The sequence below is a fragment of the Bufo gargarizans genome, chromosome 2, assembly GCF_014858855.1.
Source record: "Bufo gargarizans isolate SCDJY-AF-19 chromosome 2, ASM1485885v1, whole genome shotgun sequence".
Classification (NCBI taxonomy): domain Eukaryota; kingdom Metazoa; phylum Chordata; class Amphibia; order Anura; family Bufonidae; genus Bufo; species Bufo gargarizans.
Window position 1 is genome coordinate 533,964,508 of NC_058081.1, and position 288,358 is coordinate 534,252,865.

General features: G+C 44.7%; 1 protein-coding gene across 3 annotated transcripts; it reads right to left on the minus strand.

Annotated features, from left to right (window-relative positions):
* Window positions 1–33,465: 33,465 nt before the first annotated feature.
* LOC122926623 (solute carrier organic anion transporter family member 1C1-like) lies at window positions 33,466–212,813 on the minus strand. 3 transcript variants are annotated; one of them, XM_044278056.1, is made up of 16 exons: window positions 212,762–212,813; window positions 201,239–201,350; window positions 152,110–152,243; window positions 145,627–145,768; window positions 145,419–145,551; window positions 145,235–145,350; window positions 144,500–144,646; window positions 144,136–144,234; window positions 105,233–105,448; window positions 104,722–104,886; window positions 96,455–96,650; window positions 96,205–96,370; window positions 69,863–70,047; window positions 67,919–67,983; window positions 34,880–34,997; window positions 33,466–34,491 (listed from the first exon to the last, which is right to left on the minus strand). In XM_044278056.1, the coding sequence occupies exons 3-16, from the start codon at window positions 152,227–152,229 to the stop codon at window positions 34,290–34,292; spliced, it is 2,070 nt and encodes a 689-aa protein (XP_044133991.1). In that variant the 5' UTR covers window positions 152,230–152,243; window positions 201,239–201,350; window positions 212,762–212,813; the 3' UTR covers window positions 33,466–34,289. The 3 variants fall into 3 exon arrangements, with proteins under 3 accessions (XP_044133991.1, XP_044133989.1, XP_044133990.1); XM_044278054.1 differs by having other exon boundaries at window positions 33,470–34,491; window positions 152,110–152,278; XM_044278055.1 differs by lacking the exon at window positions 212,762–212,813 and adding an exon at window positions 204,747–204,875 and having other exon boundaries at window positions 33,470–34,491; window positions 152,110–152,278.
* Window positions 212,814–288,358: the final 75,545 nt, after the last annotated feature.

A 288,358-nucleotide genomic window follows, 5' to 3' on the forward strand; every position in this document is an offset into this window, starting at 1 on the left:
CCAGCGCCTAAATACTAGGCCTCAAATTTATATCCTGCTAAATCTCTCGTTACCGCTGTACTGTTGTTGCTGGGCAAGATATTTAGTGTCCGTCAAAGCACATTTTTTGTTCTGGGTTGAAATACAATTCCCAATTTAGCAATTTCATAATTTAGTGGTTCCTGCTATATCAGAGCTATTTGAAATCTATCCCAAAAAGGGTATATAATATTCAAGGTGCACATAGGGTCATTCAGAATAACTTCACACACACGCTTCTGTGCATTTCCAAGTCTAATTCTGTCACTAAATCCATACCGGTCACCCAGCGCCTAAATACTAGGCCTCAAATTTATATCCCGCTGAATTTGAATACAATACATTGGGCCAAATAATATATTTGTTGTTGTGGTGAACCATAACAATGAGAAAAACATCTAGTAAGGGACGCGGACGTGGACATGGTCGTGGTGGTGTTAGTGGACCCTCTGGTGCTGGGAGAGGACGTGGCCGTTCTGCCACATCCACACGTCCTAGTGTACCAACTACCTCAGGTCCCAGTAGCCGCCAGAATTTACAGCGATATATGGTGGGGCCCAATGCCGTTCTAAGGATGGTAAGGCCTGAGCAGGTACAGGCATTAGTCAATTGGGTGGCCGACAGTGGATCCAGCACGTTCACATTATCTCCCACCCAGTCTTCTGCAGAAAGCGCACAGATGGCGCCTAAAAACCAACCCCATCAGTCTGTCACATCACCCCCATGCATACCAGGGAAACTGTCTCAGCCTCAAGTTATGCAGCAGTCTCTTATGCTGTTTGAAGACTCCGCTGGCAGGGTTTCCCAAGGGCATCCACCTAGCCCTTCCCCAGCGGTGAAAGACATAGAATGCACTGACGCACAACCACTTATGTTTCCTGATGATGAGGACATGGGAATACCACCTCAGCATGTCTCTGATGATGACGAAACACAGGTGCCAACTGCTGCGTCTTTCTGCAGTGTGCAGACTGAACAGGAGGTCAGGGATCAAGACTGGGTGGAAGACGATGCAGGGGACGATGAGGTCCTAGACCCCACATGGAATGAAGGTCGTGCCACTGACTTTCACAGTTCGGAGGAAGAGGCAGTGGTGAGACCGAGCCAACAGCGTAGCAAAAGAGGGAGCAGTGGGCAAAAGCAGAACACCCGCCGCCAAGAGACTCCGCCTGCTACTGCCCGCCGCCATCTGGGACCGAGCACCCCAAAGGCAGCTTCAAGGAGTTCCCTGGCATGGCACTTCTTCAAACAATGTGCTGACGACAAGACCCGAGTGGTTTGCACGCTGTGCCATCAGAGCCTGAAGCGAGGCATTAACGTTCTGAACCTGAGCACAACCTGCATGACCAGGCACCTGCATGCAAAGCATGAACTGCAGTGGAGTAAACACCTTAAAACCAAGGAAGTCACTCAGGCTCCCCCTGCTACCTCTTCTGCTGCTGCCGCCTCGGCCTATTCTGCTGCTGCCGCCTCGGCCTCTTCCTCCGCCTCTGGAGGAACGTTGGCACCTGCCGCCCAGCAAACAGGGGATGTACCACCAACACCACCACCACCACCTCCGTCACCAAGCGTCTCAACCATGTCACACGCCAGCGTTCAGCTCTCCATCTCACAAACATTTGATAGAAAGCGTAAATTCCCACCTAGCCACCCTCGATCCCTGGCCCTGAATGCCAGCATTTCTAAACTACTGGCCTATGAAATGCTGTCATTTAGGCTGGTGGACACAGACAGCTTCAAACAGCTCATGTCGCTTGCTGTCCCACAGTATGTTGTTCCCAGCCGGCACTACTTCTCCAAGAGAGCCGTGCCTTCCCTGCACAACCAAGTATCCGATAAAATCAAGTGTGCACTGCGCAACGCCATCTGTAGCAAGGTCCACCTAACCACAGATACGTGGACCAGTAAGCACGGCCAGGGACGCTATATCTCCCTAACTGCACACTGGGTAAATGTAGTGGCAGCTGGGCCCCAGGCGGAGAGCTGTTTGGCGCACGTCCTTCCGCCGCCAAGGATCGCAGGGCAACATTCTTTGCCTCCTGTTGCCACCTCCTCCTTCTCGGCTTCCTCCTCCTCTTCTTCCACCTGCTCATCCAGTCAGCCACACACCTTCACCACCAACTTCAGCACAGCCCGGGGTAAACGTCAGCAGGCCATTCTGAAACTCATATGTTTGGGGGACAGGCCCCACACCGCACAGGAGTTGTGGCGGGGTATTGAACAACAGACCGACGAGTGGTTGCTGCCGGTGAGCCTCAAGCCCGGCCTGGTGGTGTGTGATAATGGGCGAAATCTCGTTGCAGCTCTGGGACTAGCCAATTTGACGCACATCCCTTGCTTGGCGCATGTGCTGAATTTGGTGGTGCAGAAGTTCATTCACAACTACCCCGACATGTCAGAGCTGCTGCATAAAGTGCGGGCCGTCTGTTCGCGCTTCCGGCGTTCACATCCTGCCGCTGCTCGCCTGTCTGCGCTACAGCGTAACTTCGGCCTTCCCGCTCACCGCCTCATATGCGACGTGCCCACCAGGTGGAACTCCACCTTGCACATGCTGGACAGACTGTGCGAGCAGCAGCAGGCCATAGTGGAGTTTCAGCTGCAGCACGCACGGGTCAGTCGCACTACAGAACAGCACCACTTCACCACCAATGACTGGGCCTCCATGCGAGACCTGTGTGCCCTGTTGCGCTGTTTCGAGTACTCCACCAACATGGCCAGTGGCGATGACACCGTTATCAGCGTTACAATACCACTTCTATGTCTCCTTGAGAAAACACTTAGGGCGATGATGGAAGAGGAGGTGGCCCAGGAGGAGGAGGAGGAGGAGGAGGAAGAGGGGTCATTTTTAGCACTTTCAGGCCAGTCTCTTCGAAGTGACTCAGAGGGAGGTTTTTGGCAACAGCAGAGGCCAGGTACAAATGTGGCCAGCCAGGGCCCACTACTGGAGGACGAGGAGGACGAGGATGAGGAGGAGGTGGAGGAGGATGAGGATGAAGCATGGTCACAGCGGGGTGGCACCCAACGCAGCTCGGGTCCATCACTGGTGCGTGGCTGGGGGGAAAGGCAGGACGATGACGATACGCCTCCCACAGAGGACAGCTTGTCCTTACCCCTGGGCAGCCTGGCACACATGAGCGACTACATGCTGCAGTGCCTGCGCAACGACAGCAGAGTTGCCCACATTTTAACCTGTGCGGACTACTGGGTTGCCACCCTGCTGGATCCACGCTACAAAGACAATGTGCCCACCTTACTTCCTGCACTGGAGCGTGATAGGAAGATGCGCGAGTACAAGCGCACGTTGGTAGACGCGCTACTGAGAGCATTCCCAAATGTCACAGGGGAACAAGTGGAAGCCCAAGGCCAAGGCAGAGGAGGAGCAAGAGGTCGCCAAGGCAGCTGTGTCACGGCCAGCTCCTCTGAGGGCAGGGTTAGCATGGCAGAGATGTGGAAAACTTTTGTCAACACGCCACAGCTAACTGCACCACCACCTGATACGCAACGTGTTAGCAGGAGGCAACATTTCACTAACATGGTGGAACAGTACGTGTGCACACCCCTCCACGTACTGACTGATGGTTCGGCCCCATTCAACTTCTGGGTCTCTAAATTGTCCACGTGGCCAGAGCTAGCCTTTTATGCCTTGGAGGTGCTGGCCTGCCCGGCAGCCAGCGTTTTGTCTGAACGTGTATTCAGCACGGCAGGGGGCGTCATTACAGACAAACGCAGCCGCCTGTCTACAGCCAATGTGGACAAGCTGACGTTCATAAAAATGAACCAGGCATGGATCCCACAGGACCTGTCCGTCCCTTGTCCAGATTAGACATTAACTACCTCCCCATAACCATATATTATTGGACTCCAGGGCACTTCCTCATTCAATCCTATTTTTATTTTCATTTTACCATTATATTGCAAGGCTACCCAAAGTTGAATGAACCTCTCCTCTGCCTGTGTGCTAGGCCTAAATATATGCCAATGGATTGTTGCAGTGGTGGCTGACGTGAAGCCTCATTCTCTGCTATGACATGCAGACTGATTCTCTGGTGACATGAAGCCAGATTGTCTGTTACGGGACCTCTCTCCTCTGCCTGGGTGCTGGGCCTGAATTTATGACAATGGACTGTTGCAGTGGTGGCTGACGTGAAGCCTGATTCTCTGCTATGACATGCAGACTGATTCTCTGCTGACATGAAGCCAGATCCTCTGTTACGGGACCTCTCTCCTCTGCCTGGGTGCTGGGCCTAAATTTATGAAAATGGACTGTTGCAGTGGTGGGTGACGTGAAGCCTCATTCTCTGCTATGACATGCAGACTGATTCTCTGCTGACATGAAGCCAGATTGTCTGTTACGGGACCTCTCTCCTCTGCCTGGGTGCTGGGCCTGAATTTATGACAATGGACTGTTGCAGTGGTGGCTGACGTGAAGCCTGATTCTCTGCTATGACATGCAGACTGATTCTCTGCTGACATGAAGCCAGATCCTCTGTTACGGGACCTCTCTCCTCTGCCTGGGTGCTGGGCCTAAATTTATGAAAATGGACTGTTGCAGTGGTGGGTGACGTGAAGCCTCATTCTCTGCTATGACATGCAGACTGATTCTCTGCTGACATGAAGCCAGATTGTCTGTTACGGGACCTCTCTCCTCTGCCTGGGTGCTGGGCCTGAATTTATGACAATGGACTGTTGCAGTGGTGGCTGACGTGAAGCCTGATTCTCTGCTATGACATGCAGACTGATTCTCTGCTGACATGAAGCCAGATCCTCTGTTACGGGACCTCTCTCCTCTGCCTGGGTGCTGGGCCTAAATTTATGAAAATGGACTGTTGCAGTGGTGGGTGACGTGAAGCCTCATTCTCTGCTATGACATGCAGACTGATTCTCTGCTGACATGAAGCCAGATTGTCTGTTACGGGACCTCTCTCCTCTGCCTGGGTGCTGGGCCTAAATTTATGAAAATGGACTCTTACAGTGGTGGGTGACGTGAAGCCTGATTCTCTGCTATGACATGAAGACTGATTCTCTGCTGACATGAAGCCAGATTGTCTGTTACGGGACCTCTCTCCTCTGCCTGGGTGCCGGGGCCTAAATATCTGAGAATGGACTGTTCCAGTGGTGGGTGACGGGAAGCCAGATTCTCTGCTATGGAACCTCTCTCCAATTGATTTTGGTTAATTTTTATTTATTTAATTTTTATTTTAATTAATTTCCCTATCCACATTTGTTTGCAGGGGATTTACCTACATGTTGCTGCCTTTTGCAGCCCTCTAGCCCTTTCCTGGGCTGTTTTACAGCCGTTTTAGTGCCGAAAAGTTCGGGTCCCCATTGACTTCAATGGGGTTCGGGTTCGGGACGAAGTTCGGATCGGGTTCGGATCCCGAACCCGAACATTTCCGGGATGTTCGGCCGAACTTCTCGAACCCGAACATCCAGGTGTTCGCTCAACTCTAGGCAGTACGGATGCGTTCGGGGCCGCTTGTGAGAGCCTTCAAACGGAACTCACAAGCGGAGCCCCGAACGCTAATGTGAAAGTAGCCTTATCCACATAGTTTTTTTTCTTGTTCCTTAATCTTTTATTCCCATAAGGTATGTACCTCTCACAATTAGATTTTAGAATGCCTTTTTATTTTTGAGGACTTTGTCCCAGTTAGTTAGGCCTAAATTTTATTTTTTTTGAAGTTTGGTATTTTTGTTCCTCCCTGAAGAAACGCTCCTTTGAATGACAATTTGAAGGTTATTACTTTATGGTCACTATTTCCCAGGTGTCCCCCAACCTGCACATCTGTTCTGTCAGGTCTATTGGTTAAAACTAAGTCCAGTATGGCCATCCTTCTAGTCGGGTCCTTGACCAGTTGTGAAAGGTAATTGTCTTTGGTTATTGCCAAGAACCTGTTTCCTTTATGAGATGTACAGGTTTCAGTTTCCCAGTCTATATCTGGGTAGTTGAAGTCCCCAATAATAACCACCTCATTATAATCTGCCGCCTCGTCTATCTCGTTTAGTAGCAGATTTTCTGTGGACTCTGGTATATTAGGTGGTTTATAATAAACTCCTATTAGTAATTTATTATTGTTTTTGCCTCCATGTATTTCTACCCACAGTGACTCCACATGTTCATGTCCCTCACTTATATCTTCTCGGACTGTGGGCTTTAGACAGGACTTTACATAATGGCAGATCCCTCCCCCCTCTCCGGTTTTGGCAATTCTTTCTAAACAGACTGTAACCCTGTACTTTAACTGCCCAGTCATAGCTATCATCCAGCCATGTCTCAGTTATTCCCACTATGTCATAGTCCTCCTCACACATCACTAATCCCAGTTCCCCAGTTTTACTAGTCAGGCTTCTGGCATTAGTATACATCCAATTAAGAGGTTTATGTATATATTTTACCCTACACCTTTCCTTCTGAATAGTCCTTCCTTCCATTCCTCCCCCTGTCCCATTACCTTGCCCCTGGTCTCTATCTGCACTATCTTCCCATCCTATAATGTAATTACCCTCCCACCAGTCCCTAGTCCCTGCAGTGATCACAGCAGCACGATCAAATAGATGAGGTGAGTAAATTATTATTTTTGCACAAGCAGAGAATATTGAGGGGCACTAATGGGGGCATTATTAATAGAGATGAGCGAATTTCATATTTAGAATTTCGCTCACGCTTTGTTTGGTGGTAAAAGCAGAATTGCGTTATGGATTCTGTTACCACGGATCATAACGCAATTCTATGACGAAATGCATAACAGAATGCCCTTAGAAGCATTCCATTATTCATTCCGTCATAATAGAAGTCTATGGGCTGCAAAACAGATCAGATAACGGAAACGGGACGGACCCATAATGCAGGTCATAGACTTCTATTATGATGGAATGAATAACGGAATGCCTCTAAAAGCATTCTGTTATGCATTCCGTCATAGAATTGCTTTATGGTCTGTGGTAACGGAATCCATAACGCAATTCTGCTTTTACCACCAAACGAAGCGTGAACGAATTTCATTACATTCGCTCTCTAATTATTAATTCTGTGGGGCACTAATGGAGGCATTACTATTACTGGGGAACCAATGGGGGCATTACCTATTCTAGGGCATACTAATGGGGGCATTAATATCACTGTGGGACACTAATGGGGGCATTATTAATATTGGGAGCCACATTATGACATAGCAACTTAACAACCTGTGTTAAGCCACACCCATACAACCACACCCTCTTTGGGGTGTGGCTTAACTTGGCCAGTATTTTTTGTTGGGAAAGGTAGCAAACCTACCCCCAGCTCCCCCTAGAGCTGTGCTCAGGGGGAGGGAGATGAAGTGAACTGTGGAGACCCACTGAACTGTGCAGAGCCCACTGAGCTCTGCAGAGTTCCCCTAAGTGCATATATAGACCTTTGCAGAGCCCCCCTGACTCTGCAACACGCCAGACCTGCAGGGTATAGCGAAGTGAGGTCACGGTTATGGGCAATCGAGGGTTGCTCACTGTACTGGAGAACCCTGGGCAGGCGCGTGGCAGTGAAGGAGAGGTAGACAGGTTCCTCTGAGGCACACTCTGTATGTAGGGACCAGGCCTGATGATGGATGAGGTGCCCTGGATGTTACAGGTATTTTGAGTGCCTGGGGCAAGGTCCCTTTTGGATTTGTGACGCCAGTGCCTTTGACGGTGGCACACCGGTTGGTAGTTGGAATGATTGAGGTACACAGGTAGTATAGTGAACCAAACGTTACTTTACTGAACAGTCCAACTTTGTACAAGCAGGTAGTAACACAGTCCTTCAAATCACAGTTTCACAAGTAGGCTTTCTCCACAAAATGGCAGGTATTAATTATGCAAGATACGCAGAGGGTAAATTCACAATGCACTCAGAAGCAGGTTGTACCTTTCCTCAGAAATAGTGTACACTGTTCTTTTCTAGAACTCCTGTCTGGCTTTCTATCCCAAGGCCCGGATGCCTAAAGGGTGGCTTAAATCCTTGGTAATTATATCTTCCTCTGGTATTAATTAAATCCTTGCGTTACTTTCTATTTGCATCTGCCCATCAGGGTTACTTATCTTTCCCTGGCATTTCCTTACTTGGCTGGTGATTGACTGTGGGTTTCTCCCAGGAGGTTCTGTCCTGCTACTGGGATGACTTCAGAGCTAACTGAGGCTCTCTTGGCTTCAGGCAGGCTGGATCTCCTCACTAGCCTCCTGGTCATAGCTAGCAGCCAGGGCTATCAAGCTGCATGTCAGGAGGAGGCTTTCTAACCTCTGTCTTCTCAGACTCCTGACTCTGCACTGCACTAACTCTCCCTGTCTGGGCCTGGACATTTATACTAGGGGCTCCCTATCTCCCTCTAGTGTCTGGGATGTCTAACTACACCCAACTAGGCCTGCTATTGCATCATACAGGTGTCATGGAACCATGAACCAGACGTACAACAAGAGATAAGTGGAAATAAGAAGGCTTTATTGAAAATCAAGCTGTAAGGCAAAAGTCCAAACGGATGGCTAAACCGAAGCAGGGTCTTGCGAAGCCAGAGGTCAGGAACCAGAAGGGTAGTCAGACGAAGCCTGAATCAGGAACCAGCAGGGTAGTCAGACGAAGCCTGGATCAGGAACCAGCAGGGTAGTCAGACGAAGCCAGGATCAGGAACCAGAAGCAGCAGCAGTCTTAGAAGCATGTGAACACAGGAGGACCAAGCAAGGAACTGAAGCCACAGACCTCCTATATATATGAGCTAGGCATCCAGCTCCTCCCAGTGGGAAGGAGAAGCCGCAGGATGGGAGGCTACAAGAAACCCAGAAACCAAGATGGCCGCCAGCACATGTCAAACGAAGGAGAACAGCAAGAAGGTAAGACCATGACAACAGGGGAACCTTGCATATAAAAACACATTAGAAAATACATTAAATGCACAATTAAATATAACATTTCTGTCCCTTGTGAGTAGGAGCAACGCGCACACCAATTGACCCTTGTGTAGTGCCCACCCCTACCTAGTGGGACACTACAACTCTACCTACAGATCTCTGCATAACCCCCCTGACTTCAACCACATACCTCTTCAGAACCGCCCTGACTACAACTACAGAGCTCTGCAGAACCCCCCTGACTAAATCTACAGAGCTCTGCAGAGTTCCCCTAAGTGCATATATAGAGCTTTGCAGAGTCCCCCTCGATCTACCTACAGATCTCTGCATACCCCCCCTGACTTCAACCACAGACCTTTTCAGAACTCCCTGACTGCAACCACAGAGCTCTGCAGAACCCCCCTGACTGCAACTACAAAGCTCCAACAGAAACCCCTGACTACAACTACAGAGCTCTGCAGAACCCCCCTGACTAAATCTACAGAGCTCTGCAGAACCCCCCTGACTAAATCTACAGAGCTCTGCAGAACCCCCCTGACTAAATCTACAGAGCTCTGCAGAACCCCCTGACTAAATCTACAGAGCTCTGCAGAACCCCCCTGACTAAATCTACAGAGCTCTGCAGAGTTCCCCTAAGTGCATATATAGAGCTTTGCAGAGTCCCCCTCGATCTACCTACAGATCTCTGCATAACCCCCCTGACTTCAACCACAGACCTCTTCAGAACTCCCTGACTGCAACCACAGAGCTCTGCAGAACCCCCCTGACTAAATCTACAGAGCTCTGCAGAACCCCCCTGACTATATCTACAGAGCTCTGCAGAACCCCCCTGACTAAATCTACAGAGCTCTGCAGAACCCCCTGACTAAATCTACAGAGCTCTGCAGAACCCCCCTGACTAAATCTACAGAGCTCTGCAGAGTTCCCCTAAGTGCAAATATAGAGCTTTGCAGAGTCCCCCTCGATCTACCTACAGATCTCTGCATAACCCCCCTGACTACAACCACAAATCCTCTTCAGAACTCCCTGACTGCAACCACAGAGCTTTGCAGAACCCCCCTGACTGCAACTACAAAGCTCCAACAGAAACCCCTGACTACAACTACAGAGCTCTGCAGAACCCCCCTGACTAAATCTACAGAGCTCTGCAGAACCCCCCTGACTAAATCTACAGAGCTCTGCAGAACCCCCCTGACTAAATCTACAGAGCTCTGCAGAACCCCCCTTACTAAATCTACAGAGATCTGCAGAACCCCCTGACTAAATCTACAGAGCTCTGCAGAACCCCTCTGACTAAATCTACAGAGCTCTGCAGAAACCCCCTGACTAAATCTACAGAGCTCTGCAGAACCCCCTGACTAAATCTACAGAGCTCTGCAGAACCCCCCTGACTAAATCTACAGAGCTCTGCAGAACCCCCCTGACTAAATCTACAGAGCTCTGCAGAACCCCCCTGACTAAATCTACAGAGCTCTGCAGAACCCCCCTGACTATATCTACAGAGCTCTGCAGCACCCCCTGACTAAATCTACAGAGCTCTGCAGAACCCCCTGACTAAATCTACAGAGCTCTGCAGAACCCCCCTGACTAAATCTACAGAGCTCTGCAGAACCCCCCTGACTAAATCTACAGAGCTCTGCAGAACCCCCCTGACTAAATCTACAGAGCTCTGCAGAACCCCCCTGACTAAATCTACAGAGCTCTGCAGAACCCTCCTGACTGCAACTGCAGAGCTCTGCAGAACCCCCATGACTGCAACTGCAGAGCTCTGCAGAACCCCCATGACTGCAACCACAGGGCTCTGCAGAACGCCTCTTCCAGTCTCTGAGAACAAGAAGAGGTAGAGCAGCCATCAGTGAGGGGTACAAATAATCTCTATTGACACAGCGCTGCTTAGTGCATTGCTAGTACTGACGGTATATATATATATATTTTTTTTGTTAAGGGGTAAACTACCAGAGGAGGAATTTTTATGAGAGCAGTGAAAATGAGGTAGCTGTATTAGTGCAGCTGATGGGACCTCATGGGGCCTAAATAGGGAATGGTGCGAGTTTAATCATGGAGGATTATTACTATGGGGTCTAAGTGGAGTCTGCACAGTAATTAGTAAAATTCCCATGGGCCTGCTGTGCATGGGACTCCACTCAGGCCCACCACAGTAATAATCCTCATTAAGGCATTCCTGTTTAGACCTCATGCCCTCGCCAAGTCCCACTAGGAATTTTACTGTACTATTCTTAGTAGGGCTAGTCGGGGACATGGAGCCTAAATGTAGATTCGGAATCTAACCCAATCACGACCCCTGATACATCAGTGAAGCGAGAGTATAGAGATCATCTTCTGATCCCGCTCCATACACGGCTGGGGAATGTGGGGTGTGATTCTGTAAAAAAAAGGGGGGTGTCCACAGGTTAGTGGGGGGACACAATACTCTGCTTGCCCTGGGCGCTGGCAATGCACGCCTCACCACTAAGATTATGTGAAACCACGTTACCAGCAAGAACTCCTGACAAAGTCATGTTGTTTGAAAAAATGTCCTGAATAGGCAAAAATTTTCCAAGGGACACATTGACTGGCCCAACGGGAAATGGGGTGACTTATTGTGGACTAATAAAAGCAGAATTGAACTTCTTTGGTCTAGTGGCCGCAGATAGTACCGTATGTCAGATGACTCCTGAGCACTAAATTCAAGCCACAGTACATGGTGAAGACAGTAGAGCAAAAATCATGATTTGGAGATGTTTCTCATTCTCATGTTGGGCCTACCAGTAATTCAAAGTAAAGTGAAATCTCAAACTTTTTTTTTAGTTTATACATTCAATTTTTTAGTTTTTAAAGAAAAATGCTGGGACTGCTATTTATTTAATTTTTTTGCTTCATATTACTTTATCTTTACTTTCTCTAAAGAATTAACACAAAATTGATACATGTACTATTGTTTTGATTGTGTAGCATTTCCAGTGCATTTGCATTTATGGAGAAAAAAAATGATTATAATAATTTTGCTCTTTATTTTCTTTTTTAAACTCACTGCTATTGTTTGAACACTTCTGTACATTCTCCCTGTGTTTGTGGCAGTTTCCTCCAGGTTTCCTCTTACATTCAAAAAAAGGTACAAATAGGCAAATTAGCTCCCTAAGAAATTGACCCTAGTGTGCGCTATGTGTTTGGGTTGAGCACCTATATGGCCGCCACTGATTTCCAAGTGGTTTTAGTCCCTGTGAGAAAAGCACATTGCAAATGTTTGTCATCGTCATTATACTGATGACTTATCATCAGGGTAGGTCATCAGTATGTGATCTGTGGGGTCCGTAACCCAGCACCCCGCCAATCAGCTGTTTGAAGAGGCCACAGCGTTCCAGTAAGTGCTGCGGCCTCCTTGCAACTTATCCTAGGCCAGTAACATAACATGACCTACAGTAGGCACATCTCAGTCCCTTTAAATATTACCTCTTTTCTGTTACTAAACAAAATTCACCAGGTCAGTATTACCAATTTTAAAGATGTAGCCCGGTTTTAGAGAATAGGATGTTAAACACTTTTCTTATATATATTAAAAATTTTGCTTGCAGGCCTTTATATCCGTACAGTAACCTCCTCCTAAAGAAAAAAAAAAATGTTATGACCCATTTTAGTCCTGTAAACTTCCCATCTATCTGACAGGTGAATAGTAGTGTATTGGGGAGCAGAACATATAAAGTATGTACAGTATTACTATCAGCAGTAGTAGAATACGGTATTCGTAAATTCAAGATTATATTCTTGATTGTGAAAATTGGCAATGTAATATTTGCGTAATGCGCGCGAAATACAGGCGTGGGTCACTACATTTTTTAAGCTGGTATAAGTTTCCTGAGACTGGAGAAAATGGTTGGCATGGCAAAACATTAGAATAGCTTTATATGCAGATAGAGTGCTCCAATATATTTGCGCTTATGAATTTTCGGCAATTAATGATGCGCATATTTTTTCGTAATATGTGCAACTTGTGACATCACAGCGCTATGTCTGAAGCATGTATGTATGGACAGCAGAACCTATCAGCTACACTATAGATCAATCTAACCTACAATGACTATCTTCCCTTAACTACAGTATCTAAATTTATATATATATATATATATATATATATATATATATATATATATATAGTACAGACCAAAAGTTTGGACACACCTTCTCATTCAAAGAGTTTTCTTTATTTTCATGACTATGAAAATTGTAGCTTCACACTGAAGGCATCAAAACTATGAATTAACACATGTGCAATTATATACATAACAAAAAAGTGTGAAACAACTGAAAATATGTCATATTCTAGGTTCTTCAAAGTAGCCACCTTTTGCTTTGATTACTGCTTTGCACACTCTTGGCATTCTCTTGATGAGCTTCAAGAGGTAGTCACCTGAAATGGTCTTCCATCAGTCTTGAAGGAGTTCCCAAAGATGCTTAGCACTTGTTGGCCCTTTTGCCTTCACTCTGCGGTCCAGCTCACCCCAAACCATCTCGATTGGGTTCAGGTCCGGTGACTGCGGAGGCCAGGTCATCTGGCGCAGCACCCCATCACTCTCCTTCATGGTCAAATAGCCCTTACACAGCCTGGAGGTGTGTTTGGGGTCATTGTCCTGTTGAAAAATAAATGATGGTCCAACTAAACGCAAACCGGATGGAATAGCATGCCGCTGCAAGATGCTGTGGTAGCCATGCTGGTTCAGTATGCTTTCAATTTTGAATAAATCCCCAACACACCATCACACCTCCTCCTCCATGCTTCACGGTGGGAACCAGGCATGTAGAGTCCATCCGTTCACCTTTTGTGCATCGCACAATGACGCGGTGGTTGGAACCAAAGATCTCAAATTTGGACTCATCAGACCAAAGCAATTTTCACTGGTCTAATGTCCATTCCTTGTGTTCTTTAGCCCAAACAAGTCTCTTCTGCTTGTTGCCTGTCCTTAGCAATGGTTTCCTAGCAGATATTCTACCATGAAGGCCTGATTCACACAGTCTCCTCTTAACAGTTGTTCTAGAGATGTGTCTGCTGCTAGAACTCTGTGTGGCATTGACCTGGTCTCTAATGTGAGCTCCTGCGATTTCTGAGGCTGGTGACTCGACTTAACTTATCCTCCGCAGCAGAGGTGACTCTTGGTCTTCCTTTCCTGGGGCGGTCCGCATGTGAGCCAGTTTCTTTGTAGCGCTTGATGGTTTTTGTGACTGCACTTGGGGACACTTTCAAAGTTTTCCCAATTTTTCGGACTGACTGACCTTAATTTCTTAAAGTAATGATGGCCACTCGTTTTTCTTTACTTAGCTGCTTTTTTTTTTATCAACTTCTCTTTATTTGAAGAAGGCAGCAATGACAAGTTACATAATTTTCCAGAGCACAGCATTGTACAATTATCATTTTTTTTTTTTTTAACATAATCCCCAAACAACTTTTTCCCCTCCCTCCCCCTCCCCCCTCTCATCTCGACTTCAGCATATGATGGATCTATCAACGCAGTCTGCCATCCCTCTCACTGATTTCCTGACCTGCTTTTTCAGTTAGCAACTGATACCATGGATCTGAAGTTCCCAATTTTAGGAACCACTCCGTTTGGACAAACGGCCTCACAATACCTCGAATTTCATCCTTGTTGAGGAAATGTTCCATATACGGCCTCCACTTTTTGAAAAAGGGCCCTGTCAACTTTGACTTGCAAATTTCCGCCTCAACACATTCAAGTTTCAAACAATGCGTGGACAATCGAAAAGCCTCATCAATATTGGGAAGCTCCGGATACAGCCAGTGAGCCAGTAAACTCCGCTTGGCTGCCAGTAGTATCACATGTATTGAGTCGTTTAGACAAGGTTGCAACTCAGCTCTCCCCACTTGGAATATAATCAATTCTGGGTCCAAAGGAACCTTTAATTTGTATTTGTTATTTATCTTATCAATGATAGAGTTCCAATAACCCTGAACTTTTACACACGCCCACAGCCCATGTGTGAGATCAGTATTTGGAATGTTGCTCTTAGGGCAATGTGTTATTCTACCTGGTAAACTATTGGCTGCCCCCCTTGGCAAGTGGAAACCGTATATGGCTCTATGTAGTATCTTAAAGTAAGATTCCCGCCATATTTCACTGCTAATTATTTTCCGTATCTTGTCCCATCCTTCTAACAACTGATCAGGCAGGTTCATGTTCGGGAAGTCTTTAAGCCAGCTCTTAAATAAAGCTGCATCTCCTCTCCTTGACTCCTCATCCCGCAAACAGCTATAAATGAAGGACAGATCTTTTCGGCTCCCTTCACTACCTATCAAAGTATCAAAGGGTCCAGGTAAAAATACCTTAGCCAAATCCCTCACCCTTCCCTGTAGAAAAGCTTTTATCTGGTAATATGCCAGAAAATGATTAGGAGAGATTCCATATTTAGTCTGAATTTCCTGGAACTCATATAGCCTCTTTTCTTCCTGATTCCATAGATGGCTGACCCTTAGGATCCCCTTCTGCCCCCACTGAACCAATTGTTTATCACTCATGGCCGATTCAAACTCAGGATGACCCCACAAAACCATTCTACTAGAGACCTCACATGATAGACTGAAAGTTTTCCGAACTGCCCTCCATGTTGCTATAGTGTCCCTAAGGAGAACGCTTCGCTTCACTGACGAGGGCAGTCGAGAGAACTTAGTGTGTAAAAGAGCATTCAGTTTCCACGGCTTTACTAATTCCTTTTCCACGTGAAGGACCGAATAGTAGGATGTATCCTGAATCCAGTCCAGACCATGTCTCATCAAGCTTGCAAGATTATACTTCCTAATGTCTGGGAACCCCAATCCCCCTCTCGATTTATGCCTTGTAAGCGTCCGGATAGATATCCTACTTTTCTTATTCTGCCAGATGAATGCGCGAAACGCCCTTGTTAACACTTGGGTATCAGCATGTTTCAGGAGGAGTGGCAAGGTCTGCATGGGATACAGGAGTTTACTAAAGCTCATCATTTTAAGCAGATAAACCCTACCTAGAAATGAGATAGGCAAGTTCTCCCACTTTGTTAGTTCCGTCAAAATTTTCCTAATTAATGGAGGGTAATTTAAAGAATAAAGTGTATCCGGGGTCCTACCAATCTTAATGCCCAGGTATTTGATGTGTTGGAGAGCTATCTTAACTGGGATATCCCTTTGATCCTTCACGCCCCTATATTGAGTAGGAGATAGATCTAATAATTCAGACTTGGTCATATTGACCCTAAAGCCCGACATTCTTCCAAAATTTACTAGAAGGTCAAAGAGTGCAGGGATGTCCGAATCCGGACGGGCAAGGAACACCAATAAATAATCAGCAAACAATGCGTGGGTGAGCACTTGAGCCCCAATACGTATTCCCCTAATCGAATCATTTACGCTCAATGCCTTTGATAGCGGCTCCAAAGCTATATTAAAGAGCAGAGGTGACATTGGGCACCCCTGCCTGGTCCCTTTCTGCAGTTGAAAGGGGGTGGATAAAAACCCAGGGATAGCCACTCTAGCCATCGGGGAGTTGTACAAGGAGGTGATAAAGGTCCGAAAAGCACCCGTAAACCCCATGACGTCCAATACCTTGTTCAGCCATCCCCAGCTCACATTATCAAAAGCTTTTTCCGCATCAATAGCCAGTAGAGCTGGGGATGGATGAAGTTGTGGATTGGTCTTGATATCATCTAACACCGCCATTATTTTCCTGATGTTATACACAGCTGACCTGCCCTGTATGAACCCTACTTGATGGGGGGATATACGTTTTGGTAAAAATGATGCCAGCCTATCTGCTAGCAGCTTGGATAGGTATTTTAGATCATTATCTATAAGCGAGATTGGGCGATACGATGCTGCTAGCCTACTATCTCTCCCCTCCTTGGGTAATACCTTAATAGAAGCCGTGTTCATATCAGTCGGTATCGGCTGCCCCTGTAGTATGTCGTTATACAGTTTTGTGAGTGTCTTAGACACATCCTGAGCCATGACTTTGTAAAATTCGTTAGAGTACCCATCCGGGCCTGGGGCCTTCCCATTGCTTGATTTTTTAATCACCTCTGTGACCTCTTCCTCCGTGACTGGTCTGTTTAACGCCTCTAAATTTTCCTGCGAAACTCTTGGCAAGTTCAAAGAATTCAGCCATTCTACCCCCTCTGTGTCTCTCTTCTCCTCGCTTGAGTAAAGTGACTTATAAAAGTCGCTCAAAATACTCACTATTTCTTGTGGTTGGTGACACAAGATACCCCTGTCATTGTTTAATCCAGTAATGGGGGTAGACTGACGCAGACCCTTCGCTAATGAGGCCAGCATCCTCCCAGATTTATTCCCGTATCTGAAAAATTTTGCTTCGCGCTTTTTACCCTCTAGCTCCTCCTTTTGTCTCAACCAATGTTCATAATCTGATTTCTTCTCTTGCCACTCTTTTTTTGTACCTTCCGAGGGGTTACTTTGGTGGGCTGTATAAGCATCTTTTAACGCCCCTGATAACACTCTAAGTTTCTGCGCTGTTGTTTTTTTAAGCCTATTTACGTGGGCCATAATATTTCCCCTAAGAACTGTTTTCCCTGCTCTCCATACCAGCTGAGTGTCACCCGAGTCAGCATTGTGTTCCAGATATTCCATCCACCAATGTTTTAACATCTCTACAAATGACTCATTTGAGGCTAGGTCAGACGGAAATCTCCATAGAAAATCCTTACCCCTCGGATAATTATCTGTAAGACTCATGATCACGGGAGAGTGGTCAGATATAACCAGTTCTCCTATTTCCACCTCTTGGATTTTGCGTAGAATCGAGTCCGACGTCAGAAAATAATCCAGACGGGACCAAGAGTCGTGTACTAGGGAGAAGTGGGTATATTCCCTGTCCTCTGGATGTTTAACTCGCCATGCGTCGTATAGCCCCAGATCTCCCACTACTGTACCCAAGATCTTATCCCTCTGACGAGGTGTTATGTTCTTGCCTTTCACATTACGCCTATCTTCCTCATGACACATCACCGAGTTCATGTCCCCTGCTATGATTTTATGAGCATTGGTGTCCTGCATGACCAAACTCCTCACATTGGAATAGAAATCTTTGTTAGCTTCGTTCGGTCCATATAAATTATAAATGCTTACAGCTTCAGCCGGGAATTGTAAAACTACCTGCACCCACCTTCCCTCTGTATCCTCCTGTACCGATGTAACTTGACACTTTAGATTCCTATGCAGTAGTATCAATACCCCTCCCTTATTTCCTAATGGCGGAGAGCCTATAACTTGCCCCACCCACAATTTATGCATGCGGGGGAAGTCTTTCCTGTCTAAGTGGGTTTCTTGGAGTAAGGCAATATCCGCCTTAAGGCGTTTAAAATGTCTGAGAACCATCATTCGCTTTTGGGGGGACTTCAACCCTTTGACGTTCCAAGTAACCAACTTTGTCATCTTGCTATTCTTATGCAGTCCGGCCGAACCATCATATTACAGTCGAGATGAACCCCTGTTACCCTCCCCCTCCTCCCCCCCCAAACCCCTAATGTAAAAAACATATTAACTGCAACTTGAACCATAAGCCCATCTTTAGGCCATAAGTAGTAACAAATGTCGACTTCACTTCTTCCCAGCATAATCTCTCCTCCTCACCAGGACGCACTGCACCCAACCTCCACTCCTGAGCATGACTTAGCTCTTATCGTAGGATACGACATATAAACAGTTTTACCACCCCCCCTTAAAGGAACAGTACCCTGCAACATTACCCAACGTCCCATAAAGCATAGAGTTCGGGTGAAGATCACACTTGTCTTGGGTCAAATCTTCTTTTTGTTCTCGAGTAGCCGCCCTTCCCTGGTCTCCATCAGGTCTTGGGTAAGAACTGCTGCAAGTCTCGGCGCGCTATCTTCGGATCTTGAAATGTGTATAGTTGGCCATCCGGCGAATGAACTTTCAATGTGGCAGGGTAGATCAGCGCAAATTTGATTTGCTCCTGATAAAGACCGGAGCAGATTGGCGAAAACTCCCTCCTGCGCTTTGCAACGTCCACAGAAAAGTCCTCAAAGAGGAGGATTCGGGAGCTTCCTATCTCTAGAGGGTCTCTCCGCTTCTTGTATGCTCGCAAGATTGCCGCTTTATCCGAGTAATCCAGGTATCGGACTATCACTTGCCTTGGCCTTGGAGTCAACGCTGTGTGACCTTGCGAGCTTCCCTGTCGCTGCTCCGCCGGTGGTGAAGGCGCTGGGCCAATTCTGTGGGCCCTTTCCACTTTGCACGCTGCTGGCAATTGTAATGCCATGGGCAGATATTTCTCACAGAGAGCCTTCAGGTCCCGCGCAGGAACCGATTCTGGTACTCCGACCAAGCGCAAGTTGTTCCGGCGGGAACGATTTTCTAGATCTTCTATTTTCGCCTTCATCTGTTTATTCTCTATCTGGAGAAGAGAGCATGCAGCCTGGCTTTGAGTTTGCGCGTCTTCCAATGCACTTACTCTCTCCTCCACCGAGTCAATCCGGCGACTGTGTTCCGAAATATCTTGGTGTAGCTGCGCTAGCGAGGCCGTCACCGTAGTAGCCAGTGATTCCTGCAAGTCAGGTAATATTCGCGCTGCCACTTCCAGCGCCAGGCTTTTGTAATCTATGCCTGCAGGATGTTTATCTCCCTCCTCACTCACATCTTCATGAGGAGGTGCCGAAAGGTCTTCACTGGATAGTGGTGTGGGTGGGGGCAGGTCCGCCATTTCGCGTGGCACCGCCAGTGCCTGAGCCGCCTTCTGCTGATTCTTCTGTTTGCTTCTGCTCCCCATAGTTATCAGAAACCGTTCCATGCACCCCGCAAGGGATACACAGAGTATCGGTCCGGTCAGGTCTTGACAAGTTAGCCGAGGAGCAGTGATTTTCAGAGTAAGTCGGAGCGGAGCTCTACTCAGTGCCTCCGACCATGCTGGCGCCGGAACCGGAAGTCTACTTAGCTGCTTTTTTCTTGCCATAATACAAATTCTAACAGTCTATTCAGTAGGACTATCAGCTGTGTATCCACCTGACTTCTCCACAACGCATCTGATGGTCCCAACCCCATTTATAAGGCAAGAAATCCCACTTATTAAATCTGACAGGGCACACCTGTGAAGTGAAAACCATTTCAGGTGACTACCTCTTGAAGCTCATCAAGAGAATACCAAGAGTGTGCAAAGCAGTAATCAAAGCAGGTGGCTACTTTGAAGAACCTAGAATATGACTAGGGATGAGCGAACTCGAACTGTATAGTTCGGGTTCGTACCGAATTTTGGGGTGTCCGTGACACGGACCCGAACATTTTCGTAAAAGTCCGGGTTCGGTGTTCGTCGCTTTCTTGGCGCTTTTTGACGCTTTCTTGGCGCTTTTTTAAAGGCTGCAAGGCAGCCAATCAACAAGCGTCATACTACTTTCCCCAAGAGGCCGTCACAGCCATGCCTACTATTGGCATGGCTGTGATTGGCCAGAGCACCATGTGACCCAGCCTCTATTTAAGCTGGAGTCACATAGCGCCGCCCGTCACTCTGCTCTGATCAGCATAGGGAGAGGTTGCGGCTGCGACAGTAGGGCAAGATTAGGCAGATTAACTCCTCTAAAGGACTTGATTAATTGATCGATCTGCAGCTGTGGATCATTGAGCTGCTGATACTCAATTGCTCACTGTTTTTAGGCTGCCCAGACCGTTTGTCAGTCACTTTTTTCTGGGGTGATCGGCGGCCATTTTGTGTCTTGTGGTGCGCCAGCACAAGCTGCGACCAAGTGCATTTAACCCTCAATGGTGTGGTTGTTTTTTGGCCAAAGCCTACATCAGGGTGAAGCTGTCACACCAAGTGCATTTAACCAGCAATAGTCTGTTTATTTTTTGGCCATATAATACATCAGGGGCAAGCTGCGCCTGTCACCAAGTGCATTTAACCCTCAATGGTGTGGTTGTTTTTTGGCTAAAGCCTACATCAGGGTGAAGCTGTCACACCAAGTGCATTTAACCAGCAATAGTCTGTTTATTTTTTGGCCATATAATACATCAGGGGCAAGCTGCGCCCGTCACCAAGTGCATTTAACCCTCAGTAGTGTGGTTGGTCAAGCTGTCACACCAAGTGCATTTAACCAGCAATAGTCTGTTCATTTTTTGGCCATATACTACATCAGGGGCAAGCTGCACCCGTCACCAAGTGCATTTAACCCTCAGTAGTGTGGTTGGTCAAGCTGTCACACCAAGTGCATTTAACCAGCAATAGTCTGTTCATTTTTTGGCCATATACTACATCAGGGGCAAGCTGCGCCCGTCACCAAGTGCATTTAACCCTCAGTAGTGTGGTTGGTCAAGCTGTCACACCAAGTGCATTTAACCAGCAATAGTCTGTTCATTTTTTGGCCATATACCACATCAGGGGCAAGCTGCGCCTGTCACCAAGTGCATTTAACCCTCAATGGTGTGGTTGTTTTTTGGCTAAAGCCTACATCAGGGTGAAGCTGTCACACCAAGTGCATTTAACCAGCAATAGTCTGTTTATTTTTTGGCCATATACTACATCAGGGGCAAGCTGCGCCCGTCACCAAGTGCATTTAACTCTCAGTAGTGTGGTTGGTCAAGCTGTCACACCAAGTGCATTTAACCAGCAATAGTCTGTTCATTTTTTGGCCATATACCACATCAGGGGCAAGCTGCGCCTGTCACCAAGTGCATTTAACCCTCAGTAGTGTGGTTGGTCAAGCTGTCACACCAAGTGCATTTAACCAGCAATAGTCTGTTCATTTTTTGGCCATATACTACATCAGGGGCAAGCTGCGCCCGTCACCAAGTGCATTTAACCCTCAGTAGTGTGGTTGGTCAAGCTGTGACACCAAGTGCATTTAACCAGCAATAGTCTGTTCATTTTTTGGCCATATACTACATCAGGGGCAAGCTGTGCCCGTCACCAAGTGCATTTAACCCTCAGTAGTGTGGTTGGTCAAGCTATCACACCAAGTGCATTTAACCAGCAATAGTCTGTTCATTTTTTGGCCATATACTACATCAGGGGCAAGCTGCGCCCGTCACCAAGTGCATTTAACCCTCAGTAGTGTGGTTGGTCAAGCTGTGACACCAAGTGCATTTAACCAGCAATAGTCTGTTCATTTTTTGGCCATATACTACATCAGGGGCAAGCTGCGCCCGTCACCAAGTGCATTTAACCAGCAATAGTGTGGTTATTTTTTGGCCATATCCCAGTCTAATTCTGTCACTAAATCCATACCGGTCACCCAGCGCCTAAATACTAGGCCTCAAATTTATATCCCGCTAAATCTGTCGTTACCGCTGTACTGTTGTGGCTGGGCAAGTTATTTAGTGTCCGTCAAAGGACATTTTTTGTTCAGGGTTGAAATACAATTCCCAATTTAGCAATTTCATAATTTAGTGGTTTCTGCTATATCAGAGCTATTTGAAATCTATCCCTAAAAGGGTATATAATATTCAAGGTGCACATAGGGTCATTCAGAATAACTTCACACACACGCTACTGTGCATTTCCAAGTCTAATTCTGTCACTAAATCCATACCGGTCACCCAGCGCCTAAATACTAGGCCTCAAATTTATATCCCGCTAAATCTCTCATTACCGCTGTCCTGTTGTGGCTGGGAAAGTTATTTAGTGTCCGTCAAAGCACATTTTTTGTTCTGGGTTGAAATACAATTCCCAATTTAGCAATTTCATAATTTAGTGGTTTCTGCTATATCAGAGCTATTTGAAATCTATCCCTAAAAGGGTATATAATATTCAAGGTGCACATAGGGTCATTCAGAATAACTTCACACACACGCTACTGTGCATTTCCAAGTCCAATTCTGTTAGTAAATCCATACCGGTCACCCAGCGCCTAAATACTAGGCCTCAAATTTATATCCCGCTAAATCTCTCGTTACCGCTGTCCTGTTGTGGCTGGGAAAGTTATTTAGTGTCTGTCAAAGCACATTTTTTGTTCTGGGTTGAAATACAATTCCCAATTTAGCAATTTCATAATTTAGTGGTTTCTGCTATATCAGAGCTATTTGAAATCTATCCCTAAAAGGGTATATAATATTCAAGGTGCACATAGGGTCATTCAGAATAACTTCACACACACGCTACTGTGCATTTCCAAGTCCAATTCTGTTAGTAAATCCATACCGGTCACCCAGCGCCTAAATACTAGGCCTCAAATTTATATCCCGCTAAATCTCTCGTTACCGCTGTCCTGTTGTGGCTGGGAAAGTTATTTAGTGTCCGTCAAAGCACATTTTTTGTTCTGGGTTGAAATACAATTCCCAATTTAGCAATTTCATAATTTAGTGGTTTCTGCTATATCAGAGCTATTTGAAATCTATCCCTAAAAGGGTATATAATATTCAAGGTGCACATAGGGTCATTCAGAATAACTTCACACACACGCTACTGTGCATTTCCAAGTCTAATTCTGTCACTAAATCCATACCGGTCACCCAGCGCCTAAATAGTAGGCCTCAAATTTATATCCCGCTGAATTTGAATACAATACATTGGGCCAAATAATATTTTTGTTGTTGTGGTGAACCATAACAATGAGGAAAACATCTAGTAAGGGACGCGGACGTGGACATGGTCGTGGTGGTGTTAGTGGACCCTCTGGTGCTGGGAGAGGACGTGGCCGTTCTGCCACATCCACACGTCCTAGTGTACCAACTACCTCAGGTCCCAGTAGCCGCCAGAATTTACAGCGATATATGGTGGGGCCCAATGCCGTTCTAAGGATGGTAAGGCCTGAGCAGGTACAGGCATTAGTCAATTGGGTGGCCGACAGTGGATCCAGCACGTTCACATTATCTCCCACCCAGTCTTCTGCAGAAAGCGCACAGATGTCGTCTGAAAACCAACCCCATCAGTCTGTCACATCACCCCCATGCATACCAGGGAAACTGTCTGAGCCTCAAGTTATGCAGCAGTCTCTTATGCTGTTTGAAGACTCTGCTGGCAGGGTTTCCCAAGGGCATCCACCTAGCCCTTCCCCAGCGGTGAAAGATATAGAATGCACTGACGCACAACCACTTATGTTTCCTGATGATGAGGACATGGGAATACCACCTCAGCATGTCTCTGATGATGACGAAACACAGGTGCCAACTGCTGCGTCTTTCTGCAGTGTGCAGACTGAACAGGAGGTCAGGGATCAAGACTGGGTGGAAGACGATGCAGGGGACGATGAGGTCCTAGACCCCACATGGAATGAAGGTCGTGCCACTGACTTTCACAGTTCGGAGGAAGAGGCAGTGGTGAGACCGAGCCAACAGCGTAGCAAAAGAGGGAGCAGTGGGCAAAAGCAGAACACCCGCCGCCAAGAGACTCCGCCTGCTACTGACCGCCGCCATCTGGGACCGAGCACCCCAAAGGCAGCTTCAAGGAGTTCCCTGGCATGGCACTTCTTCAAACAATGTGCTGACGACAAGACCCGAGTGGTTTGCACGCTGTGCCATCAGAGCCTGAAGCGAGGCATTAACGTTCTGAACCTGAGCACAACCTGCATGACCAGGCACCTGCATGCAAAGCATGAACTGCAGTGGAGTAAACACCTTAAAACCAAGGAAGTCACTCAGGCTCCCCCTGCTACCTCTTCTGCTGCTGCCGCCTCTGCCTCTTCTGCTGCTGCCGCCTCGGCCTCTTCCTCCGCCTCTGGAGGAACGTTGGCACCTGCCGCCCAGCAAACAGGGGATGTACCACCAACACCACCACCACCACCTCCGTCACCAAGCGTCTCAACCATGTCATACGCCAGCGTTCAGCTCTCCATCTCACAAACATTTGAGAGAAAGCGTAAATTCCCACCTAGCCACCCTCGATCCCTGGCCCTGAATGTCAGCATTTCTAAACTACTGGCCTATGAAATGCTGTCATTTAGGCTGGTGGACACAGACAGCTTCAAACAGCTCATGTCGCTTGCTGTCCCACAGTATGTTGTTCCCAGCCGCCACTACTTCTCCAAGAGAGCCGTGCCTTCCCTGCACAACCAAGTATCCGATAAAATCAAGTGTGCACTGCGCAACGCCATCTGTAGCAAGGTCCACCTAACCACAGATACGTGGACCAGTAAGCACGGCCAGGGACGCTATAGCTCCCTAACTGCACACTGGGTAAATCTAGTGGCAGCTGGGCCCCAGGCGGAGAGCTGTTTGGCGCACGTCCTTCCGCCGCCAAGGATCGCAGGGCAACATTCTTTGCCTCCTGTTGCCACCTCCTCCTTCTCGGCTTCCTCCTCCTCTTCTTCCACCTGCTCATCCAGTCAGCCACACACCTTCACCACCAACTTCAGCACAGCCCGGGGTAAACGTCAGCAGGCCATTCTGAAACTCATATGTTTGGGGGACAGGCCCCACACCGCACAGGAGTTGTGGCGGGGTATAGAACAACAGACCGACGAGTGGTTGCTGCCGGTGAGCCTCAAGCCCGGCCTGGTGGTGTGTGATAATGGGCGAAATCTCGTTGCAGCTCTGGGACTAGCCAATTTGACGCACATCCCTTGCTTGGCGCATGTGCTGAATTTGGTGGTGCAGAAGTTCATACACAACTACCCCGACATGTCAGAGCTGCTGCATAAAGTGCGGGCCGTCTGTTCGCGCTTCCGGCGTTCACATCCTGCTGCTGCTCGCCTGTCTGCGCTACAGCGTAACTTCGGCCTTCCCGCTCACCGCCTCATATGCGACGTGCCCACCAGGTGGAACTCCACCTTGCACATGCTGGACAGACTGTGCGAGCAGCAGCAGGCCATAGTGGAGTTTCAGCTGCAGCACGCACGGGTCAGTCGCACTACAGAACAGCACCACTTCACCACCAATGACTGGGCCTCCATGCGAGACCTGTGTGCCCTGTTGCGCTGTTTCGAGTACTCCACCAACATGGCCAGTGGCGATGACGCCGTTATCAGCGTTACAATACCACTTCTATGTCTCCTTGAGAAAACACTTAGGGCGATGATGGAAGAGGAGGTGGCCCAGGAGGAGGAGGAGGAAGAGGGGTCATTTTTAGCACTTTCAGGCCAGTCTCTTCGAAGTGACTCAGAGGGAGGTTTTTGGCAACAGCAGAGGCCAGGTACAAATGTGGCCAGCCAGGGCCCACTACTGGAGGACGAGGAGGACGAGGATGAGGAGGAGGTGGAGGAGGATGAGGATGAAGCATGGTCACAGCGGGGTGGCACCCAACGCAGCTCGGGTCCATCACTGGTGCGTGGCTGGGGGGAAAGGCAGGACGATGACGATACGCCTCCCACAGAGGACAGTTTGTCCTTACCCCTGGGCAGCCTGGCACACATGAGCGACTACATGCTGCAGTGCCTGCGCAACGACAGCAGAGTTGCCCACATTTTAACCTGTGCGGACTACTGGGTTGCCACCCTGCTGGATCCACGCTACAAAGACAATGTGCCCACCTTACTTCCTGCACTGGAGCGTGATACGAAGATGCGCGAGTACAAGCGCACGTTGGTAGACACGCTACTGAGAGCATTCCCAAATGTCACAGGGGAACAAGTGGAAGCCCAAGGCCAAGGCAGAGGAGGAGCAAGAGGTCGCCAAGGCAGCTGTGTCAATGCCAGCTCCTTTGAGGGCAGGGTTAGCATGGCAGAGATGTGGAAAACTTTTGTCAACACGCCACAGCTAACTGCACCACCACCTGATACGCAACGTGTTAGCAGGAGGCAACATTTCACTAACATGGTGGAACAGTACATGTGCACACCCCTCCACGTACTGACTGATGGTTCGGCCCCATTCAACTACTGGGTCTCTAAATTGTCCACGTGGCCAGAGCTAGCCTTTTATGCCTTGGAGGTGCTGGCCTGCCCGGTGGCCAGCGTTTTGTCTGAACGTGTATTCAGCACGGCAGGGGGCGTCATTACAGACAAACGCAGCCGCCTGTCTACAGCCAATGTGGACAAGCTGACGTTCAGAAAAATGAACCAGGCATGGATCCCACAGGATCTGTCCGTCCCTTGTCCAGATTAGACATTAACTACCTCCCCTTAACCATATATTATTGGACTCCAGGGCACTTCCTCATTCAATCCTATTTTTATTTTCATTTTACCATTATATTGCGAGGCTACCCAAAGTTGAATGAACCTCTCCTCTGTCTGGGTGCCGGGGCCTAAATATATGCCAATGGACTGTTCCAATTTTGGGTGACGTGAAGCCTGATTCTCTGCTATGACATGCAGAATGATTCTCTGCTGACATGAAGCCAGATCCTCTGTTACGGGACCTCTCTCCTCTGCCTGGGTGCTGGGCCTAAATTTATGAAAATGGACTCTTACAGTGGTGGGTGACGTGAAGCCTGATTCTCTGCTATGATATGAAGACTGATCTCTGCTGACATGAAGCCAGATTGTCTGTTACGGGACCTCTCTCCTCTGCCTGGGTGCTGGGCCTAAATATATGCCAATGGACTGTTGCAGTGGTGGCTGACGTGAAGCCTCATTCTCTGCTATGACATGCAGACTGATTCTCTGCTGACATGAAGCCAGATTGTCTGTTACGGGACCTCTCTCCTCTGCCTGGGTGCTGGGCCTAAATATATGCCAATGGACTGTTGCAGTGGTGGCTGACGTGAAGCCTCATTCTCTGCTATGACATGCAGACTAATTCTCTGCTGACATGAAGCCAGATTGTCTGTTACGGGATCTCTCTCCTCTGCCTGGGTGCTGGGCCTAAATTATGACAATGGACTGTTGCAGTGGTGGGTGACATGAAGCCTGATTCTCTGCTATGACATGCAGACTGATTCTCTACTGACATGAAGCCAGATTGTCTGTTACGGGACCTCTCTCCTCTGCCTGTATGCTGGGCCTAAATATATGCCAATGGACTGTTGCAGTGGTGGCTGACGTGAAGCCTCATTCTCTGCTATGACATGCAGACTGATTCTCTGCTGACATGAAGCCAGATTGTCTGTTACGGGACCTCTCTCCTCTGCCTGGGTGCTGGGCCTAAATATATGCCAATGGACTGTTGCAGTGGTGGCTGACGTGAAGCCTCATTCTCTGCTATGACATGCAGACTGATTCTCTGCTGACATGAAGCCAGATTGTCTGTTACGGGACCTCTCTCCTCTGCCTGGGTGCTGGGCCTAAATATATGCCAATGGACTGTTGCAGTGGTGGCTGACGTGAAGCCTCATTCTCTGCTATGACATGCAGACTGATTCTCTGCTGACATGAAGCCAGATTCTCTGTTACGGGACCTCTCTCCTCTGCCTGGGTTCCGGGGCCTAAATATCTGAGAATGGACTGTTCCAGTGGTGGGTGACGGGAAGCCAGATTCTCTGCTATGGGACCTCTCTCCAATTGATTTTGGTTAATTTTTATTTATTTAATTTTTATTTTAATTCATTTCCCTATCCACATTTGTTTGCAGGGGATTTACCTACATGTTGCTGCCTTTTGCAGCCCTCTAGCCCTTTCCTGGGCTGTTTTACAGCCTTTTTAGTGCCGAAAAGTTCGGGTCCCCATTGACTTCAATGGGGTTCGGGTTCGGGACGAAGTTCGGATCGGGTTCGGGACGAAGTTCGGATCGGGTTCGGATCCCGAACCCGAACATTTTCGGGAAGTTCGGCCGAACTTCTCGAACCCGAACATCCAGGTGTTCGCTCAACTCTAGTGCTGATGACAAGACCCGAGTGGTTTGCACGCTGTGCCATCAGAGCCTGAAGCGAGGCATTAACGTTCTGAACCTGAGCACAACCTGCATGACCAGGCACCTGCATGCAAAGCATGAACTGCAGTGGAGTAAACACCTTAAAACCAAGGAAGTCACTCAGGCTCCCCCTGCTGCCTCTTCTGCTGCTGCCGCCTCGGCCTCTTCCTCCGCCTCTGGAGGAAAGTTGGCACCTGCCGTCCAGCAAACAGGGGATGTACCACCAACACCACCACCACCTCCGTCACCAAGCATCTCAACCATGTCACACGGCAGCGTTCAGCTCTCCATCTCACAAACATTTGAGAGAAAGCGTAAATTCCCACCTAGCCACCCTCGATCCCTGGCCCTGAATGCCAGCATTTCTAAACTACTGGCCTGTGAAATGCTGTAATTTAGGCTGGTGGACACAGACAGCTTCAAACAGCTCATGTCGCTTGCTGTCCCACAGTATGTTGTTCCCAGCCGGCACTACTTCTCCAAGAGAGCCGTGCCTTCCCTGCACAACCAAGTATCCGATAAAATCAAGTGTGCACTGCGCAACGCCATCTGTGGCAAGGTCCACCTAACCACAGATACGTGGACCAGTAAGCACGGCCAGGGACGCTATATATCTCCCTAACTGCACACTGGGTAAATGTAGTAGCAGCTGGGCCCCAGGCGGAGAGCTGTTTGGCGCATGTCCTTCCGCCGCCAAGGATCGCAGGGCAACATTCTTTGCCTTCTGTTGCCACCTCCTCCTACTCGACTTCCTCCTCCTCTTCTTCCACCTGCTCATCTAGTCAGCCACACACCTTCACCACCAACTTCAGCACAGCCCGGGGTAAACGTCAGCAGGCCATTCTGAAACTCATATGTTTGGGGGACAGGCCCCACACCGCACAGGAGTTGTGGCGGGGTATAGAACAACAGACCGACGAGTGGTTGCTGCCGGTGAGCCTCAAGCCCGGCCTGGTGGTGTGTGATAATGGGCGAAATCTCGTTGCAGCTCTGGGACTAGCCAGTTTGACGCACATCCCTTGCTTGGCGCATGTGCTGAATTTGGTGGTGCAGAAGTTCATTCACAACTACCCCGACATGTCAGAGCTGCTGCATAAAGTGTGGGCCGTCTGTTCGCGCTTCCGGCGTTCACATCCTGCTGCTGCTCGCCTGTCTGCGCTACAGCGTAACTTCGGCCTTCCCGCTCACCGCCTCATATGCGACGTGCCCACCAGGTGGAACTCCACCTTGCACATGCTGGACAGACTGTGCGAGCAGCAGCAGGCCATAGTGGAGTTTCAGCTGCAGCACGCACGGGTCAGTCGCACTACAGAACAGCACCACTTCACCACCAATGACTGGGCCTCCATGCGAGACCTGTGTGCCCTGTTGCGCTGTTTCGAGTACTCCACCAACATGGCCAGTGGCGATGACGCCGTTATCAGCGTTACAATACCACTTCTATGTCTCCTTGAGAAAACACTTAGGGCGATGATGGAAGAGGAGGTGGCCCAGGAGGAGGAGGAGGAAGAGGGGTCATTTTTAGCACTTTCAGGCCAGTCTCTTCGAAGTGACTCAGAGGGAGGTTTTTGGCAACAGCAGAGGCCAGGTACAAATGTGGCCAGCCAGGGCCCACTACTGGAGGATGAGGATGAGGAGGAGGTGGAGGAGGATGAGGATGAAGCATGGTCACAGCGGGGTGGCACCCAACGCAGCTCGGGTCCATCACTGGTGCGTGGCTGGGGGGAAAGGCAGGACGATGACGATACGCCTCCCACAGAGGACAGCTTGTCCTTACCCCTGGGCAGCCTGGCACACATGAGCGACTACATGCTGCAGTGCCTGCGCAACGACAGCAGAGTTGCCCACATTTTAACCTGTGCGGACTACTGGGTTGCCACCCTGCTGGATCCACGCTACAAAGACAATGTGCCCACCTTACTTCCTGCACTGGAGCGTGATAGGAAGATGCGCGAGTACAAGCGCACGTTGGTAGACGCGCTACTGAGAGAATTCCCAAATGTCACAGGGGAACAAGTGGAAGCCCAAGGCCAAGGCAGAGGAGGAGCAAGAGGTCGCCAAGGCAGCTGTGTCACGGCCAGCTCCTCTGAGGGCAGGGTGAGCATGGCAGAGATGTGGAAAAGTTTTGTCAACACGCCACAGCTAACTGCACCACCACCTGATACGCAACGTGTTAGCAGGAGGCAACATTTCTCTAACATGGTGGAACAGTACATGTGCACACCCCTCCACGTACTGACTGATGGTTCGGCCCCATTCAACTACTGGGTCTCTAAATTGTCCACGTGGCCAGAGCTAGCCTTTTATGCCTTGGAGGTGCTGGCCTGCCCGGCGGCCAGCGTTTTGTTTGAACGTGTATTCAGCACGGCAGGGGGTGTCATTACAGACAAACGCAGCCGCCTGTCTACAGCCAATGTGGACAAGCTGACGTTCATAAAAATGAACCAGGCATGGATCCCACAGGGCCTGTCCGTCCCTTGTCCAGATTAGACATTAACTACCTCCCCTTAACCATATATTATTGTACTCCAGGGCACTTCCTCATCCAATCCTATTTTTATTTTCATTTTACCATTATATTGCGAGGCTACCCAAATTTGAATGAACCTCTCCTCTGTCTGGGTGCCGGGGCCTAAATATATGCCAATGGACTGTTCCAATGTTGGGTGACGTGAAGCCTGATTCTCTGCTATGACATGCAGACTAATTCTCTGCTGACATGAAGCCAGATTCTCTGTTAAGGGACCTCTCTCCTCTGCCTGGGTGCTGGGCCTAAATATATGACAATGGACTGTTGCATTGGTGGCTGACGTGAAGCCTGATTCTCTGCTATGATATGAAGACTGATTCTCTGCTGACATGAAGCCAGATTGTCTGTTACGGGACCTCTCTCCTCTGCCTGGGTGCTTGGCCTAAATTTATGACAATGGACTGTTGCAGTGGTGGCTGACGTGAAGCCTGATTCTCTGCTATGACATGCAGACTGATTCTCTGCTGACATGAAGCCAGATTGTCTTTTACGGGACCTCTCTCCTCTGCCTGGGTGCTGGGCCTAAATTTATGAAAATGGACTCTTACAGTGGTGGCTGACGTGAAGCCTGATTCTCTGCTATGACATGCAGACTGATTCTCTGCTGACATGAAGCCAGATTCTCTGTTACGGGACCTCTCTCCTCTGCCTGGGTGCTGGGCCTAAATTTATGACAATGGACTGTTGCAGTGGTGGCTGACGTGAAGCCTGATTCTCTGCTATGACATGAAGACTGATTCTCTGCTGACATGAAGACAGATTCTCTGTTACGGGACCTCTCTCCTCTGCCTGGGTGCTGGGCCTAAATTTATGAAAATGGACTCTTACAGTGGTGGGTGACGTGAAGCCTGATTCTCTGCTATGATATGAAGACTGATTCTCTGCTGACATGAAGCCAGATTCTCTGTTACGGGACCTCTCTCCTCTGCCTGGGTGCTTGGCCTAAATTTATGAAAATGGACTCTTACAGTGGTGGGTGACGTGAAGCCTGATTCTCTGCTATGACATGCAGACTGATTCTCTGCTGACATGAAGACAGATTCTCTGTTACGGGACCTCTCTCCTCTGCCTGGGTGCCGGGGCCTAAATATCTGAGAATGGACTGTTCCAGTGGTGGGTGACGTGAAGCCAGATTCCCTGCTATGGGACCGCTCTCCAATTGATTTTGGTTAATGTTTATTTATTTGATTTTCTATTTTAATTCATTTCCCTATCCACATTTGTTTGCAGGGGATTTACCTACATGTTGCTGCCTTTTGCAGCCCTCTAGCCCTTTCCTGGGCTGTTTTACAGCCTTTTTAGTACCGAAAAGTTCGGGTCCCCATTGACTTCAATGGGGTTCGGGTTCGGGACGAAGTTCGGATCGGGTTCGGATCCCGAACCCGAATATTTCCGGGAAGTTCGGCCGAACTTCTCGAACCCGAACATCCAGGTGTTCGCTCAACTCTAAATATGACATATTTTCAGTTGTTTTACACTTTTTTGTTATGTATATAATTCCACATGTGTTAATTCATAGTTTTGATGCCTTTAGTGTGAATCTACAATTTTCATAGTCTTGAAAATAAAGAAAACTCTTTGAATGAGAAGGTGTGTCCAAACTTTTGGTCTGTACTGTATATATATAAGTTAACTGCCTAATGTAATACAACAAAGCACAGAGCACAGCAATGACACTGCTGTCTATTTCATAACTGCAATAAACTACAGAAAAAAGCTGCTGGGGAGTTTCCTATATAGTAAGGGGAAGGCAACTTTCCTATTGGTTGCTAGGGATGTTGCTAAGCTCAGACAAAGACATTGCAGCCTTCTCATTGGCCCATATATCACTATATTCTAAATATTCGCAAATTCTCGAATTGCGATAAAAATTAGCTTTTCGAATATTCGCGCTGAACACTAATCAGCAGCATTATCTCATCATGTCAGTCAGATTCTTTATTAACATGACAACATCACCTAAAGACACTCAGCCATTTTACAAAATCAGATACAAACAGGCAGCCATGTACAGTAAATACATACAATAATGTAGTTACTGTGATAACCACGATAAAAATCATGATTTCAGCCCTAGTCCTATTTACTAATCACATGAATGTGTCCTGTATGCTAACTCAGCATATGTATATCATGTCACACTGCTACTTGCTTAAAGCGGTTATCCAATCATATAAAAAGCCCCCCAATATGCTGGGCCCCCCACACTGAATATACTTACCTGGGTCCCCGCTCCCTGCGCCACTCCTGGTCCCCACACCGCCGCGATGCTCGTCTCCGCCTGCATTGGCTGCTCCTCTCCGACACCGGATGTTTTCATCCGCGCACCTGGAGAAGCAGCAGCGCAGAGCGGGAACCAGGAGCGGCGCGGGGAGCGGGGAAGTATATTCAATGTGAGGGGCCCAGCATATGTGGGAAATTTTGTAGGATTGGATAACCCCTTTAATGTTAAGGATTATATGATGTGAAGAGACTGATGCCATGTTTCAGTGAGGCCATGGATACATTACACAGGACTGATACATGGGCTGTACCATTCTACTTCATATAGGGGTCAACCAGCTGATATAATCAAGGTATTTATACAGCATTTTAAATATATGTATATTAGAAAATTGTATGATTTCTTATTATATAAATAACTAAAAATTAAAGACTTAATTTTACTGTTGATCACGACCGTTTTATTTGCATATGAATACAAATCCAGTTTTCTCATCAATGGAACAATGTACTGTCATAATCATGGTATAGTTTTTATCAGCATGTCCTGAGGACACCAATAAAGTTAATAGTGGCACTTGGCTTCTTCTATCATTTAAGGGAATCCACGTCAGGATCCTGTTTCTACTCGTTTCTCTGGAGTGAGCAGTTTTTTAACAACTGGTTTGGGACAACTCTCTTGATCCCACCTATGTTCCTGCATGATATAAAGGCTGGTGCTCCACCACAGCTTCCACCATTATACCTATGTACCTCGGGGAGCCCCTGGAGCATAGCGCCCACCAGGACAGAAGGAGGCATGAGGCACCTGTGGACTCCTGTGTAGTTTATTGGGGCAATCTGGTAGAACATTTGATCTCTTGAGTCATGTGACCATTAGATATAAGACAACTATTTAATCTACATCATCTCTCTACATGTACATCTGGGTAACGTCCTCGTATCAGCTACATACAACAATAATATTACAGATTCAGTGCCGTTCATGGACCAGGAGGTTGAACACTACATTAAAGTCTGTTTCTCTATTTCGGGAGTTTCGAGCACCACTGTTCTGCCATTTTCAAGATGTGCTGGTTTCATTGCACCGTTTTCGTGTGCGTTCCCTTTTTTCACAGGAGTCATGTTCTTTACCATAAATATAAAGCAGAGAAATAAGATGATGGTCGGGGTCCTTATCCCGACGGTGAGGCCCAGGTAGGTGTTCCTGTGGGGGAAAAGGAGGCTAATAATTATGGAATGTCAAGTGATATAAGGACCCTATCTCCTCCCATCATCCTTTTTTATACCCTATTATTATACTCTTTGCACAGCCCCATCAATTACTGCCATGCCCCATGAGACCCATCACCTTCATCTATAACACTCTGACCCCAACATCCCACTTGCACCTCTTGTATAATGACATGTCACCCCATCTAATTCGTGCTTGCACCCCTCTATTATGTCTATGGTCATGCTTCCTTCAGTTACACTCAGTCTTGCGGCTGCCGGTAGATGTGAGTGGCTCAGGTATATGATGCCCCCTGGCCGCTCCCATTTACAACGTTGTATTACAGACCCAGTGAACCCTTATTATGGGATGTTTTTATTACCTGAAAGAGATGGTGTCATACAAACGACATGCTCCCCTCCCTCCACAGGCTGTTGTCCCCCATTTTAGGCAGGTTCTGTCGATGAGAGCCCCAAAGTAAATTGGAGACGTGATTCCAGCTGCAGAAAAATAAAATACAGGGATACATGAGAGCTGACACCCTCTGGAGTGTCCACACCCCTAAGTAGCGGCACTGTGGATGTCATTGTTATAAGGTTCTTGTTGCTGACACTGTCATGTAGTACTGAGTCTTTTACTTTTATGAGGATATTGCCGACATGTGGCTGTCGCTGTAGGGGCACTGTGCTGTCACTTTTATTGCAGCATTGTGGTTGTCACATTTATGGTGATCAGAGTTCGTATTCCATTTTTTCTGGAAACACTCCTATAAGTCCTGGGTGGGAATGGCTAGGGTTAATATGTGCTTGTGTGGCACTGGCTAGGATCAATAAGTACCTGGTGGCACTGACTAGGGTTAGGAGGTCCCTGGTGGTACTGGCTAGAGTTAATAAGTACCAGATGACATTAGTTAGGTCTAATATGCCCCTGGTGGCACTGGTTAGGTTAAATAAATCCTTGCTGGCACTAGTTAGGGTTAATATACCCCGGGTGGCACTGGCTAGGTTTAATAAGCTCCGGGTGGCACTGGCTGGGTTTAATAAGTCCCGGGTAGCATTGGTTAGGGTTAATGTGCATTCACCCCAGACCCCATCTAGGGGCTTATTAACGCTTGCCAGAGCCACACAGGGGCTTATGAACCCCAGGGCGGCACCCTGCCCGACATTAACTAGTGCCCACTGCTCACCTCTTACAAGAGCCTACTTACCCCACCATGCTGCCACTCCGCTGGCAGTATTGGTAAAGAATGTTGAAAAAATAGGTGTGCTTAACTGTTTCCCAATTAAAATATATATAGGTGCCGGGATACTAGGAAACCATATTCTAAAATAACAGTGCACAGCTGATCAAAGACATTAGTCCTGTGTGCTGCTGTTTGAAACAACAGAAACCCAGTGGCTATGGTGCCTTCTGCTCTTGCAAGCGCATTTTAAAAAAACTGACTTCTTGAAGGGGTTAAACTCCAGGATTGTTTTTATGTTTTCCACCCTGACGGCTGGGAATATGGGGTTAATAACTGTCCTGTAGTAATAGTGGCTAGGTGGGGCTTGCTCCACTAATCCATCTAGAACCGGGGTAGGCAACCTCCGGCATTCCAGCTGTTGAGAAACTCCCAGCATGCATACTTGCTCTGCTCTTTTAAGAACTCATATAGAAATGAATGGATCATGCTGGGCATTGTAGTTTCAAAACATCTGGAGCACCAAAGGTTGCTGACCCCTGCTGTAGAAGGTAGCAAATGTATAAGTCTTTTGGACTTCACAGCATTGTCCTAGAAGCTTCTAGCCATATCCAGAAGACAGATTGCAAATCTGTTTAAAGACGACAAATCGTAGCTGGGCATTATAGTGCCATTTAGAGAGAAAGAGAGAGAATTGCACCCCTTGGCTGAATTGGAGAGATACACCTGTTTATTCATAGAGTAAGTACTGTATGTGCATGTTCAAACTGCAAAGTTTTCATTAAATTTTTTTTTTACTTGTTTCACTATGTTGTTCTGGCTTTGCATTGTGAAATTTCCTGCCTTGCATCCCACAATGCACCACAAAACATAGAGGGCACCCAGCCCTTCCAATGTGCCAAGCCCATGGAGCACCAAGGAGGACCATCGCCACCATGAGTACTGCTACCACCATCTTCTCACACCTCTACCACACCCATTGTAGCTGGCCAGCTAAGACCTGTCCTAGGTTGCTAGTATAGCTTATATGTGTATACAGCTAGACCTGCCAATAGCCTTAATACAGTTCATATGTTTATGTGTTAAAGACAAAAGCAGAGTTATTTACTGTGACATCATGTTTTGGATGTCATATAACTGTTATATATTGTGTTCACAGAAGCAGAAAAAGATAATATGCCTTTAAGATTCATTTTGTAATGTAAGGTAAGCTTAGTGACACAGCAGAAACAACAGAAAGCATAGTGTTAATCTGTTGTTGCTGGGCAGAAGTCTAGACCTATCACAGTCAGCTTCTCACAGAGCAAGAGTTTTCACCAATCACAGCCAGCCTCACACACAGCCTGTCTGGGAATTCCCCTGGCAGAAGCTGCTAGAATCATTATTCACCAGAGACAGGAGCTGAAGAGACATTCACTCCACTGAGAGCTGTGTTTTTATGGAAGGAGGCCAAAATAGGTATTTAAAACAGTTATACAATGTTCCTTCTGTTAGTTTAGTGATTAGAACTGTATACTGATCTGGTTATATGTATGTTTACTTACAGTTACACCATACTGAGCCATACAATTCATACAAATTGCAAAAGCAAACTTCAATATGCAGTAGAACTATTAGTAAGACCTCAGATATACCTCTCAGAGAAATCATAAAGTGCTTAAATAACTTAGTGTCAGTACAGATACTGGAGCTGAATAGAGATACTGAATAGAGAAATATATCCACCATTTTATGTTGAATGACAAGATTGAACAGTTGAACCACCATCTTATGCATACCGCCATTTTGTGATATCTTTTCAACATGTTTTAGGCGGCAGTGTTATATACAAACAAAGTTTGAAGTTAATAAAGAAGTTATTTCAAGCATTTAGTGTGCTCTTTAAACCTACTGTTTCCATAGAACGGCACTAGAGGAATTACAGAGTAATAGACAGTCTGGTTAGACTAAAAAGTCAGAGATATCAGAATTCTTCTAATGCCACAGCGCAAAAGACACTTCATAGTGCTGCGCCTGCCACAGTGGAACTATTTCCCTCAGTGGGCGAAGTGATAGCGCTCCTCAACTTGCACAGTAAAGGGCATATTAGAGCAGCGGAGCGCCAGCATATACTGCCGCTCAGAAACTGTTCCCTGAGTGAGCAAGCAAAGACATCTCAGCGGAGCTGCCAAAAAGGCCATAGAACGTGTGCATTAGTCAAACTGCAGCCGACTCTTAAAGTGGCAGAACGGCAAAGGCAAGATAGTCAGAGAAAGAGCACCAACCCTCCTGCGATCCCTAGAGAGAGAAAGAGACGCATGGTGGGAGGCCAAAGTCCAGAGCTAGAGGGCCTGCACTGATATCCAGGGAGAGACCACGTACTGCAGTTAGCTAGTTTCCCGCCACTAGGCCCAAAGCCTGCAGCAGCGTATCCAAGCCTGCGCAAGTCATCACAGATCTTCGCAAGTCATCACAGATCATCGCAAGTTATCACAAAGCATCGCAAGTCTGCACAGAGCATCGCAAGTCAGTGCAGAACATAACATCACATCAAGAAAAGACAAGTCTCCTTTAAGACAGTTATTTGTTCCAGCAACCTTCAGATTACAGTATCCTGCTCTTCAGAATAAGGCCAGAGCTTTTCTTTTATTACTTATAATTGCATATAGGCTTTTTCATAAAGAGACATTTTTGTGTTCAGACGAAGACTTTAAAATAAAACAAAGGACAGTTTGTATTACACAGACTCTATTGCATTTAAAGTGAAAGTCATTTATTTCTGCATTTGTCAATATTGAATTTAAAGTAAAAGGACTCTTAATATTCGTATTGATTGTCACTGTTGCATTTAAAGTAAATTGTCTGAGCCTAGTATTACCATGCCACTGTTAGAGGGTACAAAGATAGATAGAGTAGAAGTGCAAGAGCAAGGGAACCTGTCTGAGGTAGAAGAGTCTGATGCAGCATTAGTCTCGCCTCAAACAAATATAGCCCAAGCAGATGAACTAAGATGTTCATCACGTGCCAGAAAACCGACCTCAAAAATGCTGGAAAATTTGGAGCAAGAGGCAGCACTAAAGGAGAAAAAGTTTGCCCGGATGTATGATAGGTGGAAATCATACATTAAAGACATTCGTAGAAAGCTAAAGCAAAAAAGTATAAAAGGGAACTTGAGTGATATGGTAGAGACGGTAGAAGAATTAGAATCAAAGCTTATAGCAGCATATGTCAACCTGCGGTTGTTTACGACACCTTCCCAGGATATTGTAAGAAACATGGACACCTACTGCGGTCACTAAAGATTTAGTAAAGCTCATGAGAGAACTATCATCTGCAGCAAACTATGATGAAGTTAAAGCAAGAAGTATAACAAACTAGTTTTTTATGAGAGACTATGCTAGGTCCTTAGGGTGAAGCACAATCTAGAGTGTGACTTCCTTCGCTAGCAGAAGTCCCACCCACATATCAGAATCCTCAAGTACTTCAGCCAAAAGAAAGGAATTAGCTGAAAAACTTGCTGTCAAGAAAGCAGAAATTGAGATGGTAGCTGCTATCAAGGCGCAGCGCCAACTGATGGCTGCAAAGCAAGCTGAAAAGGATGCATAACGCCATCAAATGGAAGCTGAAATGGAGGCACAGCTCCAGCAAATGAAAAGTCTGGAAAGGCAAAAAGAAGTTAAAATCATAGAAGTCAGACTCAGAGTACACGAAGAGGATATGAATCAGAGTAGTCATAGTTTCAAATCTGTTCTAAGTGAAGAAGCAGACTTTCCTACTTACGCCCATGAGAATGGAAGGGAATCTCCAGCATTTAGTGAGAGAATAAGTTTTTATCCTTCCATCCCTGCTCAGAAAAACAAAGAGAAGCCTAGTCCAGTGTTAGGGAAAAGGTGTGTAAATTTACCCTCTAGCTCTACCAAAAAAGATAAAGAAAAGGACTCACCTCATTCAGAACTAAGTGAGAAAATAGAACCGGATGATTATATTCCTAGATGTCATGGCAATGCTCAGGAGAGTGTTACAACTATTGTCCCAACAGGACAACAGAAAACAGTCCTCGCTAGACTTCCCGTGCCGGAACCCACTGTATTTTCAGGAGATGTACTGATGTTCATAGAGTGGAAGGCAGGTTTTGAAATGATCATTGAGTATCATTGCTTCAGTCCAATCGACAAGTTATTCTATTTTCAGAGATATGTTGGTGGGGAAGCAAAGAAAGTTCTTGACGGTAACTTCTATAGAAAAGACGAAGAAGCCTACAAGCAAGCTTGGGAAAAATTAAATAAAGATATGGTCATCCTTTCTTAGTGCAAAGAGCTTTTAGAGAGAAATTGAATAACTGGCCTAAAATAGGTCCTAAAGAACACTTCAGACTCCAAGAGTACGGTGACTTCCTGAAAGCATGCAGCAATGCCATCCCACAAGTTCAAGGATTGGAAGTACTGAACGACTATCTAGAAAACCACAGGATGCTAACTAAGCTACCTGAAGAAGTGGCTTCTTGATGGATTCGCTATGTGACTGAACAGTTAGATCTAGGCAAGAACTTCCCAAGTTCTAAAGAGTTCTCTGAGTTTGTCAATAAGGAAGCACGGGTAGCATGTAATCCAGTAACATCATCTTACGTCTTAAAATCCTTAGAAGAAAGGCCTGCAAGAGAGATAAGACGTGCAATAGCAACTAGCTTTGCAACCAACGCAGCAGCTAAAGGTCCAGATACCTACGAGAGCAACTTCAAAATCACTACTGGTATCAGTAGAGAGACAGAACCGACAAATCTTCAGACTACCTTCAAATGTATGTTCTGTGGAGAGAACCACTCCATACATAAGTGCCAACAATTGAAGGCGAAGTCCCCAGAAGAAAATAAAAAATTTGTGCTGGATGACCAACTGTGTTTCGGATGCCTAAGAAAAAGCCATGTTACTAAGGAGTGTAAGAAAAAGGCTACATGCAGCGTTTGCAAAGGATGCCATCCTACACCACTACATGAAGAACATCCAAAGAAAGATAAATCCTCAATACCTAAAGATACTGAGGAAGGAAAGAAAGTATCGGTATTCTCTTGCAGAGTGAGGGAAGGAGAAAGCAATGGCACATCAATGGTTGTACCAGTGTGCATTTCAAATCCTAAAAGGAGGAACAAAATGGTATATACCTATGTGCTACTGGATGCCCAGAGTGATGTCACCTTCATTGATCAAGAAATCTGCAAGAAATTACAAGTGGCTACAGAACCAGTGAAGCTCAAACTCACCACAATGACGGGGAGAGACACATTAGTTGGCAGTCAAAGGGTCAAAGGACTGAGAGTTAGAGGACTTCATTCAAACGGCACATTAGTTCTACCTCCAGCTTATACAAAAGACAATATACCTCTAGATCGAGATTGCATACCTACCTGTGAAACAGCCAATGAATGGGAGAACCTATCTGTCATATCTCATGAAATGTCCCCGCTGAACGAGTTTGGTGTTGGACTGTTGATAGGCTACGATTGTCCCGAATCCTTGGTACCACGAAAGGTAATCACAGGAGGAAAGGGTGAACCCTATACGCTGTTCAAACTGATCTAGGATGAGGTGTTGGAGGAAAACAGCAGATTGCAAACTCAAGACAGGTGACAGGTTTGTGTCATCGAATATCTGTCCAAGAGTTACCAACTGTAAGTCCAGCAAAAGTAATCAAGATCCTTGAATCCGACTTTTCAGACATAAGTTCTAAAGTAAAGAGTGGATCTCAAGAAGACATAAAGTTCGTACACACTCTAGAAGAAAGTATTCAGTCATGTTGAAATGCCCTTACCTTTTTAGAGAACGACCTTGTCTGCCAAATAACAGAAATCTTGCCCTAGCAAGATTGAAATGTTTGAAGAAAAAGATAGGAAGAGATCCCAAATTCAAGCAGGATTATTTGAAATTCATGGAAGGCATCCTTGAAGAAGGACATGCAGAGAAAGTTAACCAACCTAAGGAAGGAGAAGTGTGGTACATCCCACATGAAGGTGTTTACCACTCAAAGAAACCAGATAAGATTAGAGTAGTATTTTATTGCTAAGCAAAGTACAATGGTGTTGCATTAAGAGATCATCTACTTAAAGGACCAGATCTTACAAACACTCTGCCTGGAGTACTCTGTAGATTCAGAAAGTATCCCGTAGAGGTCATGTGTGACGTTGAAAATATGTTCCACCAATTTCATGTGAAGAATGAAGATAGAGACTTCCTGAGGTTTCTATGGTGGGAGTTTTTCTGAAGAAAAACTTTTATGTAGATAATGGTCTCATAAGTCTAAAGTCTACAGAATCTGCAATCAAACTAGTGAAAGAAAGCCAAGAGTTATGCGCAATAGAAAACCTGCGCCTTCACAAATTCATCTCAAACAACAGAGAGGTACTGGAATCCATCAGCGTCTTTGAACGTGCAGCAACAATGAAGAATGTAGATCTCAATTATGATCATCTTCCAGTCCAGAACGTACTTAGATTGGGATGGAATGTAGAGAACGACAAGTTCTTCTTTGAATTATCTATTGAAGAGAAAGTTGCAACTAGATGAACCATTCTTTCTGCAGTGGCTTCTATATTTGATCCATTGGGATTCTTGGCCCAGTAATCCTCAGAGCAAAAGAAATACTGCAAGAATTATGCAGACAGAAGTTGGGATGGGATGAGCCCATACCTGAAAATTTGAGGCCAAGGTGGAAGATTTGGATAAGAGACTTGCAAAACTTAAGAGAAGTTCGGATACCCAGATGTTTTGTACCTCATAATTTTGGAAAGTACAAGAAAATAGAACTTAATATAAACATAATTTTTCAGTGGCTAACGGAAAATATGTGGTAGATTCACCACACTGCCTGATAAGCGGTTTAAAATAAAATAATAAATCTTTATTAGAAGTTCTAGTGGGCAAACCAATGTTTCTCTTATTACAGAGAAAGGCAATAGTGGGATGTAATTGTGTGGAAAATGGGATACAGCATATATTATCCAATTTCCAATACCACCGTCACAAACACTACTGAGGGATAGCTGTATTTGAAAGGGCCCCCATCTGTGTAATATGTATTGCTCTATTACACAGTTTATTGTGACTGGTGCATTCCCACACCGAATTGGCAGTCATGGTTAGGTGTGTATAACGGTAACCACCTGTCCCAGTATCCGCATAGTATAAGCTGAGAACCAGTGCTGAACAGAGCAACCCCTTATTGATTACGGGGTGATTTTACCACTGGTCCAGTATGTCTACTGTGCCTTCCCACTGAAAAAGGTAAAGCCTCCCACAAGCGGTATTGATCAGCCGCTGTCAGGGGGCCATACACCTAGGAGCCAATAGTATACTTAGGCTCCAAAGTAACAGTAGAGAAGTAGTATCTAAATCGGCGCCGGCGGTAGAACGCAGCACATAGCACTATGCACTAGCAGTGATGGTATCCGTCACCGGACACCTATTGAATGATCCCCTTTCTGTGTCTGAAAATGGTGCACAATCTGCCTATTAATTGAATGGGGGTCTCCTTATCCTCAGTCTACTCCCATCTATATGAACAGCTTCACAGTTTATGTCTTTTGTTTAAGGGCTCTTTCACACTTGTGTTCTTTTCTTCCGGCATAGAGTTCCGTTGTCGGGGCTCTATGCTGGAAGAATCCTGATCAGTTTTATCCTAATGCATTCTGAATGGAGAGAAATCCGTTCAGGATGCATCAGGATGTCTTCAGTTCAGGACCGGAACGTTTTTTGGCAGGAGAAAATACCGCAGCATGCTGCGCTTTTTGCTCCAGCCAAAAATCCTGAACACTTGCCACAAGGCCGGATCCGGAATTAATGCCCATTGAAGGGCATTAATCCGGATCCGGCCTTAAGCTAAACGTTGTTTTGGCGCATTACCGGATCCGACGTTTAGCTTTTTCTGAATGGTTACCATGGCTGCCAAGATGCTAAAGTCCTGGCAGCCATGGTAAAGTGTAGTGGGGAGCGGGGGAGCAGTATACTTACCGTCCGTGCGGCTCCCGGGGTGCTTCAGAGTGACGTCAGGGCACCCCACGCGCATGGATGACGTGATCGCATGGCACGTCATCCATGCGCATGGGGCGCTCTGACGTCATTCTGGAGCGCCTTTGGAGCCGCACGGACTGTAAGTATACCGCTCCTCCACTCCCCACTACTACTATGGCAACCAGGACTTTAATAGCGTCCTGGCTGCCAAATACCGTCTTCAAATGCTTTCAGTTCACTTGCGTTTTTCCGGATCCGGCATGTAATTCCGGCAAATGGAGTACACGCCGGATCCGGACAACGCAAGTGTGAAAGAGCCCTAAGCTGCCCATTATTCTTATTTTATCCCCTTGATGTGCATTATTAACTACTCCTAGGCTGGGTCTGACCCCTACTGTATGTTCTAAGCCGCCTATATCTCCCCCAACACCTCTATGTAGGAGGAGAGACATAATGACACAATATCACTTGGCCCGAGGGACGGACGGAGGCACGATGTTTAGCCACGCCCACTTCACCCTCATTGGTCCAAGCAGACAGCGCCTTCTCCTCCCCCTCCACTAGGGCAGCAGTATATTTGGACATGTGCAGCGTTCTACCGCTGGCGCCGATTTAGATACTACTTCTCTACTCTCAGCCCCCTGCCCTGCTTCTGATAAAGTGTCCGGCCCAATGGACACAGAAACGCGTCGAGCGGGCTGAGGACTAGTTATTGCTTAGGTAGCCTTGCTGTACCATGCTCTGGTATCCTGTGAATGCCGGACTCCATTAGGGCTTTCTGAGTGTCTCTCTTAGCGGCTTTACTGATACCGTAGTACAGAGTACACTGATTCCCCCAGGATAGAGCACTTGACAGCATCTCACAGTGCTGCATCCCACAGTTTTTGGTTACTTTGGAGCCTAAGTATACTATTGGCTCCTTGGTGTAGGGCCCCCTGACAGTGGCTGATCAATACCGCTTGTGGGAGGTTTTACCTTTTTCAGTGGGAAAGCACAGTAGACATACTGGACCAGTAGTGAAATCACCCCTTAATCAATGAGGGGTTGCTCTGTTCAGCACTGGTTCTCAGCTTATACTATGCAGATACTGGGACAGGTGGTTACCGTTATACACACCTACCCATGATCGTCAATTCGCTGTGGGAATGCACCAGTCACTATACACTATGTAATAGAGCAATATATATTACACAGATGGGGGTCATTTCAAATACAGCTATCCCTCAGTAGTGTTTGTGACGGTGTTATTGGAAAATGGATAATATATGCTGTATACCACTTTCCACACAATTACATCTCACTATTGCCTATCTTTGTAATAAGAGAGACATTGGTTTGCCCTTTTATACTAGAACTTCTAATAAAGATTTATTATTTTATTTTAAACCGCTTATCAGGCAGTGACACCTTCATCATTTTTCAGATGCCAGTATGGTTATGGTCAGTGCTCCTACATCAGAGTAATAGGAGAAGAAAAGATACACTGTTCCCTGGTTATAGGGAAGGCCTGAGTTGCACCTACCAGTATTCAGACAATACCAAGACTTTAACTGACAGCAGCCGTAGTTTCAGCATCAGTAAGCAAGTTTCTGAGAGAAGAATTGGAATTAAAAATAGATGAAGAATATTTTTGGACAGACTCACAAGTTGTCCTACGATACATAAACAACAAAGCTCGGAGATTCCATATCTTTGTCGCCAACAGAGTTGAGAAAATTTGGGAAATAACAAATCCAGAACATTGGCATCACATTGACACACAGCATAACCCAGCAGATCATGCTTCAAGGAGGCCTAAGGCCTCTTTCACACTGGCGTTGTGTTTTGGCTCCGGACGCGTCCCAGGTGCATTGCGGCAAACCCGCACGAATAGGTACGCAATTGCAGTCAGTTCCGTTGTTCAGTTTTTACCGCGCCGGTGCAATGAGTTTTGCACGTGCGTGATAAAAAACTGAATGTGGTACCCACACCCGAACTTCTTCACTGAAGTTCAGGTTTTGGTTCAAGGTTGTGTAGATGTAATTATTTTCCCTTATAACATGGTTATAACATCCCCATCATCTCCTAGCAACCATGCCTGAAAATCGCACCGCATCCGCACTTGCTTGCGGATGCTTGCGATTTTCACGCAGCCCCATTAATTTCTATGGGGCCTGCGTTGCATGAAAAACGCAAAAAGTAGAGCATGCTGCGATTTTCACGCAACGCACAAGTGATGCGTGAAAATCACCGCTCATGTGCACAGTTCCATAGAAGTGAATGGGTCCGGATTCAGTGCGGGTGCAATGCGTTCAGCTCACTCATAGCAACGGCGCGGAAATCTCGCCCGTGTAAAAGAGGCCTAAATGTAACAGAACTGAAATATCTAACTGGTTCACCGGTCTAGAGTTCCTTTGGGAAAAGGGAATCACGCCCAGTAAAGGCTACACAGAATTGTCTATGGGTGATCCAGAAGTAAAGGTTGTACAAAAATTGTGCACTGCTGCCAAGTGTCAAGATGACATACTTGAAAGACTAGCCAGAGGTTCAAAATGGAATACGGTCATAAACGAAGTAGCTCGAATTCAACGTTTGGCAAAGGGAATCAGAAATAAAGAATTGTTGAATGTAGAGGAAAGACTGAAAGCTGAAGAAACAGAGATTCAACAGAGATTCTACAGTGAAAAAAGTTGAAGAGACTTAGTCAAGAACCTAAAAGGCTTCCAAACAATCACCCATTGTACAAGCTTAATGTTGTTCTGCAGGATGGTATACTGAAGGTGGGAGGGAGACTGGAAAATGTATTGTTACCTAGCAGAGTGAAGCATCCAGCAATTCTACCCAAAAATTCTATCTTCACAAGATTGATTGTTGGTCACTACCACAACAAATCCTTGCACCAGGGAAGAAGCTTTACCCAAAGCTGTTTGAGAGAAGGTGGTTATTGGATTGTGAAAGGAAGCAAAGTTATAGCAAAGGTATATAAGTAAATGTGTAGTCTGCAGAAAGGCATGTAGACCTACTGAAGAACATAGAATGGCAGATTTACCGGCAGATCGTGTAAACCCATCACCACCATTTGTTTATAGTGGAATGGATTGTTTTGGCCCATTCATCACCAAAAAGAACCGCAAGGAGTACAAGAGATATGGACTAATATTTACATGTCTGAGCTCCAGAGTAATTCATCTGGAAATGTTAGAAGATATGTCAACTGACGCATTCATCAATGTCTTGTGATGTTTCATAGCCATTAGAGGTACTGTCAGAGAGCTTAGATCTGACCAAGGATCTAATTTTGTCGGACCAAAGAATGAATTGAAGAAAGCTCTAAAAGAGATCGATAAAGAAAAAGTAACTGAGTATTTGTTAGAGAAACAGTGTGATTTTCACATGAATGCTTCACATGCAAGTCATACATTAGGAGTTTGGGAAAGACAAATCAGAACTGTAAGAAATTTGTTCAGTTGAGTGTTAAAAAAGAACGCCTGAAGAATGGATGATGCTTCACTTAGATCCCTGTTCTATGAAGTGTCTATTGTTAACAGTCTTCCACTTACAGTTGATAACATCAATGATCCAACAAGTTTGGACCCTTTAACTTCCAACCATCTACTTCACCTTAAGTGCGATTACATACAACCACCACCTGGCAAGTTCACCAAAGAGGATTTCTATGCCAAAAGGAGATGGCGAAGAGTTCAATATCTATCAGAACAGTTTTGGAATAGATGGAGAAAAGAGTACTTAGCCAATCTTATGCTAAGAAGCAAATGTCAAACACCCAGAAGAAATGTCCAAGTTGGTGACATAGTGACATAGTACATAGTACATAGTGTTCGTGAAAGAAGAAGATTTACCTAGAAGTCAATGGAAATTGGCCAATGTTCTAGAAGTTCAAAAGGATGAAGACAGACTAGTAAGAAGAGTGTTACAAATAGGAGACTCAAAACTTGACATAAGGAAAACGTCTCACTACTCCACTCACATTGGAACGTCCTATACAGAAGTTAGTTATTCTACTTGACAGTGATAAAAGCTGATTGAAAATTCCTCAAATTCATGTTCAAATCCTATTATTAAGAACATAGAATTATAGGTAATTTTGGTGGGAGTGTACCTGGCCAACTAAGACCTGTCATAGGTTGCTAGTATAGCTTATATGTGTATACAGCTAGTCCTGCCAATAGCCTTAATACAGTTCCTATGTTTATGTGTTAAAGACAAAAGCAGAGTTATTTACTGTGACATCATGTTTTGGATGTCATATAACTGTTATATATTGTGTTCACAGAAGCAGAAAAAGATAATATGCCTTTAAGATTCATTTTGTAATGTAAGGTAAGCTCAATGAAACAGTAGAAACAACAGAAAGCATAGTGTTAATCTGTTGTTGCTGGGCAGAAGTCTAGACCAATCACAGCCAGCTTCTCACAGAGCAAGAGTTTTCACCAATCACAGCCAGCCTCACACACAGCCTGTCTGGGAATTCCCTTGGCAGGAGCTGCTAGAATCATTATTCACCAGAGACAGGAGCTGAAGAGACATTCACTCCACTGAGAGCTGTGTTTTTATGGAAGCAGAGAGGCCAAAATAGGTATTTAAAACAGTTATATAATGTTCCTACTGTTAGTATAGTGATTAGAACTGTATACTGATCTGGTTATATGTATGTTTACTTACAGTTCCACCATACTGAGCCATACAATCATACAATCCATACAAATTGCAAAAGCAAACTGCAATCTGCAGTAGAACTATTAGTTAGACCTCAGATATACCTCTCAGATAAATTATAAAGTGCTTAAATAACTTAAAATGAACCTGTCACCAGGATTTTGTGTATAGCTGAGGACATGGGCTGCTAGATCACCGCTAGCACATCCGCAATATCCAGTCTCCATAGCTCTCTGTGCTTTTATTGTGTAAAAAAAACGATTTTATACATATGCAAATTAACCTGAGATGAGTCCTGTCCCTGAGATGAGGACTCATCTCACGTTAATTTGCATATGTATCAAATAGTTTCTTTTTTACACAATAAAAACACACAGAGCTATGCGGATTGGGTTTTGCGGATGTGCTAGCGGCCATCTAACAACCCATGTCTTTAGCTCTATACACAAAATCCTGGTGACAGCTTCCCTTTAAAGTGACAGTACAGATACTGAAGAGAGAAATATATCCAGCATTTTATGTTTAATGACAAGATTGAACAGTTAAACCACCATCTTATGCATACCGCCATTTTGTGATGTCTTTTCAACACGTGTTATGTATATGGACTATCTGCTGCGGAGATGGCAGTGTTATATACGAAGAAAATTTGAAGTTAATAAAGAAGTTATTTCAAGCATTTGGTGTGCTCTTTAAACCTACTGTTTACATAGAATGGCGCTAGAGGAATTACAGAGTAATAGACAGTCTGGTTAGACTAAAAGGTCAGAGATATCAGAATTCTTCTAATGCCACAGTGCATAAGGCACTTCATAGTGCTGCGCCTGCCACACCGGTCCTCTCGGCTCCCACCTGGGCCGCTGCACTTTTGACAACACTGCAATGTCATGTTTCGGTCTTAAGAAACCATTTTCAAGCTTGAATAAGTTTTCTTTAAAGCTGAATTGTTACATTTTGGTGTTATAGTTAAAGGCACAATAAAGCAGTAAATTTGGCAATGGTTTGATGAGCCCCTGACTGGATAAGGAGGGGGGTCGGGGACTTCTGTGATCCCCCCTCCCCATTTGCCTTGGTTGTGGGTCCCCCCTTCTTTTTTTGTACTTCCTGAGGGGGTTAAAATATGTGGGTGGCCTGGGCCAGCAATAGGCTGGGTTTTCAGCAGCGCGGGCATTAAAACACCACTGGGCTATTTGCTGCCCCCGCCCCTTCCCTTCATGTGCTCAGGAGAGCCAGCCCCCACAGTATATATAGTCCTCCCTCTTCCTCTATTCCCCTCTTGGCTGGCCAGCGGTTCTTCGAGACATGTACCTGGTGCCAAGAGGTCCGCAGGAAACCATCAGATGGCGGCTATCCTGGTGAGAATTCAGTTGGGGGGGAATAGCTGGCTGCGTTCGCTTCTGAGTGTGCCTGCCATCCCTCCTCCTCAAGCTGCTTCATCCACCCTCCCTCCTTTTGCTCCGCAGGGCCCTTTGGTCCCTATTCCTGCATTGGGGGGCTGGTGGTCTTCTCGGCACACCCGCCCCCCCACCTACTTGGGCCACAGTCCCCCGTGGCTGGTGGGCATCTTGCCCGCAGCACGTACTGCTACTGTGGCCTCCCCATTAATGGAGGAACGGCCATCGCAGGACTGCGCTCAGGCCCTGCCCATTCCTCCTGCTGTCTTTCTTCCCGCACCTCTGTCCTTCTGTGCCATAGAGCGCACATTAATTACTGTAATGGGTGCACAGGCCAGCTCTTCTTTAGCCTCTGAGTGGCCTCTAACCCCCCCTCAACCATTTACACACCCCACATTACTGATCCTGCTCCACCTCAGCCCCATGTTCCCCCTATGTCTTATACAGGCCCACCTGATGTACACTGAGCAAAAATATAAACGCAACACTTTCGGTTTTGCTCCCATTTTGCATGAGCTGAACTCAAAGATCTGAAACATTTGCTACATACACAAAAGACCCATTACTCTGAAATATTGTTCACAAATCAGTCTAAATCTGTGTTAGTGAGCTCTTCTCCTTTGCCGAGATAATCCATCCCACCTCACAGGTGTGGCATATCAAGGTGCTGATTAGACAGCATGAATATTGCAAATGTGTGCCTTAGACTGCCCACAATAAAAAGCCACTCGGAAATGTGCAGTTTGATCACACAGCACAATGCCACAGATGTTTTAGGGAGCGTGCAATTGGCATGCTGACTGCAGGAATGTCTACCAGAGCTGTTGCCCATTCAATGAATGTTCATTTCTCTACCATAAGCCGTCTCCAAAGGCGTTTCAGAGAATTTAGCAGTAAATCCAACCGGCCTCACAACAGCAGACCACTTGTAACCACACCAGCCCAGGACCTCCACATCCAGCATGTTCACCACTATGATCGTCTTAGACCAACTACCCGGAATACTGCAGCAACAATCGGTTTGCATAACCAAAAATTTCTGCACAAACTGTCAGAAACCATCTCAGGGAAGCTCATCTGCATGCTCATCGTCCTCATCGGGGTCTGGACCTGACTGCAGTTCGTCGTCGTAACCGACTTGAGTGGGCAAATGCTCACATTCGTTGGCGTCTGGCACGTTGGAGAGGCGTTCTGTTCACGGATGAGTCACGGTTTTCACTGTTAAGGGCAGATGGCAGACAGCGTGTGTGGCATCGTGTGGGTGAGCGGTTTTCTGATGTCAACATTGTGGATCGAGTGGCCCATGGTGGCGGTGGGGTTATGGTATGGGCAAGCGTATGTTATGGACAACGAACACAGGTGCATTTTATTGATGGGATTTTGAATGCACAGATATACCATGATGAGATCCTGAGTCCCACTGTTGTGCCATTCATCCACGACCATCACCTCATGTTGCAACATGATAATGCACGGCCCCCTATTGCAAGGATCTGTACACAATTCCTGGAAGCTGAAAACATCCCAGTTCTTGCATGGCCAGCATACTCCTTGGACATGTCACCCATTGAGCATGTTCGGGATGCTCTGGATCGGCGTATGCGACAGCGGGTTCCAGTTCATGCCAATATTCTGCAACTTTGCACAGCTATTGAAGAGGAGTGGGCCAACATTCCACAGGCCACAATCAACAACCTGATCAACTCTATGCAATGGAGATGTGTTGCACTGCGTGAGGCCAATGGTGGCCAAAGTGTCCTTTTATTGTGAGCAGTCTAAGGCACACCTGTGCAATATTCATGCTGTCTAATCAGCACCTTGATATGCCATACCTATGAGGTGAGATGGATTATCTTGGCAAAAGAGAAGTGCTCACTAACACAGATTTAGACAGATTTGTGAACAATATTTCAGAGTAATGGGTCTTTTGTGTATGTAGCAAATGTTTCAGATCTTTGAGTTCAGCTCATACAAAATGAGAGCAATACCAAAAGTGTTGCGTTTATATTTTTGCTCAGTGTATATGAGGATGCTGTTGAGCAGTCTGCAGAGGTGGTGCCCAGTGTCCCTACGCAGTCTGCACCGCCAGCCCCTTCCTAGCCCACTCTCGCCACGTCACGTAGGCGCCGCCATCACTCTCCTTCGTCCCCGTCCGGGGGAGCCAGACGGAGGTGTCATCGCTGTTCTCGCAGGTGTCAGTCCTGTCACCGCTCTAGGGATTCCGGGAGAAGAGGGCGCTTCAGATCCTCAAGATGGCGCTCACCGTCATCTTCAGATGTTTCGTCGGGCGCAGCAGTGGAGTCTGGGAGCCCATTTGGAGGAGGAAGTTAAGGAAAAGATGTGGACTAACCAATATGTAGACATTTGGTCTTTAGTTACTATTGACCAGCATATGGTAGATAAAGAGCGCCGTCCGGTGGATAAGCCATACGAGCGACGCCCTTGAGTCGCTAAAACTATGAATAACTGGCTCCAAGGTTTTTCTGCCTTGGGATGCATTATGGGCCAACAGCATACTTAACGCTGTTCTGAGCTCTTTGTATACCAAGACACTGTTTATAGCGCCTACAAATCCCATGCGGATCTGCTTGGTGGAGATATGTTGGGGAATTTCGTCGCCGCCTGGCCCTCCAACCAGATATTGGATGGGGGTCAAGTCTACCGATGTGTGGTTGATGTCACAAAGACACCCCTTTCCCAGTGCGGCCACCGGTTCCGGTGTCTTGTCCTCCCAGGGACCAATGGCCGTGCGATGCCCGGGGGCATGTTGGTTATTTAACGAAAGTCATTGCAGATTCGCTGGACTTTGCAAGTATAAACACGAGTGTTCTACTTGCGGAGGCCCACGCGCTGCCGCTCGGTATCCCTTTCCCTAAGGCAAAACATCCAAGCCCCCCTGCCATGGTGACTCTAAGGATGCCGGTGACAGTAGCCGGGATGGCTAATTGGTTAGATCTGTACCCCAATAAACATGCTTCCGCTCAGCTGCGTTTTGGTTTTAAGTTTGGGTTTTTCATTCCTTTTCTCCTTTCCAGAGATCTCGTTTTTTCTGACAACCTCAAGTCGGCCAAGGATCATCTTTCCAACCCGAAGGGCACTTTAGTTAATGATGCTATTCCTCCGGAAGACTCCTCTGTGTCTTTTGACAGAGCCCTCGCCCTGGTCAGGGAAGTGGGCCACGGTGCCCTTGTGGCGAAATCCGATATCAAATCAGTTTCCGCCTTCTCCCTGTTCACCTAGATTGCTGTTGTGTGGACAGTCTGTATTATAGGATACTTGACTTCCCATGGGCTGCTCTATATCTTGCCATTATTTTGAATTGTTCAGTTCCTTTCTTGAATGGTTTGTTAGATACGAAACTGGTTCCCGTTTCATTATTTAGACAATTTTTTGTTCATTTCCCCGGGGAGGGGGAAGGTTGCCAGTTCTTATTAAACACCTTCCTATATGCCTATCACATGCCTATCGTTTAAGGTATCGAGATTGATTCAGTTGAAATGGTTTTTCGCCTGCCCGCTGACAAACTTGAGAAATTGCTATAAATAATCCAAGTTTTTTTTTAATCAATTTGGAAAGCCACACTCCTTCAGGTCCAATCCCTCTTTAGTTAGTTGGTTTTCACTTGCAGGGTCATGCCCATATGAAGAGTCTTTTCCTATTGCCTTTCCCTTGCCACACGGGGGGCCACTTCCGCCCGTCACCATATTCGCATTACTCGCTCCTTAAAAGCGGATTTACGGGTATGGCAGGTTTTCCTTTCCTCCTACAATGGCCATACTTGCTTCATGGCTGGCGAACACACCAATTCGGAACTTTCCTTGTTTGCAGATTCCTCGGGCTTCTATGGTTTTGGAGCCATTTTGGTCAACGACTGGTGCGCTTCGCCTTGGCCTGAGTCTTGGCCCTCTTTTGTTTTTTGCAAAAACTTGACGTTATTAGAACTATCGTAGTGGTTGAGCTTTGGGGCCCTAGGTTGGCTAACCATCATGTTTGCTTTTGGACAGATAACTTGAGCGTTGTTCATTGTATTAATGGTTTGCTTGTTCTCAGCCTCTTGCGCCATTTAGTGTTACGATGTCTGGAGCATAACATATACTTCAGGGCCCGTCATTGCCCTGGCACCTCTAACCTTACTGCGGATGCCCTCTCTCGGTTTCATTGGCAGGATTTCAGAGCCTTCCTCCCAGGAGCGTGTCTGGATGGCGTGACATGTCCGCAACATCTCTGACGGTTGGTGGAGAACAGTTAATGTCCCTTATATCCTCTTCTGTTACTCCGGCGACTTGGAGAGATCACAGTAAGGCGTGGAACTAATTTCTTTCCCTGGGTGAGAACCGAGATCTGTGTAGAGATGAGGTTCGATTGCAGGTTACTGTCGAATTTTTATTGCACTTGGGTTCTCTTGGTTTTTCCGCTTCGGTAGCCAAGCGCAGGCTGTCAGGGGTTGCCTTCCACTCACGTATTCTTGGTTGGGCCGACGTTAGTAAAGCCTTTTTGATTACCCAGGCCATTCAAGGTTGGTGCAAGAAATTTGTCTGCATGGAATGCCGGCGGCCAGTCTCTTACCAGCTGCTTTGTCGGTTAATTGCTGCCTGCCCTGCTGTTTGCAGTTTCCCTTTCGAGGCGGCTCTGTTATCAACCTGCTTCAGCCTTTCCGGGTTGGCGAAATCTTGCCCCCTTCCTGCAACAAGCCAGATGGCCTCCCCAATGATATAGCACTGGGCAATGGGTCGGTAGGGGTCGGAATCCGTTGCTCTAAAACTGACATTTTTGGCAGGGGTGCATGGAAACCCCCTGCCCAGAGTGCCCGGTACGCTTGGTCAGCGAATACAAAACCGTGCGCCCAGGCGGTTATAATTTCTTGGTCTACCAGGATCTCTCCCCCTTACCAAGTTCCAATTTAATTCCCTCATTAAAAGATGTTTGCGTTAGACGGGCTACGACCCTCGTTTGTTCGGTACTCATTCCTTTCGAATCGGCGCTGCCACGAAGGCTGCTAGGGCGGGCCTTCCGGAGGCAGAGATGATGTGGATTGGCAGATGGCGATCTTCTTGTTTTGCGACTTATATCCTCCCCGACTTGCTGTGAGAAAATTTTTTTTTATTTTTTTTATTACACCGGCTGCACTTGCCTTCTAATGACCCCCTATTTGCATGTTCTATTTTATATGTTTGTTATAGGTGCTCTCCATCTGGCAGTCTGGATCATCGGCCATTCTTATGTTTTTTGGGTGGCCCAGAAAGCAGACTGCAGACCGGGTGGTCGTACTTTAGGTTTTCGTGAGTTGGATGTGTTCTGGCGTGGTATCCGTGGTCTCCGCTGGTCCCAAGTAGAGTTGAGCGAACACCTGGATGTTCGGGTTCGAGAAGTTCGGCCGAACATCCCGGAAATGTTCGGGTTCGGGATCCGAACCCGATCCGAACTTCGTCCCGAACCCGAACCCCATTGAAGTCAATGGGGACCCGAACTTTTCGGCACTAAAAAGGCTGTAAAACAGCCCAGGAAAGAGCTAGAGGGCTGCAAAAGGCAGCAACATGTAGGTAAATCCCCTGCAAACAAATGTGGATAGGGAAATGAATTAAAATAAAAATTAAATAAATAAAAATTAACCAAAATCAATTGGAGAGAGGTTCCATAGCAGAGAATCTGGCTTCCCGTCACCCACCACTGGAACAGTCCATTCTCAGATATTTAGGCCCCGGCACCCAGGCAGAGGAGAGAGGTCCCGTAACAGAGAATCTGTCTTCATGTCAGCAGAGAATTAGTCTGCATGTCATAGCAGAGAATGAGGCTTCACGTCAGCCACCACTGCAACAGTCCATTGGCATATATTTAGGCCCAGCACACACACAGGCAGAGGAGAGAGGTCCCGTAACAGACAATCTGGCTTCATGTCAGCAGAGAATCAGTCTGCATGTCATAGCAGAGAATCAGGCTTCACGTCAGCCACCACTGCAACAGTCCATTGGCATATATTTAGGCCCAGCACACACACAGGCAGAGGAGAGAGGTCCCGTAACAGAGAATCTGGCTTCATGTCAGCAGAGAATCAGTCTGCATGTCATAGCAGAGAATGAGGCTTCACGTCACCCACCACTGCAACAGTCCATTGGCATATATTTAGGCCTAGCACACAGGCAGAGCAGAGAGGTCCCGTAACAGACAATCTGGCTTCATGTCAGCAGAGAATCAGTCTGCATGTCATAGCAGAGAATGAGGCTTCACGTCAGCCACCACTGCAACAGTCCATTGGCATATATTTAGGCCTAGCACACAGGCAGAGCAGAGAGGTCCCGTAACAGACAATCTGGCTTCATGTCAGCAGAGAATCAGTCTGCATGTCATAGCAGAGAATCAGGCTTCACGTCAGCCACCACTGCAACAGTCCATTGTCATAAATTTAGGCCCAGCACCCAGGCAGAGGAGAGAGGTCCCGTAACAGACAATCTGGCTTCATGTCAGCAGAGAATTAGTCTGCATGTCATAGCAGAGAATCAGGCTTCATGTCAGCCACCACTGCAACAGTCCATTGGCATATATTTAGGCCCAGCACCCAGGCAGAGGAGGGAGGTCCCGTAACAGAGAATCTGTCTTCATGTCAGCAGAGAATCAGTCTGCATGTCATAGCAGAGAATGAGGCTTCACGTCACCCACCACTGCAACAGTCCATTGGCATATATTTAGGCCTAGCACACAGGCAGAGCAGAGAGGTCCCGTAACAGACAATCTGGCTTCATGTCAGCAGAGAATCAGTCTGCATGTCATAGCAGAGAATCAGGCTTCACGTCAGCCACCACTGCAACAGTCCATTGGCATATATTTAGGCCTAGCACACAGGCAGAGCAGAGAGGTCCCGTAACAGACAATCTGGCTTCATGTCAGCAGAGAATCAGTCTGCATGTCATAGCAGAGAATGAGGCTTCACGTCAGCCACCACTGCAACAGTCCATTGGCATATATTTAGGCCTAGCACACAGGCAGAGCAGAGAGGTCCCGTAACAGACAATCTGGCTTCATGTCAGCAGAGAATCAGTCTGCATGTCATAGCAGAGAATCAGGCTTCACGTCAGCCACCACTGCAACAGTCCATTGTCATAAATTTAGGCCCAGCACCCAGGCAGAGGAGAGAGGTCCCGTAACAGACAATCTGGCTTCATGTCAGCAGAGAATTAGTCTGCATGTCATAGCAGAGAATCAGGCTTCATGTCAGCCACCACTGCAACAGTCCATTGGCATATATTTAGGCCCAGCACCCAGGCAGAGGAGGGAGGTCCCGTAACAGAGAATCTGTCTTCATGTCAGCAGAGAATCAGTCTGCATGTCATAGCAGAGAATGAGGCTTCACGTCAGCCACCACTGCAACAGTCCATTGGCATATATTTAGGCCTAGCACACAGGCAGAGGAGAGGTTCATTCAACTTTGGGTAGCCTCGCAATATAATGGTAAAATGAAAATAAAAATAGGATTGAATGAGGAAGTGCCCTGGAGTCCAATAATATATGGTTATGGGGAGGTAGTTAATGTCTAATCTGGACAAGGGACGGACAGGTCCTGTGGGATCCATGCCTGGTTCATTTTTATGAACGTCAGCTTGTCCACATTGGCTGTAGACAGGCGGCTGCGTTTGTCTGTAATGACGCCCCCTGCAGGCATAAAAGGCTAGCTCTGGCCACGTGGACAATTTAGAGACCCAGAAGTTGAATGGGGCCGAACCATCAGTCAGTACGTGGAGGGGTGTGCACACGTACTGTTCCACCATGTTAGTGAAATGTTGCCTCCTGCTAACACGTTGCGTATCAGGTGGTGGTGCAGTTAGCTGTGGCGTGTTGACAAAAGTTTTCCACATCTCTGCCATGCTAACCCTGCCCTCAGAGGAGCTGGCCGTGACACAGCTGCCTTGGCGACCTCTTGCTCCTCCTCTGCCTTGGCCTTGGGCTTCCACTTGTTCCCCTGTGACATTTGGGAATGCTCTCAGTAGCGCGTCTACCAACGTGCGCTTGTACTCGCGCATCTTCCTATCACGCTCCAGTGCAGGAAGTAAGGTGGGCACATTGTCTTTGTAGCGTGGATCCAGCAGGGTGGCAACCCAGTAGTCCGCACAGGTTAAAATGTGGGCAACTCTGCTGTCGTTGCGCAGGCACTGCAGCATGTAGTCGCTCATGTGTGCCAGGCTGCCCAGGGGTAAGGACAAGCTGTCCTCTGTGGGAGGCGTATCGTCATCGTCCTGCCTTTCCCCCCAGCCACGCACCAGTGATGGACCCGAGCTGCGTTGGGTGCCACCCCGCTGTGACCATGCTTCATCCTCATCCTCCTCCACCTCCTCCTCATCCTCGTCCTCCTCGTCCTCCAGTAGTGGGCCCTGGCTGGCCACATTTGTACCTGGCCTCTGCTGTTGCCAAAAACCTCCCTCTGAGTCACTTCGAAGAGACTGGCCTGAAAGTGCTAAAAATGACCCCTCTTCCTCCTCCTCCTCCTCCTCCTCCTGGGCCACCTCCTCTTCCATCATCGCCCTAAGTGTTTTCTCAAGGAGACATAGAAGTGGTATTGTAACGCTGATAACGGTGTCATCGCCACTGGCCATGTTGGTGGAGTACTCGAAACAGCGCAACAGGGCACACAGGTCTCGCATGGAGGCCCAGTCATTGGTGGTGAAGTGGTGCTGTTCTGTAGTGTGACTGACCCGTGCGTGCTGCAGCTGAAACTCCACTATGGCCTGCTGCTGCTCGCACAGTCTGTCCAGCATGTGCAAGGTGGAGTTCCACCTGGTGGGCACGTCGCATATGAGGCGGTGAGCGGGAAGGCCGAAGTTACGCTGTAGCGCAGACAGGCGAGCAGCAGCAGGATGTGAACGCCGGAAGCGCGAACAGACGGCCCGCACTTTATGCAGCAGCTCTGACATGTCGGGGTAGTTGTGAATGAACTTCTGCACCACCAAATTCAGCACATGCGCCAAGCAAGGGATGTGCGTCAAATTGGCTAGTCCCAGAGCTGCAACGAGATTTCGCCCATTATCACACACCACCAGGCCGGGCTTGAGGCTCACCGGCAGCAACCACTCGTCGGTCTGTTGTTCTATACCCCGCCACAACTCCTGTGCGGTGTGGGGCCTGTCCCCCAAACATATGAGTTTCAGAATGGCCTGCTGACGTTTACCCCGGGCTGTGCTGAAGTTGGTGGTGAAGGTGTGTGGCTGACTGGATGAGCAGGTGGAAGAAGAGGAGGAGGAAGCCGAGAAGGAGGAGGTGGCAACAGGAGGCAAAGAATGTTGCCCTGCGATCCTTGGCGGCGGAAGGACGTGCGCCAAACAGCTCTCCGCCTGGGGCCCAGCTGCCACTACATTTACCCAGTGTGCAGTTAGGGAGATATAGCGTCCCTGGCCGTGCTTACTGGTCCACGTATCTGTGGTTAGGTGGACCTTGCCACAGATGGCGTTGCGCAGTGCACACTTGATTTTATCGGATACTTGGTTGTGCAGGGAAGGCACGGCTCTCTTGGAGAAGTAGTGCCGGCTGGGAACAACATACTGTGGGACAGCAAGCGACATGAGCTGTTTGAAGCTGTCTGTGTCCACCAGCCTAAATGACAGCATTTCATAGGCCAGTAGTTTAGAAATGCTGGCATTCAGGGCCAGGGATCGAGGGTGGCTAGGTGGGAATTTACGCTTTCTATCAAATGTTTGTGAGATGGAGAGCTGAACGCTGGCGTGTGACATGGTTGAGACGCTTGGTGACGGAGGTGGTGGTGGTGGTGTTGGTGGTACATCCCCTGTTTGCTGGGCGGCAGGTGCCAACGTTCCTCCAGAGGCGGAGGAAGAGGCCGAGGCGGCAGCAGCAGAATAGGCCGAGGCGGCAGCAGCAGAAGAGGTAGCAGGGGGAGCCTGAGTGACTTCCTTGGTTTTAAGGTGTTTACTCCACTGCAGTTCATGCTTTGCATGCAGGTGCCTGGTCATGCAGGTTGTGCTCAGGTTCAGAACGTTAATGCCTCGCTTCAGGCTCTGATGGCACAGCGTGCAAACCACTCGGGTCTTGTCGTCAGCACATTGTTTGAAGAAGTGCCATGCCAGGGAACTCCTTGAAGCTGCCTTTGGGGTGCTCGGTCCCAGATGGCGGCGGTCAGTAGCAGGCGGAGTCTCTTGGCGGCGGGTGTTCTGCTTTTGCCCACTGCTCCCTCTTTTGCTACGCTGTTGGCTCGGTCTCACCACTGCCTCTTCCTCCGAACTGTGAAAGTCAGTGGCACGACCTTCATTCCATGTGGGGTCTAGGACCTCATCGTCCCCTGCATCGTCTTCCACCCAGTCTTGATCCCTGACCTCCTGTTCAGTCTGCACACTGCAGAAAGACGCAGCAGTTGGCACCTGTGTTTCGTCATCATCAGAGACATGCTGAGGTGGTATTCCCATGTCCTCATCATCAGGAAACATAAGTGGTTGTGCGTCAGTGCATTCTATGTCTTTCACCGCTGGGGAAGGGCTAGGTGGATGCCCTTGGGAAACCCTGCCAGCGGAGTCTTCAAACAGCATAAGAGACTGCTGCATAACTTGAGGCTGAGACAGTTTCCCTGGTATGCATGGGGGTGATGTGACAGACTGATGGGGTTGGTTTTCAGGCGCCATCTGTGCGCTTTCTGCAGAAGACTGGGTGGGAGATAATGTGAACGTGCTGGATCCACTGTCGGCCACCCAATTGACTAATGCCTGTACCTGCTCAGGCCTTACCATCCTTAGAACGGCATTGGGCCCCACCATATATCGCTGTAAATTCTGGCGGCTACTGGGACCTGAGGTAGTTGGTACACTAGGACGTGTGGATGTGGCAGAACGGCCACGTCCTCTCCCAGCACCAGAGGGTCCACTAACACCACCACGACCATGTCCACGTCCGCGTCCCTTACTAGATGTTTTTCTCATTGTTATGGTTCACCACAACAACAAATATATTATTTGGCCCAATGTATTGTATTCAAATTCAGCGGGATATAAATTTGAGGCCTAGTATTTAGGCGCTGGGTGACCGGTATGGATTTAGTGACAGAATTAGACTTGGAAATGCACAGAAGCGTGTGTGTGAAGTTATTCTGAATGACCCTATGTGCACCTTCAATATGATCTACCCTTTTAGGGATAGATTTCAAATAGCTCTGATATAGCAGAAACGACTAAATTATGAAATTGCTAAATTGGGAATTGTATTTCAACCCAGAACAAAAAATGTGCTTTGACGGACACTAAATAACTTTCCCAGCCACAACAGGACAGCGGTAACGAGAGATTTAGCGGGATATAAATTTGAGGCCTAGTATTTAGGCGCTGGGTGACAGGTATGGGTTTAGTGACAGAATTAGATTTGGAAATGCACAGTAGCGGGTGTGTGAAGTTATTCTGAATGACCCTATGTGCACCTTGAATATTATATACCCTTTTAGGGATAGATTTCAAATAGCTCTGATATAGCAGAAACCACTAAATTATGAAATTGCTAAATTGGGAATTGTATTTCAACCCAGAACAAGAAATGTGCTTGAACGGACACTAAATAACTCGCCCAGCTACAGCACTAGGGACAGATTTAGCGGGATATAAATTTGAGGCCTAGTATTTAGGCGCTGGGTGACAGGTATGGGTTTAGTGCCAGAATTAGACTTGGAAATACACAGTAGCGGGTGTGTGTGAAGTTATTCTGAATGACCCAATGTGCACCTTGAATATTATATACCCTTTTAGGGATAGATTTCAAATAGCTCTGATATAGCAGAAACCACTAAATTATGAAATTGCTAAATTGGGAATTGTATTTCAACCCAGAACAAGAAATGTGCTTGAACGGACACTAAATAACTCGCCCAGCTACAGCACTAGGGACAGATTTAGCGGGATATAAATTTGAGGCCTAGTATTTAGGCGCTGGGTGACAGGTATGGGTTTAGTGACAGAATTAGACTTGGAAATACACAGTAGCGTGTGTGTGTGAAGTTATTCTGAATGACCCAATGTGCACCTTGAATATTATATACCCTTTTAGGGATAGATTTCAAATAGCTCTGATATAGCAGAAACCACTAAATTATGAAATTGCTAAATTGGGAATTGTATTTCAACCCAGAACAAGAAATGTGCTTGAACGGACACTAAATAACTCGCCCAGCTACAGCACTAAGGACAGATTTAGCGGGATATAAATTTGAGGCCTAGTATTTAGGCGCTGGGTGACAGGTATGGGTTTAGTGCCAGAATTAGACTTGGAAATACACAGTAGCGGGTGTGTGTGAAGTTATTCTGAATGACCCAATGTGCACCTTGAATATTATATACCCTTTTAGGGATAGATTTCAAATAGCTCTGATATAGCAGAAACCACTAAATTATGAAATTGCTAAATTGGGAATTGTATTTCAACCCAGAACAAGAAATGTGCTTGAACGGACACTAAATAACTCGCCCAGCTACAGCACTAGGGACAGATTTAGCTGGATATAAATTTGAGGCCTAGTATTTAGGCGCTGGGTGACAGGTATGGGTTTAGTGCCAGAATTAGACTTGGAAATACACAGTAGCGGGTGTGTGTGAAGTTATTCTGAATGACCCAATGTGCACCTTGAATATTATATACCCTTTTAGGGATAGATTTCAAATAGCTCTGATATAGCAGAAACCACTAAATTATGAAATTGCTAAATTGGGAATTGTATTTCAACCCAGAACAAGAAATGTGCTTGAACGGACACTAAATAACTCGCCCAGCTACAGCACTAGGGACAGATTTAGCGGGATATAAATTTGAGGCCTAGTATTTAGGCGCTGGGTGACAGGTATGGGTTTAGTGCCAGATTTAGACTTGGAAATACACAGTAGCGGGTGTGTGTGAAGTTATTCTGAATGACCCAATGTGCACCTTGAATATTATATACCCTTTTAGGGATAGATTTCAAATAGCTCTGATATAGCAGAAACCACTAAATTATGAAATTGCTAAATTGGGAATTGTATTTCAACCCAGAACAAGAAATGTGCTTGAACGGACACTAAATAACTCGCCCAGCTACAGCACTAGGGACAGATTTAGCTGGATATAAATTTGAGGCCTAGTATTTAGGCGCTGGGTGACAGGTATGGGTTTAGTGCCAGAATTAGACTTGGAAATACACAGTAGCGGGTGTGTGTGAAGTTATTCTGAATGACCCAATGTGCACCTTGAATATTATATACCCTTTTAGGGATAGATTTCAAATAGCTCTGATATAGCAGAAACCACTAAATTATGAAATTGCTAAATTGGGAATTGTATTTCAACCCAGAACAAGAAATGTGCTTGAACGGACACTAAATAACTCGCCCAGCTACAGCACTAAGGACAGATTTAGCGGGATATAAATTTGAGGCCTAGTATTTAGGCGCTGGGTGACCGGTATGGATTTAGTGACAGAATTAGACTGGGATATGGCCAAAAAATGAACAGACTATTGCTGGTTAAATGCACTTGGTGTGACAGCTTCACCCTGATGTAGGCTTTAGCCAAAAAACAACCACACCATTGAGGGTTAAATGCACTTGGTGACAGGCGCAGCTTGCCCCTGATTTAGTATATGGCCAAAAAATGAACAGACTATTGCTGGTTAAATGCACTTGGTGTGACAGCTTCACCCTGATGTAGGCTTTAGCCAAAAAACAACCACACCATTGAGGGTTAAATGCACTTGGTGACAGGCGCAGCTTGCCCCTGATTTTGTATATGGCCAAAAAATGAACAGACTATTGCTGGTTAAATGCACTTGGTGTGACAGCTTCACCCTGATGTAGGCTTTAGCCAAAAAACAACCACACCATTGAGGGTTAAATGCACTTGGTCGCAGCTTGTGCTGGCGCACCACAAGACACAAAATGGCCGCCGATCACCCCAGAAAAATGTGACTGACAAACTGTCTGGGCAGCCTAAAAACAGTGAGCAATTGAGGATCAGCAGCTCAATGATCCACAGCTGCAGATCGATCAGTTAATCAAGTCCTTTGGAGGAGTTAATCTGCCTAATCTCGCCCTACTGTCGCAGCCGCAACCTCTCCCTACGCTAATCAGAGCAGAGTGACGGGCGGCGCTATGTGACTCCAGCTTAAATAGAGGCTGGGTCACATGGTGCTCTGGCCAATCACAGCCATGCCAATAGTAGGCATGGCTGTGATGGCCTCTTGGGGCAAGTAGTATGACGCTTGTTGATTGGCTGCTTTGCAGCCTTTCAAAAAGCGCCAAGAAAGCATCACAAAAGCGCGAAGAAAGCGACGAACACCGAACCCGAACCCGGACTTTTACGAAAATGTCCGGGTTCGGGTCCGTGTCACGGACACCCCAAAATTCGGTACGAACCCGAACTATACAGTTCGAGTTCGCTCATCCCTAGTCCCAAGTCCTTCACGAGGTGGTAAAAATTAGCAGGTCCACAGCCGGGCCTGTTATTCTGGTTATCCATGCCGGGGAATATGATCTCTGCACCTTAAGGCTGGTGGAGCTCATGATGCTTATGCGGGCAGACATGGAGCGCTTTGCTTCCTTTTTGCCTGAGATGGTCCTGGTTTGGTCGGAGATTGTTCCTCGCGTTGTCTGGCATGGAGCTAGGGATTCTGAGGCCATAGAAAAATGCAGCAGTGCGGTGAATGCCCGGATCTCACGCTTTATCCAGTCCCGGTCGGGTATAGTGGTGCGCCACCTTCAATTGGAGGGGGATAACAGAGCTTTGATGCGTCCGGGCGGTGTCCATTTATCTGACATCGGCCTTGACATTTTCCTATCCGGTTTACAGGATAGGGTTGAGCAAGTTATGTTTATGTTGGGTGGTGGTCGGAGCCCTGGGTAGAAGTATAGTGGCTCCTCCGTGGCGGTATGAACACAACCAAGAGACGGGATGAATAAAAATGACCAACTTGCCCACTGTGAGTGCAGCAGCTGGCATACCGCTCCTGATGATTGATAGTTCGAGCAGTTCAAGGCTCGGGTTTTCTGTGTAATAGAAGAAAAGAAAATAATGCTGTGGCCAATCACCACCCAACAAGATGGTAGTCCTGTGTCAATTTCCTTGGGTTGGGTTGGCTTGTGTGTGTGTGGGGGGAATTTGTTGCTTGCCCTGGTTTTGTGAGCCCCCGATTGGATAGGGAGGGGGGTCGGGGACTGCTGGGATCCCCCCTCCCCTTTTGCCTTGGTTGTGGATCTCCCCCTTTTTTGTCCTTCCTGAGGGGGGTTAGAGTAAGTAAGTGGCCTGGGCCAGCACTAGGCTGGGTTTTCAGCAGCGCAGGGGTTAAAACACCACTGGGCTGATTGCTGCCCCCTCCCCTTCCCTCCATGTGCTCAGGAGAGCCAGCCCGCACAGTATATATAGTTCTCCCCCTTCCTCTATTCCCCCCTTGGCCAGCAAGCGGTTGTTCCCGCCCGGCCTTTGTTTTGTTGATAGTGGATTAGGGTCGTGGTTTTGGGTGTCCCGGTTATTTACCAGTGTTTACTGCGTTCCTGATTTGTTTCCTTTTGTAGTGTGCATCGCTTATACTGCCTATTAAGTCACAGCTGGCAGTATGAACGCAATCAAGAGTACAGGGTGAAGAAAAATGGCAGACTTGCCCGCTGGGAATCCAGCGTCCGGCATACCTCTCCTGATGATTGATGGTTCGAGGTTTTCTGTGTCATAGGAGAAAATAAAATAAAGCTGTGGCCGGTCACCACCCAACAAGATGGTAGTCCTGTGTCGATTTCCTTGGGTTGGGTTGGCTTGTGTTTGTGTGGGGGTGGGATTTGTTGCTTGCTCTGTTTTTGGGCTGGGTTTCCCAGCAGTCTGAGCTAATGGGGCAGTCTGGTGCTAATTATTGTTGTTGTCTATAGGTGGCACTAGGTTCAATCTCTGTTCTGTTATTGGGGTACTGTTACTGTTGCAATAGAACTTTGTTTGTCACTGTTATGATGGTACTATCATTGTCATGGGCTTAACTAGAAAAGGATGTGACCCATAGCAAATTTTTGGCTCTCCCACCCAATTTTGGTAGTTATGTCCCCTTAGTGCCTCTGCAGAGTAGTTATACCCTCTTGGTGCCGCTACACAGTAGTTATGCCCCCCTAGTGCCCCCTTGACAGTAGTTATGCCCCCTTAGTTCTCCCAGACACAGAAGTTTGTCCCCTTAGTGCCCCATTAGTGTCCCCACAAATTAGTTATGCCCCCTTAGTGCCCCCGCTACAATGCCCTTTTAGTTCTCCCTTCACAGTAGCAAACTCTCTTACTGCCCCCACACAGTAATGCTCCCTTTTAGTTCCCACAAACAGTTATACTCCCCCTTAGTGCCTCCTTACACTAGTGAAGCAGCCTGTGGTGTAAATAATAATAATAATACTCACCTAGCCCCATTCCCACATCCTGCCCTCCCAGCAAAAGGCGCAATTCAGTGACGCATTCTCATCTGCTGGCTCAGATAGTGCATATCCTGGAGAATAATCCTCGGCCCGTGCACTCCTCTACTCAGACTAGCAGGTACAATGGCATTGCTCCAAGCCTGCAGGGAAGAGCATACCGGTGAATAAGGCCCGGGCTATGATGTATGCCATTGCAGGCCCCGTAGCAGCCTCTATAGTGGTAGTTCCGTCCTTGTCACTGTTATAGGACACTGTGGCTGCCAGTGTGATGGTAGCATTGTGGCTGTATATAGGGATCCTGTGGCTGTCACTGTCATGGAGTATTGAGAGTGCTGTTGCTGTGATGGAGATATTATTGCTGTCACTATTATGGGGGCACTGTGGCTGTGACTGTTATGGGATCATGGTGGCTCAGTGGTTAGTGATGCATGCCACAATTATGCTCTGACTATGACCTACATATGCTTGTAAAGCAAAAGCATTGCAATTAGTTGATTCATGTGTGAATGGAAATAAAGACTACCGAATTGTAGTAAAATTTTGAGTGCTGTCCTGATATATTGATTATGGTATCAGAATAGCATTGAATTAAGGTATCAGGAATTCTCAGTGGTTAGTGATTCCATGCGGGGTTGGGGCCCTGGCTTAAAATCTGACCTAGGGCAACATCTGTGTTTGTGTGGGATTCCTCTGGGTAAGGGCTGATTTACACGACCGTATTTATGTGTCCACATCCATTCCACAATTTTGTGGAATGGATGCAGACCCACACATTCCCATGAGGCTGCAAAATATGCAGACAATATATTTCCATTCTTCCGCCCTGCAAAATAAATCATGTCCTATTCTTGTCCGCAATCTTAGAGCTGGCTGTGTGCATTCCGCCAAAATGCGGAAAGCACGCGGCTGGTATCTGTGTTTTGTGAATCCGCAATTTGCAGACTGCAAAACACATACGGTAGTCTGAATGAGCCCTAATCGAGTTTCCTCCCACATTCCAAGAATAAAGAGGTAAATTGGCTTCCTATGAAATTGACCATAGTGGATGTTGGGAATAAGCGCCTATAGAGTTGCCGATTTCCCTTTTCCAGTGGCGTCGCCAAGAAAGAGCCAGAGGGGGCCACGCCCCCCTCTACATCACGCTGTGCCCCCCCAACTAAAATGCCCCCCCAACTGAGCGGCTGCAGCCGGGCACAGAGAGATGAGCGCTTCCATTACTGGCATATTGGGGGGGGGGGGGCTTATTACTGGCATATGATGGGGGGCTTATTACTGGCACATGATGGGGAGATTATTACTGGCACATGATGTGGGGCTTATTACTGGCACATGATGGGGGGGGGCTTATTACTGGCACATGATGGGGGCTTATTACTGGCATATGATGGGGGCTTATTACTGGCACATGATGGGGGGCTTATTGCTGGCACATGATGGGGGGGCTTATTACTGGCACATGATGGGGGTTCTGTGAATGACACTGTTATGGAGGGGGAAATGGGGATGACACTGTCATGGGGTGGATCTGTGGATGACACCTATAGCATAAGATGCTATATACGGTATGTGTCATCCACAGATCCCCCCCATAGCAGTGTCATCCACAGGCAACTAGGACATGTTGAAATCTGAGTGATTGTTTTTTTTTAAACCACAGACAGCAGGTCTTTTCTTTTCTGTTGTGGTTTTAGGTATTGGGTAAAGTATCTCAGCATTTCTAAGCATACTTGTGTAAATGTATCGTTGTTATAGCTGCCCTCCCTACTTAAAAAAGCTAGAAACGTCACTGCCCTTTTCCACAAGAATCCTCCTTTGTCACCACTCATGACATCCACTTACCTAATGTTCTGATCAGTAACATGTAGACACCAATAGCCAGAGGCCTCAGCTCTTGACATACGCACCTGCAGGGGAGCAGAGAGGGGTTAGAAGAGAAAATATTAGGCTTCTACACCAAAGACAAGCAACTGAGGAACAGGACAAACAATGGGGCCAGCATTTCAATCCTCACCCGATGTCCAGACAGATTGTTCTGCCTCCCTCTCTCTCCCAGTAAATCATGTATCTACAGGCAGCTCTGCCTTCCTGTTTATCCTTGTAAATTATGTACAGTAGGTAAAAAAAATATTTGATCCTCATCTCATGAATTAAATGATGAAGGCAAAGATATTACCGTTTCCCTGTCTATCCCTAAATATTGTAGACAGATAGTACTGCCTTCTTGTCTCTCCCTGTAAATAATGTAGGTACTGATAGTACTGCCAACCTGTCTCTCCCTGTAAATAATGTAGGTATTGATATTACTGCCTTCCTGCTTTTCCCTGTAAATGATGTAGGCACTGATAGTACTGCCCTCCTGTCTCTCCCTGGAAATGATGTAGGCACTGTTAGCACTGCCACCCAGTGTCTCCCTGTAAATGATGTAAGTACTGATGGTACTGCCTTCGTGTCTTTCCCTGTAAATAATGTAGGTACTGATAGCACTGCCACATTGTCTCTCCCTGTAAATGATGTAGGTACTGATAGCACAGCCACCCTGTCTCTCCCTGTAAATGATGTAGGCACTGATAGTACTACCACCCTGTCTCTCCCTGTAAATGATGTAAGTACTGATGGTACTGCCTTCGTGTCTCTCCCTGTAAATAATGTAGGTACTGATAGCACTGCCACATTGTCTCTCCCTGTAAATGATGTAGGTACTGATAGCACTGCCTTCCTGTCTCTCCCTGTAAATGATTTAGGTACTGATAGTACTACCACCCTGTCTCTCCCTGTAAATTATGTAAGTACTGATGGTACTGCCTTCCTGTCTCCCCCTGTAAATGATGTAGGTACTGATAGCACTGCCTTCCTGTCTCTCCCTGTAAATAATGTAGGTACTGATAGTACTGCCACCGTGTCTCTCCCTGTAAATGATGTAAGTACTGATATCACTGCCTTTCTGTCTCCCCCTGTAAATGATGTAGGTACTGATAGTATTGCCACCCTGTCTCTCCCTGTAAATGAAGTAGGTACTGATAGCACTGCCTCCCTGTCATTCCCTGTAAATCATGTTAGTACTGATAGTACTGCCTCCCTGTCTTTCCCTGTAAATCATGTTGGTACTAACAGTACTGCCTTCCTGTCTAACATAGTAACATAGTTTATAAGTCCAAAAAAAGACACCTGTCTATCCAGGTTACCCTGTTATCCTGCAAGTTGATCCAGAGGAAGTAAGAAAAAAAAAAAAAAAAAACTGTGAGGTAGAGGCAAATTTTCCCCACTTTAGGGGAAAAAAATTCCTTCCCAACTCCAATCAGGCATTCAGATAACTCCCTGGATCAACGACCCCTCTCTAGTAGCTATAGCCTGTAATATTACTACACTCCAGAAATACATCCAGGCCCCTCTTTAACTCTTCATGTAAATTATGTAGTGTAAGTACTGATAGTACTGCCACCCTGGCTCTCCCTGTAAATGATGTAGGTACTAATAGTACTATCACCCCACTGTGTCTCCCTGTAAATGATATAGGCACTGATAGTACTGCCACCATGTCTCTCCCTGTAATGATGTAAGTATTGATAGTACTGCCCCGAGTCTCTCCCTGTAATGATGTAGGTATTGATAATACTGCCTCCCTGTCTCTCCCTGTAATGATGTACCTTAGGCACTGGTACATTGAGCCAGAACCACTTGCTTTTTTATTCCAGTAAGTGGTATAGCACAGAAATTGTTGTCTGCCTGACTCTCCCTGTAAATGTAGCTACCAGGAAAATGTCCTTCATAAATTCTAGAACTTACCAGAGGACAATGACATAGGAGGCGGTTCCACTGATTGAAAATATAAAAGTAGTGAAGGTTTGTGTGATGGCATAGACGATGAACATTTTGTCACAGTTGCCACTACGAGGACACGAGCCAAGCGTTACGGATGAATTTACTGACGGGAAGCCCATGGATTCAACACACAAGCAGTTCTGATAAACCTGTAACAACCCAAAGCATTATCTGGTTATAAAATACAAAACATTGATTATTACTGTATACATACTGATTTCACTGAATATTATATACCTCACACAGTATATTACTTTGATTATTATACACATCACACTGACTATGATAGGCATTACACTGATTATATATATATATACCTAGAGAGAAGAATCGTGGATGGTCGGTGAGAATACAGTAAGTTAAAAGTGGAAATTCTTGCTGGAAGTTTTGCCAAGACAAGCCTCCCAGGTCACAAATGTTCGATCTGTTCCACCTCGTACAAAAATGGTTGCAGCCAGACTCATCCTCCCCAGCTCAAATGGTGGAAAAAGTGATGGATTGGTTCCTCCATACGCTGCCAAAACCCATACAATGTTGGATTGCCCAGGGAAACCCCCAGACTGCGAACGAATTGGTGAGCCACGTAGAAAGGTATATCAGCATGGATGACTCTCTGGGAAATCTGGCGGGTTTGAGACAGCCATATCGCGGCTCTAAAAATGGAACAGGGTTCCCCAAGAAAGGACTACAATCTACTCCCAACTGGAAAACCCAGATCAAGGAGAAGTTGGAGCTCGGAACCAGAGTCCAGGCCAGCCCCTGTTGGAGGTGTCAGGCTCCTGGACATATAGCAGCACACTGCCCTTTGTCTACCGAGTCCATGGAGTGCAGCGTGGGCCAACATTATTCCCGAAAGAACCCCAGGTGTGTCAAGTGACCGTGAACAGTGTCATGGTGACTGCCCTTTTGGACTCTGGCAGTTTGGTCACTTTGATAACGCCCATGGTGCCTCACGTATTAAACCCTGAAAAGCATGTGGGAGTGTTGTGCATCCATGGAGACACCAGAAATGATCCGGTTGCTCGGGTAACCATAAACACTGCATGTGGTACTATACAGCATGAGGTGGGAGTCGTGAAGGACTTACTGCACCCAATGATACTGGGAAGAGACTTCCCGCTGTTCTGGGACCTTTGGGCTAAAGCTGAGGTCCCAATGAGACTGATAAGTACTGAGTGTTCTAGTAGTGATGTGTTGGGAAAGGTAATGGTGTGTCTTGGGGTGATATCAGAGTCTCCGCTAGCTGTGATGTTAGGAGATGAGGAATTAACCCCTGCGACCAATTTTCTTGATCTTGAGGTGTCTCGGGATAATTTTGGAGCGGCACAGCTCAGGGATCTTTTTATTTTTTTATTTTTTTATTTTATTATAATCAACAATAATAACTTACACATATCATTTCAACAGTCTTGGTTCAATATCCAGAAAAAAAAATAGTTGCAGCTCAGGGATCTTACTTTAAAAAGTGCCCTGGAAAATGTATCAGTACTGAATGGGATTGCCCAAAGTCCCGGGGCTGATAATAAGTTTCCCCACTTCACCATAAATAATGATCTGTTATATAGAGTGACTAAAAGTAGTGATGAAGTAGTGGAACAACTGCTGGTACCTGGTCCATATCAACGCTTAGTATTAGGTATGGCCCACTCTCATGTTTTAGGGGGACACTTAGGGGCAGGTAAAACCCAAGAACGCATCCTGCAGAGATTCTATTGGCCGAGGTGTTACAAGGAAATAGTATACTATTGCCAATCGTGTTCCACCTGCCAGTTGACAACCCCTGTCCCACATTTCAAAAGCCCCTTGGTCCCTCTGCCAATCATTGAAGTGCTGTTTCAACGGATTGCAGTGGATCTCGTAGGTCCTCTAGTAAAGTCAACTAGAAGTCAGCAGTATATTATGGTGGTAGTAGACTATGCCACCAGATACCCGGAAGCAGTCCCTTTAAGGAATACCTAGTCGAAAAACATAGCGAGAGTGTTGTTCCACATGTTTGCCAGAACGGGTATACCTAAAGAGATATTAACTGATCAGGGAACACCGTTCATGTCTAAGGTCATGAATACAGTTGTGTCAGATGTTAAAAATTAAACAACAGCGAACATCAGTATATCATCCGCAGACGATCTAGTAGAACGATTCAATAAAATGCTTAAGAGTATGTTAAAAAAAATGGTAGAGAAGGATGGTCGTGATTGGGACTGTCTGCTACCGTACCTACTCTTTCTATCAGAGAGGTTCCTCAAATCTCCACTGTGTTTTCACCTTTCGAACTATTATATTCTCAGCACCCTCGGGGGTTGCTGGATGAGGCGAAGGAAACATGGGAAAAGGAGACTACCCCTTATAAAAGTGTGGTTAAACACATTGCAAAAATGCAGGAGAGGATATCTAAGGTCATGCCCAACATAGTAAAATAACATCTCCTAAGGGCTCAAGATAACCAAGCTCAAGTGTATAACAGGGCAGCCAAGGTCAGGCAGTTCAGTCCAGGGGACTGCTAGTGCTAGTTTTAGTACCCACTGTGGAAAGCAAATTCCTAGCCAAAAGGCAGTGGCCTTATGAGGTTGTTGAGAAAGTTGGGGAAGTTAACTACAGGGTTCACCAACCTAGGAAAAGAAAACCTATCCAGCTGTATCATGTGAAATTGTTAAAACCATGGAAAGATAGAAACTCCCTTGTAACAACCTGTTTGATGCTAGAGGCAAAAAGTAACAGTCAGGATGTCACAATTGCAAAGACTCTGTCCAAATCACAAAAACAGCAATGCAAGGAACTGTTACAACAGAATAGGGACCTGTTCTCAGATTTGCCAGGCTTCACTAATATTATTGAGCATGAGGTTCGAACAAAACCACATGTTCGGGTAAACATAAAACCCTATTGAATCCCTGAGGCCCATAAGGAAGTTATGTCACAAGAGATCAAAGGGATGCTAGAGCTAGGAGTGATTGAGGAGTTTTGGAGTGGGTGGTCCAGTCCGATAGTATTGGTATCAAAACCATCTGGAGAATGGCGGTACTGTAATGACTACAGAAAACTCAATGAGGTTTCAAAGTTTAATGCCTACCCTATGCCAAGAGTGGACGAACTCATTGAGAGGTTAGGTCCTGCTCGGTATATCACTACATTAGACCTGACGAAAGGGTATTGGAAAATCCCTCTATCAAGGGACGCTAAAGAAAAAACTGCTTTTTCCACGCCTGAGGGGTGTTTCCAATATGTGAGGATGCCCTTCGGTTTACAAGGTGCCCCAGCTATATTCCTATAGAGCTATGGACAGGATCTTAGGCCCTCACAAAAAGTATGCAGCTGCATACAGTACCTGGATGATATTGTCATCTTTAGCCAAGATTGGGAGTCACTTGGGTAAAGTCCAAGCCATACTAGAATCCCTAAGAACAGCAGGATTCACCATAAACCCCCAAAAATGTGCCATGGGTATGGAAGAGGCCAAATATCTGGGTTATGTAGTAGGGAGAGGTCTGATTAAACCTCAAATCAACAAAGTTGAAGCAATTCAAACCTGGCCACGTCCACTTAAAAAGAAACAGATAAAAGCTTTTTGGGGAATAGTGTGCTATTACAGATGATTTTTACCAAATTTAGCCACAATAGCTGCCCCGCTAACGGAGCTTACAAAAGGTACAAAGTCAGTCATGGCTAGGTGGACCCCGAAAGCAGAACAGACCTTTAAAGAGCTTAAGCTACGGTTGTGCCAGCAGCCAGTGTTAGTGGCCCCAGATTTTAGTGTGGAATTCATAGTTCAGACAGATGCCTCAGAGGTAGGCCTAGGCACTGTAATGTCCCAAGAGGTTAGGGGGGAAGAACAACCTGTGTTATACCTGAGCCGAAAACGTACCCCCTGCGAGAAAAACTATTCTATTGTGGAAAAAGAATGCTTGGCTATAAAGTGGGCACTGGACTTCCTTAGATATTATCTACTTGGTAGGAAGTTCAGATTAGTTTCGGATCATGCACCACTAAAGTGGATGTCTAAGAAGAAAGGGAATAATGCCAGAGTAACGAGGTGGTTTCTGACATTACAAGATTTCAATTCTTATATAGTACACAGGCCCGGGAAATTGCATGGAAATGCAGATGCCCTGTCGAGGGTACATTGTGTGATGGCAACAGGTGCCCAGCCCCTCGGCTTTGGGCAGAGGGGGAGGGTATGTAATAACCTAGAGGGGAGAATTGTGGATGGTCGGTACGTCTCACTGAGGATGTATTCCTCAGTGATATAATACCCGGGAAGTAGAACGCCAGTAACATTAGGTTGCTGGGAGGTTTTGATTAAAGTGGATTTTGGGTCCGGGTTTTAGGAGTGACCAGAGAGTTTGGGTGGTCACTCCCGTACTCCATCCAGGTTTTTTTCCTGAAGGTGTGGTTAAAAAAACTGGGGAGATCTCAGCTAGGGAGATCAAGTGTGGATGGGCTATCTGAGTGGTGATATTCTACTGTTTTGTCACTCTGCTTGGACTGAACCCAGAGGGTGGGACTTTATGTTATCAAATATGTGTGGGCTGAAGAAAGCTTAAAGCTTGGACATGTTTATATATATATATATATACAGTATATACAGTAAAGACCAAAAGTTTGGACACACCTTATCATTCAAAGAGTTTTCTTTATTTTCATGACTATGAAAATTGTAGATTCACACTGAAGGCATCAAAACTATGAATTAACACATGTGGAATTATATACATAACAAAAAACTGTGAAACAACTGAAAATATGTCATATTCTAGGTTCTTCAAAGTAGCCACCTTTTGCTTTGATTACTGCTTTGCACACTCTTGCCATTTTCTTGATGAGCTTCAAGAGGTAGTTACTTGAAATGGTCTTCCAACAGTCTTAAAGGAGTTCCCAGAGATGCTTAGCACTTGTTGGCCCTTTTGCCTTCACTCTGCGATCTAGCTCACCCCAAACCATCTCGATTGGGTTCAGGTCCGGTGACTGTGGAGGCCAGGTCATCTGGCGTAGCAGCCCATCAGTCTCCTTCATGGTCAAATAGCCCTTACACAGCCTGGAGGTGTGTTTTGGGTCATTGTCCTGTTGAAAAATAAATGATGGTCCAACTAAACGCAAACCGGATGGATGAGCATGCCGCTGCAAGATGCTGTGGTAGCCATGCTGGTTCAGTATGCCTTCAATTTTGAATAAATCCCCAACAGTGTCACCTGCAAAGCACCCCCACACCATCGTCGCACAAAGACACGGTGGTTGGAACCAAAGATCTCAAATTTGGACTCATCAGACCAAAGCACAGATTTCCACTGGCCTAATGTCCATTCCTTGTGTTCTTTAGCCCAAACAAGTCTCTTCTGCTTGTTACCTGTCCTTAGCAGTGGTTTCCTAGCAGATATTCTACCACGAAGGCCTGATTCACACAGTCTCCTTTTAACAGTTGTTCTAGAGATGTGTCTGCTGCTAGAACTCTGTGTGGCATTGACCTGGTCTCTAATCTGAGCTGCTGCTAACCTGCGATTTCTGAGGCTGGTGACTCGGATGAACTTATCCTCCGCAGCAGAGGTGACTCTTGGTCTTCCTTTCCTGGGGCGGTCCGCATGTGAGCCAGTTTCTTTGTAGCGCTTGATGGTTTTTGTGACTGCACTTGGGGACACTTTCAAAGTTTTCCCAATTTTTCGGACTGACTGACCTTCATTTCTTAAAGTAATGATAGCCACTCGTTTTTCTTTACTTAGTTGCTTTTTTCTTGCCATAATTCAAATTATAGTCCTACTGAATAGACAAACAGTCTATTCAGTAGGACTATCAGCTGTGTATCCACCTGACTTCTCCACAACGCAACTGATGGTCCCAACCCCATTTATAAGGCAAGAAATCCCACTTATTAAACCTGACAGGGCACACCTGTGAAGTGAAAACCATTTCAGGTGACTACCTCTTGAAGCTCATCAAGAGAATGCCAAGAGTGTGCATAGCAGTAATCAAAGCAAAAGGTGGCTACTTTGAAGAACCTAGAATATGACATATTTTCAGTTGTTTCACACTTTTTTGTTATGTATATAATTCCACATGAGTTAATTCATAGTTTTGATGCCTTCAGTGTGAATCTACAATTTTCATAGTCATGAAAATAAAGCAAACCCTTTGAATGAGAAGGTGTGTCCAAACTTTTGGTCTGTACTGTATATACATATATATTATATATATACCATATATATATATATATATATATATATATATATACACACTGTATATACAGAGGTGTCATTTTTATATACATCACACTGAATATTATAGGCCGATTATATACATTTTTATCATTATTATAGCACATCAGATGTATTATTATATGCTTCATACTATTTATACACATAACACTATTATATACCATACTGATTATTTGCTTTACAAAGGATTTGAAGATACAAGAATAAATAGGTCCATACTCCTGAGGATAAGTCATCAGTATTACAACTACTGGCAACCCTTTAAATCGTAAAGAGAACAATATACAAAAAGACATATACATACAGGGTATCAAAGGAACATCAAAAGATGATTTCAAAGACCTGCTGGCTTTCTCTCCTCATTTACTACACGTGTATGCTAGGCCAAGCAAGCATGCATATGTAGGAGATGATTGGGAGAGATCATCACTTGTCTTGCTAACAGGTGTATGGCCAGTTTTAGGGACTGTTCTTTTTGGACATGCAGGAAAAGTATGTGGAATCACCTTGAATGGGCCACTATAGAACGGAGCTACGCTTCCAGCTTCATTCTCTGTGTTTCTTCTGTTGGATGTCATGAACAGCTGATTGGTGGGGATGCCATGTGTCAGACCCCCACTGATATGATATTGATGACCTATCCAAAGGACAGATTATCAATATCTGAAACTTGGAAAACCCCTTTAACTTTATTAATTCTACTGAGAGAGGTATCTGTATGACTTCCCATTCATTCTAACTTATTGGTTAAAAGATAAGAATCAAGAATCTGTCAGATATCATCTTAACACAAGAAGTACTGCTACGTCTGAGAAAATTAAATATTGATAAAGCACCTAGCGCATATGGCATTCATCCATGGATACTGAGGGAGTGGAGCTCAGTAATTGATAGACCACTGTATCTCATCTTCTTGGACTCTTCTTGTAACAAGGTCAGTGCCACAGGACGGGAGGATGGCAGATGTTCTACCAATATTCAAAAGGGTCTATCGCCTGCTCTTGCTGCACCCAAGCTATTTTTGTAATTTTTTTCAATTGAAAGGCATTTTTTATTTTTTTAACTTGGGAAAAAATACTGTAATTAATCTAACCATTAAAGTTGTATAACTGTGGAACTTGATGTACCAGTGTCATTTTTCAACCTTTGTAACTATTTTGAACTTAAAGGGGTTGTGCAGCTAGTAATATTGATGACTTATCTTCAGGATAGGTCATCAGTATCTGAATCAGTGGTGATTTAAATCCCGACACCCCCTTGATCAGCTACTTGAAGAGGAGGCGGCGCTCGTTTGAGTGGTACTTCCTCTTCCAGATTACACTGCCTGTCATCTCTAAAGTCTCGCCACTTGATTGGCACAAACACTTGTGATTACACTGCGCCGCTGCTGCAAGTGAGATGATGCACAGTGTAATCTTGCAGAGAAAGCAGTGCTCGTACGAGTGCTGCCTCCTCTTCAAACAGCTGATCAACATATTCTGATGTTGGGAGCCAGACCCGCACTGATCAGCTATTGATGGCCTATCCTGAGGTTTAGTCATCAATATTACTATAGTAGCTGCACAACCCCTTTAATCCTTTCAGCTTGGAGGTTTTTAAGTTTTCATTTTTCACTCCTTGCCTTTCCAGGGCCATAACTTTTTTTTTTTCCCCGTTCACATAGCTGTATGAGGGCTTGTTTTTTGAGGGGCAGAATTCCACAATTTAATATTCCATACGATGTAGTAGGATGCTAGAAAAAAAATCCAAATGGGGTGAAATTGGAAAAAAAAATTACAATTCTGTAACAGTTTTATGGGTTTGGTTTTCACGATGTTCCTTAGGCCTCATGCACACGACCATTGTTGTGGTCCGTATCCGAGCTGCATTTTTTGCGGCTCGGGTGCGGACCCATTCACTTCAATGGGGCTGCAAAAGATGCGGACAGCACTCCGTGTGCTGTCCACATCCGTTGCACCGTTCCGTGGTCCCGCAAAAAAAATATAGCATGTCCTATTCTTGTCCGTTTTGCGGACAAGAATAGGCATTTCTACAATGGGCCGCCCGTTCCGTTCCACAAATTGTGGACACGGGCGGCTTTCGTTTTTTGCAGATCCGCGGTTTGGTGACCGCAAAAACTGGCACAGTCGTGTGCATGAGGCCTTATGTTGTAAAACTGACCTGTTACTTTAATTTTTCAGGTCAGTACAATTACGATGATACCGCATTTCTTTTTGCGTTTTAATGCTGCATTAACACAGACAGTGTTTGGTCAGTGATTTCTATCAGTAATTTTGAGCCCAAACCAGGTGTGGCTGTAAACACAGGTCAGGGCAGATTTATAAGTGTATGGAGCTGTGTGAGGGCTCATTTTTTTGCAGAGCGATCTGTACTTTTCATTGATACCATTTTGGGGTGTGTATGGCTTTTTTTTATCTTTCTGTGCAATTTTTGCATTAGCATTGGAGTATATGAGGACAATACTATGTTGCTATAGAGCCCTGCCCAGCCTTGTATCATTCAGGAATACATGCTGCACACACACTTCGGCTCCCCTGATCCTCGCTAGGGGTAGCTGATACACACCTGGAAGTATCACGGCCATGGTCATGGTCGTGACTCCTGTGTCCGCAGGCTGTTGCCTGCGGTTTGGTTTGGATGTTCAGCCACAGGTGAGGGCCGCTAGTATGTTGCCTCACTTGTGGTTGCCGCCGGCAACATGTGATTGTACTTGGCAGTATAGCAGCCTGAGCTGGTGCTAGGTAGCTTACTGTCAAGTGCATGCGGTTACACCTGAGTGTGTGTGTATGTATGCACTCTGAATGTCTGGTGTGCACTCTGTTGTATGTTTGGTGTGCACTCTGACATTTCCCTTCACTGTAGCTGCCCGTGGCAACGTTTGGTTTGATGTACATGAGGTGGCAGTGTCTCGGCCTTTTGGCCGGCTCCCAGGACACGTTTGCCACACATGTCGTTGTCATCGGTAACAGCTGAGTATTTGTGTGTATTTCCCCTTATGTGGTCTCACTACACTTCCTGGTGTTGGAAGGGTTAATTCCCTTCTGTGTGTGTGAACACTGGGTGTGTCTGTGTGGGTGTGACTACTTGGGCCTATAAAGCCTCAGTGTTATCTCCAGTCTGGGGGGTACTTCAGCCATGGCTAGCTGGAGTAGCCTCCTGTGTTATATCACCTGCCAGTGGGGGCCACCCTTGTGGTCATAAGTTTAAGTTTGTGTGATATTCAGTTTATGTTTTCCTTTATTATTCTGTGCAGCTATGGATCTGGGTTCCTGTGTGTTGATGTGTGTGTGCTGAGTTCTATTTGTATTGTTGTGGACTTCCGCTTGCCTGCACACGGATCCAGTCAGCAAGGCTGTGGCAGGTGGCTGGAACTAGTGCAGCACCTGCCATATCCATAGGCCTGTTTCTGTTCCCCTTTTTCCTGCAGCTTGGCCAGTGAGACTCCTGTTCCTCCATGTCCAGAAGGAACAGGTCGTCTTACCCTTCACTCCTAGTTCAGGGACCGGTCGGAGGGTGAGTAGAGATCCGAGGTTCCTGAGCATGGGCCCTCCTACCTTCAAGGTCGGCCCATGCAGCTAGGAGTTAGGGACGGATTAGGGATGCGTTAGGAGGTGACCTGCTCCCTAATTCTCTCATCCTGGCCGAGCAGGGGTTTACATCTTCTGGAATCGCATGGCTGAGGGTTTTCCCCATCCTCAGCCGTGACAGGAAGTGAGCGCTTCTGGGTTTTTGCACTCCTAGATGCCATGGTCATGTTTGACCACAGCATCTGAGGAGATAAAAGTATGCGATCGACGTTTTCGACGATCGCATACATTAGTCCCGGATGCAATTTAAAACAGCAGGCACCTAGCCATCTTTAAAGTCCTGGCCAGCATTATGCATGAATGGCGCTGGTTGTGAAGGGGTTAAAGCTTCATCCACTATGTAAAGGCCAGAGCTGGTTATTGCAGAGCTAATGGGAGTAACTTTGCAGTAACAAGTAGAGATGAGTGAATTGAAGCTGACGTGGAATTCGATCCGAATTTCAGGAAAAATTTGATTCACAACTAACGCGAATTTCCTTGCTCTTCGTGGTATCGAATCACAATTTTTCCTAAAATGGCGGCTACACGTGTGAGGACTGAGGACATGGGGCAAGGAACTCTAGGAAGGCCGGATCACCTAGATTGACATGCATGTATGCAGCCAATCAGCAGCCAGCCAGCCCTGTGATGTCACAGCCCTAAAAATACTGCAGCCGTTTTAGACGGCAGCCATTTTCCAGCGTTCTGTGTGCAGGGACAGACGTGAAAAGGCGCTCGGGACAACAATTGGAAAAACCTCATTGTGAACAAAAAAACTGAAAAAATTAGTTATAAGTACAGGGAAAGGATAGGGAGGAATCATTTCACAGCATCTTAGTGCAGGGAGAGACGTCAGAAGGTGCTAGGGACACACAGCGATTTACAAGTGTAGGGAAAGATTATTTGGTGATCCAAATAGCCATTACGTATACAGCTCTGTCATTCCAGCTATTTGTTCTTGGGGTGCAAGTGCTATGTTGAAAAGTCTTTAGTGGGGAAAAAAAATATATATACGTACTTCACTGCTGCAGTTATATGTGTTGAAAACGTACAGAAAGCTCTGCCTGCATAATGTTTATGTTTAAATTGTATTGGAGCTGTCATTTGGCCTTTCTGGGCACTAGAGGCCACTGTTTTGCAGCACAGTCAGCACACTCTGGGATCTGCATATGCAAAGCAGATGATGACTCAAGCAAGCTGCTTCTGTGTGAACCAGGAAGTGTTGATCTGACATGGTGAAAGGAGTGTGCTGTGAGGGACTGAATCAGATTACATCCTGGCTTGCGGATGTCTGGCAGTGAATGGAAACTCAAAGGAAGGAGAGTAGCTGTTGTCCCCTTACTGGATCCAGCTCTTTGAAAGAGAGGTTGTCCCAGGAAGACCATTTCCTGTGTGTGGACAAGAAGCCTTATCATCAAGCAAGGCCGCACGGTTGCTGAGAGCTTGGTGGCTATCCCGGGTAAGCGGCATCCTAGGGCCCAGAACGGACGCAGGTCAGTACACCTGATTACCAATTGTACTATACTGTTTGGTGCCTAAAGTAACAGAGACTAGCCTAGGCCTTGTATTAGCTAGTTAGTTAGGGTTATAGCTTTGTTAGGCCTTACTGTACTGTACTGCAGCGCAGTAATTGACTTGCAGGCTCTGCTGCGTCTGCCCACGGTTAGGTGTGTCCTCTATAGCGGCACAGCACGACTTGTAGGCTCGGACAGGGACGGTGACTGTGGGCCTGGGGTATTATTTATTCTGTTTGTACTTGTGTTATTACTATTTCCAAAGTAAAGTTTCTGTTCTTGTATATAAAGCTGGTGTCAGTGTCGCCTTGTCTGTGACTTCGCTGTATCCTGGGGAGCCCACCCCAGTACACGGCTTACACACTTCACTGCTGAAGTTATATGTCTTGAAAGCATACAGAAAGAAAAAAATATATGCACTTTACTGGTGCACTTATTTGTGGCAAAAGTGTTTAGTGGCCTATTTCTGTACAGAAAGACAAAAATATATGCGCACTTCACTGGTGCATTTATTTCTTTTAAAAGCATTTACTGGCCTATTTCAGTACAAAAAGAAAAATATATTCTCAGTTAACCTCTGCAGTTATATGTGTTGAAAGCAATTAGTGGCCTATGTCAGTACAGAAAGAAAAAAATATACACACTTCACTGGTGCAGTTATTTGTGGCAAAAGCGTTTAGTGGCCTACAGGTCCTTCTAAAAAAATTAGCATATTGTGATAAAGTTGATTATTTTCTGTAATGTACTGATAAACATTAGACTTTCATATATTTTAGATTCATTACACACAACTGAAGTAGTTCAAGCCTTTTATTGTTTTAATATTGATGATTTTGGCCAACAGCTCATGAAAACCCCAAATTCCTATCTAAAAAAATTAGCATATTTCATCCGACCAATAAAAGAAAAGTGTTTTTAATACAAAAAAAGTCAACCTTCAAATAATTATGTTCAGTTATGCACTCAATACTTGGTCGGGAATCCTTTTGCAGAAATGACTGCTTCAATGCGGCGTGGCATGGAGGCAATCAGCCTGTGGCACTGCTGAGGTGTTATGGAGGCCCAGGATGCTTCGATAGCGGCCTTAAGCTCATCCAGAGTGTTGGGTCTTGCGTCTCTCAACGTTCTCTTCCCAATATCCCACAGATTCTCTATGGGGTTCAGGTCAGGAGAGTTGGCAGGCCAATTGAGCACAGTAATACCATGGTCAGTAAACCATTTACCAGTCGTTTTGGCACTGTGAGCAGGTGCCAGGTCGTGCTGAAAAATGAAATCTTCATCTCCATAAAGCTTTTCAGCAGATGGAAGCATGAAGTGCTCCAAAATCTCCTGATAGCTAGCTGCATTGACCGTGCCCTTGATAAAACACAGTGGACCAACTCCAGCAGCTGACATGGCACCCCAGACCATCACTGACTGTGGGTACTTGACACTAGACTTCAGGCATTTAGGCATTTCCCTCTCCCCAGTCTTCCTCCAGACTCTGGCACCTTGATTTCCGAATGACATGCAAAATTTGCTTTCATCCGAAAAAAGTACTTTGGACCACTGAGCAACAGTCCAGTGCTGCTTCTCTGTAGCCCAGGTCAGGCGCTTCTGCCGCTGTTTCTGGTTCAAAAGTGGCTTGACCTGGGGAATGCGGCACCTGTAGCCCATTTCCTGCACACGCCTGTACACGGTGGCTCTGGATGTTTCTACTCCAGACTCAGTCCACTGCTTCCGCAGGTCCCCCAAGGTCTGGAATCGGTCCTTCTCCACAATCTTCCTCAGGGTCCGGTCACCTCTTCTTGTTGTGCAGCGTTTTCTGCCACACTTTTTCCTTCCCACAGACTTCCCACTGAGGTGCCTTGATACAGCACTCTGGGAACAGCCTATTCGTTCAGAAATTTCTTTCTGTGTCTGACCCTCTTGCTTGAGGGGTGTCAATGATGGCCTTCTGGACAGCAGTCAGGTCGGCAGTCTTACCCATGATTGCGGTTTTGAGTAATGAACCAGGCTGGGAGTTTTTAAAAGCCTCAGGAATCTTTTGCAGGTGTTTAGAGTTAATTAGTTGATTCAGATAATTAGGTTAATAGCTCGTTTAGAGAACCTTTTCATGATATGCTAATTTTTTTAGATAGGAATTTGGGGTTTTCATGAGCTGTATGCCAAAATCATCAATATTAAAACAATAAAAGGCTTGAACTACTTCAGTTGTGTGTAATGAATCTAAAATATATGAAAGTCTAATGTTTATCAGTACATTACAGAAAATAATGAACTTTATCACAATATGCTAATATTTTTAGAAGGACCTGTATATCAGTACAAAATGAAAAATATATACACATGTCACTTCCGCAGTTATTATTATTTCAGTACAAAAACAAAATATATTCAGCATTCACTTTTGCAGTTATATGTGGTAAAACCTTTAGTGATGTATTTCGGTAGAAAAACTAATTTGATTCAGCAGTCAGCGCTGTGGTGTGGCAATGTGAACATTGAGGTGTGCAGTAAAGTCACGGGGAAGCAGGATAAAATGGGTTGTGTGCATCGGGAGCGTGTCACAAAGGGGGCCGGCCTTGGTGGAGTAAAAGCCCTAGTTCAGGTGTCCACTAAAATAGTTGGGGGACACCATGTAGATAGTGTAGCTGGTTCAGCTAGTTCAGGGCTGGCTTTTACTGGGAACAGGCAATGTGTTGGGTGGGTGCCTGTTCCCCAGGTTCCAGTCAGGGACTTGAGGCATGCTCATGTCCAGGGATCCTATTTAATCCTGCTACTGGATCTTGGGTGTGGCTCACTCTGAAGTGTTTGGTGAAGCAGAGTCCTGGTGAGGCTCTGTGTGAGTGATCTCAGCCGTGTGGGCTGAGGGGCCAAGAGACTAGGCGCTAGCCTGAACTTTGGGGGGAGTGTGTTGCCTGTGGAAAGAGGCCTGGAGGCTCTGTGTGGTCCAAGCCAGGAGGGCTGAGAGACCACTATTCCCCAAGAGACACTGGACTGGAGACAGTGGGCGTACTGTGCTCTGTACAGCCAGGAGGCTGTGGGACATTGGCTGAGAAAGCTGCATGTGTTCACAGGGTGTGAGCAGGGACTTAGGTGAGTCAGGAATATTATGTTTAGTTAGAGCCTAGACGGGCGAGTGTTTATTATTTTTGTCATTTTGCTTGTGCTGGTGTATCACAATAAATGCACTGTTTGGACCTGAAACCTGGTGTCCTGAAGCCGTATCGGTGTGAATGATCCCCTAAAAGAATGCTACCCCTCACAGTGGTAAAATCTTTATTGACGTATTTCGGTTGAAAAACAAATTTGATTCAGTGTTCAGCGCTGCAGTTATATGTGGCAAAACCTTTAGTGACCTATTTCGTTAGAAAAAAAATATATATTCAGCGTTCACTGTTGCAGGTATACGTGGCAAAACCTTTAGTGATGTATTTCGGTCGAAAAATAAAATTGGTTCAGCGCTGCAGTTATATGTGGTAAAACCTTTAGTGACGTATTTCGGTACAAAAACAAAATATATTCAGCGTTCACTGTTGCAGGTATATGTGGAAAAACCTTTAGTAACATATTTCGGTTGAAAAACTAAATTTATTCAGAGTTCAGCGCTGCAGTTATGTGGTAAAATCTTTATTGACGTATTGCGGTCGAAAAACAAATTTTAATCAGTGTTCAGCTCTTTAGTTATATGCGGTATCTCCATGATGTCTCCATGATAAATCTGCAGCGTGGGGACCCCATGTGGCTTCTACACACTTTCAAAATAATCCTTCAGCGGGGCGAATAGATGCCAGAAGACCAGGACGCTCCATGACCTTCCCAGGAGCTGCTGTCGGGAGCAGCGGTTCATTTCTGAGATGTCCGTATAGAGCGAGGGAAATCCGAAGACCCTCTCCATCTCCGTGCTCTGTTATATGTGGTAAAATCTTTATTGTCGTTTTTCGGTGGAAAAACTAATTTTATTCAGCTTTCAGCGCTGCAGTAGTATGCGGTAAAATCTTTTGTGACTTCTTTCGGTGGAAAAACAAACTGTATTTAGCGTTCAGCGCTGTAGTAATATGTGGTAAAATCTTTTGTGACTTATTTCAGTGGAAAAACTAATTTTATTCAGCGTTCCGATTTGTAGTTATATGCGGTAAAATCTTTATTGACGTATTTCGGGGGAAAAACAAATTTTAGTCAGCGTTTAGCACTGCAGTAATATGTGGTGAAATCTTTATTGACTTATTTCGGTGGAAAGACAAATGGTATTCAGCGTTCAGCGCTGCAGTTATTAGCGGTAAAATCTTTATTTAGGTTTTTCGGTGGAAAAACTAATTTTATTCAGTGTTCAGCCCTGCAGTAATATGTGGTAAAATCTTTAGTGACGTATTTCGGTGTAAAAACTAATTTTATTCAGCGTTTAGCGCTGTAGTTATATGTGGTAAAATCTTTATTGACTTATTTGGGTGTTCAGCGCTGCAGTAATTTGGTAAAATCTTTATTGAAGTATTTTGGTCGAATAACAAAATTAATTCAGTGGTCAGCGCTGCAGTTATATGCAGTAAAATCTTTAGTGACGTATCTTGATAAACTTCGTGACTCTTCTGGGCTCAAAGCTATCTTGACGCTTTGTCTTCTCATTGTCTGTAGCTACTAGAGGCCTGTTCATGTCAGGCAGGTTACCCCAGAAGTATCTTGGTCGATCAACACTCTGTCATTGTGCCACTCTGTGGCCTACTCGTGCTGCTGTCACCTCCAGACTCTGTCATTGTGCCACTCTCTGGCCTACTCATGCTGCTGCCACCTCCAGACTCTGTCATTGTGCCATTCTGTGGCTTCCTCATGCTGCTGCCACCTACAGACTCAGTCATTGTGCCACTCTGTGGCCTCCTCCTGATGCTGCTGCTGCCACCTCCAGCCTCTGTCATTGTGCCACTGTGTGGCTTCCTCATGCTGCTGCCACCGCCAGACTCTGACATTATGCCACTCTTTGGCTTCCTTCTTCCTCATGCTGATGCCACCTCCAGACTCTGTCATTGTGCCACTCTGTGGCTTCCTTATTCCTCATGCTGATGCCACCTCCAGACTCTGTCATTGTGCCACTCTGTGGCTTCCTCCTGATGCTGCTGCTGCCACCTCCAGAATCTGTCATTGTTCCACTCTGTGGCCTCCTCCTCATGCTGCTGCTGCCACCTCCAGAATCTGTCATTGTGCCACTCTGTGGCCTCCTCCTGATGCTGCTGCCACCTCCAGACTCTGTCATTGTGCCACTCTGTGGCCGACTCATGCTGCTGCCACCTCCAGACTGTCATTATGCCACTCTGTGGCCTCCTCCTGATGCTTCTGCTGCAGCCACTCCAGGCTCTGTCATTGTGCTACTCTGTGGCTTACTCATGCCATTGCCACCTCCACCTGCTGTCATTGTGTAATTCTGTGGCTTCCTCATGCTGCTGACAACTCCAGACTCTGTGGCCTCCTCCTGATGCTGCTGCTGCCACCTCCAGACTCTGTCATTGTGCCATTATGTGGTCTCCTCATGCTGCCTCCACCTCACCACTATGTCATAGGTCCACTCTGTGAACTTTTCGTGCTGTTCCCACCCTCCCCACTTCATGACTGGTCCACTATTTTGGCTTTCGGCCTGGCTGACATCATTTATTTGACTTTTCTTCTGATCTGTCAGAAGGAAGGAATACTTAGACACACAATGGATTCTGTCTGTGTAGCAGCTGTAAGGCATGTATGGTCCCATCAGAATTGGCTTGTGATTTGGTAGCCAAAAGCAGGAGTGGGTACAAAACACAGAAGACGTGCAAATATTCCATTCACGTGTCATCTCTGTTTTAGATCCACTCCTGTTTTTTTTGGCATTAGCAATACTGATGGATTATTGAGCAAATGCTAACCGAGTGAAGGCGTATGCTCCACAGACAGGATCCGTTTTTTGTGGGTTATTGTTCTGACGGATCAGAGAATGGGGAAAATTAATCAGTGACGTCAACACAGACTTACTGTTGACACCCTCTCTGAGGGGGCTCTACTTGTATGCGCGTTTAATAGAACAGTCTTCTATAGACATCTATGTGGAATAAGCTGACGACGGTGTAAAAGGAGTGCGCTTCTTTTTGACGCTAACAGCTACCTGTAAGGCTGAGTTGATACTTCATTTATTTGGTCAGTATTGGCCCCGTGACTGCCCAAATAGGTGAAGTATGCAGTGATGCAGTGGAGAGTGACGCCTGTCAACTGCATGTCATACTGGCAGTATTATTTCACTACCACAGCAGACTCCCTATGCGTGTTACTGCAAGGCACAGTGTTCTACACCACTATAAAGGCTCTCTGCAGCTAGGAAATAGCGGTATATTAACATAATTCGCCACAAATAAATTTGTATCAAAGGAAATTTTTCCTAAAAATTTGGTGACTCGCTCATCTCTAGTAACAAGCTTTGGCCACTAGACAATGGACATAGCTTTGTAGTTCTGCCACATATTTTCAACCCAGAGCTACTCCTGAACAGCTGATTGTCAGGGGATGACACTCCTTGAAGACAGGCCATCAATATAAAAGTACTGGCAAAAAACTTTAAACGGTTAGGCCCCTTTCACCGGACGTGAGGTGAACGCATTGCACCCGCACTGAATCCGGACCGATTCATTTCTATGGGGCTGTGCACATGAGTAGTGATTTTCACTCATCACTTGTGCATTGCGTGAAAATCGCAGCAAGCTCTATATTGTGGGTTTTTCACGCAACGCAGGCCTCATAGAAGTAAATGGGGCTGCGTGAAAATCGCAAGCATCCACAAGCAAGTGTGGATGCGGTGCAATTTTCACCCATGGTTGCTAGGAGACGATCGGGATGGGGACCCGATCTTTATTATTTTCCCTTATACAGCCAGGTCCATAAATATTGGGACATAGACACAATTCTAACATTTTTGGCTCTATACACCACCACAATGGATTTAAAATGAAACGAACAAGATGTGCTTTAACTGCAGACTGTCAGCTTTTAATTTGAGGGTATTTACATCCAAATCAGGTGAACGGTGTAGGAATTACAATAGTTTGCATATGTGCCTCCCACTTGTTAAGGGGCCAAAAGTAATGGGACAGAATAATACTCATAAATCAAACTTTATATGGGAGACAAAAACCCCTCTTTTGTCTCCCATATGTCCTCTCCCTTGGATGATACTTATTAACTAAAACTACTTTACCATCTTAAAACACATTTGGTGGCTACAAATATAAAAGGCGTAAACTATAAAGTATAAGGCGGAAAGTGGAAAAAGAGAGAAAAAAGGGGAGAAAGAGTATAAAGAAGAGAAAAAAAAAAAAAAAAAAAAGGGACAAAAAAAAAAAAAAGTAAGGGGGGAAAGAGGGAGAAGGAGTAAAAAAGGGAAAGGAAAAGAAGAGGAGAACAAAGAAGAAAAGGAGAGGAAAAAAAAAAAAGAAAAAGAAGAGATACAAATATAAAAGGAGAGAAAGAGGCGGGAAAAAACAAAAAAAAAAAAAAGGGAGGAAAAGGAGGAGAAGAAAAAGAAGGGAAAAGAAAAGGAAAGGAGAAAAAAAAAAAGAAAAGAAAAAAAAAAAGAAAAAGAATACAGGAACAGGGTATGGCTCCAAAAGCTAGTAGGCGCTCGGCTGACCTCTCAAGTCAGAAATTGGGGTCCAAAACTTTTGAAACAACAAAAATAGACCAGTTCCTGAGGTCTCCGAGGGTTAATACGAGGGGCGGACAAAAGGAACTTGTCACAAAAAAAAACGACGACTCAGAGGTGACTGAAATAGAACCACAAAAAGCCTCCAGATACCCCGAAGAGGAAGACGGTATAATGGGGGAAGTTATCCCTAATGACAACTCCTCTCCGTTAGATAATCAATTTAAAAAAAAAATAGTATTCCAATATTTTATGAGTTCTGGACAAGTCCATATCATGTGAAGAAAATCCGCTCCTGCAGTGTCGCATTTAGGGCAGTTAGACGTGTCTCTTAATCCACATTTATTCATCCATAAAGGAGTGATATATAATCTATGGCAAATATAGAATTGTACTAAAACATGGTTAAAGTTCTGGGATAGTGAGCCTAAGTTCCCAAAAATATTCTCCCACCCTTCTAATTGTAAATTCGGACAATCCACCTCCCACGTTCTTTGTCCTGGTGACTGTGTATCACTAAACCGTGCCTTAAGTAGTAACTTATATATATTTGAAATCTTTATTCTAGACAATGTACCCCCTACCCAATCATTCAAAAAGGATGAATTATCTATATCCAACACCAGTTTATCGTCCAGACTGGATAGTACTGAGCGCAATTGAAGATACCTAAACCATGAAAGGTTTTCGATATTATGTGTCATCTCTATAAATGGTTTAATATCTCTATCCTTAACTACCTGTGAAATGTACAGAATTTTATTCTTCTGCCAAAAAGTGTCGGCTGCAATATCATCAAGCCTTTGTAAGTACACATTATGCCAAAGGGGCGTAAATGTAAGTGAACCCTTAACCTTCAACCATGTCCTAGTTGTGGCCCACGCTTTCAGGAGTAGTTTTATAGTCTCTCTATAGCCTCGCTCATAGCTCTTCAATAACCCAGATTCCAACAGGGTAAAAATATTATTATGAGCGTGACTGGATACCAACTTCCCCAGCAGTGCGCTGGTCTCTGATTCATAGCACCTCAATAACTGAGCTGCAATAAAATACCCTTTGAAGTAAGGGAGATTTAGGCCCCCGCACTCCACTGATTTATACAAATAATCCAACTTTATTCGAACTCGCTTTCTTCCCCATATTAAATCCTTAATTATTCTTTCCATGAGTTTAAAATACTTATCTTGAATCCAAATAGGTGTATTCCTGAGCACATAAAGAAATTGTGGTAATATCACCATTTTTACCAGTGAAACTCGGTCAGCTCTGGATAGGGGAAGTCTCAACCAGATCCCTATTTTAACTCTACTCCTTACCATTATGGGAATCAAGTTAAGTTGTACAAAATTTTCAACCCGGGGTGATATAGTCAAACCCAAGTATTGGAAGGTGTCAACAATGTCCAACTGTGTCACAAGAACCTCTTTCTGTGGCAGGGGGTCTATTGGCATCAAACTGGTCTTGGCCCAGTTTATAAGAAGACCGGAAACCTCACCAAATGCTTTAACCATTGGAATACTATAAATAATTGTATTATGTATAAACTAAAAATTCGAATCCCTTTTGAACTACAAGTATTTGTGCTTAATGATCTTTCCAAACTAAATAATCATAAGTATCAAAAGATCCTCCTGAGTAGGATACTGATGTTGGCCAGAGTGCTGGTCAGTCGGACCTGGTTTGCTCGATATACTCCAGATATAAATACATGGATAAATCTAATTGATAAGGTAAAAAATTATGAGAAAATCATGTATAAACAGAGGGAAGCTGAGGAGAAGTGGACTAAGATATGGGGTGGTTGGAGGACCTGACTAGTTGTGATTTTTTTTTTTTTTGACGCACCACAGGTAGGAGGGGAGGGGTTAGGGAATTGGGGTTGGGGGGGAATTGCATCCTTTTTTCTATTTGTAGTGTTTTGATATATTAATTAATAAAGATAATCAATTTAAAAAAAATAAAGGTAAATTATCTGGCCAGCCACATACAGAGAGTGTGCATTATGCACCCAGCTACAGCACCTCCAGAACATTAGGCCTTACCCTAGAGAGGTATACCTCAGCAAAGGTGGAGATGTCTACAAGCTATAAATTGGTTGCTCAATGCATCTGTGCTCATGTGTGCCAAGTCAAAAACAATGTGATTGAATGACATTTCCATTTATTATGGAATTGAGCCAGAATGTATTATGTCATTTTTTATTTTACATAGGATTTTGTGAAAGTAAATCAGAGTCTCCTAACTGGTTCTTATTGAGTTGTCTGATTTCACATTCTTGAAATAGAAGAATATTACGCAAATCTGTGTTGGATACTAGTACTGAATTATCAGAATTTCTGGACAAGAAGTTGTCAGATTAAAGGGATTTATATGAAAAAAAAAAAAAAAAAAATCAAACTTTCACTTTTTAATACTTGGTTGCAAATCCTTTGCAGTCAATTACAGCCTGAAGTCTGGAACGCATAGACATCACCAGACGCTGGGTTTCATCCCTGGTGATGCTCTGCCAGGCCTCTACTGCAACTGTCTTCAGTTCCTGCTTGTTCTTGGGGCATTTTCCCTTCAGTTTTGTCAGCAATTGAAATGCATGCTCAATCGGATTCAGGTCAGGTGATTGACTTGGCCATTGCATAAAATTCATCTTCTTTCCCTTAAAAAACTCTTTGGTTGCTTTTGCATTATGCTTTGGGTCATTCTCCATCTGCACTGTGAAGCGCCGTCCAATGAGCTCTGAAGCATTTGACTAAATATGAGCAGATAATATTGCCCAAAACACTTCAGAATTCATCCTGCTGCTTTTGTCAGCAGTCACATCAATAAATACAGGAGAACCAGTTCCATTGGCAGCCATACATGCCCACGCCATGACACTACCGCCACCATGCTTTACTGATGAGGTGGTATGCTTAGGATCATGAGCAGTTCCTTTCCTTCTCCATACTCTTCTCTTCTCATCACTCTGGTACAAGTTGATCTTGGTCTCATCTGTCCATAGAATGTTGTTTCAGAACTGTGAAGGCTTTTTTAGATGTCATTTGGCAAACTCTAATCTGGCCTTCCTGTTTTTGAGGCTCACCAATAGTTCACATCTTGTGGTGAACCCTCTGTATTCACTCTGGTGAAGTCTTCTCTTGATTGTTGACTTCGACACACATACACCTACCTCCTGGAGAGTGTTCTTGATCTGGCCAACTGTTGTGAAGGGTGTTTTCTTCACCAGCGAAAGAATTCTTTGGTCACCCACCACAGTTGTTTTCCGTGGTCATCTGGGTCTTTTGGTGTTGCTGAGCTCACCGGTGCGTTCCTTCTTTTTAAGAATGTTCAAAACAGTTGTTTTGGCCACGCCTAATGTTTTTGCTATCTCTCTGATGGTGTCACGACCGCTATCCCAGCAGCAGTCGTGTCGCACCAGACGGAGGGGAAGGGGGACCCTTATCTACGGATGGGAAATAGAATGGTCACCCCTGACTAACCCTAAGCTGGCACCTGTCTGTCCTGATACCCTAGATGGGGTGTGAACCCGTGCGGCGAGCAGGATGCCTAAACCCTCAGTCACCCTAACAAGACTAGACTGGGGAAAGGCAGATGGGAGCACTAGTCACCATCACTCACGTCTAGGAGAACAACAGGGGAAGACAGCAACAAACAAACAAACAATCTATAACATAGACTTATCCAGTCACGAGCAGAGAAGGTGATCCCAACAACGACAGTCCACGCCCGACCAGAGCTCCACAGCAATACCGTCAAACGATCTCCTCCAAAGGTCAGAATAGCACTGGAAGTAAAGACTATATCTGGCAATGACTGCAAGTGAAACTGAAACTAATATAGTAGCTGGGAGTGGCAGACAGGACTCACCTGAGAAGGATGCCTACAAACTCCCAGTCAGGACAAAAAGGTTCACAAGGCAAAACCCGGATGACATACCCTGAACCACGGAGCAAACTCACAAGCTATCGCGAGTAGCAAGTCGCTGAGACCTTCTCCTCCCAGACCTGTCTGGATCAGTCACAGTCGTGACAGATGGGTTTGTTTTGTTTTTTCAGCCTAATGATGGCTTGCTTCACTGATAGTGACAGCTCTTTGAATCTCATCTTGAGAGTTGACAGCAACAGATTCTAAATGCAAATAGCACACTTGAAATTAACTCTAGACCTTTTATCTGCTCATTATAATTGGGATAATGAGGGAATAACACACACCTGGCCATGGAACAGCTGAGAAGCCAATTGTCCCATTACTTTTTGTGCCTTAACAAGTGGGAGGCACATACGCAAACTGTTGTAATTCCTCCTACACCGTTTACCTGATTTGGATGTAAATACCCACAAATTAAAGCTGACAGTCTGCAGTTAAAGCACATCTTGTTCGTCTCCGTCCATTGTGGTTGTGTATAGAGCCAAACATTTTAGAATTGTGTTGCTGTCCTAATATTTATGGACCTGACTGTAACATGGTTATGAGGGAAGATAATAGAATTCTTAATACAGAATGATTAGTAAAATGTCCATTGAGGGGTTAAAAATAATAAACAAATGTAACTCACCCCATCCACTTGATCGTGTAGCGGATCTCCTCTTCTTTCAACTTTTTTCAGGACCTGGCTAAAGGACCTTTGATTATGTCACTGCGATCATCACATTGTCCATTACATGGTCCATCACCACATGGTCCATCATAAAACGCTTTGCACTCGCGCGGAAAAATCACGCATTTTCCCGCAACGCACCCGCATCTTGTCTGGCCCTCACACGCGACATTCGTGTGAAAGAGGCCTTATTATAAATGCTTGCCCATATGTTTGAACGGATGGGACCATCTTTTGTTGGTGGACAACTTACCTGCGTAAAACATACAGTTTAAACAGGCAGACATTTTGTAAGTGAATAAACCTACAAAATAGTGTCAGACAGATCACATACTGTACCAGCACAATGGCCCAGTAGGACTTTCTCTGGTATGAATGAATGTTTAGACTGGAACTCCATTCCTTCCTTTAGTTTTTGTACTGCCTTCCCTCTAGCACTCATGCTTTACAGCTCACTACTTTCAAAATGTCACCAGCTGGCAGCCAATCATACTTCTTCTCTCATTTACCACCAGGGACAGCCCAATGAGACCAGAACTGCAATTGGTCCGAGTACAGCCATCCAGTGAGCACCTGTGCTATCACAATGACTGTTGCTGCTGCCAGTCAGTGCCTGTGCAGACTGTACCCTTCTAACCACACTCCCTACCTTGTCTCTGTGATAACTGCCTTGTTGCCACTTCTGATATCTTCTAGCTTCTTTTTCCTTCAGTGTAATAAATATAGATTTATCAATGTTGCAGTGGCCTTGGGTGGCTGCCCAAAATGGCCCTATTATAATCTGCCATTGAGGGGCAGAACTACCAACGCAGCGGCTTAGGGGCCCACATTAGCAGTAAAGATTACTGTGTGTGTACTGACTGGCGAATCCTGTAATGATTGACAGATACAACAACCGGACTTGGGCCCGGATCTGGCTGATGTGTTTGTCATCCATTATGGCCCGGGCCTCATTCCTTGGCGTGTTCTCTCCCCAGCAGTAGAGACGATGCAGTGTGAGATCATTCCCCTAGTCTATGCGCTCCCATACTCAGCTCAGCCAGTGTGATGTCACTGCATGCTGGGGACAACATGATGTGCTCCATTCATTGGAGGAACGGGGATAGGTGAGTATTTTTTTGTTTTATTAACACTGCAAGAGCAGCACTATGGTAAGGGGGCACTAAGGAGTCAACACTACTGTAAGGGGGGCACTAAGTGGTCAACACTACTGTAAAGGGGGCACTAAGAAGCCAGCAGTACTGTAACAGGGCACTTAGGAGACAGCACTTCTGTAACGAGGGGGGGGGGCAAAGGGACATAACTACTGTGTGGGGTCACTATGGTGGCATTCTGCTGTTTGGGCACTAAGAGGGCATTCTACTGTGTGGTGGTACAACTACTGTGTGAGGCACTAAGGGAGCATTAATAGTAAATAATCTTTATTAATTCATATAACGCACTTTAAGTCCTATCATGTCCATGTACAAGAAGTCCACCCATATACTGAGAGGAGGAGGTTTAATGACCCTAGTAATGATACTACATCTAGGCCCTGTGCCCAGGGGCGACTCCTGGTGGTGGAGACCCCCCGTCCTCGAACCTCACTAACAACTCCTAGTTCACCCTAAGGTAGGCGGGCTGGTAACGGCCGTATGGGTGGACTCAGTTGGGCATGGACCGAACAGGATTTCCCTAAGTGCACAGTGTATACTGCCCTATCGGTAGGGATACCAAAAGGTACACGATGCAAATGACTACAAAACACAACAAAAATCGACACCTAAGAGGATACCTAGTGAAGGCACAGACGTGTCTGTGCTTAAAACCCCACAGACACGTCTGTGCCTTCACTAGGTATCCTCTTAGGTGTCGATTTTTGTTGTGTTTTGTAGTCATTTGCATCGTGTACCTTTTGGTATCCCTACCGATAGGGCAGTATACACTGTGCATTTAGGGAAATCCTGTTCGGTCCATGCCCAACTGAGTCCACCCATACGGCCGTTACCAGCCCGCCTACCTTAGGGTGAACTAGGAGTTGTTAGTGAGGTTCGAGGACGGGGGGTCTCCACCACCAGGAGTCGCCCCTGGGCACAGGGCCTAGATGTAGTATCATTACTAGGGTCATTAAACCTCCTCCTCTCAGTATATGGGTGGACTTCTTGTACATGGACATGATAGGACTTAAAGTGCGTTATATGAATTAATAAAGATTATTTACTATTAAGGGTTACACTTTAGCTGGACCTGCGATTATTTCTTTCAACCCACTATATTTAATTATATCCACTAGGCTGGAGTTTGTTATACTAAGGGAGCATTACCATTAGGGACACTAAGGGAGCATCATACTGTGTGGGGGCACTACGGGAGCATTCTGTTGTGAATGGGGCATTAAGGGGACATCATTACTTTGAAGGGGGAAGAATTACTGTGAAGGAGCCAGAGGGCCTAGGTGGTATCCTGCAAGGTAAACTCTCAACTCCTTCTCCTCTCCAGCAATAGTAAGTGTTTTATTGTCATATTTTCTACATGATGGGCGGTTGTATGCCGAGCGTGGGCAGTTTTGACTAGTTGTGGAAAGGGGGTTTGTGGGGGAAAGTTGTTCAAAAATTTGGGAACCAGACTTTTGATGTTAGGCACCTGATACATATCACCTTGATTATTATGCACATTGGTTATTACACACATCACACTGATTATTATACACTCATTGTATACATTACAGTGCTTTGTATACATGACACTGATAATTAGATACCTGAGCACAGATTATAATACATGCTGTACTGATTATTGCTATAATTTTTTATCACTCACTATGCTCTTTCCAGATCCTGTGGATGATTTGCAGCCGGCCAGACATGCTGACATATAGGTGATATTATTCACTCCGCACACTGGATCCCATTTTGTGGTCGAGCAGCTACAGTTGCTGTTACAGTTGGAGAAGAGCTGGTTGCCTCCTAATGTGTCCAGTTTGTTCCTAAGATACAATAAAGATGTCAGAGCTCAGCAGCCCCTCATTATGTGCTCCCCAACCCATCTTTATAATAACCCTGGAACCTACCCGTTGTAAGACACAGTCATCCCCGCCACTTCAGGGTTCTCACAGCCAATAAAGAAAACGGCGAAAAATAAAATGTAGGACACAAGATTGGTAATGAAGACCAACTTAGAGGCTGACAGCAATCCGTACTTGTACTTCATCATCAGCACACCACTCAGCAACATTCCGAGAGCCCCTGCCGGCACAGTGGTAGCCCCTGCACAAGGAAAAAGGTCAATCTGACTTCTGTAAGTTCCACAACTTTCTAACAGATTTTAAATTACAATTCCTAACCATTTTGGAGATTAATGTGAATGGAATCATTCTTTTTGTAGCCAATATTTTCCTTGCATGGGAGGCAAATCCAGCCAAAAATAAAATGAAAATGCTAATATCTTTGTGAAATATTTTTTTTCCCATATATGTGAAAACATCATGACAAAATTAAAAATATGAAATCATTTAATATGCAATTTATTTTTTAACTTAAGCATGGGCAATTTGTGACAAATATTAAAATTAAATAAAAAAAGATTTGTCCTATCATTTTCATTACCGTACAGGTGTTTAAATGAACAAATCTAAAATTTTATAAAACCTAAAAGAGAAAAGAAAACTCAAACTTTACTTTGGTTTTGCAATTTCTTCATGAACTGGATAATAAATTTCAAAATTAAAATAAAAATGCAATATACATTTAGCTTTTCTTTTTCAACTGATATGCTACAGATGTGGCAAAATGGATAAATAAAAGGCAAAGTGACAGTTTAAGATTTATGGGGTCATTTATGAAACTGGTGTAGAACTGGCTTAGTTGCCCATAGCAACCAATCAAATTCCACCTTTCATTTTCCAAAGGACGTTTCAAAAATGAAAGGTGGAATCTGATTGGTTGCTAAGGGCAACTAAGCCAGTTCTACTTTATACCAGTTTGATAAATTACCCCATTGTTTTCAGCCCTGAATGCCCTTTTAAGTGCCAAAATGAAAACGGAATAACCTGCAAAATGACACCTCTCTGCATGTCTAGGTAATAAATAGCAAAGTCGGTTGCAGAATTACTAAAGTAGACCTTAGCGGCACTGGAGTGGGGGCAGGGCGCTGGGTTACAGCAGACTGCCTCGCACAGTGAGCCGAGGACCGCTACTAGTGAATTCTGGTGCACAACAGTATCCACCTCCATGTTGATGAAAGCTCTGATCTCACCAAGTCTGTCTAATAGCACTTCACATTTAAATAATATATAATCTTTATCTCAGCAATTTGCCAACCTCATTATCTCGTTTCTAACAAAATGTTTGCCATGCTGCTGTTTTAGCCCCGCCTATGTTTAATTAACAATTATTGAAATATTGCACAGCCTGAAAATGAAAAGGCAATAAGTGAAATGAAAACAAAATCAACAGTAGGTGGTGCTTTTTATTTTCATTTTAATTTTGGCACTGAAAGCGCCTTCAGGGATGAAAACTAAATCTTGAACTGTCACTTTGCCTATTATTTATCAATTTTTCACTTGTGTTTTGTCACATCTGTAGCGTCAGGGGTGCACCACCAATGAGGCCAGGTAAGGCAATCGCCTCAGGCAGAACCAGGTAGGCGCAAGAGATGGGCAACCGAAGGGCCATGGGCTGAAGGGAAGGGGTTAGCTTAAAGGGAACCTGTCATCACCTTTATGCTGCCCATACTAACGGCAGAATAAAGTAGAGACCAGGGAGTTAAAAGTAAGTGGTTGCCGAGAACCAACATCACAAGCATTGCAGACTGGGCCTGGAAAAGAGTCACGGCCACCTGAGAAGAGTCCTGGTTATTCATGAAGTCCTGCTTTCCTGCCCACCTGCTGCTGATTGACAGTCTTCTACCTTGTTTTCTCCCTTTCCCTCTAGGAGAGAACTGCCAATCATTAGCAGATCGGCGGGGAGAGCAGGAGATTATGAATAACCAGGACTCTTCTCAGGTAGATTTGACTCTTTTCAAGGCCTGAGCTGCAATGATTGTGATGCTGGTTCTCAGCAACCTCTTACTATTAGCTGATGAGTGACACACCACTGAGATCAGCATTTCTGTCACTATTTTATCCTGCCCTCAGTGAGGTTGGCATAAAGTTGATGACAGGTTCCCTTTAAGAAATTGGCATTGGGGAGGGAGGGGCGCAGTGTCAGTTTTCGCCTCAGGCAGCAGAAAGGCTAGGTGCACCCCTGTGTAGCATATAACATTTGAAAAGGAAAAGCTAGGGCAACTTTCACATCTGTGTTTTTTGCGGATCCATCATGAATCTGCAAAAACGCTTTTGTCATGATCATACAACCGGCTGCATCCGTTCTGAACAGATCCGGTTGTATTTTCTCTAAAATAGCCATGATGGATCCGGCACCATTGACTTCTTGCTCCGCATCTGATGCTGGACAAAAAAACACTGCTTGCAGTGTTTTTCTGTCCGCGATGGTAATGCAACCAAACGGTGACTAGCACACCAACCCATTCATTTCTGTGGGGCCTTGTATAAATGGCATTTTTTTGGGTTCAGTGTGACCTTTCCACAGATTCTAGAATGTATCCTATTCTTTTCTCCATTGCAGATGAGAATAGTCATTTCTATTGATGGAAGATATCCGTATTTTGCAGACCGAAATATGGCCATACTTGTGTGCATGAAGCCTGAGTTGCACTGAAGCAGTAATGACTGGACACAGCTGGTACTAAGGCTGGCCGTACATGTTCGCCCCGTTGCCGTGCTGCGTAAATTGCCGGCCGCAATGCACGATCACTGACCGTGTCGCTGCCGCAGTGGATCGCGGAACCATTGACTTTAATGGGTCCGCGATCCGTCCGTTTCGCAAAAAGATAGGATATGTTCTATCTTTTTGCGGAACGGAAGTACGGGACGAAACCCCACGGAAGCCACGGAAGCTCTCTGTAGGGTTCCGTTCAGTGCTTCCGTTCCGCACCATTCTGCATCTCCGGATTTGCAGACCCATTCAAGTGAGGGTTTTTAGGAAGGAGTATAGTTTGCAGTCAGTGCTACATGACTTTCTTTGCATCTGTCCTTTAAGACTACTGCTCGTTGACTGTTGCTGCATATGGTAGAACATGTGGCCTGTCAATTTGAGATCCCTTTGACCCCCAACAAGACTAAAGTGATACAGTGATACACTTTACCAGTTGATAAATTAGAGGGGAATAGTGAAAGCGTTTTTTTTTTTGGGGGGGGGGGGGGGGGTTGCTGCAGCTTTAAAAGGGTTGTCTGGGCTTTTGCTATTGATGACCTTTCCACAGGATAGGTCATCAATATCAGATTGGCGGGGGTCCGACACTCCTGCCAATCAGCTGTATGAGTAGACGGCGCACACGGTGCGCACGTGCTGTCTCTCTTCTCTCTTCCTGTCCGCTGCTGCTGTCTATGGCAAAGACCATGTCTGTCTATGCCTTATCACTGTTAGGCAAGCTGAAATTTGCTGTCAGAACATGCCAGTGGGATGCGTTTTTTCCTGTTGGGTGGCACTGGTTATTCGGGAGGAGCGAATTGACTTCGGATGAAACATCTGAAATCGATTCGCATAAAACTTTGCTCTAATCCTGTACGAAGCAGGAGCTCTGTACAGTATTAGGATGCATTGACTCAGATGAGCCGAAGTTATCGCTTTGCGAAGTCTCGTGAGACTTCGCACAATAACTTCATAAATTAATTTGTACTGTAAAAAAACATTTCCTGAACTCTGGTTTGGTTCCAAGGTACCACTCCATACAGTATTAGAACGAAGTTTTATGCGAATCAACTTTGGATGTTTCATCCGATGTTGATTCGATCATCCCTACTGGCTATGGCTGGGGTACAGAGCCTTCTCCATTTTGTTTGTTTATCCACTACAGGTAAAGCGGACGAGTGGACAACTTGTCTGGAAATATAACTTTTCTGGATGGTACTGGGCAGTGTGTCTTCCAAATGTAATGCTTACAATTGAGGCCAAAAAGTTTAGTCTTGGTTTCATCAGACAGGAGAATCGTGTTTCTCAAAGTCTGAGAGTCCTTTAGAGGCTTTTTTGCAAACTTTCACGTGTCTTATAGGTTACTTTCACACTGGCGTTTCTGGTCCCCTTGTGAGATCCGTTTCAGGGCTCTCACAAGCGGCCCAAAACGCATCAGTTCAGCCCCAATGCATTCTGAATGGATAAGGATCCATTCAGAATGCATCAGTTTGGCTCCGTTCTGCCTCCATTCCGCTCTAAAGGGGAAAACCAAAATGCTGCTTGCAGCGTTTTGGTGTCCGCCTGACGATGAGGAGCCAAACGGATGTAAGTCAAACGGATGTGACACAGTATGGTGCAATTAAAAACTGATTCGTCCCCAATTAACTTTCAATGTAAGTCAGGACGGATCTGTTTTGACTTAGACTATTTTTTTTAAAGAATAATGCAAACTGATCCGTTCTGAACGGATACAAGCGTTTGCATATTCGGTGCGGATCCGTCTGTGCAGAAGCAAGACGGATGTGCACCGAACGCAGGTGTGAAAGAACCTGAGAAGAGGCTTCTTTCTGGCCACTCTGCCATAAAGCCAGAATGGTGGAACAGTGCATGTTCACACTTTTGTGGTGACATTGAGGCTGTTGTAAAAATGTTCAGCAGCTTGGCATAGGGCTTTAGGTGGCTCCTTATTGGTTCATTTAGATGGTAGAGTCCCTTAGGTCTCTTTCACACGGGCATCATGTTTTTGGCCCGGATAAGATGCGGGTGCGTCACGGGAAAATGCGCGATTTTTTTTCCACGCGAGTGCAAAACATTGTAATGCGTTTTGCATGCGCGTGAGAAAAATCGGCATGTTTGGTACCCAAACCCGAACTTCTTCACAGAAGTTCGGGTTTGGGTTAGGTGTTGTGTAGATTTTATTATTTTCCCTTATAATATGGTTATAAGGGAAAATAATAGCATTCTTAATACAGAATGCATAGTACAATAGGGTTGGAGGGGTTAAAAAAAAATAATAATAATCATTTAACTCTTAATCCACTTGCTCGCGCAGCCCGGGTTCTCTTCTGTCTTCATCTTTGCTGTGCTCGTCTCCTAGCAACCGTGCGTGAAAATCGCACCGCATCTGCACTTGCTTGCGATTTTCACGCAGCCCCATTCACTTCTATGGGGCCTCCGTTGCGTGGAAAACGCACAAAGAGGAGCATGCTGTGATTTTCACGCAACGCACAAGTGATGCGTGAAAATCACCGCTCATCTGCACAGCCCCATAGAAATGAATGGGTCCGGATTCAGAGCGGGTGCAATGCGTTTACCTCACTCGCCTGTGTGAAAGGGGCCTTACTATTTTCAATTTGTGGCTGTTTTCTGGAGGGAATTGAAAAAGTGTGGCTTACAGAAGAGTGACTTTGCTTTGCATTCGTTTGGAATTGGAGTGGCAACAGGGAAAGGTTGGTGAAGGCTGTATAAAGTTTGGTTTGACAGGTATTTGTAGTCTGATAGGTTCCAGTCTTATGTGCATTTGTTCTGTTTTTTTGGAGTGTATATGGAATGTGTTTTCTGCATTATTGTTTTCTTATTCTTTCTTTTATATTTCTTTTAGCCCTGGAGCTTGCCATGTGTGGATTTTTGGTCAGTTTTACATTTACTGTGCACAAAGGTGTATCCAATGGCAAGCAGCTCCGTTTCTTTAGGAGAAAGGTGTATGCTGCATTGATGTCGCCTCCCACACCCCTCATCTCAGTTGGAGAATTTTACTCCCAATGCTTTTCCACATAATCCAATTTATCACTGTCACAGTAGAAAAGCTTTCCACATTAGCCTCCAAATCACACCTCAAAGCCTGTGCCCTTGTCCCAATCCTATCACACCTCATCCCTAACCTCACCACTATAGTTATCCCTGCTCTAACCCACCTCTTCAACCTTTTGCTAACCACTGGCGTCTTACCTTCCTTTTTTAAACATGCAACCATCACACCCATATTCAAGAAGCCTTCTCTAGACCCATCCTCTTTATCCAGTTGTAGTCCCATTTCACTGCTCCCATTTGCATCCAAACTCCTAGAACAACATGTCCATCTCGAATTGTCCTCTCACCTCTCATGACACTCACTTTTTGATTAGCTGCAATCCGGCTTCAGACCCAATTACTGCACTGAAACTGCACTAACCAAAGTCTCCAACGATCTGCTAGCTGCAAAAGCTAAACGTCACTTCTCTGTGCTCCTCCTTGACCTTTCCTCTACCTTTGACACTGTTGACCACTCTCTCCTCTTACAAATCCTTTCTTCCCTCGGCATCAAAGACCTAGCCCTCTCCTGGATTTCCTCGTACTTCACCTTCAGCGTTTCCCATTCATACACTACCTCCTCGCCAAGCTCCCTCTCTGTTTGTGTACCTCAAGGCTCTGTCCTGGGTCCCCTACTTTTCTCAATTTATACATTCTGCCTGGGACAGCTGATAAAGTCCCATGGCTTTTAATACCACCTCTACGCTGACGACACTCAAATCTGCCTCTCTGGCCCAGATGTCACTTCTCTGCTATCCAGAATCCCAGCGTGTCTGTCAACAATATCTTCATTCTTCTGCTCCTGCTTCCTAAAACTCAACATGGAGAAAACTGAATTAATTGTCTTTCCTCCATGTTGCTCAGCTTCCCTACCTGAACCTGTCCATTACAGTTAAGAGCACAACTCTTTCGCCAGTCTTGCAGATCCACTGCATGGGGATAACATTGGATTCTGCCCAGTCCTTTAAGCCACACATCCAAACCCTCACCTCCACCTGCCATTTTCAACTTAAGAACATCTCTCGTATTCACGCCTTCCTCACCCCTGAGTCAACTAAAATACTAATCCTTGCTCTCATCATCTCCTGCCTGGACCACTGTAACATCCTCCTGTGTGGCCTCCCTTCCAGCACTCTGGCTCCCCTTCAATCAATTCTCAACTCTGCTGCCCGGTTAATCCACCTCTCCCCTCTTTTCACCTCTGTATCCCCCCTCTGCCAGTCCCTTCACTGGCTCCCCATTGCACAGCGAATTCAGTTTAAAATACTTACAATTGCATATAAGGCCATCCACAACCTGTTCCCTCCTTTATATCTCTGACCTGCTTTCTCGATACATTCTCACACGTAATCTCAGATAGGGACTTGCTCACATGAATAGTATGCATTTAGTGGTTGTACTCGCAGGTAGAAGGGGTCATACCTGCTCATTGGGGCAGAGAGGAGGTCATGGATGGCACCTACTGAAGTGATTATGGGGCCCATAAGAGATATGACAACTTCTGTTCAATCAAGCAGTATGTTAATTGCTGTGGTGTTTCTGCTGGAGCAGTCCCGTGGAACAAGTTCAGAATGAACCTGGAGGAAGTACCTGAACAGATCTGTTTAGGAGCTGGCACAGATGACCATCCATGTGACAGGCATTCTCATTGCAGTTATATATCTGATATTTGATAAGTTTTTCATATGTTGGGGGTCATATACAAAAAACTGGCATTTCACACACCTGTCTTAGCAGAACATCTGCTGAAGAGAGATCCAACCAATTAATTTAGAGGATCATGCATCTTAATACATTTGTCATAATACAACTGCCCACTGACTACATACGTCGTATCTGCACATATCCCATGCAGATAGCACGTATATACTGTAAATGGCTCCTGTGGAGGCCCCAGTTACAGTGGAAACAGTGCAAGTAAAAAGGTATTTTAATGACCTCTGGGACATATTATGTGCCAAAGATAAATTAAAATGTAAGTTAAAAAAAAATTACCAAAAATTCAAATAAAAAAATGTAAAAAAAAGGTTAAATGCCGGCGCTAACAGAAACCGCCACCATAGTCAACCTATACATGTCGTCATATATCAAAATGATCATCACAAAATAGCTAACCCATTGCAATAATAAATTTTTGTCAGTTTTAATATTTAAGAAATAAAAAGCTAAAATTAAGAAAATGACTTTTTAATAAGAATTAGCAGTTTCCCCAAATTGAACCTAAAAAAAGAAATAAAATCTCTAAAAAACATGCTAATAGAAAGTTCTAAGTCTAAAGCAAAAAACATCAGCAAACTTATTCTGGTAGTCAAATAAATAAAGTTAGGGTCACTAAACCACCACATGTACAAAATCACCAAAAATTGCCTGGACGTTCAGGCCTTTTTTGGTTTGCACACAGCATGGTCCAAGTAATCTATAATACCTCTAGTCATGTGTGTGGCCAGTTTTTCCCTGTCCTGAAATAGTTGCGTTATCCTATGCTATAATGAGCTAAGCTTTATAAAAGGCCATGAAATTTGAGATGATGACTTACCGGTGATAAAGTTGGCCGTGGAGATGGACTGGCCATACTGTTGCTCCGCGTACTTGGGTATAAAAGTTACGAATCCAGTAAAACTGTTCATTTGAATGAGAGTGGTTATTATTACCACAAGGTAAAGGGGATTACAAGCCAGATCCCTCAGGGAGAGGAAGAAGCCTGTGGGGGAGAGGAGAGTCAGCAGTCATCAGGAATATTTATCAGGGCTACCATTTTCCCCTTTCATATGATATTACTATTATTTCATAACATGGCACTTTTCTCCCCGTCAGCCCCTTGTACGTTTTGCTGCCATTATGGACTGATACATTATTTTAATATAACAGTTCTGGGAACATCAGGCGGTGTAGCTCTGAAGCACTGATCTCCGACCTGTGGATCATCAGCTACTATACAGTGCTATACAATATATCAGTGGAGGCAATCAACTACACGAAAAAGCACAAAACTATCAAGTACTTAACTGCACTCCTGTCATTCACCCACACGGCCCTTACAATCTCACCTTTTACTGTGGCTTTATCATCACGCTTAGGGTGTGATGTCTCGCTTTCTTTAATCTTCTGTCCCTCGAGGGAGGGCTGTGTGTTTTCTTTTGGAATACTCTTAGGTATGAAGCAGAAAGGGATTCCTGAAATTAGCATAAGGGCTGCAGCCAGTAGGAACCCGATCCACCAGGCCCCAACCCAACGTATGTCTTGTGGTGTAATAGTCACAGTTTCTACAAGAGAAAGACATATTAAGGTTGTAAAGTGTGTAATTTCATTAAAGCTTGAACTGCCTGTTCCTTATAAATTCTTTAGGACTGTTGATAATATACTTTGTCAGGTATGAAGTATATTTGTTGAGTTTTTCCTAACTATAGTAATACAGATCATATGCAGTAACCCCTTCCTGCAAAAAGACATCCATATCGTGAGTGATTTCCTGCATCTGGATGTACAGTTAAGTGGATTTTGCGGAATTGTGAGCCCTTCCTGCGCCATCTACAACAGGTGTCAGCTGTGACATTTAGATGCCACTTTGCAGATAATGCCAGGAGTAAAAGCAATAAAACATCATTTTTTATGTAAATAAAATTTTGTCATAATTTTATCAACCTTCAGAATAAAGTAATATTATTTACCTGTGCTGAAACCCCCAAAAAATAAAAGAACTCTTGACAGAATTGCTATTATTTTACCACCTTGCCTCCCAAAATGTGGAATACAATGTTATGAAGAAGACATATGTACCCCAAATTGGTACAAATAAAACTTACTGCCCAAAATGTCATAGGTATGCCAAAATGGTGCCAGTAAAAGCCAGTCTGTCCCACAGAAACAAACATTGTCAACAAAAGAGTAAAAAAATTCTTAGGCTATGGTAACAAAAAATTATAAATGATTTTTAATTGAAGAAAAAGTCATTTTATGATGTAAAAGTAGAAAACATGCTAAAACTATTTAAATTTGGTATAACCATAATCATATAAATGACAAAATCCTGCAGTGTGATTGAACAGTTGACCACATATTGTGTAATGCTTTGTGGGGTTTTCTTTTATTAACCCATCTGAAAATTACATTTTTGAGATGCAACTACATATTATTAGAAAATAATTATATAGACCAGGGATGGCCAACCTGCGGCTCTCCAGCTGTTGCAAAACTACAACTCCCAGCATGCTAAGACTGTTTTTTTTTCCTAAAGGTGTGGTTAAAGAGGCTGGGGAGATCTCAGCTAGGGAGATCAAGTGTGAATTGGCTATCTGAAAGCTCAACAAGCTGGGCTTGAAGTTGGTCTCAGAAAGATCCCAAAGAGTGGTGAGATTCTACTGTTTTGTTACCTTGCTTGGACTGAACCCAGAGTGTGGAACTTTATGTTATCAATATGTGTTTGCTGGAATTAACTCTGCCTGTGGTGAAGACTAAATTGACGCCTGTGTGTGTGAACAGTGACTGAATTAAAACCACCACAATTAATAGAGAATGCGGGCAGAACGCTCCTAGAAATAATAGCCACAGGCAGTTGTAGGTGAATGTCCTGGGTAAAAACAGCAGCCAGATTACAGTGTTAACTTCCAAACATGGAGGATCTAGTAAAGAATTTGGTGCAGGCTAATTTGCTGCTAATTTGCTGCAGCAACAGTCTACTGCTCAACAGCAGAAAGACCATATTGAGGCTATACAAGCTGAGCAAGAGACAAATCAGCTCCTTATACGACAGATGTCTGTATTGACCGAGGCCGTCAAATCCCAGGAGGGTGTGAGCCTTCCCAGTCAAAGCGGAAGTGTAAAAGCCCGGAAAGCTGTAAGGGAGACCTGAGGACAATGTTGAGGCATACCTGTCCGTATTTGAAAGGGTGGTGGAAAGGACGAGTCTCCCACCCGAGCAGTGGGCAGTGCTCTTCCTGAGGCTTGCTGTACCAAGTGGCTTCTGATTAAGTGGAGTTTAACCACCTTAGGACCGCCGTACGCAGGATTGCGTCCTGCCGGCGGTCCTGCTCTTCTGGGTGGACGCATATACGCGTCCTCCCGCGAGAGCCGAGATTTCCTGTGAACGCGCGCGCACAGGCGCGCACGCTCACAGGAACGGAAGGTAAGCGAGTGGATCTCCAGCATGCCAGCGGCGATCGCTCGCTGGCAGGCTGGAGATCCGAATTTTTTAACCCCTAACAGGTATATTAGACGCTGTTTTCATAACCGCGTCTAATATACCTCCTACCTGGTCCTCTGGTGGTCCCTTTTGTTAGGATCGACCACCAGAGGACTCAGGTAGGTAAGTACAGTAGCACCAAACACCACACTACACTACACCCCCCCCCCGTCACTTATTAACCCCTTATAAACCGCTGATCACCCCATATAAACTCCCTGATCACCCCCCTGTCATTGATCACCGCCCTGTCATTGATCACCCCCCTGTCAGGCTCCGTTCAGACGTCCGTATAATTTTTACGGATCCACGGATACATGGATCGGATCCGCAAAAAGCATACGGACGTCTGAATGGAGCCTTACAGGGGGGTGATCAATGACAGGCGGGTGATCACCCATATACACTCCCTGATCACCCCCTGTCATTGATCACCCCCCTGTCATTGATCACTCCCCTGTAAGGCTCCATTCAGACGTCCGCATGATTTTTACGGATCCATGGATACATGGATCGGATCCGCAAAACACATGCGGACGTCTGAATGGAGCCTTACAGGGGGTGATAAATGACAGGCGGGTGATCACCCATATACACTCCCTGATCACCCCCTGTCATTGATAACCCCCCTGTAAGGCTCCATTCAGACGTCCGCATGCGTTCTGTGGATCCGATCCATGTATCCATGGATCCGTAAAAAATCATGCGGATGTCTGAATGGAGCCTTACAGGGGGGGTGATCAGTGACAGGGGGGTGATCACCCTGATTACCCTGATCACCCCCTGTCATTGATAACCCCCCTGTAAGGCTCCATTCAGATGTCCGCATGCGTTCTGTGGATCCGATCCATGTATCCATGGATCCGTAAAAAATCATGCGGATGTCTGAATGTAGCCTTACAGGGGGGGTGATCAGTGACAGGGGGGTGATCACCCTGATTACCCTGATCACCCCCTGTCATTGATAACCCCCCTGTAAGGCTCCATTCAGACGTCCGCATGCGTTCTGTGGATCCGATCCATGTATCCATGGATCCGTAAAAAATCATGCGGATGTCTGAATGGAGCCTTACAGGGGGGGTGATCAGTGACAGGGGGGTGATCACCCTGATTACCCTGATCACCCCCTGTCATTGATAACCCCCCTGTAAGGCTCCATTCAGACGTCCGCATGCGTTTTGTGGATCCGATCCATGTATCCATGGATCCGTAAAAAATCATGCGGACGTCTGAATGGAGCCTTACAGGGGGGGTGATCAATGACAGGGGGGTGATCAGGGAGTCTATATGGGTGATCACCCCCCTGTCATTGATCACCCCCCTGTCATTGATCACCCCCCTGTCATTGATCACCCCCCCCCGGTAAGGCTCCATTTAGACATTTTTTTTGGCACAAGTTAGCGGAAATTTTTTGTTTGTTTTTGTTTTTTCTTACTAAGGCCTAGTTCACACGAACGTTTTTTTTGCGGGTGTACGGGCCGTTTTTTTGTGTTCCGTATACGGTCCGTATACGGAACCATTCATTTCAATGGTTCCGCAAAAAAAACGGAATGTGTTCCGTATGCCTTCCGTTTCCGTTTTTTCCGTTCCGTTGAAAGATAGAGCTTGTCCTATATTTGGCCGTAAATCACGGGTCGTGGCTCCATTCAAGTCAATGGATCCGCAAAAAAAACGGAACACATACGGAAATGCATCCGTATGTCTTCCGTTTCCGTTCCGTTTTTTCTGAACCATCTATTGAAAATGTTATGGCCAGCCCAATTTTTCCTATGTAATTACTGTAAACTGTACATGGCATACGGAAAAACGGAACGGAACAACGGAACGGAAACGGAAACACAACGGAACTCAAAAACGGAACAACGGATCCTTGAAAAACGGACCGCAAAAAACTATAAAAGCCATACGTTCGTGTGAACTAGGCCTAAGTCTCATATTCTACTAACTTGTGTCAAAAAATAAAATCTCACATGGACGCACCATACCCCTCACGGAATCCAAATGCGTAAACATTTTTAGACATTTATATTCCAGACTTCTTCTCACGCTTTAGGGCCCCTAAAAAGCCAGGGCAGTATAAATACCCCACATGTGACCCCATTTCGGAAAGAAGACACCCCAAGGTATTCCGTGAGGGGCATATTGAGTCCATGAAAGATTGAAATTTTTGTCCTAAGTTAGCGGAAAGTGAGACTTTGTGAGAAAAAAACAAAAAAAAAAATCAATATCCGCTAACTTATGCAAAAAAAATAAAAATTCTAGGAACTCGCCATGCCCCTCATTGAATACCTTGGGGTGTCTTCTTTCCAAAGTGGGGTCACATGTGGGGTATTTATACTGCCCTGGCTTTTTAGGGGCCCGAAAGTGTGAGAAGAAGTCTGGGATCCAAATGTCTAAAAATGCCCTCCTAAAAGGAATTTGGGCCCCTTTGCGCATCTAGGCTGCAAAAAAGTGTCACACATGTGGTATCGCCGTACTCAGGAGAAGTTGGGCAATGTGTTTTGGGGTGTCATTTTACATATACCCATGCTGGGTGAGAAAAATATCTTGGTCAAATGCCAACTTTGTATAAAAAAATGGGAAAAGTTGTCTTTTGCCAAGATATTTCTCTCACCCAGCATGGGTATATGTAAAATGACCCCCCAAAACACTTTACCCAACTTCTACTGAGTACGGCGATACCACATGTGTGACACTTTTTTGCAGCCAAGGTGGGCAAAGGGGCACCTTTCGGATTTCGCAGGCCATTTTTTACACATTTTGATTGCAAGGTACTTCTTACACATTTGGGCCCCTAAATTGCCAGGGCAGTATAACTACGCCACAAGTGACCCCATTTTGGAAAGAAGACACCCCAAGGTATTCCGTGAGGGGCACGGCGAGTTCCTAGAATTTTTTATTTTTTGTCGCAAGTTAGTGGAATATGAGACTTTGTAAGGAAAAAAGAGAAAAAAAAAAAATCATCATTTTCCGCTAACTTGTGACAAAAAATTCTAGGAACTCGCCATGCCCCTCACGGAATACCTTGGGGTGTCTTCTTTCCAAAATGGGGTCACTTGTGGCGTAGTTATACTGCCCTGGCAATTTAGGGGCCCAAATGTGTGAGAAGTACCTTGCAATCAAAATGTGTAAAAAATGGCCTGCAAAATCTGAAAGGTGCACTTTGGAATATGTGCCCCTTTTCCCACCTTGGCAGCAAAAAAGTGTGACACATCTGGTATCGCCGTACTCAGGAGAAGTTGGGGAATGTGTTTTGTGGTGTCATTTTACATATACCCATGCTGGATGAGAGAAATATCTTGGCAAAAGACAACTTTTCCTATTTTTTTATACAAAGTTGGCATTTGACCAAGATATTTTTCTCACCCAGCATGGGTATATGTAAAATGACACCCCAAAACACATTCCCCAACTTCTCCTGAGTACGGCAATACCAGATGTGTGACACTTTTTTGCTGCCAAGGTGGGCAAAGGGGCACATATTCCAAAGTGCACCTTTTGGATTTCACCGGTCATTTTTTACACATTTTGATTGCAAAGTTCTTCTCACACATTTGGGCCCCTAAATTGCCAGGGCAGTATAACTACCCCACAAGTGACCCCATTTTGGAAAGAAGACACCCCAAGGTATTCCGTGAGGGGCATGGCGAGTTCCTAGAATTTTTTATTTTTTGTCACAATTTTATTGAATATGAGACTTTGTAAGAAAAAAATAAATAAATAAAATCATCATCATTTTCCGCTAACTTGTGACAAAAAATAAAAAGTTCTATGAACTCACTATGCCCATCAGCGAATACCTTAGGGTGTCTACTTTCCGAAATGGGGTCATTTGTGGGGGTTTTCTACTGCCTGGGCATTGTAGAACCTCAGGAATCATGACAGGTGCTCAGAAAGTCAGAGCTGTTTCAAAAAGCGGAAATTCACATTTTTGTACCATAGTTTGTAAATGCTATAACTTTTACCCAAACCATTTTTTTTTTGCCCAAACATTTTTTTTTTATCAAAGACATGTAGAACTATAAATTTGGCGAAAAATTTATATATGGATGTCGTTTTTTTTGCAAAATTTTACAGCTGAAAGTGAAAAATGTCATTTTTTTGCAAAAAAATTGTTACATTTTGATTAATAACAAAAAAAGTAAAAATGTCAGCAGCAATAAAATACCACCAAATGAAAGCTCCATTAGTGAGAAGAAAAGGAGGTAAAATTCATTTGGGTGGTAAGTAGAGTTGAGCGAACACCTGGATGTTCGGGTTCGAGAAGTTCGGCCGAACATCCCGGAAATGTTCGGGTTCGGGATCCGAACCCGATCCGAACTTCGTCCCGAACCCGAACCCCATTGAAGTCAATGGGGACCCGAACTTTTCGGCACTAAAAAGGCTGTAAAACAGCCCAGGAAAGAGCTAGAGGGCTGCAAAAGGCAGCAACATGTAGGTAAATCCCCTGCAAACAAATGTGGATAGGGAAATGAATTAAAATAAAAATTAAATAAATAAAAATTAACCAAAATCAATTGGAGAGAGGTTCCATAGCAGAGAATCTGGCTTCCCGTCACCCACCACTGGAACAGTCCATTCTCAGATATTTAGGCCCCGGCACCCAGGCAGAGGAGAGAGGTCCCGTAACAGAGAATCTGTCTTCATGTCAGCAGAGAATTAGTCTGCATGTCATAGCAGAGAATGAGGCTTCACGTCAGCCACCACTGCAACAGTCCATTGGCATATATTTAGGCCCAGCACACACACAGGCAGAGGAGAGAGGTCCCGTAACAGACAATCTGGCTTCATGTCAGCAGAGAATCAGTCTGCATGTCATAGCAGAGAATCAGGCTTCACGTCAGCCACCACTGCAACAGTCCATTGGCATATATTTAGGCCCAGCACACACACAGGCAGAGGAGAGAGGTCCCGTAACAGAGAATCTGGCTTCATGTCAGCAGAGAATCAGTCTGCATGTCATAGCAGAGAATGAGGCTTCACGTCACCCACCACTGCAACAGTCCATTGGCATATATTTAGGCCTAGCACACAGGCAGAGCAGAGAGGTCCCGTAACAGACAATCTGGCTTCATGTCAGCAGAGAATCAGTCTGCATGTCATAGCAGAGAATGAGGCTTCACGTCAGCCACCACTGCAACAGTCCATTGGCATATATTTAGGCCTAGCACACAGGCAGAGCAGAGAGGTCCCGTAACAGACAATCTGGCTTCATGTCAGCAGAGAATCAGTCTGCATGTCATAGCAGAGAATCAGGCTTCACGTCAGCCACCACTGCAACAGTCCATTGTCATAAATTTAGGCCCAGCACCCAGGCAGAGGAGAGAGGTCCCGTAACAGACAATCTGGCTTCATGTCAGCAGAGAATTAGTCTGCATGTCATAGCAGAGAATCAGGCTTCATGTCAGCCACCACTGCAACAGTCCATTGGCATATATTTAGGCCCAGCACCCAGGCAGAGGAGGGAGGTCCCGTAACAGAGAATCTGTCTTCATGTCAGCAGAGAATCAGTCTGCATGTCATAGCAGAGAATGAGGCTTCACGTCACCCACCACTGCAACAGTCCATTGGCATATATTTAGGCCTAGCACACAGGCAGAGCAGAGAGGTCCCGTAACAGACAATCTGGCTTCATGTCAGCAGAGAATCAGTCTGCATGTCATAGCAGAGAATCAGGCTTCACGTCAGCCACCACTGCAACAGTCCATTGGCATATATTTAGGCCTAGCACACAGGCAGAGCAGAGAGGTCCCGTAACAGACAATCTGGCTTCATGTCAGCAGAGAATCAGTCTGCATGTCATAGCAGAGAATGAGGCTTCACGTCAGCCACCACTGCAACAGTCCATTGGCATATATTTAGGCCTAGCACACAGGCAGAGCAGAGAGGTCCCGTAACAGACAATCTGGCTTCATGTCAGCAGAGAATCAGTCTGCATGTCATAGCAGAGAATCAGGCTTCACGTCAGCCACCACTGCAACAGTCCATTGTCATAAATTTAGGCCCAGCACCCAGGCAGAGGAGAGAGGTCCCGTAACAGACAATCTGGCTTCATGTCAGCAGAGAATTAGTCTGCATGTCATAGCAGAGAATCAGGCTTCATGTCAGCCACCACTGCAACAGTCCATTGGCATATATTTAGGCCCAGCACCCAGGCAGAGGAGGGAGGTCCCGTAACAGAGAATCTGTCTTCATGTCAGCAGAGAATCAGTCTGCATGTCATAGCAGAGAATGAGGCTTCACGTCAGCCACCACTGCAACAGTCCATTGGCATATATTTAGGCCTAGCACACAGGCAGAGGAGAGGTTCATTCAACTTTGGGTAGCCTCGCAATATAATGGTAAAATGAAAATAAAAATAGGATTGAATGAGGAAGTGCCCTGGAGTCCAATAATATATGGTTATGGGGAGGTAGTTAATGTCTAATCTGGACAAGGGACGGACAGGTCCTGTGGGATCCATGCCTGGTTCATTTTTATGAACGTCAGCTTGTCCACATTGGCTGTAGACAGGCGGCTGCGTTTGTCTGTAATGACGCCCCCTGCCGTGCTGAATACACGTTCAGACAAAACGCTGGCTGCCGGGCAGGCCAGCACCTCCAAGGCATAAAAGGCTAGCTCTGGCCACGTGGACAATTTAGAGACCCAGAAGTTGAATGGGGCCGAACCATCAGTCAGTACGTGGAGGGGTGTGCACACGTACTGTTCCACCATGTTAGTGAAATGTTGCCTCCTGCTAACACGTTGCGTATCAGGTGGTGGTGCAGTTAGCTGTGGCGTGTTGACAAAAGTTTTCCACATCTCTGCCATGCTAACCCTGCCCTCAGAGGAGCTGGCCGTGACACAGCTGCCTTGGCGACCTCTTGCTCCTCCTCTGCCTTGGCCTTGGGCTTCCACTTGTTCCCCTGTGACATTTGGGAATGCTCTCAGTAGCGCGTCTACCAACGTGCGCTTGTACTCGCGCATCTTCCTATCACGCTCCAGTGCAGGAAGTAAGGTGGGCACATTGTCTTTGTAGCGTGGATCCAGCAGGGTGGCAACCCAGTAGTCCGCACAGGTTAAAATGTGGGCAACTCTGCTGTCGTTGCGCAGGCACTGCAGCATGTAGTCGCTCATGTGTGCCAGGCTGCCCAGGGGTAAGGACAAGCTGTCCTCTGTGGGAGGCGTATCGTCATCGTCCTGCCTTTCCCCCCAGCCACGCACCAGTGATGGACCCGAGCTGCGTTGGGTGCCACCCCGCTGTGACCATGCTTCATCCTCATCCTCCTCCACCTCCTCCTCATCCTCGTCCTCCTCGTCCTCCAGTAGTGGGCCCTGGCTGGCCACATTTGTACCTGGCCTCTGCTGTTGCCAAAAACCTCCCTCTGAGTCACTTCGAAGAGACTGGCCTGAAAGTGCTAAAAATGACCCCTCTTCCTCCTCCTCCTCCTCCTCCTCCTGGGCCACCTCCTCTTCCATCATCGCCCTAAGTGTTTTCTCAAGGAGACATAGAAGTGGTATTGTAACGCTGATAACGGTGTCATCGCCACTGGCCATGTTGGTGGAGTACTCGAAACAGCGCAACAGGGCACACAGGTCTCGCATGGAGGCCCAGTCATTGGTGGTGAAGTGGTGCTGTTCTGTAGTGCGACTGACCCGTGCGTGCTGCAGCTGAAACTCCACTATGGCCTGCTGCTGCTCGCACAGTCTGTCCAGCATGTGCAAGGTGGAGTTCCACCTGGTGGGCACGTCGCATATGAGGCGGTGAGCGGGAAGGCCGAAGTTACGCTGTAGCGCAGACAGGCGAGCAGCAGCAGGATGTGAACGCCGGAAGCGCGAACAGACGGCCCGCACTTTATGCAGCAGCTCTGACATGTCGGGGTAGTTGTGAATGAACTTCTGCACCACCAAATTCAGCACATGCGCCAAGCAAGGGATGTGCGTCAAATTGGCTAGTCCCAGAGCTGCAACGAGATTTCGCCCATTATCACACACCACCAGGCCGGGCTTGAGGCTCACCGGCAGCAACCACTCGTCGGTCTGTTGTTCTATACCCCGCCACAACTCCTGTGCGGTGTGGGGCCTGTCCCCCAAACATATGAGTTTCAGAATGGCCTGCTGACGTTTACCCCGGGCTGTGCTGAAGTTGGTGGTGAAGGTGTGTGGCTGACTGGATGAGCAGGTGGAAGAAGAGGAGGAGGAAGCCGAGAAGGAGGAGGTGGCAACAGGAGGCAAAGAATGTTGCCCTGCGATCCTTGGCGGCGGAAGGACGTGCGCCAAACAGCTCTCCGCCTGGGGCCCAGCTGCCACTACATTTACCCAGTGTGCAGTTAGGGAGATATAGCGTCCCTGGCCGTGCTTACTGGTCCACGTATCTGTGGTTAGGTGGACCTTGCCACAGATGGCGTTGCGCAGTGCACACTTGATTTTATCGGATACTTGGTTGTGCAGGGAAGGCACGGCTCTCTTGGAGAAGTAGTGCCGGCTGGGAACAACATACTGTGGGACAGCAAGCGACATGAGCTGTTTGAAGCTGTCTGTGTCCACCAGCCTAAATGACAGCATTTCATAGGCCAGTAGTTTAGAAATGCTGGCATTCAGGGCCAGGGATCGAGGGTGGCTAGGTGGGAATTTACGCTTTCTATCAAATGTTTGTGAGATGGAGAGCTGAACGCTGGCGTGTGACATGGTTGAGACGCTTGGTGACGGAGGTGGTGGTGGTGGTGTTGGTGGTACATCCCCTGTTTGCTGGGCGGCAGGTGCCAACGTTCCTCCAGAGGCGGAGGAAGAGGCCGAGGCGGCAGCAGCAGAATAGGCCGAGGCGGCAGCAGCAGAAGAGGTAGCAGGGGGAGCCTGAGTGACTTCCTTGGTTTTAAGGTGTTTACTCCACTGCAGTTCATGCTTTGCATGCAGGTGCCTAGTCATGCAGGTTGTGCTCAGGTTCAGAACGTTAATGCCTCGCTTCAGGCTCTGATGGCACAGCGTGCAAACCACTCGGGTCTTGTCGTCAGCACATTGTTTGAAGAAGTGCCATGCCAGGGAACTCCTTGAAGCTGCCTTTGGGGTGCTCGGTCCCAGATGGCGGCGGTCAGTAGCAGGCGGAGTCTCTTGGCGGCGGGTGTTCTGCTTTTGCCCACTGCTCCCTCTTTTGCTACGCTGTTGGCTCGGTCTCACCACTGCCTCTTCCTCCGAACTGTGAAAGTCAGTGGCACGACCTTCATTCCATGTGGGGTCTAGGACCTCATCGTCCCCTGCATCGTCTTCCACCCAGTCTTGATCCCTGACCTCCTGTTCAGTCTGCACACTGCAGAAAGACGCAGCAGTTGGCACCTGTGTTTCGTCATCATCAGAGACATGCTGAGGTGGTATTCCCATGTCCTCATCATCAGGAAACATAAGTGGTTGTGCGTCAGTGCATTCTATGTCTTTCACCGCTGGGGAAGGGCTAGGTGGATGCCCTTGGGAAACCCTGCCAGCGGAGTCTTCAAACAGCATAAGAGACTGCTGCATAACTTGAGGCTGAGACAGTTTCCCTGGTATGCATGGGGGTGATGTGACAGACTGATGGGGTTGGTTTTCAGGCGCCATCTGTGCGCTTTCTGCAGAAGACTGGGTGGGAGATAATGTGAACGTGCTGGATCCACTGTCGGCCACCCAATTGACTAATGCCTGTACCTGCTCAGGCCTTACCATCCTTAGAACGGCATTGGGCCCCACCATATATCGCTGTAAATTCTGGCGGCTACTGGGACCTGAGGTAGTTGGTACACTAGGACGTGTGGATGTGGCAGAACGGCCACGTCCTCTCCCAGCACCAGAGGGTCCACTAACACCACCACGACCATGTCCACGTCCGCGTCCCTTACTAGATGTTTTTCTCATTGTTATGGTTCACCACAACAACAAATATATTATTTGGCCCAATGTATTGTATTCAAATTCAGCGGGATATAAATTTGAGGCCTAGTATTTAGGCGCTGGGTGACCGGTATGGATTTAGTGACAGAATTAGACTTGGAAATGCACAGAAGCGTGTGTGTGAAGTTATTCTGAATGACCCTATGTGCACCTTCAATATGATCTACCCTTTTAGGGATAGATTTCAAATAGCTCTGATATAGCAGAAACGACTAAATTATGAAATTGCTAAATTGGGAATTGTATTTCAACCCAGAACAAAAAATGTGCTTTGACGGACACTAAATAACTTTCCCAGCCACAACAGGACAGCGGTAACGAGAGATTTAGCGGGATATAAATTTGAGGCCTAGTATTTAGGCGCTGGGTGACAGGTATGGGTTTAGTGCCAGAATTAGACTTGGAAATACACAGTAGCGGGTGTGTGTGAAGTTATTCTGAATGACCCAATGTGCACCTTGAATATTATATACCCTTTTAGGGATAGATTTCAAATAGCTCTGATATAGCAGAAACCACTAAATTATGAAATTGCTAAATTGGGAATTGTATTTCAACCCAGAACAAGAAATGTGATTGAACGGACACTAAATAACTCGCCCAGCTACAGCACTAGGGACAGATTTAGCTGGATATAAATTTGAGGCCTAGTATTTAGGCGCTGGGTGACAGGTATGGGTTTAGTGCCAGAATTAGACTTGGAAATACACAGTAGCGGGTGTGTGTGAAGTTATTCTGAATGACCCAATGTGCACCTTGAATATTATATACCCTTTTAGGGATAGATTTCAAATAGCTCTGATATAGCAGAAACCACTAAATTATGAAATTGCTAAATTGGGAATTGTATTTCAACCCAGAACAAGAAATGTGCTTGAACGGACACTAAATAACTCGCCCAGCTACAGCACTAGGGACAGATTTAGCTGGATATAAATTTGAGGCCTAGTATTTAGGCGCTGGGTGACAGGTATGGGTTTAGTGCCAGAATTAGACTTGGAAATACACAGTAGCGGGTGTGTGTGAAGTTATTCTGAATGACCCAATGTGCACCTTGAATATTATATACCCTTTTAGGGATAGATTTCAAATAGCTCTGATATAGCAGAAACCACTAAATTATGAAATTGCTAAATTGGGAATTGTATTTCAACCCAGAACAAGAAATGTGCTTGAACGGACACTAAATAACTCGCCCAGCTACAGCACTAAGGACAGATTTAGCGGGATATAAATTTGAGGCCTAGTATTTAGGCGCTGGGTGACAGGTATGGGTTTAGTGCCAGAATTAGACTTGGAAATACACAGTAGCGGGTGTGTGTGAAGTTATTCTGAATGACCCAATGTGCACCTTGAATATTATATACCCTTTTAGGGATAGATTTCAAATAGCTCTGATATAGCAGAAACCACTAAATTATGAAATTGCTAAATTGGGAATTGTATTTCAACCCAGAACAAGAAATGTGCTTGAACGGACACTAAATAACTCGCCCAGCTACAGCACTAGGGACAGATTTAGCTGGATATAAATTTGAGGCCTAGTATTTAGGCGCTGGGTGACAGGTATGGGTTTAGTGCCAGAATTAGACTTGGAAATACACAGTAGCGGGTGTGTGTGAAGTTATTCTGAATGACCCAATGTGCACCTTGAATATTATATACCCTTTTAGGGATAGATTTCAAATAGCTCTGATATAGCAGAAACCACTAAATTATGAAATTGCTAAATTGGGAATTGTATTTCAACCCAGAACAAGAAATGTGCTTGAACGGACACTAAATAACTCGCCCAGCTACAGCACTAAGGACAGATTTAGCGGGATATAAATTTGAGGCCTAGTATTTAGGCGCTGGGTGACCGGTATGGATTTAGTGACAGAATTAGACTGGGATATGGCCAAAAAATAAACAGACTATTGCTGGTTAAATGCACTTGGTGTGACAGCTTCACCCTGATGTAGGCTTTAGCCAAAAAACAACCACACCATTGAGGGTTAAATGCACTTGGTGACAGGCGCAGCTTGCCCCTGATTTAGTATATGGCCAAAAAATGAACAGACTATTGCTGGTTAAATGCACTTGGTGTGACAGCTTCACCCTGATGTAGGCTTTAGCCAAAAAACAACCACACCATTGAGGGTTAAATGCACTTGGTGACAGGCGCAGCTTGCCCCTGATTTTGTATATGGCCAAAAAATGAACAGACTATTGCTGGTTAAATGCACTTGGTGTGACAGCTTCACCCTGATGTAGGCTTTAGCCAAAAAACAACCACACCATTGAGGGTTAAATGCACTTGGTCGCAGCTTGTGCTGGCGCACCACAAGACACAAAATGGCCGCCGATCACCCCAGAAAAATGTGACTGACAAACGGTCTGGGCAGCCTAAAAACAGTGAGCAATTGAGGATCAGCAGCTCAATGATCCACAGCTGCAGATCGATCAGTTAATCAAGTCCTTTGGAGGAGTTAATCTGCCTAATCTCGCCCTACTGTCGCAGCCGCAACCTCTCCCTACGCTAATCAGAGCAGAGTGACGGGCGGCGCTATGTGACTCCAGCTTAAATAGAGGCTGGGTCACATGGTGCTCTGGCCAATCACAGCCATGCCAATAGTAGGCATGGCTGTGATGGCCTCTTGGGGCAAGTAGTATGACGCTTGTTGATTGGCTGCTTTGCAGCCTTTCAAAAAGCGCCAAGAAAGCGTCACAAAAGCGCGAAGAAAGCGACGAACACCGAACCCGAACCCGGACTTTTACGAAAATGTCCGGGTTCGGGTCCGTGTCACGGACACCCCAAAATTCGGTACGAACCCGAACTATACAGTTCGAGTTCGCTCATCCCTAGTGGTAAGTTGCATGACCGAGCGATAAACGGTGAAAGGAGTGTAGTGCCGAAGTGTAAAAAGTGCTCTGGTCATGAAGGGGGTTTCACCTAGCGGGGCTGAAGTGGTTCAAGAATCAGAGTTTAAGGGTCCATTCACACGTCCGTTTTTTCTTTCCTGATCTGTTCCGTTTTTTCAGGAACAGATCAGGACCAGATCTGGACCCATTCATTTTCAATGGGTCCTGGAAAAAATCGGACAGCACAATGTGTGCTTTCCGTTTCCGTTGTTCCGTTCCGCATGTCCGTTTAAATATAAAACATGTCCTATTCTTGTCCTGAAAAATCGGATCCTGGTACAATACAAAGTCAATGGATCCGCAAAAAACGGATGACATTCGGATGTCATTCCGTATGTCATCCGTTTTTTGCGGATTCCGTTCCTGGAAACACATAACAAATTTTTATTTTATTTTTTTCAATTTTTTTTCAAAGAAATCCAAACAACTTTATTAGATTATTGAAATGTATACATGTTTCCGTTTTTTGCGGATCCGCAAAAAACGGATGACATACGGAAACATTTTCAGGAGCAACGGATCCGCAAAAAATGGACCGTTTTTCAGGATGAAAAAAAACAGGACGTGTGAATGGACCCTTAGACAAGGAGCAAGAAACTAAAGTTGGATAGAATTTCCTTGTGTCTTGATTCTAGCTAGTATTTCAACTACAGCAGACAGGGTCTAATTCTAACTCATATTTACTGTATTACTTTTATACACTCAATGGGGAGGGTGCAACTGCCCTGGGGGAAAAAAATGGTTAGACAGCTGGAGGAGCTTTTAAACTAGGATCTGGGTGGGGGGGTGGATGGGGGGAGGTGTCATACTAATAAGGGGGTAGATAGTGTAGATAGAGAGTGGGTTATAGATAGTGTAGATAAACAGTGGGGTTTTAGTGGGGGCTGGGGTTAGCAAGGAAAATAGGGAGAAGACTGGTTATAACTATACATTTATGAAAAATAGAACTGCTGGTAACAAGAACCTGTTACATACAAAAATTAACCAAGGTAAGCAAAAAATCCCAGATAATCACTGTACAGGTAATAGTAATTTAAAATGTATTTTCACAAATGGCAGAAGTCTAGCTAGCAAAATGGGTGAGCTGGAGGCTATGGTACTAGAAGAACACATAGATGTAGTTGGTGTGGCTGAGACATGTTTGGACTCTTTGCATGACTGGCCTGTAAATATTTAAGGTTTTACACTATTTAGGAGAGACCGGGTCAATAGAAAAGGTGGTGGTGTGTGCCTGTATGTGAGGAGTGATCTGAAGACAAGTGTAAAAGAGGCAATTGTGCGAGAGGATGGTGAGAATGTGGAAACCTTATGGGTGGAAGTTCAAAGGGATATAAACACTGAAAAAAATAATACTTGGTGTAATCTATAGACCCTCTAACATCACAGAGGATATAGAAATGCAACTGTATAACCAAATAGAGTGGGCGGCACAGGCTGGTATAGTGGTCATAATGGGAGATTTTAACTTCCCAGACATTGACTGGGGTCATGGTTCTGCCTCAACCGCAAAGGGGAGAAAATTCCTCAACTCTCTGCAGGAGCACTTTATGGGCCAGTTTGTAGAAGCTCCCACTAGGGGCGATACTCTGTTGGATCTGGTAATTTCTAGTGATGCAGAGCTTGTTGGTAATGTTACTGTTCGATAAACACTAGGTAATAGTGACCACAATATAATTATATTCCCCCTAAACTATAAAAAGCAAACTCTGTCAGGCAGAGTAAAGACACTGAATTTCAAAAAGGCTAATTTCCCTGGGTTGAGGGCAGCATTTCAGGGCATAGACTGGGAGCAGCTACTGTCACATAATACTGAGAATAAATGTGAGAGCGTCAAATCCACATTGAGTAATTGCACAATTTTTTTTATCCCTTTAGGTTACAAGTATAAACGGCTAAAATTAAACCCCCCATGGCTTACAGCTACTGTAAAAAGAGCAATAAAAGACAAAAAGAGGGCATTTAAAAAATACAAATCTGAGGGGTCAGCTGTAGCATTTGAAGATTACAAAGGGCTTAATAAAATCTGTAAAAAGGAGATAAAATTAGCAAAGATACAAAACGAACAGCATGTAGCAAAAGAAAGAAAAACAAATCCCAAAAAGTTTTAAATATATAAATGCCAAAAAACCTAGGTCTGAGCAGGTAAGTCCCCTAAATAATGGTAAGGGGGGGGGGGGATAATCACTGAAGATAAGGAAAAAACAGAGTTCATAAATAAGTTTTTTAGCTCTGTATATACAAAAGAAGAGAAAGGAGATGATATCTGTGGCGCCGGGGCTGTTAGTACATCAATGATATACTCAATTGGCTAACTGTAGATATGGTCCAAGAGAAGTTAAATAGGGTAAATGTGAACAAAGCTCCGGGTCCAGATGGAGTACACCCAAGAGTGCTTAAAGAGCTCAGTTTAGTCATTGCTGTGCCACTGTTTATAATTTTTAAGGATTCTCTAGGGACTGGTACAGTGCCAAGTGATTGGCGCAAGGCAAACGTGGTGCCCATATTAAAAAAAGGATCAAGGTCCTCCACAGGTAATTATAGACCAGTTAGTTTAACTTCAGTTGTGGGAAAGATGTTTGAAGGAATCTTAAGGGACTATATACAGGAGTATGTGACTATAAATAATATTAGAAGTGATAACCAGCATGGGTTTACCAAGGACAAAAGTTGTCAGACTAACCTGATTTGTCTATCTATTTTTGCAGATGACACTAAGCTGTGTAGAACTGTACGGTCTATAGAAAATGTCCACAAACGACAAGCTAACTTGAACACTCTCAGTGATTGGGCATCAACTTGGCAAATGAGGTTCAATGAGGTTCAATGTGGACAAATGTAAGGTTATGCATCTTGGTAGTAATAATCTCTGTGCTTCATATGTCCTAGGTGATGTAGCACTGGGAGAGTCACTTATAGAGAAGGATTTGGGTGTCCTTGTGGATGGTAGATTAACCACTTCAGCCCCGCTAGGTGAAACCCCCTTCATGACCAGAGCACTTTTTACACTTCGGCACTGCACTACTTTCACCGTTTATCGCTCGGTCATGCAACTTACCACCCAAATGAATTTTACCTCCTTTTCTTCTCACTAATGGAGCTTTCATTTGGTGGTATTTCATTGCTGCTGGCATTTTTACTTTTTTTGTTATTAATCAAAATGTAACGATTTTTTTGCAAAAAAATGACATTTTTCACTTTCAGCTGTAAAATTTTGCAAAAAAAAACGACATCCATATATAAATTTTTCGCCAAATTTATTGTTCTACATGTCTTTGATAAAAAAAAAATGTTTGGGCAAAAAAAAAATGGTTTGGGTAAAAGTTATAGCATTTACAAACTATGGTACAAAAATGTGAATTTCCGCTTTTTGAAACAGCTCTGACTTTCTGAGCACCTGTCATGTTTCCTGAGGTTCTACAATGCCCAAACAGTAGAAAAACCCCACAAATGACCCCATTTCGGAAAGTAGACACCCTAAGGTATTCGCTGATGGGCATAGTGAGTTCATAGAACTTTTTATTTTTTTGTCACAAGTTAGCGGAAAATGATGATGATTTTTTTATTTTATTTTTTTCTTACAAAGTCTCATATTCCACTAACTTGCGACAAAAAATAAAAAATTCTAGGAACTCACCATGCCCCTCACAGAATACCTTGGGGTGTCTTCTTTCCAAAATGGGGTCACTTGTGGCGTAGTTATACTGCCCTGGCAATTTAGGGGCCCAAATGTGTGAGAAGAACTTTGCAATCAAAATGTGTAAAAAATGACCGGTGAAATCCAAAAGGTGCACTTTGGAATATGCGCCCCTTTGCCCACCTTGGCAGCAAAAAATTGTGACACATCTGGTATCGCCGTACTCAGGAGAAGTTGGGGAATGTGTTTTGGGGTGTCATTTTACATATACCCATGCTGGGTGAGAAAAATATCTTGGTCAAATGCCAACTTTGTATAAAAAAATGGGAAAAGTTGTCTTTTGCCAAGATATTTCTCTCATCCAGCATGGGTATATGTAAAATGACACCCCAAAACACATTCCCCAACTTCTCCTGAGTACGGCGATACCAGATGTGTGACACTTTTTTGCTGCCAAGGTGGGCAAAGGGGCACATATTCCAAAGTGCACCTTTCGGATTTTGCAGGGCATTTTTTACACATTTTGATTGCAAAGTTCTTCTCACACATTTGGGCCCCTAAATTGCCAGGGCAGTATAACTACCCCACAAGTGACCCCATTTTGGAAAGAAGACACCCCAAGGTATTCCGTGAGGGGCATGGCGAGTTCCTAGAATTTTTAATTTTTTGTCGCAAGTTAGTGGAATATGAGACTTTGTAAGGAAAAAAGAAAAAAAAAGAAAAATCATCATTTTCCGCTAAATTGTGACAAAAAATAAAAAATTCTAGGAACTCGCCATGCCCCCCACGGAATACCTTGGGGTGTCTTCTTTCCAAAATGGGGTCACTTGTGGCGTAGTTATACTGCCCTGGCAATTTAGGGGCCCAAATGTGTAAGAAGTACCTTGCAATCAAAATGTGTAAAAAATGGCCTGCGAAATCCGAAAGGTGCCCCTTTGCCCACCTTGGCTGCAAAAAAGTGTCACACATGTGGTATCGCCGTACTCAGGAGAAGTTGGGCAATGTGTTTTGGGGGGTCATTTTACATATACCCATGCTGGGTGAGAGAAATATCTTGGCAAAAGACAACTTTTCCCATTTTTTTATACAAAGTTGGCATTTGACCAAGATATTTTTCTCACCCAGCATGGGTATATGTAAAATGACACCCCAAAACACATTCCCCAACTTCTCCTGAGTACGGCGATACCACATGTGTGACACTTTTTTGCAGCCTAGATGCGCAAAGGGGCCCAAATTCCTTTTAGGAGGGCATTTTTAGACATTTGGATCCCAGACTTCTTCTCACACTTTCGGGCCCCTAAAAAGCCAGGGCAGTATAAATACCCCACATGTGACCCCACTTTGGAAAGAAGACACCCCAAGGTATTCAATGAGGGGCCTGGCGAGTTCCTAGAAATTTTTTTTTTTTGCATAAGTTAGCGGATATTGATTTTTTTTTAGTTTTTTTCTCACAAAGTCTCACTTTCCGCTAACTTAGGACAAAAATTTTAATCTTTCATGGACTCAATATGCCCCTCACGGAATACCTTGGGGTGTCTTCTTTCCGAAATGGGGTCACATGTGGGGTATTTATACTGCCCTGGCTTTTTAGGGGCCCTAAAGCGTGAGAAGTCTGGAATATAAATGTCTAAAAATGTTTACGCATTTGGATTCCGTGAGGGGTATGGTGCGTCCATGTGAGATTTTATTTTTTGACACAAGTTAGTGGAATATGAGACTTTGTAAGAAAAAACAAAAACAAAAACAAACAAAAAATTTCCGCTAACTTGTGCCAAAAAAAATGTCTGAATGGAGCCTTACCAGGGGGGGGGGTGATCAATGACAGGGGGGTGATCAATGACAGGGGGGTGATCACCCATATAGACTCCCTGATCACCCCCCTGTCATTGATCACCCCCCCTGTAAGGCTCCATTCAGACATCCGCATGATTTTTTACGGATCCATGGATACATGGATCGGATCCACAGAACGCATGCGGACGTCTGAATGGAGCCTTACAGGGGGGTTATCAATGACAGGGGGTGATCAGGGTAATCAGGGTGATCACCCCCCTGTCACTGATCACCCCCCCTGTAAGGCTCCATTCAGACATCCGCATGATTTTTTACGGATCCATGGATACATGGATCGGATCCACAGAACGCATGCGGACGTCTGAATGGAGCCTTACAGGGGGGTTATCAATGACAGGGGGTGATCAGGGTAATCAGGGTGATCACCCCCCTGTCACTGATCACCCCCCCTGTAAGGCTCCATTCAGACATCCGCATGATTTTTTACGGATCCATGGATACATGGATCGGATCCACAGAACGCATGCGGACGTCTGAATGGAGCCTTACAGGGGGGTTATCAATGACAGGGGGTGATCAGGGTGATCACCCCCCTGTCACTGATCACCCCCCCTGTAAGGCTCCATTCAGACATCCGCATGATTTTTTACGGATCCATGGATACATGGATCGGATCCACAAAACGCATGCGGACGTCTGAATGGAGCCTTACAGGGGGGTTATCAATGACAGGGGGTGATCAGGGTAATCACCCCCCTGTCACTGATCACCCCCCCTGTAAGGCTCCATTCAGACATCCGCATGATTTTTTACGGATCCATGGATACATGGATCGGATCCACAGAACGCATGCGGACGTCTGAATGGAGCCTTACAGGGGGGTTATCAATGACAGGGGGTGATCAGGGTAATCAGGGTGATCACCCCCCTGTCACTGATCACCCCTCCTGTAAGGCTCCATTCAGACGTCCGCATGATTTTTACGGATCCATGGATACATGGATCGGATCCACAGAACGCATGCGGACGTCTGAATGGAGCCTTACAGGGGGGTTATCAATGACAGGGGGTGATCAGGGTAATCAGGGTGATCACCCCCCTGTCACTGATCACCCCCCCTGTAAGGCTCCATTCAGACATCCGCATGATTTTTTACGGATACATGGATACATGGATCGGATCCACAGAACGCATGCGGACGTCTGAATGGAGCCTTACAGGGGGGTTATCAATGACAGGGGGTGATCAGGGTAATCAGGGTGATCACCCCCCTGTCACTGATCACCCCCCCTGTAAGGCTCCATTCAGACATCCGCATGATTTTTTACGGATCCATGGATACATGGATCGGATCCACAGAACGCATGCGGACGTCTGAATGGAGCCTTACAGGGGGGTTATCAATGACAGGGGGTGATCAGGGTAATCAGGGTGATCACCCCCCTGTCACTGATCACCCCCCTGTAAGGCTCCATTCAGACGTCCGCATGATTTTTACGGATACATGGATACATGGATCGGATCCGTAAAAATCATGCGGACGTCTAAATGGAGCCTTACAGGGGGGTGATCAATGACAGGGGGGTGATCAATGACAGGGGGTGATCAGGGAGTGTATATGGGTGATCACCCGCCTGTCATTGATCACCCCCCTGTAAGGCTCCATTCAGACGTCCGTATGCTTTTTGCGGATCCGATCCATGTATCCGTGGATCCGTAAAAATCATACGGACGTCTGAACGGAGCCTGACAGGGGGGGTGATCAATGACAGGGCGGTGATCAATGACAGGGGGGTGATCAGGGAGTTTATATGGGGTGATCATGGGTGATCAGGGGTTTATAAGGGGTTAATAAGTGACGGGGGGGTGGGGGGGGGGGGTAGTGTAGTGTAGTGTAGTGTGGTGTTTGGTGGGACTGTACTGACCTACCTGAGTCCTCTGGTGGTCGATCCTAACAAAAGGGACCACCAGAGGACCAGGTAGGAGGTATATTAGACGCTGTTATGAAAACAGCGTCTAATATACCTGTTAGGGGTTAAAAAATTCGGATCTCCAGCCTGCCAGCGAGCGATCGCCGCTGGCAGGCTGGAGATCCACTCGCTTACCTTCCGTTCCTGTGAGCGCGCGCGCCTGTGCGCGCGCGTTCACAGGAAATCTCGCGTCTCGCGAGAAGACGCGTATATGCGTCCAGGAGGAGTAAAGCAACCACCTCCCGGACGCATATACGCGTACAGCGGTCGGGAGGTGGTTAAATTGCAGCATACAATGTCAAACAGCTACTTCTAAGGCCACCAGGATATTGTCATGCATTAAACGAGGCATGGACTCGCGGGGCAGGGATGTAATACTACCACTTTACAAAGCGCTGGTGCGGCCTCATCTGGAATATGCAGTCCAGTTCTGGGCACCAGTACATAGAAAGGATGCACTGCAGCTGGAAAAAGTACAGAGGAGAGTGACTAAAATGATAAAGGCATGGAGGGTCTTAGTTATGAAGAAATATTAAAATAATTGAATTTATTTAGTCTTGAGAAGAGATGTCTAAGGGGGGACATGATTAACCTATCCAAGTATATAAATGGGCCATACAAAAAATACGTCGAAAAGCTGTTCCATGTAAAATGTGCTCAAAAGACAAAAGGGCACTGCCTCCGACTGAAGAAGAAAAAGTTCAGTCTCCAGAAGCGTCAAAGCTTCTTTACTGTGAGAACTGTGGATCTGTGGAAAAGAGTTCCTCAGGACGTGGTCACAGCAGGAACAGTGGACAGTTTCAAAAAATGTTTAGACAAATTCTTAAAAGTAAAAAACATTAATGCTTATGAAAACGTGTAGAAATCTTGAAATCGAGGATTCCCTGGAAAATCTGGTGGGTTTGAGATGGCCATATCGCGGCTCTAAAAACAGAACAGGGTTCCCCAAGAAAGGACTACAATCCACTTCCAACTGGAAAACCCAGTTACCCAAGCCCGGAAAGAACCCCATGTGTGTCAAGTGACCGTGAACAGTGTCATGGTGACTTTCCTTCTGGACTCCGGCAGTTTGGTCATTTTGATGACGTCCATGGTGTCTCACGTATTTAACCCTGAAAAGCATGTGGGAGTGTTGTGTATCCATGGAGACACCAGGGATTATCCGGTTGCTCAGGTATCTATAAACACTGCGTGTGGTACTATACAGCATGAGGTGGGAGTCGTGAAGGACTTACTGCACCCAATGATACTGGAAAGAGAGTTTCCACTGTTCTGAGACCTTTGGGCTAAAGCTGAGGTCCCGATGAGACTGACAAGTACTGAGTGTTCTAGTAGTGGTGTGTCCTGGCGCGATATCGGAGTCTCCGCTAGCTGTAATGTTAGGAGATGAGGACGAGGAATTAACCCCTGTGACCAATGTTCTTGAGGTGTCTCGGAATAATTTTGGAGTGGCACAGCTCAGGGATCAGTACTGAATGGGGCTGCCCATAGTCCCGGGGCTTATAATCAGTTTCCCCACTTCACCATAAATAATGATCTGTTATATAGAGTGACCAAAAGTAGGGATGAAGTAGTGGAACAACTGCTGGTACCTGGTCCATATCGATGCTTAGTATTAGGTATGGCCCACTCTCATGTTTTAGGGGGACACTTGGGGGCAGGTAAAACCCCAAAACGCATCCTGTAGAGATTCTATTAGCCTGGGTGTTACAAGGAAATAGTAGACTATTTCCAGTCGTGTCCCACCTGCCAGTTGACAGCCCCTGTTCCACATTTCAAAAGCCCCTTGGTCCCTCTGCCAATCATTGAAGTCCCGTTTGAACGGATTGCAATGGATCTCGTAGGTCTCCTAGTAAAGTCAGCTAAAGGTCAGCAGTATATTCTGGTGGTAGTAGACTGTGCCACCAGATACCCGGAAGCAGTCCCTTTAAGGAATACCTCGTCAAAAAAGATAGCGAGAGAGTTGATCCAGATGTTTGCCAGAACGGGTATACCTAAAGAGATATTAACTGATCAGGGAACACCGTTCATGTCTAAGGTCGGGAAAGAGTTGTGTTGGATGTTGAAAATTAAACAAGATAATAAGTTAACACCAAGGGGGAAATTAATTTCCAACATTTATGTATGTTTCTTAAATCAAAAGACCAAGAAAAAAGCAGTAAATAGTTTAATGTATAAATGAAAAGACGTTATAAACCCCCAGCAAGAAGAGTTCTGGGAATTGGCTATAAAGGGAAAAAAATAGTCTCAAAGAACTTTTCCTATAGGATTACCCAATTCAATATATTATACTGCCTTTATTACTCCCCTAAGATATTAATGAAGCGCTATAAAACCAAAGTGTTCAGTTGTTTAAAATGCAGGGAGGAAGGGGTGGATGATGTCCACATACTTTGGACATGTAAAAAGATTCAAGAGTTCTGGGGTAAGGTCAATGACAGAATAGAGCAATATCATCGGTTTAAAGTCCCTAGCCATTTTGAGACGTGTACTGGGGGTGATGGATAAAATTGAAACTCCACGACACCGGGAAATTGCCTCCAAACTCTTTTTCAGCTCGGAAATGTATTATTGGACATTGGGGCGGTAGTGTGGTTCCCACGGTTAGAGAATGGGAGAAGATCACTAGATCCTTACTTGCCAGAGAGGAATTCCATCTGATAAATACCAAGAAAAAACACAGATTTGCCAAAACTTGACAGAAATGGTTAATATAGTTTCCCCTTGGGAGACGATGGGTATTCTGGGTCGAGCCGAGGGGAGTGGGCGTGATATGGGGGACAGAGATAGGAGGAAAATTTTTATTTCTTTTTTTTAACAGACAATGAATGAGCGATGCAGGAGGGGAATATAATGTTATGTATTTAAAGATCGATGTAATATTGATATATGATTGTATTTGAAAGATGTTATATATTGTTATATGAAGCAAAAAATGTATAGTAAAAATTTTATTATAAAAAAAAGGAATACCTCGTTGAAAAACATAGCGAGAGAGTTGTTCCAGATGTTTGCCAGAACGGGTATACCTAAAGAGATATTAACTGATCAGGGAACACCGTTCATGTCTAAGATTATGAAAGAGTTGTGTTGGATGTTGAAAATTAAACAACTACGAACATCAGTATATCTAAGGTCATGCCCATAGTAAAAGAACATCTCGTGAGGGCTCAAGATAACCAAGCTCGAGTGTATAACAGGGCAGCCAAAGTAAGGCAGTTCAGTCCAGGGAACCGCGTACTAGTTTTAGTGTCCACTGTGGAAAGCAAATGGCAGGGACCTTATGAGGTTGTTAAGAAAGTTGGGGAAGTTAACTACAGGGTTCAACAACCTGGGAAAAGAAAACCTATCCAGCTGTATCATGTGAACTTGTTAAAACCATGGAAAGATAGAAACTCCCTTAAAACAAGCTGTTTGGTGGTAGAGGCAAAAAGTAACAGTCAGGATGTCACAATTGCAGAGACCTTGTCCAAATCACAAAAACAGCAATGCAAGGTACTGCTACAACAGAATAGGGACCTGTTCTCAGATTTGCCAGGCCTCACTAATATTATTGAGCATGAGGTTCGAACAAAACCACATGTTTGGGTAAACATAAAACCCTATAGAATTCCTGGGGCCCGTAAGGAAGTTATTTCACAAGAGATCAAAAGGATGCTAGAGCTAGGAGTGATTGAGGAGTCCCGGAGTGGGTGGTCCAGTCCGATAGTATTGGTACCAAAACCATCTGGAGAATGGTGGTTTTGTAATGCTTACAGAAAAATCAATGAGGTTTCGGAGTTCAATTACTACCCTATGCCAAGAGTGGAGGAACTCATTGAGAGGTTAGGTCCTGCTCAGTATATCACTATGTTAGACCTGACGAAAGGGTATTGGAAAATCCCTCTATTAAGGGACGCTAAAGAAAAAACAGCTTTTTCCACGCCAGAAGGGTGTTTCCAATATGTGAGGATGCTCTTCGGTTTACAAGGTGCCCCAGCTACATTCCAAAGAGCTATGGACAGGATCTTAGGCCCTCACAAAAAGTATGCAGCTGCATACCTGGATGATATCGTCATCTTTAGCCAAGATTGGGAGAGTCACTTGGGTAAAGTCCAAGCCATACTAGATTCCCTAAGAACAGCAGGATTCACCATAAACCCCCAAAAATGTGCCATGGGTATGGAAGAGGCCAAATATCTGGGTTATGTAGTAGGGAGAGGTCTGATTAAACCTCAAATCAACAAAGTTGAAGCAATTGAAACCTGGCCACGTCCACTTACGAAGAACCAGATAAAAGCTTTTTTGGGAATAGTGGGCTATTACAGACGATATGTACCAAATTTTGCCACAATAGCTGCCCCGCTAACGGAGCTTACAAAAGCTACAAAGTCAGTCATGGCTAGGTGGACCCCAGAAGCAGAATAGGCCTTTAAAGAGCTTATGCAACGGTTGTGCCAGCAGCCAGTGTTAGTGGCCCCAGATTTTAGTGTGGAATTCATAGTTCAGACAGATGCCTCAGAGGTAGGCCTAGGCGCTGTAATGTCTGAAGAGGTTAGGGGGGAAGAACACCCTGTGTTATACCTGAGCCGAAAACGTACCCCCTGCGAGAAAAATTATTCTATTGTGGAAAAAGAATGCTTGGCGATAAAGTGGGCACTGGACTCTGTAGTGACCTGGAGGCCACTGCTAAAGAGAGAGAAATGTCCAGCTGTTATGTATAACCATTTAATATGATGTGTGCTATGTTTTCTTGAGTGTAGTTAGCTGAAACTATGTTATGCAATGTCAACTTTTGGCCAGAACATAAGGGTTTAACCACTTCAGCCCCGCTAGGTGAAACCCCCTTCATGACCAGAGCACTTTTTACACTTCGGCACTACACTCCTTTCACCGTTTATCGCTCGGTCATGCAACTTACCACCCAAATGAATTTTACCTCCTTTTCTTCTCACTAATGGAGCTTTCATTTGGTGGTATTTTATTGCTGCTGACATTTTTACTTTTTTTGTTATTAATCAAAATGTAACAATTTTTTTGCAAAAAAAATGACATTTTTCACTTTCAGCTGTAAAATTTTGCAAAAAAAGCGACATCCATATATAAATTTTTCGCCAAATTTATTGTTCTACATGTCTTTGATAAAAAAAAAATGTTTGGGCAAAATAAAAAAATGGTTTGGGTAAAAGTTATAGCATTTACAAACTATGGTACAAAAATGTGAATTTCCGCTTTTTGAAACAGCTCTGACTTTCTGAGCACCTGTCATGATTCCTGAGGTTCTACAATGCCCAAACAGTAGAAAACCCCCACAAATGACCCCATTTCGGAAAGTAGACACCCTAAGGTATTCGCTGATGGGCATAGTGAGTTCATAGAACTTTTTATTTTTTGTCACAAGTTAGCGGAAAATGATGATGATTTTTTATTAATTTTTTTTTCTTACAAAGTCTCATATTCCACTAACTTGCGACAAAAAATAAAAAATTCTAGGAACTCGCCATGCCCCTTACGGAATACCTTGGGGTGTCTTCTTTCCAAAATGGGGTCACTTGTGGGGTAGTTATACTGCCCTGGCAATTTAGGGGCCCAAATGTGTGAGAAGAACTTTGCAATCAAAATGTGTAAAAAATGACCGGTGAAATCCAAAAGGTGCACTTTGGAATATGTGCCCCTTTGCCCACCTTGGCAGCAAAAAAGTGTCAGACATCTGGTATCGCCGTACTCAGGAGAAGTTGGGGAATGTGTTTTGGGGTGTCATTTTACATATACCCATGCTGGGTGAGAAAAATATCTTGGTCAAATGCCAACTTTGTATAAAAAAATGGGAAAAGTTGTCTTTTGCCAAGATATTTCTCTCATCCAGCATGGGTATATGTAAAATGACACCCCAAAACACATTCCCCAACTTCTCCTGAGTACGGCGATACCAGATATGTCACACTTTTTTGCTGCCAAGGTGGGCAAAGGGGCACATATTCCAAAGTGCACCTTTCAGATTTTGCAGGCCATTTTTTACACATTTTGCTTGCAAGGTACTTCTCACACATTTGGGCCCCTAAATTGCCAGGGCAGTATAACTACGCCACAAGTGACCCCATTTTGGAAAGAAGACACCCCAAGGTATTCCGTGAGGGGCATGGCGAGTTCCTAGAATTTTTTATCATGGGGTCACTTGTGGCGTAGTTATACTGCCCTGGCAATTTAGGGGCCCAAATGTGTGAGAAGTACCTTGCAATCAAAATGTGTAAAAAATGGCCAGCAAAATCTGAAAGGTGCACTTTGGAATATGTGCCCCTTTGCCCACCTTGGCAGCAAAAAAGTGTGACACATCTGGTATCGCCGTACTCAGGAGAAGTTGGGGAATGTGTTTTGGGGTGCCATTTTACATATAACCATGCTGGGTGAGAGAAATATCTTGGCAAAAGACAACTTTTCCTATTTTTTTATACAAAGTTGGCATTTGACCAAGATATTTTTCTCACCCAGCATGGGTATATGTAAAATGACACCCCAAAACACATTCCCCAACTTCTCCTGAGTACGGCGATACCAGATGCGTGACACTTTTTTGCAGCCTAGATGCGCAAAGGGGCCCAAATTCCTTTTAGGAGGGCATTTTTAGACATTTGGATCCCAGACTTCTTCTCACACTTTCGGGCCCCTAAAAAGCCAGGGCAGTATAAATACCCCACATGTGACCCCACTTTGGAAAGAAGACACCCCAAGGTATTCAATGAGGGGCCTGGTGAGTTCCTAGAAATTTTTTATTTTTTGCATAAGTTAGCGGATATTGATTTTTTTTGTTTTTTTCTCACAAAGTCTCACTTTCCGCTAACTTAGGACAAAAATTTCAATCTTTCATGGACTCAATATGCCCCTCAGCGAATACCTTGGGGTGTCTTCTTTCCGAAATGGGGTCACATGTGGGGTATTTATACTGCCCTGGCTTTTTAGGGGCCCTAAAGCGTGAGAAGAAGTCTGAAATATAAATGTCTAAAAATGTTTACGCATTTGGATTCCGTGAGGGGTATGGTGCGTCCATGTGAGATTTTATTTTTTGACACAAGTTAGTAGAATATGAGACTTAGTAAGAAAAAACAAAAACAAACAAAAAATTTCCGCTAACTTGTGCCAAAAAAAATGTCTGAATGGAGCCTTACAGGGGGGGGGGGGTGATCAATGACAGGGGGGTGATCAATGACAGGGGGGTAATCACCCATATAGACTCCCGGATCACCCCCCTGTCACTGATCACCCACCCAGTAAGGCTCCATTCAGACATCCGCATGATTTTTTACGGATCCATGGATACATGGATCGGATCCACAAAACACATGCGGACGTCTGAATGGAGCCTTACAGGGGGGTGATCAGTGACAGGGGGTGATCAGGGAGTGTATATGGGTGATCACCCGCCTGTCATTGATCACCCCCTGTAAGGCTCCATTCAGACGTCCGCATGTGTTTTGCGGATCCGATCCATGTATCCATGGATCCGTAAAAATCATGCGGACGTCTGAATGGAGCCTTACAGGGGGGGTGATCAATGACAGGGGGGGTGATCAATGACAGGGGGGGTGATCAATGACAGGGGGGTGATCAATGACAGGGGGGGTAATCACCCATATAGACTCCCGGATCACCCCCCTGTCACTGATCACCCCCCCTGTAAGGCTCCATTCAGACATCCGCATGATTTTTTACGGATACATGGATCGGATCCACAAAACACATGCGGACGTCTGAATGGAGCCTTACAGGGGGGTGATCAGTGACAGGGGGTGATCAGGGAGTGTATATGGTTGATCACCCGCCTGTCATTGATCACCCCCTGTAAGGCTCCATTCAGACGTCCGCATGTGTTTTGCGGATCCGATCCATGTATCCGTGGATCCGTAAAAATCATACGGACGTCTGAACGGAGCCTGACAGGGGGGTGATCAGGGAGTTTATATGGGGTGATCATGGGTGATCAGGGGTTTATAAGGGGTTAATAAGTGACAGGGGGGGGGGTGTAGTGTAGTGTAGTGTGGTGTTTGGTGCGACTGTACTGACCTACCTGAGTCCTCTGGTGGTCGATCCTAACAAAAGGGACCACCAGAGGACCAGGTAGGACGTATATTAGATGCTGTTATGAAAACAGCGTCTAATATACCTGTTAGGGGTTAAAAAATTCGGATCTCCAGCCTGCCAGCGAACGATCGCCGCTGGCATGCTGGAGATCCACTCGCTTACCTTCCGTTCCTGTGAGCGCGCGCGCCTGTGTGCGCGCGTTCACAGGAAATCTCGCGTCTCGCGAGATGACGCATATATGCGTGACTGTGCGCAGGGCTGCCACCTCCGGAACGCGAATCTGCGTTAGGCGGTCCGGAGGTGTTAAAGGGAACCTGTCACCGGGATTTTGTGTATAAAGTTGAGGACATGGGTTGCTAGATGGCCGCTAGCACATCCACAATACCCAGTCCCCATAGCTCTGTGTGCTTTTATTGTGTAAAAAAAACGATTTGATACATATGCAAATTAACCTGAAATGAGTCCTGTACGTGAGATGAGTCAGGGACAGGACTCATCTCAGGCTAATTTGCATATGTATCAAATAGTTTTTTTACACAATAAAAATAAAAGCACACAGAGCTATGGGGACTGGGTATTGCGGATGTGCTAGCGGCCATCTAGCAACCCATGTCCTCAGCTCTATAGACAAAATCCCGGTGACAGGTTCCCTTTACCACTGCTTAGCAACAATCTCTGGACAGGTGCAGACCCTTCATCTGGGCTTGTTCTCTTGCCAGAGGCAGTCTAGTGTTGGAGTTTAAACAGTAAGCAGATCTGCAAGAACCTGAGTCCTGAGTGGAAAGAAACCCCCAAAAATTGTGGTCTACATAAGAGAAACTTCAAGCCACCCATCCACTTTGAGAGTACAGAAAGCAACTTCAGTAGAGGTTAAGCAGCCATATTAGTCTGTACAGGGAAAACCGCTTGTAAAAGATAGTATACATACACTGGCATTTGAACTAGGCGTAAAGGCCACAGGTCCCTTATCAATGTGCATTCATATGTAGCATTTGGAGCTCACCCTCTTTGTTCTGCCAGGAATTATATTAAACTGTCCAGCTTTTCCACAGTCTGATATTGTCCACACCCCTCATCTTTACTTCTCATCCCTGGTATGTCTCCACTAAACTTTAATGTTTTTTCCCTGCTGGATTTATCATGATCTTTTCATCTCCCAAAATCTTTTCTTTCTGGGTCTCACAGAAACATGGCTGACACCTCCTCCCCTGCTGCACTCTCATATAGTGGATTTCATTACACCCCCCGCCTCGGCAGCAAACATGGTGGATGAGTTGGTCTTTTCCTATCAGACACCTTCTCCTACAGCCCAACTCCACTGCCACCCTGCATTAAGCTCGCTTCATTTGAAGTACACTCTGTTCGCATCTACTCTCCCTCCAACCTTCAAGTAGCTGTCATTTACCGCCCTCCAGGCCCAGCCACCATCTTTCTTGACCACTTGGCTACTACACTTTCTTTCTGGCGACATCCCCACTATCATCATGGGTGACTTCAACATCCCTATTGACACCTGCCACTCTTCGGCCTCTCACAGTGGTCTTCCACTCCAACCCACAGAGATGGTTACACTCTGGATCTTATCTTTACCCGCTTCTGCTCCCTATCAAACCTTCCTAATTCTCCTCTCCCCCTATCGGACCACAACCTACTCACCTTCTCTTCACTAGTCTCTTCTGCTGCTCCCCTGTTGCACACACTAGCACACCCCCACAAGAACCTTAAACATCTCGACTTTTGCTTGCTTTCTGACTCTCTTCTCCCACTCTCTACCGTCTGTTCCCTCCAAGACCCAGATACTGCCCCCACCCTGTATAACACCACAACAAGTACAGCTCTGGATACTGTTGCCTCCCTCACACACAGCGAAACCCGAAAAATCAACAGACAACCCTGGCACACTAACCTGACCAAAAAACTCAGACAAGCTTCCAGGGCTGCGATGGAAGAAATCCCATTCTAAAGATTAATTCACCACATTCAAGCAATCCCTCATATTCAAATCCTCACTCGCTGATGCAAAACAGGCCTACTTCTCATCTCTCATATCTTCCCTGGCCCACAGCCCTAAAAAACTATTTAACACTTTTAACTTCCTTCTCCGTCCCCCAGCGCCCCCACCCTCTCCTCTCATCTCAGCTGAGGGCTTTGCCACATACTTCAAACAAAAGATAGTCAACATAAGAGAAAGCTTCAGTACACAGTCCCCACAGACCCTCTACACAACTGCTCGGTCCTCTTCTCGCAAAACCCACTTCTCCACCATTACAGAAGAAAAACTCTCCACTCTACTCTCCAGATCACATCTCACCACCTGTGCACTTGACCCAATCCCATCCCACATCTTCCCTAACCTCACCACAGTGTTTGTCCCAGCCCTAACTCATCGCTTAAACCTATCACTAACCTCTGGTGTCTTCCCCTCTGCTTTTAAACATGCAACCATTACACCCATCCTCAAGAAGCCTTCACTTGACCCATCTTCTTTGTCCAGTTATCGCCCCATATAACTTCTTCCGTATGCCTCAAAGCTACTTGAACAAAATGTCCATTCTGAACTGTCCTCTCACCTCTTTGACCGGCTACAATCTGGCTTCCGACCCCAACACTCGACTGAGACTGCCCTTACCAAAGTCACCAATGACTTACTAACAGCCCAAAACCAAAAAACATTACTCTGTCCTCCTTCTCCTTGACCTGTCCTCTGCCTTTGACACTGTTGACCACTCCCTTCTGTTACAAACTCTCTCATCTCTTGGCATCACTGACCTGGCCCTCTCCTGGATCGCATCATACCTCACAGACCGGACGTTTAGCGTCTCCCACTCTCACACCACCTCCTCGTCTCATTCCCTCTCTGTTGGTGTCCCGCAAGGCTCTGTACTAGGACCCCTGCTCTTCTCTATCTACACTTTTGGCCTGGGACAGCTTATAGAGTCCCATGGCTTTCAGTGTTACTTTTATGCTGACGACACACAAATCTACCTCTCTGGTCCTGACATCACCACCTTATTTTCCAGAATCCCACAATGCCTATCTTCCATATCCTCCTTTTTCTCCTCTCGCTTTCTAAAACTTAACATGGATAAAACAGAATTCATCATCTTTCCCCCATCTTGCTCAACCCCCCCAACTGACCTATCTATCACCATCAATGGCTGTGCTTTCTCCCCTGTCAACAAAGCCCGCTGCCTTGGAGTGACCTTGGATTCTGACCTCTCATTCCAACCGCACATCAAAGCCCTTTCCACCACCTGCCGCCTCCAACTCAAAAACATATCCTGCATCCGCGCTTTCCTTAACTTTGAATCTGCGAAAATGCTTGTACATGCCCTCATCATCTCTCGCCTAGACAACTGCAACATTCTCTTCTGTGGCCTTTCATCTAGCACTCTCGCACCCCTCCAAACTATCTTCATCTTTGCTGCCCGACTAATCCACCTCTCACCCTATTACTCCTCTGCCTCTCCCCTCTGCCAATCCCTTCACTGGCTCCCCATTGCCTAGCAAATTTAGTTCAAAACACTAACAAATACATACAAGGCCGTCCATAACCTGTCCCCTCCCTACATCTCTGAGCTACTTTCCCGATACATCTCCACACGCAATCTCAGATCCTCACAAGACCTCCTTCTCTCCTCTCCTCTTATCACTTCTTCCCACAATCGCCTCCAAGATTTCTCCTGTGCATCCCCCACACTCTGGAACTCACTACCCCAACATATCAGACTCTCACCTACAGTGGAATCCTTCAAAAGAAACCTAAAAACCCACCTCTTTAGACGAGCCTACAACCAGTGACCCTGCTGCCTCCATACCGCCATGACCAGCTTCACCCTCACCTACTGTGTCCTTCTCCTATACCATGTAGATTGTAAGCCCTCACGAGCAGGGCCCTCTCTTCTGTACCAGTTTGTAACTCGTCTTGTTTATGATTAGTGCAATTGTCTGTATTATGTATGTATACCCCTTTTCATATGTACAGCGCTATGGAATGAATGGCGCTTTAATAATAAATAATAATAATATAAGAAGAAGAACTGTGCTTACTTCTGCAAGTATGTGTTGGTGCAAACTGAAAAGCTTTCAGTAAAAGAACTGTTCTCTTGTTTTACCAAGTTGGCTTGGGTGTGTGAAATTTCCTGCCTTGCACCCTATTACACCATCTTCCAACAACAAGGGCACCCCAACCACCATCAGGCAGAAAACCCCTGAACCACTGTTTGCCTAGAGGGGAAGAAGGGTGTGACCCTCCCTTCACTGTGTTACTCTACTGTACTGCCCAGTAAAGTGGACTGTTACTTGCTGCACCTGACTGCCTCTCTGCCATCTGTAACTGCTACTCACCTACATCCACATTCAGCACTTCCTTCTTGCATCTAAAATTGTCTTTTTACATCCTATAATTTAGGCCTCTTTCACACGACCGTTTTTCTATACCGTTTACGGGCTGTTTTTTTGCATTCCGTATACGGTACGTTGAAAGATAGTACATGTCCTATTATTGCCCACAAATCACGTTCTGTGGCTCCATTCAAGTCAATGGGTCCACAAAAACAATGGAACACATACGGAAATGCATCCGCATGTCTTCCGTATCCGTTCCGTGTTTGCAGAACCATCTATTCAAAATTTTATGTCCAGCCTAATTTTTTCTATGTAATTACTGTATATGCCATACTGAAAAAAGGAATGGAAAAACAGAACAGAAACGGAAACACAACGGAAACAAAAAACGGAACAACGGATCCGTGAAAAATGGACCGCAAGACACTGAAAAAGCCATGCGGTCATGTGAAAAATGCCTTTACCATGTGATCTCCTGTAAATGAATAGGCCATCCATTAGCCTCCTGCTTGTGTGTGCGTGTGTGTGTGTATGTGTGTGTGTGTGTGTGTGTGTGTGTGTGTGTGTGTGTATATGTATATATATATATATATATATATATATATATATATATATATATATATATGAAAAAAGGCAGAACTCCAGATTGATGATGAAAAAAGTGGATGGTTTATTCACCCATCTAGCAGCAGCGTTTCAGCTCTCTCATTGGAGCCTTTGTCCAGCTGAATAACATGTGCATAGTGACACACATAAACAGTGCAAGCAATTTACATAATCAAATTTGTCATGGTTAAGTAATAAAGTGCAAATACATCAAGACATAACAATATAAAAAAATGATACATCTGTGACCATGATCATAGCAAAGTGATTTGTGAACATCGTCAAAGTGCATAGCATAATAAAAACAATGATAATATTGATGTGAGTACATAATTGTCAATAAAAATATATAAAGTTCACAGTGGGTATCAATAACAACCTGATTAAAGACTTAAAAACATTCGGATTAGTCACGTTCGGTCGTGGAGACATGATGGAACCTGCTTGGCATCCGGAAAAGCGGTCTGCGCATGCGCCACTACCTGTGCTCTCGTGAGACACGGGACAGTGTATAGAGGTGTGGGAACCACAACAAAGATGGCTGCTGACTACCTTTTGTACAGGGCGCATGCTCATGCCCATACAGGCCGTCAAGTTACCTCATACAAAATTGCAAAAACACACTAAATGTATTCAAAGCTCCACAGTACAAGCAGACAAAAGCTGATCCGTAAATGGAAGACCATCGGGCGACCATCGGTCTCCGTACCAGGATGTCTGTGCCGGGGAAGGTTGTCACGGAGTGTAAGACTATATTCTCCTCCCCTCCCAGACCTGTCAGTATATCTGCTCCATGTCATTATCCCAGGGTTGCAAAGGGAGCATCCAAGTAAAACTTGAGACACACTCCCAGAAACAATGGGGGTAGGGCATCAGGGTGTCACAGTGACGGGGTGGTCCATTTATAATTTAAATACTTGCACTATGTACTGCTCTGATTCAGTCTATCTGTGCCTTTCCCTTGTTTTGGGAGGGATCCGGGGTCATATCACTGTGACACCCTGATGCCCTACCCCCATAGCTTGACAAAGGCCTCATTGAGCAGGCCGAAACGTTGCTGGGGAATAAAGTTTGGGGTCTTCACCCTTTCACCGAAATCTGGAAGTGCTGCCTTGTTCTTTGGAACATACAGGTCCTTCTAAAAAAAATTGCATATTGTGATAAAGTTCATTACTGACCTATTTTGATGACCCTAGGTAGTACTTGCTTCAAATTCTGCCAACGCCACCTGAACCCCATTAGGAATCTGTGGGATTTCTACTAAAGAAATTTGAAGACCAAAGACTTAAACACGGAGAGCCTTGGCCGCTTATTTGAATCATCCTTGGGGCATAATCCCGTGTCAGCAGTTTTGGCCACAGGCTTATTTGCCTCACAGATGCACCAGGTGCCTGCGCCTTGGGAACAGTCATTTCTGCAAAAGGTCTTCCGACCAATTTGACAGCATAACTGAACATAATTATTTTGAGTTTGAGGCTTTTTTGTAGGAAATCTTTTCAGTTATTTGTTGGGTCAGGATGAAATTTGGCTTTTCTTATGTTTTAGATAGGAATTTGGGTTTTCATGAGCTGTATGCCAAAATCATCAATATTAAAACAATAAAAGGCTTGAACTACTTCAGTTGGTGTGTAATGAATCTAAAATATATGAAAGTTTAATGTTTATCAGTACATTACAGAAAATAATGAACTTTATCACAATATGCTAATTTTTTTAGAAGGACCTGTATATATCGTGGAGGAGAAGCCGGCCTCCAGGAGGAATTGCACCCAGTGCACACTGTCTGACTGTGCTGCTGCGGTATTTGCTAACATATATATATATATATATATATATATATATATATATATATATATCTACAGTGCTGCCCATAATTTTTATTCAACCAGCAAGTAATTTTTTGACGGGAAATGACATAGGTGTCTCCCAAAAGATAATAAGACGATGTACAAGAGACATTATTGTGAAAAAAAAAAAAAAAAACATTTCTCAGCTTTTATTTACATTTGAGCAAAAAGTGTCCAGTCCAAAACTATTTATACCCTTCACAAACTGTCACAGTCTGTGGGAAAATCAAAAGTTCTATACCATTCCAAATAGTCCAAGCTGTTCTAAAGCCTCCTATTTACCCTGATTAATTGGGAACAGCTGTTTTAATCAACTCAACAGGTGAAAAATAGCCGCTCTCTGCAGTTGGTTTGTGGACAGTCATGGCTAAGACAAAGGAGCTCAGTGAGGACCTGCGACTGCGCATTGTGGCTGCTCACAAGTCAGGAAAGGGCTACAAGACCATTTCTAGATGTTTTCAAGTTCCAGTGGCTACAGTGCAAAGTATTATTAAAAAATACAAGATGTTCCGCACTGTGGAAAATCTCAGAGGACTTGGTCGGAAGCCAAAAGTGACACCTGTGCTGGCCAGGAGGATAGTTAGAGAGGTGAAAAAGAAACCAAGGATCACCACCAAGGCCATCCTGGTAAATCTGGGCTCTGCTGGTGGCAATGTCTCAAGGCAGACAATCCAACGGACACTGCACACTGCTGGGTTCCACGGATGCAGACCAAGGAGGACGCCACTTCTCCAGATAAGGCACACAAAAGCTTGCTTGGCCTTTGCAAAAGCTCATCTCGACAAAGAAGAAGACTTCTGGTCTTTTCTGTTATGGTCAGATGAAACAAAAATTTTATTGTTGGGTCACAATGATGTTTCCTTCATTTGGCGTAAAAAAGGAGAAGCCTTCAACCCAAAGAAACCCATTCCCACTGTCAAACATGGTGGTGGGAACCTAATTCTTTGGGGGTGTTTTTCAGCCAATGGACCAGGGAACCTAATCACAGTAAACGGCACCATGAAAAAAGAGCAATACATGAGGATTCTCAACGACAACATCAGGCAGTCTGCAGAGAAACTTGGCCTTGGGCACCAGTGGACATTTCAGCATGACAATGACCCAAAACACACAGCAAAAGTGGTGAAGAAATGGTTAGCAGACAACAACATTAACATTTTGGAGTGGCCCAGCCAGAGTCCAGACTTGAATCCAATTGAGAATCTGTGGAGGGTGCTAAGGATCAGGGTGATGGCAAGAAGACCCTCCAACCTGAAAGATTTGGAGCTCATTGCTAAAGATGAATTGGCAAAAATAGCTGTGGAGACATGCAAAAAGCTGGTCTGCAATTATAGGAAGCGTTTGATTGCTGTAATAGCCAATAAAGGCTTTTCTATTGATTATTGAGAAGGGTATGAATAATTTTGGACTAGACACTTTTTGCTCAAATGTAAATAAAAGCTGAGAAATGTTTTTCCCCCCACAATAATGCCTCTTGTACATCGTCTTATTATCTTTTGGGAGACACCTATGTCATTTCCTGTCAAAAAATGACTTGCTGGTTTAATAAAAGTAACTTTAAGTCAAAATTTGCCAGGGGTATGAATAATTAAGTGCAGCACTGTATATATATATATATATAAAATGTATAACGTATTATGATTGTACTGTCGCCAGTAATAGTAATTTTTATGGCAACACAATCAATGAAAATAAATAAATAACAGCAACTCACCCAAATCCACAAATCCGATATCTACGTAAAGCTTTGCAAAAAAAGAGCTAAGTGTAAATCCAACCATTGGGCCAAACAACGCCACGGTGTGCAGACAAGCTGTGGAGAGAAAATCGGCATAATTACAATAGGGCTATAATTGTGACAGGGGTGCAATAATCCGAAAAGTTGTGTTTCCTTTATAATCTACTCCTGTATGCCACACTGGAAGGCAAACATCAGCACTGCAAGGGTGACCCCAAGAATATCAGCTGATTATGAGGGTCCCAACAGAGGAGACTTTCAGGACTAGGCTTATCTACAGAGTTATGTACTGTAACTCCATCTACTTCTTATATCTGCTCACCTATGACATCAACATTACCTATATAAAGCGGGGTGTTCTTCGGCTCAGCAAAATCATCAATGTAGGAGATTCCCAGAGGAGTAATGGGGGCTTCTCCGATTCCTCGCAGCATATTCCCGACCAAGACATAAATCCAAACGTTAGAGCTTGTCTCCTTCACACACTCTGAAAACATAGACAGGTCACATGTAGCAGTAAAGATGGTTTAGGCTTAGACAGACTGCCTAGACCGGCACCAGATTTATCACAGGAGCTCAGGCTGGATGATAAATGTGGTGTATGGTCAGACCCTTTTGTCCAGCTCTGTACCAAGTATTGGTTGTCTTAGTTTGCAACAGAAGCTTACCCCGAAATTGCTTTCGGTGTAAAATGTCACATATTAAGCAAATCCCTCTTTCCTGTGAAGCCAGGCTGGTGTGTCATGATTTGTGGTTAATTTCTCTAAATCAGGATGCACCAAACTGTGCACATTAGTAAATACAAGTCATTGTGTATCATAATGAGCAATTTGTGGTGTTACATAGGACTGCAGTTAACATCTTCTACATTACCCATTACCTGTATCCAGAGAGTTATCACTGTGTACCTGTGGTGTTACATAGGACTGCAGGTAACATCTTCTCTTGGAAAGTGGCCCTCCATGTACATACATTAACTGTATGTGGTTGCTGTTTGGCATGTGACAGTTTTTTCTCCTTTGTACTTCAGCAATTTTTGTTATACTTGATCACATGTCTCAGGTCAATTTCTTACCTGGTTTGATGTCCTCGGTCAATGTTGTGTTGGCCAGACATGGGGAGACACTATAGGTGGAGTCTGTAGAATTGATGGACGAAGACATTTCCGCCTTCACTGTATCATACTTATAACTGAAAAGAAAAGCATAGTGAATGCAATGCTGGAGCTCACGGTCAGGATATAACTGTGCGGTACGTACTGCCCCATGAAGAAATGTGGCATCGCTGTCAGGAAACTGCCGAAAGCCATCACAAAACAGCTACCAGCGATGATCCTCGGTCTGTGAAGCCTTGCCCCAAAGTAACTGGCAAAAGCAATCATAAGCAGGTTTCCTATATGGAGAAAATAAAACACAAAATCAAAACGCCACAGACATAAAGGTATATTAAAGATAAAAAAATAATTACCAATCTCGAAGCTTCCATCCACTAATCCAGCTGTGGAGGTGGAAAGGTCGAAGCGGCGCTCAATCTGAGTTATTGAGCTCTTCATGTGGCTACCAGCAAATGCCTTAGCGAAATAACAGAAACAAAGAGCAACCAGGAAAGTCTGCAAAACAGAGGAGGAGGAAGATGACATTGCCTGTTGGAGCACTGCTACTAAATCACTGGAGAGCTTTGGCCTCCATTTCCCCCATTACATTGATATCCAAAGTGATATAAGAGCTTCTGTATTCTCCTGACAGGTAGGACCTTCAGGTGTGCAGTGAGAGGTGCTGTCCTCTGTCTGATCACTTCCATCATGGCTCAGTGCTCTCTTTTCTAAATCTGGATTTCTGGAATTTTGGTCTCTACGATATTTATACATTTGGGTCTAGTTTGATGGAAAAGTATGGCTTACGGAGCCCAGACGGAGAGCCCATTTCCAGTGTGTATGTAGTTTATATGATATATTGTCAAGAAAGATGTGGTTTGCGCACAATCCTGCACCCCATGCCACAAATTTGTGTGTGAGGTTGGACACTTCGAGCAGGCCACTATTCTGTCTAGGAAAATTAGGGAGGGTGGAATATCAAACCTATAGAAACTCGAGTGCATGACCTTAAAGGGGTTTTCATCATAGGTTATCAATGTCTGATCGGTGAGGTCCAATTTCACAGCCCTCTCGCTGATCAGCTATTTGAAGAGGCCTATTCCTAGGCCAGTGACGTCACATTAATCAGTCACATGGCCTAGGCGCAGCTCAGTCCCATTCATGTGAATGGGCTAGGCAGTAATACCAAGCTGTGGATGGTACTGTGCTTGGTAGATTTTAAATGGCCACGGCACTCACCAGACACCCGGCAATCTGATAATGATGACCTGTTCTGAGGATAGGTCATCAATATCTGAATCTCTAAAAACCCCTTTAAATTATGTTTCCGTCTATCTTCCATTTATGATATACAGGTGCATTTAATATTATATAATTTATCTCAGTAATTTAATTAAATTTTATATAGATGTCCCGGTCATATTGGTGTTTGACCGTGACGCGGTTGCCGTGCAGACTGGTTGCCAGGGGCAATGTGTAGTTTGTGGTTTGCATGTGCACTTCCCCTTTAAGGTGTGTCTCCCTGCTGTTTGGTGAGCAAGGGGTTAATATTCTGAAAAGTGGGGATTAAGGTGTTTTCTGGGTGTGGCCGCAAGCTTGATATAAACCTGTGGCTTGCTGGCTGGGTGCAGTTGTTGTACAGCCTTGCTTGGTGTTGGAGCTTTGCTCCTTGCCCAGTCCTTGAGGGCCACCTTATGGAACATAAATTGTCCTCTCTTTTGTACCCTCCTTGTACCTTTACCCTCACTTGTTGTATGTGTGGTGTGGGTTTATGTTCTGGGTGTGTGTAGCGTTTTGTTGGTTGTTACATGTCTGGGCTGTTGTTGGTGTTGGTCCCTGCATGTATGCTATATGTTACCCTGTATGTTGATACCTCAGTGAGGGGGCTGGTTTCCCGGAGGGGTTAACCATTAGTCTGTATGTAGTGCTGCCTGGGGCTGCCGTGCTCTTGCGGCATGGAGTCCAGGCAGTATCAGGAGTTCTGGATACCTGTGTGTGTGTGTGTGTTGTCTGTACGGTGTCCTGTTTGGTGTGTGGGCATCTGTACTTATGCACGGGTTCCAGTCGTGGTGGCTGAGGCAGGTAAGTGTGTTTCCGGTGTTCTTACCTGCCGATCCAGATGCTGCATATGGTCATTTCCCTTACACCTGTTACTAAGGCAGCTGGAGACTCTGGTTCATCTGAGTCCCTGAGGAACCGGTTGTATCCTATTCCTGACCCCTATGCCAGGGAGCGTCAGGTTCAGCAGGATCCAGGTTCTAGTGCATGAGCCCTCCCACCTTCAGGGTTTGCTCATGTGGTCAGGAGATCAGGGTCAGGATTAGGGCTGCTGTAGGTTGTGGGATGCTCCCTTCATCGTTGTCTGGCCTAGTAACAGTTACCATTATACGGTGGTTTTTTTTTCCCACTCCCCACCGTGACAATAGATTTATTACCCATAGAGTGATCTATTTCAAGTGTTTATTTCTTTTAATGTTGATGATTATGGCTTACAGCTGATGAAAACCCAAAGTCAATTGGCTAAGAAAATTAGAATAAGACCAATTAAAAAACAATTTCCAATTAAGAAATGTTGGCCTACTAAAAAGTATGTACAGTATATGCACTCAATACTTGGTCGGGACTCCTTTTGCCTAAATTACTGCATCAATGCAGCATGGCATGGAGGTGATCATTGTTCGCCACTGCTGAGGTGTTTTGGAAGCCCAACTTGCTTTGATAGCAGCCTTCAGCTCCTCTGCATTGTTGGGTCTGATGTCCTTCATCTTACTCTTGAGAAAACTCCATAGATTCTCTATGGGTTTTAGGTTAGGCGAGTTTGTTGGTCCATCAAGCACAGTAATACCATAGTGCATTCCCCGTATAAATTCTTTGGAAATAACAATTCTCTGAGTTAAATGGGCTGTCCAGTTTTGGAAAGTACTGTATTTTTCGCTTTATAAGACGCACCTGATGATAAGACACAACTAGGTTTTTGAGGATGAAAATAATAAAAAATATATTTTGAACCAAACGGTGTGCTTTTGGTAGGTTTTGAACTAATGGTGGTCTGTGGATGACACTGATGGGGGATCTGTGGATGACACTTATGTCATCCACAGATCCCCATAAGTGTCATCTACAGATCCCCCATCAGATGCATCAGTGTGGAGGGAGGAGGCGGAGACACTCATGGCAGGGCCTGGTGTAGTGACTCTACTCTAATACACCGGGCCCCGCAACTGTTAAATACATTGAATCCGATCTACTGTATATCTAAATGTATACACACTGTCCGGTACTTACTGTAGTACCATAAGTATAGCATTAAGACGGCGCAGACCGGAAGCTCCCTCGGTCATGCGCCGCCTGCCGCAGCTCCCTCCTCATGCGCCACCTGCCCGCCTGCCTGCTTATCTCACTTTATGAATGAACAGGCACGGGGCGCATGAGGAGGGAGCTGCGGCAGGCGGGGCAGGCGGCACATGACCGAGGGAGCTGCGGCAGGCTGCGCATGAGGAGGGAGCTGCGGCAGGTGGGGCAGGCGGCGCATGACCGAGGGAGCTGCCGGTATGCGCCTTCTTAATGCTATACTTGCAGTACTACAGTAAGTACCGAACAGTGCATATACATTTAGATATAGATCTATATGTATACATTTAGATATAGATCTATATGTATACATTTAGATATAGATATTAGATATAGATCGAGAACAGTTGCGGGGCCCGGTGTATTAGTGTAGAGTCACTGCACCGGCCCCGCCATGAGTGTCTCCGCCTCCTCCCTCCACACTGATACTTCGCTGGCCGCGCTGTGCAGCATAGCGGCCAGCGAAGTATCCGCTTTATAAACCGCACGGCCATTTTACCCCCACTTTTGGGGGAAAAAAGTGCATCTTATAAAGCGAAAAATACGGTACATTTTAAAATACCCTGTAGGGACATTTTGAGTTGATACAAGGGGGTCCCAGAAAAGAAAACGGCTACATCTCTCACTCTTTTTCTCTCTGGAGGACCCAGTACCTGTTTTCAGATGAAAATACATTTTCCAGAGTCTGGAGGAAGAGCGGAGAGGCAAAAAATCCAAGTTGTTCGAGGTCCAGTGTGAAGTTTCCACAGTCAGTGATGGTTTGGGGAGTCATGTCACCTGCTAGTGTTGGTCCACTGTGTTATATCAAGTAAAAAGTCAGCGCAGCCGTCTACAAGGAATTTTTAGAGCACTTCAGGCTTCCTTCTGCTGACTAGCTTTATCAAGATGCTGATTTCATTTTCCTGTAGGACTTGGAATCTATCCACACTGCCAAAAATACCAATACCTGGTTTGATAACCATGGTATTACTGTGCTTGATTGGCCAGCAAAATTGCCTGACCTAAACCCCATGGAGAATCTACAGGTTTTGTCAAGAGGAATATGAGAGACACCAAACCCAACTATGCAGAGGAGCTGATGGTTGCTATCAAAACAAACTGGGCTTCCACATCTCAGCGGTGCTGCAGGACGATAGTCTCCATGCCACTCCGCATTGATGCAGTAATCCGTACAAAAGGAGCCCCAACCAAGTATTGAGTGCATATACTGTACATACTTTTCAGTAAGCTAGCATTTCTGTATTAAAAATCATTTTTCAAATGGTCTTATAAAATGTTCTAATTTTCTGAGATTATTATTATTTATTATTAAAGCGCCATTAATTCCATAGCGCTGTACATATGATAAGGGGTGCACATACATAATACAGACAATTGCACTAATCATAAACAAAACGAGTTACAGACTGGTACAGAAGGAGAGAGGGCCCTGCCCGTGAGGGCTTACAATCTACATTTCTACTGACGTTTAGGTTTTTATTAGTTGTCAGACATAATCATCTACATAAAAAGAAATAAATGCTTGAAGTAGATTACTCTGTGTCTAATGAGTCTATAAAATATGAGTTTCACTTTTTGAATTACTGGGGTACAGTAAATTAACTTTTCGATGATATTCTAATTTATTGAGTTGCACCTGTTTTTCGTTTCTGCTATAGCCTATGCCCTGTCCATCTTTGGTATGTCTGTTTTTAAGAAATTATTTCTAAACCTATTGAACAGTAGAGATGGCCTTGCGGTTCACCCTACCCTGCCTACCCTGTCCTTCAATACCATATCATCATCTAGCCCAGGGATAGATGTTTTTTGCTTTTCCAGGGATTCATGGATGTGCACTGGAACCTCCCGGATTGTGGTAGGACATATGGTTTCTGATTTGGTGCCGCCGAGCACCTGATTTAGTGCCACCGAGCACTTGTTATTGCCTACCACATCTATGCTTTTTGCTTAAAGGAGTTCTGCACTTTGTTTTACGTGATGATCTATCCTCTGGATAGATCATCAGCATCTGATCGGCGGGGGTCCGACACCCGGGACCCCCGCCGATCAGCTGTTTGAGAAGGCAGCGTCGCGGCCTTCTCGCTGATTACCACTGGCCCAGTGATGTCACGACTAGTATCAACTAGCGTGTGCGGGGCTAAGCTCTGTTCACTTGAATGGAGCTTAGCCCCGCCCACGCTAGTTGATACCAGTCGTTGTGTCACTGGGCCTTCTCAAACAGCTGATCGGCGGGGGTCCTGGGTGTCGGACCCCTGCCGATCAGATGCTGATGATCTATCCAGAGGATAGATCATCAGGTAAAACAAAGTGCAGAACCTCTTTAACAATTTAATTTATTTTAATTTTGAGGGATATCTTTTCCATTCACACGTCCGCAAAATGGGTCCGCATCCGTTCCGCAATTTTGCTGAACGGGTGCAGACCCATTTATGTTTAATGGGGCTGGAATGTGCTGTTCGCATCCGCATTTGCGGATCCGCACTTCCGCATCTGTGCTTCAGTTTCCGCAAAAAAATAGAACATGTCCTATGCAGACAAGATTAGGCATTTTCTATTATAGTGCCACAAATTGCGGAATGCACATTGCCGGTGTCCGTGTTTTACGGACGTGTGAATGGACCCTCATAGTCACATTGCGGTTCGCGAACATTTGATCGCGTTCACACAATCGCGTTTGCGAACCGTCCCAGCAGATGTTCGTCCATCACCATTGAACAGCTGTGAAAATGTCACCCTGTGTGTGACCAGACCTATCATATCATGTAATCTATGATGGCTGTAGCTTTTAAAATGAGATCTATATATGCAGAATTTACAGTATGGAAAATGAATGTCTATCCAACAGTGCTTATTTTTTTCTATTTCCTCAGGAGATAACCATCTCATGTCTTCTCTTCTAAGTTCAGTAGGTCTTTTGCTATTAGCATGCCTTTTCTCTTCCAGGGCTCTATCATGCCACTAGTAATTCCCTGGGGGCCTTCTGTGTGTATTGATACCAGAAAAGGAAGTTTGAAAGATTCTCTGAGACTGGGAAGACTGGCCAGACCAGGCAGACCGAGTGTTTTATTTTTTTAAAAAAACAAGTCTCATGTGTCACAGACACTACAAGTCTAGTGTCAAGCTAGCTTCTCCTCCTCCCCTGGTGCCTGCTGGAATGGAAGTATGACATGCCATCTACATGCATATTAGCAGTAAGGTATTCATGACACATGGGCATTGAACGGCTGGCATTAGTGACATGTATTTAGATGGCCCATCATACTTCTGGTCCAGTGGAAACCAGAGGCGGAAGAGAAGGGAATGGGTGGTAGAGCATGTTTGACGCATTTTTATTATTATTATTTTTTTTTTGCACCCTGCCTGGCCATTTCAACAGGGGTTCCTGGTCTCTGAGAACCTCTTTAAAGAACTTCCTTATTTTTCATCAGGTGTGTGTGGGTTGGAGGTGGGTGGTAATCTATCTTATTATGAACCCTTGTAATAACCAGCCATGAAAATGGTGTTACCTTTAGTGAAGCACAGTAGGGCAACTTCTTCTTCTTCTGGGGGGGTGTGGTGGTTCCATTCTGGACAGTTGCGCTGATGTTCAGGTTGTTGAGCTCACTGCTTTCTTTCTCCACCGTCATGTTGCACGATTATCCTACACACCATTAAATATGGACTAATGATCAGCGTCTAAATGACAAGCACAAAATTATATATTTTTTTTATAAATCGTCTCAGTCAAATGATTCATCTGTTCTACATGTTACATCTGCACAAAATCTCCAATTTGTGGTCCCCAATGCACGGGCAACATCCGTGTGGATTCCGCAGACGGATCCAGGTCCATTCAACTTGAATGGGTCTGTGATACGTCCGCACAGCAAACAAAATAGAACATGGAGAGAAAGGCCACGGAAGCGATCAAAGAATCGCATGTCAAAGTCCCTTTGTGGGACTAATAAGTGGCTAAAATTGAGAATTAAATAAACTTTTATTTAAAAAAAAATATCGGTGCTAAAAATACTTATTTTTCCATTGAAAAAATGCTTATAAATGAGAACATTTTCATTTTTGGTATCACTGCATCCATAATGACCCACACTACACAATTATCAAGTAATTTATCCCACAAGGTGATCTCCATAAAAAAAAAACGGAATAAAAAGCCATAAAAAAATGTTATGTATCCCAAATTGATGTTAATGAAAACTACAAGCTGTACTGCAAAACTCAAGCCCTCACCCACTTCCGTAGAAAGCACAATAAAAAAAGTTATGGGTTGGGTCTTGAGATGCAGCAATGCAGGATCATTTTTTTTTTTTAAAACGGGGGTTTTATTGTTCAAAATTAGTAAAACTTAAAAAAAAACTATGTTTGGGATATCACTGTAATGGTACTGACCCACAGAGTAAAATGATGTTATTCATGCCACAAAGTGAATGTCACAAAATTTACAACATAAAAATTCAATGCTGTCATTGCTGATTTTCCCATCTCCCCCGAAATAGTTTATAAGAATTAATCAAGAAGTTATATGTACCCCACAATGATGCCATTATAAACTACAACTTTTCCTGCAAAAACCATGCCCTCATAGGACTACATTGACGAGAAAATAATAAAAAGTTATAAAATAGCTCTTCAAATGCAACAATGAAAAAATGATAAAAATTGCTTAGTCTCTAAGGTCCAAAACAGGCTGGTCAAAAATACATTACCTGCTTGAGTATCAGCAGATCACTTACTAGTTGTCACATAGAATAGGGGTCCTGTCTTCATGTGCTTTCCACTAGTGTCATCTCATCTCAAATCTTTGACCAGTGGTCAGTCAGTGCAGAGTTTAGATTGATGTGGAGTCTTGTAAACTGGGCAATGTCCACAGTGGTAGATCCCGGCGTTGTACAAGACCTTATAGAACCTATGTCTCCACTTTCTTCAAATATATTCCAACCCTCACTGAGTAGTCGCTACTATCTATCCTGGGGGTGTTAGACTGGTTTGGGAAGGTTTTTGTACACAGATAGACGCCCTCTAGATTGCCTAACATAGTCCTGTGGCCTCATTTCCCGATGTTTCTAAGGTGTCTTATCATCTTTTTCTGCTCCCATAAATGAAGCGATCAGTGGAGGAATGAGTGTTTGCTCATTAGTCGGCTGACTGATGGGTGTCTAGATGGGTCGAAGATTGCCTGAACAAAAATTTCTAGTTAAATGACAACCACTGGTAACCATCAATACAAGGACTGTTACCCAGCTTTCTACACACCCTGAATTACATAACTCTGCATTATTATGTAGACTTTTATCCCCCTTTCTCCATCTATCTTAGGGCTCATGCACACCATGTGCATTCCATATTTTGCAGAACAGAACAGCTGGCCCCTGATAGAACAGTCCTATCCTTATCCGTAATGCGGACAATAATAGGACATGTTCTATCCTTTAGCGGAACAGACATACGGAAACGGAATGCACACCAAGTACCTTCCGTTTTTTATGCGGACCCATTGAAATGAATGGTTGCGTATAACGGAACGGACATGGAAAGAAATTACGTTGATGTGCCTGAGCCGTGTGTGTTTGTTTTCACCGTAGTTCTGGGATTATGTATATGCATGTTATGCCCAAGGGCAAATAGATTCAGTAGTAGTTTGGTGTGACAAGAGCATCTCTTTGCCCCTGGGCATACAAATTCATATATAGTTATATCCTAGTCACACTGGAGGGTCAATTTCTCTATAATTTTTTTAAAATATTTGAATTCTGGGATTAGATTTATATGCCAGAAAGCTCAGAACCTACAGAGCTATAGGTGCCTCACAGACAGGGAGATTGTTTATACCAAGGCCTAGGGGGAACCCATCACCATGAAAATGGAGACAGCAGGTTATAGAGCAGGAGGAGCTGAGCAGATTGATATATGGTTTTATTGGAAAAGATTCAATATAACTAGTTATTTGTTCATTTAAACCTATTTTGAAGCTCTCTGCTCAAACGTCATGTGTGTAGTATTAATCATTGACTAACAAGTATAACAACTACCTGCATGACTAAGCATACAGAGATGCACTATATGGAACACATCTCTTAGTCATTGAAATGTATAAAATTCAGCCCCCGGCCAGGCAATTTGCCTTTACAAACATTTGTGAAAGAATGACTCGTTCGTAAGAGCTCACTGAATTCTCGCGTGGTACTGTAATAGGATGCCACTATCATAACAAGTGAGTTCCTAAAATTTCTTCCATTCTAGATATTCTACTATCAACTGTGAGTGGTATTATTGCCAAAAGGAAGCGACTATGCCACTTCCTCTATTGGATTCGGCGATCATTCATGAGATCTCCGGGTGTCCAGTACCCAATCAATACTTTTGTGCCTGGATCTATCCGATACTGGGATTTGTTTTTTTCCTAGTATTTTCCTCGGCACGCACCATATTCCTAGCCTGCACAGTGGAGAAGGAGGGAGTCCCTCCCCACTCTGATGTGACTGCCGCTGGTCACCAATGAGGAAATATTAGTGAGGAGGAGGGGAGGGGCTGTTAACACTGCACCACCAATGCATAAAATTAACCCATAAATACAAATGTAGGCAGGGGGTGCTGGCTGTGTCACACAGACGGCACCCGTCCTCAATGACAGGGATCCTGTGAACCCTGTAAATTAACCTCTCAGGTGAGGCACCTGAGGGGTTAATTGACCCAGTTCAGCAGGATCCCTGTCACTGACGCTGGGTGCTGGCTGTTTGATACAGCTGGGACCCACCACCTACATTTGTATTTAGGGGTTAATTATATTCATTGGTGGCGCAGTGCCCTCCCCCCCAGTATTATAATCATTGGAGGTGCAGTGCCCCCCCCCTTATCTCCCCAGTATTATATTCATTGATGGCAGTGGCCACAGGGTCCTCTCCTTCTCAGTATTCTCATTGGGGCAGTGGCAGCTTCCGATCGGAGACCCAGCAGTGAAATCGTGGGGCTCTGATCGGTTACCATACCAGCCGGGGTGCTACTGAAGCCATGGCTTTTTTTGTGTTTTATTTTTTTGCATGGTATCGAATGGTAAGGGACTGTTTTCCCCTGTAATTGGGCTGCTTTGGATGATTGAGGTACTGTACAGTGGAAAAGTGCAAAATACAAAAAGTGTCAATGTCCCCAATCCCCAATGTCTTTTAATGACCTTTTAGGGGACATATTATGTGGCAAAATATATTAAAAATTAAAGAAAATTTTATTTTTATTTTTTCCTTTCTCCACAGTAACATTTAGTCCAAAAAGTGGACTGAAAACTGCGATCTTCTGATTGTTTGTCTCATACACTACAATAGAGTACTGTTGCAGTCTATGGGATTCTGAGATGCTGCCTGCTGAGCTGTGCCTCATGCATGTCTTTACATCAGTTAACCATAGCAGACCTGGGAACTTTCAGAAGACCCCAGGCTGTCGTGGTAACCGATCAGAGACCGCAATTTTGCTGTACTCCGTATGCATTCAGTTTCCGTGTTTCCGTATCTCCGTTCCGTGCAAAGATAGAACATGTCCTATATTTGGCCACAAATCATGTTCTGTGGCTCCATTAAAGTCAATGGGTGCGCAAAAAAACTAAATGCATATGGAAATGCATCCGTATGTCTTCCGTATCCGTTCCGTTTTTTGCGGAACCATCTATTGAAAATGTTATGCCCAGCCCAATTTGTTCTATGTAATTACTGTAACCAATGCAATTTTGATCAGTACTCTGCCTTATCTGGTTAACTACTTGATGCTTGGACTCGTTTAACTCTTTTCTCAGCAGCTTAAGGCTGCAGACACATTCACGCAGTTATGCAGCCCCACCCCCAACCTTTTTTCTCTTATCAATGTTCCTCAAGGCTATTTGAGAAGGCTTATAATAATCTTTGCTAAAGCTGGTCATGCACATTCAATAGCTGTCGGCCAAAAGATCGTTTGCCGACATCCATATCTCCCAATCTGCATACATGTTCCGCTCACCCACACGTCTACTGTATGTGTGTTGTACGGGGACAGCAGTGAAAGCCACTGCCAGATGCATCCAGTTGAGGGGAGAGTCGGGAGCTCCCCACACACGTTAGAGTCACGGTTCTCACCTGGTTCGGCTGCCAGGACACTAATGTGTATGGGAGCCTTAATACCTACTTCTAAAACTTCTTACACTTCTAAAAATTTTCCCAACTTTCTATCAAAAACACACATAAACCTATACTACGCTCAAAAGAAAACCACTAAATGTGCCTTTACCATCAAATACACAAATATATCAACGGTAGTCCTTCTGTTCCAAGTTAATCAGCACTGAATCAAAGTTGTAATTTCCTTTTACCCATATTTAGTGACATATTGTCTCAATGCTATCTTCATTAAAGGGGTTCCCTGGGATCTACATATTGATGACCTATCCTCAGGCCCCCGCTGGTCTTTCATTAATGACTTATTCTGAGGATAGGTCCTCAATATGAGACCAAAGGGGGCCTGACTACGGGCAAACCCCATCAATCAGCTGTTTGAGAAGATCCTCCTGGCAGCTTACCAAGCACAGCACCGTACATTGTATTGTGGCTATGCATAGTATTGCAGGTCAGCCACATTTACTTGATAGGCCATCAATATATAAATCCCAGAAAAGCAGCATACAAATTAGCAAATGCCCTGACTCTGACGAGTGATATCACATGCATGTATGAATGGCTAGAAGCTTATCTGTCCTAGAATATCCAAATATAAGGTAGTCATTTGGGAAGAAAAGTTTAGATGGAAGAATCATCAACGTCCATTTTCTGCTATGTTAGCTGTAGAATATAATTTCTCATTCGAACAAAAGAATATCGACCATAACAAATACACAACACACAATAACCTTTAAGGGGACATATTATGTGGCAAAATATATTAAAAATGAGTAAAAATGAAAGGAAATTTTTATTTATTTTTCTTTCTCCACAGTAACATTTAGTCCAAAAAGGGACTGAAAACTGCGATCTTCTGATTTTGTCCCATACACTACAATAGAGTACTGTTGCAGTCTATGGGATTCTGAGATGCTGCCTGCTGAGCTGTGCCTCATGCATGTCTTTTAAATCAGCTAACCATGGCAGACCTGGGAACTTTCAGAAGACCCCAGGCTGTCATGGTAACCGATCAGAGGCCGCAATTTTGCTGTGGGGGCTCTGATCAGAAGGCAGAGCCTCTCGCTGCCCAATCCCACAGATGCCACCATCACTATTGACTGGGGCATCTGAGGGGTTACTGCGGTCAGGTGCTTGGTATATTATAAAGCTGGCACTCGCCTATGGAGTGGGCTCAGCACGGCAGCCCCACTCCATGTAACCCCTTCAGCATAAGGACGCACATGGACGTGATGTGGTAAGGGGTTAAAGGGCTAACCAGTGAGCCCCTTTGACACTAGTAAGGGAAAGTGCTTATTGGTAACTGCATAGTGCCTGTCACATAGATATAACTCCTATCGCTGTGGAACAGGGGCTGGTAATAACCAATGAGTGAAAGCAGTTAAGGAAAGCCCTCATTTATGAATAGGAGGTAGGATGGCAGGGAAGGAAATGTTGCCAGTAAAGGCTGTATTACACTGCATGATTGTTGGGCCAATTATTTGAAACAGTTGTTCATAGGAGCCCTTATTCCTGATAACTGGCCCATATAATCAGGCTGCTGTCAGCTAGCGCTCGTTTGTCGACTGATTTGCATATTTCATCAAGAGCCACGATTATTGTCAGCACATCTTCCCGTGTAATAGATGTTCTTCCAGTATCGTTCCTCCCACATGCACTTTGCATCAGCCCGTGTAATAGACCGATGAAAACAAACCAACTCTTTTTTCCGGCCCCTTCAAATAGACAGTTATGACAGTATGGCCCTCAGACCAAAAAAGGTTGTACACCTCTAATTTAACCCTTTCAGTACCGATCCACTTTTCACCTTTAAATCCCAGGCTGATTTTTGCAAATCTGACGTTTCAGTTTATATGGTAATAACTCTGTAACACTTTTACTTATCCAAGCCATTCTGGGATTGTCTTCTTGTGACACATTGTTTTTCATGTTAGTGATAAATTTAAGTCAATAAGTTTTACCTTTTATTTATTTTAAAAAATCCCAAAATTTCTGAAAATCTTGAAAAATTTGAATTTTTTTAAAGTTTGAATTTCTCTGCTTTTAAGACAGATAGCGATACTTCATAAAATAGTTATTACTAGTGTTGAGCGAACTTGTGTTTTCAAGTACGGCATACAAGGTTCGGGTTGCTTAAAAAATCAGTTATGAATTCTGCTACTACGGACCATAACTTATTGATAACGGAATTCTGAGATAACCCGAACCTTGTATGCCAAACATGAATACACAAGTTCTCTCATCCCTAGTTATTTCTTTACTATTCCCATATGTCTACTTTATGTTAGCACCTTTTTGTAAATTACATTTTAGGTTTTTAGGACATTAGAAGGCTTAGAATTTTAGAAACAATTCTTAAAATGTTTAGGAAAATTGTCAAAACCCACTTCACACAGTTCAGTTATGAAGTCACTTTGCGGGGCTTACATAGTAGAAACCACCCATAAATGACCCCATTTTAGAATCTACACCCCTCGAGTTATTAAAAACTGATTATATGAACTTTGTTACTGTGGAGAAAGTTTTAAAAAAAAGCATAAAAATTCTAATCCTCCCCTTTCCCAGTTTTGCATATATAAATAAACATAACAGGTATTTGCAGCATCCCAAGATGCCCGAGCTATTAAAATATAAAAATATATTTCCCACACAGTGAACACTGTAACAAAAAAATGAAAATTCACCATTTTTACTTCACCTTGTCCCCGTAAAAAAAAAAGTTAAAAAAGTGATCAAAAAGCAGTATGTACAGTACACCTAAAATGGTACCAAAAAAAGTTATAGGTCGCTCTGCAAAACAAGCCCTCATACAGCTCTGCAGCCAGAAATATGAAAAAGTTATAGCTGTCCGATAATGGCGATACAAGGAAAAATAATAATTTTTTCAGAGGTTTTTTTATTTTATTAAAGTAGTAAAACAAAATAAAAACTATACTAAAGTGGTATTGCTGCAATTATACTGACTGGCCAAGAGCATAAGGACATCTTGTTATTTTTGGTGCAAAGTGAGTGCCGTAATATTAAATCCAAAAAAACCTTAGTGGAATTGAGTGTTTTTTTTTCAATTTCACCCCACATTATTATTTTTTCCTGTTTAGAAATACAAGACATGGTACATTTAAATGGTGCCAATAAAAATTATTACTTGTCCCGCAAAAAATAAGCCCTCATATATCATTTAAATTATGGATCTTGTAATGTGGGGAGGAAAAAAAGAAAAATTCAAAAACGTTAATGGCCCGTGTTAAAAAGGACACTGTGGCCCAGATTTATTAAGCCTGTAAACTTAGGCTGTCTGGACCTGGAGCAGATCTATCACAGGGGCTCAGGCTGGATGATGACTGTGGTGCAGGGATAGACACTTTTCTATGACTCCAATTAGTTGGCTTACTTTGAGACAGACGTTTATGCCAGATAGCAGTGAAATTTTGGCATAAAATAGTGCATCTTAGGCCCTGCTAACTTTCCCCACAAAGCACTACCCACTTTCAGATAAGCTCCACACCCTTGTTGAGCATGTCAGAAAAAAGTATATTAAAGGGGTATTCCCATCAAAGACAATGAGGCCATTGCGCCAGGATATCCACGCATTGTCTGATAGGTGCAGGTCCCACACCTACGCCAAGAACAGAGCGGGGGAGAGTGTTGGCTGGAGGACCCCGGGTTCCTGGAGTCTGGCAACCACCAAGTGCTCTCCCCACACAAGTGAATGGGAGCGCAACTCGCTTGCACGGCCACCACTCCCATTCATTTCTATGGGGCTGACGGAAATAGCCGAGCCAGCGCCCTCCACCACTTTCCCCGCTCTGTTCTCAGTATATGCCCTCATTGTCTGTGATCGGAAAACCCCTTTAACCTTAAAACGCCAAACCGCACCACTTTTTGGAGAGATTTTTGGAGCAGACACATTAGCAAATCCTCAAAATCCTCTCAATATAAGAATCCTCAAGATCTAAACAGTACCAGAGCTTAGATCAAAATGGAGACAAGCAGGGATGAAGAGGTGAGCAAGATACAAACCTGTCCAAACATTAAGAAGAGTTAGGTTATTTCTAAAACTATGAAACAGTGACATTAGTCAGTCCCAACCATAGTTGACGTAAATTTCCTGCTATTTGCGTTAGGCTTCTTTCACACTACAGTTTTTTTCCCCATTTTGCTGGCAGTTTTTTGCGTTCCGTATACGGTCCGTATACGGTCCGTATACAGAACTATTCATTTCAATGGGTCTGCAAAAAAAAATTGAATGTACTCCGTATGCATTCTGTTTCCGTTCCGTTTTTTGCGGAAGCATCTATTGAAAATGTTATGCCCAGCCCAATTTGTTCTATGTAATTACTGTATACTGGAAAAACAGAATGGAAAAACTGAAACACAACGGAAACAAAAAACCGAACGGATCTGTGAAAAACGGACCGCAAAACACTGAACTAGGCATACGGTAGTGTGAAAGAGGCCTTAACCAATGCAATTTTGATCAGTACTCTGCCTTATCTGGTTAACTACTTGATGCTTGGACTCATTTAACTCTTTTCTCAGCAGCTTATAGCTGCAGACACATTCACGCAGTTATGCAGCCCCACCCCCAACCTTTTTTCTCTTATCAATGTTCCTCAAGGCTATTTGAGAAGGCTTATCATAATCTTTGCTAATGCTGGTCATGCACATTCAATAGCTGTCGGCCAAAAGATCGTTTGCCGACATCCATATCTCCCAATCTGCATACATGTTCTGCTCACTCACACGTCTACTGTATGTGTGTTGTACGGGGACAGCAGTGAAAGCCACTGCCAGATACATCCAGTTGAGGGGAGAGTCGGGAGCTCCCCACACACGTTAGTCACGGTTCTCACTTGGTTCAGCTGACAGGACACTAATGTGTATGGGAACCTTAACACCTACTTCTAAAACTTCTTACACTTCTAAGATTTTCCCAACTTTCTATCAAAAACACACATAAACCTATACTACGCTCAAAAGAAAACCACTAAATGTGCCTTTACCATCAAATACACAAATATATAAACGGTAGTCATTCTGTTCCAAGTTAATCAGCACTGAATCAAAGTTGTAACTTCCTTTTACCCAGATTTAGTGACATATTGTCTCAATGCTATCTTCATTAAAAGGGGTTCCCAGGGATCTACATATTAATGACCTATCCTCAGGCCCCCGCTGGTCTCACATTGATGACCTATGGGGTTCCCTGGGATCTACATATTGATGACCTATCCTCAGGCCCTCGCTGGTCTTTCATTAATGACCTATTCTGAGGATAGGTCCTCAATATGAGACCAGCGGGGGCCTGACTACGGGCAAACCCCATCAATCAGCTGTTTGAGAAGATCCTCCTGGCAGCTTACCAAGCACAGCACCGTACATTGTATTGTGGCTATGCATAGTATTGCAGGTCAGCCACATTTACTTGATAGGCCATCAATATGTAAATCCCAGAAAAGCAGCATACAAATTAGCAAATGCCCTGACTCTGACGAGTGATATCACATGCATGTATGAATGGCTAGAAGCTTATCTGATTCACCTACAAAAAACCTCTCTATGTATCAATTTATTATCAAATATAAAATATGGGGAAAAGACAGGATGATAAACAGTGTACAGAGAAGCGAAGGGCAGTCTACACAACTGAGTTCACATGTATATCCACACGGCAGAAAGCACTGAGTGGCTACCAGGTAAAAGGGGCTGTAGTTCACGGACACCCAAATGTGCATAACAAATACTGGTGATCATCCCAGAATGGTCTATATAATGTGATGCAGAACGAAAAAAGGTCACTAGATGTCCGTGAATTGCACCGCACCGTCCCAGGAACATAGATAACAGAGACTGACAGGCAAATAACAAAATATCCACAGTCTAATCTGTGACTAAGTCCCTAGGTATAGCAATGGTCTGGAAAATCTCTAAGGCCTAACATGGATCTAGTGAAGAAACCATATACTGGTATCGAGCTATACTAAACGCGGGACGTACCTGAAGACATGGTGAGAACTCAGGAGGATACTGGACCCTAAGCGCAAAGACCTCTTTCCTTTGCTATACCTTGGGACTTAGTCACAGATTAGACTGTGGATATTTTGTTATTTGCCTGTCAGTCTCTGTTATCTATGTTCCTGGGACGGTGCGGTGCAATTCACGGACATCTAGTGACCTTTTTTCGTTCTGCATCACATTATATAGACCATTCTGGGATGATCACCAGTATTTGTTATGCAGATTTGGGTGTCCGTGAACTACAGCCCCTTTTACCTGGTAGCCACTCAGTGCTTTCTGCCGTGTGGATATACATGTGAACTCAGTTGTGTAGACTGCCCTTCGCTTCTCTGTACACTGTTTATCATCCTGTCTTTTCCCCATATTTTATATTTGATAATAAATTGATACTTTGGTATATGATCTCTAGAACCTTATCTGTCCTAGAATATCCAAATATAAGGTAGTCATTTGGGAAGAAAAGTTTAGATGGAAGAATCATCAACGTCCATTATTTTCTGCTATGATAGCTGTAGAATAGAATTTCACATTAGAAGAAAAGGATATCCAACATAACAAATACACAACACACAAGCCTATGTATGTAAGATCACATCCCTATCTGCAAAATCAAAAAGTGACTTCAGCTGCATGATTGTTGGGCAATGACTTATGTCACTGTTTTATTCACATCTTTAGTGTTTGGACAGCTTTGTATCCCGCTTACCTTTTCTACTCCTGCTGGGACTAAGATATTTGCTCCCGAGATCCCCTGCCACTAACGATAAGGCGCTTATTGTCATGATAAACAGGGAGGCAGCTGACTGGGTGAAATGCACAGATTCCTCTCTACATGAGTGGGGAATTTTTAACCACATGCCTTCAAACATGCTGACAATGTGAGAATTACATTTACAGAGGAGATTTACGCAATTAAAAGGGTTATCCAAACCTGAAAAACCCACTCACAATGCCCAAGCCCCTCATACAGAGAAAACGTACCTGGTGCCCGATGCTTGTTTCCTTCCAGATCTCTCCACCGCCGTTGCTGGATCACAACATCCGTTGGGGGGGGGGGGAGTGGCGGGTTTGGGGTGTGCAGCTAATAGCAGGCCATGATGGTTTACCTGCACTCTTGTATCACAGGGACCAGGTAAGTAGTCACTGTATGAGGAGCATTGTGGGTAGGTTTTCCAAGTTTGGATACCCCTTTAACTGCACGGAACTGTATCACTGAGAAGGAATGCTGCCTGCATGGTGAGGGGACCAATTTGTACTGGCTGCATCTCTGTCTCAGTAGAGTCACCTTGGTATCCAGACCAACCCCAGGCACTTGCATTTATCTTAAGAAGTTTGGAAGCCAATCCACTGTTTAATACTCTTCATACTGCCCCCATATCAACCAGGCAAAGCAAGAGGTAACTCATCTATGGACATTTGGAAGGTTATGGAGGTAGCAGCTCCCTCTCTTTTTCTTCTTTCTGCTTCTGCTGCTTATTCTGGGACCCAGTCATTACTTGACTACCAAGATCTTTGCCACTCTCCTATAATATTTCTCTTTTGGTGTTCTCATGGGTTTCCAGATACTGGTAAAGTGAAACACCATCATCGGGCTCAATGCTCTCTTCACTGTTCAGGTTACGCTTTTGCACAACTGGATACAGCCTGCAAACACCTCTCTCACCCTTACTGTAGTACAATTGCATTACATCCCTGTTGCCACCCGTGGCCATAGTCCTAGACTCACTCCACTCTCTATTTTTCCCAAAGCTATAACCCTATACCTTTTGCATGCTAAAGGTAGGGCACCACCCAGTTTGTGAAGCAATGACCAGTTGTGCAACCGCACAGGTTGCAGTGCCAACCTCAAAAGTTATAAAAGTTACCCATGGATGGGGCTGAATTGTTATGTGGTCGTTACTACACTATGAGGCAGTAGTTCTCACTGACATCTTGGAAACACAGCTGTGGGACACTTTAAGGCTTATCCAACACAGCCACAGTGTGTGAGGGATGTCCTAACCCCAAACTTTGCAACCAGTTATCAGTGCACCGACTATTAACTACAATTAACAATCATAAGGAAAGAAAAAGAGTCACCTGTCAGAGAGAGATCGGCAACGTCTCATGTAGCCTAAGCGCCCCGAAGAAAGACCCACAGAGTAGGAGGAGAGGAGAGACTGATAAGAAACCTAGAGACTGCTGGACTTGTCTGCATTCTCCACCAAAACTGATAAGGAAATCGGCAATTTCTGTAAACAAAAGTCTATTGTCTCACAGGCAGAAGAGTATTAGAGTATAAAAGATTTACAAAGATAGTAAAAAATATTGAGGTGAACCAAGTAGAGATGGTCAGGGCCCTTGATTTTCACCAAGCCAAGGGACTTTTAAGTCATTTTCCTGGCCACATGGGTGTACCCTTCCAATATTGCATGTCTTGTACACTTTAAACAGTAACACCAGGAGTTAAAATCCAACATTGAGCCACAAGAATTGTTATGTCTAAAAGAGAGGCCTCTGCCTTAGATCATACTGCTACTTTATCTGCATCAGACCTCATTCAGGAGCCTAATGTCAGAATGACTGTTCCAGGGCCATGCTGCAGATTTCATTGTAGCTAAAGTTCATTCACACACTTGCATAGAGTCTATAACATGTTAGCTATTGATTATCAGAAATCTGTATATGAATCTTTTCCTTACCATTATGACAACTTCAAGGGATTGCACACAGTCTCTCACACAGCGCTGGTTCCAGGTGACAGGCTGACAGGTGTCCTTTTCCAGGCCTTGACTGCTGTCAGGGTGCATGGACTAGATGGCTTCTTTCTACCCCTTAGTTCCAGTCTCAACACCTCTGTGTATCAGGGGTGTGTTTTAACATACGGCGTTATTTCATACCAATGGTATGATAATATTAGAGTTTTGCATCATTTTTATTTCTGTTCATTTTTAATCTAAAATGCAGCCAAAAATAATGCAAATGCCTCCTTTGTGAGCAGTGTAATTGAATGAAAACCAAATAACCACAAAGCCTGGAAATAATACATCCGCTACACCTATTTCAGTGCTGCCCCAGACCATGTAGCCCTACGCAGGAGCGCAGTTTGTTCTGATTTGTTATACTAGTTTATATTTTTTTTAAACTAATTGAAAACGATCATTATGACAACAAAATGTCTTTTTTGACTGACAGAAACCATTTTCATCTGTCAGAAAATATATTAGAGATTCCTCACTAGTGATAATTATTTTCGGTATTACTGCAGCTTTTAATGGGTATCGCTAGAGAAGGTGAAGTTGATCTGAGATGGGAATCAAGAACCCCACCACAGGTCAACTTCAGCTTCTCTAACAATACCCATTACAAGCTACGGTAATATGGACAGGATAAGTACAGTGTAAGATAGAAACGTTATTGTGTTTGGTGCGACTAATTTCATGCTGTGTCGGGACGATGGTTAATGTCTGGGTTGTGGCTTTAATAGATAAAAGGGTCTGAATAATATATACAGTATTATATACATATATAAAGTATCTACAGTATGTATTATATACAGTACTCTGCCCACATAAGCATATGTAGAAAAAATGCAGCAAATTAAGAATGTTTTCAAAATAGAAGCAGCCATAACTTTTTATTTTTTAAATGGACATGGCTGTATAAGGCCTAATTTTTTTGCGAAAGAAATTGCATTTTTTGGTGTTTCAGGGTACATATAAATACATATAAAGTACAGTACATGCGCACCTCATCCATTTGCTAACTGAGAGGCTGCCGCAGCCATCTTCTTTGAAGAAAATGAGCCAAATCGCCGTTCCCCATCATTGGGCCACGACATACATTGGAATGCGATTTGTGACAAAGTAATTTGTAACCAATCGAATTTCTTTGTTAACGTCGTGGAAGCAGCCAAATTGAATTTTTGATAACTTCCTTTATCTCTAGACATCACTGTGTGCATGATATCTGGGCCTTAGGGAACCCAACCGAATCATACATTTTTCATGTTCTGAACTTGCTGCTGAAATTGGTCATGGTGGAGTTGGGCCCCATTCCAAGTTTTGCTCTGGGGCCCCATGGCTCGTTGTTACGCCTCTAGATCTGTGTTTAATTATCCAAGACTTCCCTGCTGATCTTCTTCAAAAACTTTGTGCAAGTGTACTGTACCTAGAAGAATTGATGATGTTTTGAAGACAAAGGGTGGTCACACCGGATTCTGATTGGATTTAGATTTTTCCTTCTTTCATTCACTTTGCATATTATTAATTAATAAACATAAACTATTAACACCTCCATTTTTGAAAATATTCTTACTTAGCAGCATTTTTTCCACACCTGCCTAAAACCTTTCCACAATGCTGTATATATTTCTTTATTGTATATGATTGCTCCTAGATTTCTAACCTAACTGGTTCTTTTTGCATGTACAACACACCTCAGTTAATTCCTGCAACATTCCCGAGCTTGCCCAGGGAATGGTATTCAGGAAAGTCCGGTGTGGGGGGTTTCAAAGAGTTATCTGCCAGGGAAAGAGATCCATCTTGTTAGCACCATTATTTTCCCAAGGAACATTGCCACTAAGGCAGGTCTCTTTCAGGAGAGCCAGTACCCCTCCTAAGGTGTGTGTGGTGTTGATAAGGATCATAATGAGGTATTATAGGGTAAATCAGATACAGACTGAGAAACTGTAGCCTGTGGATCTCCTAAAGAAACAGGTTCTTGGCAATAAATAAAAACTATTATTTTTCTGGTACAGGATTCAAACAGAGGGACGGCCATACTGGACTTACTATTAACCAATAGACCTAACAGAAAAATAGACGTGCAGATTGGAGAAGGACACCTTGAGAATAGTGACCATAATAGAATACATATTCCATTGTCATTCAGTAGGGTGTTATGGCGGGGAGACACAAAAACACAGAACTTCAGGAAAACAAATTTTTATTTGAGCTTATGGAGGCCATTAGCTTGACTAAAGGGTGTATTAGACAGCCCGTTTTAACAGCGTTCCTTCCCAGCAATCATTTGTTTTGTAGCGGAGGAGGCCGCTGCTATTACACCCAGCAATCTACTCCTCAGTATAGGGAGGAGCGATCGTTATACTATCGTTCTTCCCAATACTGAATCATTGTTTGCCGGCAGAAGCTCTTGTTTAAAAACCACGATCTACTGGCTGCAAACAATGAATTTTTTAGCCTGAAGAAAGATTTGGATTTCCCGATGAACGAGTGTTTGCTTGTTCATCGGGCAATCAGCAGCAGAATTATGCTTATGATTGTTAACAAGCGTTACTCCAAATAACCGGCAGGTGTAATACACCCTGAAGGCTAGATTCACATCATGTTTTTATCATACGTTTAAGGGGCTCGTTTTTATTGTATGTCAAGTGGATACGTTTGGAAACAGAAAAAATGTATAGAAACTTGACATACCCATAGGCTATAATTGGGCAAAGGCAGTTCATACTTTTGAATCCATTTGTCATAGTCTACGTTTTTGTAAGTTTTTTTGCAGGACTGACTAATGTAGCATACCACGCTTTTCTGTCCAGCAAAACAAAAGTATACATTTTATACATTACAGTGAATGACAGACAGTGAAACATAAGACAATACGTTACCAAAGGTTTAAAAAAATGTGTATATATTTTTATTTTAAATAATGGACATAAACCTATTAAAAACGTATGCACATCCGTTAAATGGATATGTTCGATAACCGCTAAATTTTATACATTTGTATACGATTTTCTATTATATATCTAAACGTATCTACATGACGTACAGCAAAAATGAGACAATGAGACGTATAAAAAAAAAATACACGTTAACGGATGCTTCAGACAGATGTCATACAGTAAAAAAAAAAAGGGGAAAATGTTGTATACCATTGGGGAGTGGTTTGCCCTATGAGCCGCGCACCCCTGCCCATCTACCTGGTTCTTTTAATCGGTAGCATTACAAAGCTGGATCCTACTTTGCCCAATTGTAGGCTGATAGCCCAGGAGAGGCATGTGTTAAAGTAGGTCCCGCCTGTTTGAACCAACCTTGTTGAGGGTAGTTGTGCCCTACATATTTTTGATCAATAATATGTGCAAAGAGCGTCTACTTTTTATTACACTAAGTATAGCAACTTTTTTTCCATTAATTCACCGTTTATGTATGTCTTTGTGCATCAAGCAATGTGCTGTTACTTATAGTTCTATAGATGTCATGACATCCACCACCATAGTTCCACTGTAAAAAATCATATACATTAACGTATACGTTTTTTTGTGGGACACAAAGGATGGAAAAGTGTAGTATACCACACTTTTCTATCCTGCAAAGTCCAGCAAAAAAAGTATACTTTTTTTTTTTTTTTACAATGGACTTCTAGAGTGATGCATGCCATACACCTCGGGCCGTTTCTGCCGTGAGGCGAGATGAGAATCTTGCCTCAGGCAGCAGTTTTCAGTATTTTTGAGGGAGCACAAAGGGCATTACTACTACAAAGTGGGCACAATGGGCATTACTACTACAAAGGATGCACAGAGGAAATTACTACCATAAAGGGACACAGAGGGCATTACTACTGTAAAGGGGACCCAGAGTGCATTACTAATGTGAAGGGGGCACAAAAAGGGCATGACTACTGTGAGGGGGCATAACTATTATGGCGGGCACAGAGTGGGCATTACTACTGTGAAGGGGGCACAATGGGCATTACTACTGTGAAGGCGGCACAATAGGAATTAATCAGGGCCAGCTCCAGGTTCATGTGTGCCCTTGGGCGATAATTCTAAGTGGGATCCCTTGTGGCATTTTTTTTACAGTGACATGTCCCCCTGTGGCTCCCACACAGTATAATAACCTCCAGTACCCCCCAGAAAGTATAGTGACCCCCCCCTACAGTATAATAACCCCTAGTGACCCCCTATATACTGCATGGGTGTCACTGGCAGTCATTATACTGAATGTGGGCTCTGGGGGTCATTATACTGTATGGGGGGTCAATGGAGATCATTATAATGACTGGGGGGGGGGGGCACTGGATGTCATTACACTGTGTGGATACACAAATTAAAAAGGTTGGTTTGGATTAACACGGCTGTTATTTGATCATATTTTATGTTTTGCTCCATTAGTTTTTTCAATAAAATGAAACTTTTCATCCTGTGTGCATAAAGAGTAACTAAACTTTTATAATAATTTTTTATATCTTATCCCTAATCCCCATAAAACAATTCTAATGTACTTTATTCATTTTCAATTTTTACTATACTTTTACATCCCAAAAGTGCACCATTCAGTGTGCGCTTAAAACTCAGATCGGAGTACTCATTTTATAAATGGGTAGCAGCAGCGCAGCGAGTACAGGCAGGAGAGCACATTGCTGCTCCTGCCTGTGCTCCCCTGACAATTGCTAACTCTTGGCATAGCATATAGGCACCCTGTACTCATGTACTATGCCAGAATTAGCTGAGCGGAGCGGGCTCCTGCTTCTGCCTTCTCTGCTAAGCTAAGACAACTGCATAGCAGATTTTAGCTTAGTAAAGCAGGCAGAAGCAGGAGCCCACTCCGCTCAGCTAATCCTGGCATAATACATGGGTACAGGGTACCCATGTGCTATGCCAAGAGTTAGTATATGTCCGGGGAGCATGGGCAGGAGCAGCAATGTGCACTCCTGCCCCCACTCCCTGCGTTTCTGCTGCCAATTCATAAAATGAGTAGGGATGAGCGAACTCGAACTGTATAGTTCGGGTTCGTACCGAATTTTGGGGTGTCCGTGACACGGACCCGAACCCGGACATTTTCGTAAAAGTCCGGGTTCGGGTTCGGTGTTCGTCGCTTTCTTCGCGCTTTTGTGACGCTTTCTTGGCGCTTTTTGAAAGGCTGCAAAGCAGCCAATCAACAAGCGTCATACTACTTGCCCCAAGAGGCCATCACAGCCATGCCTACTATTGGCATGGCTGTGATTGGCCAGAGCACCATGTGACCCAGCCTCTATTTAAGCTGGAGTCACATAGCGCCGCCCGTCACTCTGCTCTGATTAGCGTAGGGAGAGGTTGCGGCTGCGACAGTAGGGCGAGATTAGGCAGATTAACTCCTCCAAAGGACTTGATTAACTGATCGATCTGCAGCTGTGGATCATTGAGCTGCTGATCCTCAATTGCTCACTGTTTTTAGGCTGCCCAGACCGTTTGTCAGTCACATTTTTCTGGGGTGATCGGCGGCCATTTTGTGTCTTGTGGTGCGCCAGCACAAGCTGCGACCAAGTGCATTTAACCCTCAATGGTGTGGTTGTTTTTTGGCTAAAGCCTACATCAGGGTGAAGCTGTCACACCAAGTGCATTTAACCAGCAATAGTCTGTTTATTTTTTGGCCATATACTACATCAGGGGCAAGCTGCGCCTGTCACCAAGTGCATTTAACCCTCAATGGTGCGTTTGTTTTTTGGCTAAAGCCTACATCAGGGTGAAGCTGTCACACCAAGTGCATTTAACCAGCAATAGTCTGTTTATTTTTTGGCCATATACTACATCAGGGGCAAGCTGCGCCCGTCACCAAGTGCATTTAACCCTCAGTAGTGTGGTTGTTCAAGCTATCACACCAAGTGCATTTAACCAGCAATAGTCTGTTCATTTTTTGGCCATATACTAAATCAGGGGCAAGCTGCGCCCGTCACCAAGTGCATTTAACCAGCAATAGTCTGTTCATTTTTTGGCCATATACTACATCAGGGGCAAGCTGCGCCCATCACCAAGTGCATTTAACCAGCAATAGTGTGGTTATTTTTTGGCCATATCCCAGTCTAATTCTGTCACTAAATCCATACCGGTCACCCAGCGCCTAAATACTAGGCCTCAAATTCATATCCAACTAAATCTCGTTAGTGCTGTAGCTGGGCGAGTTATTTAGTGTCCGTTCAAGCACATTTCTTGTTCTGGGTTGAAATACAATTCCCAATTTAGCAATTTCATAATTTAGTGGTTTCTGCTATATCAGAGCTATTTGAAATCTATCCCTAAAAGGGTAGATCATATTGAAGGTGCACATAGGGACATTCAGAATAACTTCACACACCCGCTACTGTGCATTTCCAAGTCTAATTCTGTCACTAAACCCATACCTGTCACCCAGCGCCTAAATACTAGGCCTCAAATTTATATCCAGCTAAATCTGTCCTTAGTGCTGTAGCTGGGCGAGTTATTTAGTGTCCGTTCAAGCATATTTCTTGTTCTGGGTTGAAATACAATTCCCAATTTAGCAATTTCATAATTTAGTGGTTTCTGCTATATCAGAGCTATTTGAAATCTATCCCTAAAAGGGTAGATCATATTGAAGGTGCACATAGGGACATTCAGAATAACTTCACACACCCGCTACTGTGCATTTCCAAGTCTAATTCTGTCACTAAACCCATACCTGTCACCCAGCGCCTAAATACTAGGCCTCAAATTTATATCCAGCTAAATCTGTCCTTAGTGCTGTAGCTGGGCGAGTTATTTAGTGTCCGTTCAAGCACATTTCTTGTTCTGGGTTGAAATACAATTCCCAATTTAGCAATTTCATAATTTAGTGGTTTCTGCTATATCAGAGCTATTTGAAATCTATCCCTAAAAGGGTATATAATATTCAAGGTGCACATTGGGTCATTCAGAATAACTTCACACACACCCGCTACTGTGTATTTCCAAGTCTAATTCTGTCACTAAACCCATACCTGTCACCCAGCGCCTAAATACTAGGCCTCAAATTCATATCCAGCTAAATCTGTCGTTAGTGCTGTAGCTGGGCGAGTTATTTAGTGTCCGTTCAAGCACATTTCTTGTTCTGGGTTGAAATACAATTCCCAATTTAGCAATTTCATAATTTAGTGGTTTCTGCTATATCAGAGCTATTTGAAATCTATCCCTAAAAGGGTAGATCATATTGAAGGTGCACATAGGGACATTCAGAATAACTTCACACACCCGCTACTGTGCATTTCCAAGTCTAATTCTGTCACTAAACCCATACCTGTCACCCAGCGCCTAAATACTAGGCCTCAAATTTATATCCAGCTAAATCTGTCCTTAGTGCTGTAGCTGGGCGAGTTATTTAGTGTCCGTTCAAGCACATTTCTTGTTCTGGGTTGAAATACAATTCCCAATTTAGCAATTTCATAATTTAGTGGTTTCTGCTATATCAGAGCTATTTGAAATCTATCCCTAAAAGGGTATATAATATTCAAGGTGCACATTGGGTCATTCAGAATAACTTCACACACACCCGCTACTGTGTATTTCTAAGTCTAATTCTGTCACTAAACCCATACCTGTCACCCAGCGCCTAAATACTAGGCCTCAAATTTATATCCTGCTAAATCTCTCGTTAACGCTGTCCTGTTGTGGCTGGGAAAGTTATTTAGTGTCCGTCAAAGCACATTTTTTGTTCTGGGTTGAAATACAATTCCCAATTTAGCAATTTCATAATTTAGTGGTTTCTGCTATATCAGAGCTATTTGAAATCTATCCCTAAAAGGGTATATAATATTCAAGGTGCACATTGGGTCATTCAGAATAACTTCACACACACCCGCTACTGTGTATTTCTAAGTCTAATTCTGTCACTAAACCCATACCTGTCACCCAGCGCCTAAATACTAGGCCTCAAATTTATATCCCGCTAAATCTCTCGTTACCGCTGTCCTGTTGTGGCTGGGAAAGTTATTTAGTGTCCGTCAAAGCACATTTTTTGTTCTGGGTTGAAATACAATTCCCAATTTAGCAATTTCATAATTTAGTGGTTTCTGCTATATCAGAGCTATTTGAAATCTATCCCTAAAAGGGTATATAATATTCAAGGTGCACATTGGGTCATTCAGAATAACTTCACACACACCCGCTACTGTGTATTTCTAAGTCTAATTCTGTCACTAAACCCATACCTGTCACCCAGCGCCTAAATACTAGGCCTCAAATTTATATCCTGCTAAATCTCTCGTTAACGCTGTCCTGTTGTGGCTGGGAAAGTTATTTAGTGTCCGTCAAAGCACATTTTTTGTTCTGGGTTGAAATACAATTCCCAATTTAGCAATTTCATAATTTAGTGGTTTCTGCTATATCAGAGCTATTTGAAATCTATCCCTAAAAGGGTATATAATATTCAAGGTGCACATTGGGTCATTCAGAATAACTTCACACACACACGCTTCTGTGCATTTCCAAGTCTAATTCTGTCACTAAATCCATACCGGTCACCCAGCGCCTAAATACTAGGCCTCAAATTTATATCCTGCTAAATCTCTCGTTAACGCTGTCCTGTTGTGGCTGGGAAAGTTATTTAGTGTCCGTCAAAGCACATTTTTTGTTCTGGGTTGAAATACAATTCCCAATTTAGCAATTTCATAATTTAGTGGTTTCTGCTATATCAGAGCTATTTGAAATCTATCCCTAAAAGGGTATATAATATTCAAGGTGCACGTTGGGTCATTCAGAATAACTTCACACACACACGCTTCTGTGCATTTCCAAGTCTAATTCTGTCACTAAATCCATACCGGTCACCCAGCGCCTAAATACTAGGCCTCAAATTTATATCCCGCTGAATTTGAATACAATACATTGGGCCAAATAATATATTTGTTGTTGTGGTGAACCATAACAATGAGAAAAACATCTAGTAAGGGACGCGGACGTGGACATGGTCGTGGTGGTGTTAGTGGACCCTCTGGTGCTGGGAGAGGACGTGGCCGTTCTGCCACATCCACACGTCCTAGTGTACCAACTACCTCAGGTCCCAGTAGCCGCCAGAATTTACAGCGATATATGGTGGGGCCCAATGCCGTTCTAAGGATGGTAAGGCCTGAGCAGGTACAGGCATTAGTCAATTGGGTGGCCGACAGTGGATCCAGCACGTTCACATTATCTCCCACCCAGTCTTCTGCAGAAAGCGCACAGATGGCGCCTGAAAACCAACCCCATCAGTCTGTCACATCACCCCCATGCATACCAGGGAAACTGTCTCAGCCTCAAGTTATGCAGCAGTCTCTTATGCTGTTTGAAGACTCCGCTGGCAGGGTTTCCCAAGGGCATCCACCTAGCCCTTCCCCAGCGGTGAAAGACATAGAATGCACTGACGCACAACCACTTATGTTTCCTGATGATGAGGACATGGGAATACCACCTCAGCATGTCTCTGATGATGACGAAACACAGGTGCCAACTGCTGCGTCTTTCTGCAGTGTGCAGACTGAACAGGAGGTCAGGGATCAAGACTGGGTGGAAGACGATGCAGGGGACGATGAGGTCCTAGACCCCACATGGAATGAAGGTCGTGCCACTGACTTTCACAGTTCGGAGGAAGAGGCAGTGGTGAGACCGAGCCAACAGCGTAGCAAAAGAGGGAGCAGTGGGCAAAAGCAGAACACCCGCCGCCAAGAGACTCCGCCTGCTACTGACCGCCGCCATCTGGGACCGAGCACCCCAAAGGCAGCTTCAAGGAGTTCCCTGGCATGGCACTTCTTCAAACAATGTGCTGACAACAAGACCCGAGTGGTTTGCACGCTGTGCCATCAGAGCCTGAAGCGAGGCATTAACGTTCTGAACCTGAGCACAACCTGCATGACCAGGCACCTGCATGCAAAGCATGAACTGCAGTGGAGTAAACACCTTAAAACCAAGGAAGTCACTCAGGCTCCCCCTGCTACCTCTTCTGCTGCTGCCGCCTCGGCCTATTCTGCTGCTGCCGCCTCGGCCTCTTCCTCCGCCTCTGGAGGAACGTTGGCACCTGCCGCCCAGCAAACAGGGGATGTACCACCAACACCACCACCACCACCTCCGTCACCAAGCGTCTCAACCATGTCACACGCCAGCGTTCAGCTCTCCATCTCACAAACATTTGATAGAAAGCGTAAATTCCCACCTAGCCACCCTCGATCCCTGGCCCTGAATGCCAGCATTTCTAAACTACTGGCCTATGAAATGCTGTCATTTAGGCTGGTGGACACAGACAGCTTCAAACAGCTCATGTCGCTTGCTGTCCCACAGTATGTTGTTCCCAGCCGGCACTACTTCTCCAAGAGAGCCGTGCCTTCCCTGCACAACCAAGTATCCGATAAAATCAAGTGTGCACTGCGCAACGCCATCTGTAGCAAGGTCCACCTAACCACAGATACGTGGACCAGTAAGCACGGCCAGGGACGCTATATCTCCCTAACTGCACACTGGGTAAATGTAGTGGCAGCTGGGCCCCAGGCGGAGAGCTGTTTGGCGCACGTCCTTCCGCCGCCAAGGATCGCAGAGCAACATTCTTTGCCTCCTGTTGCCACCTCCTCCTTCTCGGCTTCCTCCTCCTCTTCTTCCACCTGCTCATCCAGTCAGCCACACACCTTCACCACCAACTTCAGCACAGCCCGGGGTAAACGTCAGCAGGCCATTCTGAAACTCATATGTTTGGGGGACAGGCCCCACACCGCACAGGAGTTGTGGCGGGGTATTGAACAACAGACCGACGAGTGGTTGCTGCCGGTGAGCCTCAAGCCCGGCCTGGTGGTGTGTGATAATGGGCGAAATCTCGTTGCAGCTCTGGGACTAGCCAATTTGACGCACATCCCTTGCTTGGCGCATGTGCTGAATTTGGTGGTGCAGAAGTTCATTCACAACTACCCCGACATGTCAGAGCTGCTGCATAAAGTGCGGGCCGTCTGTTCGCGCTTCCGGCGTTCACATCCTGCTGCTGCTCGCCTGTCTGCGCTACAGCGTAACTTCGGCCTTCCCGCTCACCGCCTCATATGCGACGTGCCCACCAGGTGGAACTCCACCTTGCACATGCTGGACAGACTGTGCGAGCAGCAGCAGGCCATAGTGGAGTTTCAGCTGCAGCACGCACGGGTCAGTCGCACTACAGAACAGCACCACTTCACCACCAATGACTGGGCCTCCATGCGAGACCTGTGTGCCCTGTTGCGCTGTTTCGAGTACTCATTTTTAGCACTTTCAGGCCAGTCTCTTCGAAGTGACTCAGAGGGAGGTTTTTGGCAACAGCAGAGGCCAGGTACAAATGTGGCCAGCCAGGGCCCACTACTGGAGGACGAGGAGGACGAGGATGAGGAGGAGGTGGAGGAGGATGAGGATGAAGCATGGTCACAGCGGGGTGGCACCCAACGCAGCTCGGGTCCATCACTGGTGCGTGGCTGGGGGGAAAGGCAGGACGATGACGATACGCCTCCCACAGAGGACAGCTTGTCCTTACCCCTGGGCAGCCTGGCACACATGAGCGACTACATGCTGCAGTGCCTGCGCAACGACAGCAGAGTTGCCCACATTTTAACCTGTGCGGACTACTGGGTTGCCACCCTGCTGGATCCACGCTACAAAGACAATGTGCCCACCTTACTTCCTGCACTGGAGCGTGATAGGAAGATGCGCGAGTACAAGCGCACGTTGGTAGACGCGCTACTGAGAGCATTCCCAAATGTCACAGGGGAACAAGTGGAAGCCCAAGGCCAAGGCAGAGGAGGAGCAAGAGGTCGCCAAGGCAGCTGTGTCACGGCCAGCTCCTCTGAGGGCAGGGTTAGCATGGCAGAGATGTGGAAAACTTTTGTCAACACGCCACAGCTAACTGCACCACCACCTGATACGCAACGTGTTAGCAGGAGGCAACATTTCACTAACATGGTGGAACAGTACGTGTGCACACCCCTCCACGTACTGACTGATGGTTCGGCCCCATTCAACTTCTGGGTCTCTAAATTGTCCACGTGGCCAGAGCTAGCCTTTTATGCCTTGGAGGTGCTGGCCTGCCCGGCAGCCAGCGTTTTGTCTGAACGTGTATTCAGCACGGCAGGGGGCGTCATTACAGACAAACGCAGCCGCCTGTCTACAGCCAATGTGGACAAGCTGACGTTCATAAAAATGAACCAGGCATGGATCCCACAGGACCTGTCCGTCCCTTGTCCAGATTAGACATTAACTACCTCCCCATAACCATATATTATTGGACTCCAGGGCACTTCCTCATTCAATCCTATTTTTATTTTCATTTTACCATTATATTGCGAGGCTACCCAAAGTTGAATGAACCTCTCCTCTGCCTGTGTGCTAGGCCTAAATATATGCCAATGGACTGTTGCAGTGGTGGCTGACATGAAGCCTGATTCTCTGCTATGACATGCAGACTGATTCTCTGCTGACATGAAGCCAGATTGTCTGTTACGGGACCTCTCTCCTCTGCCTGTGTGCTAGGCCTAAATATATGCCAATGGACTGTTGCAGTGGTGGCTGACGTGAAGCCTCATTCTCTGCTATGACATGCAGACTAATTCTCTGCTGACATGAAGCCAGATTGTCTGTTACGGGACCTCTCTCCTCTGCCTGGGTGCTGGGCCTAAATTTATGACAATGGACTGTTGCAGTGGTGGCTGACGTGAAGCCTGATTCTCTGCTATGACATGCAGACTGATTCTCTGCTGACATGAAGCCAGATCCTCTGTTACGGGACCTCTCTCCTCTGCCTGTGTGTGTGCTGGGCCTAAATATATGCCAATGGACTGTTGCAGTGGTGGCTGACGTGAAGCCTCATTCTCTGCTATGACATGCAGACTGATTCTCTGCTGACATGAAGCCAGATTCTCTGTTACGGGACCTCTCTCCTCTGCCTGTGTGTGTGCTGGGCCTAAATATATGCCAATGGACTGTTGCAGTGGTGGCTGACGTGAAGCCTCATTCTCTGCTATGACATGCAGACTAATTCTCTGCTGACATGAAGACAGATTCTCTGTTACGGGACCTCCCTCCTCTGCCTGGGTGCTGGGCCTAAATATATGCCAATGGACTGTTGCAGTGGTGGCTGACGTGAAGCCTCATTCTCTGCTATGACATGCAGACTAATTCTCTGCTGACATGAAGACAGATTCTCTGTTACGGGACCTCCCTCCTCTGCCTGGGTGCTGGGCCTAAATATATGCCAATGGACTGTTGCAGTGGTGGCTGACGTGAAGCCTCATTCTCTGCTATGACATGCAGACTAATTCTCTGCTGACATGAAGACAGATTCTCTGTTACGGGACCTCTCTCCTCTGCCTGGGTGCCGGGGCCTAAATATCTGAGAATGGACTGTTCCAGTGGTGGGTGACGGGAAGCCAGATTCTCTGCTATGGAACCTCTCTCCAATTGATTTTGGTTAATTTTTATTTATTTAATTTTTATTTTAATTCATTTCCCTATCCACATTTGTTTGCAGGGGATTTACCTACATGTTGCTGCCTTTTGCAGCCCTCTAGCTCTTTCCTGGGCTGTTTTACAGCCTTTTTAGTGCCGAAAAGTTCGGGTCCCCATTGACTTCAATGGGGTTCGGGTTCGGGACGAAGTTCGGATCGGGTTCGGATCCCGAACCCGAACATTTCCGGGATGTTCGGCCGAACTTCTCGAACCCGAACATCCAGGTGTTCGCTCAACTCTAAAAATGAGTACTCCATACTCTATATACCACTGAGCTGTCAGCGGTTTAGGGAGAACTGAGTTTTAAGCGCACACTGACTGGTGCGTTTTAGGGTTGTAATAGTATAGTAAAAATAGAAAATTAATAAATAAATTTATATTAGAATATTTTTTTTAAGGGAATTAGGGACAGCATATTAAAAATTATTATAAAAGTTTAGTTGCTCTTTAAGTTTAATTTAGCCTCTATTTTTAAGATGATTCTGCTGGGATTCAAACTCACAGCCATCTACATTAAAGGAAAAAACTTGAACCACTAAACTATAGAGCTTCATGTTAAATTGCTGTAAATATATTATGGTTAAAAACCTCAGTAGTAGGTTGCCACATATTATGCATTCATATATATCAGAAGTATAATTTTATATTTTTATTTAGTAATTACATATTAATTTTGTGCCATACATTTTTTTACAATTACTAAAAAAATATATAAAATGATACTTCTGCTGTACAGGAATACCTAATACATGAGAAACTACTATGAGTTTTTTCTGACACAGCTTAAAGGGAACCTGTCACCAGGATTTTGTGTATAGAGCTGAGGACATGGGTTGCTAGATGGCCGCTAGCACATCTACAATACCCAGTCCCCATAGCTCTGTGTGCTTTTATTGTGGAAAAAAAATGATTTGATACATATGCAAATTAACCTGAGATGAGTCCTGTCCCTAACTCTTCCCACATACAGGACTCATCTCAGGTTAATTTGCATATGTATCAAATCGGTTTTTTAAAGCAATAAAAGCACACATAGCTATGGGGACTGGGTATTGTGGATGTGCTAGCGGCCATCTAGCAACCCATGTCCTCAGCTCTATACACAAAATCCCAGTGACAGGTTCCCTTTAACATTGAGCTCTATAGCTCAATGGTTTAGATTCTTCCCTTTAATGTAGAAGGTTGTGAGGTCGAATCCCAGCAGAAACATCAGAAATAGAGGCTAAATTAGACTTAAATACACAGGGTGTCCCCAAGCATACTGACAATGCTTGGGAATACCCCCTTCAAGTTTATAGCACTGACTCCATATATGGATATTGCCATATATGGAGTCAGAGCAGGGACTCCTAACACTTCAGTAACACTGGGGGATTTTCCACTGTTCAATACAAGGATTAGACCTGAGTGGCCCCCCCAGGAGCAGTGGGCCCCGGGTTTGCCAGGTGCTGACGCCGGCCCTGGACGTTATTACTGTGAAGGGGCCACAGAGTGCATTACTACTGTGAAGGGACCACAGAGTGTATTACTGCTGTAAAGGGGGCACAGAGAGGGCGTAACTACTGTGAGGGGCACAAAGAGGGTATTACCACTGTGAAAGGGGCACAGATGTGTCTGTCCCTGTGTGTGTGTCACCATCACCATGCCCACACTGTTCCTATGTCTTGATGCACCTGCATCAGTATGTTCTGTTTGGGGCAAGGAGAAGAAGAAAAAAGAGTAGGAAGTGCCTCCAGCATGGAGTTCCTTGGGGGAGGCACACTAAGGACGTAGGTCTTACTATCACATGATCTACACTAGTGTTATCTATGGTTTTACATAGGACTGCAGGTAACACTACCACATGATCTGCATTAGTGTTATCTGTGCTGTTACATAGGACTGCAGGTAACATCTACTATAGTATCTGTACTCAGAGATTTAACACTGTTACCTGTGGTGTTACATAGGACTGCAGGTGATATCAATAGCATTATCTGTACTTGTACCGCCCCAAATCTGGCAGGACAGTCTCGGATTTCAGTGGCTACTTGGCTTTCATACTATTTTTTAATGGGAGGGTGGCGCCATTAAAAACACTAGTCTGTGATAAATTTCTCCTTATGTGCTCCTTATCTGTCCTTTGAAGGCGGGAAACGCCAGGGCCTAAGGTCGTTTGGAGAGATGGCCATGGGTGAAGACAAGCTCACTCCAAAGTTAACTGTTCCTGTGTCTCTGTCTTTTGGAGAGATTTGGTTTGCCTTGCAGGCCTTTCTGGACTCCGGCTTGGCAGCAAACTTCCTGCATCAGGCCTTGGTCACCCGATACTGAATATCTGGGCAAATACTGCACTAGGGTTCTGCTTGTCACTCTCGCTGTCTGGCATCAGTTCAGTCTGCCTGAGCCCCACAAGTTCCTGAGGATCATTGGGGCCTACTTCCCACCTACACTAGCTACACTAATGTCTTTGACAAGAAGAAAGTTGGAACTCTGCCATTCTCATGATTGTCCCATCGACCTGGAGCCTGGAACTACTTCTCCACGAAGTCATGTCTACCTTTAATCTCGGCCTGAAACACAAGTGATGTCTGACTACTGTGACACAGTGAGGAGTTTTGTATGGGAAAACAGGTATTTTCCTCCCAGCATGTGCTGCTGGGCTGATTTACAGCCAGGTGAGGTGAAATACCAGACTGGATTTTAAGTGCCGGTCTGGGTTTTGGCAGCACCTGGCTGTCCTTAAATATACAGCTGGGCTCAGAAGCCAGATCTCTGGCTGGATGGATGAGTCTGGATGAAGGCTTGCTACCAGGGGCGTACACAGAAATCATTGGGCCCCATAGCAAGAATTTTAATTGGGCCCCCATGTCCGTTCCTAGTCCCTCCCACTAGGCGCCCTGGCTCCTCTCACTACCCTCCCTAACTTCTCCCCTGCCCCACCTCGTGCAGCAGTATTTTGCTCTACAAAATGGCAGTACTCACGCTGGAACCCAACAGACCCATTATAGTGAATGGGATCTGGTAGGTTCTGGCAGTGTTTATCATATTATCCGGAGGAGACCGTCACCCATCAGCCATAAGTGCCAGAAGTACTGCCGACCTCGCCACCTATACACGAATATGGAGTGGAACGCAGAGACGTACGTCATGTGGAATGCACAAACCGGAAGTAAGATATCAGGCAAGGAAGGGAGACCTCTAGTTGCAGAAATACAATAAACAGGAAGATGATGGTGCCCTGATTAAGTGGTGACATGTCTGTAACGTATGATCTGCCCTGCAGGATGGCAGTGTACAGTGTTCATGGCGTTTAAATGCCCATCATCATAGGTGCAGCTGTGGATAGGTGGCACTGTGATAGTTACTAGTGGTATAGATGTATTTTACACATGTAGCCTGCCTGTTCACCTGTGCTCCCACCTCCTGCCCCCCTAGTGACCCTGCTTCCCCTCCTCCTGTCACCCCACTAGTAACTCTGCTCCCTCCTCTTCCTGTCCCCCTCACTAGTGACCCTGCTTCCCCTCCTCCTGTCGCCCCACTAATGACCCTGCTCCCCCTCCTCCAGTCACCCCACTAGTGACCCTGCTCCCTTCCTCCTGTCACACCACTAGTAACCCTGAGCCCCCCTCCTCCTGTCACCCCAGTAGTAACCCTGATCCCCCCCACTAGTAACTCTGCTCCCCGGCTAGTAACCCTGCTCCCCCTGTCACCCCACTAGTGACCCTGCACCCCCCTAATCCTGTCACCCCACTAGTAACTCTGCTGCCCCCACTTGTAACCCTGCTTCCCCCTCCTCTTCTCCCCCCACTAGTGACCCTGCTCCCCTCCTCCTGTCCCCCCACCAGTGACCCTGCTCCTCCTCCTCCTGTCACCCCACTAGTGACCTTGCTCCACCCTCCTCCTATACCCACTAGTGACCCTGCTTTGCCTTCCTCCTGTCCCCCCTAGTGAACCTGCTCCCCCTCCTCCTGTCACCTCCCTAGTAACCCTGCTCCCCCCTCCTCCTGTCATCCCTACTAGTGACCCTGCTGCCCCTCCTCCTATCACCCCACTAGTGACCCTGCTCCCCCTCCTTCTGTCACCCCGACTAGTAACCCTGCTCCCCCCTCCTCCAGTCACCCCACTAGTGACCCTGCTCCCCTCCTCCTGTCACACCACTACACCACTAGTAACCCTGAGCCCCCTTCCTCCTGTCACCCCAGTAGTAACCCTGCTCCTCCCCACTAGTGACTCTGCTCCCCGGCTAGTGACCCTGCTCCCCCTGTCACCCCACTAGTGACCCTGCACCCCCCTCATCATGTCACCCCACTAGTAACTCTGCTGCCCCCACTTGTAACCCTGCTCCCCCACCTCTTGTCCCCACTAGTGACCCTGCTCCCCCTCCTCCTGTCCCCCCACCAGTGACCCTGCTCCCCCTCCTGCCGGCCACTCCACTAGTGACCGTGCTCCCCCTCCTCCTATACCCACTAGTGACCCTGCTCCCCCCTCCTCCTGTCCCCCCTAGTGAACCTGCTCCCCCTCCTCCTGTCACCTCACTAGTAACCCTGCTCCCCCCCTCCTCCTGTCATCCCTACTAGTGACCCTGCTCCCCCTCCTCCTGTCACCCCACTAGTGACCCTGCTACCCCCTCCTTCTACCACCCCACTAGTAACCCTGCTCCCCCTCCTCCTGTCACCCCACTAGTAACCCTGCTCCCCCCTCCTCCAGTCACCCCACTAGTAACCCTGCTCCCCCCTCCTCCTGTCACCCCACTAGTGACCCTGCTCCCCCCTCCTTCTACCACCCCACTAGTAACCCTGCTCCCCCCTCCTCCTGTCACCCCATTAGTGACCCTGCTTCCCCCTCCTCCTGTCACCCCACTAGTAACCCTGCTCCCCCCTCCTCCTGTCACCCCACTAGTAACCCTGCTCCCCCTACTCCAGTCACCCCACTAGTAACCCTGCTCCCCGCTCCTCCTGTCACCCCACTAGTGACCCTGCTCCCCCCTCCTTCTACCACCCCACTAGTAACCCTGCTCCCCCCTCCTCCTGTCACCCCACTAGTGACCCTGCTTCCCCCTCCTCCTGTCACCCCACTAGTAACCCTGCTTCCTCTCACTAGTGACCCTGTGTGTTCCTGTACGTAGAGGAGCCTGGCTGGAGTGTGGTGAGGCCTAGCTGTATGTCTGTGAGTGTGTGTGTCTGTCCCTGTGTGTGTGTCGGTCCCTGTGTGTGTGTCTGTCCCTGTGTGTGTGTGTATCTGTCCCTGTGTATGTCTGTCCCTGTGTGTGTGTGTCTGTCCCTGTGTGTGTGTGTGTGTGTGTGTGTGTCCGTGTGTGTGTGTGTCTGTCCCTGTGTGTGTGTGTCTGTCCGTGTGTGTGTGTGTCTGTGTGTGTGTGTGTGTCCCTGTTTGTGTGTATCTGTCCCTGTGTGTGTGTGTGTGTCTGTCCCTGTGTGTGTGTGTGTCTGTCCCTGTGTGTGTGTTTGTCTGTCTATCCCTGTGTGTGTGTGTGTCTGTCTATCCCTGTGTGTGTGTGTGTGTTTGTGTGTCTGTCCCTGTGTGTGTGTGTCTGTCCCTGTGTGTGTGTGTGTGTGTGTCTGTCCCTGTGTGTGTGTGTCTGTCCCTGTGTGTGTGTGCCAGCATGGAGTCCATGGGAGAGACACAGGGAGGCACACTAAGGACGTAGGTAACACTACCACATGATCTACACTAGTGTTATCTGTGTTTTTACATAGGACTGCAGGTAACACTACCACATTATCAGGACTAGTGTTATCTGTGGTTTTACTTAGGACTGCGGGTAACACTACCACATTATCAGCACTAGTGTTATCTGTGGTTTTACATAGGACTGCAGGTAAAATTACTATATTTTTTGTACTCAGATAGCCATTACTGTGTTATCTGTGTTGTTACATAGGACTGCTGGTGACATCTACTATGTTATCACTGTGTAAGGGGGCCCACTGAGACTTTATCGCCCAAGGGCCCACATGAGCCTGGAGCTGGCGTGGCGCAATATGTGGGTGGGGCTGTGTGTGGGTGTGACTTGAGGGTGGGCGGGGACACAGGGGCCCGATAAACTTCTAATGCCCGGGGGCCCCATGAGTTGTCAGTCTGCCCCTGGACCTGACTGCATATGAGGGTTATGTATACATAGTTATCAAGTGCCTGAGAGAGAACAGACTGTATGTTAAATTGGAAAAATGCATGTTTGAAAAAAAAAAAACTCTCCATCCTTCCTAGTCTACATTATTTCAGATCATGACATAGAGATGAATCCCGAGAACCAGTCTGCTGTATTGAACTGACCTATTCAGCAATTCCTGGGTTTCGCTATTCGTTTATTCCACAGTTCTCCAAACTAACTGCCCGTATTGCTCTCTGACTAGAAAAGGGATGAATGGCTTCCTGAGGCCGAAGCAGCATTTCTGGACCCTCAAACAAGCCTTCTCCTCTGTGTCAATTCATTATTGGCTAGATGTGTCCAATCAGTTCTTCATGGATGTGGACGTATCCTCCATAGGTGCAGGAGTTCTTCCTATTTAAAAAAAATAAAAGTCCCTCTGGGAAGATACACTCTTGTGGTTTCTTCTCAAAAGCATTCTGTGCAACAGAGCAGAATTACTCCACTGGTGACAGGGAAATGCTGGCAATCAAGATGGCTCTTGAAGAGAGGCATTACACAATGGAGGGGGCTTGTCATCCTGTGATTATTTCCACTAATCACAAAAATAAAACTTACAGTTGCAAGAAAAAGTATGTGAACCCTTTGGAATTTTATGGATTTCTGCACAAATTGGTCATAACATGTTATCTGATCTTCAGCTAAGTCACAACAATAGACAATCACCGTCTGCTTAAACTAATAACACACAAAGAATTAAATGTTACCATGTTTTTATTGAACACACCATGTAAACATTCACAGTGTAGGTGGAAAAAGTATGTGAAACCCTAGACTAATGACATCTCCAAGAGCTATTTGGAGTGAGGTGTCAGTCAACTGGAGTCCAATCAATGATATGAGATTGAAGAAGTGTGTTACAGCTGCCCTGCCCTATAAAAAACACACACCAGTTCTGGGTTTGCTTTTCACAAGAAACATTGCCTGATGTGAATGATGCCTCGCACAAAAGAGCTCTCAGAAGACCTACGATTAAGAATTGTTAAGGCCTCTTTCACACTTGCGTTGTCCGGATCCGGCGTGTACTCCACTTGCCGGAATTACACGCCGGATCCGGAAAAACGCAAGTGTACTGAAAGCATTTGAAGACGGATCCGTCTTCAAAATGCATTCAGTGTTACTATGGCACCCAGGACGCTATTAAAGTCCTGGTTGCCATAGTAGGAGCGGGGAGCGGGGGAGCGGTATACTTACCATCCGCGCGGCTCCCGGGGCGCTCCAGAATGACGTCAGAGCGCCCCATGCGCATGGATGACGTGCCATGCGATCACGTCATCCATGCGCCTGGGGCGCCCTGACGTCACTCTGGAGTGCCCCGGGAGCCGCACGAACGGTAAGTATGCTGCTCCCCGCTACACTTTACCATGGCTGCCAGGACTTTAGCGTCCCGGCAGCCATGGTAACCACTCTAAAAAAGCTAAACGGCGTATCTGGCAATGCGCCGAAATGACGTTTAGCTTAAGGCCGGATCCGGATCAATGCCTTTCAATGGGCATTCATTCCGGATCCGGCCTTGCGGCAAGTCTTCAGTTTTTTGGGCCGGAGCAAAAAGCGCAGCATGCTGCGCTATTTTCTCCGGCCCAAAAACGTTCCGTTCCGGAACTGAAGACATCCTGATGCATCCTGAACGGATTTCACTCCATTCAGAATGCATGGGGATAATCCTGATCAGGATTCTTCCAACGGAACTCTATGCCGGAAGACCATAACGCGTGTGTGAAAGAGCCCTAACTTGCATAAAGCTGAAAAGGGCTATAAAAGTATCTCCAAAAGCCTTGCTGTTCAACAGGACAACGACCCAAAGCATAGAAGTAAACCAACAACAGAATGGCTTAAACAGAAGAAAATACGCCTTCTGGAGTGGCCCAGTCAGAGTCCTGACCTCAACTTTATTGAGATGCTGTGGCATGACCTCAAGAAAACGATTCACACCAGACATCCCAAGAATATTGCTGAACTGAAACAGTTCTGTAAAGAGGAATGGTCAAGAATTACTCCTGACCGCTGTGCACGTCTGATCTGCAAGTACAGGAAACGTTTATAAATCAAGCGTAAGGCAGCTCTCACCTGCTGAGCAATACCCTCTGTGCACGGACGCCGCACCTGGATGCGGAAATAAGTAGAATCCAATCAAAGAAGAAGTCCTGCTCAGCTCGGGTGCAAAAGGTGACTCTTTTATTTTAGCGTTTTTTTATTTATTTCCATAAGACAAGGTGTGTATAGTGACGCGTTTCAGACCTCTATAACATTTGGGTCCTTCTTCATGACAAACACAGGAAACGTTTGGTTGAAGTTATTGCTGCCAAAGAAGGTTCAACCAGTTATTAAATCCAAGGGTTCACATACTTTTTCCACCTGCACTGTGAATGTTTACATGGTGTGTTCAATAAAAACATGGTAACATTTTATTCTTTGTGTGTTATTAGTTTAAGCAGACTGTGATTGTCTATTGTTGTGACTTAGATGAAGATCAGATCACATTTTATAACCAATTTGTGCAGAAATCCATATCATTCCAAAGGGTTCACATACTTTTTCTTGCAACTGTATATGCACAGCCCAACATATCAATCCTAGTCATGCTAGGTGGTCACAATTTTTTGCACTCTTCAGTTTCATCTTGCATTTCCGTCTGATCTTTCCAATCGAACATAGAAGCCCCAGCCAGGTGCGGAGTGGGCCCATGTTGTAGGCAGGTCCAGTTTGACAGAAGACGGAGCAACACAAATATGTAGAGAACAGCAGTAGCAGGTGGGGCCAACAATACCATAGTGCTGTACAAATTATTTCTCCAGAACCAAACACCACAGTGCAGCACAAAATGCTGCTGATGTCACTGTAGTATTCAACTGTCTTATTGTCTTGACGATGGCGATAGAGTTGAATTCAGGAGGGCACCTGCGTCCACCGGCCTGCTACCTAAGTACCTGATGCCCCTAGAATTAATACTGAGAGCATCAGATCATTATGTACCCGGCCAACGGCCATGAGGCCATATTTTTTTTTTATTCAGATAATTTTTATTGCATATCTTCAAAACAAAAGATGTTACAACATTTAAAAATGTTTGGATCCATAGTGCCCAAATTTTTTCAAATTTTTTCAGACCGTTTCTTTTATGATAGACAAATTTTTCAAGGCGTATCAGCATATGCACTTTATTTTCCAGCTCACTCGTCACTGGCGGCTGTCTGTCCAACCAGTGAAACGCTATCACCTTTCTCGCCTGATACAACACTCGGAGGATAGCCAATCGTTTCTCAGGCGCCGCTTCAGACAGTTCCACACATCCCAATATACAGGTCGCAATCGACATATCCATTCTAACTTCGAATACATTCCTTACTATCCCTTCCACTCCCTTCCAGTATCTCCTTAGTCTGGGGCAGTTCCACATTAAGTGAATGAGATCCGCATTCGCCACATCACATCTCGGACAACAATCATCCATTCTGTACCCAATTTTCTTCAAAAGGACTGGTGTTTTATATACGCGATGTATCAACAGGAGTTGAGACACCCTATGAGCCTCGCTCACCGCTACCTGAGTAAATTCTTCTAGGACAGTGTGCCATTGCTCCTCCGTTAAATCCGGAGCATCCTTCTTCCACTTCTCATATAGCGTAAACTCCTGCTTTTTAAGTTGTTTTTCCATAAGGCAGGCATAGTTCAACGAAATAACTCCTGCTGTCCCTCCACTAGACTTTACCAAGTCTATTACTGAGTTTTTCTGCACCAGACGTACTTCAACCACCTGTCCTTGGGCTCGCAATGCGTGTCTGAGTTGCAAGAATAGATAGAATTGTGCCTTCTGCAACTCAAATTCCTGCTGCAGCTGAGAATATTCTTTAAGGATATTATTATCATATAATTGTCTCATATATTTAAGCCCTTTTTCTTCCCATACCTGAACTCCGTTAACTTTATGTACTTCTTTATACATGAAATTCGGCCAAATACGGGTGAGATCAGAATACCCCTGTATGCCCATAATTTCCCTAGCTTTCCACCACGTATTATGTATGGAACGCAATATCCTATATGTATTACCCATTTTGTGAAACGTGTCATCCTCCAGAGATGCCCTTAAGTTATCACTCCTCCCCATAGCCTGAATAATTCTGCTGGCTGTGCCCAAGTCCACGGTCGACTCCCATCCCCTCATATGCTGCAGTTGTGCCGCCAGATAATATATCCATGGATCCGGAACTCCCAGACCTCCATTAGTCTTGGGTCTACATAAAGTCGCTAATTTAATGCGGGGTGTGCCTTTCTTCCATATAAGGTCTCTAAATATTGCAATGACCACATAAAAGAGTCTCAAGGGAAGCCATACTGGAGAATTATGCAACAAGTACAAGAGCTGAGGCATCATTATCATTTTGATTAGGTTAGTCCTCCCTATCAAGGACAATGGTAGTTTTATCCAGGCACTCACCTTCTGTTTAAATTTTTGTAACAAGGGGGTGATGTTCAGTTTTTCAAAATCTGAATCGTCACATGAAATCTGGATACCCAGGTATTTAAAAGACTGAACAACCTGTAATCCATCGACACATGAGCTGACCTGAGCATTATCCCCCTTCAGAGGCACCAGTACTGATTTCGTCCAATTGATGCATAGACCTGATAATTTCCCAAATCTATCTATTACTTCCATAGCTGCCGGAAGAGATGCCTTCCAATTGTCCAGAAATAATTACAGGTCATCTGCATATAAAGCTACTTTCTCTGTTAGGGTACCATACGTGAAGCCTTTAATCCTTTAATCCCCTCAGATGCTCGAATGCTTGAATAGCCACTGCAATCGCGAACAATAAAGGTGACAGAGGGCAACCTTGCCGCGTCCCCCTGTGTAGTACAAAGCTATCAGAAAGATTACCATTAACTCTGATTCTAGCTGATGGACCATTATAAAGAAGTGGCACCCAACCTATAAATGCCCCACCAAACCCCCATTTTCTGCAGCACTTTCCACAAGTACCTCCATTCCACACTATCAAATGCTTTGGCCGCATCGAGAGATGCGACCGCTGCATCCGGAGTGTTGACCTGTCCTTGAATGTTTAGGAAAAGGCGCCTAATGTTGACTGCTGTAGACATATTTGGCATAAAGCCGGCCTGATCTGGGTGAATAAGCTTAGAGATAATTGTGTTCAACCGATTGGCCAACACTTTAGCAAGAATCTTAACATCCACCTGGAGTAAAGAAATAGGCCTATAAGACTCCGCCTCCAATGTATCCTTACCCGGTTTTGGTAGGACCACAATTGTCGCCTCAGTCATGCTGGGGGGCGATTTTTTCTGTGTCTTTGCCTCCTTAAAAACCTCTAATAGCTGAGGCAGCATCACTGAGGCAAACCGCTTATAGATCTCTACTGGTAACCCGTCACTTCCTGGAGCCTTATTATTAGACATACTGGATAACGCTGTCTCCATCTCAGTGACTGTTATAGGAGAGTCTAATGTAGCCCGCTGTTCAATTGTGAGTACCGGCAATTGCAGACCCGTAAGAAATGACTATCTCTACATCTGAAGCTGTTAATCTGGAAGTATATAGACTTGAATAGAACTCCTTCATAATCCCCATTATCTGTTCCGGAGCCTCACACTGAGCCATGAGGCCATATTATTGATCCTGCTCAAATCATTTCTATTTCTTCTGTTCAACTGAAGAACATTCCATCTGGCAAGAGCATCCAAAAGGAAATAGATCCTGATTTGAGGATATCACTCCACAGTTGCTGCTGGTAATCCTGGTTTTTACAAGACTGTAAATCTGATCATTCAATATTTTTGGTATCCTACTATTTCTAAAGATATTCAGGACTTCGTTACTGCTTGGTTTCGCATATGTTTAGAATAAAAGAAAAAAAAACTGCTGGTCTCCTACATCCGTTGCCAGTACCTGATGTTCCCTGTCAGCATATTACCATGAATTTTATCAGTGATCTGCCTTTTTCCTCTAAATGGAGAGTAATTTGAGTGGGCGCTAACCGATTTTTAAAGATGGCTCACTTTGTACTGTCTGCCAGCTAATTCGCCAAACTGTTTGTGAAACACATCTTCCAGCTACATGGATTGCCTTTACACATCTGATCAAGGGGTCCAGTTTACCTCTAAATTGTGGAGACCTATCTGCAAGTTGTTCTCAAACTTCTGCAAGTCATGATGACTTGGCTATTTTAATTCCCTGGGCAGAATTTTCCTACAGCAATCATTCTAGTGAATCTTCACATAGGAGCCTTTTCTTCATTGGACATGGCCATCAATTAAGGGTTCCTTTGCCTATGTCTCTCTCCTCTGGAATTACAGAAGGTTATACTATTACTCACGACTTTTCCTGGGTTTTAGAGGAAACCAATATTTTGCTTCAAGATTCTGTCCATATAAAGAGAGTTGGAAATTGCAAGACTTGATGGTTTGCCTACAAATTGACACCTCTTTCCATTGGTCACTTTGAGGTGTGTGGGGATATGCTCTGGTATTTAGGACTAGCGAATGCAGTATAAAGGCAAAGTATACAGTTCTTGAATCAAACTGTGGTGTTCATTCACACATTGGTGTATAACAAAATGCAGATAAGGTGTATCACAAAACGCAGGTGGCTTGGTGTTTGTTCACACACAAGGAAAGTCCATAAACCATAAAAGTCACCTTTTCTCCTGGGTGTTAATTCACACCCTATTAGCAGTTCAGCCTCATCAAGTCCATAGGCGTCCTGTTTGCTATTAGAGGGGCCTGAGTCCTCTAGCCCGGCTCAAACCTCAAATCCCAGCACAGCCCTCAGTTTACAGCACACAGACTCCTGAGCTCCACTGTCAGAGGGAGGTAAATCCACACCTGGCAGTCCTGGCTGGTTTTTATGCCTGGCAAAACCCGGCCTGGAACATGGGGAGTAGTCACCCACCCAGCACTTTGACTACTCCCAGTAAGAGCCATCCCGGATCAGCTATGACGGCCATGCTGAATCTCAAGGTGTCAGTTAGCAATAGCTGCTGCTGACACATAAAATACTGGCTCTTACTTCACCGAGGCCAGGAACCTCAGTGACACATACCTTACATCCACGATGATTCCAAGTACCTTCTTACAGGTGCCAAAGCAATTAATTCTGGTCTGCTGTATAAGTTGCATCTTCCAGCCTCTTTATGTATACCTAACTCCTTCCACGTCTCTCTCCTCAAGCTTGCTGTGTTCAATCATTATTCCAGAGGTTCTGTTCCTGCTTCAGCTTTTGTCAGCGCTGAGGATGTATTTGAAGTTAAGAATATTCTGGGCATGAAGAGAATCAGAGGAAAAATCTTCTTCTAGATTGACTGGAAAAGCTATTGTCCAGAAGAAAGGTCTTAGGAGCCAGCTGAAAACATGAATGCCCCTATTCTACTGAAAGAATTCTTGCAATGTTCTGTACCAAAGAAGAGAGGACATAAGGGGGTAGGGTTACTAATACAGCGGCCACTGCTGCCCTATTAAAAGTACCCAGTGGGCTGGACCCGCCTCCCGCTGCTCTTCCTGACCGATATCTGGACACTAGGTCTACGCTGTGTCATACAGCAGGCTGCAATTGGCTTTACAGTCACCCCCTTCCCTGCACCTGGGGCACGCACATAATTCCCCTTTGGCTCTTAAAGGGCCAAGCCCTCCTGTGTCCCAATCTTTACCAACTAATGGTTGCTAATCATGCAGTACGTCTGGTGCCTTTCCTAGTGGGATGGTGCCTGAGCAATAAGGTCCCTGGCTTGCTAATCCTTTGCAAAGGTGGAGTTGTTGTTGACCTGTGTACCGACCTCTGCCCATTTCCCAAGTCTGATCCTTTCCTGCTTGACCTAGCTTGTGTCTGATTTTCCGTATTGAAACCACCCTGACCTTGGTTCCGTTTCTCGAACTTTCGTGAACTCTGCTCACCCTGACTTTTGACTATGGTCTTGCCTGATCCTTTGGTGCCCCACATTGGTGTCAGTTGGCAACCATACCGGGACTATTCCAGGAGGTAGCGGTCTGGTGGTTCCCTGCAGTGATGTCCAGATTTCTGTATAGAGTGTTAAATAGTGACTACCATGGATAATGGCCTTAGGTCTAGTCCAAAGTCAGACTAGTTGGTTGGCACAGTTGTTCCACATCCACTGCCATAACAGTGTCAAAGTAAACCCCCAATAAATATGGCCTGTCTGACCCAGGAAAAAGTGCAATGATAATGTAAAAATATTAAAATAGAAAAATCACCAGGTCTAGATGGCATACACCCCCATATCCTAATAGAATTAAAGGGGTTGTCTAGGTTCAGAGCTGAACACGGACATACCCATAATTTCACCCAGGCAGCCCCCCTTACATGAGCATCGGAGCAGTTCATGCTCCGATGCTCTCCCTTGCCCTCATTTACCATATTTTTCTGCTTTATAAGATGCATTTTCCCCCAAAAAAAGTAGGGGAAAATTGCTGTGCGTCTTATAAAGCGAATACTAGTGAGTGCTTTCATTATGGAAGTGCTCACTAGTATGCATTAGGAGCCGGGAAGAGCTTCCGATACTCACCAGGTGCCGGGTGCAAGCGCTTCGGATACTGGTCTTCTTTGCTGGGGCCGGCGCTGCACTTTCCTGACCCCGTCAGGTGACAGTGCAGTGTCGGCTGGAGAAAAGGAAAGTAATTTCTGCCGGAGATGAAGAGGAGCCGTGGCACAGGAGAGTTACGAGTTTTTTTTATTTTATTATGATCTGAGGTCTTATGGGGGTATTACCTTAAGGGCTGACCTGAGGTCTGATGGGGGTATTACCTTAAGGGCTGATCTAAGGTCTGATGGGGGTATTACCTTAAGGGCTGATCTGAGGTCTGATGGAGGTATTACCTTAAGGACTGATCTGAGGTCTGATGGGGGTATTACCTTAAGAGCTAATCTGTGGTCTGATGGGGGTATTACCTTAAAGGCTGATCTGAGGCCTGATGGAGGTATTACCTTAAGGGCTTATCTGTGGTCTGATGGGGTTCTGACATGGAGGGCTCTGATATGTGGGGGTCTGATATGATGTCCTGATATTTATGGGGGTCTGATCTGAGGATCTGATATGAAGTCTGCTGAAAAACATTGTTTTCTTATTTTCCTCCTCTAAAATCTTATCATCGGGTGCGTCTTATAGTAAATGTCGTATTTTTCACTTTATAAGACAATGCCGGGCGGAGGCTTCCGCCAAGCAGTGTGTTCGGTGATGTCACCGGCTCTGATGGGCGGCTTTAGTGCTGTCCTAGCCGTTTTACAGGCTAGGGCAGCGCTAACGCCCACCCATCAGTGCCGGTGACGTCACCGGGCTCACTGCTGGGTGGAAGCCTCCGCCTGGCAGCCCAGAGGAGAGCCCGATTCGTCACCGGAACTCCACAAAATGCCTTTGCCCTGCGCGATTCAGCGCAGAGGAAAGGAGAGCATCGGAGCATGAACTGCTCCGATGCTCTTGTCAGGGTGCTGCCTTGGTAAAATTCTGGGTATGTCCGGGTTCAGCTCTGAACCTGGATAACCCCTTAAGTAATGTAATAGACAGACCCTTAGATACTCCGATCACACAGATGATTGTCGGCAGGGAAGCGTTTCCCTCGGCAATTGTCTACTCGCTTGCTGAGGAGACAGCTACTATTACATGTAACGATCTCCTCAGGATGGAGATGAGTGATCAGCTATGCCATCACTCGTTCCCATGCTCTACATTGGTTTTGCTGCGTCAGATTGTAATTAGACAGCACGATCGATAGACAGCTAATAGATGCATTTGCTCGTTCATCATGCAATCAACGGCAGTATTACACAGCAAGATGATCGCTAACGAACATTACTACGAATGCTCGTTAGCGATCATCGGCCAGAAAATATATAATACCCTTTGTTTCTGATATTTACAGACTCTATAATGTAAGGTTCTGTTCCACAGGATTGGCGCTTAGCAAATGTGTTGCCAGTGTTCAAAAAGAGTTCAGAATATGAACCCTGAAACTATGAACTGGTAAGTTTACCATCTGTGTGGGTAAACTGTTTGAAGGTTTTTTTTAAGAGATGCTATCCTATGTTTGAAGGTTTTCTAAGAGATGCTATCCTGGAGTATCTCAGTAAAGTGTGGAGCACCATATCAGAATAGGTTATTGAGGATTCGGTCCTGTCAAATTAATCTTATCAGTTTGTATGATGAAGTAAGTTCTAGACTGGACCAAATGAGTCATTGGATGTCATACTGTATATTTGGACTTCTCCAAAGTATTTAATACCATGCCACATTAAAAGTTAGTGTGTATGTGGGTAAGTAACTGGCTCAGTGTTAGAAAACAAAGGGTGGATATTAATGGTACACACTCAGATTGGGTCACTATCACTAGTGGGGTACCTCAGGGGACAGAATTGGGCCCTATTCTGCTCAGTGCATTTATTAAAGGAGTGATCCAGGAATAGATATTTATGACATCCTCAGGATAGGTCATCAGTATCAGATCTATAGGGGTGCGACACTCGGGACCTCTGCTGATCAGCTGTTAGAAGAGGCCTTGAGCACGGCAGCATCTTCCAAGGCCTAGTTGCAGCTCAGCCCCATTAAGGGGCAGCATGGTGGCTCAATGGTTAGCACTGGAGTCCTAGGTTCAAATTCGACCAAGGACAACAGCTGCAAAGAGTTTGAATGTTCTACCCGTGTTTGCGTGGGTTTCCTCCCACACTACAGACATACTGATAGGGAACTTAGATTGAAAAAAATTAAAAATAAAATAAAAATAATAATGTTATTGACCTTGGCAGCAACCACCTGACACTGGTTACTACAGTTAAGTTTACTTTCAACTAAAATTTCTTAGTCTTTTTTCAGTTTTACTTTAGGAGGAGTAGTCAAAAGTTTACTTTACAGTATGCTGCCCTGGCCCTGCATGCCCCCTTACTCCCCCACACAGTAGTTATGCCCTCCTAGTGCCCCTTACAGTAGAATGACCCCCTAGTGCACCCACACAGTTGTCATGCCCTTTTAGTACCCATTTCACAGTAGTTACGTCCCCTTAGTGCCCCCTTCACAATGGAAAGTCCCCTTGGTGCCCCTACACAGTAGTAATGCTCACTGAGTGCCTTTACACATTAGTCATGCCCACTTACACTAATACAACCTCATTATTGCCCACTTAAAGTAGTGCTGTCCCGTTATAGTCGTACTGCTTGCTTTGTACCTCTCCCTTACAGTAGTGCTGTGCCCTCAGTGCCCTGAGCCGAGCAGGCGCCATATCAACCGGGTGCCTGCTGTTTCATACAGCAAGCACCTGCGGCTAATGTCTGCTACTGGCGGTTATGCCAATCGCGGACATTTAACACTGTGGTAATTCCTGACCATGGGATTTAAGTACTTTAAATACCGGAAGCACACAACTCCGGTAATGATCTGGATCCCACATGCAGCAATCGGAGGAACCGGAGCTTGTGTGCAGCAGCCCCTCTCTTAGTGAATGACAGGTGGCTGCTACACACTGTTTCCTATGGAGCCTTAAATTATAATCCCATGGAAACTATAAAAAATGTAGAAAAATAAATAAATAGTTTTTAAAAATAAAAAAGTAAAAAAACATAAAAATTTAAATCACCCTCCTTTCCCCAAAATGAGAATAAAAATTGTAAGTATGAACCCCATACGGAAAAAGGCTAAACAAAGGGTAAAAAGGTTTTGCTATTTTTTGGTTGCTTCTCCTCCCACAAAAAATTAATAAAAAGTGATAAAAAAGTTGTACACACCCCAGAATGGTATCAATAAAAAGTACAGATCGCTCCCCAAAAATGAGCTCTCATACTGCTCCACACACATAACTACAAAAAAAGTTATAGGGGTCAGAAAATTACAGCAAAACAAAAAAGATTTTTTTAAGTTTTGACCTGGAGAATGAAGATGTCAGCTTTACTGCATAATAAACACCGTAAAAAAAACTCCGTAAAACGGTGGCGAAATTACCTTGTTCTCCCAATTCCACCACCTTTTGGATTTTTTTTTTCCACTTCCCACTACATTCTATGCAATATTAATTGGCGGCGTTGGAAAGTACAACTTGTCCAGCAAAAAACAAGCCCTATGTGAACATAAAAATAAAAAAGTTATTTCTCTGAGAAGGCAGGGAGCGCAAAACAAAAACTCAAAGTAAAAAAAAACCTCCGGGGTAGAAGGGGTTAGTCCTACTTTCTCTCACTTCAGTTATGTACTGACAATGCAGTACTACAAATTCCCACAGCAGGTTTGTAATTCTTAGACGATAGTTAGCTGCGGAGTCCAAAAGTCTCTCCTAGAAGTTATCTCCTCAGTGTTTTTTGCATGCACCTCCTCTTAAGGGTTGATGCACACAAACTTCTTTTTTTTCTGCATCCAATCCGTATTTATTGCAGGTCAGATGCGGACCCATTCACTTCAATAGGGCCGCTGAAGATGCAGACAGCACACCGTATGCGGTCCGCATCCATATGTCTGTTCCGCGGCACCTGCAATAAATTAGAACATGTACTTTTCTTGTCCATTTTACGAATAAGGATGGCACCGTTATATATATATATAGAGGCCAGGACGTTCTGTTCCTCAAAATGCAAAACGAACATGGCCAGTATCTGTGTTTTGCGGATCCGCAATTTGCAGACACCAAAACAGGTTGTGTGCAAGAGCCCTAAAACTGATATGCACTTGTTTCCTCACAGGCTGTTCTATAGACTTTTTCTCCACTCTGATTGATTCTCTGCTTAGGTTTGTCTGCTTGCTTCCTTTCACTACTCTCTCTCACTGTTCTGACCTGCTCCTCCGTATGGGGAGGGTGACAGAGCCCCACTTAACAGCCTTCTGCAGCATACACACAGGAAGCGCATAGAAACACATTTTAAACCTTTAAAGGGGTTATTCAATTTTACAAACAGCCCGCCCATGTGCCGGGCCACTCACAGGTAATATACTTACCCCGCTCCTGGTTCCCGCACCGCCGCTGCTACTTCTCCCTGTATACGGATGAAAACATCCGGCGTTGGGGGGAAGCAGCCTATGGCAGACGGGGATGAGCCTCCCTAGCGTCACCCGCGATGCAAGGGAGGCTCGTCCCCGTACCTGCCTACTACCGGAGATTGAAAAAATGAAATGCAGAACAAACTTCGGGTCAGTTGGAAGGGTGACTTTATCCCTGCAACTAACACTCAGCACAGTGCTGCTATCTGAGCTGTTAAAAAAGACATCCCTGTATCCGTCCAGGCCCTACAGAGGACAAAAGGGTCAGAAAGCCGAACTACCCTACCCACGCTCAACCCCGTTTTACAATTTGTAACTGAGGGCCCCTCCTGCCTTCACCCCACCCTCCTAAGAAAATCCAGCCAATAGAATACAGGTGAGCACAGGAGAGGTGGCACATGGGAACATGCGTATTTAGTTCTATATTGTGTTATATATGGTATGTTTATGTGATGTGTGTATGATGCATGCATATGATGTGATGTTTGTACTGTATATGCCTGAATCTATGTATGGCACAGATATCTATGGCTATGTTAATATAACATTTGGGATATATGTATGTATGGTGTATATGATAGGAAAGCGCCTAATGTACAGGCTAAATACATACAGACGTGGACAAAATTGTTGGTACCCTTTGGTCAATGAAAGAAAAAGTCACAATGGTCACAGAAATAACTTTAATCTGACAAAAGTAATAATAAATTAAAATTCTATAAATGTTAACCAATGAAAGTCAGACATTGTTTTTCAACCATGCTTCAACAGAATTATGTAAAAAAATAAACTCATGAAACAGGCATGGACAAAAATGATGGTACCCCTAGAAAACACAGAACATAATGTGACCAAAGGGACATGTTAATTCAAGGTGTGTCCACTAATTAGCATCACAGGTGTCTACAACCTTGTAATCAGCCATTGGGCCTATATATATGGCTCCAGGTAATCACTGTGTTGTTTGGTGATATGGTGTGTACCACACTCGACATGGACCAGAGGAAGCAAAGGAAAGAGCTGTCTCAAGAGATCAGAAAGAAAATTATAGACAAGCATGTTAAAGGTAAAGGCTATAAGACCATCTCCAAGCAACTAGATGTTCCTGTGAGTACAGTTGCACATATTATTCATAAGTTTAAGATCCATGGGACTGTAGCCAACCTCCCTGGACGTGGCCGCAGGAGGAAAATTGATGACAAATCTAAGAGACGGATAATCCGAATGGTAACAAAAGAGCCTAGAAAGACTTCTAAAGAGATTCAAGGTGAACTTCATGCTCAAGGAACATCAGTGTCAGATCGCACCATCCGTCGTTGTTTGAGCCAAAGTGGACTACATGGGAGACGACCAAGGAGGACACCATTGTTGAAAACGAATCATAAAAAAGCAAGACTGGAATATGCCAAACTACATGTTGACAAGCCACAAAGCTTCTGGGAGAATGTCCTGTGGACAGATGAGACAAAAATCGAAGTTTTTGCCAAGGCACATCAGCTGTATGTTCACAGACGAAAAAATGAAGCATATCAAGAAAAGAACACTGTCCCTACTGTGAAACATGGAGGAGGCTCTGTTATGTTCTGGGGCTGCTTTGCTGCGTCTGGCACAGGGTGTCTTGAATCTGTGCAGGGTACAATGAAATCTCAAGACTATCAAGGAATTCTAGAGAGAAATGTACTAGCCAGTGTCAGAAAGCTTGGTCTCAGTCGCAGGTCATGGGTCTTGCAACAGGACAATGACCCAAAACACACCGCTAAAAACACCCAAGAATGGCTAAGAGGAAAAAATTGGACTATTCTAAAGTGGCCTTCTATGAGCCCTGACCTCAATCCTATTGAGCATCTTTGGAAGGAGCTGAAACATGCAGTCTGGAAAAGGCACCCTTCAAACCGGACACAACTGGAGCAGTTTGCTCATGAGGAGTGGGCCAAAATACCTGCTGAGAGGTGCAGATGTCTCATTGACAGTTACAGGAAGCGTTTGATTGCAGTGATTGCCTCAAAAGGTTGCGCAACAAAATATTAAGTTAGGGGTACCATCATTTTTGTCCATGCCTGTTTCATGAGTTTATTTTTTTACATAATTCTGTTGAAGCATGGTTGAAAAACAATGTCTGACTTTCATTGGTTAACATTTATAGAATTTTAATTTATTATTACTTTTGTCAGATTAAAGTTATTTCTGTGACCATTGTGACTTTTTCTTTCATTGACCAAAGGGTACCAACAATTTTGTCCACGTCTGTACATACTGTAATAACCTAGAGGGGAGAATTGTGGATGGTCGGTACGTCTCACTAAGGATGTATTCCTCAGTGATATAATACCCGGGAAGTAGTACGCCTTTTTCCTGAAGGTGTGGTTAAAGAGGCTGGGGAGATCTCAACTACAGAGATCAAGTGTGGATGGGCTATCTGAAAGCTGAACAAGCTGGGCTGGGAGTTGGTCTCAGAAAGATCCCAAAGAGTGGTGATATTCTACTGTTTTGTCACTCTGCTTGGACGGAACCCAGAGTGTGGGACTTTATGTTATCAATATGTGTGGGCTGAAGAAAGCTTAAAGCTGAAGCTTGGACATGTTTATTATTGTTTGCTGGAATAAACCTTGCCTGTGGTGAAGACTAAATTGACGCCTTTGTGTGTGAATAGTGACTTAGCTAAAACCCCCACAATACATAATATTAATTTTTAAGTTGGTAAATTCAGGGCATCTAAAGCCAGCCCCCTGAGAATGTCCCAACTCCGAACAACCATTTATGAATGAAGTTATCATTAGCCAGCCCAGTTTTGGCCCAAGATAGCGAGAATTTCCCCAGTTTTGGTCCAAGATAGCGAGAATTTCCGGGGACTGTCTCTGAAAATCAAAGACAGTCCTGACAAATTCAGGACAGTCAGCAACTATGTAAATGTGTCTATAGGGTTACATTAGGCAGACGGAGGACAAAAGAGGGTCCTATTGCCCTCCTTCTGTGTACAGCCAAGTAAGGAGGTGCGCCACCCTGTTGAAAGTAACATGGGAACTCACTCTTCTCGTTGAGCACAGATGGCTAGATGTGCAATTTCATGGGCATAGACGTCTGACAGAGTAGCCCCCAAGGTCACTGGACTTAATGCCTTTGGACTTTTATCTCTAGGGCCATTTAAAGTCCCTTGTATATGCAAAATAAATGAATGAATAAATAAATAACATGGCTCACCTGAAATGACGAATCCTACAGTGCTGTGAAAAAGTATCACTTGCGATTCTTCACCGCGTTCACAAAGGCTGGATTAATCGTTTAACCACGTGCATTCGGCAGAATGATGGACCTGTCAAACACATCATAAAAAAAAACACTTTAGGAAACCTTGACCTCGATTAATTCCTAAACAGGTAAAGATAGGTCAAAATTGAAACCTCCAAGGTGTTTCGGAGTAAATTGTAGACGAGAATGATATATCACATGACCCCCTTCCCACTGGAAAAACCTGAGCGGAATTCAATATAGTCACTATGGGTCACTATGACTAACAGAGGGGGAGGGGGGGTTCTAAGCCCACCTCTGATGTGTATAGGCCCTAAAAGACTTATGGCAAGAGGTTAGACTACTGAGACAGCAAACTCCATAGTTATAATGAGCACTACCCCTGCTTCTCTACGGTATGTCCACATATACAGAACAAAAATTGTCATGTATTTTGTCACAAATCTGCAGTAAATCTGCCATAAGATCAGTATGTCTTATATGTGGCATTTGCGGCATATTTCACTCTGGTACATTGAAAGGGGTGAAATCTGCAATAGAAGATATACAGAAAAAGTTGTATTTCAGGCAGCTGCCGTCCCAGAAACTCTACAGTTGCGGGAAGACTCCACTCATTCTGCAGTCTCTGGCACGGGCGTACCAGAATGAGATCTGAGCTGCAGTACCCTGGCATGGACGCTACACAATGGGTGGAACCTTGTACTTCTGGCTTCGCCCACTGTATTGTTTCTGGTGGCTGCCCAAAACGGATGAATGGTGAGGGTGTTGGACAATCTCCAATCTGACACTGATGACCTATTCTGAGGCTAAGTCATCAGTATCTAAGTACCAGAAAACCCCTTTAAAACCCACACCGCAGGTTAATTTTGGTTGATTTTTTCACAATGTGTGCACGATATTTTCTAGAAAGTCATCCACTTTGTTGCTATTGTATTTTTACCCACAAATCAGGACACGAAATCAACAGCATATCTGCTATTTGTGCCCACACCCTTACTGCTGGGTAGGAGCGCCATTCCTCTGAAGTAATCGAATAACTATGTGTCTGGTGCATTATTTGATCATTCCTATTTTTGTGCCCTTTGGCCTAGTAGTACACTACTCCATTTGGTCTAGTAGTACTCGTGCCCATACTATGCTGCCTTTATGTGGGTAACATGTTAGGTGACAGGTCCACTTTCAGCTCCTGTGCCATATAGCATTAGCAACCTCTGGCACTCCAGCTGTTCTGAAACTACAACTCCCAGGGCAGTAGGAAGATAAAAAAAATTGTGATCTGCTGTATTTCCGCATATAATAGTCCAAAATTTTGGTGGCAAAGTCCCAAATATCTTCCAAAGGATTTTTTTAGTATCTGGGGGTCATAGAATGGGCGCTATCGAACCTAAGGCCGGCCCTGACTGCAGCCATGATGGAAAAGGCCCACTTTAGATAATAGAGCGGAAGGTCACGTGACATGGTCTAGAAAATCAAATCAAGGATAGTGTTAGTGAAATTAGAAGGTGTCAATCATCATCATACAAGAAAATGCTTTGTATGGAGACGAAGGACACATTTTATGTACAAGTAATAATCGTATCCTTTAAGTACATTCATAAAAGTAAAGCCTGTATTAAGGGCTCACTCAGACGGCCGTATGCTGTCCACAAAAATGCGGATCCATTTTTTTGCGGACGGTTCTGCATGTCCACAAAAAAACTGATTGCATTCCGCATTTTTGTGGACCCATAGAATTCAATGGGGTCAAGTCCTGATTTTCACTGACAAATATAGGACCTGTTTAATTTTTTAGTGGAGCCATGGAATGGAAGAAAAAGGCCCCATAGAAGTGAAGGGGTCAACATCTAATCCGCTTTTTTGCGGACTGCATGTCACCATCTGAATGAGCCCTTAAACTGATAGATTTTCTGCCATATTATCTCTACCGAGTGTTCATAGTAACTGGTGATCTGGCAGTGTAATATTACTGCCAATTACCCGATGAACGAGTAAACGCTTGTTCATCGGGCAATCCCAATCTTTCAGCAGGTTGAAATCGTGGTTTGCCAGAGGCAGATCCTGGTGTCTAATCGGGATCTGCTGCCGGTAAACTATGATTTAGTATGGGAACAAGCGATGGCATAACGATCACTCCTGTTTTATACTGAGGAGGAGATTGCTGCATGTAATATGTACTGTAGCCTGCATAATGTGCTTGTCTAACACAGCCTTAGGCTACATGCACATGAACGTTGTTTGTTTCCAGTGTTTTTTTGCAGATAGGATACAGACCCATTCATTTCACCGTGTGCCGTCCACATCAGTATGTCCGTTCCGTAGCCCCGCAAAAGAATAGAACATGTCCTATTCTTGTCCGTTTTAGGCATTGTTACAATGGATCCGCAAAAAAAATTATTATTTTTTGCGGATCCCCAATTTGCGGACCGGAAAACACATACGGTCGTGTGCATGTAGCCTTAAAAAGGACCTGTTACCACTCCTAACAAGCCTGTTGTAATAGCTTCATGCATTCCCCATGTTATAACAGTTCTGGAACATCTATTCTTATGGCTCTACTGTATATTGTGCCATTCCTTTATTATTTCTACTAGAAGTTATGAATGAATTGCTAGCAGTCTGCAGTAAGGGTACAGAGGGGTGGTAACCAGTCGGGGGGTGTCCCTCCACAGTCTCACTGTATCCAGTCAGTGCTGCCATTGTCAGACACAACCCTAACTGGTTAACGCCCCTCTGTACCCTTACACATACAGTACATGGAGACAGGCAGACACAAATAGTTCCAGTGCTGACATTAAAATCAGAGATACAGTAGATACAAGTAGAGGAGTTTATAAAAAAAAAAACAAGCTATATTGCATTTTCGTTTTTGGCAAAATATCCTCCCCATTCAGCACCTACATGTAGGTTCATATATGTGCTCGGTAACTACGGTAGTCTGTTCTGACAGAGGAGCAGGCTACCGGAGTTACCGCCGAGCACCATGGGTTCCTGGGAAGTTATTCCCGAAGTTATTCAACAAAGTTACCCGCAACTCCGCGAATAACTTTCCTCGGCTGATCGGAGCCCATACATTCTAATACTGTACAGAGATGGCTTAGGCTTCGTCAGGAGTAGGCAGACCATGGTTCTTTCTGGTAGGAATTACAAACGCTAGCCCCAGGACCACCGAATGGACACAATCAACCAGAGATGGTGTGGGTGCTGCAAGTCCTAGTAACGGGTCTCAGCACAATAAAAAAAACAGAAAGCTTCCTACTAAAATAGTGAAATAGTCCAAAGGGGAAAAACGGCACTTTGGCACACTGACAGCGTAGTAGACCTATTAGGCACAGACAACTTCTCCATTCACTCTGCAGGTTGGGGGTCACTAAGGTAGTTGTACTCCGTTAGCTACATTCCCCCATGTACATAAAGTGGAAAACAACACAGCACACCACTCACAGTCACAGGATTGGATTACCTCAAATCCAGCTATTAATCCAATCTTCAATCCAAAGATCAATGTGACCGTTGCGTCCGTGCTGTGTGCTGGAACTCGTAGTCGGTGCACATGCTGACACACAATTTGCTTCAGTCCATTGGAGCTGCCCCGGCCGGCATTAAGCTGTGTGTGGAATGTGTAACAAGTGTATGTGGAATTGAGGGAATAAGACCAGATTGGTGGGGGGTGACTACAGTAGAAACATTTCCAGAGCAATAACATTGGATATTTCATTTAACACCTTAATGTCAAATGAAATGAATTCAGGAATGGAACTGTTTGCTTGATAATAAATATCAATGGTAGAACTGCAAATGCCAAGAGATCAAATGCTGAGTGGGCAGATGAATATATTCACCACTGATTTAGAAAATTCCAGGGAAATGAACTATCTGTGTCGTAGTGGTGTCAGTGAACGAACTACAAGTCCCATAATGGCTAGATTTAGCAATTTGAGAAGGACTACTGTGGGTAGAGGCTATCCCTGATGCACCGTCAGAAACATTTGGGAGCACAGCTTCTGTCCCCTTGTAATACTCTCGTTAGCGGTGATGTCACCCATTTCATTTTTGATTTGGAGTATGCCACCAGTCTGAGCAGCTCCAATGACTGAAGCACATTGGCCCAGATTTACTAATTATAAAGAGGGCGTAAGCGTACTGCCGACTGTCTAGACCTGCGCCAGATTTATTACAGGGGTCCAAGATGGATGATAAATGTGGGGCAGAGATAAACTCTTTTCACTTACTCTACACACGTGGACAGAATTGTTAGTACCCTTCTATTAAAGAAAGAAAAACCTTCAATAGTCACTGAAATAACTCAAAACTGACAAAAGTAATAATAAATAAAAATTTACTGACAATAAACTAATGAAAATCAGACGTTGCTCTTGGTTCAGCAGAATCTAATATACAAAGCTGATTGTATGTATGTATGTATGTATGTCCGCTAAAGGAATCCGCACCGTCGCATTTACAATCACTACATTTTGTACAGACACTGTCGGGGAATGTCATAGACTATGCTGTGAGTGGAAATTTTCACCCCGCGCTTTCCAATTATTTGCCAAAAAATCTGCTTGGTAACCTAACCGCCAAACTACAGGAGCCATTGTCTGTTGGCTGTTGTCGCAGTTACCCTGGATATTCATCAGGCTGTATAAAGTAACCAATCACAGCTCAACTTCTATTTTGGTTGCTATACAGGTTGCTATAGGCAACGAAGGACATTCTTAGTATAAGACAGCTTATGTGTGAGTTAATATGATTTCGATTGCGATGCTTAGCCAACATTGTTGTAGTGGCTGATGTAACTCACATGACCTTAAGTGTATACTAATTCTGTGGGGTTTATATGCTGTCAATTAAAGACAATGCCCCGTAAGACAAAGAATTCAATCTCTTATATATATAAAAATTTGTTTCTGTCTGTACGTTCTTTATGCACGACCAATCGACTGGACCGAGCTTCACCAAATTTGCCACACCGGTACATCAGGTGTCCGGGAAGGTTTTAGACCGGGTCTCAGCTCTCTAGGACTTACCGTTCCTGAGACATTCCCCAAAAATTACCTGCAATAGAAGCCAGCAAGCCTTTCATTTAAATCCGAACTGCCATTTACACGGTTACATGTCCCTTATTAGCCAAAAGAAGCTTGCAGGTCCTACTCCAGGTTGCCATAACAACTGATCATAGGTTTTAGCAGTTCGCAGGTCCTTTAATATTCAGTCATATGACGTATTACGGCACAACTACACTGCTACATACATGGGGGGGAAGGGGCCACTATAAAACGGACATCCGCTGTGGAGTTCACTGTTAAAGGGGTGGGCATTGTGGAGGTCACTGTAAAGGGGCGGGCACTGTGGAGGTCACTGTTAAAGGGGCAGACACTGTGGAGGTCACTGTTAAAGGGGCAGCCACTGTGGCGGTCACTGTTAAAGGGGCGGGCACTGTGGAGGTCACTGTTAAAGGGGCGGGCACTGTGGAAGTAACTGTTAAAGGGGCGGGCACTGTGGAGGTCACTGTCAAAGGGGCGGGCACTGTGAAAGTCAATGTTAAAGAGGCGGCCACTATGAAGGTCACTGTTAAAGGGGTGGTCAATATTAAAGGGGTGGACACTGTGGAAGTCACTGTTAAAGGGGCGGGCACTGTGAAGGTCACAGTTAAAGAGGCGGCCACTATGAGGGTCACTGTTAAAGGGGTGGTCATGCTAAAGGGGCAGACACTGTGGAGGTAACTGTTAAAGGGATGGTCAATGTTAAAGGGGCGGGCACTGTGGAGGTCAATATTACAGGAGCGCCACTGTGGAGGTCACTGTTAAAGGCGAGGGCACTGTGGAGGTAATTGTTAAAGGGGAGGTTACTGTAGAGGTCACTGTTATGGGGGATACTGTTGATATTTTTTTACGACACACGGAAACATGAAATAAAATAGAGAAAAAATATACCGGTGCGAAGCCGGGGCCTTCTGCTAGTCTCTTATATATATACAAATGAATTTCTGTCTGTCTGTTCTTTATTCCAGGCCAAACAACTCGACTGATCTGTACCAAATTTGGCACACATGTACATCAGGTGTCTGGGATGGGTTTAAACTGGGGGGCAGGTGTTGTGGAGGTTACATTTTAAGTAAACGGAGAGCTCTGGAGGTCACTGTTAAGGGGCAGATTATTATGGAAATTATTGTTAAGAAGATGGGGTTCTGTTAAGGTCCCTAATAAAGGGGCGGCCACTGTGGAGGTCACTGTTAAGGGGGTAGGGAACTGTGGAGGTCACTGTTAAGGGGGTGGGTCGTTGTGGAGGTCACTGTTAAAGGGGCAGGCACTGTGGAGGTCACTGTTAAGGGAGCTGGGTGTTGTAGAGGTCACTGTTAAAAGGGTGAGGTACTGTGAAGGTCACTGTTAAAGGGGCAGTGCTGTGGAGGTCACTGTTAAGGGGACGGAGTGCTGTGGAGGTCACCATTAAAGGGGCAGTGTGAGGGGGTCACTGTTAAGGGGGCAGTGTGCTGTGGAAAGCTCAAAAGCAATGTCTGATTTTAATTTGTTGATTTTCAGTAAATTTTTATATGACTTTTGTCAGTTTCAGGCAATTTCAGTGACCATTATAGGTTGGCTTACTTTGAAACAGATTTTTATGCCAGAATATGGAGCATCTTAGTCCTCATCCCTTTCCCATGAAGCCACACCCACTTTCTACTAAACCACACCCATTGTTGAGCATGTTGGAAAAAGTATAGAAACCCTAGATGCACCAAATTGCACCAATTTTTAGATACAGTTTTAGGGGATACACATTAGTAAATCTGGGCCATTGCGTAACATTGTGTGCACTTACTACGAGGAGGAGTGCGAGCGCACAGCACAGTACAGTCACATGGATCTTTGGATTGGAGATTGAATTGATAGTTGGATTTAAGATAATCCAGTCCTGTGACTGTGAGTGGTGTATTGTGTTTTCCACCTCATGTACAGGAGGGGGAAATTGTAGCGGAGTAGAGCTACTTTAACAATCCCCAAACTGCAGACTGGATCAAGAACTTTGCTCTACCTAACAATTCTACTATGTTGTCAGTGTGCCAAAGTGCATTTAGTTTGCGCCTGTTGGACTATTTCACTTTTCTATATTACTTTCAACCACGAACGAGCTCTTCTTGCAGTAGCAGATGATGTGGAAGGCATTATGAAGGTGATAATGATCTCAGGACTTTATTTGCCAGAAGTCCTCCCAGTCTAACTGCAATTCCATGCTCCGGTAATGTAACTGTCTATATATGTACAGTTATTCTACTGTACTTTACTGGGACATCCCATGGCTGTTTCCCATGATAGGGAATCCTAGCTGACTTAAAGGGATTGTCCCTCGAAAAATATTTGACAGTTTTCAAACCAGCACCTGGATCTGAATACTTTTGTAATAAACATATAGCATAGCCACTTGTATAGCGCTACTTGCTGTTTTTTTTTTTTTCTGTATCTGCCTCCTGAGCCGTGACAGGGACAGTATGTAAATGCCCTCTGAGCTGTGACAGGGACAGCATGGAAATGCCCAACACGTTCATCAGTCACGTGGCCTAGGTCTAGCTCAGCCCGTTCATCGGGTGATCCTGTTGCAGGCACATAAAATATTGTTTCTGGGCAGCAGATCTGTTGTCTAAACAGCGATCAGCTGCCCAGAAACAATGATTCTGTATAGGGCCGAGGGGACGCAATAGCCATCCTTTGTCCTCATACCGTGAAGGAGATCGCTTCATGTAAATGCAATGAGCAGCCGACTGTGCTTGGCCTGTGTAAACCCGCCTTTATGCTGGGACACGAGGGTTTATACCACTCCATGCAGTTGGTCAGCATATTCGCTACTAACCCCCCCACCCCTTTCCTCCTCGACGGTGGTCGGCTAAGGTGGGAGCTGCTTGAACCTGGAATATCTCAGGCTCCATAGCAGGAATCTTAATAAGGATTGTGGTGCTAGCCACTCTACAGCGCAAGATATAATTCTTAGAAATTGAGTTGAGAGTGAGATATAGTAGATCTCAGGTAAGAAAAGCAATGGAGCGTGCGCAGCGTAGCGGAATGCGCTATTGACTTGGGGGGAAGACTGTAGGCAGAGCAGGGGTTAATTGGGAGAAGGGTTGGACGGAAGTTAGAGAAGGGGGTGGAGTTAAGGGACAGTTCGCGGGCAGGATATTGAGGAAGTGGGAAACGAAGTGCAGGAAGGGGAGAAGGAGCAAGTAAAATTCCCGCCCTCCCGCCCCTTTTTTGTTCTAGTTGTTTCGTGTGGCTTAACGGTGGTCTGAGGTGGTTTAAGGGTTTAGAGAGGCAGTGTTGGATGTTGGGATCCTGGGGGGCAATTCATGGCTAAGAGATGCGTGATATAGTGTAATACGCGTCTCTTGGAGGTAATTATGGTGGGTGCGGCTCCTGTGGGCTAAGAAGGCCCAGGGAGTTGTATACTTGGAAGTTTGTGGAACTGGTGTCCTTGGGTCGGTGAAATGCGGCCAAGGGCAAGGAAAGTTATAAGGTTTTGGATGAGGGAATACAACGTGTTTGGGGTTGCCTCTCAGGATCTCTCGGATAGGTTAACAGCGGTTTTACAAGTTAAATGATGATCTGTTATTTATTATGGTTGAAAATGTGTATTTATGTTAATAAAAGGTATGTTTATATAAGTTAATAAAGGTGGCCGCTACGGCCATATTTTACCAATATAACGGCTGGCGTGTTATTTAGGGGAAGTTGGGAGGTTTAAGAGGGAAGCCGGAAGGTGATTCTTCCATCCCATTAAGTCAGTGGCTATGTAACCTGAGATGTAGCCGTTCATATAGGGAAGTATCTCCTACCTCTTTAGGTACTGAATTTTACACAATGTAGCCTGTAAAAATCAAATACCAGCAAAGGTCTCCTCCTGGTAATACTGGCCTGGTATTAAAGGGGTTGTTTCACTTCAGCAAATTACATTAATTTTGTAGACAAAGTTAAAGGGGTTGTCCAGGTTCAGAGCTGAACCCGAACATACCCTTATTTTCACCCAGGCAGCCCCACTGAGGCTAGCATCGGAGCATCTCATGCTCCGATGTGCTCCCTTGCCCTGCGCTAGATCGTGCAGGGCACGGGCTCTTTTGTTTATCATAACACACTGCCGTTTTACTGGCTAGGGCAGCGCTAAAGCCCACTCATCAGTCCCGGTGACGTCACCGGGCTTCCTGGCAGCCCCATGGAGAGCCTTGATACGTCACTGGAACTCCTAAAAATGCTTTTGCCCTGCGTGATTTAGCGCAAGGCAAAGAAGAGCATCGGAGCATGAACTGCTCCGATGCTCAAGTAGGGGGGGCTGCCTGGGTGAAAATGGGGATATGTCTGAGTTCAGCTCTGAATCTGGACAACCCCTTTAATACAAGGCACTTACTAATGTATTGTGATTGTCCATATTGCCTCCTTTGCTGGCTGGGTTCATTTTTCCATCGCATTATACACTTCTCATTTCCTTCTCATTTCCATGGTTACAACTGCAATCCAGCAGTGGTGGCCCTGCTTCCACACTATAGGAAAAAGTACCATCCTATGCATCCTCCCACAGTCCCGGCCACCAGAGAGGCTGGTGCTTTGTACTATAGTGTGCAATCACAATACATTAGTAAGTGCCTTGTATTAACTCTATCTTCATTTCCTGAAGTGACACAACCCCTTTAACGAGTTGGTAACCCTAATCTATACCCTAAGGTGGACCTCCACTTGCTAACTAGATACACGCAATAATATTGCTGGCTGTGTTTCCTGATGCAGCTCCCATCTCACTTTAAATCTCATGCCTGCTTTTGACCATGTGGTCTGCAAAGAACTAGTCTTTATCAACTTTCTGCCATGTGCTCTCACTACATACTGATCACAGTAGATGGCAGCATAGCATCAGTGTTATTTCCAACACTCATTTATCCCAGTGCAGTACATCATAGTGCATTAAATCCATAGTGTGTTTCCCTCTATCTATCTATTCTGTCCAAAGTATTTGACTCCCCCAGAGCACTTACATGCCATTGTAGACTGTGTGCAACGTTTCCCACCAATATACTGCTAGGAAGTTTTACCCTCCTAATGCAGTACCTTCCCTAACCTATTACCCCAGCTAGCGTTTCCCAGCAGTGTGAGACTCACACAGCACATACAGTATGTATGACTTTTAATTTACATATAAAACCTGGTTTATCAACCTGAATGCATGTGCATGGCACATGTGTATAATGCAGCATGTAATAAGCTAATACTTAAAGTTGTATCAGCAGTCAAGTAAGAAGTGTTTTCTTCTCTGTGGAACAAGATAGAGTGATAAGATTAGATGCTCCAGGATTGTTTTACATGGAGGATGCAAATTGCTGCTAAAACAGACATGGCAGGAGAAGTGATAAGTCATTGTTAAAACCTGTTTCCCAGTACTATTTACGCAGTAGGGCCACATGCCTCCTCCCCACAGGCATTAGCGTTCCCTCATTACATGTAAATCTATATTTATATACTTGTACTTATTTGAATTGGTCTTTATTAAACATTTTCAGCCATTTTCTCAGATATCAGTCTCGATGTATCTGAAGAGTAGCAGGCATTCTGTTCACAGGGAGTCCTCTCATATAGAAGCCCTGATGGCTCACGTATAGTCAGACTGTTAAGAATTTAATAAGTGTTTTGTTTATGAGTTGTCAGGGGTTCATAGATAAGGACTAAGCTGTCAGGGCTTCTATCTGCCGAACAGAAAGCTGGCTCCTCTGCAAATACACAGACACTGACATCTGTACAGATAAACAGGCTGGAAATTTTTAATTAAGACCAATTGAAAAAACGATTTGTAGTCCAAAATGAGTAGAATGCAATAATAAAAAAATATCCCCAAAGGTGTCCATACTAGCCTTTAAAATTCTCCATAGAGAATAATAGTGGAACTGGTGGAGGTGACCACGCTGGCTTCCTACACTTTCCGCTGCACTTCTTTCCAGGTGTATTGCCACCATTCCTGTTGCTTTCCTTACTGGGACATGAATAATGATAATAATTATCTTTTTACCATAATCCCAGTATTTTCCACAAAAACTGACACAGAAAGGTATGTGTATCTATAATGACCTATTTTTGTTGCAGACCTGCACATGAAGTGCTCCTTTCTCTATTTTGTATTCTATATTAAAAATCTTATAATTATGTCACTTTTATATAATTTCTTTTTTCCCCCATAATTGTCTTAAATGTTATCATATCTAAAAACAGACTGACTACAGCATGGGTGACAGAGAGGTCTCAGGACATCTCCTCAGACATCATCTTGTAGTTTGTAAGACATGAAACGCCTCAGCTCAGTCTCTTCCATATAACCTCATAGGCAGTAGGAAGCCGATTTTGACGTAACAATGCCCCCCTCTTATATGGGCATTCGGCACGTCCTCTCTTGCCCACAGTTAAATGAAGTTTCCAGTTAATGCAATGTCTCATAGATAAGGACAAGTCTTACCTGAGCACCTGTGATTGCTCCCTGCAGCGTCTACACCAGGACAAGAAACTCCAGGGCTCTTTAAAAAGGTATCAGCAATGATTAATCAAACAGCTGCCTCGGGCTCCACACCACATGATCAATTCTTACATAGGATTGTCTTATTTGTCTTTCCCAGTCATTGATGAGTCGAAGGAAAGGGTTCTGTAAAACTGGGGAAACATGGATGATCTGGTATAATCGGGTCATAAAAAAAATATATATATCTTCCCCACCTAATAGTACATGTATGACTGCACGCAGGCAGGTCTGCTTCTGTAGTAACTATGGGCCCCACAACAGCTTAACAAGTGCTGCACAGTGGGAAAATTCTCTCCCCCTTCAATTATGCTCACACAAAACCCGAACCAAGGAGGGAAGAACAAAAACACAAACAACAAGATGGGTTGATGCAGGAGGTGAGCCACAGCATGTATTAAAAAAAGATACACTGGAAAGGAAATATCCTTGCAAAAACCATACACTCTTGCCTATATCTTTACCATAATGCCAACAACAGCCCACAAAGTTTAGTTTGTGGAACTTTAGATTTTGCACTGCAAGGAAACTGTCTGCTGTGAAAACATGTATAATAGAGACAAGCATGACAAACCAAAGGAGTGAAGGGTGGGAGAATTCAGTTTAAAAAGATGGAGGCCAGTTGTAGTTCTGCAGTACGCAGCCCTGTAGGGAATTGCGATGGTGAGGTCACGGTTACTTAGGCAAACGAGGGTTACTCTGGGTTACTCACAGTCTTTTAAAAGACCCTGGGCAGGCGTACAGCAGTGATGAAGAGGCTGGCACAGGGGACCTCTGGGGCACTCTCAGTGTATAGGGACCAGGCCTGATGGTAGATGAGGTGCCCTGGATGTTGCAGGTGTTTAATGTGCCGGGGGCCTTTAAGATTCGTGACGCCAGTGCCTGTAACGGTGGCACACCGATTGATGATAGGAATAATTGAGGAACTTGATGTTGTGGTGAACCAAAACTTCCTTTTACTGAAAACAGTCAATTATTTACAGTCTAGGTTCAGTTCCACATGGCAGTAGCAATACTAAGCAGGCTTTTACAAATGGCAGGTACAATGTTCTTGCAAGATACTCAGAGGGTTAAAACACTTACAGATCAGGCTGCACTTTTCTTCAGAAATCCTGTGCACTATTCCTCAGAACTCCTGTCTGTCTTTATCCCAAAGCCCGTATGCCCTATTGATGACTTTATCCTTGGTCACTATAACTTCCTCAGGTATATATATATCCTTGCATTAAGTAGATCCTCTGCCCTTCAGCTCTCTAGTTCAGCTGGAAACAACTTCTGCTCTGCTCTGCACTTTGTGGGAACTGTAGGTTCTCAGGAGGTAACTCTTCCCCTGGTGACAACTAGAAGCCTGGGTTGTCTAGATGCATGTCAGGAGGTGGTCTTCAGCTCCTTTCTGGCTAAAGTGCACACTCTCTTCTGTCTCCACACAGACTCCTGACTCTACACAGCCTTCCCTGCACAGGACCTGACTATATATATATATTAGGGGTTCCCTAGCTCCCTCTACTGTCTAGGAGGAGGAACTATAACCTAACAGGCCTTTCACACAGATAAACAGGGAAGTTGCACATAAATAACACAGCAATATACATTAAAACGCAATGTAAAATACAATGCGACTGTTCCACAGGAGTTGGAGAACAACGTGGCCCAATTGACCCTTGTGTATGCCCACATTTACCTAGTGGGACACTACAGTTCTAGGTGAGCCTACCTCTTCCTTTAGTAAAAGGTGCCCCTGCTTTGCTTGAACTATGGATAAGGTTTTATGCAGCCCCTGGACCATTATCGAAACATGTGCAATCCTACAAAGATCACAGCCCCATTCCCCAAGGAAGCTGATAGACCACAGCTCCTACACCAGGACCTGAATTGATGAAGGCCCCCTACCACAGAATAGCCACACAGCATAATCCCTAACCAGGGGTCAAGTCCTGGGAAAAAAAGTGTGGGAACTCACCCAAGATCCACTGCAACCCCCCCCCTCCCCTCCAAAAAATAAAAAAGCACAGAAAATCTAGCATGCTGTAATTTGTGTCGCTGCGGACTAAAAAATAAATTAAAAAAATAGCACTTTTAGAAAAGTTTGTCCTGGGATTCGATCTCATGACCTCTACACAGCAGAAGCAAGGCATATGCCCTCACAGCTATGAAAGCTGTCTAGCTTGCTACTTAAAAAAAAATATATATAAGACTTCTACTGTAGGTAACTTTGCCCACTGTGTATGGATGTAGCAGAGCTGGGTGTGTTGGGGCAGCTGTCATGTGTATGGTTGTACACTAGGTATCAGTACACAAGGTATCAGTAGAAGTATCAGAAAAAGAAAAAAAAACACTTTTAGTTTGTCCTGCGATTCGAACTCATGACCTCTACACATTACAGGCAAGGCATTTACCCTCACAGCCATAAAAGCTGTTGAAGTAGTTGCTTAAAAAAAAAAAAACTAAGACTTCTACTTATACCTAGTGTACTGATACCTAGTGTACAACCATACACATGACAGCTGCCCCAACACACCCAGCTCTGCTACATCCATACACAGTGGGCAGCTGTCATGTGTATGGTTGTACACTTGGTATCAGTAAACTAGGTATCAGTAGAAGTCTTATAAAAAAAAAAAAACACTTTTAGAAAAGTTTGTCCTGGGATTCGAACTCATGACCTTTACACATTACAGGCAAGGCATTTACCCTCACAGCCATAAAATCTGTTGAGGTAGTTGCTTAAAAAAAAAAAAACTAAGACTTCTACTTATACCTAGTGTACTGATACCTAGTGTACAACCATACACATGACAGCTGCCCCAACACACCCAGCCCTGCTACATCCATACACAGTGGGCAGCTGTCATGTGTATGGTTGTACACTTGGTATCAGTAAACTAGGTATCAGTAGAAGTCTTATAAAAAAAAAAAAAAAACTTTTAGAAAAGTTTGTCCTGGGATTCGAACTCATGACCTCTACACATCAGAGGCAAGGCATTTACCCTCACAGCCATAAAAGCTGTCAAGGTAGCTGTTTAAAAAAAAAAAAATAAGACTTCTACTTATACCTAGTGTACTGATACCTAGTGTACAACCATACACATGACAGCTGCCCCAACACACCCAGCTCTGCTACATCCATACACAGTGGGCAGCTGTCATGTGTATGGTTGTACACTTGGTATCAGTAAACTAGGTATCAGTAGAAGTCTTATAAAAAAAAAAAAACACTTTTAGAAAAGTTTGTCCTGGGATTCGAACTCATGACCTTTACACATTACAGGCAAGGCATTTACCCTCACAGCCATAAAAGCTGTTGAAGTAGTTGCTTAAAAAAAAAAAACTAAGACTTCTACTTATACCTAGTGTACTGATACCTAGTGTACAACCATACACATGACAGCTGCCCCAACACACCCAGCTCTGCTACATCCATACACAGTGGGCAGCTGTCATGTGTATGGTTGTACACTTGGTATCAGTAAACTAGGTATCAGTAGAAGTCTTATAAAAAAAAAAAAACACTTTTAGAAAAGTTTGTCCTGGGATTCGAACTCATGACCTTTACACATTACAGGCAAGGCATTTACCCTCACAGCCATAAAATCTGTTGAGGTAGTTGCTTAAAAAAAAAAAACTAAGACTTCTACTTATACCTAGTGTACTGATACCTAGTGTACAACCATACACATGACAGCTGCCCCAACACACCCAGCCCTGCTACATCCATACACAGTGGGCAGCTGTCATGTGTATGGTTGTACACTTGGTATCAGTAAACTAGGTATCAGTAGAAGTCTTATAAAAAAAAAAAAAAACTTTTAGAAAAGTTTGTCCTGGGATTCGAACTCATGACCTCTACACATCAGAGGCAAGGCATTTACCCTCACAGCCATAAAAGCTGTCAAGGTAGCTGTTTAAAAAAAAATAAATAAGACTTCTACTTATACCTAGTGTACTGATACCTAGTGTACAACCATACACATGACAGCTGCCCCAACACACCCAGCTCTGCTACATCCATACACAGTGGGCAGCTGTCATGTGTATGGTTGTACACTTGGTATCAGTAAACTAGGTATCAGTAGAAGTCTTATAAAAAAAAAAAACACTTTTAGAAAAGTTTGTCCTGGGATTCGAACTCATGACCTTTACACATTACAGGCAAGGCATTTACCCTCACAGCCATAAAAGCTGTTGAAGTAGTTGCTTAAAAAAAAAAAACTAAGACTTCTACTTATACCTAGTGTACTGATACCTAGTGTACAACCATACACATGACAGCTGCCCCAACACACCCAGCCCTGCTACATCCATACACAGTGGGCAGCTGTCATGTGTATGGTTGTACACTTGGTATCAGTAAACTAGGTATCAGTAGAAGTCTTATAAAAAAAAAAAAAAACTTTTAGAAAAGTTTGTCCTGGGATTCGAACTCATGACCTCTACACATCAGAGGCAAGGCATTTACCCTCACAGCCATAAAAGCTGTCAAGGTACCTGTTTAAAAAAAAAAAAAATAAGACTTCTACTTATACCTAGTGTACTGATACCTAGTGTACAACCATACACATGACAGCTGCCCCAACACACCCAGCTCTGCTACATCCATACACAGTGGGCAGCTGTCATGTGTATGGTTGTACACTAGATATCAGTACACTAGGTATAATTAGAAGTCTTATATTTTTTTTTTTAAGCATTTACCTAGACGGCTTTCATGGCTGTGAGGGTAAATGCCTTCCTCTGATGTGTAGAGGTCGTGAGTTCGAATCCCAGGACAAACTTTTCTAAAAGACATTCTAAATGATCTCGTAGTGAAGGAGATGATGTCATTAGGGGGCGGGGCGCCATGAGAGGAGTCGCAGGCAGCGGCACCGCACAGACAGCTTCCTCTCAACTGAAGCCGCCCCTCCTCCCTTAACCTGCCCTGCACAGTGCGCTCCGTCTCCCCCTGTGAATCTGATTCAGCCGTGTTCTCCTGGCTTGAGGCTGAAAGGGAACAGCGTTCCTGCCATGAAAAAAGTGCAGGAACGCCGTTCCCATGCGTTCCCCCTCCACTCGACCCCTGTCCCTAACCCAAGAACTCACATGGATCAAATCCCTATGGATAGATGACAGTCCTTTGCTCCAGGATCCCTCTCCCTATAGATTCCAGTCCCTTTCCATAGACCCCAATTGATCATAGCCCCTACTTCAGGACACCATAGATTGCAAAGCCCTTCCCCAGGACCCATCCCAGCCCCTAAGCCAAGATTCCTCATATATCAATGTCCCTGACATCCTGTACAATAACACATAGATTGCATCCTCCTACACCATGCCCTCCTTCAATAACAGACCCCTATCCCACAGATCTCAGCAAAATTCTCCTGCTGTTACCCATAGCAACGCACACAAAAACTGCAATCTAGCCTACATTTTGCCCTCTAGTCTGGTACAGGGTACCACGAGCTATGTCTGACTGCAAAGTCTGGCCCTAGAGAGGTAAGAAACTGATTCATCTAGAATTCTGGACTCTATCACTGGTTAAGATGGGTGGAAGTCTGAGTGGCGTGTTGCTTTGTCTGCCTAATGTGTACCCTGCTGAAGATTTAATCAAGTGTGGATACCATGAAGGATGGGAGACCGTAGAACCGTCTCCTGTATTAAATCCACCACAGTGGCTCCTCTAGCCACTGAATCAAGTCCTGGTGCTGGTCATTTGAGCTCCTACCCCCCTGGAGACTCAACTCGACAAAGATGATAACCCTGAACCACTAGTGCACCTACAAAGTCTACAGGTGATTAGTGCCACAGTAGCTACTCCTGTTGCCCCTGAGCCTCCAAATATAGTTAAATCACCACCTGAGCCCGCCAAACGGGAACCCTGCCCTGATGTGCACAGGAAAAAGAAGGAGTCCACTAATACTGTTCCATGCACTCCAGAACCACTACCAAATCTTAAGCTCCTGGCTATGAAAGACCAAGAGTCTATCCTTTGCTGCTGTCCAGAGAATATATCACCTACCAGGAAAAGGCAAAGGTTTACAGAAGATCCTCCAGAAGAGGTTGATCCTGCAGTTTCAAAGTCTGCCACAGAAGGCCACCAGGAGATCACAGATGACGTTTCAGCTGGAGTTACAGCTGCAGAGAGCACCAGAGCTAGCAGTGACAGTGATGAGGATGTCACACAGTTTAAAGAAAGACTTTTGCACCCTCAAATATGGGACCCAGGAAGAAGACTTCCAGCCGCCTGCCCGTTATTGGGAATCCTTTGAAACACGTGTTTAGTTATAGAGAGAATAGGAGCCAAGCTATGGACACATTGAGGCAGGCGCAGCACTATGAAGTGCCTTTTGCGCTGTAGCATTAGAAGAATTTTGATATCTCTGACTTTTAGTCTAACCAGACTGTCTGTTACTATGTAATTCCTCTAGCGCCGTTCTATGGAAACAGTAGGTGTAAAGAGCACAGCAAATGCTTGAAATAACTTCTTTATTAACTTCAACTTTTTTTCATATATAACACTACTGCCTCCGCAGCAGATAGTCCATATACATAACACGCGTTGAAAGGATATCACAAAATGGCGGTATGCATGGGATGGTGGTTCAATTGTTCAGTCTTGTCATTCAACATAAAATGGTGATTATATTTCTCTCTTGAGTATCTGTACTCTCACTTTAAGTTATTTAAGCACTTTATGATCTCTCTGAGAGGTATGTCTGAGGTCTAACTAATAGTTCTACTTGCTGAATTTGGTCGCAATTTGCGGTATGCAGTTAGCAGTAACTATTTGCAGATTGGTTGAGTATGATCTGGTATGGTTGTATGGAACTTGGATTGCAATATGGAATTTGAATGGTTGCAATTGTGAACTTTGTAGTTTGCAATTGGTGGAACTGTAAGTAAACACACATATAACTGGTTCAATATACAGTTCTAATCACTATAAGTTAACAGTAAGAACATTATATAACTGTTTTAAATACCTATTTTGGCCTCTCTGCTTCCATAAAACACAACTCTTAGTGGAGTGAATGTCTGTTCAGCTTCTCTCTCTGGTAAATAATAATTTCTAGCAGCTCCTGCTAGGGAATTTACCACACAGGCTGTATGTGAAGCTGGCTGTGATTGTTTAAAACTCCTGTTGTGTGTGAGCCTGGCTGTGATTGGTATAGACTCCTGCCCAGCAACAGCAGTTTAACTCTATGCTTTCTGTTGTTTCTGCTGTGTCATTGAGCTTACCTCAGATCCATATAATGAATCTTAAAGGCATATTATCTTTTCTGCTTCTGTGAACACAATATATATAACAGTTATATGGCATCCAAACATGAAGTCAGTGTAAAAAACTCTGCTTTTGTCTTTAACGCACAAACATAGAAATGGTATTAAGGATATTGGCAGGTCTAGCTGTATAAACACACTATATTAGCAACCTAGGACAGGTTTTAGCTGGCCAGCTACACACATCTTGAGAAACTTATCCCCTTATTTTGTGGTTATATATATATATATTTTTTTATTTTTTTCCATCCTTCCTTTTTGTGCCTGAACTTCATGGACTCCAAACTTCAACTATACCCCATGTGGATTAGAAATAACTTTACTACCTCATGTGGATTACAAATGACTGTTTGCATTATATGTTCCCGTTTTTCAACATTACAAGCAGGCACCCAAAGAATAGACTCACATGTATAAGTGAGCTCTTTGTGATCTCTATTGTGATATTTTTGCACTAACATTTTAAAGTTTCAGCAACGTTCAAGCACCTTAGCCCATTGTATGGACTCTTTCACAAGTACAATGTGACCTCTTTTGCACTCTAAATGGACTCTGAACTTTATATTGCTAGTCATATAGTTTTTGCTTTATTATTCATACGGACTGCCTCTGGGGACTTAAAAGTACTAATGGTCCTGTATTTCTCTTGTGCTCGCTAGAAAGTCTAGATATAATATTGTAATGCTTTTGTTGGTGCACAGGTAGGACCAAATGGTAAAGTCATAAGCAGGTCTAACATTTTGTAAGGGTAACGCGCTGCTAATCTGTGTGTTCTGAGAAATAGTCCTCATGAAAATATGGGAGAATACCGGTTCCTCCTCCTATTTGTCTGTGTTCTAAGGCCTCGCGCACAGCCTTATGGATACCTATGTTTTAGCTACCTGTTTTAATCATCAAGGTGACAAAGCATAAAGCCACCCTTCTGTTTGCGGGCGTTTCATTGCATAGTGGTGGGATAACCGAGTAAAGACACCCGCACGCTGACTTTGGTATTAATGGCCAAAACACTCCAAAGTTAGTCAGGAATGAGTGCTTAGTGCACACCTGTTTGGTTTTCTGGTTATACCTGAGAGGAAAACTACTCACCCGGGCAAAGAGCTTGTGGTAGCCGATGCTACATCAGTTAGTAACTGTATATAGTGTAATGCAGCACTTTAACTTCCCTTGGTTACCCTTGGAACTTACCCTAAGCACAGGCTGAGGGGAGCTTGCCTCTTAAGTAAGGGGGAATGTAACGCCCCTAAGTGGCATTACCACTCCTACACCCTAATTCTGTCTAGATATGCAATAGCCATGTCATCTTATACCTTTATTCCAGGTCCTCCAAGTAGTGTGCATTTCTTCCTATGCATTTGTATTGTTCATGTTATAACCTGGTTCCCCAGCGGGTGGCAGCGTACTTGGCAGTGGTACTCTACAGAGGGTGGAACCTGGTTTTCCAGCTCTCTTATACTCTCCTCCAAGGAGCAAGTACGATTTTGGTAGAACAAGTTAGTGCCTGTTCTCTATGCTGTAGGGAAAGAAAGCAGATGCTCGTCCCTGTGGGACTGAGCTCTCCCTCAAAGCCAACCAGGACAAGAAGTTCCTAGGATCACAGTGAGAGACAGACTTAGAACAACAGCATCAAGCAGAAAGTAAAGCATTCATATTTAATATTGCTGACATAGCAGAGCTGAGAAAGCTACAGCATACACAGCTGAGCTTGTAGTAGAAGAGTGTGCCTGCCAAAGTCCTGCTGAAACCTGTTGGGAACCAAGACAAGTTCTGTGGATTGTTAAGATTATCGTTTATGCAAAGTAAAGCAACTTTTTAACTTCCATACAACCAAGTCTGGACTCAACGTTATTTCTACACTATCCGAGTTAACTGTTTCAGACTGCCGGGTGCAATGCTTCAGATGGCCAAGTCTGGTATCCAACCTTATCCAGGTAAGGAGCACCGTGACATGCGCAACCCAACCTCTTCAGGGATATTGTGGCCACTTCTACACCACCCTGGCAATGCTACACCAGGGTACCAACACTTTACTTAAAGGCAGCATTGTGCTTCCTTTGCTTCACTGCAACTGGCGTCACAACAGCTTACTCTGTCAGAGGGACATATAATAGTAAAAACCTCTTAAAGGAATACCACAAACGCTAAACCCGTCCGTTGCAAATACCCCAAGACATCCTAATGGATCACAGTCTCCTACCCCAGGACCACCCATAGTTCCCATTCCCCTACCTTAGAGAACTAATAGATCATAGCCCACTATCCTAGGCCTCCCATAGATCCCTATCCCAGGTGCGCTGCATGAAGACTCACATAGATAGCAGCCTCCTACACTAGGAACTCCATCAACGACAGCCCCATACCTGTGCATTAATAGATCACAGCCCCCTGCACCAGGACCACTATATGTTATAGCCCCTTGCCCTGGGATCTTCCATAAATTACAGCTTACTACCCCAGGCCACCCAGTAGATTGCAGCCACGCGTTGAGCAGTATTCCATGGGTGATGATAACGGTGCATATAGATCATCACTTCATCATATCATTTATAGTTTCAGGCACACATTTACTATTGTGGTTGATTTGTAATTAATGAGTAACTTATACCAAATTTTGGCACACTTTGGGCATTTCTCATTTTAGTCAAATTTATGAGGCAAGTTAGCAAAATAGAATAATCCTCTATACCTTGCAGCCCAAGGGGTGTGACTTACTGGGAAGAGGGCATGGCTTAAGATTTGCCCAAAAATTTGGTATAAATTGGTACAAATTAAGTCAACTAAAAGTTGGTATAAACACAGCTGTATTTATAGCTGGTGCTGCCTAGTTACGATGTCTGAACACTTCCTATTAGGGTCAGAATGAGGGGAGTCATGGATAGAGTAGCAGTCGTCTGGGACAATTTATAGATGAAATGCTGATAATGCAGTATATATTTTAGACACAAAGAGAACAAAAGTATACAAACATACAGTACAGACCAAAAGTTTGGACACACCTTCTCATTCAAAGAGTTTTCTTTATTTTCATGACTATGAAAATTGTAGATTCACACTGAAGGCATCAAAACTATGAATTAACACATGTGGAATTATATACATAAAAAAGTGTGAAACAACTGAAAATATGTCATATTCTAGGTTCTTCAAAGTAGCCACCTTTTGCTTTGATTACTGCTTGGCACACTCTTGGCATTCTCTTGATGAGCTTCAAGAGGTAGTCACCTGAAATGGTCTTCCAACAGTCTTGAAGGAGTTCCCAGAGATGCTTAGCACTTGTTGGCCCTTTTGCCTTCACTCTGCGGTCCAGCTCACCCCAAACCATCTCGATTGGGTTCAGGTCCGGTGACTGTGGAGGCCAGGTCATCTGGCGCAGCACCCCATCATTCTCCTTCATGGTCAAATAGCCCTTACACAGCCTGGAGGTGTGTTTGGGGTCATTGTCCTGTCGAAAAATAAATGATGGTCCAATTAAACGCAAACCGGATGGAATAGCATGCCGCTGCAAGATGCTGTGGTAGCCATGCTGGTTCAGTATGCCTTTCATTTTGAATAACCCCCAACAGTGTCACCAGTAAAGCACCCCCACACCATCACACCTCCTCCTCCATGCTTCATGGTGGGAACCAGGCATGTAGAGTCCATCCGTTCACCTTTTCTGCGTCGCACAAAGACACGGTGGTTGGAACCAAAGATCTCAAATTTGGACTCATCAGACCAAAGCACAGATTTCCACTGGTCTAATGTCCATTCCTTGTGTTCTTTAGCTCAAAAAAGTCTCTTCTGCTTGTTGCCTGTCCTTAGCAGTGGTTTCCTAGCAGATATTCTACTATGAAGGCCTGATTCACAAAGTCTCCTCTTAACAGTTGTTCTAGAGATGTGTCTGCTGCTAGAACTCTGTGTGGCATTGACCTGGTCTCTAATCTGAGCTGCTGTTAACCTGCGATTTCTGAGGCTGGTGACTCGGATAAACTTATCCTCCGCAGCAGAGGTGACTCTTGAAGTAATGATGGCCACTCGTTTTTCTTTACTTAGCTGCTTTTTTCTTGCCATAATAATAATTCTAACAGTCTATTCAGTATCCACCTGACTTCTGCACAACTCAACTGATGGTCCCAACCCCATTTATAAGGCAAGAAATCCCACTTATTAAACCTGACAGGGCACACCTGTGAAGTTAAAACCATTTCAGGTGACTACCTCTTGAAGCTCATCAAGAGAATGCCAAGAGTGTGCAAAGCAGTAATCAAAGCAAAAGGTGGCTACTTTGAAGAACCTAGAATATGACATATTTTCAGTTGTTTCCTTCAGTGTGAATCTACAATTTTCATAGTCATAAAAATAAAGAAAACTCTTTGAATGAGAAGGTGTGTCCAAACTTTTGGTCTGTACTGTATGTGGACATTATGCGCATGTTAAGCAGAGTCAAGGCATACATGGCTAAAAACTGTTTTGCATCTACAAGAAGCTTAAGGATACAGGCCACATGGAAGCCAAAACTAGGAGTGAAATAAAAAATAAAAAAAAAGGAAGTTGTATTGGTCATTTATACTTTCTCTCCTTTTATGATCCACTCCTGATTTTGGCTTCCAAAACTACATGCAGAAACCTGACCGTGTGGCCATATCCTAAGGGCTCATACACAGGCCACTATTAAAGGGGCAGCTGCTGTGGAGGTCACTGCTAAGGCAGCAGGGTACTGTGGAGGTCACTGTTAGGGGCAGGGAATGGTGGAGGTCACAGTTAAGGGAATGGTCTGCTATGGAGGTCAGTGTTAAGGGGTGGGGTCCTGTAGAGGTCACTGTTTAAGGGGCGGGCCCTTGTGGAGGTCACTGTCAAGGGGGTGGGGTGCTGTGGAATTCACTGTTAAAGGGACGGGTTGCTGTGAAGGTCAAAGTTAAGTGGTGGGCTGCTGTAGAGGTCCCATTTTAAGGAGGTGGGGCACTGTGGGTGGGGTCAGTGTTAAGGGGTGGGGTGCTGTAGAGGTCACATTATGGGGAATACTGCTGTAGAGGTCACATTATGGGGAATACTGTCGATATCTTTTAATGATATAAATAGATGAAATATACCCGTGCAAAGCCAGGTCCTTCTGCTAGTATATATATATATACATATATATATATATATATATATATGTGTGGGGGTATATATTCTGTTCACTGAGTCCCTTTTATTGCTTGAGAAAGGCTCAATTGTGGAGCCGAAATGTCGCTACACCATGGGTGAATAAACTTTTGTTATTTATTTTATCCTGTGTTGGAGTGCTGCTCTTTTTTGGACATTTTATATTTGGGTAAGCTTTATTCCCCAGAGCGTGCACCCAGCCATTTTCAATTTTGATCGGTGCTGCCTCCCGTTTTTCCTTTTATTATATATATTTATGTATATGTACAGTCACATGCAAAAGTATTTTAAGAAAAGACAATATTTTGTTTTCATCTTTTATATTTTTAAAATAACAAAAATGGAAAAGGGCGCTCTTTGGCAAGTATCACAGCTTGTAAAGGCTTTTTGTAGCCAGCCAAGTCTTTCAGTTCTTCATCCATTCTTCCTTAGGCTACTTTCACACTAGCGTTCGATCGGATCCGTTCTGAACGGATCCGCTCATAATAATGCAGACGGAGGCTCCGTTCAGAACGGATCCGTCTGCATTATATTGGCATATAAAAGCTAAGTGTGAAAATAGCCTCGGACGGATCCGTCCAGACTTTCAATGTAAAGTCAATGGGGGACGGATCCGCTTGAAGATTGAGCCATATTGTGGCATCTTCAAACGGATCCGTCCCCATTGACTTACATTGTAAGTCTGGACGGATCCGCACGCCTCCGCACGGCCAGGCGGACACCCGAACGCTGCAAGCAGCGTTCAGCTGTCCGCCTGTCCGTGCGGAGGCGAGCGGAGCGGAGGCTGAACGCCGCCAGACTGATGCAGTCTGAGCGGATCCGCATCCATTCAGACTGCATCAGGGCTGGACGGAAGCGTTCGGGTCCGCTCGTGAGCCCCTTCAAACGGAGCTCACGAGCGGACAGCCGAACGCTAGTGTGAAAGTAGCCTTACAAAGGTCCACAAGGTCTAGCCACAGATTTTCAATGATGTTCAGGGGACTATGAGAACTATGGTAAAACCTTCAGCTTGCACCTTTTGAGTTAGTCTATTGTGAATTTTGAGGTGTGTTTAGGATCATTATCCGTTTGTAGAAGCTATCCTCTTTTCAACTTTTTTACAGTTGGTATTATGATTGCTTCCAGAATTTGCTGGAATTTCATTGAATCCATTCTTCCCTCTACCCTTAAAATGTTCCCCATGCCATTGGCTGCAACACAACCCCAAAGCATGATTGATTGATGGTTAGAGAGATGTTCTTTTTCATGAAATTCTGTGCCCTTTTTCTCAAAACATACCTTTTGCTCTTTGTGGCCAAAGAGTTCTGTTTCAATCTCACCAGTCCACAGGACAAAATGCATCAGACTTGTTTAGATGTTCATTTGTAAACTTCTAGTGCTGAATTTTGTGGTGAGGATGCAGGAGAGGTACCACAACTCCAGAGTCTGCTAAATGTTTCTGAATGTCTTTTGCATTCAAGTGGGGGTTCTGATTTGCCTTTTTAGCAATCCTACCAGCTGCTGTCTCTGAAAAAATTCTTGATATTCCAGACCTTTTCTTGACCTCCACTGTCTGTTAACTGCCATTTCTTAATTGCAATTCGAACTGAGGAAATGGCAACCTGAAAAGGCATTGTTATCTTCTTATAGCCTTCTCCTGCTTTGTGAGCCTCAACCACTCTCGTTTTCAGAGCGTTAGTGATCTGCTTAGGGAGGGAAGGGATGCAAATGAGCTATCAACAAGCTCCGCCTCTAATGCCACAAGATGTAAGGCAGCTATCCTATAAGTCAATGTTCAGCTCTTAGAATAAGCCGTGAGACATGACTTGGATAATAAATAAGCCAGCACCTCATCTGCAGACAGCTGTTTCGGGGTGATTGCCCTTCATCAGTGCAGAGCAGAGAGTACTGGCTTAATTGGGTGAGAAGCCTGTGTCTGGGTAAGGGGGGAACTAACTCTCGCTTAGAAGCACCCATGGTTACTGTTTTTTGGGACCAGGTTACAGGAGTCTGGGTCTTTGAAATTTGCATAACCTGGCCTTTCCTAACTATGATTAGGAACTAACATTAAAGGGGTTGTCTCACTTCAGCAAATCACATTTATTATGTAGAGGAAGTTAATACAAGGCACTTACTAATCTATTGTTATTATGCATATTGCTTCCTTTGCTGGCTGGATTAATTTTTCCATCACATTATACTCTGCTCATTTTCATGGTTAAGACCACTCTGCAATCCATCAGTGATGGTCGTGCTTGCACACTATAGGCCTATTTGGTGTCCGGGACCGTAGGAGTAAACATAGGCTAGTGCCTTTTCCGATAGTGTGCAAACATGACCACCCCTGATGGATTGCAGGGTGTTCGTTGGTCATGTACCGATGGAATGCAGTACTACCACCTGTAAGCCTGTATTAGAATATATATATTTTTTTATTAAATCCAATTTTTATTGAACATGATTAAAATACACCAATAACTGCGCATTTACAGCATGGAATCAAAATGATATGCCCCGAATCACAGCATCATGACCAAACATCCAAAATACCTGACCACTGCCGTAACTAAATGCTACATTAGCTATCTCACATGAAGATCAAATACAATTTATAAAAACATGACAATATCCACCATTAATACTTTTTTCTTTTCTTTCTTTCTTTTTTCTTTTTTCCCTTTTCCCTTCCCCACGCCCCCCTACTCTAAAAAGAAAATATATACTGTATTTAATATATTCTGTATTAGAATATATCTGTGAGAGGCCTGGTAGCCTTGTACAGGCTCCAGCCTATCACCACCTAGAATGGCTGCCCTGATCTTAATGCAAGAAAGCTGTTCAGGCCCTGGGAGCACAGCACTCCAGAGCTAACCAACCTCAGATGCCGTGGTCACAATTGACCGGCGAGCACTAAACACAGGCACCACTAGCAGGGCTGTAGTCACCGCTCCTCGTGTCTCCTGCATACTAGTGAGTGCTTTCATAATGAAAGTGCTCTCTAATATTGACACTGACATTTTCCCACCACTTTTGGGGGGGAAAAATGCATCTTATAAAGTGGAAAATATGGTATATCAATCCAGTTCAACCTGTTATCCTGCAAAGTTGAACTAGAAGAAAGCTAAAAACATTCATGAGGTAAAAGCCAATTTTGCTAGTTTTAGGGGAAAGGAGTTCCTTCCCAACTAAAATCTGAATAATGTAATGGATCAACAACCTGAAACTTTTCCAGAAATGCAGTAACTATAACCTGTAATGTTATTACACTGCAGAACTGTATCCAGACACCTCTTGAAATCTTTCAGTAAGTTCACCATCACAACCTCCTCTGGCAGAGAGTACCATTGTCTCACTGCTCTTGTGGTAAAAAATCCTTTTGTCACAGACACTCCCGTGACAAGGGGCCAGGAGATCAGAGAGACAGGCAACACGTGGGTTAAGTGTCGTCTTTACTATTTGTATTTTGTTTGTTGTATTCCCTGTCTGAGGGAAACGTTTGTTTATCCTTCAGGTGGAGGATTAGGTTGTCTCAAGTCCTGTCACTATACCAGGGACCTGCAGGGTGTGTTAGGGCTCTAGGTTCCTGTGTATGAACTTTTCCTACCATCAAGGTCATATCATACTGATAATTAGTCAGGACTTGGATAAGGGTTGTTCTAGGAGGTGACTTTCTCCTTTACCCTAGTTTCCAGGCCTCGTTCCTATCCCCTTCCCTCCTGTGCTGGGTGTGGAGTTTTCCACCCACACCGCATCTGTGACATTATAAACCGCCAAATAATTTTTGTTTGTCTGTATTAGTTCAGCCACGGATGCTATCGCTGCACTGGCCCGACAGCTGTAGGAGCTGTCTCTGGAGGTAGCTGACCTCCGCACGGGACCGTCTCACAGATTCAGAGACCACAGGCAACTGATCCTAGTGGTGGTTACCAGGCCTGTCCTGAACCTAAAGTTGCCCTCCCGGATAGATTCTCGGGGGAAAGTGAAAATTTCACTCTTCTGGTGATGAGATTCAGAGGGTGGGTGTGATTATTTTGTTGCTTAAAGGGGACGCCCAGTCTTGGGCTTTTTCTCTGCCGACCGGATCACAGTCCCTCCTATCGGTGGAAGAATTTTTCAGAGCTTTGAGTCTCATCTATGATGACCTGGATTGCACCTCCCTGTCCGAGACCAAGTTACGTGGCCTGCATCAGGGAGAGTGTTCTGTGGAGATCTTTGCTCTGAATTTAGGAGGTGGGCTACGGATACTGAGTGGAACGATCTGGCTCTCCGTAGTCAGTTCTGTCAGGGATTATCTGAGAGGCTAAAGGACCCTTTGGCTTTTCATGAGAATCCTGAGTCTTTGGAAGCCGCTATGTCTCTTGCTGTACATATTGATAGATGCCTGAGAGAGAGATCGAAAGGGCCCACTCTCTCCGGACATTCTATTACATAACGTATCGTCTTCCTCTGACACTTTGGGTTAAGCTACTTCTGTGTTTGGGTCGGGAGACGAACCCATGCAGTTAGGGGGAGCTACCCCTGGATCCACTGGTAATAGGAAGGGAGTGTTTTTTTTTCTGCGGACATGCAATGGCAACAGGAGAGAAAAAAGACAATTAATTCTCATTTGACTCTTGGAGGAGTTAGAGGAGAGTCAGAAAATGTGCATTTGTTTTTTACTGGTAGTACCTGATTTCTCCTGACTGCCGAGGTGGCGCTAGAGTCCAAGACTGTGGGGATTGAAGTGTTTTATTGATAGTGGGGCAGGGGTGAACCTGATTGATTCTCAGTTTGTCCGTATGCACGGGTTCTCACCAAGTGCATTAGAAAAAAACATTCCCGTATTCGCTATTAATTCTGCACTGCTTGCTCAGAACTGTTTGTCTCAAGTGGTGCATGATTTCAGATTAAGAGGGGGTGACTTTCATCAAGAATTTATCTTGTGTTTTGTGTTGGAAGGTCTCCCTGCACCAGTGGTTCTGGGTTTACCGTGGCTTAACAAGCACAATTCAACTATCGATTGGCAAATTGGGCAGATTCTGGATTGGGGTGATTATTGCATTGACAGATGTCTTAATACATTATTTTCTGTTGTAACTGCCAAGAATTTACCCTCTGTTATATCTGAATTTGCCGACGTGTTTTTTGAGAGTGGATGCCAGGATTTACTTCCACATCGGGAATATGATTGTCCTATCAATCTTATTCCCAGAGCTAAATTGCCTAAATCTAGGTTGTATAACCTTTCTGAACCTGAAAGACAGGCAATGAGAGAGTATATGACTGAGAGTTTGGCCAAAGGACATAAGACCTTCCAAGTCTCCAAAGGCAGCAGGGTTCATTTTTGTAAAAAAAAAAAAAAAACATGGAAGTCTTTGGCCATGTTTGGATTAATGTGAACTTAATCGGATTACTGTCCGTGATCCTTACCCTCTTCCTTTGATTCCTGATTTGTTTAACCAGATTATTGGCACCAAGGTGTTCCCCAAGTTGGACCTAAGGGGAGCATATTATCTGGTTTGGATCAAGGAAGGGATGAATGGAAGAAGGCTTTTAATACTCCTGAGGGGCACTTTGAGAACCTGGTCATGTCTTTCGGGTTGACTAATGCTCCTGCAGTGTCCCAACACTTTGTGAATGACATATTTCATCACCTGGTAGGGAGGTTTGTAGTCATGTATTTAAATTACATTCTAATTTATTCTTCAGATGTGGAAACACATCGGGATCATGTGAGACAGGTGTTACAGATCCTGAGAGATAATAAATTGTATGCGAAATTGGAGAAGTGTGTTTATGCTGTACAGAAGGTGCAGTTCTTGGGCTACCTGTTGTCATCTTTGGCTTTTCGAATGGATCCAGAGAAAGTCCCTGCTGTATTGGCCCAAATATTTGAAGGCTCTTATGCGGTTTTTAGGTTTCAACAACTATTACCGAAAATGTATTCAGAATTATTCAACAATAGTAAAACCCTTAACTGACATGACTAAGAAAGGGACGGATGTTTCGGTGTGGTCTGATTCGGCGTTGCGAGCATTTTCTGCGATTTAAGGAATGCTTCGCTTCTGCCCCTATTGGTGCAGCTGGATGTATCACAACCTTTCATTGTGGAAGTCGATGCGTCCGAGGTGGGGGTAGGAACAATTTTATTGCAAGGCCCATCACCTGGTAAATGAAGACCATGTGCATTTTTATCTAAAAAAAACTCTCTCCCACTGAGAGATATTATGATGTGGGTAACAGTGAGTTACTGGCCATTAAGTTTGATTTTGAGGAGTGGTGTCATTGGTTGGAAGGGGCGATTCATCCGATTACTGTGTTCCCTGATCACAAAAATCTTGCTTACCTGGAGTCGGCCAAACGACTGAACCCGATACAAGCCAGATGGTCATTGTTTTTCTCCAGATTAAATTTTACTGTCACATATCGTCCTGGGGTTAAGAACGTCACTTAGTTTTCCCGGAGGTGGTGATTTTGAAAATCCGAGTCTCATACTGTCTAAAGGTATGGTGATACCCTGACCTTGAGGTGGAGGTGTTAGAGGCTCAGGGAGACACACCAGATTTGTGTCCCTCTGGGAAACTATTTGTGCCACAGGAATTGCGTCACAAGGTGTTTCAGGAACATCATTGTACGATTCTTACGGGACACCCTGGGAGCAGATCTACTGATGACCTCATATCTCGTAGATTCTGGTGGCTGGAGTGGCGTAAGTGTGTTAAGGACTATGTGTCAGCCTGTACCACCTGTGCACATGCTAAGGTGACCCATACTCAGCTTTCTGGATCTTTACATCCGTTGCCTATCTTGTCCAGACCATAGACTCATGTATCCATGGATTTTATCACTGATCTACCTAACTCTTCAGGAAAAACTGTTATTCTGGTGGCAGTTGATCGCTTTAGTAAAATGGTGCACTTTATTGCTTTGCCGGGCCTACCTAATGCTAAAACACTTGCACAAGTAGTTGTTGACAACATTGTGAAACTCCATGGCATTCCCTCTGATGTGGTCTCAGATCATGGGACTCAGTTTGTTTCCAGATTCTGGAATGCATTATGTACTCCACTGGGGATACAACTTTTCATCCTCAGTCGAACGGATAGACGGAGCGCACTAATCAGAGTCTGGAGACTTACTTTAGATGTTTTGTATCTGAGAACCAGGAGGAGTGGTCTTCCTTTTTGTCTTTGGCAGAGTTTGCCATAAATAATTGTAGTGAGGAGTCCACCGGTGAGTCGCCGTTTTTTGGGGCATATGGGTTTCACCCACAGTTTGGCACATTTTCTGGTTCTGATACTTCTGGTATCCCTGAGGAAGAACCTTTTTCGTCATCATTGTCATCGATATGGCAAAAAAATTAAAATAATTTGAAGCAACAAGTATAAACATGGGGCTGACAGCAAACGTATGAATGGGTGATTTTGTGTAGCTGTCCACAAGAAACATTAAGTTGAAGGTACCTTCTTGGGAGTTGGGTCCAAAATTTATTGGGCCATATAAGATCACTGCCATCATTAATCCTGTAGCGTTTCGTCTTGAACTTCCTCAGGCCCTAAAAATTTATAATGTGTTTCACAAATCTTTGTTCAAGAGATATGTTGAACCCTTGGAGCCGTCTTCCTTGCCACCCACTCCTGTCATGGTGGATGTTAGTTTGGAATTTCAGATCACCAAAATAATTGACTTTCAAGATCACCGCGGATATCTTCAGTATCTTGTCCATTGAAAGGGTTATGGACCAGAAGAGAGGGAGGCCTGAGGGAGACTCCTGTTCATCCTTCTGGTGAAGGAATAGGTTATCTCAAGTCCTGTCACTGTACCAGGGACCTACAGGATGTGTTAGGGCTCTATGTTCCTGTGTATAAACTTTCCTACCATCAAGATCAGTTCATACTGTTAGTTAGTCAGGACTTGGATTAAGGTTGTTCTAGGAGGTGACCTTCTCCTTTACCCTAGGTTCCAGGCCTCGTTCCTATCCCCTTCACTCCTGTGTTCAGTGTAGAGTTTTCCACCCACACCGCATCTGTGACACCTCTTCTATGTTGATGGAGAAACCTTCTTTCCTCTGTAGAGGATGTACCCTCATCATGGTCACAGTCCTGGGTATAAATAGATAATAAGAGAGATCTCTGTACTGACCCTTAAAGGGGTTAGCCCATCATATACATTGGTGGCATATCTCTAGGAGGTGGGGGTCTCACCTCTGGGACACGCACCTATCTCTGTTACAGAGCCCGCAAAGTTAAGGAGAGGGAGGCACACATGTGTGTCCTCCCTCCATTTCTATGAGACTGCCAAAAATAGCTGAGCACTGACTCGGCTACTTCCGTCAATCCCATAGAAGTGAATAGAGCAGTGGCTGCATTTTCTCAGTGCGCTTCCCATAAATTTTCATGGGACTACCGATAATAATCGGGCACCGAGGACAAAATAGAAAAGCAAAAATTGGGTTAAGTTATTTTGCTTTTCTTGAGTCTGAAGGCAGCACACATTTCCACCCAATGTATAATATATTTCTTGCAGTTTGTTTTGATCTCTTTTATTTTCGCAGTGTATAGCTGGTAAGGTAGTTAATTATAGACTTGTGACGTAATTATGCAAATTTTGCATTTTAAATCTAGGTGGGCAATCCTAGGGAGGAGTATGAGACATGATTAACCCTTCTGTGCTACCTTTGGACTCAAGGAAAGCAAAATACCGGGCAACCCCATTTTTATTATATACACAGCATATACTATATATATTTATATATCTGGTGGGTTTCAAAAAGGCAGACAGAAATGTTTCTTCCAACAAATAATGCATCCTCCCTCCCAATTAATACAGTAATAGCCAGTGGGTGTGGACCTACTGTGCAAACTAAACTTTTTGATTTATAGCTATCCCTAAGGGCGTTATTCTAGTGGGCCCCCTGGCTTTCACCCTTTGACCCCTATACAGGTATCTGGTCTTTGTTGAAGGGGAGCCACAAGGCCATTACCTCTTGAAATAATCCAGGTTTAGTTGGCAGCCGATCCATGGGGGTTAGAGACACTGGAGCAAGCACTGAGGGGACAGGAAAACATTATAGTCAGGAAACAGGCTGAGGTCAGGGCAGACAGAGTTCAAGTGTGTCCGAGAATATAGTCTGAGGTCAGCGCAGGCAGCAATGGATCATTACTGCAAAAAGAATAATGTCAGGCCAGGCAGCAAAGTATCACACTTTTGCTGGCAGAAACCTAGGAAACTAGAAACCTAGGAAGCTCCGGTTTTCTTTTATACTTAAGCCATAGGCTGAGGAAGAATTTGCACGCCCTTTAAAAGGTTGCGCACCCTATGAAACAGGCCTGGAGGCTTTTAACCTGAGACACAGGGCAAAGTCTGCAGAAGAAACTTTAGACACTAGCAGATTAAACTGCCACTGGCTGGAGGAGTGGGACTGGATCACCAACAGAGCCGAGGGGCTAACTGGATGAGTAGCACGGCACCCATGCCCCCAAGGAAGAGTTGGCAGAGGTGAGCACAAGCAGCCAACCCCACAAATATTTTCAGACTTTGGAAGTCTATTTTCTATAAATTATACCCGTTAAAAAGGAGTTTCCAGACTTTCGCACCCATGTATATGCTACTATAAAAAATGCTAAATAACATAGTAACATAGTACATAAGGCCAAAAAAAGACATCTGTCCATCCAGTTCAGCCTGTCATCCTGCAAGTTGATCCAGAGAAAGGCAAAAAAAAAAAAAAAAAACCCTGTGAGGTAGAAGCCAATTTTCCTCACTTTAGGGGAATAAAAAATTCCTTCCCGACTCCAATCAGGCAATCAGAATAACTCCCTGGATCAACGACCCCTCTCTAGTAGCTATAGCCTGTAATATTATTACGCTCCAGAAATACATCCAGGCCCCTCTTGAATTCCATTATTGTACTCACCATCACCACCTCCTCAGGCAGAGAGTTCCATAGTCTCACTGCTCTTACCGTAAAGAATCATTTTCTATGTTTGTGTACAAACCTTCTTTCCTCCAGGCGCAGAGGATGTCCCCTCATCACAGTCACAGTCCTGGGGATAAATAGCTGATGGGATAGATCTCTGTACTGACCCCTGGTATATTTATATATAGTAATTAGATCTCCCCTCAGTTGTTTTTCTAAAGTGAAAACCCTAATTTTGATAATCTTTCAGGGTACTGTAGTACCCCCATTCCAGTTATTACTTTAGTTGCCCTCCTCTGAACCCTCTCCAGCTCTGCTATGTCTGCCTTGTTTACAGGAGCCCAGAACTGTACACAGTACTCCATGTGTGGTCTGACTAGCGATTTGTAAAGTGGTAGGACTATGTTCTTATCACAGGCATCTATGCCCCTTTTGATGCAACCCATTATCTTATTGGTCTTGGCAGCAGCTGCCTGACACTGGTTTTTGCAGCTTAGTTTGCTGTTTATTAAAATTCCTAGATCCTTTTCCATGTCAGTGTTACCCAGTGTTTTACCATTTAGTATGTACGGGTGACTTATTCCTTCCCATGTGCATAACTTTACATTTGTCAGTGTTAAACCTCATCTGTCTAAATATATACATACATACACCTAGATAAATATACATCTACTATATGCACACATTCATTTACACACTGCACACATGCAATTTATACATATTCATATACACACTCTAGATGAGCAGCAGGGGTCATATTCGAATTTGTGATATTTTTCTAATTTTTTGCAGAATATTCATGGGATATTTGCAAATTCGATTATTCGTTATATTCAACATTCTTTTTTTGTTACTCGAAAATCGGCAAAGTAATGATCGAGTAATATGAGAATATTACGCGATCAATACAGGCGTGGGTCAAAAACGAATATATAGCACTATAGAATATAGTGCTATATATTAGTTTTTAGAATATTCATAATTTTTCCATCTGAACACATGATTCCTCCCTGCGTCTTGCTTGTGGGCCAATGAGTCATTGGCCCACAATCAACTTAAGCCTCATGCACACGTCTGTGGAACACGGACCGCGTGATACCGGCCTGGATTTCTTCTGAGTGCAGATGCGCACGGCGTCATTGGTTGCATCATGTGTTCAGATGGAAAAAATTAGGAATATTCGATATAACTAATATATAGCACTAGAAAAGAAAAGAAAAAAAGCAGCACACATTAAACACGGGTGCAAGTCCTCCTGGGGGCCTGAGACCAAGATCCCAAATGTATATAGAAGAAAAAGGCAGCACTGCAGATTGTGATGAACAAAAGGTGGACGGTTTATTCACCCATTTAGCAGCAGCATTTCAGCTCTCTCATTGGAGCCTTTGTCCAGCTGAATAACATGTGCATAGTGCATACATAAATAGTGCAAACAATTTCATAATTACAAATTGATCATTAAACAATAAAGTGCAAGTGCATCAAAAGTATAAAAATATTAAAAATACAATTCATTTGTCGCTATGATTGTATCCCAAATAATTGTGAACATGATCATATAAAATACATATCGTGATCGGTACAGTGGAAAAATGAATAACCATACATGATTACCAATCCCATATAATTAAGTGTACACAGTTCGTGGCAATAACAAATCAATTGAAACATTAAAAACCTTGAATGGGTCACGTTAAATCATAGAGACCTGGTGGAATCTGCTCGCGTCCGGAAAAGCAATCGGCGCATGCTCCGCTCCATGTGCTCTCGCGAGACACGTGATAATAGCAGAGAGTGTGGGAACCACATTAAAGATGGCCGCTGTCCAACTTTGCACCAGGGCGCATGCCCATGCCCATACAGGCCGGCACATTCACTATACAGAATTACAAGACACATTTACAGTGTCCAAAGCTCCGCAGTTTAAGCAGATAAAGCCGATCCACAAACGGAGGAACAGCGGGTGAGCACCAGTCTCCGTAGCGGAATGTCTGTATCAGGGGGGCATCACGGCCAGTCAAACCGCATACACCGCTCTGTCTAGACCTTTCAGCATGTCCGCTCCATGACAAAAACCCACCACGCTGATGATAGGGGTCAGGGAATCACAAAAATGTAATCCCGATTCCCTGTCTCAGCGGGGGGGAGTCACGGATGTACTGCATCAGAGCATTACATGATATACAGTATTATACCATTTGGGGCTAGAGTGGCATCAAATCACAGACAGGGATTGTCAATAATCTGAAAAAATCCAAAAGTGGTATCCCAAAATGATTAATTGTTTAATAGCATATAGATGGATCGCCTGCATAGTTCCTGCAGTCTTCACCAAACGTGACCATTCATGACAAATAAAGTCAAAGATGATGTCCTACAAAAAAGAGAACACAGTTAGACATATAGCACATGCTGTTTTCCCTACATAAAATACAAGTCGAGAACACATACTTGGCTGGTGACTAGTAGGCAGCTCCTCCTTGTTACATAAGTTAGAAAACAGGACTTTAATAATAATGATATTAAAAATATATATAAAAAATTACATCAATAAAACAATCCACACAATACAGTGCTGTGAAAATAACACAGATTCCAGCTCTTCACAATAAAAGGCTCTTTTATTCGACTTCCTTAAAATCAGACATCAAAAGTAGGACAATATGCTGTGACGCGTTTCGGGCTGTTACATCTTAGCCCTTCATCAAGTGCTGTATTGTATGGGTTGATTTATCAATGTATTTTTTATAATTTTTTTGGGAGTAACATATCAATTTCATGTGTGTATGGGAGTAATATTAATAGTCTTCTTTATTTAGGTCCTATGTGTGGTCTGCAGCCCCTCTTTTCTTATCAGTGGTGTGAGACAGCAGACGGAGGGGGCAAATTCAGTAGTCCAGGAGGCAAGAGTTTCTTTACTTTTGTAAAAATGCTGCTGGGTTGAAAAAGACATCAGCTACACTAAGGGTGCCTGCACACGATGCCGATTACATGCGTTTTTTCACATTATATGGGCTCATTCACTCAACAGTGCCGTGTTTTGCGGTCTGCAAATCGTGGATCCCCAAAACACAGATGCCACTCGTGTGCCTTCCGCAATTTGCGGAACAGATGGCCCATTATAGAAATGCCTATTCTTGTCCGCAAAATGAACAAGAATAGGACATGATCTATAGTTTTTGCGGGGCCACGGAATGCAGCAACAGTTGCGAACAGCACATGGAGGTCTGTCCGGATCTTTTGCGGCCCCATTGAAGTGAATGGGTCCACACCCGAGCTGCAACCCAGCTCGGATGCGGAACCAAACCACAGTCGTCTGAATGAGCCGCACCGTACCGTATCTCCCAGATTGATAGTGAATGGGTCCACATCCGTGATATGGTGTGCTTACGGCCGTGTGCATGAGCCCTTACCTGTACATTGAATAGGGTGAAATCCGTACTGCAGGTTAATTTCTGCATGGAAGAAAAAAGTAAGGTATATATAAAATTTGTCCAATCTCATACACTTTGCTGATACGAGAATCTATTCTGAACAAATGTGTCTAATATGCACCATGTGCAGGTACTCTAAGGGTACGCTCACTCGATTAGGTTTTCTGATGCAGTTTTGGAAGCCAAAACCAGGAGTGAACTTAAAAAAAAAGAGAAGTAGTGTCTGACCTTTATACCTTTTCTTCTTTTATGATCCACTCCTGATTTTGGCTTTGCATCAGAAAAGAGCTGTGTACTAATGACATATATTAGATGCTAAGCGGGAACCCTGAGTGGCTGCTGTATATTCTCATGGAAAAAGCCTTGTACACAGCAACAGCTTAGAATTCCCACTGTGCAGCTAGTTCAAGCATCTACCATCCATGCTGCCAGTGTGCAGCATGATCTGACAGGAGAAACAACAAAATTTGCAAATATAAATTTCTTAGTGCCCCCCTACTCCCCCGGGTGCCTTATTAAAAAAGGGTACATAGCTGGACAAAAGTGTCTAACCTCCTCCAAATTCATCATCCAGGCTGAGCCACTGTGAAAAATGTATGCCAACTCATATTACAAAATACCCAGACATCACACCCCCAGTATATCAGTATATATTGGAACTAGGGATGAGCGAGTCAATTCGCATAATACTTTGTTTGAATAGTGTACTAAGCGAGTGCTAGGTACAGTATTAGGCTACATGCACACAACCGTATTTTGTTTCAGTGTCCGATCCGTTTTTTTTTGCGGATAGGATGCGGACCCATTCATTTCAATGGGTCCGCAAAAAACAAGGACAGCACACAGTGTGCTGTCCGCATCAGTATGTCCGTTCCGTTGCTCCGCAAAAAAAATTGTGCATGTCCTATTTTTTTCTAGTTTGCGGACAAGGATAGGCATTATTACAATGGATCCGCAAAAAAAACGGATCCGCAAAAAAAACGGATGCCATACGTAACATCATCCGTTTTTTTTGCGGATCCGCAATTTGCGGACCGCAAAACACATACGGTCGTGTGCATGTAGCCTTAGAATGTATTGGCTCCGATGAGCTGAAGTTATTACTTCGCAAAGTCTCACGAGACTTCGTATAATAACTTCATAAATCCATTAACCACTTCAACCCGCTAGCTGAAACCCCCTTAATGACCAGGCCACTTTTTACACTTCTGCACTACACTACTTTCACCGTTTATTGCTCGGTCATGCAACTTACCACCCAAATGAATTTTACCTCCTTTTCTTCTCACTAATAGAGCTTTCATTTGGTGGTATTTCATTGCTGCTGACATTTTTACTTTTTTTGTTATTAATCGAAATTTAACGATTTTTTTGCAAAAAAATGACATTTTTCACTTTCAGTTGTAAAATTTCGGAAAAAAAACGACATCCATATATAAATTTTTCGCTAAATTTATTATTCTACATGTCTTTGATAAAAAAAAAATGTTTGGGTAAAAAAAAAATGGTTTGGGTAAAAGTTATAGCGTTTACAAACTATGGTACAAAAATGTGAATTTCCGCTTTTTGAAGCCGCTCTGACTTCCTGAGCACCTGTCATGTTTCCTGAGGTTCTATAATGCCCAGACAGTACAAACACCCCACAAATGACCCCATTTCGGAAAGTAGACACCCGAAGGTATTCACTGATGGGCATAGTGAGTTCATAGAACTTTTTATTTTTTGTCACAAGTTAGCGGAAAATGATGATTTTTTTTTTCTTTTTTTTTTTCTTACAAAGTCTCATATTCCACTAACTTGTGACAAAAAATAAAAACTTCCATGAACTCACTATGCCCATCACGAAATACCTTGGGGTGTCTTCTTTCCAAAATGGGGTCACTTGTGGGGTAGTTATACTGCCCTGGCATTTTAGGGGCCCAAATGCGTGAGAAGTAGTTTGAAATCAAAATCTGTAAAAAATGACCGGTGAAATCCGAAAGGTGCACTTTGGAATGTGGGTCCATTTGCCCACCTAGGCTGCAAAAAAGTGTCACACATCTGGTATCGCCGTACTCAGGAGAAGTTGGGGAATGTGTTTTGGGGTGTCATTTTACATATACCCATGCTGGGTGAGAGAAATATCTTGGCAAAAGACAACTTTTCCCATTTTTTTATACAAAGTTGGCATTTGACCAAGATATTTATCTCACCCAGCATGGGTATATGTAAAATGACACGCCAAAACACATTCCTCAACTTCTCCTGAGTACGGCGATACCACATGTGTGACACTTTTTTGCAGCCTAGATGTGCAAAGCGGCCCAAATTCCTTTTAGGAAGGCATTTTTAGACATTTGGATCCCAGACTTCTTCTCACGCTTTCGGGCCCCTAAAATGCCAGGGCAGTATAAATACCCCACATGTGACCCCATTTTGGAAAGAAGACACCCCAAGGTATTCTGTGAGGGGCATGGCGAGTTCCTAGAATTTTTTTTTGGCACAAGTTAGCGGAAATTTATTTTTTAAGTATTTTCTCACAAAGTCTCCCTTTCCGCTAACTTGGGACAAAAATGTCAATCTTTCATGGACTCAATATGCCCCTCACGGAATACCTTGGGGTGTCTTCTTTCCGAAATGGGGTCACATGTGGGGTATTTATACTGCCCTGGCATTTTAGGGGCCCTAAAGCGTGAGAAGTCTGGAATATAAATGTCTAAAAAATGTTACGCATTTGGATTCCGTGAGGGGTATGGTGAGTTCATGTGAGATTTTATTTTTTGACACAAGTTAGTGGAATGTGAGACTTTGTAAGAAAAAAAAAATATATAAAAAATTTCCACTAACGGGTCAAAAAAAATGTCTGAATGGAGCCTTACAGGGGGTGATCAATGACAGGGGGGTGATCAGGAAGTCTATATGGGTGATCACCCCCTTGTCATTGATCACCCACCTGTAAGGCTCCATTCAGACGTCCGTATGTGTTTTGCGGATCCGATCCATGTATCCGTGGATCCGTAAAAATCATACGGACGTCTGAATGGAGCCTTACAGGGGGGTGATCAATGACAGGGGGGTGATCAATGACAGAGAAGTGATCAGGAAGTCTATATGCGTGATCACCCCCTTGTCATTGATCACCCCCCTGTAAGGCTCCATTCAGACGTCCGTATGTGTTTTGCGGATCCGATCCATGTATCCGTGGATCCGTAAAAATCATACGGACGTCTGAATGGAGCCTTACAGGGGGGTGATCAATGACAGGGGGGTGATCAATGACAGGGGGGTGATCAGGAAGTCTATATGGGTGATCACCCCCTGGTCATTGATCACCCACCTGTAAGGCTCCATTCAGACGTCCGTATGTGTTTTGCGGATCCGATCCATGTATCCGTGGATCCGTAAAAATCATACGGACGTCTGAATAGAGCCTTACAGGGGGGTGATCAATGACAGGGGGGTGATCAATGACAGAGAAGTGATCAGGAAGTCTATATGCGTGATCACCCCCTTGTCATTGATCACCCCCCTGTAAGGCTCCATTCAGACGTCCGTATGTGTTTTGCGGATCCGATCCATGTATCCGTGGATCCGTAAAAATCATACGGACGTCTGAATGGAGCCTTACAGGGGGGTGATCAATGACAGGGGGGGTGATCAATGACAGGGGGGTGATCAGGAAGTCTATATAGGTGATCACCCCCTTGTCATTGATCACCCACCTGTAAGGCTCCATTCAGACGTCCGTATGTGTTTTGCGGATCCGATCCATGTATCCGTGGATCCGTAAAAATCATACGGACGTCTGAATGGAGCCTTACAGGGGGGTGATCAATGACAGGGGGGTGATCAATGACAGGGAAGTGATCAGGAAGTCTATATGCGTGATCACCCCCTTGTCATTGATCACCCCCCTGTAAGGCTCCATTCAGACGTCCGTATGTGTTTTGCGGATCCGATCCATGTATCTGTGGATCCGTAAAAATCATACGGACATCTGAATGGAGCCTTACAGGGGGGTGATCAATGACAGGGGGGTGATCAGGAAGTCTATATGGGTGATCACCCCCTTGTCATTGATCACCCCCCTGTAAGGCTCCATTCAGACGTCCGTATGTGTTTTACGGATCCGATCCATGTATCCGTGGATCCGTAAAAATCATACGGACGTCTGAATGGAGCCTTACAGGGGGGTGATCAATGACAGGGGGGTGATCAGGGAGTCTATATGGGGTGATCATGGGTGATCAGGGGTTCATAAGGGGTTAATAAGTGACAGGGGGGGTGTAGTGTAGTGTAGTGGTGTTTTGTGGTACTTTACACAGCTACCTGTGTCCTCTGGTGGTCGATCCAAACAAAAGGGACCACCAGAGGACCAGGTAGCAGGTATATTAGACGCTGTTATGAAAACAGCGTCTAATATACCTGTTAGGGGTTAAAAAAATCACATCTCCAGCCTGCCAGCAAACGATCGCCGCTGGCAGGCTGGAGATCCACTCGCTTACCTTCCGATCCTGTGAACACGCGCGCCTGTGTGCGCGCGTTCACAGAAAATCACGGCTCTCGCGAGATGACGCATATATGCGTGACTCTGCGCAGAGCTGCCACCTCCGGAACGCGAATCTTCGTTAGGCGGTCCGGAGATGGTTTATACTGTAAAAAAACATTTCCCGAACTCGGGTTCGGTTCCAAGGTACCACTTGGAGCCGAACCCGAGTTTGAGAAATTGATTTTTACTGTAGAAATTAATTTATGAAGTTATTATGCAAAGTTTCACCATACTTCGCAAAGTAATAACTTCGGCTCATCGGAGCCAATACATTCTAATACTGTACAGAGACCTCGCTCCGTACAGTAGTCAAACAAAGCATTATGCGAATTTGGTTTGCTCATCCCTAATTGGAACCTTTACTTAAAAGGTTGCTTGTAATAAAAAATAAAAAAAATGTTGTATAGCCAGTGAGCTGTTTAATAAAATGTATCTGTATAGCGCCACCTGCTGTTTGTTCTTTTCCTTCTTTTTTTTTTGTCCTTCTCACTGATCTGGTCGAACGTGCTCCGTTTAAATCTTCAACTGCCGCCAGCCATATGTTCTGTTAGAAGCTGTGGCAGTGAGCTGCAGCAGAAAGGACATGTCCCCTGAGCTGCCAGGCTGAAGATGATCTAGCAGAACAACTGGCCCTTCTCACATTTATAGCCATATTACAGCTTTAGTGATCCATTCTGTACTGCAAGTGAAACTAGACATCATATCTCAAGCCTAGGACAGCAAAGAGTATCTACACAAACCATCAGAAGGCATTTACACAATATTGGGCTACAAGCCAGATGACCTCCATTGACTCCCACCACTGCTTTCAAAGGCTATCGTGGTGTACAGCAAGATGGCAGTGAAAGCTGAAACGGAGGTGTATCCTCTTCAGCAATGAGTTCTGCTTTTGTCTTGGATAGATGATTGCTGGAGACCAGTTGGGTAATACCATGAAGATGCCCTCCCAAGGGAATGTCACACAGCTCTCACTCCTGGGATTATGATGTGGGGTGATATGATGTATGGTAGCCAGACCTCTCCAGTCTTCTTTTCAGGTGCACCAACTGCTTGGAATTACATTTATATGATAGTGGAACCAGTAGTATGGCCATTTCTCCAATGTGTTCCAGGAGCCATTTTTCATCAGGACAATGCCAAGTTGCATGTTGTTCGTGCTGAAAACCTTGGCCTGCAGCTTGTCCAGACTTGTCTCCCATCCAGCACCTTTTGGGACATCATTTGACAGCAATTGGAAAGCAAGCTGCCACCAGCAGATCTTAATTATTTGCCTGATCAAGTGCATTCAGCGTGGCACAACATTCCTCAGACAACCATTAATAACCTTATTGATAGCATGCCAGGGCGTGTAAGTGCATATATTTATGCGTTTGGTGCTCATACACTAAACTGATTGAATCAAGATGTTTTTAATATTTACATTTTTAATCATTTGTATATTAACATGTCTATTGATCCTGAGGTTTTTATAATTCCACGATTTTTCCTTCATGTTGCTGCAATTCAAATGTTGACAACTGTATGACTATATATAACATTTCTTACAATGTGTGAAAGTAATAATTGGAATGGAGGCTACGTTATTTGGTGGAGGAAACATTTTCGGCCGCCATTTTGAAATCTGCCATATTGAAATCAGCTCAGGATTTTCCAATGGGAAGCGGGTCATATAATATATAGTCTTGGTTAGAATTTAGATTTGAGCAAATAGACTTTCGGATCGTAGATCCGAAGTTGATTCATTCAAATACTTACATTTAAATGTTGTATCCATACATTATTAAAATGTATTGGCTCAGTTGAATCAAAGTTCGTTTCAGTTAATTCCTACTGTATTCATATCTGTGTATTGAAAAACAATTTAACCACTTCTTGACCGCCCATTGACTATCTTTGATTAGATGTTTTAGAACATCCTTTCAGAGATGGCAGCTGCCGAGTGGGGGGCCCGCTGTCAGTGACAGCTGGGCACCCCAGAGAGAAGGAAAGGACCGTTCCTGGGTGTCCCTGCCTTCTAGATCGCTGTATACACATCGCTGAACGAGTGCCGTGTATACAGATTAGGAAGTGCTATGCCGCAGTCACATGACCACCGGGGCCGGGAAAGTGCAGGAGCTGTCAGGTCTTCCATAGATCACGATCATCCCTGCACTGAGGCTGTACAGCACTGTATTATGCTGTACAGCCTCTCTTGGGGGTGTATTTCCCCTGCAACTGGGGCTACTATGAAAAAAGAAAATGTGAAGTTAAGTGTGCCCCAGAGGTCTTGTATGACCTTACGGGGGGGAAACAAAGTGTAAAATAAAAAAAATAAAAATAATAAAGTGTCTTATACAAAAAAAGAAAGTTTCACATGTAAAAAAAAATTAACACATTAAAAAAATAGAAAAAATAGAAAAATAATAATAAAATTAACATATTTGGTATTGCCACGTCCCTGACGTCCAGCTCTATAAAAATATTAGATGATCTACCCCATCAGGTGAACGCCATAAAAAAATAAAAAAAAATAAACATTAGCCAAAATAGCTTTTTTAGTTACCTTACCTCCCAAAAAACTTAATATCAATCAAACAAAAAGTCATATGTAGCCCAAAATTATATCAATAAAAATGTCACCTCATGTAGCAAAAAATGAGGCCTCGCACAAGACTATAGCAAAATTTTTTTTAAAAGTATGGCTCTAAGGGTACTTTCCCACTCGCGGTGTTGGATTCTGGCAGGCAGTTCAGTCGCCGGAAGTGCCTGCCGGATTCAGCAATCTATATGCAAACGGATATCATTTGTATACTGATCCAAATGTGGATCAGTCTCGCAAATGCATTGCAATACCGAATCCATCTCTCCGGTTGTCATCTGGAAAAACGGATCCGGTATTTATCTTTTTCATATTTTTAAAGGTCTGCGCATTCGCAGACCGCAAAACTGGATCTGTTATTCTGGAACACTTGGGGCTGGATCCGGAATTAATGCATTTCAATGAAAAATAATGCCGGATAAATAATGCAAGTGTTCCGTAATTTTGGACTGAGAAAATACCGCAGCATGCTGCGGTATTTTCTCAGTCCAAAAACCGTACAGAGACTGAACTGAAGACATCTTGATGCATACTGAACGGATGGCTCTCCATTCAGAATGCATTACGATAAAACTGATCAGTGATCGGAGTAAAAAAAAAATATAAAAATGACACCAAACAGCTTTTTTTGTGAGTTCACCTTCCAAAAAATGAGATAAAAAGCTACCAGAAAGCCAAATGCACCCCAAAATGGTGCCAATGAAAAACTACAGTTTGCCCCACAAAAAATAAGCCCTCACACAGCTCAGTCAATAAAAAAATTAAAACGTTATCGTTCTTAAAAACCATGACAGAAAATTCCATGTTAGAAAATCCAGATGCCGCCCCTTCCCTTCTGAGCCCTGGCATATCCCCAAATAACAGTTTATGACCACAATTGGGGTGTTACTGTATTCAGGAGAAAATGGATAGCAAATAGTGGTGGGATATTTTCCTATTAACTTTTCCGAAAAATAAAGTTTTGGCCTAATGAAAGTTTTCATTTTCACAGCCAAGGGTTATAAATTCTATGAAACGCCTGTTGGGTCAAAGTGCTCGCTACACCCCATAACAATTCCTTGGGTAGTGTAGTTTACAAAATGTGGTCACTTTTTGGGGGTTTCACTCTAGGGATCATCAGGGTCTCTTCAAATGCAACATAGCGCCCTAAGACTATTCCAGCAAAATCTGCCTTCCAAAACCATATGGCATTCCTTGTCTTCTGAGCCCTGCTGTGTGCCCATACAGCGGTATACGACCACATATGGGTGTCACGGATGGTGCAACAGAAAACAAGAAGTTACAAAAAAGGATCCGACTGGCTTGATCCGAAACTAAGGAACAACAGGGTGAGCCCTATTTAAGCCCTGAAACTCTCCCTGTCTTCTCAGCCCATGCAAAGATCTCTATGATAGAAAATTGCATGCCCTCGTGCCTCAACTGTATGACACCTGAACACCCTATAATAGTGAGGGGACACGACCACCGGCTACCTACACTTAATACGGAGGGAGTCAGGGTCACCTAGGAAGCAGCAGGAAAACACAAATAAATGAACAGACTTATCTGTGGAAGCATCAGTTGTAGCATCCAGCATGTACACACTCCAGGAAGTTGTATAAACCGCAAAGTGATGCAGTAAGGGAGGGGATTTAAAGGGATGCAATCAGTGCAACTAGATGACAGCTGAGAGAGGGAAACGAGATGACAAAACGAAAGCAAAACAAAAGAACCTCAAGCAGGAGGTTCTGAAGAACGTCTGTCAGAGCTTCTGAGATGTCTGGCGGTGACAGTACCCCTCCTTCTACGAGTGGACTCCGGACACTCAGAGCCGACTTTCTCAGGATGGGACCTATGGAAAGCCCTGATGAGACGAGTGGCCTTAATGTCCATCACTGGGACCCACATCCTATCCTCGGGACCATAACCCTCCCAATGAACGAGGTACTGGAGAGAACCACGGACAACACGAGAATCCACAATCCTAGAGACCTGAAATTTAAGATTACCATCAACCACAATCGGAGGAGGAGGCAAAGAGGAGGGTACAATGGGTTGGACATAAGGTTTTAATAGGGACTTATGAAAAACATTATGGATCTTCCAAGTCTGAGGAAGATCAAGACGGTAGGCAACAGGATTGATGACGGACAAGATTTTGTGAGGCCCAATAAACTTAGGACCCAACTTCCAGGAGGGAACCTTCAATTTGATATTCTTAGTAGACAACCACACCAGATCACCAACATTCAGGTCCGGACCAGGCACACTCTTATCTCTTATCCGCCACACGCTTATATCTCTCACTCATGCTCTTTAGATTATCCTGAATCTTTTGCCAAATAGATGACAAAGACGAGGAGAATCTCTCCTCATCAGGTAAACCAGAAGACCCCTCTCCAGAGAATGTCCCAAACTGCGGATGAAACCCATATGCACCAAAAAATGGTGACTTATCAGAGGGTTCCTGACGATGGTTATTTAAAGCAAACTCAGCAAGGAACAATAAAAAACATCAATCCTCCTGATTCTCTGCCACAAAACAGTGCAGATATGTCTCCAGATTCTGATTGACGCGCTCTGTCTGGCCATTCGACTGCGGGTGGAAAGCAGAAGAGAATGACAACCAAACCCTCAAGCGAGAACAGAAAGCCTTCCAGAATCTGGAAACAAACTGTGTGCCCCTATCAGAGACTATGTCTGAAGGAATACCATGCAATTTGACAATGTGATCAATAAATCCCTGCGCCAGCATCTTAGCATTGGGCAACCCAGGAAAAGGATTGAAATGCGCCATTTTGCTAAAACGGTCCACCACCACCAGAATCACAGTCTTCCCTGAGGAACGAGGCAGGTCCGTAATGAAGTCCATGGACAGATGTGTCCAAGGACGGGAAGGAATGGGTAACGGAAGAAGAGGACCTGATGGCCGTGAATGAGGGACTTTGGCACGAGCGCAGGTCTCGCAGGCTGCCACAAAACCCTCAACCGACTTACAAAGTGCCGGCCACCAGAATCTCCGAGCGATGAGATCCACTGTGGCTCTACCCCCCGGGTGCCCAGCAAGGACAGTATCGTGGTGCTCCTTAAAAATCTTGTGTCTTAAAGCGAGAGGCACAAACAACCTCCCAGGAGGACAAAGATCAGGAGCCTCTGCCTGGGCTGCCTGAACCTCTGCCTCCAATTCAGGATAAAGAGCAGAGACCGCCACACCTTCAGCCAAAATGGGTCTTCAAAATTCTCACCTCCCGGTAAACAACGTGACAGGGCATCTGCCTTCACATTCTTAACCCCAGGGCGGACGTGACATTAAAATTAAACCTTGAAAAGAACAAAGACCATCTGGCCTGTCTCGGGTTCAGACACTTGGCTGACTCCAAGTAGGCCAGATTCTTATGGTCGGTAAACACGGTAATAGGGTGTCTGGCTCCCTCTAGCCAATGGCACCATTCCTCAAAAGCTAACTTGATGGCCAACAACTCCCTATCTCCCACATCGTAATTTCTCTCTGCGGAGGAGAGTTTCTTCGAGAAAAAGGCACACGGTCGCCATTTGGCAGGAGAGGGACCCTGAGACAAGACCGCACCCACACCCACCTCAGAAGTGTCCACCTCAACTATGAAGGGCAGAGAGATGTCAGGTTGTACCAAGATGGGAGCGGAAGCAAAACTCTCCTTGATACTAGAAAAGGCCTTATGCGCCTCTACCGACCAGGAGGGAAAAATCTACCCCCTTTCTAGTCATATCAGTGAGTGGTTTAACAACAGAGGAATAATTCAAAATAAACTTCCTGTAATAATTGGCAAAACCCAAAAAACGCATCAGCGCCTTCTGATTCTCAGGAAGCTCCCACTCAAGCACAGCGCGGACCTTCTCGGGGTCCAAGCGAAAACCAGAAGCGGAGAGAAGAAACCCCAGAAATTGAATTTCTGGAACCGCAAACACACATTTTTCCAGTTCAGCGTACAGTTTATTCTCCCGCAGGATGAGCAAGACCTGACGTAGGTGGTCCTTATGAGTTTTGAAATCAGTACAAATTTCCCCATTAAATTATAAAAAATGCTGTTCACAAAATGCTGAAAGACGGCTGGAGCATTCATCAAACCAAAAGGCATAACCAATTTCTCAAAACGGCCCTCAGGGGTATTGAAGGCCGTCTTCCATTCGTCTCCTTCTCTGACCTCTGACCAGGTTGTATGCCCCTCTTAGATCCAACTTGGAAAAAACTTTAGCCCCAACAACCTGGTTAAACAGGTCGGGGATCAGAGGAAGCGGATAAGGGTCACGAATTGTGATACTGTTCAGCTCCCTGAAATCCAGACAAGGTCTTAAAGAACCATCTTTTTTCTTAACAAAGAAAAAACCAGCGGCAACAGGTAACTTTGAGGGTCGTATGTGTCCCTTTCTCAGGCTCTCAGAGATATTAGCACGCATAGCGACCCTTTCAGGTTGGGAGAGATTGTATAAAACGAGATTTAGGCAGCTTGGCGCCTGGGATGAGATTAATAGGGCAATCGTGCTCCCTGTGAGGGGGCAACTCCTGAACACCACTCTCAGAAAACACATCTGAAAATTCAGAGAGAAAAGATGGTACAGTCTTAGTAGAAACCTCTGAAACAGATGTCGTCAGGCAATTCTCTCTGCAAAAGTCACTCCAACCATTTATTTGCCTCGCTTGCCAATCAATCGTGCGGTTATGTTTAGTGAGCCAGGGTAGCCCCAACACTAGAGGAGTAGGCAACCCGCTTAGGATGAAACATGACACATCCTCAACATGAGTATCACTCACAATCAAACGGATATTGTGAACTATGCCCTTTTTAACGATTTCTGAGAAAGTGGAGCGGAATCAATAGCAAAAACAGGTATATCCTTTCCCAAAGTGCCTACCTGGAAACCATGTGTTATAGCAAATTGATTATCAATGAAATTGACAGCTGCTCCACTATCTACAAAAATCTCACAAAAAATGTTCTTGCTCTCTAGAACCACCCTGGCAGGTAGGACAAAACGGGAACTATCAACCTTGCCAATAGTAACAGATGGAACGTTTTTAGAGGATTTTTTTCTTTTTGTTTCTTTATTACTCTAAAAAAAAAACTGCCTGAATCTCCTAGAGGGACAAACATTTGCCAAATGATTTATACCTCCGCAACAGAAACAAACCCTCCTCTGAGAGCTGAATCTTCTATTGTCAGAGGCAAGCAAACCCAGCTGCATGGGCTCCTGCTCAGAGGGGATTGAGAGAGACTGAGACCCATGCGCACTGAATGAGACCGCCGCACTGTCCTTGGACTGAGTATGACAGGAAGGAGTGATCTCTCCTCTCTCTCTAAGACGCCTGTCAATACGAACGGCCCGAGACATGGCAGAGTCCAAGGAGGTAGGTCTCTCATGAAAGGCAAATACATCTTTCAATCCCTCTGAAAGACCATGGCAAAATTGACTTCGGAGTGCAGCATCATTCCAACCAGTATCAGCTGCCCATCTCCGAAATTCTGAACAGTATATCTCTGCGGACTGTTTACCCTGGCATAAAAGACGTAGTCTAAACTCAGCCAGAGCAATACGATCCGGATCATCATATATCTGACCCAGGGTTAAAAAAAAATTCATCCACTGAACGGAAGGGCCGTGCCCCCACCGGCAGCTAAAAGGCCCAAGACTGAGCGTTATACCTGAGCAGCGAGATGATGATCCCCACCTTCCGCTCCTCATCACCAGAGGAATGGGGAAGTAGGCGAAAATGGAGTTTGCAAGCCTCTCTAAAACGAACAAAATTCTCACTACTCCCGGAGAACGTATCCGGAAGCGAGATTTTAGGCTCAGAACAAATTCCATGAACGCAAGCAAAAAACGGTCACCTCAAACTGAGAGACAGTTTTCCGGAGATCTGCTACCTCCAGTGAAAGACCCTGCATGCGGTCAATCAAGGTTGAAACCGGATTCATGCTAAAGACGGTTTTGGCGGTTTATAATGTCACGGATGGTATAACAGAAAACAAGAAGTTACAAATAAGGATCCGACTGGCTTGATCCGAAACTAAGAAACAACAGGGTGAGCCCTATTTAAGCCCTGAAACTCTCCCTGTGTTCTCAACCCATGCAAAGATCTCTATGATAGAAAATTGCATGCCCTCGTGCCTGGACTGTATGACACCTGAACACCCTATAATAGTGAGGGGATACGACCACCGGCTCCCTACACTTAATACGGAGGGAGTCAGGGTCACCTAGGATCAAGCAAACAGGAAAACACAAATAAATGAACAGACTTATCTGTAGAAGCACGGTTGTAGCATCCAGCATGAACACACTCCAGGAAGTTGTATAAACCGCAAAGTGATGCAGTATGGGAGGGGATTTAAAGGGATGCAATCAGTGCAACTAGATGACAGCTGAGAGAAGGAAACGAGATGACAAAACGAAAGCAAAACAAAAGAACCTCAAGCAGGAGGTTCTGAAGAACGTCTGTCAGAGCTTCTCAGATGTCTGGCGGTGACAATAGGGTGTTTCTGTAAATTGCAGAATCAGTGTAATAAATATTGAGGTTTGTTTTGTTGTTAACCCTTGATGTGTTACAGGAAGAAAAATGATTAAAATGGAAAATCTGCAAAAAATGTTACATTTAGAAATTCCACCAGAATAGTTTGAGGGGTGTAGTTTCTAAAATGGGGTATTTATGGGTGGTTTCTATTATGTGAGCTCCTCAAAATGACTTAAGAAATGAACTGGTCTTTAAAAAAATAGATTTTGGAAATTTTCTTAAAAATTTCAAAAATTGCTTCTACAATTCTAAACGCCCTAAAAAAATATAATGGCATTACCAAAATGATGCCAACATAAAGAAGACATATGGTGAATGTTAATTAATGAGTATTTTATGAGGTATCGCTATCTGTCTTAAAAGCAGAGAGAATTTAGAAAACAGTGAATTTTTCTTTTTTATAAATAAAGGTGAAATATATTGACTCAAATTTACCATTAACATGAAGTACAATGTGTCACGTGAAAACAATCTCTTAATGGCTTGGATAAGCAAAAGCATTCCAAAGTTATTACCACATAAAGTGACATATGGCAGATTTGCATAATTAAGCCTGGTCAGGAAGGGGGCAAATGGAAGTGGTTAAAATAGCAGTCTGAAATGGGCTTTGGTACTGGATAGTACCTCGGTACCACAGCCCAGTTCAGATTGCTATTTTAAGTAGTCTTGCGAGACTTTGGGCAAGAAGAACTTTGGCTCCACAGAGCCTAATTATTTTAATGCTGTACAGAAACAGCATTAAAATCGAAGTATTTGAACAAATTGAGTTTGATCACTCAAGCCTACTAGACTTTACTCAGAAATACGCTGAAAGTGTCGGTTTTAACCTATATTTCACTGTTTAGGAGTTAAGCACGTTCAAAGTTTCCTAAAGTGCTTGACATGACCTTTTTTATGGGTTCACCATTCTGCCGGATGCATAGTTAAATCTTTAAGCCAGTCTTCATGAACACACTGAAGAATTGCAAGTGATACTTCACAGCACTGTAAGATTTCAGGTGAGCCATATTGGGTATTGACTATAATGGAGTCCATTAAGCAGTCAACTTTTTTAGTGGAAAAAAGTCCTGCATGCAAGGACTTCTTTTGTCCACTCCTTTTGGCAGAATCTGCCACAGAGTCCCCGAACGAATCTTCCGATGCATATGTGAAAATGTCCATATATATGTTGGTCTATACCAGGGATGGCCAACCTGCGGCTCTCTAGGTGTTGTAAAACTACAACTCCCACCATGCCCTGCTTTAGGCTGATAGCTGTAGGCAGTCTGGGCATGCTGGAAATTGTACTTTTGCAACAGCTAGAGAGCCATCCCTGGTCTGCACAGATAATAGGCATTGATGTAATACAGTGTCCGCCATTATATACTGTGTATGTATATGTGTATATATATATATATATATATATATACACTCACCTAAAGAATTATTAGAAACACCATACTAATACGGTGTTGGACTCCCTTTTGCCTTCAGAACTGCCTTAATTCTACGTGGCATTGATTCAACAAGGTGCTGATAGCATTCTTTAGAAATGTTGGCCCATATTGATAGGAAAGCATCTTGCAGTTGATGGAGATTTGAGGGATGCACATCCAGGGCACGAAGCTCCCGTTCCACCACATCCCAAAGATGCTCTATTGGGTTGAGATCTGGTGACTGTGAAGGCAATTTTAGTACAGTGAACTCATTGTCATGTTCTAGAAACCAATTTGAAATGATTTGAGCTTTGTGACATGGTGCATTATCCTGCTGGAAATAGCCATCAGAGGATGGATACATGTTCTCATTCTGTTTACGCCAAATTCGGACTCTACCATTTGAATGTCTCAACAGAAATCGAGACTCATCAGACCAGGCAACATTTTTCCAGTCTTCAACAGTCCAATTTTGGTGAGCTCGTGCAAATTGTAGCCTCTTTTTCCTATTTGTAGTGGAGATGAGTGGTACCCGGTGGGGTCTTCTGCTGTTGTAGCCCATCCGCCTCAAGGTTGTGCGTGTTGTGACTTCGCAAATGCTTTGCTGCATACCTCGGTTGTAACGAGTGGTTATTTCAGTCAGCGTTGCTCTTCTATCAGCTTGAATCAGTCGGCCCATTCTCCTCTGACCTCTAGCATCCACAAGACATTTTCGCCCACAGGACGGCCGCATACTGGATGTTTTTCCCTTTTCACACCATTCTTTGTAAACCCTAGAAATGGTTGTGCGTGAAAATCCCAGTAACTGAGCAGATTGTGAAATACTCAAACCGGCCCGTCTGGCACCAACAACCATGCCACGCTCAAAATTGCTTAAATCACCCTTCTTTCCCATTCTGACATTCATTTTGGAGTTCAGGAGATTGCCTTGACCAGGACCATCCCCCAAAATGCATTGAAGCAACTGCCATGTGATTGGTTGACTAGATAATTGCATTAATGAGAACAGGTGTTCCTAATAATTCTTTAGGTGAGTGTATATATATATATATGAAGAAAAATGGCGGCACTGGCTCAAAAAAAAAAATGCGGGTGCACGTCCCAAAGGGAATGGACTGGTTTCCCTATTAAATGTAGCAAGAAAAAAAGAGCGGCACTCCAAGAAGTAAAGCGGTGAACCCTTTATTCACACCAGTGGTGCAACGTTTCGGCTCTGGTCACGAGCCTTCCTCAAGCAAAGCCACAACTCAAATAACTGTGATTATATAGGGAATACAAATCATGTGATAACAACCCAGTGGGTGTGTTTAACAAATCATAACAGTACATGACAATAGTGTACATTGAATAAACATAATACCTATAGTGCAGAAAAACATATGCTGATCATCATTAATAAAAAAGTCCCAGATACAAAACATATGTATAGATCAAGTGCATAAACCCGATCAAATAGTGTATCAACGATAATTGTACAGAAGTGTAAGGAGGGGGAGGAGCAACGAAGTGATATCGCAAAACATACTTGTCAGGCAAGGAGGCTCATTCGGTGCCGTGAACTCAGCGTTCTAGATGTCCGTCTGCGCAGGCGTGGCAGCGCACCACTAGCAGGTACTCGGCATACCGGAAACGCTGCGCGTCATCACACTGGCGCTGCGCGTCATCACACTAGGCCGACTCACCTCCGTCACTGCAAACGTCATCCCAATGGGACACAGTGTATTGTCCTGGGCGCATGCTCAGTAGAGAAACGAGCTAAAAGCGCCATCTTTGTGACTGGAGAGCTGCCCTTCACAACCACTATGCAATCGCACCCAACCAAAGACAGAAAACGAGCATAGGGGGTTAGAGAAGGGCACAAGGAATCCCATTAAACAGGGTACCAATATGTCCCACCCTGGCAGAAAATCCACCGCAGCCACGGAAAACTGCGGTAACCACAGGAATAGCGCCAGGGATCCTAACCTCCCATACTGCCCGTGAGGGATCTCCTCCAATGGTACGCAGATGCTGCAAAGTGTACATAGTTCAGCTCCCAGTGTCAAAGGATGAGATATGTGACAAAAGAGGATTATATGGAGTATCGATAAAAATCAACACATGGTGCCTGTCACACCTGGCAGCAACAGAACTAAATCAAACATAAAATGTGGAATATGATAGAATAGACTCCTTCCGTGGTATGTTGCGTGCACTCCAGCCATATGATCCACACCCCAAAGTGCAAAATGTGAGTGATCTGAAAAAAAAGAAAAAACGTTAAAATAGGAATAAAATGAGTTGTATAACTCTCTGAGTGTGTACACAATTTGGCAAAACAATATCCAGCAAAGCACCGGGGGCAAACAACCCTCACAGAACATCCCCAAAGTTATAATCAACGTTTAGGCCCTTCGGCTTCAGGCTGTCCAACTTGTGGATCCAGCTAAGCTCTCTGCGTTTAAGTATCCTGGATCTGTCCCCACCTCGCCTTGGCTGGGGTATATGATCCAGGATCCAGCATCTCAAATCGCCTTCTTTATGTGTGGCCTCAGGGAAATGTTTAGATAATGGTAAATCCATACATTGTGCCCTTCTCTAACCCCCTATGCTCGTTTTCTGTCTTTAGTTGGGTGCGATTGCATAGTGGTTGTGAAAGGGCAGCTCTCCAGTCACAAAGATGGCGCTTTTAGCTTGTTTCTCTACTGAGGATGCGCCCAGGACAATACACTGTGTCCCATTGGGATGACGTTTGCAGTGACGGAGGTGAGTCGGCCTAGTGTGATGACGCGCAGCGCCAGTGTGATGACGCGCAGCGTTTCCGGTATGCCGAGTACCTGCTATTGGTGCGCTGCCACGCCTGCGCAGACGGACATCTAGAACGCCCAGTTCACGGCACCGAATGAGCCTCCTTGCCTGACAAGTATGTTTTGCGATATCACTTCGTTGCTCCTCCCCCTCCTTACACTTCTGTACAATGATCGTTGATACACTATTTGATCGGGTTTATGCACTTGATCTATACATATGTTTTGTATCTGGGACTTTTTTATTAATGATGATCAGCATATGTTTTTCTGCACTATAGGTATTATGTTGATTCAATCTTAAGTAGAAGATAAGTCCACCTTGCGCTCCCTACTGGTGGGTCTGTGAATAATCAGTAGAAACTGACTCCGCTGCTAAGTGTCGGAAGGAGCTGTTGTCCTCCTTCAATTTCAAGATGAAAGGAATACTGAAGTCACCCAAAAGGTAACGTAGGACACCAGCGCTGGAATAACAGAGCCCAACCACTGCCACTTTCTATGTCTGGATTAGTGCAAAAGTATTGGTATGAGGAGGAGAGGAAAGGGGCAGATGGTGGGATTGGAACGAAACAAAATATGTAAATATATGGTAGAGAGAGAGGCTGACTGATGCACTGGTCTAGTCTGTTATATTGAATTCAGGGAAAAAAGGCAGGTTCAAGCAAGGATAATTCTCACAGTGTGCGGTGTATAATACGATGTATAATTTATACCTGATAGGATCCTACCTGATGACAGTCTGTATTATGTCCTCTCCGGTTAGTTTCTTTCTTTTTAAAGTCCAATAGATGTGCTGTAAAAAGTCCGTCCTGTGTGCTCACCTTCTAGCACAGACGCTGCCCCGGCCGGAAGCAAGCGTGGTGCGAGGGAGCTGGTTGTTACCGTCGTCCTGGAGACCACTGCGGTGACGTCACCTGTATAGGTACTGTAGCCGTCGTAGGACAAAAACCTCCAACGCGTTTCGGAGCCTATCGGGCTCTATAATCCCTGACGAAGGAGCCCGATAGGCTCCGAAACGCGTTGGAGGTTTTTGTTCTTCGACAGACATCGAAGGCACCAAAAGGCTTCGCGGCAACAAGACACGGCCAACACCAGGCAGGAACCTTCCACCCAGGAGGAAACAATTGTGATAAATCTTTCATCAAAGGTCTTGACTGACTCTCAAGTGAGTGTTCTTAGTAAAGGACTTTCCTTTTGCCCAAAAACTGTCGCTAATTGGTTTGAACTTGACTATGATTTACATGTTTTTTTCCGGGCTATCAGACTCAAGGTCTGGTTTCAGAACAAGGAGCGGATCGGACATGCCAAGATGAGTGAGTTATCTCTTGGCATGTTCGATCTCTCACTTGGAAGCAACTTTAACCCTGTTATTCATGATCCTGCTATTGAGGCATACATGGCTGCGGTTAAGTCTGATATACAGGCATTAAGAGAGACACACTCTCGACAACCTTTCAGTCATCCCAATGTAACTGTTGATGAAGTTGTTGCTCTTAAAGAACTAAAATGCGACCCCGCACTCACCATCAAAGCCGCCGATAAAGGCGGAGCGGTGGTCGTACTAGATACCAGCAAATATATTGCGGAGGTATTGAGACAGTTGAGTGACAACACCATCTACAGACCCATTGATGCTGACCCTAAATTCAAGGTTGCTGAATCAATCAAAAATGTATTGACCACTGCTTTAGATGCGGGGATCATAGATGAGGGACTTGTGGATTACCTTACAGTAACGCATCCAGTTACTCCGGTACTGTATGTGTTGCCTAAGATCCACAAGTCTCTCATCGATCCCCCTGGTCGTCCTATTGTTTCAGGATCTGATTCAATCTTTAGCCATGTTGCCATCTTTTTAGACAAGATACTTCACAGCTTTGCATGTGGAGGAAGTTCCTATGTACAAGATACCACAGATTTTTTATTGAAGCTTCAGTCGATCAATTTGTTAGGTGTGGAGAGTGTGACGTTAGCATCTTTTGACGTCACATCCCTTTACACCTCAATTGATCACTGTAAGGGTTTAACAGCAGTTGCACACATGTTGAATGAATCTTCTTTAACCAGTCAAGCTCAACACTTCATATTATCTCTTCTTGAAATTGTTTTGAGATCCAATTATTTTCTTTTTCAAGATTGTTATTACGTGCAGGAACAGGGCGTGGCGATGGGGTCCAACGTGGCCCCAACTTACGCCAATATATTTATGCGGCGGTTTGAGGAAGATGTCGTCTATGGAAGCCACCACTTCAAGCACGCTATGGCGTGGTGGCGGTACATAGACGACATCTTCCTCATTTGGACTGGCACTATTGAACAACTACTTGATTTTCACATTTTTCTGAATGGGTTCGATAAAGCACTACAATTCACCTTAGTGCACTCCCATACTGATATGCAGTTTCTTGACACATGTGTGTTCGTGTCGGGCGGTAAGCTGCAGACCAAACTTTTCACAAAACCGACCGACAGGAACACACTTTTGACATACAGCAGTAACCATCCTAAAAAGATGATTAGATCTTTGCCATATTCTCAATTTTTGAGAGCAAGACGTATAGTCTCAGATCAGGATATGTTAAACACCACACTTGAGGTGATGACTAACAAATTTAGAAAACGAGGATATCCCTCTCAATTACTTTATGACAAAAAAGAATTGGTTAAGAAACTAAATAGGAATGACACGCTTAAAAGTAAGGTACACCGGACAAAGCCAGCTAGAATTCCATTTATCTCCATGCACTCAGAACAAAGCACAATGATAGGGAACATCATCCGACGTCACTGGGGTATACTGGGTGGATGCCACAGTAACATAAAAGAATTCCATTCCCCCCCTCTGATGTCCTACCGTAGGTCCAAAAGCCTTAAAGATCAGCTAGTCAGGGCTGATGTAGGAACCTCTAAAAAATCAAGACAGACAACATTGACAGCAACCAGCACAGGATGTTTCCCATGCTTATCTTGTGTAAACTGCAGATACATTGTGAAAGGCAGAAATTTTGTACATCCACAAACTGGGGTAACATATCCAATACAACATTATCTAACCTGTGACTCCAGCTACATCATCTATGTACTTATATGTCCATGTAATTTAATTTACGTAGGCGAAACCACCACCGATTTTAAATCACGACTTAATAATCATCGCCTGAGCATAAGAAAAAAACGGCTTGATTTGCCAGTAGCTAAACATTTCACGGACCTCAAACACACTGAAAAAGATCTTAGGTGCTGTATCATTGATTTTATACCCATGCCCAGAAGAGGTGGCAATAGGGCTAATCTTCTTAGTAGACGGGAACTCAGGTGGATACACACCCTCAATTCCCTCAAACCTTGTGGTCTAAATGTGGACTACAAGATTGGGGTGGGTTAGGACTGTGGTTTGCTTTCTGTATGTATGGTGTATTGTCAACCGCACCTGCCTGTATTGCAATTTTTTGTACAAGATAAAGAATATATTGTTCTTGTTTAATTTCTCGTTATAATTAATATATTTATTAATTTTTTCTTCTTCTTTTTTCTTTCTCCTGTAGTGGGTGGGCCACGGTGAATGGAGTGAGGAGATATGAGATGGCTACAATGGACGGCACATCCACACAATAATGGTCTCTATTTACATCTATGCAATGACGGTTCTTGTTTATTAGTATATTCCGCGCCTCTAGATGCGATTGGTGCCTTGGTGGTGACAGCCCGTACCTACATAGCAGGTTGATATGAGGAGATCCCTCCCTATAGGATGGCTGTGTGTGGGCATTGACCGCAGATGCATTGCGATCCCACACTAATCTGTGGGTACGCAGTTGCACTGGGATCATGGATGTGGGTGGCGGCTTTACGGTCGCTTCCCGTATCTGGACTCACCTTGCCAATTATATAGGTTAAAAAGAGCACTTAACTGTGCCCATACCTGTGTGTGTTATAGACTGGCTGCCACCATCTTGGGTATCTGGCAATATAGGCACGATGCCCTTATCCAAGATGGTGTAGGAGACATCAGGAAGTTAATACACAGCTACGGCATCGCATCAACACCGTAACCAGGAAGTACTCTGTAGACGTCATCATGACATGCGCAGTCATGTCGCCGGCACGCCGAACCGCATGTGGTGAATTAGCCGTCCATACCCTATGTCCTCCTTCACCCCCCGTTTGCCTGACCCACACAGTAAGCACTCAGCACTTTATTGATGTATACAGCTGGCACCAATTATATGATAATGAATAATTATGAACTTTTTGATCATTACTGTACACTCTGGTGAATAACGTCTGTATGTTTTAATTGATTATTTAATCGATTATTTTTTGCACTGATTCTTTATGAAATAATCTATGGACATGATGTCTATATTGCATTTTTAAGTCAATTAATTCACTTAATACGAATTATGTACACCTGTGTTGAACATTGATTGTATTGATTTGCACTAGTATATATGCTTGGCACTTTATCTGTACACATTGCTTGAGAAAGGCTCACACATTGAGCCGAAACGTCGCTTGTCCCATATGGGTAATTAAAGTATTTTTCATTTTTTTACTTGATGGAGTGCTGCCCTCTTTTGTTATTTTATCTATTTGGATTGGCTTTTATCCGTATTTGGGCCAGCTGCACCCACATCTCTCATTGACGGTGCTGCCACTGAATCTTTTTTCTGTATATATATATATATATATATATATATACACACACACCTGATCGATAGACACAATATTATTGATTACACTAATATGTATGTTTATTATGTATGCAGCATTATTTTCCAGTGTCTTCAGCTGTTTCCGAAAGTTTGTACAGCTCTCCAGCTGTGTTGGAATTTGTAAGTTTGTATTGGTGACTTGCCACAGTTTGGAGGAAAATAATGCTGTGCATAATCTGTAGGGTACAGAGAATAGAATAATGTTTGTATGCTGTCGGGAAATTATACTTCTTCACATTAGAAAGGTTTATATACACAGTTGAGCAGCACTCACTGATTAACGGTATTTGTGATGGAGGCCCTGAACCTAGCCTCCATATGAACTACCCCTTACTTTGTGTGCCAGTGCATCTAAGCTCATGATATTTGACATTACTATTTATCCAGCGTATTTCAGCCTATGATGTGTATGACTATAGTAGTATGCTATGCTACTAAACCAGATCGATACTGTGTCAGATATGCTGGTTTAGCATTACACATAATAGGCCTAGTTACATTGGTAAAAAAAACTGCCTCAAATATCATAGGATTGTCTGTGATTGGCGGCAGTGCCAACCGCAGAGACTTAACCCCTCAGATGCCGTGGTCAAATGTGACCATGGCATCTGAAAAGGTTAAACCCGGAAGCACTCTGCCGGCGGAGATCGGGAAAAGCGCCCTGTTCTAATAATGAGCCAGGCTCATTATTAGCAGCATAGGTGGCAGCTCGGAACTGTGATATAGTTATTTATGTACAAAATAATGGAGCAAATTCCATTATTCTGTACAAGTTGCAATCTGATGATTGCAAGTTGTGGTCCACTTGGGGGCCTAAAAAAAAAGAAGAAAAAAAGTTAAAAAAAGTTCTTGAAAAATATTAAAAAATATATCAAAAAATTCTAATCACCCCCTTTCCCCCAAATAAAAAAATAAACAAACAATAATTTATTGTTAATATGGCCACATGCAAAAACGCCCTTACTGTTAAAATATAAAAAAAAGTTATCCCATACTGTGAATGACGTAACTGAAAAAAATCAAAATCAAAATGGCCGATTTGCCGTTTTTTCAGCACTTTATCACCCAATTTTTTAAATAAAAAATGATCAAAAAGTAATTTACAACCCCAAAATGATATTATCAACAGATCGTTCCACAAAAAATGAGCCCCTCACATCTCAATAGACAACTATGAAAAAGGTATGGGAGTCAGAATTTGACAATGAAAAGAAAAAACTTTTTTTTCAGTATTAAAATGCAAGAAAAACGATACATATATGTGATATCACCGGATTTATACTGACCTGGAGAATGAATATCACAGGTCAGTTTTAATATTTTTAATCCTGTAAATAAAAAAAAAAAAACATAAAACTGTGGCAGAATTGCATTTCTTTTTTCCAATTCCACCCCGTTTGGAATTTATAACCCGCTTCTCACTATACCATATGCAATTTTAAATAGTCCTCATATGGGTTTGTGAACTGAAAATGTAAAAAGTTATGGCTCTGGTAATGCATGGAGCAAAAAACTAAAAGGGTTAAAGGAAAAAGGTTAAATATCACAAAATAGTAAAGTTATCAAAATAATCCTTACAATATAATGAACATATTATTTATAGTGAAACAGCATAAGTAAAAATAATGCAGTTGTTTTCCTTTTATTTGAGTAATACTATAAGACACTTTTTATTTAAATGGGTTATCCAACCCCAAAAATGCCCCGACCCCTCACCCAGATTGCACTTACCTTGCTCCCCGGTATCTCTTTGTTGCGCGGCTTAAAACATCTGGTGACGGGGAGGGAGGGGCAGCAGCCAATCGCAGGCAGCGACAGGAATGAGCCTCCTTAGCATCGTGGGTGACACTATGGAGGCTCGTCCCCGTCGCAGCCTACTATTGGCTGCCCGCCCCCCATCGCTAGATGTTTTTATCCGTGCGACGAGGAGATGCAACGGCGGCCATTCGGGCAGCAGAAGCAACATGGGTGCCAGGGAGTGAGGTAAGTACATTATGTGCGAGGAGCCCAGGCATTTGGGGGGACATTTTTGGGGTTCGATAACCCCTTTAACATTATGCCCATGTAATAAAATGTAGTATAGCAGAAATACTTCCTTACAGGGCAAGTCATTAGTGCAGAGTCAATATCCTGCCTGCCATGTAGCAGGTCTGGGATCACCAAAGACTAAAAACTAAGGGAAAGGACAGCCAGCCTCATAAAAATTTACTGTACTGAGTGTGATAAGGTGGACAGTGCGAGAAGGTGTGTATATCCCACTCAGATACCTCAGCTGGGTCGGATAGCTAAAATACGGGATGCAATAGTCTCAGCAGCATGTAGGTTGCTGAGACAAGGTTGTTTTTGGTATATTCTGGGCTGGATTTTAGTTGGATTGGCAGATAGGACTGGAAGTAAGATCTGCCAATCCACACCCTTCCAGGATGGGTGTTCCCTTGGTTCAGAGAGGGTCGCAGGTGAGGTCTGCGATAATCAGACTGAGATAAAGCAACTCTCAGGGTGCCAGTGGGGGAGAATGTGTTATCTGGAAACAGAGACCTGTAGAGGCTCTGTGTGTGTGGTCTCAGCCGGGCTAGGCTGAGGGATCACGATGCTGGGAGATAGCCTGGAGTTTGGGGGACGCAGTGACGCCTGCGGCACAAGGGTCACAAGGCCAGAGTTGGGAGGACTGCTGGACCACAATCCCCCAAAGGGACTCGTATTTGCTACAGCCTGGAGGCTGCTGGACTATTGGGCTGAGAAAGTCGCACCTGAGACAGTTTGTGAACTGTGATGTATAGGTGAGTCGGAGAGACACGTCATATGTTTTAGTTAGAGCCTAGCCGGGCACGTGTTTATTATTTCGTGTGGATGTCACACGTGTTTAGGTTAAGCTGCGACTTCATTACCTGTACACAGTGCAGAACGTGGCCCGGAAGAATACCAGAGAGGGTGAGTAGAGCAAGTGCAGCGCTTCCCTCACGCTTCCCATGCCTTCATCATGTTAATGACTGCTTTCATGATGGAAGCAGTCATTAGCATTTGGACTATAAAGTCCAAAAATGTTGGATGTCCATGATTTTGGAATAAGTTGTCCATAAGGGGTTAATCCTGTGAGAAATAATGGTCAAATTCTAAAACACTCACAGTGTGAGTAGTGGGGAAGGGGGTTGCATGAATAACTTTATGCAACAATGCATATTTATTCAAGATGTGTGGAGAGCTACAGTGCAAGTGCTGCTTATAGCTCCTAGTTCTCTACTCTTATTCTATGTGAACACTGCACAGTACCAGTTTTCTAATTCTATAATAGGAAATTTGAACAGTACAACTTCTCTAAGGCCTCCTGCACACGACCGTATCCATTTTGCGGTCCACACAGATGACTTCTGTGTTCTATCCATATTTTTTACGGCCCCGTAGAAATTAATATGGTCTGCATTTGATGCAGATTGGATGCAGGCTGAAAATACGGTTGTGTACATGATGCCTTATCTTGTATGTATAGACACTGTGCAGTATTTATCTCACTCTGAACTTCTCAGTATCCGTTGCTATTCTGTATACTAGATGTAATTCTCAGTATCTGATCTTATTCTGTATATATGTATACTGCTGAGTAGGGATGAGCGAACCCGAACTGTATAGTTAGGGTTCGTACCGAATTTTGGGGTGTCCGTGACACGGACCCGAACCCGGACATTTTCGTAAAAGTCCAGGTTCGGGTTCGGTGTTCGTCGCTTTCTTGGCGCTTTTTGAAAGGCTGCAAAGCAGCTAATCAACAAGCGTCATACTACTTGCCCCAAGAGGCCGTCACAGCCATGCCTACTATTGGCATGGCTGTGATTGGCCAGAGCACCATGTGACCCAGCCTCTATTTAAGCTGGAGTCACGTAGCGCCGCACGTCACTCTGCTCTGATCAGCATAGGGAGAGGTTGCAGCCGCGACGTTAGGGCGAGATTAGGCAGTGATTAACTCCTCCAAAGGACTTCATTCAGAGATCGATCTGCAGCTGTGGATGATTGAACTGCTACTATTGAATTGCTCACTGTTTTTAGGCTGCCCAGAGCGTTTTTCAGTCGGCGGCCATTTTGTGTCTTGTGGTGTGCCAGCACAAGCTGCCACCAAGTGCATTTAACCCTCAATGGTGTGGTTGTTTTTTGGCTAAATCCTACATCAGGGTGAAGCTGTCACACCAAGTGCATTTAACCAGCAATAGTCTGGTTATTTTTTGGCCATATACTACATCAGGGGCAAGCTGAGCCTGTCACCAAGTGCATTTAACCCTCAATGGTGTGGTTGTTTTTTGGTAAATCCTACATCAGAGTGAAGCTGTCACACCAAGTGCATTTAACCAGCAATAGTCTGTTTATTTTTTGGCCATATACTACATCAGGGGCAAGCTGTCACCAAGTGCATTTAACCCTCAATGGTGTGGTTGTTTTTTGGCTAAATCCTACATCAGGGTGAAGCTGTCACACCAAGTGCATTTAACCAGCAATAGTCTGTTTATTTTTTGGCCATATACTACATCAGGGGCAAGCTGCGCCTGTCACCAAGTGCATTTAACCCTCAGTAGTGTGGTTGGTCAAGCTGTCACACCAAGTGCATTTAACCATCAATAGTGTGGTTATTTTTTGGCCATATCCCAGTCTAATTCTGTCAGTAAACGTATACCTGTCACCCAGCGCCTAAATACTAGGCCTCAAGTTTATATCCAGCTAAATCTGTCGTTACTGGTGTGGCTGGTCAAGTTATTTAGTGTCCGTCAAAGCACAGTTTTTGTTCTGGGTTGAAATACAATTCCCAATATAGCAATTTCCTAATTTAGTGGTTTCTGCTGTATCAGAGCTATTTTAAATCTATCCCTAAAAGGGTATATCAGATTCAAGGTGCACATAGGGTCATTCTGAATAACTTCACACACACGCTACTGTGCATTTCCAAGTATAATTCTGTCAGTAAACCTATACCTGTCACCCAGCGCCTAAATACTAGGCCTCAAATTTATATCCAGCTAAATCTGTCGTTACTGCTGTACTGTTGTGGCTGGGCAAGTTATTTAGTGTCCGTCAAAGCACAGTTTTTGTTCTTGGTTGAAATACAATTCCCAATTTAGCAATTTCCTAATTTAGTGGTTTCTGCTGTATCAGGCCTACTTTAAATTTATCCCTAAAAGGGTATATCAGATTCAAGGTGCACATAGGGTCATTCTGAATAACTTCACACACACGCTACTGTGCATTTCCAAGTCTAATTCTGTCAGTAAACCTATACCTGTCACCCAGTTCCTAAATACTAGGCCACAAATTTATATCCAGCTAAATCTGTCGTTACTGCTGTACTGTTGTGGCTGGTCAATTTATTTAGTGTCCGTCAAAGCACAGTTTTTGTTCTGGGTTGAAATACAATTCCCAATTTAGCAATTTCCTAATTTAGTGGTTTCTGCTGTATCAGAGCTATTTTAAATCTATCCCTAAAAGGGTATATCAGATTCATAGTGCACATAGGGTCATTCTGAATAACTTCACACACACGCTACTGTGCATTTCCAAGTCTAATTCTGTCAGTAAACCTATACCTGTCACCCAGCGCCTAAATAATAGGCCTCAAATTTATAGTCAGCTAAATCTGTCGTTACTGGTGTGGCTGGACAAGTTATTTAGTGTCCGTCAAAGCACATTTTTTGTTCTGGGTTGAAATACAATTCCCAATTTAGCAATTTCCTAATTTAGTGGTTTCTGCTGTATCAGAGCTTTTTTAAATCTATCCCTAAAAGGGTATATCAGATTCAAGATGCACATAGGGTCATTCTGAATAACTTCACACACACGCTACTGTGCATTTCCAAGTCTAATTCTGTCAGTAAACCTATACCTGTCACCCAGCGCCTAAATACTAGGCCTCAAATTTATATTCAGCTAAATCTGTGGTTACTGCTGTGCCTGTATTAGTGTAATACGGTACCTAAATAGATAGCCAGATAGTGTTAGGTGTCTGTAAAAAAAGGCCTGAATTTGAATTCAATACATTGGGCCAAATAATATTTTTGTTGTTGTGGTGAACGATAACAATGAGGAAAACATCTAGTAAAGGACGCGGACGCGGACATGGTCGTGGTGGTGTTAGTGGACCCTCTGGTGCTGGGAGAGGACGTGGCCGTTCTGCCACAGCCACACGTCCTAGTGTACCAACTACCTCAGGTCCCAGTAGCCGCCATAATTTACAGCGATATTTGGTGGGGCCCAATGCCGTTCTAAGGTATGCGCTACAGCGTAACTTCGGCCTTCCCGCTCACCGCCTCATATGCGACGTGCCCACCAGGTGGAACTCCACCTTGCACATGCTGGACAGACTGTGCGAGCAGCAGCAGGCCATAGTGGAGTTTCAGCTGCAGCACACACGGGTCAGTCGCACTACGGAACAGCACCACTTCACCACCAATGACTGGGCCTCCATGCGAGACCTGTGTGCCCTGTTGCGCTGTTTCGAGTACTCCACCAACATGGCCAGTGGCGATGACGCCGTTATCAGCGTTACAATACAACTTCTATGTCTCCTTGAGAAAACACTTAGGGCGATGATGGAAGAGGAGGTGGCCCAGGAGGAGGAGGAGGAGGAGGAAGAGGGGTCATTTTTAGCACTTTCAGGCCAGTCTCTTCGAAGTGACTCAGAGGGAGGTTTTTTGCAACAGCAGAGGCCAGGTACAAATGTGGCCAGCCAGGGCCCACTACTGGAGGACGAGGAGGACGAGGATGAGGAGGAGGTGGAAGAGGATGAGGATGAAGCATGGTCACAGCGGGGTGGCACCCAACGCAGCTCGGGCCCATCACTGGTGCGTGGCTAGGGGGAAAGGCAGGACGATGACGATACGCCTCCCACAGAGGACAGCTTGTCCTTACCCCTGGGCAGCCTGGCACACATGAGCGACTACATGCTGCAGTGCCTGCGCAACGACAGCAGAGTTGCCCACATTTTAACGTGTGCGGACTACTGGGTTGCCACCCTGCTGGATCCACGGTACAAAGACAATGTGCCCACCTTACTTCCTGCACTGGAGCGTGATAGGAAGATGCCCGAGTACAAGCGCACGTTGGTAGACGCGCTACTGAAAGCATTCCCAAATGTCACAGGGGAACAAGTGGAAGCCCAAGGCCAAGGCAGAGGAGGAGCAAGAGGTCGCCAAGGCAGCTGTGTCACGGCCAGCTCCTCTGAGAGCAAGGTTAGCATGGCAGAGATGTGGAAAAGTTTTGTCAACACGCCACAGCTAACTGCACCACCACCTGATACGCAACGTGTTAGCAGGAGGCAACATTTCACTAACATGGTGGAACAGTACGTGTGCACACCCCTCCACGTACTGACTGATGGTTCGGCCCCATTCAACTTCTGGGTCTCTAAATTGTCCACGTGGCCAGAGCTAGCCTTTTATGCCTTGGAGGTGCTGGCCTGCCCGGCGGCCAGCGTTTTGTCTGAACGTGTATTCAGCACGGTAGGGGGCGTCATTACAGACAAACGCAGCCGCCTGTCTACAGCCAATGTGGACAAGCTGACGTTCATAAAAATGAACCAGGCATGGATCCCACAGGACCTGTCCATCCCTTGTGCAGATTGGACATTAACTACCTCCCCTTAACCATATATTATTGTACTCCAGGGCACTTCCTCATTCAATCCTATTTTTATTTTCATTTTACCATTATATTGCGAGGCTACCCAAAGTTGAATGAACCTCTCCTCTGTCTGGGTGCCGGGGCCTAAATATATGCCAATAGACTGTTCCAATGTTGGGTGACGTGAAGCCTGATTCTCTGCTATGACATGCAGACTGATTCTCTGCTGACATGAAGCCAGATTCTCTGTTATGGGACCTCTCTCCTCTGCCTGGGTGCTGGGCCTAAATATATGACAATGGACTGTTGCACTGGTGGCTGACGTGAAGCCTGATTCTCTGCTATGACATGCAGACTGATTCTCTGCTGACATGAAGACAGATTCTCTGTTACGGGACCTCTCTCCTCTGCCTGGGTGCTGGGCCTAAATATCTGACAATGGACTGTTGCAGTGGTGGCTGACGTGAAGCCTGATTCTCTGCTATGACATGCAGACTGATTCTCTGCTGACATGAAGACAGATTCTCTGTTACGGGACCTCTCTCCTCTGCCTGGGTGCTGGGCCTAAATATATGACAATGGACTGTTGCAGTGGTGGCTGACGTGAAGCCTGATTCTCTGCTATGACATGCAGACTGATTCTCTGCTGACATGAAGACAGATTCTCTGTTACGGGACCTCTCTCCTCTGCCTGGGTGCCTGGGCCTAAATATATGCCAATGGACTGTTCCAATGTTGGGTGACGTGAAGCCTGATTCTCTGCTATGACATGCAGACTGATTCTCTGCTGACATGAAGACAGATTCTCTGTTACGGGACCTCTCTCCTCTGCCTGGGTGCTGGGCCTAAATATCTGACAATGGACTGTTGCAGTGGTGGCTGACGTGAAGCCTGATTCTCTGCTATGACATGCAGACTGATTCTCTGCTGACATGAAGACAGATCCTCTGTTACGGGACCTCTCTCCTCTGCCTGGGTGCCTGGGCTTAAATATATGCCAATGGACTGTTCCAATGTTGGGTGACGTGAAGCCTGATTCTCTGCTATGACATGCAGACTGATTCTCTGCTGACATGAAGCCAGATTCTCTGTTACGGGACCTCTCTCCTCTGCCTGGGTGCTGGGCCTAAATATATGACAATGGACTGTTGCACTGGTGGCTGACGTGAAGCCTGATTCTCTGCTATGACATGCAGACTGATTCTCTGCTGACATGAAGACAGATTCTCTGTTACGGGACCTCTCTCTCTCTGCCTGTGTGCTGGGCCTAAATATATGACAATGGACTGTTGCAGTGGTGGCTGACGTGAAGCCTCATTCTCTGCTATGACATGCAGACTAATTCTCTGCTGACATGAAGACAGATTCTCTGTTACGGGACCTCTCTCCTCTGCCTGTGTGCTGGGCCTAAATATATGACAATGGACTGTTGCAGTGGTGGCTGACGTGAAGCCTGATTCTCTGCTATGACATGCAGACTGATTCTCTGCTGACATGAAGCCAGATCCTCTGTTACGGGACCTCTCTCCTCTGCCTGGGTGCTGGGCCTAAATATATGACAATGGACTGTTGCACTGGTGGCTGACGTGAAGCCTGATTCTCTGCTATGACATGCAGACTGATTCTCTGCTGACATGAAGCCAGATTCTCTGTTACGGGACCTCTCTGCTCTGCCTGGGTGCCGGGGCCTAAATATCTGAGAATGGACTGTTCCAGTGGTGGGTGACGTGAAGCCAGATTCTCTGCTATGGGACCTCTCTCCAATTGATATTGGTTAATTTTTATTTATTTTATTTAAATTTTAATTCATTTCCCTATCCACATTTGTTTGCATGGGATTTACCTACATGTTGCTGCCTTTTGCAGCCCTCTAGCCCTTTCCTGGGCTGTTTTACAGCCTTCTTAGTGCTGAAAAGTTCGGGTCCCCATTGACTTCAATGGGGTTCGGGTTCGGGACGAAGTTCGGATCGGGTTCGGATCCCGAACCCGAACATTTCCGGGAAGTTCGGCCGAACTTCTCGAACCCGAACATCCAGGTGTCCTCTCAACTCTACACAGTACCAATTCTCTTGTCCTGTATACTGGGTGTAATTCTCAGTATCTGCTCTTATTCTGTATATATATGGACACTGCACAGTACCAATTCTCTTGTCCTGTATACTGGGTGTAATTCTCAGTATCTGCTCTTATTCTGTATATATGGACACTGCACAGTACAACTTCTCTTGTCCTGTATACTGGGTGTAATTCTTAGTATCTGCTCTTATTCTGTATATATGGACACTGCACAGTACCAATTCTCTTGTCCTGTATACTGGGTGTAATTCTCAGTATCTGTTCTTATCCTGTATATATGGACACTGCACAGTACCACTTCTCTTGTCCTGTATACTGGGTGTAACTCTCAGTATCTGCTCTTATTCTGTATATATGGAAACTGCACAGTACCACGTCTCGTGTCCTGTATACTGAGTGTAATTCTCAGTATCTGCTCCTATTCTGTATATATGGAGACTGCACAGTACCACCTCTCTTGTCCTGTATACTGGGTGTAATTCTCAGTATCTGCTCTTATTCTGTATATATGGACACTGCACAGTACCACTTCTCCTGTCCTGTATACTGGGTGTAATTCTCAGTATCTGCCCTTATTCTGTATATATGGACACTGCACAGTACCACTTCTCCTGTACTGTATACTGGGTGTAATTCTCAGTATCTGCTCTTATTCTGTATATATGGACACTGCACAGTACCACTTCTCTTGTCTGGTATGCTGGGTGTAGTTATCAGTATCTGCAATAAATATATATAAAGCTGAGTGTACTGTATGTCCACTAAAGGAATCCGCACCATCGCATTTACAATCAGAAAATTTGGCACACGGGTACATCAGGTGTCTGGGTTTTAGACCGGGTCTCAGCTCTCTAGCACATACCGTTCCTGAGATATTCCCAAAAAATGCATTAGCAAATAGAAGCCTGGTCACATGACCCTTATCAGCCAATAGAAGCTTGCAGGCCTTTAGTCTCCACATGCACACAGTTTTACACCAGGTTTCCATAACAACCCAGTCATATTTCTTCACTGCTGTAGGTCAGCTTTAAAGGTGCAGGGAGCTGTCGATGATTCACTGTTAAGGGAGCGAAGTGCTGTGGAGATCACAGTTAAAGGGACAGGTAGGCCATTAAAGCAACCCTCAAAAGACGAACTTAAAACCCCTGCCCCCAGGTCCCACTAAGCCATGCCCCCAATCAGATTAGGCCACGCCCCTCCCACTCCTCCCACTCTGCAGCTGACGGGGATTGAAAAAGTGAAGGTAAAAATCAACTTCTGTCAACTGTAGAGGTGGAAGGGAGGGTGACGTTCTCCCTGAAGCTAATGCTCAGACAGCACAGTGCTGCTGTCGGAGAGTGATCTGTTAAAAAGGACATCCCTCTGTCCGTCCAGACCCTGCATCGGACAGAGTACAGGGAGTCTGAAAGCTGGACTGTCAGGCATAAAACCGGACCTCTGGCCACCCTGGGGGCAGGCTGCTGTGGAGGTCACAGTTAAGGGGAAGGTCTGCTATGAAGGTCAGTGTTAAGGGGCAGATTTCTTTAGAGCCCACTGTTAAGGGGATGGGGTGTTGTGGAAATCATTGTTAAGGAGATGGGGTACTATGGAAGTCACTAATGAAGGGGTGGCCGCTGTGGAGGTCACTGTTAAAGGGGTGGGCTGCTGTGGAGGTGACTGTTAAGTGGGTGGGATGCTGTAAAGTTCACCGTTAAAGGGTCGAGCTGCTGTGGAGGTCACTGTTAAGGGGGTTGGATGCTGTGAAGGTCACTGTTAAAGGGGGGCGCTGTGGAGGTCTCTGTTAAGGGGGCAGGGAATTGTGGAGGTCACAGTTAAGGGTACGGTCCACTATAGAGGTCAGTGTTAAGGGGTGAGGTGCTGTAGAGGTCACTGTTAAGGGGGCTGGGTGTTGTGGAGGTCACATTTTAAGGGAACGGAGCTCTGTGGAGGTCAGTGTGAAGGGGGCGAGTTATTTTGGAAATCACTGTTAACGAGACGGGGTACTGTGGAAGTCACTAATAAAGGGGTGACCGCTGTGGAGGTCACTGTTAAAGGGGAGGACACTGTGGATGTTACTGTTAAGGGGGCAGGCTGCTGTAGAGGTCACTGTTAAAGGGGCAAGGTACCATAGATGTCACTGTTATAGTGGATACTGTCTATCTTTTAATGACACACACAAACATTAAATTAAATAGATGAAATATACCGACTTTACACAGTAAAAGTTTTCATCTTCTGTTTGTATAGAGAATGTACAGTGCTACTTCCATTTTTTTTGTCCATTATGTAATATGTTTGTGCAAGTTGAGGAAACATATCTGTTACATTCCAAATACCAGCCTTCTCCTGATTCTCCTTCCTCTCTTCATCCCCATGATAATCATTATTCTGCTTCCCATCCTCTTCCCTGTCATCATTCTCAGCCTCCTCATTATCTTACCCATCATTCTCATCTTCATCATCCTCAATGTTTTTCTCCTTATTCTCATCATCTTGCTCCTCAGTTTCCTCATTATGCTTTTTCACCTCATCATCATCCTTTACATCATTGTCCTGCTCATCATCATTCTCATCATATTCCTCTTCATCATCCTTCTCATTATCCTCATCATCATCTTTCTAATTGTTCCCGTCTACCTCATCATCATATTGCATCATCTTCGTCATGATCTTCATGCTTATTTTTCTCATCATCTCTTTGCTCCATAGACTGCCCCTGCAGAACATTGTGACGGCGGTTCGCAGTTAAGCTCCTCCCCTGCACTCATCTGGTTGTTAATCCACCATATAATGTTCTATGAGCTGCTGCAATGATGATTGCTGTTGCTCAGGAGGACACAGGCAGCACAGTGTGTGTGTTCTCCTTGGATTCTCATGGCAGGGCACAATGCCAAGAAAACAACTCTGAACTTCTAGGCAATAACATTAAGAGAATAATAGCAAAATTCACTTAGTCCACGTTTAGGTAAATTCTGAGCTCCCAGCTACGTCCGACCATGAACACTTGCAGGACATTTTGCTGGAAATAGTGTTCTTGTGGGGAGATAGGGAGAGGGGGGTAAACAAGGAAATAGCAGGTTGTGCACAGAATCTTAACTATTCCTAATACAAAAGGGTCAGTGGGACATCTCCATGGCATTCCTTGTCAATGGCAGTGGCCAAAGAATCTGGGGGTGGGATGGGGGCGGATGCATTCTTCAGCTGAAGATCACACAGTTTCATAAACATCAAGTGAATTGCAGCATAAGCGATGCATACATGACTGAATCAACCTAACGGTTGACCTGCTGCACAGAGAACACAATGAGAGTCATCAAGGCCTTAAAGGGGTTGTCCAGATTTTTTTACTTGTGTCTCTATGCCTCTTCACAAAACCGTATCCACTTTTCTGGGAACTGATTTTTACAAATTGATGAAGAAGTAGAGCAACGGAGCGGGGTGCAGATAGTAGAGAAGTTTAGCTTAGGGGGAAGTATGAAGGCAGGAAGGGGTTAATATGGGTTTTTACAGGTTAGGTGAGTCTGATTGGTGGAGTAGGGTGCGGGGCTAGCTAATTTCGCGGGCTCTATATAATCTAGTGGAGGGCTGGGATCTGCACCACTGTCCGGGGTATATCTGTGAGTTGCATGTGAGTAGTGCTGGGGTTTAGTTTAGTTAGACAATGGCTTCCTAAGACAAATTATTGGCAGAGGTTAGGGCAGCGGCAGAATAGCATGGTTCTTGGCTACAGAGGAATTTTCAGGCGACCTTGGAAGCGCCGCCTGCGCCGTAGGGAGGATTAGGGCCCGGAGGTCTGTGCCGCCTGCACGATTGAGCCCCGAGGCGACCCCCCGGGTGCAGCGACGCTTGAGGAGCCTCCTTAGGGACCCTCCGCTGCTGTCAGCTGAGGACGATAGGGTTACTGCCAGCCAACGTAGCAGGAGGAATCCAGTACCGCATCAGGCGCCACGTGGGAGAGGGACGGGTCAGCTCCCGCCTCTCATCTTATGCATGACGGGGGGGGGGGGGGGGTTGCAGAGTGGAGCGGCGTTCCCCTTGCAAGATGTTTCCTATGAGGAGCAAACCTGGAATCGGGCCTTACCGGGACGGGCGGAGAGCAGAAGCCTGGCGGATACGGCCTCACTGACCTGCGGTGAGGGCCTTCCATTGGTGGCAGCGTCGGAGCGGGTGTACCTGTGGGCCGGCGGCAGTCTCCTTCTTTCCAGACCGAGAATAGAGCAGCCGGGAGAGTGACGCCTGTGGTGATGCCTGGTATTGCGAGCTGCAGGACATTGGAGGTGCGCTGGCTGTGGGATCAGGTTTGGCCCTGCCCACAGTGCAGCAGGAGGATAAGGCTGTATTAAGGAGGCGAAGTGCGGCTCTCGGTTGTCGGGGCGGTGAGCCAGAAGCTGGAGGCATAGAGGATGAGGCCAGGGGTGTACCGGGATGGCGGCCATCTTGCCGTGGGCCCAGTGGCAGAGAGTCACCGGACCTGCGACCCTGCCATAGGGACGTTGGTGGGGGTCTTCTGCCAGACCCGACCTTGGAGGAGGGAGAACTCAGCCTGGAAGCGTGGGAAGCAGACAACAGGCCTGAGGTTGCTGCAGGCGCCTGTCCATCGACGTCTACAACACCGGCCGGTTTGATGCCTGGAAGAGTTTCTTTGCGGTCAGCGGTTGCTGGGAAGATACCCCAGGGACAGACAGGTGAGAGAACGTCGAGTCAGGCCCATGTGTTGGGTGGGTTGGGGGTTTGCGGGCGATCAGTTGGGCAGGACTGGGTCAGAAGGTTTGGCGCAGGAATTGTTGTCGGGCATGTTGACACATTTATCACGCTTGGGAACAGGTGTGGTCGCATCTCCAGCTGCAGTTTTGGCTTCTGTGCCGGAGGTGGGGGTTGGGGAGCAATCTAGTGGCGTGAGGAGAGCGCCTGCCGCGGCAGCTGGTGCAACGGTGGGAGAAACGGTGGTGAGCGGGGGTAGTAAAGGTAAAGTTGGGGAGGATGTCAGGTTGGTTGGCGGATGCAGCAAAAGGGGAGTTTTGAGTGTGCTTTGAGGGGCCATTGGAGGCGCACTTGAAGCCGGAGGTCAGTGAGAAGATTTGGAAGGAGTATGTGGAAATATTTTTGTTGCTTCCATTAGAAAATTTCCATTTGGATAGGGTGAGGCCAGATGAGAGCAAAAAAAAAAGAGGAGGAGAAGATGCGGTACAGGCTTATACTGTGCACTTTCCTGAACTGGCTGCAGACATTCACTATCTTGGCAAGTGTGGCAGGCGAGAATGCACCTGAACACTGTTCGGCGCTTTTTTGCTATATGGATGCGGTTGGGGAGGCGTATCAGACATATGGGAGGGTGGCTTGGCACAGGTATGACGAGCAGTTTTGCCAGAGAAAAGCGGTCCGATCTAATATTAGGTGGGACCATAAGGACATCAGCCTTTGGATGCTGCTGATGGCATCTCCAAAAGGGGGTAACCAGCCCTTTCGTGGTGCAGCTGGGTGTTCCTTGGCGTCAGAGTTCAATAGTGGGAATAAAGAGGGGTACTGTAAGTACCTTGCCGATTGCCGGTTCAAGCACGAATGCTCAGGCTGCGGCGGTGCTCACAGCTTGTCACTGTGTTTTAAGCGCGGAAAAGGAAACGAGGCTGCGCAGAAGAGGGGTGACTCCGGTGAGGGTGGATGAGATGGGGCCATTTCTTAGGATCTATCTAAATAGGGAGGCGGTGGAGTTGTTGTTATCGGGTTTTAGGGACGGTTTTAAGATCCTGTGTGTTTCGGAGGGTGTGGGGGTCAAGATTCCCCCGATGTTTTTAGGTATTTTTTTAACCTGCTGCATGGCTCCTATCATCCCCCACAGATTGTTGACATGGATGTTTATTTCTGTGATGACTTCCTGTGGGTCCCAGCGCAGCGCGGCATCTTCTGGTTTCTACTGTCTTTCAACTTGTCCCTGCACCCGCCCCCCTCATACATATTCTCCTGCCGCACATCGTCCACTCCCCCATCGATCCGCCCCCCTCATACATATCCCGCCTCCAGCAGCACATATTCCTCCCCCATATTTACACCCATAAACTTCTCCTAGCTCTGTCTTCATTCTGGCTCCATTCAGTAGAAAGATCCATGCCCGGTGACGTCACCGGACCGGAGGGGCGTGGCTTAACGCGATATCTGCAAACCTAGTTACCACCCCTCCGTGCGCTCTACATAATGAGTTAGACTGGCGTTGACGTCACCGGGCTCACTGCGAAGCCGGAAGAAGAGGCTTTGCTTGCCTGCAAGGGACCCGGTACGTCACTCATTTTACAAAAATTGTCACTTCGGGCCAATAATTTGCAGTATCAAAACGCGGATTCAGAAATATGTGGTGCAGGTAGGACATGCATGTGTGACATATGTATGTCACTCTAGTACTAATACAACAATGTCCCCAATCCCGGACAACCCCTTTAAGTCAGTGCAAATGAGTCTTGCACCAAAGTTTTTACTATTTTACACCATAAAACTGTCTATGATAAATCTCTCTTTATGTTTTCATTCCCAATAATTTTCAATGCATTATAAGTACCCAGAGAGTACCTGTCTTATCTGTGGTATTCCATACTAGTGTTGATCACGAATATTCAAATTTTGAATTTTTATCGCGAATATAGGTACTTCGAAAATTCGCGAATATTTTGAATATAGTTATATATATTCGTAATTTCGAATATTCAAATTTTTTCAATTTTTTTTCCCGATTTTTTTTTTTTTTTATCAGTACACATGATCCCTTCCTGCTTCTAGCTTGTGGGCCAATAAGAAGGCTGCAATATACTTGACTTTAGGAGTAGTGATGAGCGGCAGGGGTCATATTCGAAAATGCACGATTTGGGGGCGGAGCCAGCAAGCGATGGTGTAGGACGTCTTCACCAGAGCTCCTCACCACTAGTCCAGCTTTTCAGCATTTTATCAGTAGATACAGACCCCAAGATGGGGAAAACCCTCACAGATAAAGATGGAGCTTCGGGGATCTCCTCAAAGACAAAGAAGACTCAGGGAGACCTGAACAAATTCCTTAATAGGAGATCTTCGTCTCACCCGGAGAGTGGCAAGATGGCGCGCGAGGCGCGAAACAACTCAGAGCGGGAAGGCGCAGATTCGGATGCTGACAGCTCCGACACTGAAGCATACAATAGAGGTGAGCAGGACTCTCTTCCCCTCACCCGAAGCTTTCTCCAGCAGTCGCTGGCTCAGGCACTTACGCCCGTGATGAGAGAGCTGTCGGACATCAAAGCCGAATTCCAACAACTAGGCCTCCGGGTGGAGACCCTGGAAGATAACCACGACCTCCTAGTTCGTCACGGCACGGGTGTACAACACCACCTATCAGCCATGTCCAAGATGGTTAATACAGCATACCTGAGCCTGGAAGACCAGGAGAACAGAGGACGGAGAAAGAATGTCCGCCTGAGGGGAATACCCGAATCGGTGTTGGCGGAAGACCTGACTGACACCGTACGCCGCTTGTTTTCCACCTTAGTAGGAGAAGAGCAGGCCGCCGCCATTATTATTGAAAGGGCTCATAGAGCTCTCAGGTCCAAACCAGCGAATGGGGAGCCGCCTAGGGACGTGGTGTGTGCCCTTATGAACTTTCTGGACACCGCAGCCGTTTTGCGCGCTGCCAGAGAGAAGGGAGACATTTCGCTTGATGGCCATAAAGTTCTTCTGTTTCAAGATTTAGCAGCAAGTACGCTGGCCAAGAGAAGAAACTTGCGCCCATTAACCACGCTGCTTAGGAACAAGAAATTGCCGATCCGTTGGTTGTTTCCTTTTGGTCTCAGCACTGCAATAGGAGGGAAGCAGTTCACTATAAGATTCCCAGAGGACTTACCACCTATATGGGAGGCCTTGGGATCAGAAGCCCTGGACATTCCGTCATGGCTTCCCTGTAATCCGGCGCTGGATCTCCCACGCTTACTGCAGGCGGAAGGCTGGCAGCTGTCGCAGAAGAAGAGGTCTCCGAAGAAAAGGATCCCCTGATCTGATCCTCTCAAAGATTACTGAGAACTTTCCGGATCGGGACTTGTGATACTCCGACCACGGTGACTGTGGCTAACACCATGTACAGTCATGTGAAAAAATTAGGACACCCTTTGAAAGCATGTGGTTTTTTGTAACATTTTTAATAAAAGGTTATTATTTCATCTCCGTTTCAACAATACAGAGAGATTAAAGTAATCCAACTAAACAAAGAAAACTGAAGAAAAGTCTTTTCAAGATCTTCTGTAAATGTCATTCTACAAAAATGCCTATTCTAACTGAGGAAAAAGATAGGACACCCTCACATGTATTCCCTCTTAAATTGGCTCAGATCTCACACAGGTATATCACACCAGGTGCACATAATTAGTAGATCGTTACTCTGCATGTTGAATGAGGCTTGCCCTATTTAAACCTCAGACATTTAGTTTGGTGTGCTCCTGACTGTTGAAGTGAGAGTGAGCACCATGGTGAGAGCAAAAGAGCTGTCAGAGGACTTCAGAAAAAAGATTGTAGCAGCCTATGAGTCTGGGAAGGGATTTAAAAAGATCTCAAAAGATTTTGAAATCAGCCATTCCACTGTCCGGAAGATAGTCTACAAGTGGAGGGCTTTCAAAACAACTGCCAACATGCCCAGGACTGGTCGCCCCAGCAAGTTCACCCCAAGAGCAGACCGCAAGATGCTAAAAGACGTCTCCAAAAACCCTAAAGTGTCATCTCGAGAACTACAGCAGGCTCTGGCTACTGTTGATGTAGAAGTACATGCCTCTACAATCAGAAAGAGACTGTACAAGTTTAACTTGCATGGGAGGTGTGCAAGGAGGAAACCTTTGCTTTCTAAGAGAAACATCGAGGCCAGACTGACATTTGCCAGAGATAAAGTTGACAAAGACCAGGACTTCTGGAATAATGTTCTTTGGACAGATGAGTCCAAAATTGAATTATTTGGACACAACAGCAGAGGACATGTTTGGCGTAAACCAAACACAGCATTCCAAGAAAAGAACCTCATACCAACTGTGAAGCATGGAGGTGGAAGTGTCATGGTTTGGGGCTGCTTTGCTGCAGCAGGACCTGGTCAGCTCACCATCATAGAATCCACGATGAATTCTACTGTGTATCAGAAGGTGCTTGAAGAACATGTGAGACCATCAGTTAGAAAATTAAAGCTGAAGCGGAACTGGACCATGCAACATGACAATGACCCAAAACATACTAGTAAATCAACCAAAGATTGGCTGAAAAAGAAGAAATGGAGAGTCCTGGAATGGCCAAGTCAAAGTCCAGATTTGAATCCCATTGAGATGCTGTGGGGTGACTTGAAAAGGGCTGTACGTGCAAGAAACCCCTCAAACATCTCACAGCTGAAAAAGTTCTGCATTGAGGAGTGGGGTAAAATTTCCTCAGACCGATGTCGAAGACTGGTAGATGGCTACAAGAACCGTCTCACTGCAGTTATTTCAGCCAAAGGAGGTAACACTCGCTATTAGGGGCAAGGGTGTCCTATCTTTTTCCTCAGTTAGAATAGGCATTTTTGTAGAATGACATTTACAGAAGATCTTGAAAAGACTTTTCTTCAGTTTTCTTTGTTTAGTTGGATTACTTTAATCTCTCTGTATTGTTGAAACGGAGATGAAATAACCTTTTATTAAAAATGTTACAAAAAACCACATGCTTTCAAAGGGTGTCCTAATTTTTTCACATGACTGTATCTGTCTTACAGGTTCCATGCTCTGTATTGCTCTTTACCATATCTATGTTCAGGTTATACCTGTCTTGGTATTCCTTTTGCCTCCATCATTCCTACCCTTTCCCACCTTTTTCTTGCACCTTCCCACCCCTCCATTTGTCACCTCATTTTGCCGCTGCTCTGTCTCTATGAAGAGAAACGCAACACTCGGCCAGTTTCTAAAACCGCATGGCAGATCCAGTTATGTCTTTATTTAAAAAATGGCGAGTATGTATTGCAAGGTGCCCTAGGGGGTTTATCTCCGTTTAGATGTTCTTTTTCATAATACTTATCTACTGTCTGTAGCAGTGTTGCTGGGTCTAGTGTGTGGGACCTGGCCTTTGGGTGCTTTCACACTGTTCCTCCACACAGGGTTCTGTAACCCATTAGGTAGATACTACCCTTTCAATACGATGTCTTTTGCTCAATTCAATAGCGCTGTTTATACTATGTTCCTTTATGTTGTTGCCCTGTGTCAACCCTTACCTGATTTTCTAGCATACTTGCGCAGACTAACAAGCCACTACCATGTCTGATTTGAAAGTTATATCTTGTAACGTGAATGGTATGAACACTCCGCATAAAAGGAGCCAGATTTACCAGTTGCTTAGGAAGGAGGGAGCTGACATGGTACTTATACAGGAGACCCATTTTAAGCATTTACACATACCTAAAACTATGAGCAAACATTTCCCTGAATGGTACCATGCCTCCTACTCCTCCGCGGCAAGAGGGGTTTCAATAGCGTTAGGTCAGAACTTCCCTTTCACACTGATGTCTAAACTGACTGATCCTGATGGGCGATACCTATTTTTGAAAGGAAAAGTGGCAAATGTCACGTACACTCTGGTGAACCTGTACGCACCAAACAGCAAACAGATCTCCTGGCTGATTAGCACCCTGGAGGTTCACAAAACCTTTAAAGAAGGTTATCTCATTATAGGGGGTGACCTCAACCTCACGCTTGATCCCTCCAGAGACTCAACTTCTAGAAATAGACCGCACTCCAGAGGGCAGATGAGGAGACTTCTCATCTCCTTCAGGGACTTAGGGATCTCGGATGCTTGGCGTCTTCTGCACCCTGAGGACAATGACTATACCTTCCACTCGCAGTCGCATGATACCTATCAGCGTTTGGATTATATACTTATATCTAATCATCTGATACCCTCGGTTACCGAGGCCTGCATTGGGAATATTGTAATTTCGGATCATGCGCCTGTGAGTGTGAGGATTAAGTTTCATGATCTGCCTCTGAGGTCCTGGGTCTGGAGGCTAAATGAGACACTTTTGGAGGAGGAACCCCTTAGGCAGGATGTGGAGAGATGCCTAATTAATTATTTCAAGGAAAATACTGGAGGCCTTTCCAGTGGGACATCACTGTGGGAGGCTCATAAGGTTGTGGTCAGGGGAGAGCTCATTAGCTTAGGCTCTACAGCCAAGAGAAATAGGCAGAAACAGCTAGATTCCCTCCTTCAGCAGATTTCCACACTTGAAATCCTCCACAAGAGATCGAAATCAGATGAAGTTCTAGGGTCACTCAAGAAATTGAGACTTGAGGTAGTTGATCTGTTAAACGTGCGTTCAGCAAGGGCGATTAAGGTACTGCGCTTTAAACAGTACTTACATGGAAACAGAGGCTCTAAGTTGGTCTCCAGTCTCCTTAAGGGCCAGAGGAACAAGTCTTTCATTCAGGCTATCAAATCTCCCTCAGGCTCCCGATTTATCAATACACCAGCAATAGCCCGGGAATTTTGTTCCTTTTACTCATCCCTGTATAACCTCCCTGCCCCCCTCTCTAGGCAGCAGCTTGATGACCGTACACTGGAGTTCCTTGATTCTATTACTATCCCCAAACTGCCGACGGAAGATAGGCATAAGTTGCTCCGGTGGAGGAAGTAGACAAAGTCCTCACCTCTATCCCTTCTGGCAAGAGTCCGGGGCCAGATGGGTTCCCAATATCCTATTATAAAAAGTTTAAGGATATACTTCTCCCTCATTTCACTGATGCCTGTAATCTTCTTCTCACAGGTGGCTCCTTGACTCCACAGGCCCAGGAAGCACACATTACGATTATTCACAAAGATGGTAAAGATAAAGAGAATTGTGGTAGCTACAGACCGATCTCGTTGCTAAACACAGATCTAAAGTGGTGGGCCAAACTGCTGAACAGTAGAATTTCGGAGTTGCTTCCTGGGCTTATTGGAGAAGAACAGGCAGGCTTCGTAGCAGGCAGAGAAGGCAGACATAATATTAGCAGAGTAATCCATATGATTACTCACGCCATCAAAACTAATACCCCCCTTGTATTATTAGGCACGGACGCTGAGAAGGCATTCGATAGGGTCAGTTGGAATTTCATGGGGAAAGCCTTGAGTGCCTTCGGATTCCCAACGGACTTCATAAAGGCCATTTTTACTTTATACTCTGCTCCGTCTGCGAGAGTTTTGGTCAATGGTACCCTATCGAATGCCTTCCAAATCAGAAATGGTACCCGTCAGGGTTGTTCGCTATCTCCCACCCTATTTATCCTTGCCCTTGAGACGCTTTTACTTAAATTTCGCCAATCTCCCAAGATTAATGGGGTAAAATTAGGAGGTTACAATCACAGGATGGCTGCCTTTGCGGATGATTTGTTACTCTGGATGACGAACCCTGAGACGGCTTTACCAGAGGTCATGCAGATTTTTGAGACTTTTGGGGAGGTCTCAAATTTTAAAATAAACTTTGATAAGTCGGAGGCCTTGGGTATATCACTACCAACAGCCCTTCGTACCAGAGTTAAGGCTCTTTCACCATTTAAATGGCCCACGCAAGCAATTAGACATTTAGGGGTTATGATCCCAATGGAGCCCAAACACTTATTCAGCCTTAATTATCCCCCATTACTCTCCAAAGTCACTTCCATTCTCTCAAATAGTCATTCACCATTCCTCTCCTGGTTGGGTAGAAAAAATGTTTTAACCACCTACATTCTGCCTCTGATTATGTATACATTGAGAGCTCTTCCCATATCAATCCCAGGCACTTTTATCAACAAATTACAGGCTGTCATGAGCAAATACCTTTGGGATAAGGGTCGTCCTAGAGTATCTTTTCGGCTTCTTTCTCGTAGGAAAAAACAAGGAGGTATATCCCTCTCGGATATAACAACCTACATCCAGGCTATTAGCCTAGAAAGATGGACCAGGTTAGTCAGACAGGAGACCCACTGTATGTACATAGACCTAGAGTTAGCCCTACTAGGTAAGGAAGTATTCCGCAGGCTGTGGATTCCTGGGAAGACAGGGATGGGGACTAGAGTTGACAGTGAGCTCACCAAAGGTTTGATTAATGTTTGCCATAGGTCTGGGGAGCTCTCCTCTGGCCACGCCAGGATCTCTCCTTTGGCACCCTTGCCGGTGGTCCCCATAGTGATGCACCCACAGATTCAATTTCCTTCAGACATTTGGCTCTCATTATCTCGCTGTAGGGTAGGAGATCTAAAGAGAGCTCAGACGTCTTCTGGCTTTTATTCTGCCTTATCAGGTGATGATATAACTGGAAAAGACTTCATCCAAAGGAATGATTTCGAGTCTATTTGCCAGCAGTTTCTGGCCTCTGATTTCGCCCCACGACATGACCCGACTTGGCTGGAGAATTTTATTATTTTGCCAAAACTGCCCGCTAAGTGTGTTACCCTCATTTACAGGCAAATTCTTGGTGCAAGGGACTCTAATGCGCCACCGTGGGTAGTGGAATGGGAAAGAGAACTTCGCCTTGTAGCGAATGACACTAACAGAAAATGGATCCAAAAATGCTCACATGGATTCTCCAAGTGTATAAAGATACAAGAGAATTCTGTTAAGATAGCGTTAAGGTGGTACAGGACCCCGGAGTATCTTTTTAAAATTAAGCTCCTTCCCACTGATCTTTGCTGGAGGTGCAAGGTTGATACTGGTTCCCTCTCACACATCTAGTGGTCCTGCCCGATTGTACGTGCTTTCTGGGATGATGTTGAAGGGGTCATAAATAAGATATGTGCCACAAATCTAAAGCTCACAGTTCAGTTGGTGATGCTTTGGTTACCCACACCCAGTTTTCGCCCAGGAAAAAATAACCTCATCACACATCTACTTATGGCGGCAAAGCTACTGATCCCAGTGAAATGGAGATCAGTTGATCCGCCAACGTTGGAAATGTGGAGAGACAGGGTCCATCAGATGTGTCAAATGGAGGAGCTGATAGGATGGACATACCACTGTAGGGAGAGTTTCCTGAAGCTCTGGCAGCCGTGGTTGGATTACAAGGCGAGCCTCCCTTAGCAATCTGACGATTGCTTCCAACAACTGCTATTTAGTTCCGCACTCCTTTACCTTTACTTTGCCTCATATTCACCCTCTTCACTCCCGCTCCTCATCTTTTCATTTATTTAATTTTCGCCAGAAATGTACTTTGTCCATGATTCACCCATACCATGTCTTAGTCGATGCAGACATTGCTGGTAATTTTGACACTATTAAGTGAACTATGATTAGGTAATAGGTTGACACAACGTTGGGTTTGTTAACTTTCTGATTGTATGTCCTTGTTCTATGTAAGATCATTCACCTAAGGGCTTTTTAGCTCTAGCCGAGTGATTATCGTATCCTAGCATGTACTGTCAGGCGCTGCCTTTGAAGATTTTTACCCTGCTGAAATGTGATATGTATCACTCTACGTTGTATGCGTGTACTCATCTGATGATCTTTGTTTGTTCAATAAAAAGAGATTTCAAACGAAAATGCACGATTTTTTTTTCTTGAAAAAATCGGCAAGGTAATGATTGTGTAATATGCGAATTTTCGTAATTCGATTTTTCGGATTCGAATTTTTATTGCGAATTTTTTAACTTAGACAAAGAAGATTATAGCATTATATTAGCTAAATTGCTCTATATTCATTTTTTTTCGAATATTCGCTATATTGCTATATATTCTTGTTTTAGAATATTACAAATATTCGAAAAAACGAAGTTATAGCAATATAGCGAATATTCGAAAAAAAAACGAATATAGAGCAATTTAGCTAATATAGTGCTATAATCGTCTTTGTCTAATAGTTGTAATTTTTCTCTCATCTGAAGTTCAGATTGGAAAAAAATTACAACTATAAAAAAAAAGATTATAGCACTATATTAGCTAAATTGCTCTATATTAGTTTTTTTCGAATATTCGCTATATTGCTATATATTACGAATATTCGAAAAAACGGTTATAGCAATATAGCGAATATTCAAAAAATCGAATATAGAGCAATTTAGCTAATATAGTGCTATAATCTTCTTTGCCTAATAGTTGCAAGTTGAAAAATTCGCAATTAAAAAGTTGAATCCGAAAATTCGAATTACGAAAATTCGCATATTACACAATCATTACCTTGCCGATTTTTTCAAGAAAAAAATCGCGAATTTACGAATATTCGACGAATATTCTAAAAATATTCGCGAAATATCGCGAATTCGAATATGACCCCTGCCGCTCATCACTATTCCATACGACTGCAAGAGTCATTTACTAAATTTTCTGGTTTTACATAGGAATGAGGTGACATCTACTACATTATCTGTACTCAGAGAGTTATCGCTGAGTGTTCTCTGTGGTTTTACATGACTGCAGGTAACATCTACTACATTATGTGTACTCAGAGAATCAGGGCCAGCTCCAGGGTCATGTGGGCCCTTGGGCAATAAATCTCAGTGGGCCCCCTTGTGGCAGTAGTCGGCATCTGAGAGTGTTAAAAAACTGAAGCGCAGGCTTCCTGCTCAGATACGCCTTCCCCCAGCAGAGATCACGGAAAGCACCCTGTTCTGAAAATGAGCCGCAGCCTGTACTAGGCTTCCAGGCTCATTGTTAGTATATCCCAGTTCAGGCCACTAGGTGGCAGCACTAAACTGTGATATAGTGATTTCTATAGAGAATAATGGAGCAATTTCCATTATTCTGTATAAGTTGCAATCTAATGAAAAGTAATTTAAATAAAGTAAAAAAAAGTTTTGAAAATATAAAAAAAAACTTGAAACATAAAATCATCCCACTCTCCCCAAAAATGAACAAAAAAGAATAGCATTATGGGCATCGTCACATGCAAAAACACCCATACTATTAAAATATAAAAAATATGGTAAAGGAGGTAACAGAAGAAAATAAAATGTTAACATGCTGTTTATATATTTTATGGCTAAAAACCTCAGTAGTAGTTTCCCACATATTACGCATTCATATATATCAGAAGTATGATTTTATATATACAGTACAGACCAAAAGTTTGGACACACCTTCTCATTCAAAGAGTTTTCTTTATTTTCATGACTATGAAAATTGTAGATTCACACTGAAGGCATCAAAACTATGAATTAACACATGTGGAATTATATACATAACAAAAAAAATTGAAACTGAAAATATGTAATATTCTAGGTTCTTCAAAGTAGCCACCTTTTGCTTTGATTAATGCTTTGCACACTCTTGGCATTCTCTTGATGAGCTTCAAGAGGTAGTCACCTGGAATGGTTTTCACTTCACAGGTGTGCCCTGTCAGGTTTAATAAGTGGGATTTCTTGCCTTATAAATGGGGTTGGGGCCATCAGTTGCGTTGGGGAGAAGTCAGGCGGATACACAGCTGATAGTCCTACTGAATAGACTGTTAGAATTTGTATTATGGCAAGAAAAAAGCAGCTAAGTAAAGAAAAACGAGTGGCCATCATTACTTTAAGAAATGAAGGTCAGTCAGTCCGAAAAATTGGGAAAACTTTGAAAGTGGCCCCAAGTGCAGTCACAAAAACCATCAAGCGCTACAAAGAAACTTTCTCACATGCGGACCGCCCCAGGAAAAGAAAGACCAAGAGTCACCTCTGCTGCGGAGGATAAGTTCATCCGAGTCACCAGCCTCAGAAATCACAGGTTAACAGCAGCTCAGATTAGAGACCAGGTCAATGCCACACAGAGTTCTAGCAGCAGACACATCTCTAGAACAACTGTTAAGAGGAGACTGTGTGAATCAGGCCTTCATGGTAGAATATCTGCTAGGAAACCACTGCTAAGGACAGGCAACAAGCAGAAGAGACTTGTTTGGGCTAAAGAACACAAGGAATGGACATTAGACCGGTGGAAATCTGTGCTTTGGTCTGATGAGTCCAAATTTGAGATCTTTGGTTCCAACCACCGTGTCTTTGTGCGATGCAGAAAAGGTGAACGGATGGACTCTACATGCCTGGTTCCCACCGTGAAGCATGGAGGAGGAGGTGTGATGGTGTGGGGGTGCTTTGCTGGTAACACTATTGGGGATTTATTCAAAATTGAAGGCATACTGAACCAGCATGGCTACCACAGCATCTTACAGCGGCATGCTATTCCATCCGGTTTGCGTTTAGTTGGACCATCATTTATTTTTCAACAGGACAATGACTATTTGACCATGAAGGAGAGTGATGGAGTGCTGCGCCAGATGACCTGGCCTCAACAGTCACCGAACCTGAACCCAATCGAGATGGTTTGGGGTGAGCTGGACCGCAGAGTGAAGGCAAAAGGGCCAACAAGTGCTAAGCATCTCTAGGAACTCCTTCAAGACTGTTGGAAGACCATTTCAGGTGACTACCTTTTGAAGCTCATCAAGAGAATGCCAAGAGTGTGCAAAGCAGTAATCAAAGCAAAAGGTGGCTACTTTGAAAACCCTAGAATATTACATATTTTCAGTTGTTTCACACTTTTCTGTTATGTATATAATGCCACATGTGTTAATTCATAGTTTTGATGCCTTCAGTGTGAATCTACAATTTTCATAGTCATGAAAATAAAGAAAACTCTTTGAATGAGAAGGTGTGTCCAAACTTTTGGTCTGTACTGTATATACAGTTGCAAGAAAAAGTATGCGAACCCTTTGGAATGATATGGATTTCTGCACAAATT

Coding starts and splice junctions, on each gene's coding strand:
- LOC122926623 (XM_044278056.1), bottom strand. CDS start 152,229: ATGACGGTGGAGAAAGAAAGCAGTGAGCTCAACAACCTGAACATCAGC. Junction 70,048..96,204: donor CAGGATCTGGAAAGAGCATA/GTGAGTGATAAA, acceptor GGGTTGTTACAG/GTTTATCAGAACTGCTTGTG. Junction 67,984..69,862: donor TCCTATGTCATTGTCCTCTG/GTAAGTTCTAGA, acceptor GCTCCCCTGCAG/GTGCGTATGTCAAGAGCTGA.